At 39.2% G+C, this 288,358-nt stretch overlaps 1 protein-coding gene and 1 long non-coding RNA gene across 6 annotated transcripts; both read right to left on the minus strand.

Moving 5' to 3' along the window:
- Window positions 1-14,944: 14,944 nt before the first annotated feature.
- On the minus strand, window positions 14,945-164,439 carry magi3.L (membrane associated guanylate kinase, WW and PDZ domain containing 3 L homeolog). 5 transcript variants are annotated; one of them, XM_041582066.1, is made up of 22 exons: window positions 164,198-164,435; window positions 163,750-164,104; window positions 103,287-103,403; window positions 97,418-97,537; window positions 95,981-96,193; window positions 93,616-93,787; window positions 91,777-91,856; window positions 89,265-89,322; window positions 58,257-58,363; window positions 57,558-57,746; window positions 50,909-51,520; window positions 49,056-49,087; window positions 47,064-47,226; window positions 45,356-45,447; window positions 44,154-44,346; window positions 42,318-42,509; window positions 38,201-38,386; window positions 33,187-33,289; window positions 32,961-33,027; window positions 31,868-32,011; window positions 28,349-28,487; window positions 14,945-17,050 (listed from the first exon to the last, which is right to left on the minus strand). In XM_041582066.1, the coding sequence occupies exons 2-22, from the start codon at window positions 164,051-164,053 to the stop codon at window positions 15,615-15,617; spliced, it is 4,719 nt and encodes a 1,572-aa protein (XP_041438000.1). In that variant the 5' UTR covers window positions 164,054-164,104; window positions 164,198-164,435; the 3' UTR covers window positions 14,945-15,614. The 5 variants fall into 5 exon arrangements, with proteins under 5 accessions (XP_041438000.1, XP_041438001.1, XP_041437999.1 ...); XM_041582067.1 differs by having other exon boundaries at window positions 47,064-47,223; window positions 163,750-164,437; XM_041582065.1 differs by having other exon boundaries at window positions 163,750-164,435.
- Window positions 164,440-183,431: 18,992 nt separating this feature from the next.
- On the minus strand, window positions 183,432-185,908 carry LOC121399982. Its single transcript, XR_005965400.1, has 2 exons — window positions 184,613-185,908; window positions 183,432-184,512 (listed from the first exon to the last, which is right to left on the minus strand). It is a non-coding gene; the product is annotated as an uncharacterized LOC121399982 (long non-coding RNA).
- Between the last annotated feature and the right edge of the window lie 102,450 nt (window positions 185,909-288,358).

The raw sequence follows: 288,358 nt of genomic DNA on the forward strand, positions 1-288,358 counted from the left end.
TCATATATGTACATACATAACACACAATTTGGCAAGTACATACACATAATTTTAACCCCTTTTTTATTATCATTTTTTTCTTACAAAAATCCTTTTTCTAAAATAGATTTTATTTATACATAGGGCCGGGGAAAGCAAGAGGAGTAGTCTTGTAATAAGTTTGTCTGAAAATTAAACTCTTTAAACAAGTCATACAGCATAAATTTATACAGAGCATACGCACAGTGAACAGGAACACAAAATTACATAGCTACATCACCTATATATAGATTGAGACAACCTGGTTACTCTGTGTACTTACAGTATGAGTTAGTTGGGCTGGCCTTCAGGTTTGGCATAAACCCTAAAAATGATCATGGTTAAAAATGCCATATTTTACATACAGAACTAATTGCACCAGCATAAAGTTTCAGAATCTCAATAGCAGCAATGATCCAGGACTTTAAACTTGTCACAGGGGGACAACATCTTGGAAAGTGTCTGACACTCACATGCTGGGCTCTGAGCAGCTGTTGGGAAGCTAAGCTTAGGTGTCGTTGCAAATTTACAAGCAGAAAATGAATTGTCTGTAATATAAGTTAATGCTTCACAGCTGGTTATTAAATTATGATATTAATTGCACTGGTATCTAAACTAAAAAGAAGACGGGAGCTACTGGGGTATTTGTCGTGGCACAGATCTTCCCTTCTAAATGGCTATGGTTGTCTTGGGCTGGTACAGAACCTCAAAACATAATTTACAAAATTTCAAGCCTACTTCTTTAGTTAAGCTTTATATATTCAGTTTCAGTTTACATGTGGTTTTTTATATATATATATATATATATATATATATATATATATAACCACATGTAAACTGAAAAATTATATATATACTATGTACATGCAAGTACTGGGGTGTTTTCTGAACAAAGATTTTTAGTGACGTAGTATTCAGTTGTATGTAATTAAATGAAACGAGAAAAACTGTCTGGTACCCTTGTCATTTTGCAAATTTGAATGCATGTTACTGCTCAATAGTGATTACTGGCAACACCAAATTGGTTGGATAAGCTCATTAAGCCTTGAACTTCATTCAACTTCAAGTCATCTGCCTGCAACATACAAGGGTCAATACGCACCTGCCAGCCAACCTCAAGGTCCTTCCCCTTTTTTAGATCAAAGACCGCGAAGGAATCCTCGAGACCCGATTGCCAGGGAGGACTACCCTTATCGAAGCAAAAAGAAGAGGTAACTAATTTAGTTATAAACATTTCCTCGTATAAACTTTCTCCTGAGGAACTATCGCTGTTAAACCGAGGTTTGGGATTTGTTCCCTCCTATGGGCTAGACTTTTTGAACTGGGAAATTGAATTTCAGAAATTTCTGAGGTCGTTAAAACTAAAAATGTGTTTTCAGGATGTAACCCCAATTCAAAGTACAACTATAACTACTTTCAAGAAAAAGAGTACCTATATACCCCCAATACATAATGACGCCCTGTCTGCTTTTGAAAAGGTAGTACTCACGGAAGTTAAGAAAATAAATGAAAATTCTAGCTCAAACCATTTTAAATCTAACTTGTCGTACAAAGAAAGACAGGCTTTGAAAAAATTACAAAAAGTTGAGTCAATAACCATTAAAAAAGCAGACAAAGGTGGCAGTATCGTTATTATGAATAAAGATATGTATATTGGGGAAGCTGAACGTCAGCTAAATATACCAGGCCATTATAAATTAATTAATAAAGACCCGGTCTTTGATATTCAAAGAGAAATTGAATTAATTGCCATTGAAGCTTTACAAAATGGCCTTATTACACCTGAAACTAAAGAATATTTAATAGTGGATCACCCTCGAGTACCAGTAATGTATTTGCTGCCAAAAATCCACAAATCTCTAACTAATCCACCTGGTCGCCCTATTGTCTCAGGCATAGGTTCTGTTTTAGAACCTTTATCTAAATTTGTAGATCATTATCTGCAACCGTTGGCAATTAAAATCCCATGCTGTCTAAAAGATACCAATGATTTATTACATACTTTATCCTCTATAAAATCTGTGGATCCTGACTGCAATCTATGTAGTATAGATATTGTAAGTTTATACACTTCAATACCCCAAGATGAAGGGTTACGTTATATTGAAGAGTATTTACTTGAAACAGACCTGTCGCATAATATGGTCTACTTTCTAATCGACTGCCTGACTCTGATATTAAAGCGGAACTATTTCAGGTTTATGGGCAAATTCTATTGGCAATGCCAAGGCACATCAATGGGGGCGGCGGTCGCCCCCTCATTTGCCAATCTGGTTGTACACAGATTGGAGAGTGAATTTTTCCTGACCAAAAGCTATAAAAAACATATGTTACTATATGCTCGCTATATGGATGATATACTGATTTTATGGAAAGGGGATTTATCTGTATTCCACACAATGGTGGAACAGGCAAATGAAAGACACTCCACCATTAAATTTACGACAGAAGTGTCTAATATTACTCTTAACTTTTTGGATGTGAAACTAACTTTGCAAAATGGTAACATTGTAACAGAACTGTATCGAAAGGTCACTGACCGTAACAGTTTGTTACATTCTTCTAGTTTTCACAATCCAAAATGTATCAATGCAATACCTAAGGGACAATTTTTAAGAGCCAGAAGAATAGCCTCAGATGACACCAAATACTGGGAAGCAGCTGGCCCCCTTATTGATAGATTTAAAGAGAAGGGTTACAAAACAAATCTTCTCATGAATACAGCAAAAGAAGTGGGTGCCCTATCTAGGGGTGAATTGCTCACACAGAAAACTAAAACAAAAGCTCAAATTAGAACTCCTTTTGTTAGTAAGTACTCTCAAGTTAGTGGCCAGATTGAAAAAGTAATTAAACGATTCTGGCCCATTTTACAACAAGATAAAACCTTAAGACAAATTTGTACAAATACCCCTATGTTTTCCTATACTAGGGGTCAGACATTAAGGGATAAACTTTGCCCAGCGGAAACCAGAAAAGAGTTAAAAACAATTTCGGTTTTTCAGGGTAAACCAAAGAAAGGGACTTTCCCCTGCCTCAGCTGTATTTGTTGCTCAGCTATAATTAAAGGGGAAGTAGTCTATCACCCGAGCAATGGAAAAAAGTTACAGCTTTATGACTATGCAACCTGTGAGACATCCTGTGTAATTTATCTCTTAAAATGCCCTTGTGGGATGGTGTACATAGGGCAGACTTCACGCCCTGTAAAAGAAAGGATAAAAGAGCACAAATCAGATATCCGTAACTTCAAAGTAGGTACCCAGACAGATACTTCTGTATCGCGTCATTTTTCTTTATTAAAACATAGCCCTGCCCAGCTCAAGTGGCAGGTGTTGGAGGTGGTGCGAAAACCAGTGAGAGGTGGTAGTATTACTAGATTATTGCTGCAACAAGAAACAAAATGGATTAGGAAGTTAAACAGTATGCAACCAGAGGGTTTAAATGAACACTGGAGCATTTCCAGTTTTTTGTAAATTTATACTTGAACTTTGAAATGTACTGACTTCCTTAAAATGTTTTTCTCCTCTTTTTCCATAGATAGTAAATGCTGCCATAGAAATAGCAGAAAAGTTTTATTTGGATTCTGCATATAGATCCTTATGGACAATACTACACTACACTGGAGATGATTTGTCAATGAACTTTGATGCGGAGATCCTTGGAACTGATGTTATTTGTTTTTATTAGGCTAGGCCTTTAAAATTCCTCAGAGGCAGTTGCCTTGTTTTGAATTGTTCTACGTACACGGGGAGGTGGGGTTAATGCACCTTGAGCATTGTTACCACTAATGAAGGGTGGAGTTTAATGTTTAAAACCATTGTGGAGAAAGCAATATGTTATCACTTGAAAAAGAGCTCAGCTCGAAACATGTCGTGACACAAATAAAGCACTGAAATATTTTGCAGCTATCTTCTGCGTGAAACCCTTTCATTTTCCACAACGTTATTGTTTGATTATATGCTTCATTGGACGGAAGCAAAAGTGATAAGGGTCAAGATTTACTGAAAATTTCCTCGACTGCCTCGTTTACAAGTATAAGCCTTGAACTTCATAGGCAGGTGTGTCCAATCATGAGAAAAGGTATTTAAGGTGGCCAATTGCAAATTGTGCAAGTTGACTCGCCTCTGAAAGTGACAGAATGGGGTCCTCAACGCAACTCTGAAAACTGAAAACAAAGATTGTTCAGTATCATGGTTTAGGGGAAGGCTACAAAAAGCTATCTCAAAGGTTTAAACTGTCAGTTTTAACTGTAAGGAATGTACTATAATCAGGAAATGAAAGGCCACAGACACAGTTGATGTAAAACCCAGGTCTGGCAGGCCAAGAAAAATACAGGAGCGGCATATGCGGAGGATTGTGAGATTGTGGTTACAGACAAACCAAAGATCAACTCCAAAGACCTGCAAGAACATCTTGCTGCAGATGGTGTATCTGTACATAGTTCTACAATCCAGCGCAATTTGCACAAAGAGCATCAGAATGGCAGGGTGATGAGAAAAAAGCCCTTTCTGATCTCATGCCTAAAACAAAGTCACTTGTTGCATGCAAAATCTCATTTAGACAAGCCACAGTAATTTTGGAACAAAGTGCTTTGGACTGATGAGACAAAAAATTTGTTATTTGGTATGCTGTGGGGCTGTGTGGCTAGTTCAGAGACTGGGGCCCTTGTTAAAGTCAAGGGTCAGATGAATTCAACCCAATATCAACAAATTCTTCAGGGTAATGTTTAGGCATCAGTCACAAAGTCAAAGTTACGCAGGGGTTGGATATTTCAAAAAGTCAATGACCCTAAATACACTTCAAAATCTACAAAGACATTTATGCAGAGGGAGAGGTACAATATTCTGGAATGGCCTTCACAGTCTCCCGACTTGAATATCATCGAAAATCTATGGGATGATTTGAAGCAGGCTGTCCATGTTTGACAGCCATCAAATTTAACTGAACTGAAGAGATTTTGTATGGAAGAATGGTCAAAAATACTGCCATCTAGACTCCACACACTCATCAAAGGCTATAGGAGGTATCTAGAGGCATGTTATATATTAAAAGGAAATTGATACTTTGAAAGCTCAGCCAATGAGAGAGATTATATATATATATATATATATATATATATATATATATATATATATATATATATATATATATATATATATATATACAGTGGTGTGAAAAACTATTTGCCCCCGTCCTGATTTCTTATTCTTTTGCATGTTTGTCACACAAAATGTTTCTGATCATCAAACACATTTAACTATTAGTCAAAGATAACACAAGTAAACACAAAATGCAGTTTTTAAATGAGGGTTTTTATTATTTAGGGAGAAAAGAAATCCAAACCTGTGTGAAAAAGTAATTGCCCCCTGAACCTAATAACTGGTTGGGCCACCCTTAGCAGCAATAACTGCAATCAAGCGTTTGAGATAACTTGCAACGAGTCTTTTACAGCGCTCTGGAGGAATTTTGGCCCACTCATCTTTGCAGAATTGTTGTAATTCAGCTTTATTTGAGGGTTTTCTAGCATGAACCGCCTTTTTAAGGTCATGCCACAACATCTCAATAGGATTCAGGTCAGGACTTTGACTAGGCCACTCCAAAGTCTTCATTTTGTTTTTCTTCAGCCATTCAGAGGTGGATTTGCTGGTGTGTTTTGGGTCATTGTCCTGCTGCAGCACCCAAGATCGCTTCAGCTTGAGTTGACGAACAGATGGCCAGACATTCTCCTTCAGGATTTTTTGGTAGACAGTAGAATTCATGGTTCCATCTATCACAGCAAGTCTTCCAGGTTCTGAAGCAGCAAAACAACCCCAGACCATCACACTACCACCACCATATTTTACTGTTGGTATGATGTTCTTTTTCTGAAATGCTGTGTTACTTTTACGCCAGACGTAACGGGACGCGCACCTTCCAAAAAGTTCAACTTTTGTCTCGTCGGTCCACAAGGTATTTTCCCAAAAATCTTGGCAATCATTGAGATGTTTTTTAGCAAAATTGAGACGAGCCTTAATGTTCTTTTTGCTTAAAAGTGGTTTGCGCCTTGGAAATCTGCCATGCAGGCCGTTTTTGCCCAGTCTCTTTCTTATGGTGGAGTCGTGAACACTGACCTTAATTGAGGCAAGTGAGGCCTGCAGTTCTTTAGATGTTGTCCTGGGGTCTTTTGTGGCCTCTCGGATGAGTTGTCTCTGCACTCTTGGGGTAATTTTGGTCGGCCGGCCACTCCTGGGAAGGTTCACCACTGTTCCATGTTTTTGCCATTTGTGGCTAATGGCTCTAACTGTGGTTCGCTGGAGTCCCAAAGCTTTAGAAATGGCTTTATAACCTTTGAAATTGAACTCAGGTGTGATAAACCACAGTTAAGTTATTTTTTAACAAGGGGGGCAATCACTTTTTCACACAGGCCCATGTAGATTTGGAGTTTTTTTCTCCCTTAATAACGTAAACCTTCATTTAAAAACTGCATTTTGTGTTCAATTATGTTATCTTTGACTAATAGTTAACGGTTTTTGATGAGCAGAAACATTTAAGTGTGACAAACATGCAAAAGAATAAGAAATCAGGAAGGGGGCAAATAGTTTTTCACACCACTGTGTGTGTGTGTGTATATATATATATATATATATATATATATATATATATATATATATATATATATATATATATATATATATATATATATATAATTGGTTTTTCATGATGGAGACATTTTAATTGAATAATTCTATCCTTAAATCACAATAAAAAGAATCCATGGCCTCCTCCCATTGTTCCTCATTCACTGCTAGCAAAAAAGCTATTTCAGGAAGGCTGTCTCAAAAGGAAAAGGGGGAAATTAGTCAGTTTACTGTGCTGGGGATCACAGACTGCTAGCTCAGGAATCGAGACTTGAATTCATGCTGGAATTGGAGGTATAGGACAAATTTGGGACCCTTTTTTTGTTTTTGATTTGGGCAGGTAAGTCTCCTAGTAGCTTAACTGTAAATCAGGCCAGTAATCTTTTAAGTCTCAAAGGTGAGGGAGATTACTATTCATCTAGAGTGAGAAATTTTTGTTAGTAGAATGTGCCCGGATATTACATGTTTCTCTCCATGCCCTATAGAATGTAGTAATTGTGGACATACGCTTATCATAATCCATGAGTCTTTAATGGCCTCCCATGAGCCAAAAAGGTAATTGAAGAGGACTGACACAGGATCCTCGTCTTTGAAGTGAAGGTGAGGTGTGTGTATATGATACAACAGACTAGCTATAAATGAGGTAACGCTAGGCCACCCTGGTCATGTTAGGCTGTAAGAGTCTTCAAGGACAAGTATTGGTCCATAAGAAAGAGGTGAGTATGGAGGTGATTTGGGGAAAAAGCTTTTGGGGACCCCAATCAGAAAACTGTGTAGACAGCAGAGTAATAGTAGTAGAGTAGGAGGTAAATAATTTTATTAAAGTCTGCCTGTGACAATTTATTTTTCTTTTGTTTGTGTTTTAAAAGGGGGTTAGACATTGCAGGTTCTCTGCAAGTTTATTACCTCCTGCTGTTTTATGGTCCTTTGCTGCAAGCAGACCTCCTGTCCCCCTGTCTTTCCGTGTGTCCCCCCCCGGGGTGTTTATGTGTCACGTTCGGCACCCTTTATACAGAACCCAAGCTAACCTCCCTGGTCTCGGCTCTCACTTCTGCCTTTAACTGCTGCCTTTCACCTCGGCAGGAGCCCTCGGCTAATTGGATGCCGCCAGAGAGAGGAGCAGAGGAGCAAAGCTAATGGTTCTGGACTAGCCAAGGGGGCACGATTGTCTCACCAGGATACTGGAAGGAAGAACAGCACCAGAAACAAGCAGGCCGGGCCAGCACAAGCAGTTAGAATAGTCAGACAGGCCAGAATCAGGATTAGAGATCGTAGAATAGTCGGAGGACAGGCAAAGGTTCTGGATTGGAGAGATCAGCGTAGTCACAGAGAGGCAAGGTCAGGATTGGAGAGGTCAGAGTAGTAAGCAGGCAGGCAAGGGTCAACCACAGTAGAATCAGTCAGGAATCGCTCAGGATAAACACCCAGGAACTTGCTAATAGAACCTAACAACGGGCAAAGACCTGAAGCCCTAATGAGCCTTTTATACTTTTTGAATTTCGTGCCAATGTGTGCTGGTGTCATCACGCCAGCTCGCCTTTAAGAAACAAACGCGCACATCGCATGCGCCCTAAGGAGAGCCGGAACCAGGAAGAGAGCAGCGCAGCAGCGGGCGTTCACGCCAGGGACACTCCGTTGGACCCCACTGCTGCCCACTAGACCACCAGGTAACTTCATTACATTATGTATCCACCAGAAAGCCATATTTCCTTTGTTCTCTGAGAACTGTGTGGGTTTTGGCTCTACTTCAGGCAGTGAAGGTGTTTGTCTTATGGGCCAAACTGTCCTGATAGCCTAGTTTAGCCCACCTGAGTGGCTCAGGGATTTGTCAATCATCCCTGGGAATGTGCTCCTGCTTTTGGGAAAACTCTTTCTTGTGCAGGCTCGCCCAGGTTAGTCTTAGCCCACTTAGTACACCTGGTGGACGGAACTACCCCCCAGTTTCGTCACAGACTGGTGGCAGTTAACGGAGAATGAACAGGGAGGAGCTGCTAGCAATATGCCAGGAGAGAGGCATTGCTGTGGCACCAGAGGCTGTCAGGATATGTTCCTTCTAATCCGCACATCTGATGCAGAAGGAGAGCCATTTGTGGAGAAGGCTGTTGTTTGCTTTTACCGATGATCTGGGAGCGTGCGTTTTTTTGAAGTGGTTCCAGAGTGCACTGATGAACTTGCTGGAGGCTGTTGATTGGCCTTCCGAATTACACCTGAAATCCATGGCAAAATGGACAAGGAGATTGGTGAGATAAAAGATTTAGGAGTACTAGTTAGAATCAGGGAAGCTGGCCTGACTATTAAACCTAGCAAGTGTCAAATGGGGATGGCAGAGGTTCAGTAACTAGGGCACAGGGTGTGACGTGGACACTTACAGCCAGAGCCAGCAAAGGTTGAAGCAATCAGCCAGTGGCCCACCCCCAAGACAAAGAAACAGGTGCTGGTACTCCTAGGGACAACAGGATACTATAGAAAATGTGTACCCCATTACAGTACCCTAGCAAAGCCCCATACTGACTTGACTAAGAAAAGGCTCCCTTGCACCATTTCCTGGTCACCGGTTTGTGGCATTCCCGTTGCTTAAGAATGCCCTCATCAAGGCATCCATTCCGGCTGCTCTAGATTACAATAAGCGTTTTGTGGCTCAAACAGATGCATCCACTTATGGAATTGGGGCAGTGCTCACTGAAGTCTATAGTTTACTTAAGCCGAAAGTTGCTGAATAGAGAGGTTGCTTATGCCCCTATAGAGGAGTACCTGGCCCTTGTGTGGGCACTGAAAAAACCTCAGCCATACCTATATGGAAGGGACTTTACTGTAGTGACTGACCATAACTCCTTAGTATGGCAGAAAAGGGTTGCTGGGGACAATCCTGCTACACTGGAGCTTTCCTTACAGATGTATAACTTCACCATAAAGTATAAGAAGGGCAGCAGGCATGGAAATGCAGATGGACTGTCTCGGCAGAGGGATTCTGATCTGGCCTAGTCTAACATGGGCTGTGGGGGCCCGGTCACTGGTCCATTGGGGCCAGTGCCCTGGGTCCCCCATTTATAAGGGGGAGGTGTGTGATTTATATTTCTTTTGTTTGTGTTTTAAAGGGGGATGTTTATGGATCCACCAGGGAGCCATCTTTTCTTTGTTCTCAGAGGACCGTGTGGGTTCTGGCTCAACTTCAGGCACTGAAGGTGATTGGCTGATGGGCCAAACTGTCCTGATAGCCTAGTATAGCCCATCTAAGTGGCTCAGGGATTTAATCACCCCTGGAAATGTGCCCCTGCTTTTGGGAGAACCCTTGTGCAGCCTTGCCCAGGTTAGTCTATGCAGAGGAAGCAACCCATTCAACAAGTTGTGCAAGGACTCCCTGAGTCTCCAAAATCAGGATTAAGCTAAACCTCTACTTCCTCGGAGGCCATTTGCAGTTTCTTATAATATATATATATATATTTTGCTATTTGTAAATATTGTGCGCTGTGAGCTTCTTCTATTACATTCCAATTATTAACTCTGCTCGCTTGGTTGATGAAAAGTATCTACAATTTTATCCAATTTAAAATAGTAACATAGTAACTTTGCTTACACTGTTAGTTTGTATTGGGGCCCTAGGCTGCCTGGTACCTCTGAAACCTACAGATTTATAGGAGCTTGGTGGGCCCAGACAGATAGGATTTGGGGTGTGAGTGGGCATATTAATCACCAGGTGGTCACATGCTACCCAAGCGCTGTGGTGCTTTCTAAAGTTTTGGGATAACTCAGGGAGATCCAGTGAAGCACCATCCGCGGGGTCAGAGAACCTGGGTGCATTCAGGCTGGTTTTGAGTTGTGCCTGTGGCAGAGGTGTAGGCCTTTTTGGGTTAGCCTGGGAGTATTAGTATTTTTTATAGTCTCCTTTTTATTTTTACACACTTAGTACACCTGGTGGACTGAACTACCCCCCAGTTTAGTCTCACTACCCTTCCACAAAATTGTCATATAGGAGGGTCTATGTTATCAGTAATGTAATTTGAAATCTGTGGGGAGGTGAGTATACCCAAGTCCTTAAACTCTGTGGCCCAATTGAGATTGCATGATGCTGGAGGTGTATCAGATCTTTTATTAATAGTAAGGCCAGGAAAAAGTGCTAAAGCATTCTAGAATGGTGCAGTTTTAAGGGATTGTGTTGATCTACTAAAAATAATAGTTCATCTGCATACTGTTCCAGTTTATCCTCTAGGTGGCCCTTGCAAAAGCAAGAGACTTCAATAGACTGTGTGATAAGAATTGCCACTAGTTCAATAGCTTGTGCCTCTCGCTAAGTAACAGGAGGGTGATAGCATGTCATGATGTTGAATTTGGCTGTGGGCTCTTTATATAATAGTTTTACCCAGCAATGAAGGTAGGACCTATGCCAAAGTGTTTCATTAGTCAGTTTTGTCAGTCTTTCAAGTTTCGGGTCAAGTGTGAAATGCTTGAAAGTGTATTAAACAATACATGAACAGCCATGCCAATCCTTCTGGGCGCTCACCACTGCCTATTTACCCATTTATCTATTTGTGCTGTAATAAAGCTATAAATAATAAAGCATATTTTGCATCAGTCTTGCCTTTGTGTCAGCTTTCCTTTGTCTCTACCCCAACTCACACCATTGAATGCTTCTTGATAACTGCGAGAGAGATCGGATCAATGCTGCAACACCATCATACAATGCTATTACTTACCTTTACCTTTTTCCATCGCATTTGATGTTTGTTTTTGCGCAGTGCGTCGGATCGTGCCAAAATCGCCTGTGGAGTTCCTCCCTAACACTAGCGCTGATTTTCTACATTCACTCATACTGTATTTGTAGTACAGCAAAAGATTAAAACACCCGATTTGCATTTCACTCCATAAAATTTTGTTAATATGTAAAATTATTCCATCAATTGTTCACATTTTTTATTTAATTGCAACTAATTTGCCAAAATTACCATAATTGTACATGCAAATAATGTGCTCCCTATTCTTTTGGCACAACTGTGATGCAACGATTGACCCAGGGCACTATGGGAACCCTGGATCTTCCACCTGGTTAGGAGGTGTCTGTAGCTCCAGGGTTCCCAGGGGTCAATATGTGCAGCAGCCCCTAATTCAGGACAGAAGGCATGAAAGTTATGACTGAGTGGTACTGATCACAAATTTATACGAAAGTGCAGAAAGGGCACTGTTTTTTAACAAACTTTTAGTAGTTTTACGCAAAACTCACTGCAGGGAAAAGCTCAAGTTGCCCACTCCACTAGTCATAAATAAGCACTTACATCTCATGACAATTCAGTTATTTTTCTATATTTATACAACCAAAATATGTTTACTCAGCATTTTATAATCCACAATTAAAATGCTTTTTAGTTATAGTAAGAAATAACATTGTTTTAAATAATATTTAAAACTAATATTTTTTTTCTCCTGGCTGTAACTAATGCACTCATGGTGTGAATCACCAAGAGCTTTTACATGCTCTACCAGGGCTATTCCAGGTGATTTAGCAATTATTTGTAGAAGGAAAAAACTCTTAGGGGCAGATTCACTAAAGGGTGAAGTGGCTGACGCTAGTGACAATTCGCCAGAAATCCCATCCACAGGGACATCGGCAATCCACTAACAAGCGTGGAAGACAATCCGTTTGTGAATGAGACTGTCGCTAGAAAACGAGACCGTTGCTCTGTCGTTCGCTCTGGATAACGGTCGTTACTCCACAAATTCACCAAGATGCGAATTTTACTGAACGTTACCACTTTCGCTACAGTTTACTTTGCCACCCCAGACCAGGCGAACTGATAAAACGAAGCCACATCTTCCTCAATCTTATGGTTAGTGACATCATATCCTGTATGCCGGAAATTCGTTCAAGTTGTAAAAAATGCTGATGACTTTTCTTTTTTTAAAGTGGGATTGTCTTCAAAAGTCCGAACTATTAAAGATTTATGTGTGAACCATTTTTTCAAACTAATTTGAGGGGCATGCCACATTTGTTTAAGGGTGGGCTCATGTCTAGGGCATTAGAGGATCTCTTCTGTCTTCATTATGGCTCATAGGACATGTGTTTGAAAAAGTGGTCACTTTAAGCATTTGCACCAACATTACTAATAAAGACATCCATATGACTTTTAGGTACCCATCCTATTCAAATTAACCTGAGTGTAAGAGTACTATCTTATAAATAAAAAAATAGAGATAATGAAAGTCAAAACAGTAAAGTGTGATCATTTTAATGCAAAATAGTTATTAATTCTGGAGGATGCGTTTACTTAACACGTATAATATACAATGCATTATTGGAAAATAAAACAAAATTATACAGTTTTTTTTTACAGTGCAAGAACTGAAGGCCATTGTCTGGATTGTTCATATATATATCTATATAAAAAATAATAACTGCTTTACAGATCTATTCTATATTTTGGAAAGATATATGTATATATTTATAGGTGCTGTACATTATATAAACATTTACAACCAGTAAATCTTTTCCATTTGTGTGTCAAGGCAACTTTTTTTTTTAAATAAGATTTTGGAAATAACAGTTCCCATGAGAGAATTTAGACACAGATTGGACAGGCATTATTAAATGGCATCACAGTATGTTAATAGAATAGATTCAGTCACAGTAAATAGATGGCTAACCTGTTTTAGTAGGAGAGGGTGTGCATAACACAAAATATGTCACAGGCGCCTCTTGCAGCAAAGAGGTTAATCACAGCAAACCAACATTCACAATTACAGAAAAGGAGAGGTATATACCCATAAATAAGGGAAACATATTGAACCACCATGCTAATTTCACTTTAAATTACATTTTCTGCTCCAAATTAAAAGACTATCCCACAATGGCTCATTTTGCAAATAAAAGTAAAATAATATTTCATCTGTTAGTAGAAGGATTTTGATCAAACACAGCAAAAGTTGAAGTCTTTTTTTCTATAAGTAGACAATATGTTAAATAAATATAAACCAATACCTCAAATTGTTCATATATCACTCCTCTAATAAATCATGTGTATGAAAAATGTATGAACTGCTTTAACAGTATTAAATCATGTGCTATGTACTCATTAACGGCTGCTCTATGCAGTTATGAGCGCAAAATGCAGAAGCATGTTCAGATTAGACTATAGGCACATATGGTTTAATACCGTTTCCTTATGTGTGATATCGGATGCATGATATTTATGAAGCTAAGAGCTTTATTTATCAAAATTCAATGTGTTGAGTTTTTCTCTACTTCAAATAAACTCACGAATGAATGTTACCTTATTAAAATATCCAAATATAAAAAAACTAATTAAAAAAAATCGCTGAAAAAAAACTTAAAACATTGATTTTACAAGCTCAAAAAACTTAAAAGTTTCGAATTAAAATATTTAAAATTTTGCCTAGGACAACTTCCACTGACTTCTACCTAACCTTACAAGCTTTTAGATGCCAAAGATTTACGAAATTTCGAGTTTCTTTAGCTTTGGGTAAAACCCCATATTCGAACAATGATAAATCAGCCCCTTAGGGCTTGATTTATTAAAGATGTTTTTATTTTACCAAGCAGTAACAATATTGTCATGTATGTGCTCAAGCAATTTTGTACAACATACAAAAGACATTTCTGAATCAGTAATCATCATTAACTTACACTGTATTAAAAAGTAGTACAATGCTTGTACATTTTTGGACGTTATTGATTTGAAATCCTCCAAATTTCAAATTAATTTTGAACTATATTGAAAATGTTAATGGAAAAATGGCTTGAATCTTACTCCCATACAACTCCCACTGACTTCTACATGAACTCAGCCTTTAAATATTGAACTTTTATATTCAAGTATTGAGCTATTTAATAAATCTTGAAACTTCAAGTTTCGGAAACAAATTCGATGTTGATAAATGACCCCCTTAGTGTTGCCACTGAGAGAAAATGAAATTTTCAACAGATAAAGGTAAGTTTTCAAAGTTGAGTTAAGATATTTAATAAAACTCGAAAACTCAAAGCTTTCGGAAACAAATCCTGTAACATAATTCTACTGGGATATTAAAATATGAATGCAGTGATGTGTGTTTACTGATTTGTATAGGAAAAAAAATCCCAGTTTGTGGCAACATAGAAGTATTATATTGTTTTGATGCAGAATGTACTGACCTGACCAACGTATGCAACTGAGGGTCATTTCTAATACTTAGTTTCAAAGATCAGATTTTTCCACATTTTCCTCAAGCATATTTATAGTTCTCAAAGGAGTAGAATTAAATTAACTGAAGTCATTAAATTAAAACTCTGATAAGCATAATGCTAATTTTACTGCAGAAAGAATTCCTCTCCAGAAAAAATGACATACTTTTATACAGAGCCATTATTTCAAGGTAATTACTACGTAGAGAATGTAGTCTACACCAATCCAAAATTCTTCTTCATATAAGTTACCTTTATGGTTGTGTTAAATATATCATATGCTTAAAGTCTCTGTTATGGCATACAAACCATATTTTACAAAATGTGGAATATACCTAGAAAAAAGGTTAGCGGGTTTACACTTGTTTCAGTGATCATTTCTATCAGTGCTCCTTTGCCTTGATTGGCACAGATCTGTTCATTTCTGTATGTAAACATGCAACATGCTAATCTAATATTTCATAAAACCATGAATTTTGGCTTAAGGAATTATTTTAAAAGCTGATTAGTTTAGGTTTAAAGAGCAGATAGGTCACATGGCATAGTAATAATAAGATGCAATGTGGGCATGTTATTACCACAAAAACAATGATAAAATATATTCAGCATCATCACAGCACTCTGCCCAATTTGTCTTCATTTTAGCAGCACAAAATTAGAAGTGCAGCAAGACAAGGCCACATAGTCACATGTATCGCAGTCTTCAGGAAGACTACTCACTGCCATAAAATCCCAACCATTCTTCATGCAGAAACATTTATAGTCTCAGGCTCAGCTGAATTAGCTAATATATATATGCTATATTCACCTAAAAGTTATAGTTTTAAAGTGTCAGCATCAGTGACTTTGTCTGCAGTGGGTACTTTCCATGGTCCAGGAGCAATATGTGACTTTTTAAGTCCCGTCTTTGACACACCTTCATCTTTGGTTTTCTCTGTATTTTCAGCTGTAGGTTTTTTGTGAGGTTCATTGTGCGGCACAATGGAATCCTTGCACTGAGCCGTTTCTGCTTCTTTGCCAGATTTTTGGACTATGCCTTGAGTTTGCTTTTTGGAAGATTCGGTCTCATTCTTTTTCTGTTCATGGTCACTATTTTTTTGTAAAACTTTAATTTTTACTTCTTTCTTGTTTTTCTGTTCTAGAGAGCATTTTTCGTCTGCATCCTTGGATTGTGATCTTTCTTCTTTTTTTGATCTCTCATTTTTTTCATCTGTTATTCTCTCATCCTGCAATACTTTCCTTTCATCTCTTCTAGATTTCTCATCTCTGTCTTCTCTCCTGGACTTTTCAGCCCTCTCATCTCTTTTAGATTTATCTAACCTCTGACCTCTTTTGGATTTATCTTCATTACCCTCTTTTCTGGGTTTTGCATCTTTCTCTTCTCTCTTGTATTTATCATATTTTTCATCTACTTTTTTTTCATCACTCTCTTCTTTTCTAGATTTGACAACTTTTTCTTTCCTTTTCTCACTTCTTTCTTCTTTTTTGTTTTTCTCATGCTTTTCTTCAATATTTTGTTTCTCTCCCCTATCTCCTCTCTTTGATTTTTCATGCTTATCCTTAATCTCCCTGACCTGGTCTTGACTTTCTGGTTTTGCAGAAGACCTATGGGATCTGGACTGGGATTTTTGCTCTCTGGTGCTTTCTTTTGCTACACCTTCATTTTTGTAAGGTTTTTTTGGACTGGTAGATCTCCCTCTGTATCCTCTTGTATGGTCATTGGCAAGTGTAACTGTATCAGCAACACCCTCAGTAGTTTTAGTATACACCTTCCTTGGACTTGCAGACCTATCTCTAATTTCTTTTGAGACACCCTCTGTAGGGCCCTGGGGGCCTTCAAGATGTAAACTAGAGTTTTTATTGACAGACTTCTTAGGACTTACAGACCGACCTCTCCTTTTGTCATTTTTCTTTGCAGCCTCTACCTGATTCTTATCAAAGGTGTTTGGAGGGCTTACAGATGTATCTTTATGTTTACTATAGTGAGGAACATCAGAGGCAGGCTTGTCCTGCTGTAAAGACCCCGTCTCTTGGTCTTGGATGCTAAAACTGGGCAATGAGTTTGCATTCCTGCTTTTGTGTGTGTTGTCTTTTGGCACAGTTTCTTTTTCCTGAAGTTCTACCAAATCCTCATCACAGTTTTTTAAACAAGAAACTCCAGAAACAGGAGTTGTGAATGAGGTTGATGAAAATGTTGTGAGGTCTTCAAATACTACACTTGAAGATGAAGGATGAGCACTATCCAGATCATCTATAAACAACAACAAAACAAAATTAAACCAATTTCAAAATAATGTTAGAATACTAAAATACATTGCTTTTTGGTATACAATGACAAATACCAGAACCAAATCTGCCTTTGGCAGTTTGATATTCTTATATAATACATGTAAATAAAGAGCCTTTACTTCTCGTACCACTTTCTCATGCAAGATTCTAGAATAAATGCTCTGAACTATGAAGTTACAATACAAAACTATTGAGAAACTATTATAAATGTTAACTGAACCCATTCTACATCTCTGGCTGTGTCACATGGGGTAATTTTCCATACTGTTACGCTTATGGGTTGTTAACTAAGCTAAAACTAAAAAGGTGACTGTAGAGTCATATGCATGGGCAAACCTGTAACATTAAGGGCCAGATTTATCAAAGGACGAGGTGAACTTTCGATTTTAAAAATTCAAATTTCAAGCTATTTTTTGGGTACTTTGACTAGGGAATAGTCCAAATTTGATTTGAATTTGAAAAAAATTAGAAAATTCGAATATCGAAATGTAACATGTACGGTCTCTTTAAAAATTTGACTTTGACCATTCCTCATCTAAAACCTGCCGAATTGCTATTTTAGCCTATGGGGGACCTCCTTTAGTCCACCTATTAGTGGACTTTGAAAAATCTAATTTTTTTTTTGGTAAAAACTTCAATTCGAAAACGAACGAATGAGCTATTACTTCGATTGTACAATTCGAATTTGGGACCAAAAAAGGACCTATTCGGGCAAAAAAAACAACTTTATTTCGGTTGGTCTTTTTGAATTCGAATTTCGAAGTTCTTCAAATTCGACCCTTGATAAATATGACCCTAAAGCTGGCCATAGACGCAAAGATCCGATCGTACGAATCAACGTACGATCGGACTTTCCCATCTCCCGACCCTCCATTAACCATTCAGATCAAAGTCTTTACCATTCCGATTAAATAAGAACAGATCACCCAATGTTCTGCTCCTGACAGCAATCGTACGATACTTATGTCTGACAACACTAGTGACAGTCTCCCTCTGAAAATCGTACGATCGGCAATACACGCAGAGATATTATCGGCAGCCGACAGAAATTTTCTAACCTGTCCGATCGACCAAACGACCGATCTCCGACGGACGAAAAATGTCGGGACTCTCCACACATGGTCCGAAAATCGTACGAATCCACGATTCGTACGATCGGATCTTTGCGTCTATGGCCAGCTTTAGGGTTACACTTCCATGTAGTGTTTTTGCTAATTAATCTCATTAGTGAAGTTATTCTATTCATGTATGTGGCAAAACTGCAGACTATATCACTAACTGTTTGCTAACCAATGAGTTGGATATTCTGAACAATGGCCCAGGAAATTCTAATTATAATCCTCAAGGCTTCCATTCCCACTGACAACAGCCCTATGCAAATAAAATGATATCCCCTTCATTGCTCCCATTTCGCATTGTGAATTCAGTGTCCTCCAGAAAGGCTATGGCGATGCACATACACACTGTGCAACCCTTGGCTACAGGTTTATTTTGTGCAAAACAAAGTGCTGCTTTAGGCATGCTTGTGGCATTGCCAGGGTAGGAATCAATAAAACAGTTTCTTGAGGTAAGAGAAAGAGATAGATTATAGGTACAGACTTAATTTGCACAGGGCTACTTTCATAGGAATTGGTACAGCAGCCCTGTGTGTTAACAGAAATACTTATAATGAATAGGCACCAGTGCATTATTTGCCCTTCAATATACATTATATATAAGTGGGCAATATTTAAAGAGTTCTAAAGTTAACAATGCACTCATATTAAGTTGTGTAAACATGTTTACACTAAAAGTATATCATGCGGTAAAAAATGTGTGGCATGCAAACAATACTGACATTATATGTTATCACTATCATTACCTAAAAAATTAAATATACCTATAAACATAAAAAAAAACCCAGAACACAATGTTTACTAGAATATAAGAACAGACGTTTCCTGCTAGCTATATGTAGAATCTAATATGACATTGCAAATCTGCTGTGTAATTACTTCAATTTGCCTTAATGTCTCATTTTTGTTAATGTACATCGTTATTCATATTAGGTGTAATTAGGTCAGATTTTCTTTGCACGACAGACTACTACAATGCATGACAGACTACTTTATAAATGACTTGTATATGCATTGCACAAAAGCACTGGAGTGGTTAACCCCAATGAAACTAATAGAAATAATTTCTTTCTTTTGCTTCAACAGGCAAAAACCAAATTGTAACATTTCACATGCTTTAATTTAAAGGGGCAGTATACACCTACAGCGAAACCTCAATTTCACATCCCCTCATTTTACGTTTCCCCTACATGTTTTTTGTGGTCCTACCTATATACAGGGCCGGGCCAAGGTATTTTGGCACCCTAGGCAAAGGCTTCAATCAGTGCCCTCCACCCCCACCTGGTCCTGCATAACCATTTCCCACTTTACCATTGATATTGCCCGCAGAAGCCATCATGCTGCCCCATGTACCTTTGCCAGCACCTATCATATTGCTCAATTTGCACCTGTGCCAATGGCAGTCAATCCCTCAGATTGCCCCCAATCTGTACCTGTGCCAGCATAAGCCAAAACATCCATCAAATTGTTTCCCCCAATCTGTACCTATCCCAGTGGCAGCCAAAAAAATCCATCATATTGCCCCTTATTTGTACCTGTGCTAGCAGGAGCCAAATATCCATCATATTGCCCGAAACATCTGTGTACCTGCACTAGCAGCCATCATATTATCCCATATACCCGAGTCAGCAGCAGCCAATCCCTCATATTCCCCACCATCTGTACCTGTGCCAGCAGCAGCCAAAAAAAATCCACAATATTGCCCCCAAATATGTACTTGTGCCAACAGGAGACAAAATCCATCATACTGCCCCCAAATATGTACCTGTGCCAGCAGCTGCCAAGAGGGAGGTAGGGAGTGCTTTTGCCCACAGTACAGATCACGGGCAAAAAAATGTTAAAGTCCAAGCAAACCAGGGTTTAAAAAAAAAAAGAAAAAACATTCCCTTAAAAGTGCGCCCTCCCCATGATTGCGCCTTTGGCGGGCGCCTACTCTGCCTACCCTTAGTTCCGGCCCTGCCTATATATTATTATTATATTATTATAATACATTTCCCTGATTTTATATGATTTTATTCTGGTTCTACTGTATATGCCCTGTTGCTAAAAATCACAATAAATCTGACTTGTATTGAAAATATATTCTATTAAATTATATATTCCTATTCCTTTAATTAAAAAACATAAATCCATATTTTAATCTAATGTTTTGCATCACCAAACACTAATGGAAAATTTGAAATGTTCAATGAACAAATTATCTTGTTTATAGAAGAAGGTTTCGTTAAGGATCACTTAGAAGCAGTGCTGGAGTTGCAGTGCGGGTGCTCCTAGGCCACATGCTGATGGCAGACGACCGCAAGGTCCTAGTGCCCGCTGCTCGCAACCTCTCCCAGCAAAGCACACGCACGGAGCACAGAGGAGCTGCGCATCCTGAGTGCTCCTCAGCAATCGCTGGGCAGCATGCCTGCCCTACGATTCTGCAATCTTAGGCCCAAGTCTTTGTTGCCTTGCCACAAATCGGGGCCTTCTTAGGAGGTAGGTACAAAGGGAGTTATAACAGGAAAAATTAATAATGACAAAAAAAAAAAAAAAGAAATACATAACACTCCTCAAAAAAGGGATGCAGAGAAAATACATATAATAAGTTCATAGTATACAAAACTGAGAAATACTAAAAATACTAAATATTAATCCTAAATCTCCAATCCATGTTAACTTTAATTCATTACCATTTATGACAAGAGGGCAACACTGTCAAATCGGAGGTATAAACACAAGAATTATTACATATATTGTCTCTATGAGTGATGAATTTTTGGGGAAGGCACATCTAAGAGAACATCTAAAGAAAGATTATTTTCTTATTTTCTCAGTAATGTCTTATAATAAAGTAAATCTATTACAGGTATGGGACCTGTTATCCAGGCTGATCAGGACCTGGTGTATTCCGGATAATGGATCTGTCTACTAGCAAATCATGTAACATAGTAAGTTAGGTTGAAAAAAAAACACAGGTCCATCAAGTTCAACCTTTTTACTTTTTTTTAACTGCCTATCTGCCAGGTGATCCAGAGGAAGGCAAAAACCCCCCATCTGAAGCCTCTCCAATTTGCCCCAGAGGGGAAAAAAATTCCTTCCTGACTCCAAAATAGCAATCTGACTAGTCCCTGGATCAACTTGTACTATGAGCTATCTTCCATAACCCTGTATTCCTTCACTTGCTAAAAATCCATCCAACACCTTCTTAAAGCTAATGTATCAGCCTGTACAACTGATTCAGGGAGAGAATTCAGCATCTTCACAGCTCTCTCTGTAAAAAACCCTTCAGAATATTTAGGAGGAACCTCTTTTCTTCTAATCGGAATGGGCAACCTTGTGTCAGATGTTAAATCCTACTGGTAAATAAAGCATTAGAGAGATTATTATTTAATCCCTTTATATATTTATACATAGTTATCATATTACCCCTTAAGCACCTCTTCTCCAGTGTGAACATCCCCAATTTGGCCAGTCTTTCTTCATAGCTAAGATTTCCCATACCTTTTACCAGCTTAGTTGCCCTTCTCTGCACCCTCTCTAATACAATAATGTCCTGTTTGAATGATGGAGACCAAAACTGTACGGCATATTCTAGATGGGGCCTTACAAGTGCTCTATAAAGTGGAAGAATGACACCCACCTCCCGTGAATCTATGCCCCTTTTAATACAGCTCAAGTCCTTATTTGCCCTTGATGCTGCTGACTGGCATTGCTTGCTACAGCCAAGTTTACCATCTACAATGACTCCAAGGTCCTTTTCCATAATGGATTTGCCTAGTGCAGTCCCATTAAGGGTATAAGTGGCTTGGATATTTTTACATCCCAGATGCATGACTTTACATTTATCAACCTTGAATCTAATTTGCCACTTAAGCTGGCCATAGACGCAAAGATCCGATCGTACGAATCGTGGATTCGTACGATTTTCGGACCGTGTGTGGAGAGTCCCGACATTTTTCGTCCGTCGGAGATCGGTCGTTTGGTCGATCGGACAGGTTAGAAAATTTCTGTCGCCTGCCGATAATATCTCTGCGTGTATTGCCGATCGTATGATTTTCAGAGGGAGACTGTCACTAGTGTTGTCAGACATAAGTATCGTACGATTGCTGTCAGGGGCAGAACATTGGGTGATCTGTTCTTATTTGATCGGAATGGTAAAGACTTTGATCTGAATGGTTAGTGGAGGGTCGGGAGATGGGAAAGTCCGATCGTACGTTAATTCGTACGATCGGATCTTTGCGTCTATGGCCAGCTTTAGCTGCCCAGATTGCCAGTTTGTCAAAATCCTGTTGCAAGGATGCCACATCCTGGATGAAATTTATTGGACTGGATAGTTTTGTGTCATCTGCAAACACTGATACATTACTTACAATACCCTCCCCCAAGTCCCCTGAGGGAACCCACTAAGAACCTTACTCCAAGCAGAGAATTCCTGCAGCCAGGCTGAGATCGTAATCCCTTTTCAAATATTGGAATGACATCAGCTTTTCTCTAATCCATAGTTACCATACCAGATGAAAGCGAATCTGAGAAAATCAGAAATAGGGGCTGGTCTAAAACTGAACTAAGCTCTCTTAGAACCCGGGGATGTATGCCATCAGGCCCTGGAGCCTTGTTTACATTGATTTTAATTAAAGCTTTATGGATCATATCCTGAGTCAGCCACTGACTAGATTGAGCAGTGCAGCTATGAAGTAAGCCTGGGAATTCAGACTCCTCTATTGTATACACTGAAGAAAAGAACTGATTTAGCACATTTGCCTTTTCTGTATCTGTTACAACCATAGTGGTACCATTATTTAATGGAGCAACACTCTTAACCTGCGTCTTTTTCTATTAATATATTTAAAAAACTTCTTGGGGTTAGTCTTAGCCTCTGCCGCAATGTACTCTTCATTTCCTTTCTTTGCCTTCCAGATTGCTGATTTACAACATTTATCATAGTGTTTATATTCATTAAATGCAGCTTCTATCCCAACAGATTTGTATTTTTTAAATGCCTTCCACTTCTTTCCTATTAACTTCTTTACTTCTATATTAAGCCACATAGGGTGATCCTTAGAACTTCTACATTTACTCCTTAAGGGAATAAATTGAGAACAGTAATGATTTAATAACATTTTAAATGACAACCATTTCTGTTCTGTATTTTTAGCTGAAAACATAATGCCCCAATCAATTCTCTGAAGAGCAGCCCTCAAGGCACTAAAATTAGCTTTTCTGAAATTCATGGTTTTTGTTGCCCCAGTGTATATTTGGTTTTTGCACCAGATATTTAATCATATAACATTATGGTCACTATTACCCAGGGGTTCAATGACTTGCACATTTGCTATAAGTTCTGGGTCATTTGAGATCACTAGATCCAGAATAGCATTTTTCCTGGTTGGCTCCTCAACAACCTGTGCCATAAAATTGTCATGCAACAAGTTTATAAACTTGTTCCCATTAACTGATCTGGCAGTACTGTTGCTCCAGTCAATATCTGGGTATTAAAAATCCCCCAATACCATTACCTTACCCTAACTAGCAGCCTTTTCTATTTGCATCAGGAGCTTAGCCTAGGCTTCGTCACTTACATTAGGGGGTCTATAGCATGTAAACATTAAATAAAACCAATAGGCTGGTTAAGGATTAATTATATCTTAGTTTGGATCAAGTACAAGGTACTGTTTTATTATTACAGAGAAAAAGGAAATAATTTTTAAATTTTAGTCTATGGGAGACAGCCCTTCGTTAATTCAGAGCATAAGCAAGCTGCTGCGTAGCAATGGCTGAAATTAAAAAATGCCTATATGGCACAGGTTAAAAAGTGGTTAACAGATAGCACCATTATGTTCTACAGAGCTTATCTGTTATCTCCTATGTAATCTGAGCCTTTTCTCATTCTCACACTACACGCACAGTCATATGAAAAGGTTTGGGAACCCCTCTTAGCCTGCATAATAATTGACTCCACTTTAGATAACATAGTAGTAGTAATAACAGTGCTATGTCTTTCATTTCACAGGGACATCTGAGTACTGGGGTGCTTTTCTGAACAAAGATTTTTAGTGAAACAGTATTCAGTTGTATGAAGTTAAAGGGATCCTGTCATCGGAAAACATGTTTTTTTCAAAACGCACCAGTTAATAGTGCTACTCCAGCAGAATTCTGCACTGAAATCCTTTTCTCATTTAAGTCACATGACTTGGGGCAGCTGGGAAATTGACAATATGTCTAGCCCCATGTCAGATTTCAAAACTGAATATTAAAAAATCTGTTTGCTCTTTTGAGAAATGGATTTCAGTGCAGAATTCTGCTGGAGCAGCACTATTAACTGATTCATTTTGAAATTTTTTTTCCCATGACAGTATCCCTTTAAATCAAATGTGAAAAACAGGCTGTGCAAAAATATAACTATAACTGCTCAATACTAATTACTGGCAACACCAAATTGGTTGGACTTCACTTCCTAAGACGACTGAAACAGGCCAGCCTTCCGCCTCCCACCCTCACAGTGTTCTACAGGGGCACCATAGAGGGCGTCCTGACGAGCTGAATCTCCATCTGGTACAGTAGTGCCAGCTCTGCTGACCGGAAAAGTCTACAGCAGACTGTCAGAGCAGCTGGCAACATCATTGGAGCGGCTCTTCCATCACTGCAGGACATCTTCCACAAGCACTGTGTAAGAAAGGCCTCCTGCATTGCACTGGACTCCACACACCCCTCACACGGACTGTTCATGCTGCTCCCATCCGGCAGGCGCTTTCGCAGTATTAAATCCCGAACAACCACGCTGCGCAAAAGCTTTTTTCCGCAAGCTATCAGACTCCTCAACTCACTGCCTGTCCTCCCACTACATTCCAGACACACCTGAACTTAACTTTGTGAACTGTTAATTTATTTGCACAATTCTAAAGGGTTACACATGTATATATCCAATTTCTGCCTATATATTGCACATTTCATGTTTACATATTAATTGTTTATTTTTAAGTGCCTTTTTGGGATATGTACTAGCTTGAGCCATGTCGTCTCGTCTCACTGTATATTTGTATACTGCTGAGATGACAATAAAGTTTACTTTGACTTTAAGCCTTGAATATCTTAGGTAGGTGTGTCCAATCATGAGGAAAGGTATTTAAGGTGACCAATTGCAAGTTGTGCTTGACTTTTCACTGAAGAGTGACCGCATGGGATACCAAAAGCTATTTCAGAGGTTTAAACTGTCAGTTTTAACTGTAAGGAATGTAATCAGGGAATGGAAGGCCACAAGCACAGTTGCTATAAAACCCAGGACTGGCAGGCCAACAAATACAGGAGCAGCATATGCAGAGGATTGTGAGAATGGTTACAGACAAACCAAAGATCACCTCCAAAGACCTGCAAACAACAGCTGTATGGAGTGATGAGAAAGAAGCCATTCCTGCACTCATGCCACAAACAGAGTCACTTGTATGCAAAAGCTCATTTACACCAGCCACAGTCATTTTGGAACAAAGTGCTTTGGACTGATGAGACAAAAATTACATTGTCACTGCTGAAATACTACTGTTTCCATAAGGCATGTTATATATTAAAAGTAAGTTGCAACTTTGAAAGCTCAGCCAATGATAAACAAAACTCCAAAGAATTAAGAGGGGTTCCCAAACTATATCCTTATAACCGTGCCTTCCTACATCAGTATGCCGTTTATATGCTAGAGCCAGCATTTGGCGCTGCTGTGGTCTCCTTGCAGCTCATCTTCCACTCTTGCCCTCTCCAGTCTAATTCCCTCAGCTCTTACATAGCATGGTGCGCTCCTCCTGCCAAACTCGCTCTGAGCTATGGCCCTCTCTACTTCGATATCAGGTCTCGCTCTCCCTGCCCCTCTGTGTCCACTCTGTTGCCCCCTCTGACTCCCCCTGTCAGATGATGCCTCCTCGTTCTCTCTCCCCCTGCGCACAGTGCCTTTCTGGTGTCCCTCCTCCTCCCTTCAAGGCTTCCATCGCCTCAAGTTTCGCATCATGCCCCTCCATGTCTGCTCCGTTTGCTCCTCCCCCATGATGCCACTCTGGTCCCCCATCGCACAGTCAATCTCAAGTCTCGCTCCCCCACCCTTCTACCCATCATCACATGTATCTCTCCCTGTCCCACCATCACTCTGGTCCTGGTTTTTGTCTCCCTCATTCACTCGCATTTTGCCCTTCTTTTCTTTCTTTAACCTGCAACTGATGATGTCACCAGGGCAGACTACATGGCAAAAAGCAGATGGAATTCAAAAAAGGTACTTAACCTCAAAAAAGTAACTACAGGGAGAAAACTAAAATCAACAAAGGGGACAAAAGCAAAGCAGACTTAAGTGTCATTTTGCAGCACACAAAGCAAAGCCAGTAAAACATCCCACATACATAATGTACCACCTACTTACATTTATAAAGATATTAGTAGTCGCTTCAAAGTTGTGTGACCTGTATAAAAGCACATGGCCTGCAGCCTTGTGCTTTTATATGGTCACATAACTCCTAGGTGACTAATGATATTTTTATAAAACACAGTAGGGGGTACATTATCCACTATATTATATATTATTCACAGAGGATTTCTATGATCCTACAAAAGTGTGAGGCTGAAGGCCTCATCTTTGAACTATGTGATTTCTAATATTGTCATATTTTGCAACAGGGGTACATTATTATAATACACAAGTTTCAGTGATTCATGTGACAAAAATTGTGCTTATAATATTTCCCTTCTGTTCAGTAGCATTTAAATATAACTATGCTGTGCCTCTGTTCTTTTTCTTGTCAAAATGCATTCTTTACAACAAAACTGCCATTTCTAACATTTTTCCCAAATGAAGGGGGAGGGGGCAAAATACTAGAAATCTACTCTCATCCTGTCAGTATGAATTGCTGGTATGTAATGGGTTCTGCTTGTTAAAGGCATGCATGGTTGAAAATGCCTTAAAGAGTGTATTTTACCGCTATGCAGCATCAGTCAAAAACACTGTCCAAGCTCTTTACAGCCCAGCATATGGAGGCAACCCACAAATCTGCATTACCTGAGAGGATCACAAAGTGACAGCTGCACTCTTCAACAAAAAGGATAACTAAAAACAAAATAAAGTAAGGTGCCTAGTATACTATTGATAAGCAATATTTATTTCCTAGGCTAAACAATAAACTGAATATACAAATATCGAACCAGTAAATGCAGTGTATTAAGTGCGTTAGATCCAGACCTTCGGTAAAGGGAGCAAACAACAGGAGACATCAAAAGAGGCCGGCACAAGCCTGGACCCACAAAGTCAGATTGTAAAAGGTTAAAAGCTTTCATTTTATTCTCCGTAAATAAGAACCAAGGCCTGACGCGTTTTGGGTCTACCAAGGACACTTAGCCATAGGCTAATGATAAATGTTTGACCAACTCGTTTAAAAGACAATCCAAATAAGACAACAGATTCACAGTTTAAGATTACAGTATAAAATATTGTTTTGTGATTATAACAAACAACAGGATCTTAAAGCTAGAATAACCAATCTCTATGTTGAACGATAGTGGTGCATTCACATGCATTAGAAGTGAGCACTAGCAGCATTAAAGCAGACAATGAACAGGCAGTGAAGGATGCAAGGTGGAAAGCTGAATTATGAGGCATGCACATTTACCAAGTCTTTAAGGGAAAGACCAAGAAAAGCACGAGAAAGCCTTATTGCTGGTCAGGTTTCACGTAGGAGCAGAGGCTGGAAGGAGCCAAACCTGAGGAGAAGGAAAACAAGCCTGGAACAGAGTACTGACATCACCAAAGCATAGCTAGCAACAGATTACACCAAACATTCATTAGCAATGTGTGGTAAGGTACAGAAATGATTTACATAGGTTAGAATAGTATATATAGCAACACCCCACAGGACAAAATCACCACTTTGATGAGACTGGTGAAGTTTTAGGCTGGATCTAAAATGAAAAACTTGTTCTCACTAAATCACTTGAACATTCACTCTGATTGTTGCTGAATGTTTTGCTTGCAAGTAATTCACTGCAGGCTTTATTTTTGGATCCAAAGAGTTCATTTTAAGATTGCCATGAAGTCAATCAATAACATAACAATTGTCCCATTTTTTTTTCACGGACTATTGTCTTTTTTTTAAAGAATACATTATAAGTAGGAAAGTAAAGGAACACAGGCTGTTACTCACTGTGGTCTGGTATAAGACCTGTTCCGGGTCTCAGAAGGAGAAGAACTTTGTTTCCACCAGCTTGGATTAGCTCAATTGCCCGAGTATGAGTGATGCCCTGTGTTGGTTCACTATTGATTTCAACAATCTGGTCTCCAACCTAAAACAAAAATAAATATAAATATGCATTTATCCATTTATATATACACATGAATTAACTCTCATTATGATCATCTTACTTGATAAACTAGATACCATTTGTTGCATGATCGATTCAGTCTATAGGTATCAAGATTACCAACAGATCTCATACATGGAGCAGATCAAGTTACTAGCTGGACCAAGTAGATTCTGGCTCCTTTAAGCTGATATTATTTTAGAGTTTGACTAGGCAAATTGCTCAACCGGACGCCAACACACCTACTATTAGCTATACAAAGTACTAGACATTAATCAAACTGTATGTAAAACTGGGGCATGTGACATCTTGAAGATGAACACTGGATGAAAAATTTAATTTACAAAGATTTTGCTGTACACATATAATTAAAACCAGTTTTTTACCTGTCTGGGCTTTAGCAAGCACATTTACATTACAAAGACATTATATTATTTATTAATGTTTTATGTCTTGGAACTGATTATTATTTAGTTCTGAAGAAAAGAAAAAAACATTTGTATATATTATTTTTAAAATTGCAGTGCCCTGGCACTCGTAACTGAATCCCTGAGAGCAATTTTCGTTACAAGCTTACAATATTATTACAGTTTGAGGGTAAGAAGCAGGTTTCTGGTCTGCTGAGCAGGGATGGTTTTTACAATAATTCATTTTCTCTTCCTTAGGAAATTAAAAATGCACAATACTTGTTATACTTTAAGGGATGTATCACCATAAAAGCATGTTTCAAATAGTACACAAATATTTTTTACTGATTTTAAATTTTTAATTTTAAAAAATTAAGTAACTTCATTCCCCTTAAATGTTTCCCACCAGCAGCTCAATAAGCCCAGGCAAATAAATTATCATAGAGTTTATTAGATGGTTGTTTATTTATTTACCAGCTGCAGACTGGCATTGCTTGCTACAGCCAAGTTTATATTCAACAACTCCAAAGTCCTTTTCCAATTTTGACTTGCCTAGTGCAGTCCCATTAAGGGTATGAGTAGGTTGTATATTTTTGCATCTCAGGTGCATAACCTTACTTTTATTAAAATGTAATATTTTCATTTAGCTGCCCAGATTGCCAGTTTAAGAGGCTGCTGCAAGGATGCCACATCCTATACAGAATTAATTGGGCGCATAGTTTTTTATCTCCCAAGACCCCCCCCTAGACATTAATGAACAAGTTAAATTAAAGTGGACCCAATACAAAACTTGTGGGATTCCACTAAGAACCCTTCTCCAAGCAGAGAATTTGTGGGGGCACTGTATCCAGATAGATCATATCTACTGCAACCCCAATGTCAAACTTCTTACTAATCTCATATAACATTATGGTCACCATTACACAGGGGTTTAAGGCACATTTGCTATACATTCTGGGTTGTTAAAGATTACTAGATCCAGTATAGCATGAAATCTGCTTGTCTTCTCCTGAAAACAGGAAATAAAACTGCCATGCAACATGTTTATAAATTGTTCCCATCAACTGTCCACACAGTCCTGTTGCTCCAGTCAATATCTGTCTCCTTTAAAGGGATACTGTCATGGGGAAACATGTTTTTTTCCAAAACAAATCAGTTAATAGCGCAGTGCAGAATTCTGCACTGCAATCCATTTCTCAAAATAGCAGAATATTTTATATTTAATTTTGAAATCTGACATCGGGCTAGACATACTGTCAGTTTCCCAGGCAAAATGACCTGAGATGGCTGCCTACACACCAATAATATACTGTAAATAAAAAAAAACACTTTTTGGTTCAGGAATGAAATTTTACATGGTAGAGTAAAGTATTTGCAGTGTAAGTGTAATTTAGAAATAAAAACGACACCATAAAAATCATGACAGGATCCCTTTAAGGTTAGCTTTTCCTATAATAATAATAGACTTTAATGCATTTGTTCTACATTTGTTTCTCAACGAGTCTATTGTTTTTATTATATAACAACTTATTTGTGAGTCACTCAACCTAATGTTTTTTTCTGGCAACAGTCTGACAAATTTTATCTGCTTTTATTCCAGCAAGATGCACTATTGACACACAGCATGGCTGCATTAGGAACAAATGCTATTGAAGAAGCACAATAATACACTGTTTACATCTCAAAAACCTATACAAAAAAAAGAAGATTTTGGTATGGGGTACAGCATGGGTGCATGTTTAGATCAATGATATCTATGTGTTAATTTCCTTAAAATATATGCATTTAGTTCCCATAAAAATTAAGCTTATTCAAGCAGAATATCTATGTTTTTAAATACTTCTGACACCCACATGGTCAAAACAGCAACTGAGTAGTTAATCCACAGACTTGCTATACTAGATATAAAGGCACATTCACCAAACTAAAACTCAACATGTAAAGAGGTTGTATTGCACATGCAGATAATACACACATCGTTTAAGGGAACTTTGTCTGCAAATTGTTGACCTGTACAAATTCTCTGCTTTCCCTGTCATTTTTCTTTTTCTTCTTGAACAGGCAGTATAGGCCTGAAGGTTCCATTAAAAAGAAAAAAAAATCTCAAGTAGATTCAGCAGGCTTTTGTTTACTGAACTGTATGTTTAAATGGAGTGACTTTATAGAAAAACAGAGTGTTTTTTCTGTATGGAAAGTCAGAATTTGTGTGTCAGAGAGACTGATTTTAACAGGCATAAGGGCATTAAAATAGGTTTGTTCCTTAGTGCAGTACAACAATAAAAACACTCAGTGATCCATACATTGCTTCCCTGCAGGGTTGTTCACTGTGTGCAGTGCACTGCTTAATAATCAACTATAGTGAACTATATTTCTGATTTGCTTAAAAAAAACGAATTATTTGTATTATATATGAGAAGTGACAAGTTTGCAACTTGCAATTATTTTCCCACAGAAACTGATGTTTCGGTCAATAGGGCATAATTGCTAACAGACAAATGTTGAATTTTGTGAAAATTTGTGAAAATTACTTGTAAATTTTTAGAGAATTTACACATGTACGATTATTAGTAAATACGAGATATATTGTGAAAATACACTTGGCAAACTGGGGAGAACTTTGATGAAGTTAGACGAGAAAAAAATTCACACTTTAGTCCATATGCCCCATAATCTCTGACCGCTATCAAGCTATGCATGTACATACAGATTTGACCTGTTCTACATAGAAAAGATTTATATTACAGGAGTCCTTCTTGGTTAATAGAACCTTCCTTGGACAATCATTTTTACCACTGCATAGCATAGTGCTTATGGGAATAGAAATTAATACAGAATACACTTGGGGTAGTGTGGGAAGGCCAGACATTTGGAATAATGACCTACACAAATTTATTAAAATAACTGCATATCAAGCTTATAAAAGATATACAGATGAATGTTTAATGAAATACATACGTGGATACGCCCATCTTTTATGGCGGGACCATCTTCTGCTAGTCGTAAAATAAAAAGACCCATGTTGTATTCTTTTCCTCCACGCAGGCTGAATCCAAAACCTCTAGGACCTCTTTCCAGTTCCACAGGGTAGCACCCAACACTCTGTTAAAACAGCAAGACATATCTTAGGGGGGGATCACTTAAATGGATTGCACATTTAGCATAAGAATTTACCTGGCAGTACATATCAGTGGATAACTAATAGTTGAACGTCATATCTGTACTTCAAATTAGTAATCAGCAGTACAATTATGTTCCCACTGAACTACATAACTACACTGAGTTGACTGAAAAAGTACGAAATCTATAACATTATTGATAAGGGAAAAAGTCTCAACTGGGCATTACTGGGCAATGCCTGGATTTATTCTTGACCTAAGATCATTATCAGGGTAGTATGGCATTTTGGACCACTAAAAACATGGTAAAAAATTGTATAAAATGAATGGTGTATTTTAAAGGGGTTGTTCACCTTCCAAACACTTTTTTCAATTCAGTTGTTTTTTGATTGTTCCCCAGAAATAAAGACTTTTTTCAATTACTTTCCATTATTTATTTTTTACTGTTTTTACAAAATCTAAGTTTAAAGTTGAATGTTTGTGTCCCTGGTGTTGAGTCTGGCAGCTCAGTAATTGTAATGCAGACTCTGAACTGTTACAATTTTGCAACATTGAGTTGATACATTAATCTTTAGCATCTCTGGAGTATTAGCAACTATTGTATCAAGTCTAACAGCTGTCTGTAATGAAACCCAGGGATTATGCTAGCAGGGACAAAGATAAGAAATGTATCAACTAAATGTATCCATTTAGAACAGTTTACAGGATCGGCGACCCCTCCTCCTAGAGCTGCTAAGGTGAAAAATGATACTTCCCATTTCAATATTAGAAAAACAGTCATGCATAGAAAATGGTCATGCATAGAAAATAGAAAGTCATTGGAAAAAGTCGTTATTTCTGGTGATCTATCTGAAAACTACTAGTTGTCTGAAGGTGAACCACCCCTTTAAAGCTCTATTTGTTTCCTTAAACCCGAAGGTACAAGTTCTTACCTGGCTTTGCCAAATTCCTGCAGACAGTGTGGGTCCAAAGTCAGCTTTATGATCAGACCATGAATACCTGTAAGTGAGTGAAATAAATAATTTTCAACTTGACTGCTTTGGCACAATACAAGTATTAATATTTACTGACATTATTACGACTAGTTTTAAAATACACAAAGCCTTTAAGGTTACATTTTTGATAATGGTTTTTAAATAAAAGTGGAACAATTTCAACCTGTCCAAGGTTCCATAAGAGGGTTGAGCCTGTCCCATAGCTCGGTGCTGCGGTGCTGGACTCTGCCTTGCAGAGTTTGTTCCAGATGGAGGACCTCTGTGTTCTAAAGGAGGAAAGCAGAAAATAAACAATTTTTGTATCAGAGATATACACTAGAGAACATGACCTACTGCATGGCAGGTATGTGTGCATATATATATATATATATATATATATATATATATATATATATATATATATATATATATATATATATATATATATATATATATATATATATATATATATATATATATACACACACACACACACACAAAACAAATCAATTAATATTTAGAATTGTTATTGTTAAAGATTAAATGAGTCAACAGTATTATATTATTAAAGCAAAGAAGGTCATAAACAAAAGCAACTTATTATTTACTATTTAAGATGTCGAACTGTATTGGGAGTATATTGTCCATGACATGTTACATTTTGACTATACCACCACACCATAAACTCATCTTTGCTAAATACTGCACATATCTAAGATGCAAATGATGTGGGAGATAAGCTGACCCAGTGGAAGCGCTGTTGTGTATACTATATAATGAGCATACAAGTATGGGAAGACATAATTATTCAGAAAACTCAAAATTTCAGAAGTCATTGTCCATTTTAAGAACATAATTCTAATTTTTTATAATATATTGTATGTATTTTCCTAGTACTTGATCCTAACCAAGCTACATGAATCCATATTGTTACTACACACCTGGGCCTATTAAAGGTTTAAATGATTTCTGGCAGATTTAAGGTAAGATAATCTATAGAAAGATCCGTTATTTGGAAAACCCCAGGCCCAGAATTCAGTTCTGTATTCAGCCGAGATTCTGCCTGCCTGGTCGAACCAAATCCAAATCCTTAAAATCATGTATTTTTTCAACACAAAACAAGGAAGTGAAAAAAAATGTATATGCACATGTAGCACCAATTTGCACATGCAAATTAAGGTTCTGGTATCTTTCATAAAGGATTCAGGGTTTTAGTCGAATCCAAAATAGTGGATTTGGTGCATCCCTAATCAAGACAGACTTTTCTTTATTATAAACCAGTTAACTGGGGTTGGGATATATTTAACTGATGCTTATAAAGCAAGGCTGTCTAGAAGTAGGTTAGGTTTGGGAGTGAGGCAATTTTGTAGGGGCTTGTAGAATTGAGTCTTTCACTTGCTCAATTAACATTGTTTGAAAGTCACATATCTATTTTTTACCATAAAAAATTATGTACATTCTTCGTGCAGAAAATGCTTGTCCATCTTTTAGAATACTTCATTTATATTTCAGCAAAAGTGTTTGCAACATATTTTATGACATGCACTGTTTAAAGTTACTAAGTGAGCTACTTTGCCAATATGCACTTGGTGGCATATTGGCAAGCAACAGACAATGCAAGCAAATGCAGCTCAAAAGCAGTTCAGGCAAAAAACATAGAAAAAAAAGAGTGCAGGGCAGCAGGTGGGGACAGGGAAAAAACGTTGTAAAATATCAACTCTACAGATTATAACGTCATCATCAAGTTAAATGGTTAATATCATTCAAAGAACACAATGCAAATCTCAAAAGAAATCAAATACTAAGAACTGGCTCTTTACTATTTTATTGGTGCAGTTTAAGCTGCCGACCAGCTGCATGCAGTGATAACAATTACAGGGCTCAGGAATACAGCCAAGAAGTTAGGAAAGCAATGAAACATTTATCTGGAGCTTGATGCTGTTCTTCCATGCGGTAATGGTTTCGTTAAGCTCTTCATTCTGAGCTCTTTGGGCTAGCAGCCAAGAGCAGCTTGTACTAAGTGGCAATACAACATCCCTCTGGATTTGGATATGGAAAAAAAACTCATGTAGCCATGCAGTGGCATAACTATAGAGGAAGCAGATCCCATGGTCGCATGGGGGCCCGGACTGCAGAGCCTGCTTCCTCTACAGTTACGTAGAACCCCCCAGCCACTATCTTACCTTTGCGTGGTGAGGAGGGATGGAGGCTGCTGTGGCACTGAGCGGGAGGGGGCTAGGAGTGGGTTGGCATGAGGCAGGAATGGGCAGTGCAGACAGGCAGGTGGGTTGGGAAGTGCAGTGTGTCTGGCCCTCCGATGATTTTTTTGCAGGGGGGCCCGGTGCACTATTGTTACGCCTCTGTAGTCATGGTAGATGTAACCCTTCTCTGCAACCCAAGGGGTAGCAGATACTTTACGTGTCTTTTAGTTGCCTCTGTGTATAGAGGCAGTTTTGAAATAGCATAAAAGCTTGTTTTAGGATAGCAGCATAGGGCTAGGCAGTAAATGCAATCATCTGCAAGCTAATCACAAGTCATTTCTTTTAGTGAAGAGAGATGGGAAAAGTTTGATCAGTGCCGATTGGAGGATTATGATAACAATTATAATAATGTGCAACAAGATATATGATGCATCTTTAATTTTTAGTTTTTTCCCTGCCACAAATTATTTTTTTTTCTAGGGAGAACACTCAGATTAAAAAGAGGCTAAATAATAAAGATTAATTACAAAGCTGTTTAGAATATATCCATCAATAAAATTCTACATTTACTTAACTTCCTCTTTAAGTCAGTATACAGACCCAAATGCATAATTGGTGTGACCCTAAATGTGGCTTTTTGTGGGCAGCAATTGCTTGTATTATAATCACTTTCTATATGAAAACCAGAAATATTTTTAATGTTTTATACAGTTCTCTAGACACAGCTAATTTTTCACTCCACAAGGCAATCTTGACGATTCGTTGCCAGGCGATGACACACACGTGACGTGTAGGGAGTGCAGAATAGGATGGGACTGATCAAGAAATTGCAGGTACAAACTACATGTGTCTGACTGTCGGATGAAGACGCAGCATGCATCGTTCACATCCGACAGTCGGATACATATAGTCTGTACTTGCAATTTCTCGATCAGTCCCATTATATTCTGCACTTCTAACGCGTCACATGCGTGTCATCGCCTGGCAACGAATCGGTGCTGATCACCTTGTGAAGTTCAGCCCTAATGTGCACGTAATAATCTTAAAGAAAAAATTATTTCACCTTGTTTAATCTTCAATTGAAGAAGTTTTTTTGGAAACATTATTGATAAAAAAACAAAACAAAAAAAGAACAACAGATAATTAGCCCACACCACAAGTATAAAGTGTAGATTTGCCATTTTCTTGTTAAACAACTGTTAATTATAAAAGAAAGCCTAAAACATATAAAGCTACATCAGTGTGCATATCTTGACTTCGATTATTAAAATTCTGAATTTCATATTTAACTGGAGAGATAAAATGTCATAGATTAAAACAATTCAGTATTCTAAAAATGCAATACTTTTAATGAAAACCAACACCTTTGATAAATACTAAAATACACTGTTTAATTAAATATTTAGGAACAGGTAAATCGAGCCTTTGATATTTTTTTGCATAAAAGAGACTGAAGTCCAATATCTGCACTGAAATGAGAATGTACCCTTGTGCTAATCCATCTGCCTGCTGGATTAAGGTACTTATTATTTGAAAACAGCAAAGCCCATCTATCTGACAGAGGAATTATATTGCTTCTCATTAAATTGTGGACTGACTGCACATATTAAATACAGGAGTAGGTACCAGTATATGTATATTTTATATCTTTTTATATCTTTGAGTTACTAATGAAGTACACACACTGATTTAAAACACACACTTTTAAACCAAGACCATTCATAGTTTATTTTTTTTTACTATAAACATATTTAAAGGGGTTGTTCATCTTTGAGATAACTTTTAATAAGATGTAGAGAGTGATATTCTGAGACAATTTGCAATGTGTTTTCATTTTTTATTATTGAATGTTTTTGAGTTATTTAGCTTTTTATTCAACAGCTCTTCAATCTGCATCTTAACCAATCTGGTAACTAGGGTCCAAATAACCCTAGCAACCATGCATTGATTTGAATAAGAGACTGAAATATGAATAGGAGAGGGCCTGAATAGAAATAGAAGGATCTGTAATAAAAAGTACCAATAACAATACATATGTAGCTTTACAGAGCATTTTTTTTTTAGAAGGGAGTCAGCGATGCCCATTTGAAAGCTGAAGTCAGAAGAAAAAGGCAAATTATAAAAAATAAATAATGAAACTTGCTTAGAACTGGCCGTTCTATAACATAATAAAAGTTACCTTAAAGGTGAACCACCCCTTTCAACATATTGTCACTCCAGACATTTGCTGTTTCTTATTTGATTTAAAGGAGAAGGAAAAATTTAATAGAGGGGGAGCCAAGTTTTAGGCACCACTGAGTTATCTTTTTCCTGCTTCTTCCTTGTTCACTGGGTGTAAATGAACCACAGTGCACATATCTCTATACATGTGGGAGAAAATGTTGCATCACTAGCAAATTTGTACATTGCTTCCGCTACTAATGGTAACACCTTTGAGATCAAATAACACATTACCTGTTCCTCCCAAGCTGTTATTTATCTACTTACCTGTGGCTGGTAAATTACAATACATAGGACAGACCAAGAGGAAATGAATGAAAAGTTGCCTGCGTTAAAGCACACACGGCGCTTCGTTTTCCGAAGTCGCCCGAAGTTTTCATTATAGCGGATGGGATGACAGGATGCCCTGTGACTGGTTAACACGGTACAACAACTTGGAAAAGATTGCATGACAGGCATAATTTGCATCCTGTATACAATACAACTTAAATCATCATTGATGGCAAGTTGATTTCAGCATTAAATGAAGGTTTATATTCTACAATAGTTCCAGAATCTTAAAACATCAGATCTTTGATCTGACTACGATCCACCAAGAAAGCCACATAATACAGCTGAAAACAAAAAGGTGAGACTTTTACACCAGTCAGTGTATATAGCAATATTTATAAAATATCACTACATATACAATTATGACACAATATTAAATTACATATATGTAGCTTATAAATGCATATATATTTAGCTTATGTAATAAAATTTTTGTGTCTTTCTTACCTTCTTCAGCAACCACTGTGAGGGTGACTGCATTTCCAGCATCCTTTATTAGCTGCACAATATTATCATGTGATAGTTCTACAATGGACTGTCCATTTACAGCAGAGATCCTGTCGCCCACCTTCAGCTTTCTACATCGATCAGCAGGGCTCCCTTCAATCACACGGCCAATCTTGTGAGGGATAACTAAGCAGAACAGAGCATAAGAGATGTTTCACACCCCATATTTCTCCATGACATCTCTTCGGATTGGGAGCTTTAACTCTATAGCTCTTATAATTTGTAAGAACGTCAAAACATTTCTACTAAGAATGACAAAGTCTTTAGAAAAAAATACTTTAAAAATGTAGGGAAAAGGTTGTTACAAAAAAGGCACAAATGAGATGTATTTTAGTGAATATAATAAAATGTATTTCCGATATGATTCCAGATTAGTTATATTATAATTTTTAGGGTTATATTGTTATAGAAGTTTAGGTTACAGACCTAAAAAAATTATACAGGTATGGGATCCATTATCTGGAAACCCATTATCCAGAAAGCTCTGATTTAAGGGAAGGCAGTCTCCCGTAGACTCCAATTTGTCCAAAGAATTCTAATTTTTAAAATTTAGTTTTAAAATTTAAATCCCCCATTATCATTACTTTACCCAAACTAGCAGCCTTTTCTATTTGCATCAAGAGCTTAGCCTCCTCCTCGTCACTTACATTAGGGGGTCTATAACATACTCCTACAATTAATTTGCTGGACTCTTTACAATTAGTGAAGAACTCTACCCATAAGACTTTTGCCCCCTCATTTTCTAAAATAACCTCCTCCTTTATATAAGCTTTAAAATCCTGCCTAACAAACATATACCCCCTCATCCTTTTCTATTGCCTCTGTCCCTCCGAAACAAAGTATAGCCGCTGATATTAACTGCACAGTCATGCGACTCATTCAGCCATGTTTCGGCCACACCAATCACATCCCATTTTACCAGCCAGGCTCCTTGCATTTGCAATCATACATTTAATGTTGGTACCATATTGAACAAATGACATGTGGTCTTCCCTATCCTTAACAGTATTCCCAACCAAATCTCCTCCCACATGTTCCCTTCCTTTGCCCACTATCTCATCTAACCTGTCTTCCACTAAATCTTTTACTGAACCCTCCCCCCGATGCCTAGTTTAAAATCTCCTGCAATCGTCTAGTCATCTTCTCACCCAAAACAGCTGCACCATCATCATTGAGATGCAGCCCATCCCTAGCAAAGAGCCTGTAGCCGACTGAGAAATCGGACAGCCCAGTCATCCAAAAACCCGAAACCCTCCTCCCTACACCAATCTCTCAGCCACGCATTAATATCCCTAGTATCTTTGAGAAAATTACCTTGGAAGTCCTCACCCACAACTTTACACCTAGTTTTTTAAAATTTTTCTTGAGGACTTCACCACCTCCTCTAACTATGTGTACCAAGACTGCCGGGTCTTCCCCAGCCCAGTCCACCTTTCTAATAATTGAATCCCCTGTAACTAGAACCTGCCCTTCCTTCCTTGCACTCCCGCCCCCACCCGTATTAGAGCCACTGCCTCACGGGGTGCTCTGAGAGTCAGCTTGCTCCATACACGCCAGCTCAGAGCTTTCCTCCCCAGCATCTTCATCCAAAATGGTAAATTTACTGTTTTGGACAAGCTGTGGACCAGCCCCCTACCCTTTTGTTATAGTTTTTGTAGTCAGCACTCATCCACTATCCACCTCTTAATTATTCAGGCGGTGCACATGTCCAGTGGCCCACAGTCCAACCGGTTTCATTAACATTCCAATGTATGACACAGCTCCATTCAGGATATTTAATTTAAAAAGCCTTTATTAGCATGTGGATTTTAGATCTGCAACAACATGACGTTTCGGGCTCACTTGTAGCCCTTTTTTTAAATACCCTTCTGTCCTTTACTTCCCCTCCTGACTGTCACAAACCTTCCTCCCTCATTAGCCTCTTCTTCCCCTTCTCCTCCCCCTCACTCCATTAACCCCTGCCAGTGGTTGCTCTGCGAGCCGCCTTTCCTCTCCCACGTTGGCCGCTGCTCTCAGTGCTGCAAGTCCTCCCTTAGAGTCTGCAGTTCAGATTTCAAGGTAAAAACCCACCAACATCTCTCACATGTAAACACTGCATGGACCTGCTCCAACACCACATACATGTGATACGACACACGCTGAGTGATAGCAGCAAACCCACTTGCACTCGCTTAGCAGCTCCCACACTCGCTGTCTTTTATTCCCAAACTTCTTCCTGTTACAGTTAGAGCTGCAATATTTTTGGTCAGGTGATATCTGAGGGAGCACATAGACCATCACACAATGGAGACTCAAAGTAAAAGATGTAAAAGGACAATATTTACTATATATTCTTTAATAAGCCACTTAATATGATATAAACTATCTGTAAGTTAATTATTCATTCTGGGGGTATAGTTTTCCTTTAAAGGGTTAAAACAAGAATATCTTAGAATGGCCCAGACAAAGTCCAGACCTCAATTTAAATGAGAACCTGTGGCAAGACTTGGTGGTCACCAACGGAACCCAATTCAACCTGATAAAGCCTCAGCAATTTTGACAAGAAAAATGTGCAAAAATTGCAGGACCCAGATGCAGAAAGCTGGTAGAAAATTACTGGAAAAGACTTGCAGCTGTAACTGCAGTTAAATGGGTAGGGGGAATTTGCAATAAATGTCTGCTTTTTACATAACTTTTGCATCTTCAAAGAGTCAAGTATGTTAAAACAATAAATAATCACTGTTAAACCTCGACACGGAAACGCGACAAAATGTGGAAAAGTCCAAGGGGCTGAATTCTCATGCAAGGCACAATAGCTATATAGTTGGGAGGGGGGGTCTATTATTCAGAAAGACTACAGGTTGCCAATTCATGCTGTAGAATCATTGCAGAAATAAAATGTAAAGTATTAAAGCAAAGAGCTATTAATGTGCTTGTTATAATATCTATTAACTTACATACAGTATGCATAAAAAAACAGATCGTATTATGTAAAGTACACATTTTCATATCATTAATATTTAGACACGTTTCTGGATTCTGCACTAAATGACTCATGTTCTTCACACGGATGTCTCTTAGCAGTGCAAGGTATTTTTAATTCACAATACATCTGTCAGAGCACATTAAATATGAACCACTGCAGGTTAACACAATAACAGTACTATATTTTATAAAGACCAGCCAGACGGTTTAACATTAAAACAAGAACATCGTGGCATAAAAGAAGAATGTACTTTTACGTCACACTGTGCTGTAATCAAAATCATGCAGAAATACCATGCAGCAGAGGAACAGTTGCTTGCTTGCCTTTTTAACATTACATTCTTTGTTATGTCTGCTTTTAAAACAGTGTTCATTTTATGTAATACTGCACAAAAAAGGAGGCATATTGGTGAAACAGGACAAAAATTGCGCACAAGGATGAAACATCACAGACATAAAATCAAAACCAAATCATGTGATACACCAGTGGGGCAACATTTCTGCACTCAAAATCACAGCCTTCGGGACATGCAAGTCTTAATTCTAAAAGGGAACTTTAAAACTGAACGGGAAAGGAAGATTTATGAATTCAAATGTATGGAGTTATTTAAAACATTAAGACAGCGCCTTAATTTAGGGTCAGGTTTCATGTCGCACTATGTGACCTGACTGAATTCAGACTCCTGGACTATTTACAACCCACCCTAATTCATTGTATTATCTCTACATTTGATCTCAATCTATCTGTAACTTCCTAATTTATTGTCCATGAATACCTTTCACTGATCTAACAGAATATATGCTGTGCCTTTCTAGCTTTCATTTGTATTTTGTCTGACGAAGGGGCCTTGGTGCTTTCGAAAGCTTGCAATGTATTTTTTTTATTGTTAGCCAATATAGATATGACTTCTACAATACTTTTTGTATTTGTTTGTTTTTATATTTTTGCTACTGGCTAACACGGTACCACAGTTTTTGTTTTGCAAAAAAAATCTTAAAACGGTCTTAAATGGATGGTATGTTCCCATTATTACTTCTATTCTACTATTCTGTATTAAAAATGAATAAGTCTGTGTTTTAGCATCTTCCTTACCTCCAGGAGGTGGCTTGTTTTTGGAAGTCAAGATGACAAACCCAAAACCTTCATTATCCTTGCGCTGTAAAATCACATCATAGGCTTCTGCAGGCAACTTGGAAATAGCAGAAACCTCAATACGATTCAGTTTCGGTGAGCCATTGTATGGTGGAGGAGTGTGCTGGGGTTCCTCCTCTTCTTGCTGCTTATCTGTTAATTTAGTTATAAAGAAAATCAATATACATACAAAATCGTATTCTGTTTCAAAAAATCTTGGAGGTACCACTTAATAAGCAACATTCTCATTAGACTGGAGCAATAGAATGATGATTAGAATCTGAAACAACACCAGCCTCACTTTAGCACTTCACAGAAGAGAAAAGAAGCTGATAAAGATAACCTAGCCACTGAGAAGCCCCCTAATCATGAGCTGCTGAATGGTTTTGGCTTAGGAAATGGAAGGTGTTTATTTGATCAAATGCAGATAAGAAACTCAGGACAAATTACATGCTTATAATGAGAGAGGATGAATGAAGTTCGGTTAAAAAATTTTTTTTAGTTTTGTGCTTTATAATGACAAGAAGAGGGAAGTATGGATTCTCTTTAGATTAAAATAACAGACAGAATTAATTTGCAAAATACATTCCAATGCTAGCTTCTCTGTCTGCACTGACAAATAATGTGTTGCCCTGGGCGCAGACACACAAAGCAAATATCAGCATGAAACATCATGTGTGGCACTAGACAAATGTTATGTCAAACCGTGAATGGTATTATAAAACCAGTGTTATGAGATAATATTATATTGAACTATGCTCTAAGATAATAATTATATCAGTATGTAGAACTGCCATGAGTCCTGTAGCTATCTAGGATAGTCTTAACATTATTATTAATAACAGATTTAATAAGTACCCGAAATTCCACAATAACAATAATTAGTGCATACATTCAACATACAAATTCCCTTCTTATAAAGATAATGTATTCTTTTTCAAAGACTCCAAAAGACAAAACAATTATTTACAGAACACTGTGTCTATAGTCACTAATTCTAATTAAAAAAATCATTATGCAATTCCATTTTCAGGGCCGTGAGAAGCACCAAGCTCTAGAAGTTATGACTTCTTGGAAAAAAAATAACGAGCTGTGAAAGATTTTACTGTGTTTTCTATGCAAACAATCGCAAAATACCCAGCTTACTGCAAAAGCTTTTAGCAATGCAAAAAAGGTCATAATTAGAGTATTGCCTCATACTAAAGAATGTAAATTATATTCATATTGTACTGAAATTTCAGCTTTTGTTATAGTGTGCCAGGCTCCAATGAACTAATGCCAGCTGATTGAATGGCTTTAATTGGGACCTAGTTTTTTTAAATTTTTTCCACACTGTGGCCAAGAAAGAAAAAATAATGTTTTAAAAATTCTTTGTTATAGATCAGTTTAAAAACTTTGCTGTATACCTTCCCTATTTGAGGTAAGTCTATATAAGGGTAATTTAAAAATGAAAATTACCATGGTGGTACAAAACACACAAGTCAAATAATTACAGGGCCTTTTGCCCCATTCAGCTTTTTTGTATAGACTATAGTAGTGCTTCTGGAGTAAACACTCCACTCCAGTTTTATACCAGTGCCTGGTAACATTGTATATAGAAGCATTTAAAACTCTTTAATTTTTGGTGTTACTGGTCCTTTAATCATATATGTATTGTGACTTATTCATGATTCAAAACAGCTGAATACTTGTGAGCTAGCACTCTTAAGTCTGACCATATAAAATTATAGTAGCAAAAAATAATTTAGCAGTCTGTGAATATTACAGATGCACTAATACAGAATTCACAGCATTTACCTGTGTAGTAGATCTGCCGTCGCACAGTAAGTAGCACATGTCCATTTCGAGCTGCATTGGTCATTAGATCTAGGACCTGCTTGTGAGACTTTCCTTTAACTGGAACTCCATCAATGCAGATTAGTTCATCTGCGGCACGAAGGCGTCCATCTTTCTCTGCTGCTCCTAGTGGAATGATGGCTCCGATGTAAATCTGTATACAGTTATAAAAGTAGAATATGAATAGCTAGTATATGTTGCTCAGGTGAAAATAACGGTAAACACACAAATAGGTTGTTCTGCTCAGTAACCCTTATTAATCTGAAAACATTTATTTTTATCCTATGAGTTAGACATGGCATACTCCTTTTTAATTTAAAGACAGTAATGTAGATGTCTGTGGTACAGCATAATACTTTAATGTAGCACAATTTTTATTCTCCTTTTACATATTTGTATTATGTGGAGAACTATATTTTTTTCCTCATATTTTTATATGTATTAAAAACAATTTTGACGGATCCGACGCGCTGCGCCAAAACTAAGGCGTCAAATCGGATGCAACGGAAAATAAGGTAAGGAATAGCAATGGCGGATGGTGTAGCAGCGTTCATCCACGCGACTGTCTGATGCAGACATGTATGTAATTTTAACCTTATTTTCCATCGCATTTGATTTGATGCCTGCGTTTAAGCGCAGCGCGTCGGATCCGCCAAAAACGCATAGAAGTTGTCCGTGTAGTTCTACCCTTAACCTTAGCTCAGGAGCTCTAGTGGGAAAGAAGGGAGCTTTTAAGCCCCAGCCAATAAACATACACCTGTGAATAATTACCTTCCTACACTATCTATTTTTATAGCATTTTAAATTTGTAGTGCATTTAAAATCAAGTCCCCCAGTAGACAATGTGACTGAGTAATAAGACCATGGTGCACTTCCCCTTAACTCAGGGGCTATAGTGAATAGGCAAGGATCTTTCATTAGTGTCCATTAGTGCATACTGTATACCGATTTGTGCACAAAGAGGCACAGTGGGGAACCCAGTAATTACCACCACAAATCATTCAGTTAATATATTTTTTAAATACAGTACACTGAGATGCACCGATGAACACAACCAGCTACAAACGACCTGCAATATATGAAAATGAATGCATTCAAGGGGGATTATAAATGTATTTTCATTCTTTGTAAACATGATAGGACATGAGAGCAATAGAACTTACAGCTTGGTCTGGACCATCTCCCCCAAGGACCCTAAATCCAAAGCCAGACTCTTGCTTCCTTAGGAACACATCCAAGTCTTTAGTATTAGGTGCTTAGGTGAGGAGAAAAGGAATATCAAGTCAGAGCAGCAGGTTCAGCATAGTTAGGTTCAACAACAATTTGTTTTTGGAGGTGGCATGCAATGATACAAGAACTTGCAGTCATTTTGAAATCTCTATAGAAATATGGCAAATTACTGTTTTTTTTTTATTAGGGAAACATGTAACAATCTATTTTCAGTGCATGACAGTACTGTTCTTTACCAAATCACAAATTACACATATTTGTAAATCAATTGTATATGCAGAGCCAGGGACAAAACAAGTGAAATCCAAGTTCTATATAAACAATGGGTGGTAGTTAAAATGTCTTGAGCTACCCTGGGGTGCAGGATACTTGCATGCATGATCAGGGCCACCATCAGGGGAGGAGGGGGTACTGTTGTCCCGGGCACAGATGGTTTGGGGAGTTAGGGGGGGGGGGCCGGCCATGCTGCACTTACTTGCATAACCATGACCCTGCTGTAAGTGAGCTGCAGACTTAGGAAGAGAGGGTAGGCTAGAGCTCTGGAGCCTGTATCTTGCTTCCTGTGCTCTGATTGGCCAGTGAAATGTGAGTCCCGGTAAAGCCGCATGGGGATTGGATGGGTGAAGTTTGAACCTCCCCTCCAATTTATCCAATCGCCATGCGGCTTTACTGGGACTTACACTTCATTGGCGAATCATAGCACAGGAAACTGAAGCACCTGAGCTCCCTGGCTAAAGTAAGTGCAGTGTTCTTTTTTTCTTGTAACTTGTAGGGGCCCTGGCCACATATGTTTTTTTTAATAACTTGTAGGGGCCCTAGCCACATATGTTTTTTTTAATAACTTGAAGGGGCCCTAGCCACAAATGTTTTTTTTAAATAACTTGTAGGGGCCCTGGCACCAATTTTATTTTATAACTTACTGATAAGTGAGGGAGGAGAGGCAAGGTGAAAATGTTGTTGTGTGGGGCCCCGTGATTTCTGATGGCAGCCCTGTGCACAATTATAAAGTATTCTGATCCCAGATGCAGTACTACTGGTGCACATATATTTGCAGCACTCTGTTAACAATTAAAATGCCTTTACTGACAAATCAAGCAATGTAGCAATGTTCCAAGCCTAGCTTGGCTCTTTGTCAAGATTACAAACGTTACTGCTGTTGCTGTTACAAGTCAATAAAGGTCAATATATGTGCATTGAATTGAATCCAGCATTGTGATGGAGGCTGGGAAAAGTGCAGCCATAAATGAATGCAGCAAGAATGTGTGTGCTGCCTTTACTTTTGGATTGCAGTACTACTGGTTCACTATGGAAGATTTGTGCATAGGAGTCCCGAAGCGAAGTTATGGTGTCACGCAGTACTTGAAGAAAATAAAATATGCTAAAACCTGGTTTGAATTAACAAGAATATAAAGGGTTCAATGAATGTTGTCTAGTAAACTTCTATGTTAAGTTAGCAAGCCTGCAATACAATTAAGTTAAAAAAAAAATTAGGACTATACGTGTATAAGTAATAGTAATGGAATACTGTATAAATAATAAAATAATTATCAATAGCACAATTTCTCAAACAAAGTAGAGAAAGTAGAAAGTTTCTTTACATAAGTGTCCTTATAAAATGTGAAACTTTAAATGACTACTCACGCTTATCTTCAAAAATGTTCTTTGACTTCTTGTAAACTTCTGAAGGGTCAAGCTTGGGAGAGCTGGATCGTGCAAGATTTGGGGGGAAAGGCAAAGGCTGTGGCAAAGGATCACCTGGGACAATAGCCTCAAGACTACCCACAAGTTCCTGTTTATCAGCCTTCTAAATAAAAAAAAAATTGAAGAAGCCATTGAGATTTAAAATCAGCATTTTCTTAACAATTAGTGATGCACAAATCCACTATTTTGGATTCGGCCAAACACCCGAATCCTTTGCAAAAGATTCAGCCGAATACTGAACCGAAACGGAATCCTAGTTTGCATATGCAAATAAGGGATGAGAAGGGTAACATTTTCTTTACTTCCTTGTTTTGTGACAAAAAGTGCCGCAATTTCCCTCCCCGTCCCTAATTTCTGCCAGGGTTCGGCCCAGCAGAAGTATTTCGGTCGAATCCGAATCCTGCTGAAAAAGCCTGAATTCTGTCTGAATCACGAACCGAATCCTGGATTCGGTGCATCCCTATTCACAATACACAAATGCAATATATATATAATTATTTTATATATCCCTACAAAAGGACTACCTTTAACTTTATAATGGCTTTTTCTATTATTCGAGAGCCGATTACAAATGAAATGTACCATTGCTTTATGCGCCTTCGTAACAATTGGTTGGTCTAAAAATTTAAAAGGGGTAGATCAGTGTTAAACTTTAGTGTGTTATAGCGTGTCCTATTCTTAGCATCTTTTCAATAATTCATTTTTTAAAAAATATTTGCCCTCTCTTCTGTCTCTTTACAGAGCAGGGCACTAGCCAAAAAAATATATTGCTCTGTGAGCCTACAAATTTTATTGTTACTTTTTGTTACCTTTATTTCTATTCATGCCCTCTCGTATTTATATTCCAGTCTCTCATTCAACCCCCTGTCTCCTGCAAGGTCAAACTGGATTGTTGCTGAACAAAAAGCTTAATCATTCAAAAACCACAGCAAATAAAAAATGAAGACCAAATTAAAATTGGTCAGTGTTCCACTCTCTCATTATACTAAATGTTTGTTTAAAAGTGAACCACCCCTTTAATTCTTCCTCAAGTGTTATCTCTTATAATTTTTCACATCTTAATCAACTATTAGTTCTGTGACTATGAACTTTAAACAATATTTTGTACAGCTTTAAATATGAGCACATAATTTTGAGAGATGCAATGGCACCAGATGTTAACGTAAAGTTGTTCTCAGAATTCGCCATAGGAACTGCAGTCTTTCTGTACTCTCTAGTAAAAATTACAACCAGAGTGTACAACTGCAGATACTAATGAGAAAAAACTACAGCTTGACTAAGATGTAGCTATGATCTGTCCATCACTGAAGCCCTATTTTAAAAGAACAGTAACAACAAAAAATTAAATAATGTTCTGTTTCTCTGCACTGGTACAGTTGGAGTGTTTGCTTCAGAAAGACTACTATAGTTTCAATAAACAAGTGACTGTGTAGCCATGGGGGCAGCCATTCAAAGCTAAAAAAAGGAGAAAAGGCGCAGAATACTCAGCAAATACTAGATAAGGTCTGTAATATACAATGGGATTCTTCAAAACGTATCTGTTATCTACTGTGTGTCCTGTGCTTAAATGGCTGCCCCCATAGCTAAACATCCGCTTGTTTATACAAACTATAGTTGTGTTTCTAAAGTAAACCCAACCAGTTTTACCATTGCAGGACAATATTGTTATTTAAATTTTTTTGGTGTTACGGTTCCTTTAAAGGGTCCTTTAAGTATATACCAAGTACATATAAAATGTATGCATACTAGAAATAGACTCTGCCACTTTTAACAGCAGCAATAAAAAACTGCTTAACAATTATTTCTGCTATTTTGGTTGCCACGTGGAAAATCTTTTTTACTTTTCTACTGTTAAGGTCAGCAGTGTGCAAAACAGAAATGTTAAATAATATTCACAAAATATTGCTCCGTATAAAGGCAGTAGATACTCACCACTTTTGTTACTTTGGCTGGAGATGGAGGACCTATTTAAACAAAGAAAAAAAAACCCAACATAAATTTAAAATAAATATATATTCAATTCAAGAAAAAGACTTTTATAAAGATTAAAGTTGTTATTAATGAGCGAATGAGTGAATCAGCTGTTTGGTCTCCATAGCTCTATGATATGCTGATCTGCAGTAACATTTACTGGTAGTAAGATTACCAGGGCACAGATGATGCCCCTGCCTCTTGTTTATCAGACAACCAAATAATCACAGAAAAGGGGTGATGGGAGAGGGCTGTTTACTGGTAATCTAATAATCTACTTCTCAAGTACCAAACATGGGATAGCTTCTGTTTCTCTGTTTGTCCTGCTAAACTCAAGAAAAAAACAAAAACCATACCGTTTTTGTGATTAAAATAAAAGGCAAAAATATGCTCAGTACATGCTAAAGTGCTTGATACACGTTAAATATACTTAGAATCCGACTATTTCGCCCTAGAGATCAATAAACCATTTCCTGTGATGACCATTCAATTTGATACGCAACAGTAACATATTGGAGTACTTGCCGTGGTAAATCTAGGCAATGGGTAGTCCCTCTACTCTATGACTTACCGATACCACTTGCTGCTGTAAGGAATTTAGTAGTTTATGGTGTGAAATTGTACTGTGATGACATGTTAAGTGAATGCAGATATTTCTATGCAACCAATGTGTGGCAATCCCTCACCCTTTATTTATTTTGTAATTTTTTCCCTTTGTTTTACTATATATCCTTCCCCTTTCTTTCTTCTGTATCCCCCCCTCCATTTATTGGAAATCATTTCAATAAAAACTATTGAAAGAAAAAAAAAAAAATATGCTCAGCACAAGCCCAATTAGTTGAGCTCATGTTAACAAGGGTGTATATTGTCCTTTTAAGCATCTGGAACTGATGTATAGTAGAAATATGTGGTAGGGACTATACAGCTGTGTTGTCCACAAAGTATTTAGAAAGAGCTGCATGTATTATAATTTCTTTTAAGATTATTTTTATTTACTGTTTTAATGGGCAGAAGGTGATTAAAGCAATGAAACTGTACATTTATATTTATCAACCAATAAATATCTACATGGGTGTGATGTTATTTTAAGGGTTTGGATTTGGTTCACCTAGGCACTTGGAATCGCTTGAATCCTGCTGAAAAAGATGGAATCCTGAACTAAATCCTGAACTAAATCCTGGATTCGGTGCATCTCTAAAAACAACTTCTTTGTTTTACTGCCAGCGGTTTACATTATTGCTGGTGGGAAAGCATTTTCAGGAGCATTGGTCGCCCATGGTAGAGATTTCCACGTCTGGCATCAACTTTAGTTTTATGGCATACATGGCTGTTTATCTGTCTGTGCATAGAAAAGGGAGTTCTGAGCAGATCTGAACCCATCTGCTTCTTATCAGAGAAGTTATACAGCCATCCATTCCATGTGTTAAGTGCACTGAAAGGCACTATAAGCCTACTAAAAGAATATTAATACATGTAGCTTTTGTTAAAGTTTACATTAATAATCTACTATTTCCTTCTCTTTGATATTTATAAATATGTTTCATGTATTGTTACATTTTAAATTGTCCAATCTTACATTTTTTTTCTGGCTGCAAATAGTTGCTGGCATGCAGTGGAGAAGCTGACAGATTTCAACTGCTCTAAAAGGCTAATTTAAGCCTAAATCAGTGATATGCAATGTACAAGTAATAAACAACATGGCTTGCTTGTAGCAACAGAAAATGTTAGGATGAGAAAGTTCACCAATTCTACATTTATATTTCAAAAAACACATACTGTATCATTAAATACTGGTGAAACCCTGTGACACTCACCTCCTCTTAAGACAAGTAATGGTACTTCTGCTCCAACTGGGAATTGCTTTAAGACTTCAACTACTTGGATGTGAGTTAGGTTTTGAACATTTTGATGGCAAATTTCTTTGATTACATCTCCTTTTTGCAAACCTGGACAAGACTGGCTGTCCAAGATCATTTTAACCTTCTGCCCCATTGGGCTGTCAGCTATGGCAAACCCAAAACCTTTTGGACTTTTAAGTAAAGGAATAGTCACAAGTTCAGGCAGAGTGTTCCCAGAAGATGCCATAGATGCCCTTTGATCTTGTATATCTAAGGAAGGTGCATTCAGTCTCCCATTTACAACCATTTGACCTGGTTTTCCACTCTGATCCAAATCAATTACTCCAGATTTTAATTCCTGGCTTCCCATGTTGATGTCTCCTTGATTCATCATCTGGCCATTAATTATTGGTGGTACTGTATTAACAATTTCTGCTACAGGGTCGTCACTGTCTTCAGGAAGAGGATAACCCCGGCAGAGTGTCATATTCACGTACTGGTTAATTGGTATAAGCTGAAACATCTGAACAACCTCAGCATGCGTATGACCAAGAACACAGGTTCCATTAATGTCTACAATCACGTCACCTGGCAAACCAAATATAATTATGTTTTTAATGTTAATATTGTGTTTAATACTAAGAATAACAATTAAGAAATATAAAACTAGTATCAAATAACTACACAAATGACAATGTACATTCTTTTAAAAGAGCTGCATGTATTAATCTTGGAGTAGGCATTATAAATCGGAAAACCATAGAAATATAAATACAGGGGAATGTAATAAAAGTTGCAAAGAGCAAAACAAATCGCAACAATAAGACTAAAAATCCACATCTCGCAATGTAATATTGTTCCTTAAACTGTTATTGCATTGCGAATTTTAATAGCGCATTGCGAATTTTAATTGCGCACTCATAAGAAGTGCTTGAAGGTGTCGTAATCTTTTGGAGCAAACATAATGACTTTTTCAGTAAGAAGTTTTATTACATCAACTGCGCATTGGCGCAAACTATAAAATTCGCAAACGGTCTTTCACTGTCGGAAGTGGTCACTAAACAGTTTCCGGGCTCGCAAAAGCTATATTAAATTCGCACAAAGCAAAATTTGTTCGCGCAAAGGCATAACTTTTCGCATTGCGAATAGTTTTTCCGTTAGCGATTTTTATTACATTCCCCCGATAATGTTTTCATTGATAAATACAGAGCAAAACGTGTATATATATATATATATATATATATATATATATATATATATATATATATATATATATATATATATATATATATATATATATATATATATATATATATATATATATCCACCATTAAGGTCCGCACTCGTCGTTAAAAACTGAACTCGGGTGCTGTGTGTAGATCGTAAAATCCAAAAGTCCAAAAGTTTACACGCACACCGATGTTAATATAAATGTTACTTTATTAGGAAGTCATTAATTATATTGCATCAACGTTTCGGTTCGGAATCTAGAACCTTTCTCAAGATGCTTTTCCCTCTAACAAGATGTATTCCAGTTACAAAATTTAAAACTTACTTACTCCGCCCAGGTACTGACATGGCAGCTCCTGATAGGAGCAGTATGATTTAGCAATAGTTAAAGTGCTCAATACATATATATACATGAAATCAAAATAAGAAAACAAAAAGAAACAAATAATTCACACTAAATAAACACCATGTATCATATTTTGGAGGACAAAAAGGTGTTAAGGATACAGAGAACTATCGTTTATCAAGAAAGCAATTAAATGAACAATATTCATTTAACCCTCGTGGTGCTAGTGTATCTAAAGTTTTAATCCAAAAGCATTCACGCTGCAGCAACAACCGTGAGCGATCTCCTCCCCTACGTGGCATGGGGACATGATCAATCCCATATACTTAAAGGTGGGCAAACCATGCCCCATTTCAAGGAAATGTTTAGCAACAGGCTTGGAAGTTTTATTGTCCCTGAACGCCGTATTGATGGCCGACCTGTGGCCATCCATACGGAGCCTCAGCGTCATGTCTGTCTTGCCGACATACGACAATCCACAAGGACAAGTAATCAAATAAATCACGTGAGTAGTGGTACACGTGATATGATGGCGAATCGAGTACCGCCGTCCCGTATGAGGGTGAACAAAACTTTTACCTGGGGTCATATATCGGCAAGACAGACATGTAGGACACTTAAAACAACCTAATGTTTTTGAAGGAAGCCAAGTAGGATCAGCATTTTGTGTAGAGTAACATTGTAATGGGTCACTTAAGACTAACAAGTCTCTCAAATTTTTTCCCCTGCGATAACCAAACATCGGGGGCTTAGGACTTATTTTATCGAGTTTAGGGTCTGCTTTGATTATCTTCCAATTTGAGCGCATAGCTCGACAAATTGAAGGTGACAGGCCATTAAATTGAGTAGATAATATTAAACTATTATTATCCCCTTGGTTAGTATTCACTGAGGAAACTCTCTGTCTAGCAAGACTAAGGGCTTTATCCAAATCTTTTTTATTATAGCCTCTTTCCTGGAACCGTTCTGTCATTTGTGACAGTTGTATCTCACATTTACTGGAATCAGAGTTGTTTCTTAACACTCTACAATATTGTGATAATGGCAAAGATCGTTTTAGGGCTGGAGCATGACAGCTCGAGGCATGTAATAAAGTGTTACGATCTGTTTTTTTCCGAAACAACGTGTATTCCAGACGAGATCCGTGTAAGGACAAGAACAAGTCCAGAAATTCCAGTTCACTACCACATTTGGATGTAAATTTGATAGTATCTGAACATACATTAAGTTCACTTATCATATTATCAAAACTCTCTGTGTTACCCCTCCAAATCAACACAATATCATCGATGAAACGTTTGTACATGACGATATTATGATGAAATTTAGACAAAATGGGGGTCACCTGCAAATAAATTTGCATATGCGGGGGCCATTGGGCCCCCATCGCTGTGCCAGATATTTGTTGGAAAAAATTTTCTTCAAATCGGAAATAATTGTAATTTAGGCACATATTCAATAATTCAATGACAAACTCTATCGGTGGACCCACATAATTGTCTACCTCTTTCAATGTTTTTTCGACCGCAGCGAGACCCTCTTGATGCGGTATGCTTGTATACAAGCTGACCACATCAACAGTGGCCAACAGCAGGGACTCATCATCTGGAAAAGTCAGAGAATTGATATAAGCAAGAAAATGGTGTGTATCCCTTAGATAAGATTGTGTCGACTGTACAACACTTTATTACATGCCTCGAGCTGTCATGCTCCAGCCCTAAAACGATCTTTGCCATTATCACAATATTGTAGAGTGTTAAGAAACAACTCTGATTCCAGTAAATGTGAGATACAACTGTCACAAATGACAGAAAGGTTCCAGGAAAGAGGCTATAATAAAAAAGATTTGGATAAAGCCCTTAGTCTTGCTAGACAGAGAGTTTCCTCAGTGAATACTAACCAAGGGGATAATAATAGTTTAATATTATCTACTCAATTTAATGGCCTGTCACCTTCAATTTGTCGAGCTATGCGCTCAAATTGGAAGATAATCAAAGCAGACCCTAAACTCGATAAAATAAGTCCTAAGCCCCCGATGTTTGGTTATCGCAGGGGAAAAAATTTGAGAGATTTGTTAGTCTTAAGTGACCCATTACAATGTTACTCTACACAAAATGCTGATCCTACTTGGCTTCCTTCAAAAACATTAGGTTGTTTTAAGTGTCCTACATGTCTGTCTTGCCGATATATGACCCCAGGTAAAAGTTTTGTTCACCCTCATACGGGACGGCGGTACTCGATTCGCCATCATATCACGTGTACCACTACTCACGTGATTTATTTGATTACTTGTCCTTGTGGATTGTCGTATGTCGGCAAGACAGACATGACGCTGAGGCTCCGTATGGATGGCCACAGGTCGGCCATCAATACGGCGTTCAGGGACAATAAAACTTCCAAGCCTGTTGCTAAACATTTCCTTGAAATGGGGCATGGTTTGCCCACCTTTAAGTATATGGGGATTGATCATGTCCCCATGCCACGTAGGGGAGGAGATCGCTCACGGTTGTTGCTGCAGCGTGAATGCTTTTGGATTAAAACTTTAGATACACTAGCACCACGAGGGTTAAATGAATATTGTTCATTTAATTGCTTTCTTGATAAACGATAGTTCTCTGTATCCTTAACACCTTTTTGTCCTCCAAAATATGATACATGGTGTTTATTTAGTGTGAATTATTTGTTTCTTTTTGTTTTCTTATTTTGATTTCATGTATATATATGTATTGAGCACTTTAACTATTGCTAAATCATACTGCTCCTATCAGGAGCTGCCATGTCAGTACCTGGGCGGAGTAAGTAAGTTTTAAATTTTGTAACTGGAATACATCTTGTTAGAGGGAAAAGCATCTTGAGGTTCTAGATTCCGAACCGAAACGTTGATGCAATATAATTAATGACTTCCTAATAAAGTAACATTTATATTAACATCGGTGTGCGTGTAAACTTTTGGACTTTTATATATATATATATATATATATATATGTGTGTGTGTATACACATACATATACACATATACAGTTATCTGAAAAAGTTTGGGAACCCCTCTTAGCCTGCATAATAATTTACTCCACTTTCAACAAAAAAGATAACAGTGGTATGTATTTCATTTCCAAGGAACATCTGAGTACTGGGGTGTTTTCTGAACAAAGATTTTTAGTGAAGCAGTATTCAGTTGTATGGAATTAAATCAGATGTGAAAAACTGATTTGAATGCATGTAACTGCTCAATACTGATTACTGGCAAAACGAAATTGGTTGGATTAGCTTGTGAAGCCTTGAACTTCATAGGCAGGTGTGTCCAATCATGAAAAAAGGTATTCAAGGTGGCCAAGTACAAGTTGTGCTTCTGTTTGACTCTACTCTGAAGAGTGACAGCATGGGATCCTCAAAGCAACTCTCAAAAGATCTGAAAACAAAAATTGTTCAGTATCATGGTTTAAGGGAAGGCTACAAAAAGCTATCTCAGAGGTTTAAACTGTCAGTTTCAACTGTAAGAAATGTAATCAGGAAATGGAAGACCTCCAAAGACCTGCAAGAACATCTTGCTGCAGATGGGGTATCTGTACATTGTTCTACAATTCAGCGCAATTTGCACAAAGAACATCTGTATGGCAGGGTGATGAGAAAGAAGCCCTTTCTGCACTCACGCCACAAACAATGTCGCTTGTTGTATGCAAAAGCTCATTTAGACAAGCCACAGTTATTTTGGAAAAAAGTTCTTTGGACTGATGAGAAAAAAATGTACTTATTTGGTCATACAAAAAGCACTTGCGGAAGGAGAACAACGCATTCCAAGAAAAACACCTGCTACCTACCAAATTTGGTGGAGGTTCCATCATGCTGTGAGGCTGTGTTGCTAGTTCAGGGACTGGGGTCCTTGTTAAAGTCAAGGGTCAGATGAATTCAACCCAATATCAACAAATTCTTCAGGATAATATTCAAGCATCAGTCACAAAGTTGACGTTACACAGGGTTGGCTATTCCTAAGCCAATGACCCTAAACGCAATTCGAATCTACAAAGGCATTTATGTAGAGGGAGAAGTACAATATTCTGGAATGGCCGTCACAGTCCCTGACTTACATATCATCGAAAATCTACGGAATGATTTGAAGCAGGCTGTCCATGCTCGACAGCCATCAAATTTACCTGAACTGGATTGCTTTTGTATGGATGAATGGTCAAAAATACCGCCATCCAGAATCCATACACCCATCAAAGGCTATAGGAGGCATCTAGAGGCTGTTACATATGCAAAAGGAGGCTCAAGTAAGTATTGATGTAATATCTCTGTTGGGGTGCCCACATTTATGCACCGGTCTAATTTTGTTATGATGAATACTGCATACTTTCTGTTAATCCAATAAACAACATGTCAATGCTGAAATACTACTGTTTCCATAAGGCATGTAATATATTAAAAGGAAGTTGCTACTTTGAAAGCTCAGCCAATGATAAACAAAACTCCAAAGAATTTAAGGGGGGTTCCCAAACTTTTTCATATGACTGTACATATATATATATATATATATATAGTTGGTAAGGACAAGCAAACTCTTATATTCAAAACATAAAACTCTTTATTTCACAATAAAGAATTTCTTGTTTTAAACTGAATACAGAAGACTGCATATCAGCCATATTATACTTAACCGAATGTGCACCTCAACAAATTGTTTGGAGACTAGTGTGGATTTTTTTTATGCAAGGAACTTGGCTCATCTAAGGCAGTGCGTGCGATTGGTGCATGTGGTCAACTGCATCATATGGCATGGTGTTTAGAAATGCCCCTGAATATACAGTATCTCATTGCCACTGACACACTAATATAAGTGCTGCATTGCAAATAGACATGTTTTCATTATTCAATGTTATTCATAGCTGGCAAGCTACAAAATGAAGAAACATACTTTTTGTGATCTTGCTTAAACTGTTTAACACTTCATGATTAAGCCATTTATTGTTTCAGAAATGGAGAATTCATCTTTTTGAGCACAAATACCACTACAGACTGGATGGCTGTACACCTAAAAAGTTGGGTACTAACCTGGTGCTATTTTTCCATCCTGGGCAGCAGGCCCATCTTTTAGAACATTCTTCACCTGCAAGAATTCATCTGGTCTGTCCCCTCCGATGATAGTGAAACCAAAACCCATGGCGCTCTTCTTTAAGGATGTGTGCAGAAGAGCTCCCTTAAGCTGAGAAGGATCCCTGGTAAACTGGGAGTTTTCAGGCTCTGAAAAAATACAGTATATCCAAGTAAAATAGGTTGTTAAATGAGCTATTGCAAAATGCAGGGCCACTGGTAATATAATAATATTCTATTTAAATTAATAATAGTATAATGATTATCATTTATAATATTTATATATAATGCTACATTTACACAGTGATTTTCAATGATGTTCATAATTCACATGAGTTTGTGCCCCAGATGCTTGCATTATAAATATTTCATGATATCTGCACTACACATGCACAAAGTTGGGTTAGTATGGGCAGAAGTCACTTAACCTGCCTGAATACTTGAGGCAACAAAACTAGGAGGAAACATGCAGACTGGGGTAAACTAAAAAATCCCTTGCACATACTGTATTGCCCTGGTCTGAACTGAACCAGCTCTTCAAGGCAGAAGTGCTAGCCACTGAGCCACAAGTATTTTTAAACAACAAAACATTAAAAAAAAAAAAATTTACAGTCCAAACAAAGGTATTTGTATGAGAAAAATTACATTATACAACTATACCTTGATGTATCGCTCCCTCAGAAGAAGCAGCATTTAGCTGACCAAGCTGTTTTTTACGCTTAGCTTCTAGCACTGGATTTTCAAATTGTGTTTTCTGGTTTATGTGGCTATAAAATGAGAAGATAAGTTAACAAGTTAAACATGCACACTCCCCACATACATATAACGGTACACTTTTCTATTTTATATATATATATATATATACACCATATATATATATATATATATATATATATATATATATATATATATATATATATATATATATATATATATATATATATATATATATATATATATATATATATACACCAACATAAATCTTACAATCATATGCTGTAAAAAAAAATAAGCTGTAAAAGCATAACCTTTCATTCAGTGGCATAAAAACAGAGTTAAGCTCACACAAAGAAAATTCTCTCAATGCTAAAATTCAACAAACTTCCAAATGTCACATCCTCATTGTTTCAGCAAGTGACAGAGTGATAATCCAATCTGCAAAGCAGCTCATGAGTGTTGCATTTTGTGCGCATGTGTGTGCAAGTATATATTTTATATAGGTGGGTAGATATGTCTTACTAATCAAAATCTAACAAAAACATATTTGCTAAATGTATCCAACATCCTTGAGTACAAAGACAAATATACTAAATATGAAAGACATGAGTCTTATGCATATTGGACAGTCTGATATTCAATATGAATACTTATGTGGAATGAACAGAGCTGGCAGGCAGAAGTAAACTTGCACTAGGCAGGCAGCAAGGACAGAGATTCTTTGCACTTTGTGCACCACCCCACTTGCACATCTAAATGATGGACAAATTGTGAGGTGGGTAGAGCACAAAAGAGGGGATGCTAATAGATTTGTAAAACCCTCTGCATCTTACAAATTGGTCATACATGTGTTTACTTTATGTGGTTTGTAAAACAAAAAATTGTAACAGCTATATTATACAAAAACAATATCTAATCTGCCTGGTTATGGTACTCCACACTACAAAATAGTTAAAAGATGCATTTCAAATATTTATTCTCAGATTCTGTTTTACCTTGCAACTGACACTGTCCATATATACTAAAGCAGCAGGACACAGTGGTTCTCATCTACCAACTATTTGCAACAAGGCAGTTCCAGCTACAACTGCCTTTTTCAGTTGTAGGTGGAACAATTAAAGCAAAACTTTTATTGGCTGCCATGGGTTACTACCCAGAGTTAGTAAATAATCCCCAGCGTGCTAGTACATGGCCAATGTCAGTTACAAGAATTACCTTTTTCCTTGATAAATGAGCCCTTGGGCATTTTTTGGAGTCATTTCACACTGTGGTTAGGAGAACTTGCTTATTCCAACAAGTACAGTATATTACAGTTTTTCTACTTATTATTTCAACATCATTCCCCCCATAACTGGTTATCATCGTATTGGTTTTCAATGCTGGACATTTACAGTACTCATACACAGAGCTGGTTACTAATTCTTAGTAATAGTTATATTAGTATACATATCTTCAACGTCTAGGCTCTGCTTTTACCCCAACATGTTCCTTCTCTTAACCCTTTACCTGCCAGCCGTTTTGTCCTAGATGCGAACATCTACTGCCAAGCAGTTTTTAGATATTTTGCACTCTTTCACTTTAAGGGCCTTTCCTGGGGCGGTCTTTTAGTTTACCCAGCAAAACAATATATTGTTTTTTTCAGGACAACCTGAACTTTCAAAATATGCAGGAATTTTGGTGTAATTCTACTTCTGTAAAAAAATATTGGCTTCTAAGTGTCCAATAAAATGAAAAAAATCATGTTTCACAAAGAACAATCACATATATCAGAAACATCATTTACTTTATGTATGAGAACACAGCCTATTTGGAAAGGTCTATGTCTCCTGAACGCAGCAATACCAAATATATATAGTTTTATGGAGATTTCTCACTTGTATAGATCAAAATCTACAAGCAGTACACAACCAAATTTCCAAAGCTCCGCTCCCCAAACGGCATACTTCTGCTTTCAAGGCCAAACATTCCACTAACAGTAGGTTTACCCTAGAAAACTACCCATTATTAGAAAGAACAGATTCTGGTGAATCAAAAATGGGTAAATATATCGTTGTACTCCAAACTACCAAGTTGCAATTGTTTCCTAAAGTTATAATGTTTTATAGAAATTGGTGAATTTTTTGAAAAATTACCTCAAAGCTTCCAATCTACAAAATCATATCTCCCACAAATCATTAGGTATCAATGTAAAACACCCCAAATATGAAAGCCTGGGGTCCGCTGAACAATTTGATGCCCAATATATATAGGTGTACCCAAACATGTGGCATATAGGGGCCCTAAAATGTAGACACCTCATTTGAGCTATCAGTTCTGTAATTCCAGATACTGCAAAATCAACACATTTGCATCGTTTTGGGGGGGGGGTAAAAGTAGAAAAAAGTAAGTTCACCCCAGAAAACCGTATATTTTCGGAAAGTACACATTCCCACGAATCTAAATTGGGTATGCATGTCTTTGTACTACAAAGTACCAAGCTGCAAATCATTCCTAAATGTGGTGATTTCGGTGACATTTCCAAAAATCACCTCAAAATTTCTACCCTGCAGCATCGTATTACCCACATACTTTTAGGTATCAAGAGAAATCACCCCAAATATGAAAGCCTAGGGTCCTCTGAACACTTTGATGCCCAATATGTATAGGTGTACTCAAGCACGTGGCATACAGGGGCCCCAAAAGGAAGACCCCCATATGGTCTGTCATTTCAGGTACAGCAAAATCAACACATTTACATCATTTTGGGGGGGGTCAAAAGTAGAAAAAAGTAAGTTCACCCCAGAAATCCATATATTTTCGGAAAGTACACATTCCCACGAATCTAAATTGGGTATGCATGTCTTTGTACTCCACAATAACAAGCAGCAAACCATTCCTAAATATGGTGATTTTGGCAACATTTCCAAAAATCACCTCAAAATTTCTACCCTGCAGCATCGTATTGCCCACATACTTTTAGGTATCAAGAGAAATCACCCCAAATATGAAAGCCTAGGGTCCTCTGAACAGTTTGATGCCCAATATGTATAGGTGTACCCACGCACGTGGCATATAGGGGCCCCAAAAGGAAGACCCCCATATGGTCTGTCATTTCAGACACTGCAAAATCAAGCCATTTACATCGTTTTGGGGGGGTAAAAGTAGAAAAGGGTAAGTTCACCCCAGAAAACCATATATTTTCGGAAAGTACACATTCCCACGAATCTAAATTGGGTATGCATGTCTTTGTATTCCAAAGTACCAAGCCGCAAACCATTCCTAAATTTGGTGATTTTGGCGACATTTCCAAAAACCACCTCAAAATATCTACCCTGCAGCATCGTATTGCCCACATACTTTTAGGTATCAAGAGAAATCACCCCAAATATGAAAGCCTAGGGTCCTCTGAACAGTTTCATGCCCAATATGTATAGGTGTACCCACGCACGTGGCATATAGGGGCCCCAAAAAGAAGACCCCCATATGGTCTGTCATTTCAGATACTGCAAAATCAAGACATTTACATCGTTTTGGGGGGGGGCAAAAGTAGAAAAGGGTAAGTTCACCCCAGAAAACCATATATTTTCGGAAAGTACACATTCCCACGAATCTAAATTGGGTATGCATGTCTTTGTACTCCAACGTACCAAGCTGCAAATCATTCCTAAATGTGGTGATTTCGGTGACATTTCCAAAAATCACCTTCAAAATTTCTACCCTGCAGCATCGTATTACCCACATACTTTTAGGTATCAAGAGAAATCACCCCAAATATGAAAGCTTAGGGTCCTCTGAACAGTTTCATGCCCAATATGTATAGGTGTACCCAAGCACGTGGCATATAGGGGCCCCAAAACAAGACCCCCATATTGTCTGCCATTTCAGATACTGCAAAATCAAGACATTTACATTGTTTGGGGGGGGGGGCAAAAGTAGAAAAGGGTAAATTCACCCCAGAAAACCATATATTTTCGGAAAGTACACATTCCCACGAATCTAAATTGGGTATGCATGTCTTTGTTCTACAAAGTACCAAGCTGCAAATCATTCCTAAATGTGGTGATTTTGGTGACATTTCCAAAAATCACCTCAAAATTTCTACCCTGCAGCATCGTATTACCCACATACTTTTAGGTATCAAGAGAAATCACCCCAAATATGAAAGGCTAGGGTCCTCTGAACAGTTTGATGCCCAATATGTATAGGTGTACCCAAGCACGTGGCATATAGGGGCCCCAAAAGGAAGACCCCCATATGGTCTGTCATTTCAGATACTGCAAAATCAAGACATTTACATCGTTTTGGGGGGGGGCAAAAGTAGAAAAGGGTAAATTCACCCCAGAAAACCATATATTTTCGGAAAGTACACATTCCCACGAATCTAAATTGGGTATGCATGTCTTTGTACTACAAAGTACCAAGCTGCAAATCATTCCTAAATGTGGTGATTTCGGTGACATTTCCAAAAATCACCTCAAAATTTCTACCCTGCAGCATCGTATTACCCACATACTTTTAGGTATCAAGAGAAATCACCCCAAATATGAAAGCTTAGGGTCCTCTGAACAGTTTCATGCCCAATAAGTATAGGTGTACCTAAGCATGTGGCATACAGGGGCTCCAAAAGAAGACCCCCATATGGTCTGTCATTTCAGATACTGCAAAATCAACACATTTATATTGTTTTGAGGGGGGCAAATGTAGAAAAAAGTAAGTTCACCCCAGAAAACCATATATTTTTGGAAAGTACACATTCCCACAAACCCAAATTGGGTATACATGTCCTTGTACTCCAAAGTACCAAGTCGCAAGTCTTTCCTAAATTTGGCGATAAAAGCAACGGTTTTTACATTTTTGAAAATCGCCTAAAAATATTGCAATTGGCCACATTTATCTCACCCAATTTCTTGCATACAATTGTAAAATAACATAAATATTGATGCCAAGGGACAACTGAACAGTTTGATGCCCAATATGCATAGATACACCAAGGCAGCTGGCATGTGCAGACCCCAAATAAAAATAGTGCATATGAGTTTTCTCTGCTGCCGATTCGCCTTCTGTGAACATAGACCATTGACTTCATATTATGTGCCTCAAGACCCTCCTTACAGCAAAGACCCCCCAAAACCATATGTTTTTGGAAAGTACACATTCTGACGAATCCAACAAAGATAAAGACGTCTTTCTACACCAAACTACCAAACTGCAAAGCTTTTCTAAACTTAGAGGTTTTTACAACATTTCTGAAAATTGCCTAAAAATGCTGCAGTTTGCCGCATTTTTCGCACACAATGTTTTACGTACAAAGAAAAATCACCCTAAATATGGACGTCAGAGGTCTGATGAATAGCTTGATGCCCAATATGCATAGATTTACCAAAGTATGTGGTGTGTACGGACCCCAAATGAAAAACATGCATATGAATTTTCACACTAGCCAACTAAGCTGCTGAAAACAGTACCCCAACTTTGCGTTATGTGTTGTAAGACCCCCAAACTGTAAAAAGCCCCCAGAACAGCATACATTTTTGGAAAGTACATATTCTGACGGATCAAACAAAGTAAAATCTATCATTCTATACCAAAGCACCAAACAGCAAAACTATACTAAAGATACATAAGGAAAAATAATGCAGGGATAAAATTGCAATAAAACCACAAAAATTGTGTAAATCAATGAAATAACAAAATTACTGATCCAACAGCATAATTAGTGGCCAAAATCGATTACCCAATAGTCATGCTGCCAAAACAAATGGTTTTTAGGGGTAAAAAAACACAAATTAGTAAAATGAAAAAGTAAAAAAAAAAAATCCCTCTTTGTGAGTTTTTTGTGTATACATGTGTATACACTTCTAAAAGTGGTGTGACAGTGTGTATATAAGTGTGAAATAAGTGCAAATAAGTGTACATAACTTTCCAAAAAAAAATTAAAAAAAAAAAAAAAAATCTTTACTAAAATGATTGTGTAACTGTGTACAGATCTATACAATGTAGTGTAGTGTGTATGTAGTGTTTGTGTAGTGTGTAATTTAGCAAATAAAGTCCACTTACCATTGCTGGAGCAGGGGAGAGAGTCTAATCCTCTTTCAGCAGCGTGTGTGCTGAGTCACTGCAGTCAGGAAGTGCGTGGGCGTCGCCAGAGCAGCAGAGAGCAGAAGGAAGACCGAGGAGCTGGTAAGTTGCTTCTTTTTGCGATTTTAGGTCGATCCTGCAACAATCCTGTTGCAGGACCGACATGACAGCCCCCCAGCCTTGTTGCCCAGGGGGCTGTCAGCACTGCTAAGTCTCTGCAGAGGCGGCTAAAGCCGCTGATGCAGAGTACAGCATGTTAAACTGCAAGAACGTACAATGTACGTGCTTGGCAGTTAAAGCCCTTGCCTGCCAGAACGTACAGCGTACGTGCTTGGCAGGCAAAGGGTTAAAAGTTGCAACTTTATATGTAACAAAAGTCACCTGTCAACCAGATATAAAATATGTATCATTTTTTCTTCTTAAAAAAATTGTACCATCTATAAGGCCTGAACTCCATTGGTGTATTTTGTCAGATTGTCTTGCAAAGACAAAACGCAGGAGAGAATTCGGATGCAGTCGCAGGCCTCAAAATATAATGTGACTGAACGAAAAGTCGCAGGTAAAAACTACATTCCGTCCAACACGACTGTTGTGAATCAGAAAGCTGCTTCTTCATCGTACAGCCTTATGGTGTGTAATTTTTACCTGGGACTTTTCATTCAGTCCCATTATATTATGACACCTGCGACTGCATCCGAATTGTCTCCTGCGTTTTGTCGTCGCAAGACAATCCGACGAGTTCAGCCCTAAAGTTACCTTTCACAGCTTTTAAAGGAAAAGTAACACCAAAAAATTAAAGTGTTTTAAAGTAATGAAAATATCATGTTGTGTTGCCCTTCATTTGTAAAAATGTAATGTTTGCTTCAGAAACACTACTATGGTTCATAAAAACAAGCTGCTGAGTGGCAATGGTGAAAATTGAAAAAAGGCTATATGGCACAGGATAAATAATGGATAACAGATAGCATTATGTTCTACAGAGCTTATCTGCTATCTGCTGTGTAACTTGAGCCTTTTTTATTTAAACAATAGTAGTGTTTCTGAAGCAAACACAGCACTTTTACTAGTGCAAGGCAACACTGGATTATATTTTATTACTTTGAAAACAATTTCATTTTTTGATATTACTGTTCCTTTAATCATATATTGCCTATCCCACCTCTATGCCTTGGGCATAGAGGCAGGACAGACAATTACTTTCACTTTCTGTTCAGCATTTCCTAGATGTCACTGCACTTCACATACCCCCTCCCTCCTCGCTGTCTAATTGTGTAGCCACTGCATGGTTAAGGGCATCAGGTGCCCCATTCTGGTATGTAAACTAGATTTTGGCATGATGCAAAACTTGCCTTAAAGGAAAACTATACCCCTAAAACAACGTAGGTCTCTATAAAATATATTGCATAAAACAGCTCATATGTAAAATCCTGTTTCATGTAAATAAACCATTTTCATAATATACTTTTTTAGTAGTATGTGCCATGGGTAATCATAAATAGTAAACGGCCTTTAAAAAAATAAGGGCAGCCCCCTGGAATCGTATAATTCACGGTGCACACAAACATACCAAACAAACTATACTTGTTAGGTCACATGAGCCAATTAAAGGAAAACTATACCCCCAAAATGAACACTTAAGCAACAGATAGTTCATATCATATTAAGTGACATATTAAAGAATCTTACCAAACTGGAATATATATTTAAGTAAATATTGCCCTTTTACATCTCTTGCCTTGAGCCACCATTTCGTGATGGTCTCTGTGCTGTCTCAGAGATCACCTGACCAGAAATACTTCAACTCTAACTGTAACAGGAAGAAGTGTGGAAGCAAAAGACACAACTCTGTCTGTTAATTGGCTCATGTGACCTAACATGTAGGGTTTGTTGGTATGTTTGTGAGTACAGTGAATCCTACGATCTCAAGGGGCGGCCCTTATTTTTTAAAATGGCAATTTTCTATTTATGATTACCCAATGGCACATACTACTAGAAAAGTATATTATTATGAAAATGGTTTATTTACATGAAGCAGGGTTTTACACATGAGCTGTTTTATGCAATATCTTTTTATAGAGACCTACATTGTTTGGGGGGTATAGTTTTCCTTTAACAGACATAGTTCTGTCTTTTGCTTCCACACTTCTTCCTGTTACAGTAAGAGTTGTCTTATTTCTGGTCAGGTGATATCTGAGGCAGCACAGAGACCATCACGAAATGGTGGTTCAAGGCAAAAGATGTAAAAGGGCAATATTTACTTAAATATATATTCCAGTTTGATAAGATTCTTTAATATACCACTTAATTTAATATAATCTATCTGTTGCTCAAGTATTCATTTTGGGGGTATAGTTTTCCTTTAAAATCAGTGACCACAAAATGGCACCTGCCTGCTTGCTATGATTGTGTAATTCCAAAACTGAAGGATACAATATTTAAATAATTTGTATAGTGTAAGTGAAATTTATTTTGCTTCACAAACACAATAGAAAATAATTTGGAATTATTTCTTAGGGTGACAGGTCCTCTTTAAGACAAGTGCTTTATGATAGGATTTCTTCATACTGTTTCAGAATAGTGCTCATTATACTCTAGGGTGTATTTATAGTTCATGTACAAATAAAAGATTATAGGGATGCTCCCAGCCTTTCCCTAATTAATGAATGGCCTTCCTGACATGTTTCAGAAAACACAGGATTAATGTAGCGTTCTTGGTTGCTCTGATTCACAGTGACGCATGCATTAATTTCTCCCTCACAGCCTCTTTTCTAACAAAACTGTCAATGTTACTTGTGCTCTCAAATTAAGCAGATTCCCATGATGTTTGAGAGCGCGGTCTGCTACTGCAATAACATGTTTAGCAATTCTTAAGTAATGTGTTAGAGTCTCTGGGAATAGATCCTGCTAGAGACAAATGACAAAAAGACATACCTCTACATGAGAGATTGTTCACTGAGCCAACTAAAGTTAGACTGCAAATTTTTTTTTTAGATTATGCATCTCACACCAGACAGCACTGAATGAGGCAACTACTTCTAATAGCTTTAGCTGTGAAGATGGAAATTCACAAAAGAGGAAATTGGCATTACACTGAAGTTAATTAATAGTTCAGTTCGGAAAATAATGATAACATTTGTCATAGCACAGTGCATCAGTTTAGCCCCCTCTTTCTTTCTTAATTTCACATTAACTAGCAAAATTAGCAAATGTGTTTAGTAACAGTATAAAACTTGTACCAACTTTAAATTGTCAAAAGTTCTGACAGATTTATTTGGAGTAATTTGGTACAACAACATTTAAATGCCAAAACAGATGAGACTGCTGTTGCTATTTGGAGTAATTTGGTACAACAACATTTAAATGCCAAAACAGATGAGACTGCTGTTGCTATTCAAGCTATAGTAACAAAAAACATTCTTTAGGGGTTGCATCTATCCAATCACTCTCTCACAGTAATGTAAATATTCTGAACCAGATAATTCAATATCAATCATTAGCTAGCACATTTTGGATTAATTGTAAAGTTAATACAATACACAATACAGACTTTCCCACTAGTAGAAGAAACGTCTGTACCGTAAATCTATAAACCAATATTTAAAATAAAAGGCAGCTGTGGTAAGCATAAAAAAGCAGAGATGTGGTAGTAGATTTAGCAGAAAATGGTTCCTCTTGTGCTTAAACTCCTGTGCTCCTGTCCACTGCACCAAGGCCATAATCCAAAATTGAAAAAATGGAGGAAGAGGAGCAGAACTATGCTGCAACTCTCATTTATTAATAATGCCCCACACCACATGTTTCCCCGTTTTGGGCTAGCATACCCTTTTTCATGGGTACATCACCCCAGCTAACAAGTGCTTAAATCCACCATGTAGTTCGTTAAACAAGCCGCACCACCCACATGTCCAACTGGCCAACTTCCGTTCTCTCAAGTCAAGTCGAGCCTGACCTAAGAGAATAGCCCAGAGACTTTAACCAAAGTCTTTATAGCCGTAATACAGTTCCCAACCTTTTACCCGTGGGCCATATTCAAATGTAGAAAAAGTTGGAGAGCAACCGAAGCATGAAAAGTTAATGGGGGTGCCAAATATGGTCTGTGATTGGATATTGGTAACCCCTATGTGGTCTTGCAGCAACCAAAACTTGCCTCCAAGCCTGGAATGCAAAAATATGCACCTGGGAGCAACAATCAAGTGGTTGGAGAGCAACATGTTGGGTAAAATAATGATAATGGGGGATTTTATTTACCCAGATATAACTGGAGCAACAGTACTGCCAGATCAATTAATGGGAACACATTTATAAACTTGTTGCATGCCAATTTTATGGCACAGGTTGTTGAGGAGCCAACCAGAACAAATGCTATTCTGGTTCTAGTGATCTCAAATAATCAAGAAATTATAGCAAATATGCAAGTCATTGAACCCCTGGGTAATAGTGACTTCAATTTCTACAAGACCAACCGAAATTAAGTCGAAGTTTTTTTTGGTCGAAAAGATCAGTTTTCAGACGAATAGGTCCGTATTCAGCCAAATTCGAATTGTACAAATCGAAGGAATAGCGCATTCGATCGAATTCGTTTCGAAGTTTTTCCGCAAAAAAACTTTGATTTTTCAGAGTCCACCAATTGACTCCAAATGGGTTATAGGAGGCACCCCATAGGCTAAAACAGCAATTCGGCAGGTTTTAGATGGCGAATGGTCGAAGTCGAATTTTTAAAGAGGCAGTACATGATAAATAGCTCGTAATTTGAATTTTTTTAATTCGAAAATTTACCTCGACTATTGATAAATCTGCCCCTGTATGTCTGGTGCAAAAAACAAATATACACTGGGTCAACAAAAAACATGAATTTCAGAAAAGTTAATTTTATTGTTAATTTTATATGTTTTCAGCTAAATACACAGAACTATAAACAATATAATAAATTTTGTAAAACAGCAATCTGGAAGGCAAAGAAAGGAAGTGAAGTGTGCATAGCAGCGGAGGCTAAGACTAACCCCAAAAAGTTTTTTAAGTACCGTATATACTCGTGTATAAGCCGACCCGTGTATAAGCCGAGGTACCTAATTTTACCTACAAAAACTGGGAAAACGTATTGACTCGCGTATAAGCCTAGGGTGAGAAATGCAGTAGCTACTGGTAAGTTTCAATAATCAAAAATTGAGGCATGAGTGGGTTAAATGTTTTTGAAATGTTTTATTTCAAATAAAAACAGTAAACTACTGTAACTCTGTAAGTGAAGAAAGGGTCAATATGGTATCAACAATGATACTTTAAAAGTACAACCACCTGAGCTCAATCTGCAACCAAGTTAAATCACAAAAAGTTAAAATCCTTCAAAACTGGATTCCTCCTCATCATCTGTTTCTCCAAACAGAGCTTCAATTTCAGCTGGTGTGAGGATGTCAGCATAGACATTGTCATCATCATTGAGTTCGCAGGCATCACTATCACTGCTGTCATTCTCATACAATGCGCAGTCTTCACTGCCATCCATAGCATTACTAATGCCACATTTCTGGAAGGCGCGTTGCACCATGTCCTCTGGAATATCTTCCCATGCATCTCGAACCCACTTTGCTATTAATTCAACGTCAGGCTTTGTTAGATTTCCAGCTTTTGTCAGTTTAGCTTGACCAGATGACATCCTTTCATGCCACATCTTTCGCACACGGTCTTTGAAAGGTTTATTTAAAGACACATCGAGGGGCTGCAATACAGATGTAAGCCAACCTGGAATAACAGCCAAAGTAACTTGAGAAGACTTTGCCAATTGTTTTATGTCATCAGATGTGTGGGCTCTGAACATATCCCAAACTAGCAATGATGGTTTCTTTTTTAAGGCTGCTCCTGGTCGTGCATTCCAAATTTCTTCCAGCCATTTTTTTGTTCCGTCTGCATCCATCCAGCCTTTAACATGTGCACGCACTGTAATTTTTGGTTGGAATTTTACCTTTTTAGGCAAGGTCTTTCTTTTAAAAATAATGACAGGCCGCAGCTTAGTTCCATCAGCCAAACATGACAGAACAACTGTGAAATGATTTTTTTCATTTCCTGTGGTTCTGAGGAAAATAGTTTTGTCTCCTAAACTTGCCACAGTTCTGTTGCTTGGAAGATCAAAAGTCATAGGTGTTTCATCCATATTCCCAATATTTCCCAGGTCATAGTTATGAATCCTTCTTTGTTTTATGATGAATGATTGGAATGACATCACTTTTTCTTCAAGGTCTTGCGGCAACTTCTGTGAAATCTTTGTTCTCTGTCGCAAACATAGGTCAAACCTATTCATGAAGCGGGTACACCATCCTGCTGACGCAACAAAATTTTCAATGCCTGGTACTTTATATTTGTCATCCTTAGCCATTTGAAGGGCACGTAAGCGAATTCCCATGCGTGTTACGCAGTAACCATTTTGACGACACTCCATAACCCATTTATGCAATTCAATCTCTAAAGCCCCATAAGAAGTTGTTGAACCACGTCGAGCTTTTTTAGCCTTTGGGATCTTTTCCAAGTCAGCCTTCATTTTCCGCCACTCCCTCACTTGTTTTTCATCAACACAAAATTCCCTACTTGCAATACTGTTATTGCTTTCTTCTGCTCTTGACACAACCTTCAGTTTGAAACTAGCTTCGTATGACCTGCGTTTTTGTTTTGGTCTAGGATTAGCGGTATCGGTATCCATTTCTAATAGGATAAAAAAAAAAAGTCAGTCCCCCCATATACCGGTATACAGTAAAATAACCTTATAAAACAGCCCATGTACGGTATATAATTATGAATTCAGTTGGTGGTTAGGAATTTCCTAATGTATCACTGGTTGCCCACTAGAGAAACTCACCCCTTACATGGCTATGCTATAGACACAAGCCTTTAATGTGTGTTACCAAAAAGCCAGGCAGGACTGCTGCTTATAATGGGGATCAGATAGGATCTGTGCAGCCACTGGGACAGAATGTTCTGTTATACAGATAGCTAGAATCTCAGCTGCCATAAAGCAGGACAGGACTGTTGCTTACAATGGGGATCAGATAGGATCTGTGCAGCCACTGGGACAGAATGTTCTGTTATACAGATAGCTAGAATCTCAGCTGCCATAAAGCAGGACAGGACTGTTGCTTACAATGGGGATCAGATAGGATCTGTGCAGCCACTGGGACAGAATGTTCTGTTATACAGATAGCTAGAATCTCAGCTGCCATAAAGCAGGACAGGAAAGCTGCCAAGAGCTCAAAGCCCCCTCTCCTCCCAGGAACCTATGGTAGCCCAGGCTGAACACACAAGCAGGGGGCTCAGGTTACTACTGGGGAGGAGGATGGGAAGAGCCACACAGCTGTGTGGCACTGAAAACAAACTGGTTACTGTAGGGGCTGTAGTTACATAGGATCAGAAGATCTGTAGAATGGAAACATTCCCATTAAAAAATCTGAGCTCTGTCACTTTAAGTTGTTTTTAAGGATTTTTGGATTTACCGGTAGACAAATACTGACCACAGACGTCACCCAGCAGCAAAGCACAGCGCGTTATACGTCACGTGACGCACTGACTGGCACCGCACTCACAGCCAGGCAGCAGTCAGCAAGAGGCGCATGCGCATTGCGCGCAGCTGCGCATATTTACGGTAAATTTCCTTATCGTACTGCAGCAGGACGTAGAAGCGAGAGGCGCAGGCGCATTGCGCGCAGCTGCGCATATTTACGGTAAATTTCCTTAGCGTACTGCAGCAGGACGTAGAATCGCCCTTGCCTGCAGAGACGAGCCAAAGATTTTGTCTGGTCGGGACTGTGTCATGGAATCCAGGACAGCTGCAGGTCGGAAGCGCAGCCATCAGTACGCGCATCAGCCAAATACGGTAGGTAATTTTTTTAACTGACCCGCGTATAAGCCGAGGCAGCATTTTTCAGCTTATTTTGGGTGCTGAAAAACTCGGCTTATACGCGAGTATATACGGTATATTAATAGTAAAAAGATGCGGGTTGGGAGTGTTACCTTTAAAAAATGGTACCAGTATGGTTGTAACAGATACAGAAAAGGCAAATGTGCTAAATCAGTTCTTTTCTTCAGTGTATACAATAGAGGAGTCCGAGTTCTCAGGCTCACTTCATAGCTGCACTGATGGCCCAGCTCAATCTAGTCAGTGGCTGAATCAGGATATGATTCATAAAGCTTTAATAAAAATTAATGTAAACAAGGCTTCAGGGCCTGATGGAACACACCCCCGGGTTCTAAGAGAGCTTAGTTCAGTTTTAGACCAGCCCCTATTTCTGATTTTCTCGGATTCGCTTTCATCTGGTATGGTAGCTATGGATTGGAGAAAAGCTGATTTCATTCCAATATTCAAAAACGGACTACGATCTCAGCCTGGCAATTATAGGACAGTAAGTTTGACATCTGTGGTGGTCAAATTACTTGAAGGCCTTTTAAGGGATCACATTCAAAATTGTGTCCTAGTGAATGCCATTATGAGCAATAATCAGCTATCCAATCCTTTGTGAAGGATAGGTCATGTCAGGCAAATTTGATTGCTTTTTATGATGAGGTAATGAAAAATGTTGGACAGTGGGGGCAGTAGATGTGATCTATTTGGATTTTGCCAAAGTGTTTTTATACCGTGCCCCACAAATGACTGTTTTGTAAACTAATGCCCGTTGGGCTTAATGAAGTCGGTTGCACATGGATAGGAAACTGGCTACAGGATAGTGTACAGGTGGTACATTCTCTGCTTGGAGTAAGGTTCTTAGTAGGGTCTCTCAGGGCTCAGTATTGGGTCTACTTTTATTTAACTTGTTCATTAATGACTTAGGGGAGGGTGTTGTAAGTAATGTATCAGTGTTTGCAGATGACACAAAACGATCTAGCCCAATTAATTCCATCCAAGATGTGGCATCCTTGCAACAGGATCTTGACAAACTGGCAATATAGGCAGCTAAGTGGCAAATGAGATTCAATGTTGATGAATGTAAAGTCATGCACCTGGGATGTAAAAATTTCCAAGCCACTTATACCCTTAATGGGACTACACTAGGCAAATCCATTATGGAAAAGGACCTTGGAGTCCTTGTAGATGATAAACTTGGCTGTAGCAAGCAATGCCAGTCAGCAGCATCAAGGGCAAGTAAGGTCTTGAGCTGAATTAAAAGGGCCATAGATTCACGGGAGGAGGGCGTCATTCTTCTACTTTATAGATCACTGGTAAGGCCCCATCTAGAATATGCCACACAGTTTTGGTCATCAGTGCTCAAACAGGACAATATTGAATTAGGGAGGGTACAGAGAAGGGCAACAAAGCTGGTAAAATGTATGGAAAATCTTAGCTATGAGGAAAGACTGGCCAAATTGGTGATGTTCACGCTGGAGAAGAGGCGCTAAAGGGATGATATGATATCTATGTATTAATATATAAGGGGATCAAATAATGCTTTATTTACCAGTAGGTCTTTCCAGCTGACACAAGGTCACCCATTCCTATTAGAAGAAAAGAGGTTTTGCCTAAATATTCGGAAGGGTTTTTTTTTTTTACGGAGAGAGCTCTGGAGATGTGGAATTTTTTCCAGGCAGATACATTAGATAGATTTAAAAAGGGGTTGGATGACTTTTTAGCAAGTGAGGGAATACAGGGTTATTATGGAAGGGAGGGAAGGTTATGGAAGTTGTTCCAGGGACTAGTCATTTTGGAGTCAGGAAGGAATTTTTTCCCCCTCTGAGGCAAATTGGAGAGGCTTCAGATGTTTTTTTTTTTTTTTTTGCCTTCCTCTGGATCAACTAGCAGTTAGGCAGGTCAAAATAGAGTTCAAAGGTTGAATTTGATGGACGTGTGTCTTTTTTTCAACCTAACTTACTATGTTACTATGAGTCTAAAAATAAATATTTGGAATGCCTTCAATTTTCCTCATTAAAATCTTTTCCTAGGTGTTGAAGGCAGCAGGAAGCTACAGATCCTTATTGTATAGCTTACTGGAAGATTCTGCTCTCTAAGGCAGTTAAATATTAATGTGCATTCTACAGAGAAAACCAGATCAAACACCTCAGCCGTATTGCATTAGACTGGTGATCAAGCCTCAGGCAGCAGGCTTCAAACTGACTATGGAGTTTTAAAGCATATTCATTGTCCTACGCAACAGCCCTAGATCTATCCAAGTCGAACACCGTGTACCAACATTTGAATCAAGACAGGTCTGTATGTAATTTAGAATTAGTCTTACAGTCTCACTAAAAGTTAAAGGGGTTTGTTCACCTTTGAGTTAACTTTTAGGATGATGTAGAGAGTGACGCCCTCCTCCCGTGAATTTTTTTATTATGTGTGGTTTTTGAGTTATTTAGCTTTTTATTCAGCAGCTCTCCAGTTTGCAATTTTCGAAATCTAGTTGGTAGGATCCAAATTACCCTAGCAACCCTGCATTGATTTGAAAAAGAGACTAGAATATGAATAGGAGAAGGCCTGGCTAGAAAGATGAGTAATAAAATTAGCAATAACAATACATTTGTAGTCTTAAAGAGCATTTGTTTTTATATGGGGTCAGTGACACTCATTTGAAGGCTGAAAGAGTCAGAAGAAGGCAAATATGTCAAAAACTATATAAAAAAGAAAAAATGAAGACTAGGGAATAGTCCAAATTCAATTTGAATTTAAAAAAAGATTTGAATATCGAAATTTATTATGTACTGTCTCTTTAAAAAATCTACTTTCCCCTTTTTTTCCTTTTATTTTTATTCCTTTCCTCTTTTGGTTGACAATTTGATGGATATGTTTTCTTGTTTACCTTATGTATGCATCAGTACTATCTATGTCAATGATAACTGTGCCCCGGGGTGTTCCCGGTTTGCACACGTAAATGATGTCAACTTTTCAATTGAAAATAAAAATATATAAATATATATAATCTACTTTGACCATTCACATCTAAAACCTGCCGAATTGCCGTTTAAGACTATGGAGGACCCCCCTAGAACCTATCTGGAGTAAATTTGTGAAAAATCTAAGTTTTTTTTGGAAAAATTTTGAATCGAATTCGATCGAATGCGCTATTCCTTCGCGATTCGTACGATTCTAATTTGGCCAAATACGGATCTATTCGATAGAAAACTGACCTATTCGACCAAAAAAAAAACTTCGTCTTAATTTCGGTTGGTTTTTTGAATTCGAATTTTGAACTTTTTTCAAATTCGAAATTCGACCCTTGATAAATATGCCCCTATATACTTTTCTAGTACTGTAGTATGTTACATTGGATAAATCTAATTCTAACAGAAAAACTGCCATGTTAATTCTAAATCTGGCTCATACAATTCACTGTGCTCACACATAAACCAAGGACACACATACATGCTAGGTTACATGACCTGTGTGATTTACCCTCACACTTCTTCCTGTTTCTGTTAGAAATTGCATTATTTCCTGTTAGGTAATCATCTCTAAGGGAGCACACAGATCATCACAATTACATTTATTTAGAGTTTTTATGTGTATACAGGTATCCGTTATCCAGAAAGCTCTGAATTATGTCTAACTCCCATAGACTCCATTTTATCCAAATAAGCTCATTATTATTTTTTAATGTTAAAATGATTTTCTAGTAGACTTTAGGTATGAAGATCCAAATTAGATCCATACTCTGGTAAACCCAAGGTCCCAAGCATTCTGGATAACAGGTCCCATACCTGTAAAATATATATATCTCCATCTATCTGCACACACCAATCGTTGGAATAAGTGCCGGGTGCTACCCAATGTATTTACAGTTTACAGGAAGAAAGCACTCACGTCTTAATTTTCATAAAAAATATAGGATCTTTATTGCATCAACCACATATCTACGCGCTTCGATCCCAGATTCATCCCTGATGACGATCCTCTGGGATCGAAACGCATAGATATGTGGTTGATGAAATAAAGATCCTATATTTTTTATGAAAATTAAGCCGTGAGTGCTTTCTTCCTGTGAAATATATATATATATATATATATATATATATATATTTATTTATATTTATTTTTTTTCCTCCGTGCACCAGCTATATATACTTACAAATCATGTAACTAAAAGTGTCTATTTTTTACTAAATACAGACATTTCTTTTTTTTCCTTAAAGGGATACTGTCATGGAAAAACATATTTTTTCCAAAACACATCAGTTAATAGTGCTGCTCAAAAGAGAAAAAAAAATGTTTATATTCAATTTTGAAATCTGACATGGGGCTAGACATTTTGTCAGTTTCCCAGCTGCCCCAGTCATGTGACTTATGCCTGCACTTTAGGATGGAATTAATTTCTGGCAGGCTGTTATTTCTTCTACTTAATGTAACTGAATCATGTCAGATTTCAAAATTGAATATAACAAAATCTGTTTGCTCTTTTGAAAAATGGATTTCAGTGCAGAATTCTGCTGGAACAGCACTATTAACTGTGTGTTTTGAAAAAAAACATGCTTTCCCATGACAGTATCCCTTTAAGGCTATATAATGGGAATGCTGGGGTAATTTTTTTGTTCAGTATGTGATATAAGCCACACCCCCATGCACCCAACTGGTTGTAATTGCAACATGGGGATGAGTTGTATTCTTTGATTTTGTATATTCTATCAGGGAAAGTGGCTTTCTCCTTAATGGTTGCTCTCCCAAACCCCGTCCCATTTTCTGAGGGGAAACCTATAGTTTACCTAGGAAAGCTATACATTGTTTTTTTCGAGAGAAACTGAGCTTTCTAAATCTGCTTGAGATTTCATGTATTTCCACCTCTAAAAAAGATTTATAGCACTAAATAACAAAAAAAATTAAATTCCTATTTTTCACAATATATGAATTCATACCAGAAAAATATTTAATTTTACGCATGAAAATCCAATTGATTTGGAAAACCCTGTGTCTCTTGAACGTGGCAATACCAGATATGTATAGTTTTAGGGAGATTTAGGACTTCTGTACAGCAAAAAACTCCCTGTAGTATATAACCGAATTTTGGCAGCACGAAGGCAAAAACCGCATATTTTCCTGAAACAGTAGGTTTACCCCAGAAAACCATATATTTCAAACATTCTGAGGATTCCAAAATAGGTAACTATGTCTCTCTACTCCTAACTACCAACCATCAAAGCTTGTCTGAACTTAGCGTTTTTTATAAAATAATATCAAAATTCTGAAAAATCATTTCAAAGGTTTTATTTTGCTGCTCCGCATATCCCACACTGTATTAGATACCAAGAAAAAGCGCCCTGAATATGATTGCCAGGGGTCCACTGAACAGTTTGATGCCCATTGTGCAAGGTTTACCAAAGTATCTGCCATTTAGAGACCCCAATAGGAAGTTAGTGCATCCAAATTGTCCAGGACTATACTTCAGCTACTGAAAAATCAACACATTGACTGCATTTTTGGTGGGGTAAAAACACTGAAAAATAGGTTTACCCCCCTAAATGATATTTTTTTTTGGAAAGTACACATTCTACCGAATCTAAAATGGGTACCCATGCCTTTCTGCTCCAAACTACTGTCCCAAGGCTTTCTCAAAATTGTTGGTTTTGGTGAAATATTTGAAAATTGCCTCAGAGCTTCAACTTTCCAGGATCGTAATGTCCATGTATCATTACCAGCATAAAGCATCCTAAATAGGAGCACAAGGGTCTACTAAACAGTTTGATGCCCAAAATGCATAGATCCAAACTAGGTGGCATACAGAGACCCCCAAGTACAAATAGTGCATAAGTCGCAAGGCTTTCCCAAATTGGCAGTTTTGTTGAAATATCTGACAATTGCCTCAAAGCTTCAAATTTCCAGCATATTTCCCATGTATCATTACGTACCTAGAAAAACACCCTAAATATGATTGCCAGGGGTCCTCCAAAAATTCAACACAATGCCAACATTTTTTGTGGGTTAAAAACACATATATTTTGGAAAGTAAACATTCTACTGAATCTAAAATGGGTACCCATGCCTTTCTGCTCCAAACTACTGAGTCGCAAGGCTTTCCCAAAAATGGCAGTTTTGGTGAAATACCTGAAAATTGCCTCAAAGCTTCAACTTTCCAGCATTGTATCATCCATGTATCATTACCAGCATAAAGCATCCTAAATATGAATGCCGGGGGTCTACTAAACAGTTTGATACCCAATATACATAGATTTACCAAACTATGTGGCATACAGAGACCCCCAAATCCAAATAGGGCATATTAATTTTCACGTATGACACTCTGGCTACTACAACATAAGCACCCGATGAGACCCCTTAACAGTATGAAGACCCAAGAAAACCATATATTTTCCAAAAGTACACATTCTGACGAATCTCAAGCAGGTAATGACATCTTTCTACTGCAAACTACCAAATAGCAAAACTTGCATTTTACCCCATTATATACCCCACATTTTGTAACGTACCAGCAAAAGTCATCCTAAATATGAACGCCAGGGGTGTACTGAACAGTTTCATGCCTGATACGGAAAGATTTACTAAACTAGGTGGCATACAGAGAACCCCAAATCCAAATAGGGCATATTAATTTTCACATATGACACTCTGGCTACTACAACATAAGTAACCAATGAGACCCCCTAACAGTATGAAGACCCTAGAAAACCATATATTTTCCGAAAGTACACATTCTGACGAATCTAAAGCAGGTAAATACATCTTTCTACTGCAAACCACAACATAGTGTAAGTGTGTACAATTGGCAGATTGCGTGTTGTGGGTCTGCAAGCATGTGTGAGTGCTGTGAATGTGTGTGACCCCCTGATCCCCCAATATTGTATGTATGTGTGTAAGTGTGTATTGCAAAAATAAGTGTGTGTTTGTGTGTGTGTGTGTGTGTGTGTGGGCACTAACCTGGGGTTGCAGGGTCCAGATTGTCCAGGAGGCTGGATGAAGAAATGCCACCGTCTTCTGCGATGATCCGGTAAGTGGGCAGGGCTTGCATCTTCAGGAAGTGGAAGCAGCAGCAGGGCTCGCAGTTTGCATGTGCCTGCTGCTGCCTTTGGGGCCCCTGGGCGATTGCGCCTCAGGGGCCACTCGTTCCCGGCCCCTGCTCGTTGCTTGGGGGCTGGGGAACGAGAAGAAACAGAGCAAGCGGCTTGAAAAGCCGATTCTCCGTTCCCTAACCCTTTAGTGCTGCAGAACATAGATTCTATGTTCTGTGGTGTAGATTCTACGTTCTGTGGCACTTAAACGGTTAAAAGCCCATAAAGCTATTGATTTCTTTGGAAGAGGTCATGCCAAATAAAGACATAAGCAGGTATGGTCTTTCTCCTCCCAAAGAAAATACTCTCTTTTCACCGATTATATAATCCCTGATTACATAAATTCAGGTGTTATTTAGAAAGATGGTGAAATAATTTACAGTAATAGTGGTGGTTGGAAAAGAAAAGACACACAACAATTACATACCAATTCACAATATAATAAATGGCAAATGTAGAATATTACACTGTGATATGTAAGTCTTTTAAACCATTCTTCTTATTGCAATGGACACCCTCATTTGAAGTACTGTTAAACATTGCATATGTTTATATGTTCCCTTTATTTATTTATTTATTTACAGTCATCACACATCACTCTTTTCCACTGTTAGCCAGCCTTTTGGTATAACAGAGACCTTCCCTACCCTTTATCACCTGTCACTCTGCTTTGGGATTTTTCTATTTAAGTAATATCTGTTTTGAGAACTTGAGACCACCTCTGTGAGGCCTATACTAAACCTGAAAATGCAAACAATGGTGTGTGGTTCTGTCCTTTAAAAACAAAAATGACAAGATGAAAAACAAAGAATTATAAGTTTCAAAATGGTCCCTCACTTGGACAGCCCCCAGTCCAAGGGTTGTCCGTCAATTTCAATGAACAAGATTCCAAGTGGGATGAGGCACATTTTTTAGTTAAGCAGTTATTAGCTCAAGTCTTGTACATATTCTAAATGTGGCCTTATGACTGCTTTACATAGTAACATAGTCCATCAAGTTCAACCTATTAAGTCTATATATATATATATATAACCTGCCTAACTGCTAGCAGCGACGTAACTAGAGGGGGGCGGGCCCTGGTGCGGGACGTGCAGCCGGGCCCCACCCCCTCCATACGGCCAGAAACGGCCGCATTAGAACAGTGGCGCGAGCTGCCGGGGGGGCCTTGAGGGGGTGCGGGCCCTGGCCCAATCGCACCCCCTGCTCCCCCGGTAGTTACGCCACTGACTGCTAGTTGATCCAGAGGAAGGCAAAAAAAATATTTGAAGCCTCTCCAATTTGCCTAAGAGGGGGGAAATCCTTCCTGACTACAATATGGCAATTGGACGCGTTCCTGGACCAACTTGTACTACTTTGTTAAGGGGAAGAATGTCCCTCTCCTTATGTGGATCTATAGCCCTTTTAAAGGAGAACAAAGCCCTTTTATACAACATGGGACCCTGGAGAGGACCATCCCCCTTCAGAACCAAACAAATGATGGACTAGATTGGCATCAACTGTGCAAGCTCCTGGTCAGCCATCTGCAAGGAAATCAAGCAATTAGGCTGTGGGCATACAGGATGAAGGCTCAGCTGTGCTCAGCCTGCATATTTTTTGCAGGCTGAGAGAAGCAGATCTGCTCCCTGCCGCTGCTCCATTGATCTGAATCTGATCAGCCTGTGCAGAACGGAGGACAGCCCAGAGATGCCTCCATTTGCATATTTAGGCTGACCTCTGCTCTGTGTGCATACGCAGGCTGATCGGATCCAAATCAATGGAGCAGGAGCAGGGAGCAGATCGATCCAAATCAATGGAGCAGGAGCAGGGAGCAGATCCACTTCTCTCAGCCTGCAAAAATACGTAAGGCTGAGAGCAGCTGAGCCTTCAGCCTGAGGTGACGGCAAACCTCACTGTACCTGTTATAACAAGGTATAGGGCTGCATCAATGGTGGGACTCAGGAGGGATCCAAGTTGTGCAAATAGATTTTCTTCTCTTTGAACATGGGAAAATACCTTTCTGGTCTTTTCTGTTGCTCATTTGCTTTGGATGCTACAACTATGTTTACTAAGTAACTGTTGTAAATGTTATAGGCTCATGTCTAGGGCGCAAAACAAAATGACTAAATAAGCTCACCAAATTCAGCACCTCTCTGAGAGATGGGAATTTCCTTTTGCGATGAATTATTGCAATTTCCCATTAAATACATGAATACAAAGGCAAATGTCATAGATTTAATTATAACTAAATAGCTTTCCAAAATCTGTTAATAAATACAAGCTCTCTGCCATTGTTATTTAGTTTAATTTTTCTGCACACAGGTCCCCAGGCAACACAAAACCTTTACATTTTGCATATTGGTATTTGTGTTGCTCACTGGAACGGGCAGAATGCTGGGAGACTTTCCCAGAATGTCGGATAGTGACACATGAGTGGGTGTTTATGTGAATGCAAGGCACTAGGCTATCTGTAATGACAAAATATCCCTTCCTTTTGTATTAGGGCCAGACCATGAATAGCCAAAAAGAAAAGTTCACACGACATCTTAGCTCTGTTTATTACAGGTGAAATGTCCTCTACACATGATAGCTCCAGGGGCCTACTTCTACAGGCAGTTCTACAGTTGTTATGGTAACTTGGCTTTGTTAAATATCATGGCTGTAAATACCTGCAGCATGTTTCAGGTAATAAAGAAAAATTAAGAGTTAAAGAAATAAGTGCTTTTTTAAACACTTGGAACTAGGAATGGGCGAATTATTTTGCCTTGTTTCGCTGTGGAAATGACGCTCATAAACCCCACAGATGTGCGGCGAAAATTTTGACGCCCATAGGCGCAAATTCACTAACCTGCGGAGTTGCAACTTCGCCTGGCGCTAGAATAGGTCCACTTCGCTAGTGAATTTACGCCAGCACGTTACTAAATCAGCGAAGTAACGAAATGACATCACGCTGGCAAATTTGCGCTAGCGTTAGGCGCTTCGCACTTTAGTGAATTTGCCCCATAGACTTTAATGGGCGTCAGCAATATTTCGCAGGCAGCAAATTTTTTGAGAAACAAAACGGGTCAAATTCACCCATCCCTACTTGGGACAGTTTTATATTGCAGATAATTTTGAAAATGTGTTTAAACCAAACTGTCACAAGGACACTAATGCACAAAATGTACTATTTCCCCTCTATTAATATTTACTAGATATGAATAAAAATAACATATCTTATAGGTATAAGTAAATGTCTGACAGGTTAATGCTGTGTATTAAATACTGCAGGAATGTGCAACTATATGCATTTATAAGATATGCCTACTCTGCATTAAAGCAGACTATGGAGGAAGCAGATATGCTTACCCATATCCTTAACTAAGATGTCTGGAGTAACATACCAGTTTTAAAAAAAGTGGCTTATCCCAGGCCTACAGAAGAACATCTAAAACAAATCAAGAGAAGGAAGTGTGCATAGAGCAATACTGTTTTATGTTGTCTGATAAGGCCAATACAGCCAGAATAGGTTTAAAAGGTGTTTAGAAAAAAAGACTATGAAGATAGTCATAGTATATCTTGTATAGTATATCTTGTATAGATAATTCTAAAACAACAGGACTTCCCTTACCAGTCAGTTGAATTGAAGAAGCTGCTCGGATGAGTAGTGAAACATCATAAATGATTACTCAGTATGTCTAGTTGTTTTAGAATTATCTATACTAGATATTCAGAAAAAATTGGCTCCACCCAAGGTGCACACACAAATTAGGCTTTCTTTTTGGGCATGTACTTACAAACAATAAGGGGTAAAGTTATCAAGGGTCCAAGTTATTTTTAGAAGTAAAAAACCTAGAATTTCGAAGTAATTTTTGGGTACTTCGACCATCGAATAGGCCAAAATTAGATTTGAATTGAAAAACCTTCGAAAATCCGACCACTCGAAAATTGAAGTACTGTCTCTTTAAAAAAACTTTGACACTTCGCCACCTTAAACCTGCTGAGTTGCTGTTTAGCCTATGGGGGACCTCCTAGACCTACCCGAGGCTTTTGGGCAAGTTTTGAGAAGTCGATTGGCTCCACCCAAGGTGCACACACAAATTAGGCTTTCTTTTTGGGCATGTACTTACAAACAGTAAGGGGTAGAGTAATCAAGGGTCGAAGTTATTTTTAGAAGTAAAAAACCTAGAATTTCGAAGTAATTTTTGGGTACTTCGACCATCGAATAGGCCAAAATTAGATTTGAATTGAAAAACCTTCGAAAATCCGTCCACTCGAAAATTGAAGTACTGTCTCTTTAAAAAAACGTTGACACTTCGCCACCTTAAACCTGTTGAGTTGCTGTTTAGCCTATGGGGGACCTCCTAGACCTACCTGAGGCTTTTGTGCAAGTTTTGAGAAGTCAAAGGTTTTTTTGTAAAATCCTTCGAATCGTTCGTTTCGAAGGATTAAATTGTTCAATCATATGATTTTACTTTGATCGATTACAGCCGTTTTCACTTATGTATTGAGTAATAAATGAACTACGGAACACAAAACAAATATGACATGCAAGCTGAACATTGACTTTGTAAGTACATGCCCAAAAGGGAAGCCTTATTCGTGTGTGCACCTTGGGTGGCTCAAATTAAGCTTTATTCTAAACATATTTTAACCTTATTGTGGCTGGATTGCCCTTATCAGACAACATAAAACAGTATTGCCCTGCTTCTCTTTTAGATATTTTGCAGCACTGACCAACTTTGAGTGAGAGTTGGAATTGAGAAAGCAGCGGAGATGCTTAGTAAAGTGGCGCGGTACTGATAAAAGCCTCTCCCAGTGATTTTAATTGCCTACAGAACAACATCTTAAGTACAATATATCACAGGGAGATGTTATAAATTGAGATATGCTATTTATTTCTTATTTTTTCTCTTTCTGCTTTAATGTACAGGGCATACCTACAGATAACGTGCATTTATAAATATTCAAAAGCTGCTTTGGTTTTGCTACAGTAACACTTTGCAAGACCTGCATTTCCCCTGTGCATAAACTCTCTCACGGTAGACTTGTTTTGTATGCAAGAACATAATTTCAGGTTTGTGGTGGTTAACGCTATCAGCCTCCCTAAAGATTATACTGTCAGCTATTCTGGATTTATCTTGGTTCTTACGCTGGACTTTTGGTAAGCTGTCATAAACACACACACACACACACACACGTAACAAAGACCAGAACTCATTCAGTTCGACAACTCACTCCCAGTACATTCAGACCTAAATGCATCAAGCCTCTCACTGACACAAGTAAACCAAGCCTGGCTGGAACACATTTAAATTATGTTGGTTCTTCCAGAATGGAGAGTATTACATGCATAAATATGCTAAATATATTTCTCCAAGCATATTAATCGAACAGCAATTGCACTCCCTATTTACTCAGGATTGACTAACAAGACTGAAATACTGCAAATTACTTTTCAGGTTACTGCACTTGCAGTTCTCATTGTATTGTATAATGTACAAAAAGCTGTATGCCCTGTAACACTGCATAAACAAGTATGCGTAAATATGAAAATTGAAGCTTCCCACAACCTGTTAAAAAGGGTAATGCAAAGCAAATGCAGCTACGGAAACAGACATGCTATAATATTCATTTACTTTTTAAAGCTATTACAATAACACATTAACATCCAATTAATACTGACCTATAACAGGGGTAAATATTAATCCATCCATCATGTACTGCTCATGAACCTAAAGATAGATCACACATTGCAGCTAGTAGGAATCAAGTCTAGGTAACAAAAGCAACAAGACTGGCATTTGTGCTGTAAAAGTAATCAATTTTTTGAAGCTTTCAACTAATTTGCATATTCATCAAAAAAGAATATCCCTGTAAATGGAGTTTTCATTCGTTTCAGAACTCTAGAACATTTCATTATGTAAAACAAAAGCTTTTAACTGTGCAAAGATAAAAACATAACTTGCAAACTGAGCTTGCTTAAGCTGGCCACAGACGCAAAGATCCGATCAAGGTACAATCGGACTTCCCCCATCTCCCGACCTGCCACTAACCATTCCGATCAAATAAAGTACAGATCAGCCGATGTTCTACCCTGACAGCAATCGTACGAAAGTTATGTCCGACCAAAGCTAGTGATATTACTCGCAGCCGACAGAAATCTTTTAACCTGTCCTATCGACCAAACAACTGATCTCTGCTGGATGAAAAATGACGGGACTCGCCACACACGGTCGGAAAATCGTACAAATCGCCAATTCGTACGATCAGATCTTTGCGTCTTTGGCCAGCTTTACTGAGGAAACAGACAGATAAATATCTTTTGTGCTGCTTATTGAACCTAAAATGAAATTAGTTTCACAACATAAGACAAGAGAACTCTGTACAGGGGCTTTTCTGCATTTGTTTAAAGTAGTGATTCCAAAACTGTGTGATTGGCTCGCATTGTGTGGCTCAAAGCAGTTGCTGAGGAGACTGAAAGATATATCATAGGCTTTCATGTCATGAAGCAAGGTAAGAACCTTACACACGGTCCCTAACTTGATAGTATAAAGGATCTGGTGCCTCTCAGCATAATAGAATTGGTTGAAGTAAAAGTCTGCTGAGCCTTGGTTTCATTCTGAAGGCTAAATCCTCCCCGCTGCTAACTTGCAGCTTTTAAGAGGGAGTAATTGCCCAAACCAACATTTTTTAAAAAAATTATAAGGATGTAAAAATGGCAAAGTAAAATTATATGTATAAGTGCACACTTGGAAAGTGTATATATGTATCGGTATGGGTATAAGTAGGTAAGAATATAGGTGTGAATTAAAATAAAATTATTATGTATAGGTGCACACTTGGAGAGTCTATTTATTGCACATTTACTTGCATTTATACTGAATTATTTGTGAAACAGGGGACCAGGGAAGTACATTGAAAAATAGCACTTCCCTTATACTTAAATATAAATTATACTTTAACTTGCCCTTTTGAGTGCTCCCACAACCCCCTATTATTGTATATGTGTGAGTACAGCCCCCTTCACAATAATTGACAGCATCTACTCCTGCGCTCCCCTGCGGCTGAGCAGAAGAAAGCGAAGCGCAGGCCGTGTGTAACAGCCCTTAGGGGGTTTTCACACGGTTTTAACGTGTTCCAGTGCAGGAATGCTTGGTTAGAAAAGCCTTCTTCAGTGATAATCACAATCTGCACTAGATATCCGACACCCCTGCCCTTTTATAGTGAGCAAGTGGGGGGGGGGGTGTTGTCGGAAAAGGGAGAAATGCCTCTGGTCAGTTAGTTTAAAATTTGAGAAAGATGCCTGCTCATTCTCCTAAATGTCAAATTATGACTTCATATATAGCAAAAATTAACACTGTAGCAGTTCATAATATAGTTGTATTCACAAAAAGAACAGCATGTATCCTTTTAATATTAAAACATGCCTATATTTTAGAGCTCTGCAATAAAGGCAAAGCCTAAAGAAACACAAACAATCCCACTTAATGTCAGCATGGAAAGAGAATTAAAGGAAAACTATACCCCCCAAACAATGTAGGTCTCTATAAAAAGATATTGCATAAAACAGCTCATAAGTAAAATCCTGCTTCATGTAAATAAACCATTTTCATAATAATATACTTTTCTAGTAGAATGTGCCATTGGGTAATCATAAATAGAAAATTGCCATTTTAAAAAATCAGGGCCGCCCCCTGGGATCGTAGGATTCACTGTACTCACAAACATACCTACAAACCATACATGTTAGGTCACATGTATGGTTAACAGACAGAGTTCTATCTTTTGCTTCCACACTTCTTCCTTACAGTTAGAGTTGTAGTATTTCTGGTCAGGTGATCTCAGAGGCAGCACACAGACCATCACGAAATGGTGGCTCAAGGCAAGAGATGTAAAAGGGCAATATTTACTTAAATATATATTCCAGTTTGGGAAGATTCTTTAATATGATATGAACTGTTGCTTAAGTGTCCATTTTGGGAGTATAGTTTTCCTTTCACAGTAATGCAAGCAAGCCTTATACAATTAGAGGGGCCTATATTATATATATATATATATATATATATATATATATATATATATATATATATATATATATATATATATATATATATATATATATATATATATATATATATATATATATATAGATATATAGATTCATGCAACAAAGGAGAGTAAAATTCATATTTTGATCACCCTATGTTCAGAGGTTTTTTCCCCTCTGGGTGGTCATATTGGCACACTCCTTTATTATAAAGCACTAATGCTTTCCAGGCAGTCTGGGCTCCCTTATTTGACTGGGTTTCTGACAGGACTGTCAACCCCCAACCCATGGCTGTCATGTTGTAAACAACATACATGGTGTATTCAATAAGAATAGAACTGCAAAATTTGCTCCAGTGTTCAAATACAACCATAGTATCTTGTGGAAAGGCAGTCTAATTAGAGTGTGCCAGGCCCCCCTGCAAAAAAAATCTTCAGATGGTCCTGGTGTACTGCTATCCCCAACTGCCCTCCTGCCCACCCTGCACTCACCAACTCCCTGCTCAATCTTCCAACAGCCCACCTGGCATCTGCCTACTCCCCACCCCAAGCCATAGTCTCCAACCCATTTGCCTCCACCTCTGAGCAGGATCTGGAAACTGCATATCTAATTGCACTTAAATACTGGTTTCATATAGTGTAGTACAGAATACTTAAATGAAAGCTCTTTCTGCTCCATATTTGCATTTCTTTTGATATATGTCTTTATGGGTCATAAGTGAGTCATTACTTGGCTCAAAATTGTAACATTTGACTTCTGAAAGCAACCATTTCACATTGCAAAACAGTTATACTGCCCTATAGGTGCAGTCTTAGGTTTAACCTAAAACCTACAACTAGGGGAATGCAAAAGAAAAACATCACTGGTGATGTTGTCCATAGTAACAAATCAGAAAATAGATTTTCACCTACAAAAGCAAAGATCTGATTGGTTGCTATGGGCATCATCACTAGTGACCTGTTTTACACAGCATTATAAATAGGCTCCTAAAAATCAAAAATGGCATAATTCAAAGTGCCATTCTAATTAAAAGAAAATATACAGTGTTTTAATATATTATAATACTGTGTCTAGATCTGTAAGATTCAGGTACAATTTGCAGGCATTTATCGGGTCTTTGATTTTCCTTGGAATAAAATGTTGTGATCATTTAGGATTCCTTGTAACACCAGTGAGCCTCTGAACAAAATATAACAATGCTATATATGATACAGGAAAATAATATGGTGCTCATTGATCACAAAGATATCTTTATACACTAGGAAAAAGCAATATATAAATGTTGATATAAATAGAAAGAGAGCTTGCCGCATTATATAATCTTAGAATTAAATGGAACAAATGGAACATTTTTGCCAGGAAAGCATTTGAAGTTTAATCTCCTAAAGTCCTTTTCAAAGCCAAAGCTCATCTCTTACTGTTGTCTGACTTAAATTAAACTCCTTTACATCCTGATATATGCTGAAAGATGAAATAAAACTTATTTTAAAACAATGATACATGTAGCATCTTGTCTCCCATAATTTGTTGTTTCAAGAGAACACCAAAAAAACCCATGTCATACTGTTTATAGATAATTGCTTCAATGAAAATACATAAATCTAGCAAAAAAACGTACAAAGGAACTTTTGCACAATTACATTATTTTTTTTCCACGTAGCGATTCTCAGCTACAACAAACAAATATTACTTACTTAAATGCACACGGATATTTTTTTTTATGTCAAATTTGCCTTCTATATGTACAGATATATACTGTAGCATGGTGCCTTTCCAATCCCAGGCCTATGTTTTAAAAACACTCCAATAAAATGCATTGAAGCTATATGACAATGACTAGTCTGTTAATATATTATTAATGATGAAATAATCTCTTCTTAAATTAAGCAATGGTAAACAAATTGATTACTAGGTACAGTATAGGTACTCACTCAACATAGTAGATGCCATATTGTGGATCTTCTATCTTCTCCCAGCCATAAGGAAGTTCTGAAAAGGGCAATAAAAGAAATTTATAATACACACCTCTTTTGATAGATGTAATGCATAACTGTAAATAACTGGAGGGTAAAGTGATGGTGTGACCTCTATGATCTATTTACACTTTTTAATTCTAAAAATTAATTTTAATCATTTTCCTGACAAAAATGTAGAATCTAAGTAATAGGCAAGAAAGTTAGAGTTGGTGGTACAGGTATAGGATCCCTTATCCGGAAACCCGATATCCAGAAAGCTCCCATAGACTCCATTTTATCCAAATAATCCAAATTTTTAAAAATGATTTCCTTTTTCTCTGTAATAATAAAACAGTAGCTTGTACTTGATCCCAAATAAGATATAATGAATCCTTATTGGAAGCAAAACTAGCCTATTGGGTTTATTTAATGTTTAAATTAATTTCTAGTAGACAAAGCATGAAGACCCAAATTACAGAAAGATCCGTTATCCAGAAACCCCCAGGTCCCGAGCATTCTGGATAACAGGTCCCATACCTGTAGTAACAAAGATTTAATCACACATTTTTTAGGAACTTTTTGTTCCAAAGTGTATGCTGGCAGTGTAGGGGTTACATAAGAATTTGCTTCTTTGTTGAACATTAAGCTGCTAGCTAATAAGCAGTTTTCTATATGTAAGATAGACTGTTACTAATTATTAAATACAGATAAGCAAATTGCTACACATATCCTGCTGGCCAAAAACACTGAATCGTCATGTTCTTCTATAATACTGTGAGTTTTCTGCTCGTACTGCCTTGAGTTTCTTTTCTTAAATGCACACAATGTTTATTCACAGTTGGGTGGAATTGTTCATGTAGTATTGGAAATATTATGAGCTCTGATTTGCAGTAAGGGGAAAAATGTATAAAGATCTACACTGCCTTAAATAATGAGAGCAATAGATGCATTATGGAGTTGCAGTGACTCTAATGATAAGAAGAAAAACATTTTCACATTTGATTTAATTTCATACAACTGAAAACTGCTTCACTAAAAATTGTTCAGAAAACACCCTAGTACTCAGATGTTTCTGGGAAATGAAAGACACCACTTGTCTTTTTTGTTGAAAGTGGAGTAAATTATTATGCAGGCTGAGGGTGGTTCCCAAACTTTTTTAAATGACTGTGAACTGTAATTTTAGGACTCCTTTTGATTCAAAATGTTTGTATTTATTTATTGTATGCATATGGTAACCACATTTGCACTGCATATTCTAGGACCCACAACATTATTATTAAATGGAACTGCTTTTACTTTTACTCTACAAAAACTCCTTTCAGTCAAGGATTCGCATAGCGTTAAAACATCATGTGCACATATTAAAACACTCAATGAGCTTTTATTAATGCACACTGATGCTCAAAAAATACTTTGACTCTCAAATCAGCTATTTGTCAAGATCACCCCACACACACACAGTGGCTATAACTTGCATTTATTTGAATGTTTTTCATAGAAGTTAGGGCTCATCTGCTAAATTTCACACATTTGCCCACAGAAATGAATAAGCAATTGGTGTTTTTATCAGTCTACAGATAAAAGTAGACTCAAAGCAGAAAATTAAAGCAAATATCTGATTGATTGCCACATGAACTGTCCTAGTATCTACCTTAGTCAATAGGTCTTTCTAATTTTAAGTCTCTAATAACAACCATAGCTGCCATGATGCAGAACTCCGTTTTATTTATACTCTATCTATATACATTTATGGGCATATATATCATTGAATAAACAAGTGATCTGTGAACCTTTATTCCCATTTGTGTTGCAGTTGTATTCCTGAAGAATTATGTGGGCAAGTTTACCTGTACCCTGTGATAAGATTTCCCAAGACAAATGGACCTTCATTATAATAATTGTTTTTCTGGCACTGTATCAAAATCATTTGCAAAAGCTAAGTAGGCTACATTAACTGAAATCCAATGTCCCATATCCTTCCCATTGTAAAGCCAGTAATATATCTGGCAAGATCCTTCTCTTATAAAAGGATGTTGTATAACCGTAAAAAAGGATTAAAGGGGAAGTTCACTTTAGAAATAAATGTTTCAAGTTCTTTTCCAATAATAAAACAGAAAAAATATTTACCTTGCTTTTTTGACTGCTTTTCTAAAACTGAAGTCTAAATTTGTTGTTCCTCTCTCTGGTGTTTTAGCCTGGCTTTTCAGCAATCCAGTTTCAGATTGGTACTACTTGCTACATTAGCAGATACATTTCTTGGCTGAATGGCATGTTGAATGTTACCAACTATTGTATCATTTAACACATGACACAAAAGAAATGTGAGCTGCTTAAACCAATTACAGAAAATTGAACTTTTGCTGAACAAACGAAATAACTCAACCGACAAAGTTATTTTAAAGATGATCCCACCTTTAAATATGTTAAATCTGACACAAATTAAAATATTCCTGTATATAGGTATGCTTTTGTTTCTATCTCTCCTTACCTCCATCCTCACAGTCTTCAGGAGCTTTTGCTTTCTTACACAGCCTTGGATCTAGCCATGTGGTTGTTTTCGTATTGTGACTGAATAAAAGCAATTCATTTTATTAGTAAATTAAATTAAGGAATAAAACAAGTGATTGTTATGCAGTACTTTCTGCAAACAAACAAATATTATTTAAGAAATTATAAAAACATTTTTTGAAAACGTTGCTTATATTTGGTTTCATAAAACCTTGTTGATGTTAATTATAGGTTATAGCAGTCAAAATAACTATATCTGAGAGTCAAATGGTTAAAGCACAGTTAGTATGGCTGGGTTCTAGGCTGATTCCACACAAGGCATCAACTAAATAATCCCACAATTGCACAGATATACTACAAAACTCTGATTTCCTCCCATACTACAAAACATAAGGCCATACATAATTGGTTACTGACAAAATTGACCAGTTTAGTGTGTTTATCTGATGGGCTTGTAAGCAGTGTCGAACGGGGGGTCCAGGACCCACCAGGGCTTCTAATTCAAGGGCCTTCACACAACCCCCCCACATCGCGATTGGGCAGATCTGGGTTGGTTGGTCCCCATGAGGACCGAGGCCCACCGGGTTTTTTCCCGGGCTTCGCTGGCCCAGTCCGACTCTAGTTGTAAGCTCCACTATCACTTTAACTGATGTGAATGATGTAAAGTGCATCAGGATATGTTTATGTGCATGAAGAACAAAAATAATTAGAAATAAATTTGTGTAGAATGCACTTAAAACAAGTAAAATATATTTTTATAACTTTTAGTATGTTATAAAATGTCCTATTCTTAGCAACTTTTCAGATGGTCATCAAAGGGGGTCACTTTCCTATTCATCTTTCAGTCTGTCATTCAAACCACTGCAAGGTTGTTAAATGGATCCCAGCCTCCAGATTTCTGATAACATCTCCAAACTGGATATCTGCTGAACATTAAGTTAATAATGCCAAAAACACAAAAATATTTTTATTTTATATTATCCTGAAAAAGTAATTTAAAGTTATGCAACCTTAAAAAAAGAAGAGAGACGCTTACACACATAAAAAGTTAATTTACACAGTAAACAACACACTAAAGGATGTTATCAATGTAAGACGCAAAGTTTGAACACTACTTCCTCCTTTGCAGCTCTCTAAGCTGTTTCCAGTCAGTAACCAATCAATGATTGAAAGGGGGCCATATGGGACATAACTGTTCAATTAATTTATTTCTGAATCTTACTTCTGTTCTAAGGGTCAAAAGCAAACTAACTAAACAGTTATGTCCCAAGTGACCCCCCTCAAGTAGATGACTAACGTAAAGGTTAGAGAGCTGCAAAGGAGGAAATTGTGGCTTGGCTACTATGTTAGACATCCATTCACTCAAGCCTTTATAAATTATATTTTTGGCTAACTATATTAGAAACATTTTTTATTATGCACAGCCTATTTACCCTGTTTTATTTTTACACTGAACTGCTCCTGAAAAAGAAGTTTCTTTGGCTTATTGCACCCTTTTATTACATTTAAAATATGGAATACATTTTAGGTAAACTTCCCAATTGCCCCCTCAAATCCTATCTTTTCACATTGGCAACACATTTTGGTGTTAGAAGTACCTAGATTAAAGAAGAAGGAAATGTATAATAACTTAACTTTACTGTGCATATTCACCCAGCCCAAGGAGTCGATGTTTCAGTGCTGCTACAGCAGTACCCTGTGCCGGTACAGTTTTCAGCGAACAACTGCACCCGGCTGGAGTCTCAGGGAAGCAATTATAATCAATGAGTGGTGCCCAACACACACAAATTAAATAATTGTTAATTAATTGTTGGCTTACTCTATAAAATAGATCATCCCTGCTTCAGTGTAAGCCATTTCCCAGTTCTTTGGAAGGGGCTCCAGGTTTTCATCTCGCGTTAGGTAGTTCCTGAAATCCATAGAGCTATTAGTTTGGTTGTAGCTTGGGACAGTCTTTCCCCAGTCTGACGGTTCCTGTCTGTCTTTATGCTCTGAAAAAAATAAATAATAGAAACAGGATGAGTGACTGACATGAGAAAACCCAGTTTAAGGTATAATTTAAGAAAATATACAAACTTATTTCTTTATATAGATTTCCATTCCATAGAAGTCCTAGGATGGACACACAGCAGTATGCCTTGCTTTTATTTAAAAGGACAATTAGAAATTTCACTAGATGTTCAAAACCATATAAGCAATACAATTTTTTTCTTGAGAAAAAAAATATTCTAAGAATCACAATTGGTGACGTTAGTTATATACTTTTCTTGGATACAACAGAATTGTGTCTGAAATTAGTCTTAAAAAAATAGTCCAGCACATGTGGATGGACCCCACATGTCAATGCATGTCACAGATTTGCATGCCAAACTTCAACAGTGGTTACTGCATTTAAATTCACTAAATATATACTTACAAATATCCAGGCATTGATTGGAAAAATAGGCAAGCCCAGTCAGAAAACCCAGTTTTTTGTTTTATTTGAAGTAATTAAAATATAATGTAGCGCTGTCTCATTTTCTTCTGAAACATTACTATAGATTATATAAATACGAGTTAATTATTTGCAGTGTGAACAGTGTAATTTAAAAATAAAAACTACTCTATAAAAATCACAACAGAATCCTTTTAAATAGCAGATAAGCTATATATATATATATATATATATATATATATATATATATATATATATATATATATATATATATATATATTTATATACACACACACAATGGGTTTAGTTAGGGTTAGAAATCTAAACCCATTGTATTCTACAGAGTTGTATCTGCTATGTAATTTGTGCCTTTTTTCATTTATGAGACTGAATAATAGAGATGCACCGAATCCAAGATTCTGCCTTTTTCAGCAGGATTTGGATTTGTCCGAATCCAAGTGCATGGCTCAAACAAATCCGAAAAAATCATGTGACTTTTCATCACACAAACACGGAAGTCAAAAAACTTGTTACATATGCAAATTAGGGTTCCGATTCGGTTCGGTATTCGGTCAAATCCTAAGACAGAGGATTCGGTGGATCTCCTACTGAATAACTAACCCCATGGCTACACAGCAGCTTATCTATATAAACTACTGTAGAAATAGTAGTAGTTTTTTGTGCAACCAGACTTTTGCCCCACTATATTAAGAAATAGATTTATTAAAGAGTGACATTAGAGCTCATCACATCTATTCATGGATCCATGAAAGTTAAAGTTCATCTCTAAAAATACATCTCTAAAAATCCCATAGGAATGAATAGAAATGGGTTGAGTGCAGAGGACCTCTTGTATTTGTCTATGTGTATTTTGTGGTCACAGCCTCATTGCACCCCCGCCTAATGTTTTTAAAAATTAGTGGTGAGCACAACTTTCCCTTGTTTGTTATAGTTATACAGGAGCAGTGACCAGCTCCATGTTGTAGCTCCCACCCTTCCCAGCTATAGTCAGGTGATCCCACTGGTGTCTAATAAAAGGGCAGCCAAGTTTGGGAGTTTTACTTTGAAAGCAGCTAGTAAGTTGCAGGTAAAACTTAGTCCCTTTGTAAAATGTATAATTAAGCAATTGAATTCTTAATGAATCAGATGAAAATTGAGCATAGGACTGGCCAGATATGGGATGACTTTGACGTAGTTGGCCAGCTTAAATATATTGCAATATATGGACAAACAATCCCTGTTTTGTTTAAAGGGTAAGCCATTTTTCAGTAGCAGTATGCACAAAATGTCTCTGTCTTAAATATATTGATAATGGGTTGAGTGCAGAGGTCCTCTTGTATTTGTCTATATGTATTTTGTGGTCACAGCCTCATTGCAACCCTGCCTAATGTTTTTAAAAATTAGTGGTGAGCACAACTTTCCCTTGTTTGTTATATGTATGTGTATCTAAATCTAAATCTAAATTTGTGAATTTAAGTTACTGCCAACGCTATTCTCGCGCACAACAGCCTTGCACAGTGGGCGCACTCATGCAAACACTCTTCTCATTTGCGAAGCATTTGCAAAACTTTACTCACAATGCGAATTCGCAAAAAACGGAAAGACTGTCAGTGCAGTGCATTATATTAGCATTCAGGAAAAAAGACAATACAACCATTTGCGAATAAATATGTGCTGCACAAACTTTATAAATGACCCCCACTCACAAATATCTAACACAAACAGCTTATTAACCCATTTTCAGGCTCACCTGTACTTCCACTACTGCCATTTACTGTATCTCTTTCCTCTTCATCTTCTTCTTCTGGGAGCAAAGAGTCTGTGCGCTGCATTTTACTGACAGATGTAGTCCTTTTTCTCTGGGTCTCTGTGTCAAATTCACTATCAAATAAGACTTGATCCACTGGGTCTGACTGGAAGGGATTTGGTTCTGCAGGTGGTTTAGGGGTTCCATAGAAATTACCTGCACATTTGAAATAACTTTTCATTAGCCATGATAAAGGAGCAAGGATGATAACCTCTACTCAGTGCTCAAACTTTAGGACAGCTTTGGTACATCCTCTAATTTTTTTTATTATTATTTCTTTTCAATCTGAATAAGTAACTATTTGGTCTCTTGATCATTGGGAAAAAATCTCAACATTTATATATTCAGAGTTAATTCCTATAGGCAAAGTGGAAGTGATACAAATATGGGACCTGTTATCCAAAATGCTCAGGACATGGGGTTTTCCAGATAGCAGATCTTTCTGTAATTTGGATCTTCATACCTCAAATCTACTAGAAAATCATGTAAACATTTAAATAAACCCAATAGGCTGGTTTTGCTTCCAATAAGGATTAATTATATCCTAGTCTAGATCAAGTACAATGTACTGTTTTAATACTACAGTGAAAAGGAGATCATTTTTAAAAATTTGGATTATTTGGATAAAATGGAGTCTTTGGGAGACAGACTTTCAGTAATTCGGAGCTTTGTGGTTAACGGGTTTCAGGATTTCGAATCCTATACCTGTACAAAGTAATAAAAAAATGTTGGTCTGTTGGCCAGTGAGCCATCAATGGCAGAAGGACTACCCCAATAGGACATTGTACCCATTTATGTACATTTCAGTATCATTTTACCAGGACGTTAATATTGTATTACTTCCATAACACCGAGCATTATACCAACTTTGTTATGTTAAAACATATGAATCATGTAATGCTGGAAAATGCAGGTGAATGCAATTTCAGATGATTATGTTATTCATGTTTTTGGGGCAGAAGTTTCCTACTGAAACAAATACAAAGGTATTTTCTAATTTGATTTGTTGTCCATGAGTAGAATTTCTGTGGTGACAAATCTCCCTGTGCATCTTCACCCCAAATAGTTGTGAATTGACACAAACATGAAGATTTGCATAATTAGCTTGATAAAAATATATTCAGCCTACTACTATTGTCTACAACAAGGCCAATCGTCATTGACAGCTGTTAAACAAATTAAAAATGTTGTACTTTATACAGGTTTTAATTTTTGTTTATGCCACACATAACAATTTAATAAAATTGCATTTGTTTATTATTAGCATTATTATATTAGTATGTCATATTACGACTAATTAACATAAAACAATGAAAGAAGTTAGGATCAATAAGCAAACTCTGATGCAAGTGATCAAAACAACATTGGTTGTATACACACCATCATATGTTCCACTTTCTAGCAACACTCCACTATCTTCTAAAGCTTTAAACTGCTCAACAGAAATAAAATTATAATCTACTCCTGGAACTTCACCATCTCGTGGGGACCTTGTGGTACCTAAACAGGAGTAAGCAAGAGGTAATTAAAAATTATTTCAAGCTTAGTTCAAAGTCAAATAATAAAAAAAGGGAGAGGGGGTTGTAATGTGCATGTACTGTTGTTTGTTGCTAGAATTGGGGGGTTCTACATTGTTGGTAAAAGACACTATTGGGGGTCATTTATAAACAGTGGGCAAATTTGCTCCTAGGCACAACACATCACATCACAACAATCAGATGATTGCTCAACATTGTTCAACTTGCATCTTGGCGAAAAAAAGCAAATCACTGATTGCTTGCTATGGGTTACTGCCCAGGTGCACTATTTGGTGTTGTGTCGTTTATAAATGACCCATATTGTGCGCATTTTAATGCATGGCAAAAAGCACTTAATAGTAATAGTAAGTTAGCTACTTTGAGAAAATATAGTTTCCACTGTACGTAAACCATCAAAATATGACAAAGAATTACATATTTCATAAATTGCACTTTGACCCCTGCAATCAATACACACCACAAATCTATTTTTTTGTGTACCAGTAAAGTAACATATGGAGACAGTATACTTGGAGCACAAATGTCATGGATAAGTCAAAATGGGTGAAAAAAAATTTTTTTTTTCAAAATGAATCAGTTAATAGAGCTGCTCCAGCAGAATTCTGCAGTGAAATCCATTTCTCAAAAGAGCAAACAGATTTTTTTATATTCAATTTTGAAATCTGACATAGGGCTAGACATATTTTCAATTTCCCAGCTGCCACAAGTCATGTGACTTGTGCTCTGATAAACTTCAATCACTCTTTACTGCTGTACTGCAAGTCGGAGTGATATCACCCCCATCCCTTTTCCCCCCCCCCAGCAGCCAAACAAAAGAACAATGGAAAGTTAACCAGATAACAGCTCCCTAACACAAGATAACAGCTGCCTGGTAGATCTAAGAACAGCACTCAATAGTAAAAACCCATGTCCCACTGAGACACATTCAGTTACACTGAGAAGGAAAAACAGCAGCCTGCCAGAAAGCATTTCTCTCCTAAAGTGCAGGCACAAGTCACATGACCAGGGGCAGCTTGGAAATTGACAAAATGTCTAGCCCCATGTCAGATTTCAAAATTGAATATAAAAAAATCTGTTTGCTCTTTTGAGAAATGGATTTCAGTTCAGAATTCTGCTGCAGCAGCTATATTAACTGATTCATTTTGAAAAAATTTTTTTTCCCATGACAGTATCCCTTTAAAGGAGAAAGAAACCTAGTCGGCGCAAAAACCCTCCCCCCCTCCCGTGTGTTGCCCACCCTCCCTCCTCCCCCTGGCCTACCTGTCCCGCTGGGCAAATGCCCCTAACTTCTTACTTACCCTTCTGCGCAGGTCCAGTCCACGGAGTTCACAGGCACCATCTTCTTCCACGTGATCTTCTTCCTACTTTGACCGGCGTTTTGGCGCATGCGCAGTAGGAACATTTCACTGGTACGGATCTACTGCGCATGCGCCAAAAGTCACAAAGTTTTCCGTGACTTTTGGCGCATGCGCAGTAGATCGTACCGGCGAAATGCTCCTACTGCGCATGCGCCGGTCAAAGCAGGAAGAAGATCACGTGGAAGAAGATGGCGTCGGTGAACTCCGTAGACTGGACCTGCGCAGAAGGGTAAGTAACAAGTTAGGGGCATTTGCCCAGCGGGACAGGTAGGCCAGGGGGGAGGAGGGAGGGTGGGCAACACACGGGAGGGTTTTTGCGCCGACTAGGTTTCCTTCTCCTTTAAAGAGGGATTTCAGGGATCTAGGCTCTAAGATCAAGGAAAGGTCTTCCAATTTCATCTTTTCTGAAATTTTGCCCATGCCACGTGCAAGTTTAGGAAAACAGCGGGAGTTTAGGGAGCTAAATGCATGACTCAAGTCTTGGTGTAGGAAGGAAGGGTTTGGGTTCCTAGAGCACTGGGCTCATTTTTCCTTGGGGTACAAACTATACAGTCTTGACGGTTTGCACCTCAATGGAAGGGGGTCCACTGTGCTAGGGGAAAGAATGGCTTAGTGGTTGGCGGAGTGTTTAATCTAGGCAAGGGGGGATGGGTGAGATAAAGAATTATGGGGAAGCTAGGGTAGACCGGGCAGTGGGGTTAGTAAGGGGTCATGGGGGAGGAGTGAGGGGGGGCATACAGTTTACCAGCTAAGGAGGTCCCTCTGTTACAAGGAAAACAGAATAATACTAACTTAACATATAATTCTCCACTAAGTAACACAAATTTCAAAAGTAGTACTGTAGTAACCTACGCTGTATGCTGGCAAATGCACAGAGTTTGTCAGGTAAAATGGGAGACCTATAATTAATTGCATGCTCTAAAAATTATGATATAATTGGTATCACTGAGACCTGGTATGATGAAACATGTGACTGGATTGTGAATTTAAATGGTTATACCCTTTTTAGGAGGGACAGAGGGATTAAAAAGGGTGGAGGAATGTGTTTGTATGTAAAGCCTGAATTAAAGCCATGCGCTAAAGAAATAACCATAGCTGGCACCGGTGAGGGTGTAGAATCCCTCTGGGTAGAGATTTTGACTGGGCAAAAGGTTACAAAAAGAATTATCATTGGTGTATGCTATAAACCACCTCGTATAAGTGTCGAGTATGAAACCTAGCTACTCTTGCAGATACAAGCGGCTTCACAGCTGGGTCAAGTTGTTGCTATGGGTGACTTCAATTATCCAGACATTGACTGGGGTAATGGAGTTGCTAAGACAGAAAAAGCTAGTAGGTTTGTAAATATGCTGAATGACAACTTTTTATTCCAGCTCGTTCAAGAACCTACTAGGAATAACTCTCTTTTGGACCTTGGACCTAATAATACTCATCTCTAACATTTGTGTGGGTGAGCATTTGGGGAATAGTGATCATAATATGGTCTCCTTTGAGATTCTGTTGCAGAAGCAATTCTATAAGGGAGTAACTAAAACACAAAATTTCAGACGTGCAAACTTTGACAGTATAAGGGCATCTCTGCAACATATTAAGTGGGAAATGTGTTTCACAGGGTTAAACACAGAACAAAAAAACGGGAAGTCTTTAAAATGCTGCTTAATAAATATACTTGTCAGTATATTCCACTTGTAAGCAAGGAACGTCGTTGCAAAGCAAAACCTTTTTGGTTCAGTAGAAGCGTTGGTGTTGAAGTGGGTAAAAGACGTGCTTTTAAGGCTTTCAAGTTAGCTGGGACAGCCGAATCATTTATAAGGTACAAGGAGGCCAATAAATCATGCAAAGAAGCTATAAGGCAAGCTAAAATTGATATAGAAAAGGTTATTGCAGCAAGCAGTAAAAAAAATCCAAAATAATTTTTTAAATATGTTAATAGTAAAAAATAAAGCAGGAAGGGGTGGGACCCTTACTATCAGAGGGGGGTCAGCTGGTTGATAAAAACAAAATAAAAGTGCAGATTCTGAACTCATATTTTTCATCTGTCTACACAAATGAGGAACCAGTAAATGAAGGTTTCCTTCTTAATAGTCCCAATTCTAGTCATACAACTAATGATGCATGGTTCACACATGATGAAATTCAAAAGAGACTAGAACATGTTAAGATTAACAAACGTCCGAGGCCAGATGGTATTCATCCCAGGGTACTTAGCGAGCTTAGCTATGTGATTGCCAAAGTTCTTTACTTAATTTTTCAGGATTCATTGAGATCTGGCATAGTGCCGAGAGACTGGCAAATTGCTTATGTGTTGAGTCTATTCAAAAAAGGATAACTTTCTCAGCCTCAAAACTATAGGCCAGTTAGTCTGACGTCAGTGGTAGGAAAGCTTTTAGAAGGGTTAATAAAGGATAAGATACTGGACTTCATAGCAAATCATAATACTATGAGTTTTGTGCCAGCATGGTTTTATGCGTAATAGATCTTGCCAGACTAACTTAATTTCTTTTTATGAGAAGGTAAGTAGAGACCTCGATTCTGGGATGGAAAATGAGGTTCAATGTTGATAAATGCAACACTTTGGCAAAAATAATATAAATGCAAGTTATACACTAAATGGCAGTGTGTTGGGAGTTTCATTAAATGAGAAGGATCTAGGGGTTTTTGTAGATAACAAGTTGTCTAATTCTGGCCAGTGTCATTCTGTGGCTACTAAAGCAAATAAAGTTCTGTCTTGCATAAAAAAGGGCATTAACTCAAGGGATAAAAACATAATTATGCCTCTTTATAGGTCCCTGGTAAGGCCTCATCTGGAGTATGCAGTGCAGTTTTGGACTCCAGTCCTTAAGAGGGATATAAATGATCTGGAGAGAGTGCAGAGACGTGCTACTAAATTGGTTAGAGGGATGGAAGACTTAAATTATGAGGGTAGACTGTCAAGGTTGGGGTTGTTTTCTCTGGAAAAAAGGCGCTTGTGAGGGGACATGATTACACTTTACAAGTACATTAGAGGACATTATAGACAAATAGCAGCGGACCTTTTTACCCATAAAGTGGATCACCGTACCAGAGGCCACTCCTTTAGACTAGAAGAAAAGAACTTTCATTTGAAGCAACGTAGGGGATACTTCACAGTCAGGACAGTGAGGTTGTGGAATGCACTGCCGGGTGATGTTGTGATGGCTGATTCAGTTAATGACTATAAGAGTGGCTTGGATGATTTTTTGGACAGACATAATATCAAAGGCTATTGTGATACTAAGCTCTATAGTTAGTATAGGTATGGGTATATAGAATTAAATTAAAAGTAGAGAGGGGTGTGTTTATGGATACTGGGTTTTCATTTGGAGGGGTTGAACTTGATGGACTTTGTCTTTTTTCAACCCAATTTAACTATGTAACTATGTAACTACTTAACTTCTATGGCTGTTTACTTAGGTATGGTAGAGCATTTTGCAGAATAAATATAGTGTTGTGGCTAATCTACTGGTAAAAATATGCATCACTAACTTTCCTTCTCCTTTAACATTTATTATGTTTTAAATTGGCTGATTCTTAGTAACTTGAGTCTTTTTTTTTCATTATTAACCTGCTGCTTTCTAAAGAACATATACCAGGGATATTGACTAATTCAAAAATTCTAAAATTATATACATTATAATTACATGATAAAAGTTAGTTAAGAAATTCTGTATTTTATATACTGAAATTACTGCATCAGTCAAGAGGTTTAGCAGCCCTATAACAGCAGTAATCAATACCTTCAAAGTTGACCATAGCAATTTCCCATAGTCTGATCTTATGAGATTGTGAGCTCCACGTAGGGTTGTCGCCTTTTTTGTTTCAAGAAAATGGGGTGGTGACCTCGGGGACGGGCAGTGATGTCAGGGGCGGAACGGATGATGCAGGAGACAGGGCAGGTGATGTGGCGATCAGCTATTGGCTGATTGCCATGGCATTCACGTATATGTTTTATGTCTGGATTTTCAAATTAGCCCTTCCAAAAACCAGCTGTCAGAACAGGTGGCAACCCTAGCTCTACAAGACAGGGATTTGTGTATGTGCTGTGTATTTAGGCTTAAGTACTACATTGTAAAATTGCACTGCGCTACATATCCTAGTATCGCATCATACATAAAATTATACATAAGTGAGTTAGGCTATCTGTCGAAGTGAAAAAGCACTGCTCAGGCACATATCTTTACTGCTAAAAGATTGTAGTGGCCTTGACCTTGTATATGATCTTAAAACATAAGAATTGTATTTACTATCTATTTATGTTTACTCCCCAGTATGATACAGATAATCCCACATAACCTGTAATAATTATTGATAAAATATAAATCTCTGAATACTTACAGGGTATAGTTCTCAAATATAGGTTGTCCCTAATCACTTGTTGCAGCTTGTGGTCAACGGATCCTTTCTGAAACTGCAAACTTAGGTAATGTCGTAAATCTTTATTGATGACTTTACCTGCAACCACAAAAAAACATAATGATTACATCTTCTCTATATATATATATATATATATATATATATATATATATATATATATATATATATAATACACAAAAGCCATTAATATCTTGTATTAAATCCTTATAAATGGTGAGTTCTGATGTCATCAGTTATAAACGGTGAGTTCTGACGTCATTTCTGTAAATGGAACATTTTCTAATTGGACCAGTGTTGTTAGTGGAGTACCGCAGGGCTCTGTACTAGGTCCCTTGCTTTTCAACTTGTTTATTAATGACCTGGAGGTGGGCATTGAAAGTACCGTTTCTATTTTTTCAGGTGATACTAAATTGTGCAGAACTATAGGTTCCATGCAGGATGCTGCCACTTTGCAAAGTGATCTGTCTAAACTGGAAAACTGGGCAGCAAACTGGAAAATGAGGTTCAATGTTGATAAATGCAAGGTTATGCACTTTGGCAAAAATAATATAAATGCAAGTTATACACTAAATGGCAATGTGTTGGGAGTTTCCTTAAATGAAAAGGATCTAGGGGTCTTTGTAGATAACACGTTGTCTAATTCTGGGCAGTGTCATTCTGTGACTACCAAAGCAAATAAAGTTCTGTCTTGCATAAAAAATGGCATTAACTCAAGGGATGAAAACATAATTATGCCTCTTTATAGGTCCCTGGTAAGGCCTCATCTGGAGTATGCAGTTCAGTTTTGGACTCCAGTCCTTAAGAGGGATATAAATGAGCTGGAGAGAGTGCAGAGACGTGCAACTAAATTGGTTAGAGGGACGGAAGACTTAAATTATGAGGGTAGACTGTCAAGGTTGGGGTTGTTTTCTCTGGAAAAAAGGCGCTTGCGAGGGGACATGATTACACTTTACAAGTACATTAGAGGACATTATAGACAAATGGCAGGGGACCTTTTTACCCATAAAGTGGATCACCGTACCAGAGGCCACCCCTTTAGACTAGAAGAAAAGAACTTTCATTTGAAGCAACGTAGCGGGTTCTTCACAGTCAGGACAGTGAGGTTGTGGAATGCACTGCCGGGTGATGTTGTGATGGCTGATTCAGTTAATGCCTTTAAGAATGGCTTGGATGATTTTTTGGACAGACATAATATCAAAGGCTATTGTGATACTAAACTCTATAGCTAGTATAGGTATGGGTATATAGAATTTAATTAAAAGTAGGGAGGGGTGTGTGTATGGATGCTGGGTTTTCATTTGGAGGGGTTGAACTTGATGGACTTTGTCTTTTTCAACCCAATTTAACTATGTAACTATGTAACATGACTCACTGAAACTTGATATAATAAATATAATATATAATAAATATAATATATAATATATAATAAAGTACCCCAGTTGCAAAATATGAGGATATTAGAAGTTACTTCGGAGTTCCATGACCTGTATAAAAACACTCGACCTTCGGCCTTGTGTTTTTATATGGTCATGAAACTCCTCGGTAACTTATAATATCCTTATATTTTACAAGAGGGGGTACTTTATTCAATATATATAAATATCTGTATCTATATCTATATCTATAAAATGTTAAAAATTGGGGCTGCAGAAAAAACGATAATTATCATGGAAGTGCTACAAAACAAGCAAAAACAAAAATACTGCTGCTAGAAGTTAACTCTTTGCTCCAAAAAAAAAAAAAAAAAAAAAAAAGAGCATCAAATCAAAGAATGCATCAAATCCACAGCATTCCACATGTCCTTTATAGGTATGGGACCTGTTATCCACAATGCGTGGAATTTGGATCTCCATACCTCAAGTCTGCTAAACAACATTATAGAAATGAAATAAACCCAATAAGATTGGTTTGCCTCCAATAGTGATTAATTATATCTTCGTTGGGATCAACATTATACTGTTTAATTGTTGTAGAAAAAAGGAAATAATTTTTCAAAATTTGATATAAAAAAAAGAAAAAAAGTATATGGGAGATGGCCTTCCCATAATTCGGACAACAGGTTTCCAGATAATGAATCTCAAACCTGTACATCCTATGTCTGAACTGCCACAGAAGAATTCTTATACTCTCAGTAACCCATGGAGTGAAATTCATTATAGGTTTCAAGACATCTAAATGAAGGTTTTTTAAATGTGCTCAGATGTGGCCTGCCATTCTGTCCTCGAGAGCCCACTATGATGCAAATGGAACGTTCCCCAGTTTCTGAGTTCAGAGTTTGGCCAAAGTGGGTACATTGTAAAAGATAGTATTTAGATCGCAAATCCAACAATCTCTAGCCAATAAAGCACACCCCATGAACTGGCATGGTGCCAGTGGCAATGGGCCATAGACATTTCCCACTGAAATTACCAGTGCTCTATAGTAACATTTGATGCTGCCTTGATCACTTTTTACAGTATCTTCTACGTCAATACATTACTTCCCTTAAATGTTTTGTAAGACTGCATAATGATAAAAAATTAATAAACCACACAATAAACATTTTTTTAAACCGACAAATATATGCAAAATAAAGAAAGTAAAAGGATTTTATTGAGGAAAGCAAAGTTTCGTTTTTAGATAGCATTCATCAAAAGAAAACATCAGCATCCGAAGCAACATTCATTTTATATTTGGATTGCCATTACAAGGCAAATAAAGCAGTACTTCTGTAGTCAAATTCAAACAAGATCTCCCTTCCTGTGTGAATGTTCAACAAGCTTGCTTACTGAAGAGCTACATATTTTTGCAAGGTTATAAGATATCATTTTGCTGTTCCAAATCTCACTTATTGATCGGACAAACTTGACAGCTCCATGGAAAATATTAACACCATAAAATTTCCTCTAAAATTGATTGATCAACAATTTATCATTTCAAGTGCTGATCCTATATTTAAAGTGGAACACCACACAAACATAATTTAGGCTTTTTAAAAAGTAAACATAATTTTTAAGCAAATTTGCAATAATTAAAACCTATGCAGACTTTTCATGATTTTTTATGGTTTGGAACAGTTCCCTAATCCTAGCCTCCTTCTCTCCTACTGATCTGTCTCACTACTTTACTGAGCTGACTGGGTATTGTTACTTTGTATCAGCAGCCAGTTGTCCTTAGACTGCATCCTCCAAACCCCCACAATTCCCTGCACATGTGATTTCAGTAAGGAATGGAACATCACAGTGCAATCCATTGTGGGTTATGTAGTTCCTGCATGCAGTCTGTAAGCAGTGAAGTTCTTGTTACAATTTGTAATATCAGTGTTTAGTCCCTCCTTCCCTGCCAGGATTTAAATGATGCAGAAAGAGAAGAACTGTTAAACATCTGGATTTCAGCATAGAAAATGGCATTTATTCATACTTTTTGAAGAAATGGATAACTGTGATGGGTATATTAGGGGGTTCTTTGGAAGCCGGAGTTCCCCTTTAAAGAAAGGTATTATCAGGGAAATTTCGGTGCCCCCCAGCAAGGAACTTTTGGTGCCCCCTCTATTATATCAGTCATATTAAATTTGCATCTTTTTGAAGTGATAACCACAGTACCCCTGCAGCTGCCCCAGCTCCAAAATTGCCATGAACTCAGTCAAACCAAATATATATATATATATATATATATATATATATATATATATATATATATATATATATATATATATATATATATATATATATATATATATATAGTGAATAAAGTACCCCCTCTTGTAAAATATAAGGATATTATAAGTTACCGAGGAGTTTCATATAAAAACACGAGTCCGAAGGCCGAGTGTTTTTATACAGGTCATGGAACTCCGAGGTAACTTCTAATATCCTCATATTTTGCAACTGGGGGTACTTTATTTATTATAATACACACATTTTAGTTAGTCATGTGACAGAAATGACATCAGAACTCCCCGTTTATAACTGATGACATCAGAACTCACCGTTTATAAATATATAATTTACAAGATATTCATGGCTTTTGTGTATTTTATATATATATATATATATTAATATATATATATATATATATATATATATATATATATATATTCAACTAGTACTCTAGAAAAATTGCCTCCCCAAGCCCTGCTGCAGGGCCAGGTCTCCTGGACCTGACTCCTAGAGAGCTGAGTCAGCGCAGTAGCAACAGCATGCACTGTGACTGTCTCTCACTGCTGCTGCCTCTAACTGCCCCAGCCAGGAAGAGCCCGAATCACTTTTCCCCAGTCCCCTACCGATCCGGACCTCCCCTTTCCTCCCTTCTTTCTTTCCTCTCAGTCACTTCCAGTTCTGTCCAATCACTTCTCAGACCTCACTGCTCCAGACCCTCCCCTTCCTTCTTTCCTCTCAAGTCACTCCCAGTCAGTCCCTTCCAATCACCTCTCAGACCTCACTGCTCCGGACTTTTCCCCTCCCCTTCCTTCTTTCCTCTCACTCCACTCCCAGCCAGTCCCATTCCCTTCTTCTCACTCACCTCTCTCAGACCTCACTGGTTGCTTTCTGGATCCAGTGCAGCCTCCCTCGGGCCCTCCTTCCCTTCCTCTCCTTGGCAACAGAGACAAGACAGGTGCATCACCATGCAGCGTCACTTCCCGGCAGGGTTGCCACCTGGCCAGTATTTTATCGGCCTGGCCCATAAAAATGATGCTTTATGACAATGCTTTTATTAGAAAAAACGGCAAGAATATAGGAAGGCCGGTATTTTTTTACAGAACAGTTGGCAACCCTACTTCCGAGTGACGTCACACACGGAACTAGCACAGTGGTGCCTTGGGTCAACCAGCAGAGGCAGAGTTATTTTAGGTCCCCTCAGATCCTGGAGGCAGCGATGGATCTGCAGGGGCGTTTTTTACGCCACTGTATTTTGCCCTTGTCATCTGCCCAGAAAGCATATTAAACAGGGTTCACTGAGTCCAGAAAATTGATATGTATTTCCATCAGAACAGCTCCATCTTTAAAAAAGGCTGTGATTTTCCACATTAATTTTTGTAGTTGGTAAAGATAGAGTACACCGTCATATTCACAACTGCACAAATGTGTTATCTAAAAGCAGAGCCCTTCAGTATTGCTTCTCTGTTATTCAGACAATACTCCAATAGTGGAATTGGCTCAGTGAGCATTTGTAACAAAATCAGCTTCCCTTCTGAACACTGCACAATCACATTTGGACATGTGAACTGAATGATAGACCTAATCTATACTGTTAACTGCCAATCCAGGCCGCTCATTCATTTTAGCAAGTGACAATATCTCATCTGCCCAACAAAGTAGAAAATTATTCCAGTGAGAGAAAGAGATAGAGCATATACTTTATGTTTACATACCTGCAAATTAATATATAGAAGCTCATGTACATGTATGAACGATTGAGCCCTATCATGGGTGGTGTCACACTGGGTGTCCAGGGCCCAATAGGACTGGAACCACAAGGCTCCCCTTGCAACATCAAGGGCCCCATCTCCCAAATTCCATCCTCTATGCTGCGCCGCATCGATTAAGGTTTACTTCAACTAGTGGCGAGAGAGAGCAGCGAGGGAGCGTTCGTATCGCCATGGGGAGTAGAACTTGGTTGTGGTGCCCCATGAAGTCCAGGGCCCACTGGGTTTTATACCAGTGTCCTGCCAGCCCAGGGTACATGGCTTTAATGGATCCTGACAGTGGTATGGACTGCTCTGTGGAGTTAAAGTTAGACTCTTGTACTTGGCTTGGGCCAAAAAGCACTATAATTCTTTAGTTCTGTAGGATCAGTGGAAGTTGTTAATATAGTTAATACTGGCTTTTATTAATTTACTTGATACATGTTACATTTGATGTGCAAGATCTTTTAATTTGGAGTGAGGCCAAGTAGCTACAATAGTGTCTTTATCTCCTCATTTTTTAACTAACCATTTACACAGTTTGAACTTTAACTGAAAGGGGTTGTTCACCTTTAAATTAACTTTTAGTATGACGGAGGGATATTCTGACACAATTTTGTTTTATTATTTGTGGTTTTTGAATTATTTAGCCATTTTGTTAAGCTGCTCTTTAGCTTGGAATTTCAGCAGCTATTTGGTTGCTAGGGTCCAAATTACCTTAGCAACTGGTTAGTGGTTTGAACATGAAACTGGAATATGAATAAGAGAGGAACTCAATAGAAAGGTTAGTAGCAAAAAATAACAATAAAACGGTAGTTTTACAGAGCAACAGTTTATGGGTTTGTGACCCACATTTGAAAGCTGGAAAGAGTAAAAGATAAAACTAATGGAAAAGTTGCTAAGAAATGGGCATTATTTTACATACTAAAAGTTATCTTGAAGTAAACCACCCTTTTAAACGCTTTATCTTGGTCTCATCGGACCTCAAAACCTTTAATCACATTGCATCTGGGTCATGGTTTTTTTCCAAACTACACATACAATTTTCATACAGTTCTTTTTGAGCAATGGTTTGTTGTGTCCCATTTCCCACACAGATATTGTACATGGTTGGAAGCATTATGCAGCACACAAAAGAATCTTTGAGTCTGCTAAAAAAAAGTCAGCATGGGCAAAAGTTATTTTACAAGGACAAAGACTGCAAAAACAAGGTCACTTGAGAACATTAAGCTGGTCCATAAAATTATGTTTTTATAAATTGCTGTAGAAAGCAGTATCAGTCTGGCAGTTTATATTCTCGAAATTGTTTTTTAAAAAAATGTAGCAGAAGCCAGCTACTTAACAGACGTGAAGGAGAACTGAATTCTGATACAATGTGTCAAGAGTCAGACAATGTTTCAAGAGTCAGACACAGAGAACACTATAGAACGATAAGGTTTTCTTATTCATGTTTTCTACATTTGCTTTCATTATACCAATAATTTAGGATAAAGCAACTTAAATAAATCAATACTGTAGTTTTAAAATCATAATATTTTAAAATCTAATTAATAATAAATATTTACACAGCACAATCATATCTATGAGTATAGCTTTTATGCCTTTTCAGAGCGGTTATGACATTTGCAATCAATACAGTGCCACAAACCTAGCTTACAATTAAACACTTCGCTGTAGCAGTAATGCTGAGTAAGGCTTGAACAGGGTGCTTGTTTTTTTTATCAAATAATGATGTATAGTACCAGCTTCAAAGGACTTGCTATTTATTGGTTGCTTATCCAAGACAAACTGCATATATCATAGATATGAACAAATTATTTTTATAAAAAAAGAAAATATATATATATATATATTTATATTAGATCCAATAAAACTTAGAGGGCTCCTTTTGCCTAGATGTATAAGAGCTCACTTTTAAAATCACCAGATATATTGTCTCTAAACATGCTGAATTTGCACAAAAGGAAGTTATTTTGTTAGATTTTGTTTGTACTGGAATCAGTTATTTGAATGAGCTCTATTACATCTGGTAGGAAAGGAAGCCCCACCCCCTATAAGATATATTGGATCTAAATGTCAATAACTATCTAACACTGAACTGCTGCAGGAAGACAGAATGAAGAGAAACAGATGCTGAGAGAGGGATAGTAAAAATAAATGTAATAATTTCAGAAATGATGCAGAATATTTAATTGATTGTATTTACAAATGTGTTGCAAAGTTATTTCAGTATGATGAAGCTTATATTAAATTTTCATTTTTGCGATAGTTCCCCTTTAAATCAACATAATGGCTGTTAACATAATGCAGTATCAGCAAGTGCTGCAATGCACCCCATAGAGTGTCCGCACTTAGTGCAGTCAAACACTTTAATTAAATATGGGTTTTGGAACAACAAATATAATATAGTCTTTAGTCTTGATACCTAGTGATATGTGGGAAATAGGATGCTGCAGGGTGGATGTTTTGAGATGATTTTTGGAAATGTGCCCAAAATTGCCAAATTTAGGAAAGGTTTGCGGCTTGGTGCTTTGGAGTAGAAAGAAATGCATACCCAATTTTAATTCAGGGGAATGTGTACTTTCCGAAAATATATGGTTTTCGGGGGTGAACATACTTTTTTCTACCTTTGCCCACGTCAAAATGATGTTAATGTGTTGCTTTTGCAGTACCTGAAATGACAGACCAAATGGGGGTCTTCCTTTTGGGGCCCCTATATGCCACATGCTTAGGTAAACCTATACATATTGGACATAAAACTGTTCAGAGGACCCCAGGCGTTCATATTTAGGGTCATCTGTCTTGATACCTAATGGTATGTGGGAAATAAGATGCTGCAGGATGGAAGTTTTGAGGTGATTTTTGGAAATGTCACCAAAATCACCAAATTTAGGAAAGGTTTGCGGCTTAGTGCGTTGGAGTAGAAAGAAAACCCCAATTTGTAATGCAGTATCAGCAATAGAGTGCCCACACTTACTGCAGTCAAACACTTTTATTAAATATGGGTTTTGCAACAACAAATATAACATAGCATTACATTTTATCACTATTTACTAGCAGCCTCCCCTGTCCTGTACTGGCATAGAGCTTAGAAATGTGTCCATTTGTTTAGCATACATTAAGACGATGACTAAGGAATGGAAACTAAAAAATAAAATTGACTCAGATCTGGGAGTGCCAGTAGAGAAAAACATCCTGCCTTTGGTTTGGGAATGTCAATATCTAAAAGTATTCTACACGCAAACGGCAAAGTAAAAATGCAATTTCATAACAACTCTGCCTTTGCATTATCAAATCAAACGAGTAATGTATTACTTTTGCTTTAAAGTAAGTTTCAAAAAAGTGACACTTTGCTTCCTTCACCAGTAAGCGATACATTAGGAGGCACATTTATCAAGATTCGAATTTCAAATTCATGCAAGTTTTTTTAACTCACATGAATTTGATTTTACTAGAAATTCGATTGGGGGGTAATTTATTAAAATTATCGAATATGTCAAACTCGGACTAATTTTACCTACCCGAAAATTCAAATCAAGTTTTTTTCTTGAATGTCAGGAATGTCAGGAAGGCTACAGGTCACTAGACCTCTCCCTTATACAGGAATTCTGCTGGTTTTAGGTGGCGAATAGTCTAATTTGGATTCTTAAAGGGCCAAAGTAAGATAAATCTCTAATCTAATTAAAAAATTTGAAACAGGCTCGAATCGAGTAATTCCCTAGTCGAATTTGACAGTTTTGACCATAAATAAAAATTGAAAAAAAAATTGAAAAAAAAATTAGAGTTTTGATTTCGACCATTATTAAATCCGACCCAAAATATGCTACTCACTCTAGAAAGCAGAGATAAAGATGATTATGTTTTCTGTCAAAATTCCAAATTAATACAATTACTTGGATTTTACACTCTTTTGTTGCTTTAACAAAAACAAAGAGGCATTTATGTAGATGCTACAAAAAAATCTGAGATCAAAGGCTAAGAATATTAACAAATACTGCAAAGAAAAGGAGTTTTCAAACCCAAAGTTTGAAGATTCTGTTAGAATACCTACTTGGTGATATGGATCATTCTTTTTTTTAAATCTATCCCTATCTATAACCTCAGATGCTCCTGGCTGTATCAGTCAGCCTCAAATGTGACGTCCAGTCTCATCTCTGAATTGGGAGCAAATCGGAAATGAAGAAACTTTGGCACCAGGTGTATTCATTTCTGATTGGCTTCAATAGTTTGTTTTAGAACTATACAGAGCATTTTACAAGGACTTTTTCTTACTTGATGTGCTTGAGAACAAAAGCAAGTCTGTTCTATACCATGAAACTCAAAATAAGCCTGTACAAACTCCATCTTCTTCAGTATAACACTGTGTACAGACTCAGAGGGACACATATGTTGCCTCTATGGCAGATCGTAAAAACAGGGCTGCAATGCACTAGTCAATGCAGTGCTCTGTACCAGGCACCATTTTTCCTATCCAATATATATATACATACATAGTTAGTTACATAGTTAAATCGGGTTGAAAAAAGACAAATTCCACCAAGTTTAACCCCTCCAAATAAAAATTCAACATCCATACACACACCCCTCCATACCCTCACATAAATTATATATACCCATATCTATAAAAACTATAGAGTTTAGTATCACAATAGCCTTTGATATTATGTCTGTCCAATAAATCATCCAAGCCACTCTTAAAAGCATTAACAGAATAAGCCATCACAACGTCACCCGGCAGTGCATTCCACAACCTCACTGTCCTCACTGTGAAGAACCACCTACATTTATTACATAATTTTTATATATAATGTATCTAAATAGGATAGATATATATATATATATAGTATCAATCCATGGGGAAGTCAGCACTCACGTAACATGGTATAAACGTGCCTGGGTGCAGTGTCCAAATATTTAGAATTACAATTCAACAGAGAAGGTCCGCACTCTCAGGTCTTAAAAATCAAAAATGGTTTATTTTAAAAAAGACTAACGTTTCGGCCTCTCCGAGGCCTTTCTCAAAGTACAGACAGGTATACAATGAAGGCCTTAAGTACCCTAGATGGCGGGAAAGGCTAATTGACTGACAGCATCATCATCACTATACGTCAAGTACTATAGTTGTTAAGATTCACATATATAACACATTAAAATTCAAAACACTTTGATGTTAAAACCCCAATTCAACTGAATAAGGACATAAAAACATACTATGTAACAGTATTATTTGTAGCTTTTTGTTTTGCAACGCACAGTCAACCTGGCTGTATTGTTAAGGTTACATAGTAAAATATTCGAGTGTAGATGAAAGGTCTGAATATCAAAATGCCCCAAATGCAATATATAAAGGATACATAGAAAAACATAAAGCATGAAACATAAAGCCTAGAACATGTCGATGGTCATGATCCCTCAAACAACTCAGATGTCAGTGCTATATCTTAACTAATGGTGCACAGACCCTCCCCTAGTCAGTATACTACAAATTAACCCATTAGTAATATGTCATTATTGTACTGTGTAGGTACTTATAGGAACACCCATCTTCCCACCGGTGATAGTGTGTATATAACCCTAAAGTGACTCAAATACTTATTATATAACCCCTGGTGTTGGGAGTGTTAACCCTTAATGTAACAACTGTTCCCATTCTTGATCTATCTCAATGAATCTTATAAGTGAACATATATACTGGAGTGCTAATAATTTATATATTATGCTTGTCATCCAGAAGTATATCTAGTTAAATATTCAAAAGCAATAAATACATAAAAGATGAAAAGAACTTTATCTAAAATATTGAAAAGATACAAAAAATAAAATTAAAAAGGAAAAAAATAAAGAATAAAAAATCCCAAAATGAAGAAATCTCCAAAGTTTGTGCGACATATTATTCAGTCAAAATATCCATATAATTAAAAGCCCATATGGTAGACATGGATAAAGTCAACTGGGTAGTCGAAGTTTGTGGCTTACACTTATGGGCGCCGAGGCTGTAGTAATTACAAGGGCAGGCTTTAACTCATAGGCTCTTTACCATTTAGCAGATCGAACAGAAAACAGGCATTGGTTCGTGTCTCACGGAGCTAGGAGCGGACTTCCCGCAGTGCAAGGACGGCTCTGCCCCGATCAGCCCGCATCACAGAGCCCGACCGCCGGGAAGCAGCAGTTGAATGTAGCCCCCCGCACAGGGTGAGTCGGGACCAGGTATATACCATAAATAAACCATTTTTGATTTTTATGACCTGAGAGTGCGGACCTTCTCTGTTGAATTATATATATATATATATATATATATTATATATATATATATATATATGTATGTATGTATGTATGTATGTATGTGTGTGTGTGTGTGTGTGTGTGTGTGTGTGTATATATAACAAACAAGGGAGCGTTGAGCTCACCACTAATTTTTAAAAAGATTAAGGTGGGTGCAATGAGGTTGTGACCACAAAATTCAAATAAACAAATACAAGAGGTCCTCTGCACTCAACCCATTATAAATATATTAAGGACATTGAAACATTTTGTGCCTTAAAGGGGACCTGTCACCCGAAAAAACTATTTTATATATATTTTATCACGTTTTTCAAGCAAAATAAACTTTAACTACACTGTATAAATTATTGGAATCTTGGTTCGGAAGTTCATAAATATAGCAAAGAGGCAGGAGCCATTATGTGGACACTGTTATTAAGGCAACCTTTGCATCATCTCAAAGTCTTGCTCTTGCACAAGAGTGGGGGACCTTATGTCCATCTCCATGCACTGGTTACACAATTGAATGGTAAAGAGAGAGGGGGGAATGTGGGGAGATCAGTGACATCTAGTAAGTGCTGAATGGAAAGTGAAAGTACACACACCCCTCCATACCCTGAGGTGTATGAACACTGCTGCGAGGCTCATACACCTCAGCAACCGCTCCTCCTCTGCCTCGCCATTCTGTCAATCCCTGCACTGGCTTCCGTTACCTTTCAGAATCAAATTCAAATTAATGACACTGACTTTCAAAGCACTTCATAACTCTGCCCCACCTACATCTCTGAACTCATCTCTATATACTCACCCACTCGCTTACTACGCTCATCTACCGACCTACTACTCAACTCTTCTCTCATTACCTCCTCACATGCTCGCATTCAAGACTTTGCAAGGGCTGCATCCCTCCTCTGGAACGCTCTCCCACGGTCTGTCCGACTTTCTCCCAACCTTTCTGCTTTGAAGAAATCTCTGAAAACGCACTTCTTTCGAGAAGCCTACCCTCACTCTGCTTAACTACCAAACGCAATACCACATTTCTCACCCACTTAATTCGATCTTGCCCACTCCCACACCTTGTGTATTACTCCCTTCCCTTTAGACTGTATGCCTATGCATAGGGCCTTCCTCACCTTCTTGTACCTGTATTGATTGTGATGTTTGTTACTCCATATATTCTATGTATGTAATTCATGTGATGTAGTTGTATAATCACATTTACTTTACAGTGCTACGCAATATGTTGGCGCTATATAAATACATGTTAATAATAATAATAATAATAGTTGCCTGCCCCGCCCCTATGCCTAAGGCATAGAGGAGGGGCAGGCAATATTTGATTTACAGTTGAGATTTTTAAATGAGTTTACAACAGCTATAAATGCTTTAATGCAAAAAAGAATGTGGATTTCATGTTTAAATTGAAGAGGTCGGACGTAGCAGTTCGGGGGAGACGTCCTCACAGCGAGCCACGGATTTATCCGGTTCTTCTTCTTTTTTAGGTGACGACAGCGCTCCTTCAAGCAGCGGGGAACACGAAGAGGGCGCCCCAGAGTCTGGCGCAACAGCTGCGACCAAACCACGAAAGACGCGGGTCTATCTTTTTGTCCATCAACTAAGCTTGATACTTTTTCGTTAGATATTGACCTGCAACGGTTCTTCAGACTTTTGCACTTAAAGGTTCAGTTCATGGACAAGGACATTAGAGGGACACAGACTTACACTGGAGCATTAACTCCACAGCAATTTGATTTACATAAAAAGAGTAAATATCTTCCCCCTACTTCGTCCCATCCAGTGGAGACTTATATCTCTTATGTCTAGGGACATTAATCGATTTATACAAGATCCTAAGGGGTTGAGGAATATGCGGTATCACAATAATTTAACTAAAACTGAACGGGACTCCCTTAAAGCATTAATGGGGGACAAGGATGTTATATACAAACCTGCAGACAAGGGGGGAGCATTGGTCATTCTAGGTAAAGTATATTATGTACAGGAAATAGTGAGTCAATTGAGCAATGCTAACACCTATGTACAACTCAGTAAAGACCCCACAGATGAAATTGCAGGGTTAATATCCGAGGTATTGTCTCGGTATCAGGGACAGGGTGTAGTGACTGATGGTTTAAAAGATTACCTTACGAAAGAATTTTCATGTATACCGGTCTTCTACACCCTTCCCAAGATAGATAAGAATTTACAATCCCCACTAGGACGACCTATAGTGGCTGGTGTGGACTCAATCTTATCCCCGTTATCAATTTTCTTAGATAAGGTTTTAGCGCCTTTTGTTGTATCAGGCGAGTCATATGTCAAGGATACCTCTCATTTTTTACGCCTGATTCGTGACATTGATCTGGGAGAAGGGACGGTGCTATTGGCAGCATTTGATGTAAACAGCCTATATACTTCAATACCACATGACTTAGGCTAAGTGGCAGTGCGGTTAACCCTAGAGGGTTCACATTATAACACAACACAAGATTGATTTCTTCATGGAACTATTGGCTTTGGTTCTGCATAAAAATTATTTTTTGTTCCAGGACATATTCTTCCTCCAGGTACAGGGGACAACCATGGGGTCCAACGTCGCCCCTACCTACGCCAACATATTTATGAATTACTTTGAGCACAATTTCGTATATAACAATGAGTTATACAAGAGACATTGATTAAAATGGTGGCGCTACATCGACGATTTGTTGGTGCTGTGGAGGGGTGACGTTGGATCCCTTATGGAGTACAAATCACATATAGATACATGTGTTCCCACTATTGGGTTTACGCTCACTCATAGTGAGGAAAGGGTGACATTCCTAGACACCAGCGTGTATCGCAAGGGAAGATGCCTGTATACAGACCTATATGTCAAATCTACTGACCGCAACAATCTATTATGCTTTGACAGTGCACATCCGAGGGCTAACATTTCCTCTCTTCCCAGATAGACATAGTCACAGAGGAGGAACAGCTCGTTACACAGTTGGATGAGATGACCACGAAGTTCACACAGAGAGGTTATCCTAGACAGATACTTGACCAAGAGGTAGCCAGAGTGAGAGAATTGGATCGTGACTCCACTATACAGGAAAAGACACGTGATATGTCTAAAATGACTCGTATACCGTTTGTTCATACGTATCACCCATGTACTCGTAAAATCCACCATATCATATATAAACATTGGCCATTATTGCGCAAGGCCTATCCCACTATTCCAGAATTTCAGGGGCCACCATTACTATCTTACAAACGTACGAAGAATATTAGAGATAGATTAGTCAAGACAGATCTAGGTACCCAGAAAGTTCAAACACAGAGGGTTTTAGCACCCTTAAGGAATGGCATGTTTCCATGTGGGAGATGCAATCAAGTGCTCCAGTGTGATTTGTACTAATGTGTTTACTCATCCACAGACAGGGAGGAAGTTTGAGTTGCGAGTTCATTTTACGTGTGACACGGAGTATGTAGTGTACATGCTTAAATGCCCCTGCGGCCTTGCCTACATTGGGGAAACAGTCAAACCTATACGTGATCACATCAGTCAGCACAAGTCCACGATTCGGAAGGAGGTACTCAAATTACCTGTTCCAGCTAATTTTCACTCAGCACGACATTCCGTAGCAACCCTCAGATTCCTTGTGTTGGAGTCTATTGCCCCCCCACGTCGGGGGGGCAACAGACTCCTGCAACTCCAGAAAAGAGAAAAATTTTGGATACATACATTACAAACATTGTACCCTAAAGGGTTAAATAGAGAGTATGACTTGTATGCTTTCATATAGTGTGATAAACTTGGTAACTTATGCATATAGGGTAGAGGTTGGGACAAAGTTACTATTGCACATCCTGTATATATGTTGTATCTTCATATTGTGTTGTTTACATTTGTACTATGATACATTTTGATTAACCAATCGTTTGTTTCTACATGAATACCTTGATGTCAAGGGTGTACTTATCCTTTCCTTTAGATTGGTTATATACTGCATTTAAATATATACCACCCCTTTGAGGGCGTGTTTACAGCTGTAACCTTTTTAAGGATGTGACATCATTGTAAACTTTATTGCTTGATAAAGAAGCGGGAGCCTCGAAACGTTGCATATTCTTGCTTGATAAAGAATTTTCTTTCGGTTACAAGACAAGTCGTCTGGACTTTTTTGTTTTTTATATATATATATATATATATATATATATAGTGGTAGAGTGACTAGGAAAAGGTGGAAAAGGTCACTCTAGCCTTTAATTTCTCCCCAGGTACTGAGAGAGGCTCCAGGAAGGGAGTTATTAAACAGAGAATCAGTGCTCTGTTTAAAGACTTTAGTAGCCAGGGACTCCATTCCGCAGATCCAGTGCAGAGATTGGAGTTCACCTTCCACAGGAAAGCTGTCCTGTGGAAAGGCTATTTAAAGTTAATTAGAATGGGAGAGTGTGGCTCTCAGCAGGACACAGCAGGTAGGAGACCTGGCTGTGTGAGGAACTCCCAGAGGAGCTGGGGGTGCCGCCTGATACTGCGTGAAGCTGAGGGAGCCTGTGACTCTCACAGAGAGTATTGTGAAGAGAGTGAGGAAGCCAGGAGGCTGAATATTACCCGGGAGAAAGTCCTGTGAGTACAGGGGTGTGACAATATCACTTTGTTTGCTGGTCGTCCACAAGGGGCCAGTTTAGTCAGGGACTACTTCAAAGTGTTAAGTTAGTGCCTAGTGGGCAAGGTTTTATTTTTATGGTTTGTTTGTTTGGTAACAATGGTCACCCCTGTGTCTGTGGATAATTCACTGTGTTTTTTTAAAGTGGAAAATAAACTGCTGTTTTCCTGGAAGAAGCTGTGTGTCCCCGTCTTTATGCTTCTTTGTCCTATGCTGCCTGCTCACCATTGACTAATTCCCCCCAAAAGTTACGCGTTCAAGCCGCCAGCTTGCCCCATAATATATATATATATACACACATACACACACACACACATACACACACACACACTTATTTGGGTGGTAATAGATTCCTATTTCTACACAGAAAACTGTGGTTCTCAATTTTCTCAAATATTTTGCTGTGGAGGGTGTCAACACTGCACCATTCCTAAAAATGGTGTTTTGTTCCATACAGCACAAAAAAGATAAATACACTTGAAACAATTAAACATAAGAGTGTTATTCAGCTTCATTCAGGCTCTTATAAAGTGATCACTCACCAAGGCTGAACCACTATTGTTATTTCTGGGAGACATTAGGTAGTGTTGCCTTTTAACCTAAAAGACACACACACACACACTCACTCATAAATAGACACAGCGGGTACAACTAGTGTTGGCAAGCAATTGTTGCCAGAAACAATAGTTTGATACCAAAACACATAACTATCCTCCACTCAGGTCCTCGTCACTGCAATCTTTGAAACAGGAGCATCTGCAGTTGAAGGAGCATCTGCAGCTGAAGCAGAGCCAGACTTTGATTCAATGATCCAACCATGTCTGTGATGGCAGTGAAGAGACATTTTTTCCTGGCCAGGGCAGACCTAGTGTTACTTTTTGTTAAAGCAATTGTTTAGTATAAAAATAAAAACTTGGTAAATTGCTAGGCTATGCAAAATCAAAAATGTTTTCAATATAGTTAGTCAAAAATGTAATGTATGAAGGCTGGAGTGACTGGATATTTAAAATAATAGTCAGAACGCTACTGGGGCTCATATGGGTCTCATTATAGATCATCTTCCCCCATATGTAATAAAAGGCAATGTTTGCTCAGGAGCAGTAACCCATAGCAACCAATAAGATGTTTACTTTAAATAGGTGGATGGTAAATTCTTCCTGCTAGTTGGTTGCTATAGGTTACTGCTCCTGGAAAAATTTAGTGGCTTTTATTATATAGAAACCTAAAGATGGTGGCCTTGAGCTCCTCTTCGATACTCTGCATGGATACCTAAGATTCCCAATTGGGATGCTTTTTTCACTAATGCACTTTGGGAAGGAAGTAGGGAGGGGGCACTGTGGAGGGTAGTGGGATGGGGCTATTCACATTAGGGTTGGTTTAGTTCTCAATTACAGGAATGGCAAAACCAAAAAATTCAAGTTTTTAAAGTAATTAAAATATCATGTACTGTTGCCCTGCACTGGTAAATCTGATATGTTTACTTTAGATACACTACTATAGTTCATATAAACTGCTGCGTAGCAATGGCGGACACTGAAAAAAAGTTAAATGGCACAGGTTCAATAGTGGATAACAGGTAACAACATTATGTTCTACTGAGCTTATCATCTCCTTTGAATGGTAACCCCCATGGCTACAAAGCAACTTATTTATATAAACAATAATAGTCTACCTGAAGCAAACCCAGCAGGTGCAGGGCAAAACATATTTGTATTACTTAAACCAGTTTCATTTTTTGATGTTACTGTTTCTTTAAAGAGCTAATCATTCCTCAGGTTTCACAAATTGGAAATATAAAAGTGCTGGCATTAAGCATTCTTTTTGGCTTTTGTTCAAGAGAACACTTTAGTATAAATCACAGAACTGAGACACCATAATAAATACTTTGCAAAATGCATTACTGTTTCTGAAATTAGCCTCCTAAATGACTGGATGACATGCTCTCTCAATTTTCTGTTTGATTCTTTTTTTCTAGAACAAATCATGCAGGAAATAATTTTAATGCCAGCTCTTGGGACATATAGAGGGCACTAAAAATACCTTTATTTATTTATTTTGGATGTAAGAGAAACCCTATCATAATAAAGAATTATGAAGTGCCATACACTACCATGCACTATACTTATATTATATAAAAAAAAATTCAAAATGCATCAGTTAATAGTGCTGCTCCAGCAGACGTATGCACTGAAATCCGTTTCTTAAAAGAGCAAACAGATTTTTTCAATATTTAATTATTTAATTTTGAAATCTGCCATGGGGCTAGACATATTGCAGTTTCCCAGCTGCCCCCAGTCATGTGACTTGTGCTCTGATAAAGTTCAGTAATTTTGTTGGAGTGATATCCGCCCCGCCCCCCAGCAGCCTAACAACAGCACAATGGGAAGGTAACCAGATAGCAGCTCCCTAGCACAAGATAACAGCTGCTCAATATACTCTTTCCTATCCTCCTTAGGAGTGTGTTGCTGCAACCCCCATGCGGTGATGTTGTGAAGTGCTTGGCTTTAGTCAAACATGGCATTTAGACTGATGGCCATGCGCCTTCTTGACAAACCTTAACGTCCATGTGAACTTTAGCTACAGTGGCTTAGTTTTTGCCACTATCCTTTATATATTTTATATATATAAAGCTGCAAATGGTGAAGCACCTAACCTCTTTTACAATTTATTAATGGCAGACAGCCTATACTTAGCATGTACTCCAAAGGATATTCAGTAACTTGAAAATGTTCTTCCATCCCCTGTGCTTTTCAATCACGTTTCATGGAGGTGCTTGGAATGTTCTTTTATCTTCATGGTGTTGGGTATGCCACAATTCTGACTCAACAGAGGCTAGACCTTCCAAATACATGTGCATATTTACTACAATGAAATCTCTTGAGTGTGTCATATTAATGATGGTATATACATATACAATCAGTCATTTTGTGTCTTTTTACTGCACAGATCTGTTTCACTTTGACATAATATAGTCTATTTCTGTTGAAATCAGCCCTCTGATACACTGACTTCTATGGGAAAGCATCAAAATATTTGAGAGATGTAAGTCAGAGTATCGATAACATCAAGAACAATAGCGGTCTTAAAGATAAAAAGAGATTTGTTATACTCACCGGTAAATCCTTTTCTCAGAGTCCCGTCATGGCAGCACAGGTACTGATGGGTTAATGCACTCTACCCTTTAGGAGGCAGGACGGCAACCAAATAAAAATGTAGACCCTCCTCCCAGGCTCCCCCGCATTAACCCCACCCTCAACAGTTCTGATTAGCACAGCTTACACTGAAGAGAACTTATTAACAGGGGTGGGACTCCCTGTGCTATCATTTACTGGTGAATATAACAAATCTCCTTTTCTCGGTACGTCCCTAAGCAGCACAGTTACCAATTGGTTTGTCCCAAAGACATGAGAACAGGTGGGATTAGTAGTAGGAAGAACAGAGTACAAGAGGAAGCGTACTACAGTTCAGAAAAGGAAAACATTTACTTGGCCCTAACATGGGCATCTGAGGATGCATGGACTCTACCGTAGCCTAGAGCTAAAGAACTTTGTGGCAGAATGCCGCTTCTGAAGAAGAAAAAACGTTGAACTTATAAAACTTTCTGAAGGTATGCAAGGAAGTCCATGTTGCTGCTTTGCAGATCTACTCTGCCGAAACCTGGTTGAGTTGGGCCAACAAAGTGCTGAGGGCCCTAATAGTGTGAGCAGACACAATGGGGCAAATTTACTTAAGGGCGAAGTGGCTAACGCTGGCGAAAATCCGCAAGCGTGACGTCATTTTGTCACTTCGCCGATTTACTAATCATCGATTGCCTAATTTCGCTAGAGAAGGAGATAGACTCTGGCGCAACTTCGCACTCTAATGCTAGGCGATTTTTCAACTCTGGCGAAAGAGCGTTACTACGCAAATTCACTAAGTTTCACTTTGCCACCTCGGACCAGGCGAAGTGCAATGGAGTAGATAGGACTTACTTGAAATTTTGTCCCAAAAAACGCTGGCGTCTTTTCCTTTTTTTCAGGGTGATAGCCTGCAAAAGTGCGTAATTTTTTTTAGGGTACCCGGCTTTCCTTACATACGGCACATAAACTATACAATGGGAACATGTGTAGGGCAATATAACACCTCTATTTTATTTTATTAAGGTTCCCTGGCCTTGTGTAGTGTAATGTATTTGCTGCAACATATACGTCCATTGTACTTTAACTGCACGCCGTTTGCAAATTAGCCAATGCTAGCGTAATTTCCAACTGCTGATCGTATTAACGCTAGTGCAACTTCGCAAGCATTCGGTACCCTGTGGGCAACTTCGAATCTTTGTGAAGTAAGGTTGTCCAGGTAAATTTACGCCTGGGAAGTGTTGCGATGTGCGCAAAGCCAGCGCTGGCGGATTTTCATAGGTAAGTAAATTTACCCTTTTAATGGGGGCTGACCATCCCTTGTTAAACGGTAAATCAGGGTGAGGTGGCCCTTGAGCTATCTGGCAAAGGATGCCTTATGCTTCTGCGCCCTTACAGGAAGGCCTGTTATGTGCAAAAAGCAAGTCTGACATTCTGAAGTTTTTTATTCTATGGATGTAGAACTTGAGGGCTTGAACGACATCTAGGCTGTGTAGCTGCCACTCTTGTGTGGAGTTTGGCTGAGGACAAAGAGATGGGAGATTAATCTCTTGATTAATGTGGACTTTGTACCATTTGCAAAGGTATTCCAGCTGCAGGGGGCACATATGGAATTAGGTAAAGGGGGCCACCTCTATGGAGGCAGTGATGAGGCCCAGGAGGTGCATGCAAAATCTGGTTGTGATCTGTGTGGATGGGGAGGCCTTTGTAGCTACATGGGAGAGCTTTTCTTGCTTTTCTGTTGGAAGAAACACCTTATGGCAGGTGGAATCGAGTCTAGGTGGGGCACAACTTGGGTTGTGCAAACAAATCCTTCAGCAGAGGTATCAGGTAGCTGCTATCTGGTTAGATGCCTGTTGCTCTGTTTATAGGCTGCTGGTGGGAGGAGTGGCAACATTATCACTTTAAAGAAAAAAAATGAAGCACGGAGTAACTAATCTCCCTCATTTCTACTTTTATTTTGTGCTATGAAAGCATTTTACTTTAGATACAAAGCACTAAACGCTTTAGTCATTGAAGAATTATGTTAGATTGATGGAATTAAATGATGATAAAACTTACATGGTATTTATCTGTTAGTTGTAGTACATGCTAATAAGAGGTAATAATTTTTATATGTGAGGTTGGACTGCAAAGATAGTAAAATATTTTTGTGTATTTTTATAACCCAAACCATATTTTCAATGGTTCTTGTACTAAAATAACAGTTGTGGAAGTAAAATATAAGCAAATACAATGGAACTGATCCACAAAATTTACTTATTTATCAATGCACATTCTGCAATCCCATTTTAAGTTTATAGAGTTTATACAATAATGCATGCATGCAATTGTTAATGTATATGGTACTACTCTGTTAAAAAATACTGCACATAATCAAATATGGTACAAATGGAAGGGAAAGAGTTACTCGGGTGGTCAAACTGTTTTAATTTCTTTTACAAATACAAAAATATCTTGGTGTTGTTCTATAAAATGTAATAGGAGCGATCAATACTCACAGATATCTGTGCATCATCAGTGACTACAAAGGTGGTAACCCAAAAGACCCACGTGGCCTGAAACATAGTGCTATGCATCTCTTATAAACCAAAAAACTACTTTCACTACTTTTCTCTCCAATGGATCTTTCATGTTTATATGGTAACCCAAAAGGCTAGAATGTGATACATTATTACCCTAATGTACACTTAAAAGTGATAATATTCAATTGTTGGCTACCATCAGGCACTGATTAAATTCTTTGTTAGATAATTCCAAGTAGGCATACCAGTTTATAAAAGATTTTAAAGCAGAAACAATAGAAACATAGCCAATTAGTAGAATTACTCTTTATTAATCTTAATGTTGCCTTTGTACTAACTCAATGGAAATATAAATAGATTAAAAGAGCTAAAAAGAATAATAGGTTTGGCTCACAATTATTTTCAATGTTACAGATGGAAGAAGTTTAAGCAACACTAAAGTTGTTTTCGTCTTTTAATGTGAATGATTATTTCCATTTCTATTTTGTTTTTTTCTATTGAAAAGGTACCTTGGAACATGGGATTTACTCTGAGCAAAATACATTCAAAATCATAATCTCAACAGGGGATAATTTAAGTAAGAACTGTAAGTGATAACCAATGCATCAATTCTATAAATCTTGTGCCCCTAATAACAGTGTTGGAAGGCTAAACTCTTTCAAAACTCTTTTTAGCTGGCTAGCTGGACCAATTTTCCTGCTCACCTCAGTGAAAACTTTAAAAAATTTTAAACATTAAAGCATTTATGGTATTTCACCAAGGCTGATAAGATGAAAGCAATGTTATTTTAACAATGGGTGTACATAACCTTTTTGTTTGTATTACAAACATAAGACAATGGGCACAAGGCCATTTCTACACCCATTTAAAAACACAGACAGAGAATGCGCCCATTCAGTCCCTTCTGCACCCTGTATGGAATGTACCATCGTTTTGTTTTTTTTAATATATTATACTGTATGCGTTGCAATTCATTTATTCTGCTTAAAATTGTACTCATGAACCAATTAATTTTTTTTAAAGTTGAAATATTGGTGTGTAGGTAGTCAACTAAGGACATTTTATCTGGTCATGTGCTTTCAGAAAGAGCCAGTACATCATGTTTTCATAGAAAAGGAGGAGGGGTATGTCTGTTTGTTAGGCAGGATTTAAAAGCTAATATAAAGGAGGAAGTGATTTATAAAATGAAGGGGCTGAAGCCTTATGGGTGGAGCTATTCAATGGATGCAAAGAGTCCAGCAAATGAATTGAAGGAGTATGCTATATACCCCCTTATGTAAGTGAAGAGGAGGATGCTAAGCTTCTGATGCAAATAGAAAAGGCTGCTAGTTTGGGGAAGTAATAATAATAGGGGATTTTAGTTACCCAGATATTGACTGGAGCAACAGTACTGCCCGGACAGTTAACGGGAATAAGTTTATAAACTTGTTGCATGACAATTTTATAGCACAGGTTGTCGAGAAGCCAACCAGAAAAAATGCTATACTGCATCTAGTGATCTCTAATGACCCAGAACGAGAGCAAATACACACAAGTTTTTAAACTCCTGGGCAATAGTGAACATAATGTGATATCATTTAATGACTGGTTCAAAAAACAAATATACACTGGGGCAACAAAAACCATGAATTTCAGAAAAGCAAAGTTAAGCGCCTGAAGGGCTGCCCTTCAGAACAAATATTTGGGCATTATATTTTCTGCTGAAAACACAGAGCAGCAATAGTTGTCATTTAAAATTATATTAAAATTGTTCCATTTTTCAATTTATTCCCTTAAGAAGTAAATGTAGAAGCTCCAAAAACCACCCCATGAGGCTTTATATAGAAGTAAAGAAGTTAATAGGAAGGGGAAGAGGAAAAGCATTTAAAAACTACAAATCTCTGAGGACAGAAGCTGCATTTAACAAAAATACTATAATAACAGTTGTAAAACAGCAACCAGGAAGGCAAGGAGCCATTGCGATAGAGACTCAGAGAATTATACTAACCCCAAAAAGTATATCAATAGTAAAAAGATGCAGGTTGAGAGTGTGGTTCCTTTAAAAAATAATACCAGTATGGTTCTAAAAAGGCAAATGTGCCAAATCAGTTATTTTCTTCAGAATATAAAACAGAAGAGTCAGAGTTCCCAGACCCACCTCATAGCTGAAATATTGGCTCAGCTCAGTCTAGTCTGTGGCTCACTCAATATATGGTTCATAAAGCTTTACTAAAAAATATTGTGAACAAGGCACCAGGGACAGATGGAATACACCCTTGGGTTCTAAGAGAGCTTAGTTCAATTTTAGACCTGCCTCTATTTCTGATTTACTCAGGCTCATTTTCATCTGGTATGGTACCTATGGATTGGAGGAAAGCTGATGTAAATCCTTTAATTAAAAAGGGATTACGATCTCAGCCTGGCAATTATAGGCCAGTAAATTTGTCATACGTGGTGGCTTGTTCACACTCAAAATTTTGTCCTAATAAATAGCATTATGAGCAGCATGGCTTTATAATGGATAGGTCATGTTATAGGCAGGTTATATATATATACTTAAAAGATTGAACTTGATGGCTAATTTACTATGTTACTCCTATTCAATGTAACTAAAGGAGTCGCAAATTGGATTAGCCTGAGACAATTTTTACTATTGAGTGCTGTTCTGATATCTACCACAATAATTCTCCCACTAGGTGTCAGGAGGGGGTGAGGGGTTGATATCCCTCCAACCTGCAGTGCAGCATTAAAGAGTGACATGACTGGGGATACCTGGGAAATTGACATCATGTCTAGCCTCATGTCAGATTTCACAATTAAATATAAAAAAAAAAAATCTGTTTGCCCTATCGAAAAATTTCAATGCAGTATTCTGCTGGAGGAGCACAATTAACTAATGCACTTTGTAAAAAACATGTTTTCCCATGACAGAATACCTTTAAGGTGCAGTGATTCAAATTTTTGAAGATCCAGAGAAAATATAATTTTACCATTATTCCTGTGTTTGCACCTGTGATCATAAATTAGTTGTAATTCATATAATCTACCCAAGTTCTAACTGCACCATAGGTCCTGCATGCATCCATCCTGCCCTGTCACTGCACAACCTCCCTGCTTGCATCAAGGCCCAACCCCAAGCTCTGGCCCTGCAGGCAATGGATCCCTTATCTGGAAACCAGTCATCAAGAAAGCTCTGAAATATAGGAAGGCATCTCCCATAGAGTATATTTTAAACAAATGATTTCCATTTTCCCTGTATTAAAGAAACAGTACCTTGTACAAGATCCTAACTAAGCTGCATAAATTCATATTAATAGCAAAATAATCCTATTGGAATTATTTCATGTTTTAACAGATTTAAGGTATCAAAATTAGAAGGTATGGATCAAAATTAGGTAAAGATTATAAAATTAGGTATAAGGTTAATAGTACTGAAATTCTGTTTCTAGAAGGCTAGAATTTTTGCACTTGACAGGAAGAAGTAAAGGCTGATTGTTTACTAAAAGGTTACCTACGATTACTTTATCTCTGTACTGACAATTGTTGCCATGGTACTGCATTCTCTGACCCAGATTTTGAAAAGGGATAGCATTTGCTTTTTTTCTGGACTCAACCACTTTTTCTTACCTCTTACCCTGTAACATTTCTTTTTACCCTATCTCTTTTTTATTCAAAATATTCTACATGTTGTATGATCTCTGAATTCTCTTAACATTTTTGGGCAGGGGCACACGCCCAAAGTTTCCTCGTGAGGCAACTTCGGGCAACATCAGAAATCGAAGCGCAGTGAGTGCCATTGTGCTGGCGTTTCTCATTATAGAAGGCGGACGGCAGAGGGAAGGCAGTTCGGGGAGATGGTCTCCCCGCAGAAGAGGTGATTAGTCACCAGGCGACTCTCCCCGAATCTGCCAGAGTGCCCCTGCCCTTAAAGTTTGATGCTGATATTAAAAACACAAATTGCATGAAATCACTGACATTTGTTGTTAAGAATTAGATTTTTTTAGCTGAATAAATAATTAAAACTTGAAAAAATATATGTTAACATTGTTACTGGTCCTTTCATCATAATGTTAAAATAATTTTACAAGAATCATCTGTAAAAACTTCAGTTTAAGGCAGCTGACATTTCTTGCATATCTCACTCTTAGCATAAATAAGCATACAAAAATGTGTTTCGTCTTTAGATCTACACATACAAGCATTTAATGTAGTAAACATCTGACCAAAGCTAAAAAAAAGAAATGTGATTTGAGCTGTATATAGTTCTGTTTTTTTCTTTAGCCTCCAGTGTCGGACTGGCCCACCAGGATACCAGGAAAACTCCCGGTGGGCCCAGGTGTCAGTGGGCCCTCATGCTGCTAAATATTTGGCCTATTTCATGACCATTTTCTATTTCTATGAGAAAAATAGGCTAAATAGATGGAATAAAAGATTATAGTATTTAAAGAAAAGAGAATAGGCAAAAAGAGGTTGAGTGAGGAGAGATAGAATAACAGCGCCGAGAGTGGGCCACTGGCCTAAGTTTTTTTGGTGGGCCCTTGGTCTAAGGTTTTTGGATAGGCCCCTGGTGTCCCAGTCCGACACTGTCAGCCTATATGACCGAATGATCAGATTACGATGAGAGCATGATGGGCTACAGAGGGATCGGTCGGGACAAAATCAATTCTGTCCGATCGACCAAAAGACCGATTTGCGCCGGACGAAAAATGTCGGGACTCTACACACATGGTCTGAAAAATCATACGAATCCTCGATTCATACAATAGGAACTTTGCGTCTATGGCCACCTTAAGGCTACATTTTTTTTATTAATACTTTTTATTACTTTTGTTTCTAGGCATTATCCTATTCTTCTTTCAGTGTCTCATTGAAATCACTACCTGGTTACATAACTTCAAACTCATTCATAAAAAAAATGAATACCAAACACTTCAGAAGATCACTGTCCAGAAAGTTAATTTAAATGTGAAGACATATATAGAATGCATAGGACATTAAAGGAACAGAAACTCCACTTCGCTCCTCTTCAGAAAAGGCGACATGGCGACCATCCATAGTGCGGCGCTGGATTTCTCCTCCCTGGCTATCTCTCCTATTGTACTGACAGCAGGAAAAGCGGCCCGGCTGGATGAAGAGCTGAAGTGCTGGATGAAGAGCCCTGTCTGTGGATCCCTTTGGCATCACATGAGTTATTTCTTATTTCAGTAGCTTCACACTGAAACTTACTAGGCAGTTGTGTCAGTACAATAGGAGAGATAGCCAGGGAGGAGAAATCCAGCGCCTCACTATGGATGGTCGCCATGTCGCCTTTTCAGAAGAGGAGCGAAAGTGGAGTTTCGGTAAGTTATTTCTTAATAAAGGCTTTGCAATTTTAAATTTTAATTTGTCTTGGTGGTTTTTTTTCGTTGTATTCTAAAAAATTTTTGTAAAAATGTTTTTGATGTTACTGTTCCTTTAAAACCAGCAACAAATGGGGCACAACAGCACAGCAACAAAGTGTGCCTTAAAATAGTTTCAAATATGGATGACAGTTAAAAGAAATATATTATAATAACTTTATTTTATATTAGGATTTATCTATTCAGTTTTTTACAGTATATCCTCCCAACTACCACTTAAATATAATCTGTCTATATAAATACAGACAAACAATTGCTAAGTTCCTTGACACCACATCTAATTATAAAAAGATGCCAATATATTTTTGCAGACTACTGAAGATGTCCTAATGGCTAAGGAGGTGAGTGGCCATAACAACCCCTTAACAAAATCAACTACTGCAACGCCCACCCAAGGTGGGCATATTTTGGCAAGATCTGCTTGTTTGTCGACCTTTCCATTTCAGAAATTGAGGACTCACACACAGTCTGTATAGTACAACTTATAAGCAGTCTGTATTAAAAACTTATACCGAGAATAAGCCGAGTTTTTCAGCATCCAAAATGTGCTGAAGAAGTCTACCTCGGCTTATACTCGAGTCAGTGGGCAGTAGCTGAGATTGCAGTCACTTTTAATCATTCCTATACCAAAAGTTCGCTTGGGGAGAGACTGCAATATCACACAGCGCCCTCTGTTCGTTATATGAAAGAATAACAGTGCGCCCTCTGTTGGTTATATGAAAGAATAACAGTGACTGCAATATCACACAGCACCCTCTGTTGGTTATATGAAAGAATAACAGTGCGCCCTCTGTTGGTTATATGAAAGAATAACAGTGACTGCAATATCACACAGCGCCCTCTGTTGGTTATATGAAGGATTAACAGTGATGACAATATCACACAGCACCCTCTGCACATGGTAGTGGGACAGTGGGACAATGCACACAGTAATCTGTTTGGCAATTCTCTGTCACCATCAACTTTGCAAAGAAGTCCGGTTGATCGCTGGAGGGGTCACTTTGGCGGAATGTGCGCTGCTGGAAGACAGGGCTGTAGTTGTGTCTAGGCTTATACTCGAGTCAATACGTTTTCCCAGTTTTCGTAAAATTAGGTACCTCGGCTTATACTCAGGTCAGCTTATACTCGAGTATATACGGTAAGCAGTTTCTTAACTTAAGAAACTCAAATGAATGTAAAGCACTGTGTAGCTTGCTGCTGCTATAAAAATAAATTACGATCCCCCTAAAATTACAGCTGCATAAATGACCCCTCTTGTTTGTACACATTACTCAGTAGTAGCTGAATTATATTGCTACACCAATAATGTAGTAGTTAAACTACAGCTAACTAGGATGCAACTCATAAAACCTACACATACATACAGAATGTGTGTGTACATGAACAGTCCCACATATCTGGCTAAAACTATTATGTAGTAGTTTAAAGGGATACTGTCATTGAACCCTAACAATCATATACAAAGCTTATTTCTGACTTTGAGAGGTTGTCAGACTTTAGTGAGGGGATGTTAGACCTATTATAGTGATGGGTTAGGTTGCAAGATAATAAGGGCAATGAACTGCTTAGCTAGTAGTGGGTTAAATGATTCTGCTGTGTTAGTTCAGGTAAAGCAGCCAGACAAGCACAGTACCTTCTGGTACATTTATTACAACATGGCAGATAGGTCTGGCCTGCTTCATGCTTCCTCTCGGCTTACACAGGAGGGAAACGGGAACAGGAATAATATCATTAGCCAAAGGCAACACAGCAGCATTGTCAACCAAAATGCTCACACAAGCAGGTTACTACAATAAAAATAGCCATATCACATAAAATTATCATATTTATGTTTTGCATGCTTTTCTTTCTCTAGAATAATTATCAGTGCAAAATAATATTTCTTAGCCATTTGTATGAACTTCCAATTGAGAACCTGTAGTGTTTTACAGCAGCTCTTTTAGGAAATGTTTGTTTTTTGTTCATGTTTTTTTCTATGCGGCACAGGGGACATCGGAGGGAGCTAGCTACAGCAGCCCATAGTGTCCTGTGCCTAAGGGTAGAACTCCACGGTACGGCTGTAGCCGACACGTCGCCATGCGACAAAATGCAAGCGATGTGTCAGATGTCCTAAAGATACAGGAAGTGAAGGATAAATCGCAGGTAAGACGTGCCGGCTCGAGCCGCACCGTGGAGTTCTACCCTTAGGTATGATGCAGCCATGTGGAGCAGAGCTGGCCACTTTTCATCATATTTGTAATAGTGCAATAAGCTTTGTTCTTATTGGTTCAGTAATGTGACTGACAGTATTGCTTCACAGAATGGATATTTTATCTGTTTGTGAAACTGAGGTTTCAATTTATTGATTGAATGAATCCAGTACTATAAAATCTTTTTTTCTGTCACACGCATATATATTGTAAGTAAAATCTAGCTTGGCATGCACTAGTTACACACACACAATTACATATTCTGTCCAAGTTTTTTTTTTTTTTTTTTTTACACAATTCATATTTTGTACATTTATGCGGTCCTGAAAAAAAAAAAAACAATAAATAGGTTTCTTTTTATAAGTAAGTAAACATATCAACTCAGGACAAGACCCAAAATGAAACAATATAAAATGTCAAAAACAGCTATGCAGTTCATGAAAACATTTCGAATAACGCAGTGGTAATGAAAGGGTTAATAGAATGTCATATGCAAATTAGTCAAAAGATTGCAATACCGAAATGTTTTTTGCAGCTGCACACAATAGACAAATAAGATGATGACAATGATTTGCTCTTTTCAGCCACAGGCCTTGTATTGTATACATGAATGCGTCTCATGTATTTATTTCACTACTCACCTGCGGTCTGCCAGTGGATGAAAAATAAAAACACATCAAAAAATAAGCTCAGGATGAATAAGTACCAAGCATTCGTGTGTGAGAGCTTACACATATTTAGACATTTTGCCCATCGCTGTAAATGTTACTCATGTGGAAATATTTTCTTTTTTTAAAAGTTGCTGCAAATACTGCACTACAGTTAACAAAATAATCTAAAGGTTGCTAAAGCGTATTCCATTTACTTTTTAAGTCAAGCTTCAGTCAAAGCATCTCTGTTAAATTAAAGGGAAATTGTCATTATAAAAAATCCACTCTAGATAAAATGTACATTTTTTTCAACAAATAGTTATAGTATATTATTATGTTGTCTTATGGTTTTGAAATATAGTATGTTGGGGTGTTATTGCAACTTAAATATTTTTTAAAAACAACTCAACCATACTGTTTCAATAGTGATTGGCAATGGAAACCGCTAATTAGACCAGGTGAAATATGATAGAGACAAACAGCATTAATGTGCTAGATGAACCCAGGGAAGAAAATAAGCTTTATATATTATATTATGTATAAATAATACATACAGCTGTACAAAATATATAACACTGTATCCTTAACGTACTGTTAGAATCCCTGTCATAAAACAAGACAAAAACTGCTACTTTTGGCAGAAACATTCACATAAGTACAAAGTTACATACAATTACACATAAACTTTGTAACATAATATTAATATAATGAAATATTCTGAAATGCTCATTAACAATATATGTTTTGTGGCTTAGTTAACTACTAATTAAACTTGATTTTCACCACTAAAACAATCCAACAGATGCATGTAAGCATTAATTTACATAAAATATTCTGGAATGTGAAGCGTTAAATGAAAATTTGATGACAGATTTTTTTTTTTTTTTTCTAAACTATGGCCTGGTACAACACTCTACTACAGAAAATAATATAATAATGTGTGTGATGTCACTTCTGCTACATTGTGGACATTTGCAACGTCGACAGCTCTGTTTGTGTTTATTGGGCTAATCTCCATGTAGATGCACTCAGGCAAAAGCTGTTAATGTCAGTGCAGCTACAGAAATTCGCTAATTAGAACTGATCCGCTTCTCTGCATCTGATAAAAATCTACAGCTGGAGAGGAGCGTTTTGATACCCAATGTGTCCCCTTGCCCTTAATCTACTAAAAACATTTGATCATCAAAGAAGATATAAGATTGAACATTAATCTATGCTACTTTTGCTATTACCTAATAGTTGCCCATAGGTACACTTACAGAAAATCCAATTATCAACACTGGCCAAAATTTGCACTGAATTTGAATGATCAAAGATAATTGCTATCTCTTTGTTATGGGTTACTGCACTAGTGCAATTTTGACATGTGTAAGTTAATAAGTGCCGCAGAAGTCTTATGCACATCTGGAACATAATGGATATTTTTCACAATATAAAATTATATGTTACAGATGACTAAGCTGTCATATTTTTAACACCCACACCATATGATAAAACCATTAAAAAATACTTAGAGCAGAGCCAGATGAAAGACACAGGTCATTTCAAAGAAAGAACATGCATTATTAACTTATTTATAAGTGTTGTATGAAATTAAGTGTTATGGCAGACTGGATGTTTTGCCGCCCACACTGTAAGAGTTACCTTCCTAAATTGCCGGAGGTAAAACATAAGCATCTTGCAATACCCCAAAGTTGCCTCATAAGACAACTTTGAGCCACTACACACTGCATATGCGATGGTTATTTTTAACCACCGCCACTGGAGGATGCTAAGCACAGGCAACAACAAGTAGGGATGCACAAATTCAGGATTTGGCCAAAATTCTGCCTTTTTCAGATGGATTTGGATTAGGTCGAATCCAAGTGCTTGGACGAACCGAATCCGAAGAAGCACGTGACTTTTCGTCACACAAACAAGGAACTCAAAAATGTCTCTTTGCCTCTTTTCCCCCTAATTTACATATGCAAATTAGACTTCAGATTTGGTTCTGTTTTCGGCTGAACCTTTAACAATGGATTTGGGATTCAGCCGATTCCTAAAATAGTGGATTTAGTGCATCCCTAACAACAACCAATGTACCCTCAGAGACACAGATGTACAGCAACACAGTACAGTACAATTTAGTTGCTCTAATGCAAGTTTTCCAGTTTGATATAGAAACATAATAAAATTTAACGTAACTGAAAAATAAGCAGCTAGCTACTAATTCAGCAGTGCCACAAATAGGTACTACTGCAGTATGATAAATGTGTATGGAATGCTAGGCCTGAAAAGAGGTATTTTTGTTTACTATGAAACCACAATAAAAGGCTACTAAAAACAATTATTCTACCTAACACCAAGTAAAACATACTTTTATTATTAGAGACAAAATAAAAACAGTCAACACTGTCAGATTGCATGCTTTTGCATAGTACTTTGCATACTAAGTGCAATTAATTAACTCTTTAAACTTCTACGACATCTGGATTCACAATGGTATTTCAGAGCCTTCTGAATAATGCATTTCCGGATATATATGTGTTAATTGACAAAGTTTTACCCAATTACTTAAAAATTTTTTGTTTTTGCTGTTAACCTAGTGTTAACCTGTATATCAAGTTTTCTTTCCTCCTTCAATTTTGCTTATAGCTGTTGCTTTCTCAAATGTACCAATAAGTATTTCCTTTATAGAAAATGTTGTATTTTCTATATAAATAAAAATACTTATTTTCGCTGTAATAAGTCTAAAGCAACTACAGAACAATAATTTTTCAACTGAATATATTCAGGCAGGTAGGTGTTAACTGAACCATAGCTATTCACAATGGTACCATACTTCTCATTGATCAGTTAGTTTTTCAATTATATGACTGAAGTGTGAAATTTCCAAAAAAACAGCATCATATGTTGCTGAAAGTTAGTATCTCAGGCCCACCTCTGCTGTTTAGCAATTATTCTTCCAACTTTAAAATAATCGCCCCCTTTAATTTCTTTTAAACCACTTGTTTTCTCAGTCCAAAATATGAACATTGCTCTTGCAGTTGCTTCAGAATTTGGTTTTGTTTACAAATTCAAAATGGGTTTAATAAATGTTGGAAAACTGATTTCCACTCAGTTGAATCCAAAATGTTATTTAGGTGAGTGCTTAACCATTTCTAAAATAACTTAGCATGTCCACTACTAGATAATGACTTAAATTAAGAACATCTTAACTAGTTACTTCTATAATTTAGCCACCATTTCACTGCTGCATTCTTAATTGGTTGGAAGTCCAAAAAGTATTTTTGATTCCCTGTAAAGCATTGTTTTACCCATACTAAATTTGAAAACAAAAAGTGAAAGCTACAGAAAAAAAAATATCACCATAGATCAGTAGGCTGAGGGCACACAGAGAGTTGGATCCACTGCTCTCAGGCTGTGTTTTTATTTTTGCAGGCTGATAGAAGCAGATCCACTCGCTTAGGCACCTCAGTAAAACTTTACTGACAAGTAAAGCTTTTGCCTCCGCTATACAAATTGGGACAGAGTGGGGATCAGCCCGTAAATGCTCCACTTCGTGTAGCCGAGCAGAGGCAGAAGCCACTGTCAGTGCACTAAGGGAGTGGATTCGCTTTTCTCAGCCTGCAAAAAAAAAAATGCAGGCGGAGAGCCACGGAGTCAGTGATCCGTGTGCCCTCAGCCTTACCCATGGGAAGTACCATAAATAACACAGCCCCTAAAAATGCAGGCTTCAGCATTTCATGCAGTGATACTTTAAGTACTTGGTTTACAATTTGTGTTTGGGCAACCACTCCTAAACTTGCTCAATTTATTTGCAATCGTCTGAAAGCTTGCCAAGTTTTCGGTCAAAAAAAACAAAACATGCTTTTAAATAATGTAAAATGTTTTTCTATGCAATACATTAATTTGTCTACATCAAATAAGGCTGAATATAAATGCATGTAATAATTATAGTTTTGTGTTACTTGGGGACCCACTTGTCACCAACAGTTAAAGTGATACTGTCATGTTCCTATAAAAATAGGAATGTGTCGGTATCAGTGAAAAGAAGCTGCAAGCAAACTATAACAGGTAAAAGCTCCCCAAAGCAGCCCCCAGCCCGGCGAACCTTAGAAACGGCTTTGGGGCGCTTTTAGCTGATTATATTTCACGTGCAGCTTCTATTTATTGGTACCAAAACGTTCCTATTTTTATAGGAACGTGTCAGTATCACTTTAACAGACATAACACTGCTAACCAAGTTCTCAAGCTTAGTTACAAGTCTATAAAATATGGCAAAACTAAAAAACTTTGGCAAGAACTCATTTTGAGTATAAACGTATATATTAATCTTCTGATTCCATATTTCCAAACCAGCTTGTTGTTTCTGAATGCTACATGTGAATTTTTAAAATAAACAATGCATTACGAAACACTGTAATCTTCATACCTCAAAAGAAAAAAAAGAAACCACAACAGAACAATCACTGTTCAGGTACGAATAAAAACCTTGCATAATAATAAAACCTAAATCCAGCTAAACCTGTTTGAGTTGTGTTAATCAAGGAATCATCAAACCAAACTGGTTTGTTCTGTGCAGTGAGTCAGACTGACAGGATTGTGGTACTAATAAGAAATGCATTGTTTTTTTTTACCTTTTATGTTTGTGTGTGTGTTTTTAAAAACATACTAGGTTCCATAAACAGGTTTCTTTTTTCAAATAATGACATCAAAGATGGTGTGTTTTATTTGGCCAATAATGCAGTACATTATTATGCAATGTGTCATAAAAAAGATGTAACAAAGCAATCTATAGCAATTTCCAGATAAAAGTCAACAATAAAAGTTACAGTGATAAAAACATGCACCAAAATCACTGGGGATAATATATTATAATTCTTTTTTACAAATATTTATTCATTATAGTTTTATAGATATCAGTCTCGTCAGATAACTGCTGTCTCATGTGTGATGGAATCAGCCAACTAGATCAGGTGAAATTTGTCAGCAAATTTTTTTTCCAACCAAATGAGGACATGCATGCCCAACATGCTCCTCAGGGTGGGACAAGAAGAACATGGTGGTTGTGACATCACCCAGCACTAAGCTACAAGTAGAAAGAATGCCGACTTACAGAAGAAAGACAATAGTTGCATTGAGTTATTTTTATCTTTATATAGCACCAATATATTAAAGCGATACGGACACGTTCCTATAAAAATCATAGGACCGTGTCAGTATAAAGTAAATGCTGCACAAGGCATATTTCCCCTCAAAGCCCCCCGCAAAGCCTCCCCCATCCCACGCAAACCCACACTCACCCAAAGCCTCCAACACTGCTAAAAGATCTTATTTCAAAATGATCTATATTTCAGTGAAGCTGGGCTGGGGGCGACATGATCCTTCCATAGGCCGATTATGAATCAAAACAGGCCTATGGAAGGATCACTCCGCCCCCAGCTCTGCATCGCTTTAGCAACCCGGAAGATCAATTAGCTGTGTGATCGAGTCGGAAGCACAAAGGTGCGGGGGGTGGGGGCGACTTTGTGGGGGAACTATTCCGTGCAGCATTTACTTCATACTGACGCGTTCCTATGATTTTTATAAGGACGTGTCAGTATCGCTTTAAGTAGAGGTATGGGACCTGTTATCCAGAATGCTTGGGTCTTGAGGTTTTCCAGATAACAAATATTTCTGAAATTTGGATCTCCATACCTTAAGTCTACAAGAAAATAATGTAAAAATTAAATAAACCAAATAGGGTGGTTTTGCCTCCAATAAGGATTAATTACATCTTAATTGGGATCAAGTACAAGGTACTGTTTTATTATTACAGAGAGCTAAAAAAAACTCATTGCAGTTGGGGTGAGGGGTAATAGTTCTTCATTCACCATTCACTACTGCTCCTGCTTTTTGATCACTGCTGTGGAACCAAGGGATAATAGTTTACATTTCATAATAGTTAATTTAATCTTTAATACCAAATACAAGGTATATAGTGAAAAAGCAAATCATTCAAATAAGAAAAATTGTATAATTTAACAGTAGACTATGGTAAATGTCACGGATGTGCACTTAGACAATCGGCTTTACAGCACTGCAGCAGAAGTCAAACGTTGCTTTAACAATTTTTTAGAATGGCCCCCACAAACAGCCCACAAAGTTAGTAGGACCAAAACTTCAGCATGCGAGTTGTAATTCTATATAATATATACCAAAGCTCTAGCTAGCTACTTAACATATTTTACGGAAACTGTCTAGTTTTGTCCATCCCTGAGCTAATGCTTTCATTGTTTTGTAGCAGAGAATTAAGGAAGTAAACTGGCTTGCAAAAATGCTACACTTGTGTATGTATACCAAACCATACAGACATATACTTCTTTCTGATAATGTGCTTATATCCAATGACAAAATTGTAATCTTTGAAAATGTGTTTGAACATATCTGTACTAGTAATGCACTACTACAGTCACACCATGCTGACTCAGCCTGCGGATCAGCCTAACTCTGTGACTGCATTCAGAGCCACTATGTCAGCAAATGGAGTGGATTTTGGCACTCACGTTTAGGGCTAGTCCACACGGGGAGATAGCGACGCGTTTGCGGTTGCGGCGACAAAGCGCCGCGACAGTCGCCGCGACCGGCGCAGGCGACAGTTTTGTATGGGCGCCTATGTAAAAACGCCTGTGCTAACCACACGAGGCGATGCGCTTTTCAACAGTCGCCTGAAAATGCCTCGCCAGGCTTTTTCAGGCGACTGTTGAAAAGCGCATCGCCTCGTGTGGTTACCACAGGCGTTTTTACATAGGCGCCCATACAAAACTGTCGCCTGCGCCGGTCGCGGCGACTGTCGCGGCGCTTTGTCGCCGCGACCGCAAACGCGTCGCTATCTCCCCGTGTGGACTAGCCCTTAGTGTGTCTGCACCTGGGCAGATGCAGTGTCACTCCAGGTGCAGTCACATTGTTAGGCTGATGCAAGTGTAGGCACGGAGTCTTGGCCTGCATTCATCCAAAAGCAGAGAATCAGCCTGGTGTGGTATTAGATTTAGAAGTACATTGTCGTGTAGAAAACTTTCTGTCTCTCTCTATAGTGCACAACTACACTTCTACTTTGCACGGCAAGATTCCTATTTGCTGCGTCTCTGTGTTAAGTCATATACAGGTTTAAATGAAGCACACATAATTTTAAGTAGTGGCTGATGCCCATATGCTTATTGCCAATGCCTTTGCTGTGAGCAAATGACAATAACTCTTTGGCTGGCTAGCTTTACAGAAACAAGAAACTGGTTTCATATTGCACATTTACATTTCATAAAAATAAAGACAGCTTTGGTGCCTGAGACAAAGTAAGTAAATCTGACATATTCAAGACTACAAAAGTTTATACAATGCTAGACACTAGCCCCTTTGTAGTAATTTCACACTGTCTTTACACACCTAAGCTTCAATTAGACCTAACTTGGAAGTTTCTTTTGCTATGTGTATAACAAACTCCTTCTTTTCAACAACTGCGACTTGTTGTGAGATAAGATGCCACTCATTATACAGAGAGCATCTCAGTGGACTGCTAATTTGCTTTGACTGCTTAGATGAACAGAAAGATTTCCTAATTTGTCCAGTTTAGCACAGAATAGCAGAATTTGTCCAGAATAGCAGAAGCCCTATTCAATGAAGAAATTTTGAGGGGGGGGGGGAATATACTGCACCAGATTTAATTTTATTGGAAAGCAACATGTGTTTTCATGATGAGTTATTATTAAACAGTATTAATAAACGAAATCTAAAAAAAGCTCACTGCCATTTAGGAAGTACCTAGTGGTGTGACAATATTAAAAATATTAAAATATTATAACGCATTTATCTAAAATACCATGGTCGCCTCCCAAATTTTTAGTGTCTGCAGTAAAAACCTTTGCAAACAGAACAGAGAAAATAGTTTTTTATATACCCTTCTGCACAAGTATGACATGCATTAACCTTTTAAATGCCACAGATCGTAGAATCTACGTTCTGTGGCAAAGGTACTTGAAATGCCACAGAACGTAGATTCTACGTTCTGCAGCATTTCCTGTTTCAGGAGCGGAGGAGCGGCTGTTAGAGCCGCTCGCTCCGTTCCTGCTCGATCCCCTGCCCCTAGGCAACGAGCAGAGCAGGGGATCGAGTGGCCCCTGGGGCGCGATCGCCCAGGGGCCCAAAAACAGCAGCAGGCACGTGTTACTTACGTGTCCTGCTGCTGCAGCCTGCACCGGATCGTCGATCTCCGCCCCCACAGCACGCAGACAGGAACCACGAGGCAGATGTCTTCCAGGGGCTCTTCCTGATCGCCTGCAACAGTCTCCAGCGATTTTTTCAGGTTAGTGCAACAATTACACACACAAACACACCAACACACACTTATTACAGTAATACACACTTAGATTCACACTTACACACACTTACACATACATTTTTGGGGATTGGGGGGGTCACTTACACTCACTGCACTTACACACATGTGCACACGCACACACGCGCACATAACATGTAATTTACCATTTGTACACACGCACACGCACATACATGGCATTGTGGCCTTTTTTTTTTTTTTCTTATCGCATCGTTTCTTTTTTTGGCTGAAAAAAATGTTTTATTGCCATTACGCATAGCGTATTCGCTAACCGTACTGTGCAATACCTTTTGTATGTTATTTCGGTGATTATATTGCAATTTTGGGTATTTTGGTGCATTTTTAGCCATTTTATTGAATTTTTAGCCATTTTATTGCATTTTCAGCTCTGCATATATTGTGTTCACTTTTTTCTAGCCGTATAACCTGTTTGGCCCATCTAAAATATTCAAACTGTGATTCTGACAGCTGATAACACTAGTCTGGAAAAAAAACATTGATTTTTGTGGTTTTATTGGATTTTTTTGCATTTCACCCTTTACTGCCTTATTTTGTTTTGCCTTGTAAATTTTATCTACTATATATCCATTTGGGGGTCTCTGTGCGCCACATAGTTTGGTATATCTATGCATTTTGGGCATCAAAGTGTTCAGTAGACCTCTGGCGTTCATATTTAGGATGTTTTATGCTGATACGTTACGAAATGTGGGGCATATAATGGGGTAAAATTCAAGCTTTCTGACAATTTTCAGAAATTTGATAAAAACCGTTATGTTCAGCATTGCTTTGCAGTTTGGCAGTTTGCAGTAGAAACACTTATTTACCCATATTGGATTCGTCAGAATGTGTACTTTCTGAAAATATATGGTTTTCTGGGGTCTTTGTACTGTTAGGGGGGTCTAATGTCGCATAATACACACACCAGGTGCTTATATTGCAGCAGCCAGCGCGTCAGCTGTGAAAATGTATATACACTATTGTCATTTGGGGGTCTCTGTGCGCCACATAGTTTGGTATATCTATGCATATTGGGCATCAAAGTGTTCAGTAGACCTCTGGCGTTCATATTTAGGATGTTTTATGCTGATACGTTACGAAATGTGGGGCATATAATGGGGTAAAATTCAATCTTTCTGACAATTTTCAGAAATTTGATAAAAACCGTTATGTTCAGCATTGCTTTGCAGTTTGGCAGTTTGCAGTAGAAACACATATTTACCCATATTGGATTCGTCAGAATGTGTACTTTCTGAAAATATATGGTTTTCTGGGGTCTCTGTACTGTTAGGTGGTCTAATGTCGCATATTACACACACCAGGTGCTTATATTGCAGCAGCCAGCGCGTCAGCCGTGAAAATGTATATACACTATTGTCATTTGGTGGTCTCTGTGCGCCGCATAGTTTGGTATATCTATGCATATTGGGCATCAAAGTGTTCAGTAGACCTCTGGCGTTCATATTTAGGATGTTTTATGCTGAAACGTTACGAAATGTGGGGCATATAATGGGGTAAAATTCAATCTTTCTGACGATTTTCAAAAATTTGATAAAAACCGTTATGTTCAGCATTGCTTTGCAGTTTGGCAGTTTGCAGTAGAAACACACATTTACCCATATTGGATTCGTCAGAATGTGTACTTTCTGAAAATATATGGTTTTCTGGGGTCTCTATACTGTTAGGGGGGTCTAATGTCGCATAATACACACACCAGGTGCTTATATTGCAGCAGCCAGCGCGTCAGCCGTGAAAATGTATATACACTATTGTCATTTGGGGGTCTCTGTGCGCCACATAGTTTGGTATATCTATGCATATTGGGCATCAAAGTGTTCAGTAGACCCCTGGCGTTCATATTTAGGATGTTTTATGCTGATAAGTTACGAAATGTGGGGCATATAATGGGGTAAAATTCAAGCTTTGTGACGATTTTCAGAAATTTGATAAAAACGGTTACGTTCAGCATTGATTTGCAGTCTGGCAGTTTGCAGTAGAAACACTTATTTACCCATATTGGATTCGTCAGAATGTGTACTTTCTGAAAATATATGGTTTTCTGGGGTCTCTGTACTTTTAGGGGGGTCTAATGTCGCATAATACACACACCAGGTGCTCATATTGCAGCAGCCAGCGCGTCAGCCGTGAAAATGTATATACACTATTGTCATTTGGCGGTCTCTGTGCGCCACATAGTTTAGTATATCTATGCAAATTGGGCATCAAAGTGTTCAGTAGACCCCTGGCGTTCATATTTAGGATGTTTTATGCTGATACGTTACGAAATGTGTGGCATATAATGGGGTAAAATTCAAGCTTTCTGACAATTTTCAGAAATTTGATAAAAACCGTTATGTTCAGCATTGCTTTGCAGTTTGGCAGTTTGCAGTAGAAACACATATTTACCCATATTGGATTCGTCAGAATGTGTACTTTCTGAAAATATATGGTTTTCTGGGGTCTCTGTACTGTTAGGGGGGTCTAATGTCGCATATTACACACACCAGGTGCTCATATTGCAGCAGCCAGCGCGCGTCAGCCGTGAAAATGTATATACACTATTGTCATTTGGTGGTCTCTGTGCGCCACATAGTTTGGTATATCTATGCATATTGGGCATCAAAGTGTTTAGTAGACCCCTGGCGTTCATATTTAGGATGTTTTATGCTGATAAGTTACGAAATGTGGGGCATATAATGGGGTAAAATTCAAGCTTTGTGACGATTTTCAGAAATTTGAGAAAAACCGTTATGTTCAGCATTGCTTTTCAGTTTGGCAGTTTGCAGTAGAAACACTTATTTACCCATATTGGATTCGTCAGAATCTGTACTTTCTGAAAATATATGGTTTTCTGGGGTCTCTGTACTGTTAGGTGGTCTAATGTCGCATAATACACACACCGAGTGGTTATATTGCAGCAGCCAGCGCGTCAGCCGTGAAAATGTCTATACATATTGTCATTTGGGGGTCTCTGTGCGCCACATAGTTTGGTATATCTATGCATATTGGGCATCAAACTGTTTAGTAGACCCCTATGTTTATATTTAGGATGCTTTATGCTGGTAATGATACATGGACAATACGATGCTGGAAAGTTGAAGCTTTGAGGCAATTTCCAGATATTTCACCAAAACCGCCAAATTTGGCAAAGCCTTGCGACTCAGTAGTTTGGAGCAGAAAGGCATGGGTACCCATTTTAGATTCCGTAGAATGTGTACTTTCCAAAAATATATGGGTTTGGGGGGTAAACATATATTTCTGTGTTTTTACCCCGCAAAAATGCAGTCAATGTGTTGATTTTTCATTAGCTGAAGTTACCCACGGGACTGTTTGTATGCGCTAACTTCATTTTGGGGCCTCTAAATGCCAGATACTTTGGTAAACTTATGAACAATGGCCACCAAAATGTTCAGAGGAACCCTGGCAATCATATTTAGTGTGCTTTTTCTTAGTACGTAATGACACATGGGTGATATGGTGCTGGGAAGTTGAAGCTTTGAGGCAATTTTCAGATATTTCACCAAAACCGGCAACTTTGGGAAAGCCTTGCGACTCGGTAGTTTGGAGCAGAAAGGCATGGGTACCCATTTTAGATTCTGTAGAATGTGTACTTTCCAAAAATGTATGGGTTTGGGGGGTAAACATATATTTCTGTGTTTTTACCCCACAAAAATGCAGTCAATGTGTTGATCTTTCATTAGCTGAAGTTACCCACAGGACTATTTGTATGCGCTAACTTCATTTTGGGGCCTCTAAATGCCAGATACTTTGGTAAACCTATGAACAATGGCCACCAAACTGTTCGGAGGAACCCTGGCAATCATATTTAGGGTGCTTTTTCTTGGTGCATAACGATACATGGGTGATATGGTGCTGGGAAGTTGAAGCTTTGAGGCAATTTTCATATATTTCACCAAAACCGACAAATGTGGGAAAGCCTTGCGACTCAGTAGTTTGGAGCAGAAAGGCATGGGTACCCATTTTAGATTCTGTAGAATGTGTACTTTCCAAAAATGTATGGGTTTGGGGGGTAAACATATATTTCTGTGTTTTTACCCCACAAAAATGCAGTCAATGTGTTGATTTTTCATTAGCTGAAGTTACCCACGGGACTGTTTGTATGCGCTAACTTCATTTTGGGGCCTCTAAATGCCAGATACTTTGGTAAACTTATGAACAATGGCCACCAAAATGTTCAGAGGAACCCTGGCAATCATATTTAGGGTGCTTTTTCTTAGTACGTAATGACACATGGGTGATATGGTGCTGGGAAGTTGAAGCTTTGAGGCAATTTTCAGATATTTCACCAAAACCGACAACTTTGGGAAAGCCTTGCGACTCAGTAGTTTGGAGCAGAAAGGCATGGGTACCCATTTTAGATTCAGTAGAATGTGTACTTTCCAAAAATATATGGGTTTGGGGGGTAAACATATATTTCTGTGTTTTTACCCCACAAAAATGCAGTCAATGTGTTGATTTTTCATTAGATGAAGTTACCCACGGGACTGTTTGTATGCGCTAACTTCATTTTGGGGCCTCTAAATGCCAGATACTTTGGTAAACTTATGAACAATGGCCATCAAAATGTTCAGAGGAACCCTGGCAATCATATTTAGGGTGCTTTTTCTTAGTACGTAATGACACATGGGTGATATGGTGCTGGGAAGTTGAAGCTTTGAGGCAATTTTCAGATATTTCACCAAAACCGACAACTTTGGGAAAGCCTTGCGACTCAGTAGTTTGGAGCAGAAAGACATGGGTACCCATTTTAGATTCAGTAGAATGTGTACTTTCCAAAAATATATGGGTTTGGGGGGTAAACATATATTTCTGTGTTTTTACCCCACAAAAATGCAGTCAATGTGTTGATTTTTCATTAGATGAAGTTACCCACAGGACTATTTGTATACGCTAACTTCATTTTGAGGCCTCTAAATGCCAGATACTTTGGTAAACCTATGAACAATGGCCACCAAATTGTTTGGAGGAACCCTGGCAATCATATTTAGGGTGCTTTTTCTTGGTGCGTAACGATACATGGGTGATATGGTGCTGGGAAGTTGAAGCTTTGAGGCAATTTTCAGATATTTCACCAAAACCGACAATTTTGGGAAAGCCTTGCGACTCAGTAGTTTGGAGCAGAAAGGCATGGGTACCCATTTTAGATTCGGTAGAATGTGTACTTTCCAAAAATATATGGGTTTTGGGGGGTAAACATATATTTCTGTGTTTTTACCCCACAAAAATGCAGTCAATGTGTTGATCTTTCATTAGCTGAAGTTACCCACGGGACTGTTTGTATGCGCTAACTTCATTTTGGGGCCTCTAAATGCCAGATACTTTGGTAAACTTATGAACAATGACCACCAAAATGTTCAGAGGAACCCTGGCAATCATATTTAGGGTGCTTTTTCTTAGTACGTAATGATACATGGGCGATATGGTGCTGGGAAGTTGAAGGTTTGAGGCAATTTTCAGATATTTCACCAAAACCGACAATTTTGGGAAAGCCTTGCGACTCAGTAGTTTGGAGCAGAAAGGCATGGGTACCCATTTTAGATTCAGTAGAATGTGTACTTTCCAAAAATATATGGGTTTGGGGGGTAAACATATATTTCTGTGTTTTTACCCCACAAAAAATGCAGTCAATGTGTTGATTTCTCAGTAGCTGAAGTAAAGTCCTGATCAATTTGGATGTGCTAACTTCATATTGGTGTCTCTAAATGCCAGATACTTTGGTAAACCTATGCATAATGGGTATCAAACTGTTCAGTGGACCCCTGGCAATCATATTTCAGGTGCTTTTTCTTGGTACCTAATATAGTTTGGGATATGCGGAGCAGCAAAATAAAACCTTTGAAATGATTTTTCAGAATTTTGAATTTTTTTTTGAAAAACCGCTATTTTCAGACAAGCTTTTATGTTTGGTAGTTGGGAGTAGAGAGACATAGTTACCCATTTTGTAATCGGCAGAATGTGTACTTTTCAAAAATGTATGGTTTTCTGGGGTAAACCTACGGTTTCAGGATTTTTTGCCTTGGAATCTAAAGCATGCCGTTTTCTGCCTTAGTGCTTTCAAAATTCGGTAATATACTGCCGGGAGTTTTTGCTGTACAGAAATCCTAAATCTCCCTAAAACTATACATATCTGGTATTGGCACGTTCGAGAGACATAAGGCTTTCCAAATCAGTTGGATTTTCATCCCTAAAATGAAATATTTTTCTGGTATAAATTGATATACGATGAAAAATGGTAATTTTTCATTTTTTTTTGGTATTTAGCACTATAAATTTTTTTGCACAGGTGGAAATACATGAAAACTCCGGCAGATTTAGAAAGCTCAGTTTCTACCGAAAAAAACAATGTATAGTTTTCCTAGGTAAACTATAGGTTTCCCCTCAGAAAATGTCCCTAAAGTGAGAGAGCACAAAATGTTTCAAAAACGGCTGGCATTTCGCGTAACCAAAATGTGAAATTCTGCTGGCACTTAAAGGGTTAAGAAATCTATAAAAATCAAATAAAAAACTAAATTAAAAACATTCAGACAAGAGAGGCAGTAATCTGTATGAATAATATATGTATATTATATTTCACAGCGGAAATGACGCCCATAGACTTTTATGGCGTTGTACTTAAAAAAAATTGCCACGGGTTAAATTCACCCAAAGCCTAATAAAGAACGGTTACCTTGCACTGACAAAAACGGTTTACTTAAGAAACACAACTACAGTCTATGTTAATAAATTGCTGTGTAGCCATGGAGGCAGCCATTAAACTTGAATAGGGTAAAAATGTACACACTTTCATATCAGATAACAGATACGTTGTGAGAAATCCAATGGGTTTACAGAAAGATTTGGCATTTGTAGCTTTTAGAGAACTAAACAATGAAAACCTTTATCATATACAAGACATTAAACCCGTTAAATTAACGGGCGCTAGAACATAGGCCGCCAGAGACGGTCCGTGGGGCACATGCGCAGTAGCGCAATCCCACAGGGACACAGGGACTGGATGCAGAGACACTTCAACTTTATTATATCATATATAATGGAACATTTGTTGTCAATAAATAATTTATCTGTAGTTTTGGTAAGGTTTAACAGAAGAGTCTGTATTCCTCTAGTCCAAATTTTTTTGCATACAGATCCTTTCTGCATCGCACAGGAAAATGTATAGTTAAATGGAAAACTATATATCCCTAAACATTGCAACTATCAATAAAAACACATCAACATATATAATGTTCATATATATATATATATATATATATATATATATATATATATATATATATATATATATATATATATATATATATATATATATATATATACACATATAAATAAATAAACTTTTTTTATAAAAAATATAATTTTCAAGTAGTATGTGCCATTGGATATTCCCATACAGAAAAAATGCTATTTTAAGTACAGTACTAAACCCACTGGCTTGTGTGAGGCACTGTGCTCACAAACAAACCGAGGACATGCACAACTACAGTTTTACATCACCCAATAAATTCACAGACCTTTGTATTTTTATCCCACACTTCTTACTATTTATTAAAACATGCATTATTTCCAGTCAGTTGATCAGCAAGTATGCCCATCACAAAATGTTAACTCAATGTGAGTGATGTTAATATGTACAGGTATGGGATCTGTTATCTGGAAAACTGTTAGCCAAAAAGCTACGCATTATGTAAAGGCTGTCTCCCATAGACTCCATTTTATCTAAATAATCCAATTTATTAAAAATGATTTCCTTTTTCTCTGTATTAATAGAACAGTACCTTGTACTTGATCAAAACTAAGATATAAATAATACTTATTGGAATCAAAACCAGCCTATTATGATTATGCTTATATCGTTTTCTAGTAGATTTAAGGTATGAAGATCCAAATTATGGAAAGATCAGTTATCTGGAAAACCCCAGGTCCCAAGCATTCATGATAACAGATCCCATACCTGTATATCACATATTGAGAAGATTCCCCTTTTTATGATATAAATTATCTTTTGGTTGTTTGTTGAAAATGTACAGTTTCTTAACTAAAAAATGTTTTATTTTACAGAATAAAGATTAACAAATGGTCAATTCATAAGGGTGATTTATCTGCTAATAACCAGTTGCCCATTGTTATATGTAAAAAACTATAGACATTTAGGCATCAGTGCTACAACATAAAGGACATATTCAGAAGGTTTTACACTCTAATAAACGAGTGCACAGATAATAAAAATAAGACATAAAATATGTCCCCAATACACGTCATGGCACAATTTCCAGTGAAACATATTCATATGTATAATTTTGTATACAAGAAAATAAATATAATTCTTTTTCGCTTCCTTCTTTTACAGATCCTGTCTCCCTTAACTAACATCTTCATGACGTCAGCTCTTTGAAGAATATATATACAAACTAAATCAGGACCCACAGACCCATTCCCAAAAAACACTAACATGCGGTACTGGGAATCAGCCATGGAAAGAGAAAGGACGCTGTCTATTTGGGTATCTGGGGAAATGCCCACAAAATGGTAGTGTGCGCCCAACAAAACGAAAGTACATATTAACTCGGCTCATTTAAGCACATTTACTTAGCTCGAGTGAAGGATTAGAATAAAAAATACTTCGAATTTTGAAGTATTTTTTTGGCTACTTCGACCATCAAATTGGCTACTTCGACCTTCGACTTCGAATCAAATGTTTTGAACTAAAAATCGTTTGACTATTCGATAGTCGAAGTACTGTCTCTTTAAAAAAAACTTCGACCACCTAAAACCTACCGAGCACCAATGTTAGCCTATGGGGAAGGTCCCCATAGGCTTTCTAGGCAATTTGGGATTGAAGGAAAATCGCTTGATCGATGGATTAAAATCCTTTGAATCGAAGGATTTAATCATTCGATCGAACGATTATTCCTTGGATTGAGCGAATTGTGCTAAATCCTTCTACTTCGATATTCAAAGTCGAAGGATTTAACTTCAAGGGTCGAATATCGAGGGTTAATTAAGCCTCGATATTCGACCAATAGTAAATGTGCCCCTAGGTATTGATGAAGTGGTACCTACAATCATATGAAAAAGTTTGGGAACCCCTCCTAATTCTTTGGAGATTTGTTTATCATTGGCTGAGCTTACAAAGCAGCAACTCTCTTTTAATATATAACATGCCTTATGGAAACAGTATAATTTCAGCAGTGACAAAGTTTATGGATTAAAAGAAAATATGCAATATGCATCATAACAAAATTAGACAGGTGCATACATTTGGGCACTTAGTTGAGCCTCCTTTTGCAAATGTAACAGATACTAGACGCCTCCTATAGCCTTTGACGAGTGTCTGGATTCTGGATGGCGGTATTTTTGACCATTTGTCCATACAAAATCTCTCCAGTTCAGTTACATTTGATGGCTGCCGAGCATGGACAGCCTGCTTCAAATCATCTCATAGATTTTCGATGATATTCAAGTCGGGGGACTGTGACGGCCATTCCAGAATATTGTACTTTTCCCTCTGCATAAATGCCTTTGTAGATTTCGAAGTGTGTTTAGGGTCATTGGGGCTCATTTATTAAAGCAGCGCAGCGCATAAGTGGACGCAAAAGGTTGTCTGCGCCATCACAAGCGTGATCGCTAATATATTTGCGTGATATTGCGCATAACACAGAGCTTTTGCGATGGTTTTGTTTATGCGCATTGCGCAAAAGATTGGGCATTTATGTCGCAAACGATGCCGTGGTTGTTAGGGGCGTGGCTGTGGGCGTGGCTACAATGCGCTTGCACTGCGGCCGTCGCAGATTTGCGTCTGTATATGTGCAAAACTGCACCCGGGCAACAGCACCACAATTTTTACGCCTGCCTCTTCGTGGCGTAATAGTAACGCTCTTCAAAATGCGCATTCCTGCCCAGCTGCGCTAGTATATTCAAGATGAACAACCCCTGTAAAGTGCATATTAACCACGCCTTCCACCCAACATGTTTATATTGACCAAGGTTCCTTTAAGGGTATCAGGTAGGCTAAACACCTTTGCAACCAAACAAATATTAGCACAGAAACAAATGCAGATGCGTCTAAGTGAACGCAATATGCGCAATATGTGACGCAACTAATTAAAGCAGCGCATTCATACATGAGCACAACTAATCCTTACCTTTGCGGTATCTTCCTGTGCGCACAATTTATTATAAGCACTGCGACAGCTGATACGCAGTTTCACACGTCGCACCTGTCTTGTGTCTACATTAGCGCACAAATCGCACTGTTAAGGTATCGTGCGCTACATTATTAAATACTCGCATGCGCTGGGCAAATGTCTGGCCACTGCGCTCTTTTTAGCGCTGCGCTGCGTTAATAAATGAGCCCCATTGTCTTTTTGGAATATCCAACCGCTATGTAACTTCAACTTTGTGACTGATGCTTGAACATTATCCCAAAGAATTTGTTGATATTGGGTTGAATTCATCTGACCCTTGCCTTTAACAAGGGCCCCAGTCCCTGAACTAGCCACACAGCCCCACAGCATAATGGAACCTCGACTAAATTTGACAGTAGGTAGCAGGTGTTTTTCTTGGAATGCGATGTTCTTCTTCCGCCATGCAAAGCACTTTTTGTTATGACCAAATAACAAAATTTTGGTCTCCAAAGCAGTCCAAAGCACTTTGTTCTGTAATGACTGTTGCTTGTCTAAATGAGCATACAACAAGGGACTCTGTGGTGTGAGCACAGAAGGGGCTTCTTTCTCATCACCCTGCCATATAGATGTTCTTTGCGCAAATTGCACTGAACTGTAGAATGATGTACAGATACACCATCTGCAGCAAGATGTTCTTGCAAGTGATCTTTGGGTTCTCTGTAACCATTCTCACAATCCTCTGTATATGCTGCTCCTGTGTTGGCCTGCCGACCTGTGTCTGTGGCCTTCCATCCCCTGATTAATTCCTTACAGTTGAAACTGACAGTTTAAACCTCTGAGATTTTTTTAGCCTTCCCCTAAACCATGATACTGAACAATCTTTGTTTTCTGATCTTTTGCTTTGAGGATCCCATGCTGTCACTCTTGAGAGTAGAGTCAAACAGAAGCACAACTTGCAATTGGCCAACTTAAATACCTTTTCTCATGGTTGGACACACCTGCCTATGAAGTTCAAGTCTTTACAAGCTAATCCAACCAATTTGGTGTTGCCAGTAATCAGTATTGAGCAGTTACATGCATTCAAATTAGCAAAATTACAATGGTACCCACATTTTTGCACAGACAGTTTTTCACATTTGATTTAATTTCCTACAACTGAATACTGCTTCACTAAAAAATCTTTGTTTAAAAAACACCCCAGTACTTAGATGTTCCTGGGAACCACTGTTATCTTTTTTGTTGAAAGTGAAGTAAATTATTATGCAGGCGGAGAGGGGTTCCCAAAGTTTTTCATATGACTAACTCCAGACAGACTCTTTAACATGTACCCACAATCTAGCCCCATGTGTTGGAGAGGTTGCACACAAAGAGGCACATTGCATCATATTTTGTGGTAATGCCCTAAATTCCAATTTTGCCAATTTTGACTGGCCAGAATAAATGTAATAAGTACAGTCCTGAAAATACCACAAAATGTAGAAACTCCCTTTCTAAATATTGGCCCTCCAATTTGGACCCTAGCAACCAGATTGTTGAAATTCCAAACTGGAGAGCTGCTGAGTAAAAAGCTAAATAAATCAAAAACTGCAAATAATAAAACATGAAAACCAATTTCAAATTTTCTCAGAATATCACTTGCTACATCATACTAAAAGTTAATTTAAAAGTGAACCACCCCTTTAAGCATTCTTCTGTTTTCTGTTGCTTCACAGCACTAGTCATGCACTAGGCTACATGTGTAATTATCCCAAATCATAGGATATTCATATATATGCAACATTCTTGAAAGGAATAAATAAGGGACTTTATCAGCTATCATAGTATTCTGACTGGGACTGAAAAAAAGACATGAAAACCATGCAATCCATTTTATGTTTCTAGGTTATACAATTGAGTGAAAGTCTACATTCAATACCATATTCAATTATTGGGTTCTGAAGTGGGATCTTATTTTAATTGTTTCCCTCCAAAAAAATTTTATATGTACTACTTGAAAAAGTAAGGCATTAAATTTTAAGGGGCAAATTTAACAAGGGTCGAATTTCGAAGTAAAATACTTTGAAATTCGACCATCAAATTAAAATACTTTAATTACCGAATTTGGCAATTGAATGATCAAGTAAAATCGTTTCGATCGTTCATTTAAATCAAAGTATTGAAGTCTAAGTTTTTTTAAAGAGACAGTACTTCGATTATCGAATAGTTGAATAATTTTTACTTCGAATCGAAGTAAATTCAAAGTCGTATGCTATTCGATGGTCGAAGTATCCAAAAAATTACTTTTTTTACTACGAAAATTCCCTCTAATTCACTTCGACCCTTGATAAATCTGCACAATAGTGTCACAGCTACTTTAAAAGAAATCATTCTTTGAGACTTCTACATATTTGAAATACTAAAGATGTTGTTACATAGAACATGACTTTTACTTTCAAAAAATTGATTTTATACTGGACATGTCAGCCATTTTATAATGGACTTCCTTTATACTTGTATTATAAGCCATCTTTTTACCCTAAATATTACTTGCATCTTATCATGCCATTGTGAAACTTGAAATAAAAAAACAATATTTTGAGTACGTAACTAAAATGTCAGACATGTCTGACAGCTCTGGTGATCTAGAAGAGCCCAGAAATTATTTTTATTCACTAATGTGTTTCTATGTAAATGTTAAGTAGCCAGAAGCGTTAAGACCATTTCTGTTAAAGTCTAGTTCAAGATTTATTTCTGTATGCATAAGCCCCTGAAAGATTCTGAATACAAATTATGTGATCTGACATGTTTTGGTAAGGTTTCCATTAAAAGAACACTGCACTTGGGTTATATCTCAGATTTAACTAAAATCTGGGTCATTTCAACATAAAAAGTTATTAGCTTTACATGTAGGGTATTAAGATGATACATTTCAATAACTAGCCGCAGCAACAACTGCACAGAGCAAAATATTTATTTGTGGTACAAAGTTAAATTGCCACATAAATTATTAATCAACTTATTCTCTTTTGCAATTATAATTTCTTAAATTGTACTGCCTCTGATTTGTACTGCTCTATACCACTGTAACTTCTTATTCCTTCTCAGCTATTTGTGCGCACATTTTAAACTTCACATTATTAAAAAAAAATGTGCGCTTCAGTTAAGAATAAACGCAAAATTTTGTGTTTTTAAAGAAACCTCAGTACTGGTTCGGAAAACGAATCGCCGCATGTGATTATCTACGGCGTTTTTTCATTTTAGCCGGTGCAGAGTGAGGGAAGGCGTTTGGCGAGATTGGTCGCCACAAAAACAAGGCGATTAGTCGCCAGACGACCAAATCTCCCCAAAACGCCCAGTGTGGCCTGACAATAAAGGAGTCCTTTATTTCTATAATAATACAACAGTACCTTGCACTTAATCCCAGCAAGATATAATTAAGGTGATCCAAATTACAGAAAGGCCCTTATGCGATAACCCCAGGTCCCGAGCATTTTGCATAACAGGTCTCGTACATTTTAAATGATTAAATAAAATGATTAAATGATTAAAAATCTTAAATCTTAAACTAAATTCCTGCAACCTTTCTTTTAATTTTGTTGTAAGCTATAAACACAGTATACAGTTAATCAATCATAATAAACAGTTTCAATCATTTTGATATATCCAATGTTTTATTGCTTGGTTAGTTCTATGCAGTTATTTTTTTACCACAGTGTAGTACAGTAGGTTTCACTAGGTGAAAATATTACGGATACGGCAACCTGTATCAGAGGTTTCCATCATGTAGTAAAATTATTCATGAGTGCCAGACAACAGGAGTACCAAACTTAACTACCTAGCTGGTCACCTGTTACCAAACAATTTACAAAATATTTATAAAAAAAAAATTTCAAAACATATTTGACATTTTTCTTCATTGCATTTTGCTGTATTCTTTGACCTTTGGTGTGCAGTAACACAGGATAAACAGATCTGCAGTGAAATAACATTCCAATCAGTGAGTCATGCAGTGTTTGTGATAAATAGCAAGTCAGTTGGTTATAAATAAAACAAAAATACTACAGAAAGGAAAAAAAAAATTTTATTAAAAAAACGTGCATTTGTGTGTATGTAAAAACATATATAGCAACTTGGTCAGGTGCTGTGAAAAATGGTAAATAGAATGACACAGTACCGGACTCAACACGAATACTTGTGAAAAATCTATTAAATCTATATAAAGTTGTTTTTTTTTTTCAATAAATTTGGATTTTTCAGAGTTGTTAGGTTACGGCATATGTTATGCGCATGCATGTGCCCCAACATGGCTGCCTGCACCGTGAGCTACCTCCTGTGCAGTCTAGCGCTGGCGGGGGAAATTTATTTTACATAAAACCTGTCACCAATGCCCATTTTAATGAAGTGATAAGTAAAGCACTGCAAAAACTTGTTGGTGCAATATAAATAGCAGGAAATAAAGTAACCAAATTGGTTAGAAAAATTGAAGTAAAATTAGTCCACTGAACAAAACAATAACATATTCAGTTTCAGTACCCTCCAGGGAAGTCCTTGAGAAAGATTTAGGAGGAGACAAAACCATTAGTTCTAAATGGTATGTTCTATAAACAGTTGCAGGAATGTTACTCAGAACTCACAAACAAAATAATGTCCCACTGCAAATCTACAAACTGATTTTTTTTTTTTTTTTTTTTTTTTTTTTAAGATAAAAAAGACACAGAATTACTAGTGTCAATGAAAGTACAGGGAAACTCATTAAAATATGTGACACAGTTACCACATTTCTCTGGAACAACTAAAATGTGTTTAATCGTAGTAAAGTGCCAAAAAGTATTTACATTTGTGTAGGACCATAAACACTAAAGTATTTCACATCTGATCAAAACCACAAGTTTCAAAGGCAAATGGTTGCAATAAAGTGAATGCTTAGTTTACAAGTCATTCAGCAAATGGTTAGGAGCAAAGGCTGATTTGAATATTTACAATAGTATACAAGGTCAGAGATTACAGGAAGGGTAGTTTGCACTTGAAAAGTTCAGGGCAGATGGCTTAGATAGTGCCAGTTTCATGTGTATGACAGGAATGCACTGAATTATTGGCTACAGTGCTGACATATCTTATTTAGTGGTTGTATATTAGAAAACATGCACATGTGGACGGGTTACATTAAATAAGGATTCCAGCAAAAGGTGTAGTTTGTAAGCCAGTCAAAAAAAGGGTTTTTAGGTTTCAAAAAAGTATTATGCAATAAGCTAAATACTGATGTCATAAACATGGAACACAAGTCCATTTGCAAGATGAATGACATTGAAATTGCTTTTAAAGGGGCTATATATCCCTCGTTCAGCATGAGCTCAATAAACAGGATTTGTGCTAAAACTATATGAAAAAAGTATGGAAGCAAAAGTCCTATTAAATTGAACAAGGCCCCGTTACCTGCCCCTTTCTTTCTAACTCCTGCCAGAAAGGGCTACTACATTTTGCAACAGGGTCAGGATTTATAGAAACTAAAATTGCTTAACACAAAAAAAAAGTGATTAATGTTGCCATTTTAAAAAAAAAAACCAAAAAAAAAAATGCAGCCATCAACAAAAATGAATTTGTGCTTTGGCACATTTTGATGTGTGCCAAAATGTACAATAGATAATTTTTTTTAAAAAAATCAAAAGGTTTTAGAATCTGCACTTTTAGCAAAGAAAGCCGTGCTTTTCTATCCTTAGGTTCTTATGATCTGCCTTATTTTAAGGAGGTTACCAATGACTTGGCCAAGATAGTTTAGTTTCAAGCCCACCATTTTTTTAATGAAACCATATTGCAAAAATAGCATTAAAATAATAGTAGAGATTAATTTTGAGTAGCTTGCATGAAGATGAACAAACTCTATAACAAAATTTAAGTAGAAGAGTACAACAAATGACAAAATTCACTTGAAGCAGAGCAGCAGAACCCATGAAGTATTTAAATGGGATGTCAGCTTCCAACACATTAAATGCAGCTGTTATAAATGATACAAAGTTTTAAATATTCCACAGATGTTGCTGAGAAATGTATGAACCAATGTAGCAAAAGAGAAAGGTTTAGAATGTGCACCCGGATTACTGTGCCGCAAGACTGGAACTCCAGAGACAAAAGCACTTAACTTTAAGGTAAAGACACATGGAGCGTAGGCTCTGCTGCTCTATGCCTGCATTTTTTCTGCAGACAGTGAGGGCTTATTAGTGCAAATACCTTATATACTCGAGTATAAGCGGACCCGAGTATAAGCCGAGGTACCTAATTTTACCTATGAATACCAGAAAAACTTATTGACTCGAGTATAAGCCTAGACACAACTAAGACCGATGGACAAGCAGGTAATTTTTGGCAAAATTAAAACTACATTTCATTCCTTTTATCAGCAGAAAGTTCCCATTTATAACCCTTTATGCTGCAATCACTACAGTGCAAAAACTAAATCCCCCCAGTGGATTATTATTACAGACATTTTTCAGCTGAGATGAAATATACTTTCCACTAGCAATACCTTTTGTTTAGTGCCTAAAATTGTTGCATGGGTTCCTGAGGTTTATGTAGGCAACCATATGAATTCCATTTCTAGCTGACGTCAAACAAAGGTCCAAATTGCACCCCTTGAGAGTCTCAGAAATATCAAACAGTCGGTTTAATGTTAAAAATCAAGCCATGATGCTTAAAACATTAATTCATCGTACAATGATAAAAAAAAAACCTCTGGTAGATGAAATAGATATATTAAGAAGACAGCTGCCTTACCGGCAAATTTGCTCCAATGGGAGGGGAGAGCCAGGAAGCTGCTCCCTGTAGTAGGCGTCGAACGCCTTCAAAGATTTTACGCCGGTGGGGCCGGGCTGCCCAGAGTTGTTAGTGGGTGGGAGGGGAAGCTGCTCTCTGCTGCTGGGCCCCTTCAAAGATTAATCGATAGCTGGAGTAGGGGCGGCCCGGAGATGCTGGCAGGCAGAAGGGGAGAGCCGGGGATACTGCTTCCTGCAGCCGGCGCCCTCCAAGATTTTTTCGCAGGGGGGGTGGCCCGGAGTTGTTACAGCCCAGAGTTGTCACGTCGCTGAGATGATGACAGCGTGCTGCTTCAGCCGGCAGCGCGACACACACTCCTTGCGCTGCTGCTCTTTCTTTGTGGCGGATAAACGCCATTGTTTCTGGCTGGGAGGGGGGTGTTCCCCGTTGGCTCCTTAGGATCGGGGTCCCATGGATGGGTTACGGGCCCGATCCGGAGTGCAGGCACAGCTACAGATCATGCGGGATACATGATCTCTACAAATTTACCGGTAAGGCAGCTGTCTTCTTAATCGGTTTCATCTACCAGAGTTTTTTTTTTTTAATGACCCGCGTCTAAGCCGAGGTAGGATTTTTCAGCACATTTTGGGTGCTGAAAACCTCGGCTTATACTCGAGTATATACGGTACATGGAAATACGAAAGAGTGAATCCGCTTCTCTCAGCATGCAGAAAAAAACAAACACAGCTCTGTGTGCCCATGTCCTAGAGACTTAAATTTTGGAAAGACAGTTAAAAAAATTAAACATTGAAAGCTATTGAAAAAAATCTGTATTTATGGAGAGTAATCTGAAGAGACAGGTTTCACTGCAAAAAAAATGCCTATAGACTTCAATGTATTGTGCTATGAAAAAGTTGTGAGAAAAAAAAATTGCACTGTCAATGCAAAAAAAAAAAACAACTTTGATTGAATTTGTGAATTTGCTAATTTTTTGCCAAGCGAGATGGGGCAATAGTGTTTGGAAAGCGAATAACCCCTTTAATATAAGACAAGCTAGACAACTCATAACACAAATTAAGGTGCTCACTTAGAATCGAAAATGACAAATCAATCAATATTAACCTTTGTAAACCCCCTACTATGTTGATAAACATTTACCTGGAGAAAATGTCTTCAGAAGGAACAATCTATGACACTTCTTTCTAAAAAGGCCAATGCATTCTGAAACCAATCACTGTGTACCACTGGTCTATTAAATCTTCAAAGCTTTACCAGTAAAGAATTAAAACGTATTAAGCAACCACAGGAAGACATTAGTACAAGTCCCTGATTAGAGCAAGCTACATAATTGCATAGTACCCAGGTACTATCATCCCACAATAACGTTGCTTGCTCTGGTGTCATAGTCACATCGGGGACAAATGTTATCCATCTTGCTTTAGCCTTGAAGAGAAAACTGTGCCAAAATAGGAACTCTTATTTGCAGAAAATGAAAGCATTACTTTTACAACATTAAAGGGATTCTGTCATGATTTGTATTATATAGTTTTTATTTCTAAATTACACTGACACTGCAAATAATTCACTCTACAATATAAAATGTCATCCCTGAATCAGCAAGTGTATTTTTTAGTTGTAATATTGGTATGTAGGCAGCCATCTCAGGTCATTTTGCCTATTCATGTGCGTCCAGAAAGAGCCAGCACTTTAGGATGGAACTGCTTTCTGGCAGGCTGTTTCTCCTACTCAATGTGTTGCAGTGGGACCTGGCTTTTACTACTGTGTTCTTAGATCTACCAGAGAGCTATTATCTTGTGTTAGGGAGCTGCTATCTGGTTACGTTCCCATTGTTCTGTTGTTAGGCTGCTGGGGGGGGGTGATATCACTCCAACTTGCAGTACAGCAGTAAAGAGTGACTGAAGTTTATCAGAGCACAGGTCACATAACTGGGGGCAGCTGGGAAACTGACAATGTCTAGCCCCATGTCAGATTTCAAAATTAAATGTAAAGAAATCTGTTTGCTCTTTTGAGAAACGGATTTCAGTGCAGAATTCCGCTTGACCCACACTAATAACTGAACATTTTTTTCCATGACAGCATCCCTTTAAATTTACTCTAGATAGCTTGGTAACACATCAGAATTCCCCTTGAAAAAGGCTGTAGTGCCAAAATGTATTCTCATCATTGGCAAGTGTATCTGCTCCCTGTGGTTTGTCCCTTTTTGTCTTGATCTTGTAACGTGGTGGTATGTATATAGCTGTGTTAATACTGTTTTGTAAAATATACCAGTTTATCTGATGTATATTTGTCTGCTATATACTATATAAAAGAAGATTTTTAAAAACCACCTGTGCCTACTAAGTATTTTTTTCATTGATTGTGCATCCCCTCTCTATTTGAGTATCCCTTTAAAGACATTTTAAAAATCGTAAAAGTGGTGGCAGCATATTTTCAAAGGCAGTCAATATCTCATTGGCCAATACAGGGGCCAAAACAACAGTATCACTCACAGGGCAAGATTATTAAAGATTAATAAATGATTATTAAAGACAAAAGTTTCCACCTTCCACTGGCTTTTTTTGCCAGTGTCCTATATAATTTTTGACTGTTCTCTACATTTTGCCACCAAATTTGCCATCACAGAGATGTATTGCTCAGAACAAAACTCTGCACTTCAAACAAATGTGACATCTGCCTAAAAAGACAATAGAAAGGAATGCACCAAAGCCTGTATAGCTACTTCAACCATCTCATCTCATATTTATTTGCCATTCAGTGTGTGGAGGGGGTGTCACATTGTAACTACCCGTCTATTGACCTCTGGCATCAATAAGGATAAAGAGTAAAGGTGGCCATACATGTAGAGATCTGCTTGTTTGGCGATTTCTCCAAACAAGCGGATCTCTGCCCGATATTCCCACATCATAATGTAGGTAAAACGGGCAGTCGAATTGCGGGACCACATCAATGAACGAATCAGCCTGTGTATGGCCACCTTAAAGCAGGCCATGTACATGTCTATTTTGGTCATCAACTAATAAGATATATAAGATTAAAATTAGCCCACCAAGTCCAACCTTTTTGACTTTTTTGAAGTAAAGCCTGCTTAACTTGTAACTGAATCAGAAAAAGGTAAAAAAAATAAACCCCAACAGAAGCCTCTCTGATTTTCCTCAGAGTAGTTTTCTGCACCTGGGCCACTTTTGAGGTGAAAGCATATTGACCCATGCATTGGGCCTGCAATGGCCTCCTCAAAAGAGATCAGACAGGAGCCAAGTCAAATATAGATGAAGAAAGATGAAAATTCCCAAAAGGTCTACATGGCTGTGTAATCTGATCTGTGTGGCCTTGATCTAACATCTGCTCATTTATTGACAATGCCGAAGCTGATGGCCGACTAAATCTCCCCGAATCTCCAGGTGTGACATCTAAAATGCCAGCCTGTATTTCCAATGTTTGTCTCCTAGTGTCTGTCATAGGGACAATATCTACATTATAATAGCAATTTACTTATTATATCCTAACTTGTCAAAAACATTCTCAAAACGACACACTGAGCATTAACAGGAATTGGCTACAAACATATTTTATGGGCAAAATAATTGCTTGGGAAATCTTTCACTTTCTGCTTTTGGTGCATTTACTGTATATTGTTGTATGCGCTATATTCATTGACATGTTTTTGACTGTTCTCTTCATTTTGTTATTGAGACTTTTTTCATTATCTTATCACCATACCACAGTCACAGATGTTTATTCCCTATGGCAAAAGTTGATCCTTCCGTTCTACTTAGCATATCAAACAAATGGCCGACTAAACAGACAATACAAAGGAATGCACCACAGTTTTACAGGCTTCACAAGGATCTCATGCTCACACACAAAATATAATCTTCTGCTCAGACCATGTCATTTGACATATTACTACATTAAAACAACAAAATCTATATGATTTTAAAAGGTTTAAAAAAGGGGTCAAACAGAGTAATAAAATTAAACAAAAATGAACAAAAAACAAATTAGTTTTTTTTAACCAATGAGGATGGAAATCTTAAAGATGTGGCTTTAATGCTGGTTGTATTCATGTGTGAGCTGCTATAAGGATATTCACAAACATACACTGCAGCAGGAGACAAAACACAGGTTTGAAAAACAGTAAGGAGGAATATACATCCACCAGGATTAATTATTATCTGTCAGAACAGGCCCTAGTCAGGATATATATACCCAAATGGTTGGGCAGCATGGTGGAATTCAGCCAAACTGCCTGACCAAATCTGGGCATGTAGAGCCAACATTGTCCAAAGAACCACAGTTAGAATTTGAATCAAACAGTGACAGATTTAGAGAAATATGTGGAGGTCACTGTTTAGTCCAAGCTGTACATTGCAAAGACCAAACCCACTTCCGTCAGCCAATCCAACTAAATGATTTCGAAGCAGATTTGCCAGAAATTAACAATTTTCTTATGCACCAATATCTGAAATGGCAAAGTCCATTGAAGTGTATGGTGAAAAAAAAATCACTGCAAGTCTGCTACACCAATACAGCTAAAAACATGTTTCTATCTATGACAAGACTGAATAGTTGCCACTCAATCAAAATGGCAGGCCAGATGTCAATGCAGTCTATACAAAATAAAGATAAGGGAGATTGGGTTAGCTTTAGAAATCCTGAGCCTGAAGGGAATGTTGTTTGATTCTGCTGTGGGTTTCAAAAAAAAATTATGAAAATCTGATAAGCAGCCCTGCTTTACATCCATTCATGCAAAACACAAATGATTCAACATACTTCTGCAACTGGAATGATAGATTACATGCTTTTAAAGTCTGGAGATATCTTACCAAAAATAATAGGGAATAATATCACATTTAAACACTAGCAGCAGCATCTGCATGAATATGGTGGTTTTACCTAATAATACATGTAATAAGAAACAGTACTGGCAACTGGCAAATGAGGTGCTGGCCTATGAAATATAGCTCATTTCAAAATCAATGTAAGACCAATGTATCAGAAAAATGCAGAGATTTTACATGAATAACTCACCAGGTTTGACTGTTTTCAGACGAATAGGTTCTCTGAAGTGCCTGATCACGGCCAAAGTGTCCCGGTGTGTAAGGCCACTAACCGGCGTTCCATTCACCTCCAGCAGTACATCCCCTTGGCTGGGCACTTTCCCCACAATGAAGCTGGCAACATCCTCTCTAAGGCGACACAAATAAGGAAACTCCCCGTGTTCTGCGCCACCTCGGATCTCAAGAAGGGAGCACGGGTCCCCACCTACCCCCGATAAGCCACATTCCTGAACTTTACTCAGCCAATGCTTCTTTTTTTTCAGAGTCTTTGACATGGTAACTCATACGGGGGAAGGGTCTGGGAGCCCTTCTGAGCACAAGAAATTCTAATTCCAAGTGTAAAGGAAAAAAAGTCTTTAAATATGAATAAACGTCTGCGAATTACATAAAATATCAATATAAAAAACAAAAATCCATACCGCCTAACAGGGCCGCTCTTTGCGGAACCACCCCGATTTTTTTAACACAACCCGCAGTCCCGGATCGGTGCTTAAACGTCCCGCAACGCCATTAATGTCCAGCTCCTTGGCTCCTGCCTGTGACAGCTAATCCCGACGTCACAAGTCTGATCTCGCTGTGACGCTGCACGTAGCCGCCTTGTGGGAGTGACGAGCATGGACGGAGTAGTGTAGTGTTACACTGTAGTAAGGCTCTAGCAACGCGCGGGAGTCTATAGTGGGCACTGCAGGCTGTGAGCGCCGCTTCACGTTATTTTTTTAATCTGTTTACAGTTCCTTCTTTTATAATGGGGAAAAAAAGTTTTTTTTTCGCGGTGGTTGCCAGCCGATGACACAAGGCAGAGCCTCGCCCGCTCCCAATATTAGGCACAACTCAATCCTTTGTTTTTCTGCAGGGATTAGGAAAACATAATTTTTTTCACTGGTGTGTGTCGCCAATAGCTCGACAGCTGCCACTGTAGTTACTGCACCTTTCTGACACCAAAAGTCTTTGTTTTTCACCTCGGAGTTTCTACTTGTGCCAGGGAAAAAAGAAAAAAAAACACTCGCCACCACCAAAGCCTCTGTTCCCAGTATAAAATTCATTTTTTTTGTCTGCTTATAGCACCAACTTGTGGCAGAGAACAAAAAATGCCATTCTTTCCTTGTCAACACCTGAAACCATCAGATCAATAAAATCAATCAATCAATCAAATTTGACCAAAAAGAAGGCTTTTGTACAAACTGGGACCGGGTAATTCAGTTATCTTTTAAAGGGATGGTTCACCTTCAAACAACTAGTTGTTTTCAGATAGATCACCAGAAATAACGAATTTTTCCAATGAATTTCTGTGTTACCGTTTTTCTACTATTGAAGTGTAAATTGTCATTTTTCACCTTCTGAAGCAGCTCTGGGAGAAGGGTCGCCGACCCTGTAAACTGTTGTAAATGGATACAAAGCAAGTTATACACTAAATGGCAGTGTGTTGGGAGTTTCCTTAAAGGGGTTGTTCACCTTCCAAATACTTTTTTCAATTCAGTTGTTTTTAGATTGTTCCCCAGAAATAAAGACTTTTTTCAATTACTTTCCATTATTTATTTTTTACTGTTTTTCCAAAATCTAAGTTTAAATTTAAAGTTGAATGTTTGTGTCTCTGGTGTTTGAGTCTGACAGCTCAGTAATTCAGGCGCACACTCTAAACTGTTACAATTTTGCAACATTGAGTTGATACATCAGCATTTCTGGAGTATTGTATCAATTCTAACAGCTGCCTGTAATGAACTCAGGGATTCTGCTCAGCAGGGACAAAGATAAGACATGTATCAACTAAATGTTACATAGTTACATAGTTAAATGAGGTTGAGAAAAGTCCATCAAGTTCAACCCCTCCAAATGAAAACCCAGCATCCATACACACACCCCTCCATACTCACATAAATTCTATATACCCATACCTATACTAACTATAGAGTTTAGTATCACAATAGCCTTTGATATTATGTCTGTCCAAAAAATCATTAAAGCCATTCTTTTTTTTTTTTTTAGTTTTTATTTTTGCATTTTAGGTTAACACAAAACAACAATTTAAAGAGAAGAAAGCAGGAAAAGAAAGAAAAGAGAAGAAGTGGAGCAGGGCGGGGAGAAGGATGTTCATACAATTATACATCACATGTCAAAGTTGGTTATGTTAAATGACAATTGTATTATTGTTCTCGTCATGAAATGATACCCAAGTGCCCCAAACTGCATCAAACTTCTGCGGGCAACCTCTGGCAAGATATGTCAGTTTTTGGTTAGACAATGAGTTATTTATAAGACTTCGCCAGAAGGTTAATGATGGTGGGCCAGTAGCTTTCCAGTTTAGGAGAATGGCTTTCTTTGCGTAATAAAGAAGTTGAAGATAACACAGTCTAATGTGGTTATTGATGTCCATGTCTTCTTCAACTCCGAGAAGGCATATCAGGGGCGATAGTATTCTTGGTAAATCAAGGACATCAGAGATATAGTGTACAACATTTCTCCAAAATGACTGGATTAGTGGGCAATGCCAAAACACATGCATATAGGAACCAATTTCTTGTTCACACAATAATACAAGTATCAGACGTCTGGGGGAATATTTTCGAGAGTCTATATGGGGTAAGGTACACCCGATTGAGGAATTTTATTTGAATATACCTGTCATTTAAAGATATTGTTAAGTCTGGTATTTGTTTCAGAGCCTCCTCCCATAAATCCGCTGTCAGATTTGGAATATCTCTTTTCCATTTCGCAAAAGTTTTGGCAAGGGGGTCTTGGGAGGTCTGCCCTAGGATTGTATATAGGCGGGATAGGGGTTTGGTGAGATCCTCTCTCCTAAGGTAATTTTCTAGAGTGGTTTCTAGAGTAGCTATCGGCCTGTCCGGGAATTGTGCTCGAAAGGCATGTGATAGCTGGAGGTATCTGAAGAACATGGATTGGGGTAAATGGTGAGTATCTTTGAGGGCCTGAAATTGTTTTATCTCCCCTTCCCATACAATATCACACAACAGTTTGATACCTCGCGAGGCCCATACATTAATGTCAGGGAGAGAAGAAAAATGGGGCAGAGACTTGTTACCCATAAGGGTTCCCATTTGGACCACACCAAAGCCCGCCCTTGTGCTAGTTTAAGAGCCTTTTGAAAGGCTGCGATCACAGTTAACATTGGAGTAGTGCAGGCTTGGAGAGTTGGAGGTCCCCGGTATGGGAGGTTGGCCAAGGCTTCTAGTGATCCCATTATATTTGCCTCTAGAATAATTGAGGTATTGTCAAGGTGGGGGGATAACCACCAGTGTGCGTATGTCAATTGACTAGCTAGAAAATACATTTTTAGGTTTGGTAAGGCCAAACCCCCACGTGTAACTGGGGCTTGTAGAATCTTGAAATTTAGACGGGGATGTTCCCCAGCCCAAAGGAATCTTCTAATTATTCTGTCAATGTAATTGAACCAGTGGGATCGCGGGGTTATCGGAGAGTTGTGTAGGGCGTATAGAAACTTGGGGAGAAATACCATTTTAAAGAGATTTACTCTACCAGGTAAGGTGAGGGGAAGTTGTTCCCAGATATCAATCTTTGTGGATAGAGCTCTAACTATGGGTTTAAGATTAGTTTCCTCAAAATCTTTGCAGTTTCGTGTAACTATAATCCCCAAGTATTTGAAGGAGTGCACCACCTTTAATCGGCCTATATTAAGAGTCTGGTCAACAGGGAGTTGGTCAACAGGGAAAATTACCTACCGACTTAGTTTGATTAACTCTCAATCCAGAGTAATTTCCAAATTCTTCCACCAAGTTTAGTGCTGAGTCTAGTGCCCCCCTGGAGTTGGCCAGATACAGTAACATGTCGTCGGCATATAGTGATACTTTTTCCATCAATTTACCAACCTGAAATCCTATTATGTTGGGTGAGTTACGGATTAGAATAGCCAAAGGTTCAATAGCTAGGGAGAAGAGAAGGGGAGATAAAGGGCAACCTTGCCTTGTGCCCCGGTGAAGTGTAAATGGGTCAGAGAGCATACCATTTACTGATATTCTAGCTGTGGGATGTCGGTACAAAGCCTTAACCCAGGTTACAAAGCGATACCCAAAGCCAAACAATCGAAGAACTTCCCAGAGATAAGGCCATGAAACAGTATCAAAGGCTTTGGCGGTGTCGAGTGATACTATAATTCTGTTACCTTTATTGTCATGATTAGTCTCCAGATTATTGAATAATCGTCTTATATTTATATCTGTGGCATTATTAGGCATGAAGCCCGTTTGATCTGGGTGAACCACTCCCCTCACAGTCCGCTTCAGTCGGTTTGCAAGTGTTTTTGCAAATAATTTAATATCACAGTTTAGGAGGGATATGGGGCGGTAAGAGTCACAACTGTGGGGGGGTTTACCATCTTTGTGTATTAGAGTAATATGTGCCATGAAGCATGATTCGGGTAGTAAGAAGTCCTCTGAAATATTATTGAACATAGATTTGAGTTTGGGTGTTAGTGTTGGGGAGTTAGCTTTGTACCACTCGGAGGGGAGACCGTCTGGGCCTGGAGTATGGCCAGTGGGCATCTCTGCTATTGCTTCACCGATCTCTTCCTCAGTGATATCACTGTCTAGGTATTCTAACATGTCTTGTGGGATAGTTGGGAAGTCTATATTTCCCAGGTAATCTAAGAGCTCAGCTTGCGGGGGTGAGGGGCGGGCTGCATATGTATCACAAAAATGTTCTTTGAAACATCTAGCTATTCCTACTCTATCTGATATTGTATCTCCATTTTCCCCAACAATGTTGGCCACTGCTGTACGAGGGGTGTCTGCTTTTGCAAGTATTGCCAATAGTTTACCATTTTTATTACCTCTGTCAAACCAATTCGCTGAGCGATAGAGTTCCTTTTGGGAAAATTTTTCTACAGTTAGTAGGTCTATATTTATTTGGGCATTCTTCATGTCATCTTTTGTTTTTTCATTGGGGTCGTTAATGAGTGCGTGCTCAGCCACACTGAGGGTTGCTTCAGCATTGACAAGTGCGGCCTCAGTATCTTTCCTGGCTGCTGCGATAAGGGAGGTATATAGACCTCTGGTGTGAGCCTTGCAGGCATCCCAGACTACTTGTTCAGGGGCAGAATTTGTGTTCAGTTCCCAGTAATCTCCCAATTGTGTAGCATAAAGATTTGCTACTTTAGGGTGGGAAATCCATTTAGGGGAAAGTCTCCAATTGGTAGGGGGGTTAGGGCCCCTCCTTCTAGGGTCATCAAAAGGGGGGCATGATCAGAACAGATACGGGAGCCAAAGTGTATATTGGTAACTACTTTGAGCAAATCTGAGGTGGTCAGGAATAGATCTATTCTGGATAAGGCCGACGTGGCAGTTGTATAACAGGAAAAATGCCTGAGGTCAGGATGTTTCCATCGCCATACATCCGTGTAACTGGTGGAGTCTAACCAGTTTTGGAATATCCTGGTGTCATTATCGTTAGGTTTTAACCTATCCTTGGTTGGGTCCGGGACCATATTAAAATCCCCGCTCCACTCTGTGGGGAGAGGTCCCAGAGAAGCTACTTTTTGAAACACCTCGCTGAGGAATTGGATATCGGCAGGTGGAGGTAGGTAAACATTAACCAAAATGAGGGGGGTGTCATTAATTCTGCATTTAAGGATTATGTATCTTCCATGTCTGTCAGTAAAGATTTGTTCAAAGTTAAAGTTTAAGGTTTTCCTAACCAGAATAGCCACACCCCGAGAGTATGTAGAGAATTCAGAGTGGTAATGCTTAGCTACCCAGTATCTTTTTAAAGCTCTAACCTTTAGACCTACTAAATGGGTTTCTTGAAGCATTATCAGATCAGCCCCTGATTTCCTTAACTGTCCCATTACAATCGATCTTTTGATTTTGTCATTTAATCCCCGGACATTCCAGGATAATAAAACAAGTTTACCTTCAATCATTTTGAAAGACAAAAAATGTTTACCTTGGTGGTGAGAGTAGCCGCCCCGGTGCCGCCTCCCACAAAGTTTGGACATGTATGGGTTACAGTGGTTACTAAGGTGGGTTTCAGGCCTGGAGCGGCGCGTCTCAATAATACCTGTGCATGATTTCTTGTACAGTAGTAGAGTGCTGATGACCCCTTTTCTCTAAGCTCCAAAAAGAGAAAGATGCAGATAAGAAAAAAGAGAAAAAGACAGAAATACAATTCCCCGTCAAAGTTCCCCCCCACCCCGTATCCCCCCCAACCTGGAGATACATATTTCCCAAACCGAACATTTTGTAATCAGGGCGTGGATGAGACCACTTTCAAAAATTTAGGTAGAAATCTCCGAATACCTCCGAATTTAATATCACAGTTTAGGAGGGATATGGGGCGGTAAGAGTCACAACTGTGGGGGGGTTTACCATCTTTGTGTATTAGAGTAATATGTGCCATGAAGCATGATTTGGGTAGTAAGAAGTCCTCTGAAATATTATTGAACATAGATTTGAGTTTGGGTGGAGATACATATTTCCCAAACCGAACATTTTGTAATCAGGGCGTGGATGAGACCACTTTCAAAAATTTAGGTAGAAATCTCCGAATACCTGGGAGATAGAAATCCGGCAGTGCCTGCCTGTGGGTGTCCCGTGCCTATTAGAACAACACCTGTCGGGAATAATGGAATTCGGATTAACAAACATTATCTGTTACATTTCTCTTCTGGGAGAATTTCTCCTCCTTGACTCAAGCCATGAAAAAACCTCCTCTGGTCTTTCAAAAAAGTGTGCCCTTCCTCCCTCTTGAACTCTCAATTTTGCGGGGAAGAGCCTGGCATAAGGCATATTTTGTTGGCGGAGACTCTGCTTGGCTTCGGAGAATTTCGAGTGTAATTTCCTAACTTCTACAGAAAAATCAGGATAGATGGAAATTCTCACATTTTCATGAAGAATTTGCTGTTTTTTCCGGGCTTCCGATAGTATCTTATCTCTATCTCTGTAGTTAAGGAGCCTGGCAAGAAAGGATCTTGGGGGAGCTCCTGGAGGTGGAGGTCTGCTTGGTATGCGATGAGCTCTCTCCACGACAAATGAGGGGGAAAAGTTGTCGTTGCCAAATTGGTTGCGTAGCCATTGTTCAAGAAAGAGTTCTGGGTTATTTCCTTCTGCCCTTTCAGGGAGACCAACAAGTCTAATGTTGTTTCTGCGTAATCTGTTCTCTAGATCGTCTGCTTTGGATTCTAGAGCTTGGATCTTACGCGTCATAGAGGTTATATTCTCAGGAATAGGTGCAGTTAGATCTTCCAGCTCGCTGATACGACGCTCTGCTTCAGTAGTGCGGTCCCTGACATTTTGCACATCATGTTTTAGGAGTGCCAGGTCAGACTTCAGATCATCGAACTTGCTTATGGTAACTGTGTGGTTGCTGGCTATTAGCTGCATAATTTCAGCAAGTGTGGGCTGAGGAGGTGAGACCTCCTGTATGCCTTCTGGTGTATATTGCAGGGGAGGCACAGGGGAGGGATTTGAGGAGCATCCCGGAGAAGCTGCCATCCGTGCGTCTTGACGCTCCGTGTTCTCACTTTGGCCCCTGGCGTAACGTTGCAGTTTTTTTGGCACGTCTGAGCCCACTTTCTGCCTGTCCGCAGAGTTGGTAGTGACGTGATGCGGGTCGGGGTTACTTGATGATGTGAGTGGGGAGGTTGTTTCCGCACTTTTCTTGGATGTTGTGGAAGATGACCCCGCACTTGGTTTGTGGGTCGGAGCTTTGTTTCTTTTCATGTCTACCCCTATGGAGATGGATTCAAGTGGGTCTGTGTAATTATAAGAGACAGTAAATAATGTTCCCGGTAGAGTGCAGGATGATCACCAGGATAATGAGGGCACGGGCACTAAGTCAGGCTATCGCACTGCCATATTACTTAGGCCATTGCTCAGATGGAATTCCTTAAATTGGGTTGAATATGCAAGATCCGAAAGTCACTGTCTGTGCTGCCCTTATACTGCCGCCGTGCCAACACAGTGGGTCAATAGGCAGTCGATCCAGCTAAAGGGTTAATTTGCGGCCAGACTTGTGGGTATCGGTTGATCAGGCGTAAAACTGTTTGCCATATGTGGTAAAACAGGGTTCAGTTATGGGTGCTGATTTTGGGGTTCACCTGGGTACACATCCACATTAATAGCAGGTCAAAGTCACTATCACAGTCCTGTGACTTATTGCTGTATAGGGCCCTAGGTACAGCACCGTAGCCGTGATATGGGCAGCAAGAGGGGTCCCCAGGGCTCCAACTCCACTCACCCCACTTTTGGTGTCCCCTGCAGGATCAGCTGTAGTGTCCGCTGTGCCCTCTGGGTGTCTTTGTAGGGAACCACGCCGAAGTTATCGAGCAGGCGGGAGTCGCAAGTACGCGAGGCCGCGGCGCCGCACGTTTTGCTAGGCCTTAGCTGGAACTCTGGCCGGCGACGTGCTGGGAGACTGGGGATTGAGGCAGCGGGTGGCGGACAGTGTTCCAGCCCTACTGGGCTTAGTTAGCTGCTGGGGTTTGGATCCTTTGAGGGTGGATGGGGTGCCGATGTGGTTGGAGCCCAAGGAGCGCCACGAGTTGCGACCTTTCAGCAGACCGGCTAGCCACGCCCCCATTAAAGCCATTCTTTAATGGTATTAACTGAATCAGCCATAACACCCGGCAGTGCATTCCATAACCTCACTGTCCTGACTGTGAAGAACTACCTAAGTTGCTTCAAATGATATTTATTTTCTTCTAATTTAAAGGGGTGGCCTCTGGTACGATGATCCAGTTTTTGGATAAAAAGGTCCCCTGCTATTTGTCTATAACGTCCTCTAATGTACTTGTAAAGTGTAATCATGTCCCCTCGCAAGCGCCTTTTTTCCAGAGAAAACAACCCCAACCTTGACAGTCTACCCTCATAATTTAAGTCTTTCATCCCTCTAACCAGTTTAGTTGCATGTCTCTGCACTCTCTCCAGCTCATTTATATCCCTCTTAAGGACTGGATTCCAAAACTGCACTGCATACTCCAGATGAGGCCTCAATAGGGACCTATAAAGAGGCATAATTATGTTTTCATCCCTTGAGTTAATGCCTTTTTTTATGCAAAACAGAACTTTATTTGCTTTAGTAGCCACAGAATGACACTGTCCAGAATTAGACAACTTGTTATCTACAAAAAACCCTAGATCCTTCTCATTTAAAGGGATCCTGTCATCAGTTAATAGTGCTACTCCAGCAGAATTCTGCACTGAAATCCATTCCTCAAAAGAGCAAACAGATTTTTTTTATATTCAATTTTGAAAAGTGACATGGGGCTAGACATTTTGTCAATTTCCCAGCGGCCCCTGGTCATGTTACTTGTGCCTGCACTTTAGGAGAGAAATGCTTTCTGGCGGGCTGCTGTTTTTCCTTCTCAATGTAACTGAATGTGTCTCAGTGAGACATGGGTTTTTACTATTGAGTGTTGTTCTTAGATCTACCAGGCAGCTGTTATCTGGTTACATTCCTATTGTTCTTTTGTTTGGCTGCTGGGGGGAAAAAGGGAGGGGGGTGATATCACTCCAACTTGCAGTAAAGATTGACTGAAGTTTATCAGAGCACAAGTCACATGACTTGGGGCAGCTGGGAAATTGACAATATGTCTAGCCCCATGTCAGATTTTAAAATTGAATATAAAAAAATCTGTTTGCTCTTTTGTGAAATGGATTCAGTGCAGAATTCTGCTGGAGCAGCACTATTAACTGATTCATTTTGAATTTTTTTCCCATGACAGTATCCCTTTAAAGGGGTTGTTCACCTTTGTAACAAATTGACAAATCTAACAGTTCACATGAATAGAACAAACTTTTCCATAGAAATAGTTAACAGAAAAAGTACAGTTCAAGAGATATTCACCTCAGAAGTGTCCCTGTACTAATCCTTCAGTTCCACACAGACCCTGTGCTGGGAGGGGGTCACTGACCCCCAAAAACACTACAGTGTTCACTTCCTCTTCCTTATATGACATCACACATTGTACTGGCAGCTAACTTAACTCCTATTGGCTACGTCTGCTGTCAATCTGCCACTGCTTCCTGTGCTGGGCTGTGCTGGGGAATTTGAGCAGCATTCAGGTACTGAAGAGAAACTGTTACAAGTTTGTGAGAGGGAGGGGGGTGTGGGCTGTGTGCTGCAGAGACTTCAACTGTGCAGATGGGGGGGATCGAGGTGCTTGGGACCTGGAGTTTTCTGGATAATGGATCTTTCCATAATTTGGATCTTCATACCTTAAGTCTACTAGAAAATCATGTAAACATTAAATAAACCCAATAGGATGGTTTTGCTTCCAATAAGGATTAATTATATCTTAGTTGGGATCAAGTACAAGCTACTGTTTTATTATTACACAGAAAAAATAAATCATTTTTAAAAATTTGGATTATTGGATTATAATACACAAAAGCTATGAATATCCTGTAAATTATTTCCTTATAAACGGTGAGTTCTGATGTCATCAGTTATAAACGGTGAGTTCTGATGTCATTTCTGTCACATGACTCACTGAAATTTGTGTATTATAATAAATAAAGTACCCCCAGTTGTAAAATATGAGGATATTAGAAGTTACCTCGGAGTTCCATGACCTGTATAAAAACACTCGGCCTTCGGCCTCGTGTTTTTATATGGTCATGAAACTCCTCGGTAACTTATAATATCCTTATATTTTACAAGAGGGGGTACTTTATTCACTATATAATGGCTACTATGGGAGATGACACTTGTACTTTCCAGAAATATATTATTTTTTAGGGGGGGGCGTCCACGTATTATTTTGTGTATTTACCTCATAAAAAAGGTAAAATATTTTTCTGGTATAGATCCCTATATCATGAAAAATATAACTTTTTCATTTTTTGGTATTTAGAGCTCTAAATCTTGTTCCAGAAGTGGAACACTTAAACACTTAAAAAAAGGTATCGTTTTCCTAGGTAAATTACCGCCCCCCCGGGAGAGCGCACAAAATGTTCAAAAAACCTACCTGCCCTCATCACTGCTCTGCCTGTCACTTAGGGTTGCCACCTCACCCTTTTAAAACCAAACACATATGAAATCCACAGCCTGCATGGCTAATTAGCAATTCATTTAGATGCATGATACATGGCTGCACAGAAATCAGTTCAGTCTGCAGCATTTAAATGAGTTGATAATTAGCCATGCAGGCTGTGGATTTCATATGTGTTTGGTTTTAAAAGGGTGAGGCGGCAACCCTACTGTCCCTGCTAGATTTGTAAGTTACATACGTTTCTAAGCAAGTCAGTGCTGGTTTTGTTGCAATTTTGTAAATAACTGACATTATGCTTAATGCCAAAGGTTGCCAAACAATGTTGCTCCTTCCTTTTCTGCAGTATTTGTCTGCATGGCTGTGTGATTGTTTGTTGCAAGGCAGGTTTGTTTATATGCTGCGTCTGTTAATTTCTGCCATTACAATTGAGTAATCAACCAATGACCATTCAAATTATGTGACTGGTTATAGTTCACAAGTACCCAATAAATTACTAGGAGGAGGGCAGTATCAACATCCAATAGCAAGGGCAAAGCCTGGGCATGATGATGTCATCATATAGGAAGTTCTTGGTGTGTCAGGTTCAAAATAGGCCACTCCCATCACTTCAGAAAACTGGTCAGAGAGACAGAAGAAGGACTGAGTTAATAGGTATAAAAATTAGCTTTTACAATGGCATTTTTACTTTTTGTTATGGAAAATGTTTTTTCTAACACATTGAGAGCATTGTTAGTGGTTTCATAAGATTTGTACATTGAAGGTGAACAACCCCTTTAAGTGTAGCAGCAAGCAGTCCATCACTTTCAATCACTCAAGATATACAATGGAGTGGAATGGAGTGGAATGGAGTGGAATGGATAGAAGTGGATCCACTTTCCTCGGCCTGAATACAAAAAAAAAATCATCCACATAGTGTGTCCTCAGACTTAGGACAATGAATAAAACTGACAACAGTGATATAAGTTTTAGTTTTCTTTTTTTCCCACAGTCTTAATAATTTAGCAAACAAAGGTTACTAAATAGTATCAGAGGACCCTAATTGTGAGAGTTTACAATCTTAAGAGGTAGGGTACTTTTGAAACATAAGGAATATGAAAAAATTAATAATCTGTGATAAATTGATGTCTGATTAATCAAGATACACTAAATATGCTTCCCTAAGCAGGCGTCTATAGGGAGCGTCTATAGGGAGCATGCAGAAGGAAGGTGAGAGTCTGATCGCTTGAGACAGAGTTCCAGAGACAGGCTGAAGCTCGAGAGGAAAAAGATTGCAGCGCACAGTTTGCTTTTAAGAATAGTTTTTTAAAAATGTGCCGTTAGTACCACAATTTGGCCAAAATATGTAAGCTCACATGCCACATCAAGGCCCCTCATTTAAAGGAACAGTAACACCAAAAAATAAAAGTGTTTTAAAGTAACGAATGTATCATGTAATGTTGCTCTGTGCTGTTAAAACTGATCGATTTGAAACAGAAACACTACTATAGTTCATATAAACAAGCTGCTTGTGTAGCAATGGCGGAAATTGACAAAAGGCTGTATGGCACAGGTTAAATAGTGGATAACAGATAACACCATTAGGTTCCACAGAGCTTATCTGCTGTGTAACCTGAGCCTTTTCTCCTTTGAATGGCTGCCCCCATTGCTACATAGCAGCTTTATCAGTGCAGGGCAACACTGCATTATATTTTTATTTCTTTAAAACAATTTCATTTTTTGATGTCACTGTTCCTTTAACATGAGTCCCACACTGCATTCTAAGTCTATAGTGTATTTAAAATCAAGTCCCCCAGCAAACATTGTGACTGAGTAGTAAGACCATGTTGTGCATGGCCTTGCAGTTGGGGATGGGATAAAGTCAGAACATAGGTTGCATGGAGTGGATTTTGAGGCTAAGGGCCTACATTGTTAAGGCTGTTAAATGTGAGTGTTAGTAATTTGAAGAAGAGACTGTGAACCAGGGAATTGATATGCATAGGGGAGCAGTTGATGTGTAGAAATTATATAGATAAATGAGTAGTAGCAGTGTTTAGATCAGATTGGAGAACTGAGAGGGGATATGTTGTAATGCCTACAAATAGTAAGTTGAAGATTGAATAAGTGTTTTATTTGTGTCCAAGCTGAGGTAAGGTTGTGCAGATGAATACATGAATGAATACAGGCAGGCAGGCAATTTGCCTGTGTCATTGATTGAAAGGTGATGTTATTGACTGTGAGTGAAACCTGAGGTACAGGGGAAGTTGTTGGAGGAAATGTCATGATTCAGTCTCAGGTGGTGATGTGGCATTTAGGACAAGATAGTAGAAAGGCGGTCTGTAACTTGGGAAAGGACAGATGGATATCCGATAGAGAGGTCTGGAGAAGACAGGTAGATTTGGTTGTCATCATCATAAAGTTGGTACTGAAGTCCAAATGACTGAATATGTCTTCCTGGAGAAGTACTGTAGAGTCAGAACAGCAATGGGCGTAAGACAGAGCCTTGAGGAACTCCAACAGTGTCGGATGAGAGGTGGAGTTAGAAAGCAACTTTAAAAGAACCAGAAATCAGAACCAGAATTAAAAAGATAAAAGACTTAAACCAGTAAAGAGTAGAGTCATGAAAGTACAAAATGTCTAGGAGGGTGGGTGTTCAACTGTGACAAAGGCTGCGGAGAGATCTGGAAGGATGAATATGAAATAGTACCCTTTAGACTTTGTCAGGACAAGATTGTTGATTGCTTTAATGGGTGCAGTTTTTGTTAGGGTGTTGGGTGTAATCCAATGAGAATGGAGTTGATGTTGGACCAGGCAATTATACACAAGCCTTTATAACAGTTTAGACATAAATGGAAGTTGGGACAATGTTTTTTTAAGGATGGGAGTGATTAACGCTTGTTTGTATGAAGATGGGAAAATACAAGAAGAAGGAGAAAATAGGTGGGTCAGTACAATGATGAGTGTATCAGAAATTAGGTAAGGAGGCAAGAGTGTATGTGATCAAGGGAAGAGGTTGGGGGGTTGGAGCAGAGCTCTAATGTGACAGGAGTGGAAGAGTATAAAGTAAATGTGACTGTGCTGCAAGTTAACTTGCGATTGTCATCAGGTACTATGCAAAATATAATGTGGTCATTTGTCCTAAAAGAGATGTCGCGGGAAAACATTTTTTTTTCAAAATGCATCAGTTAATAGTGCTGCTCCAGCAGAATCGTGCACTGAAATATTTTTTAAAGAGCAAACAGATTTTTTTATATTTAATTTTGAAATTTTCATGGGGTTAGACATGATTTCCCTGGTGCCCCCAACCATGTGACTTGGGCTTTGATAAACTTCAGTCACTCTTTACTGCTACACTGGAAGTTGAAGGGATATCACCCCCCTACTTCCCTTCCAGCTGCCCATCTGCAGCCTATCAACAGAACAATAGGCAGCTAACCAGATAGTAGCTCCCTGACAACTAAGCTGAAGGATTCAACTGCCTGAACTTATAGTGCCTCCATGGGCTAATAGCACTGCTGCTAGTGTTCTGAATTTTAGAAAGTGGGTGAACAGGCAAAACTGCCTATACTTCCCCCCCAATAACTTATGGTGGCATTTCTCTGCCAGCTAAAATACACTATGGAAAACTGTCCCATGTACCATTAGTCCAGCGTCAGACTGGGGGGGGGGGTCTGGGCCCACCAGGGCTCCCACATCAGGCCCGCCCTCTTAGCTGCAAATCCCCCTTTATCCCACTCCCCCCCAGCGCATAACAGTGCACGTCATATCTTCATGCTATCAGTGGGGAAGTCAGGAGTGCCGCAGAGAAATGACTGCCATCTATGTGGAGTGGGTCATGGCCATTAGCCTCAATAAGCCTGTACATTAAAGAATACGGGGGCAACAGAGGAAGCAGACCCTGTGGCTGCAGGGGGCCCAGGAGGTATAGGGGCCCGTGAGGCCCTATATCAATAAATATTGGTAAAACAGGTCAGCATAGACATTTTGGGGGACTGAAAAATAATTTGCTCTGTGGCCCAGTAAAAAATAAGCCAGCACGGACCACTTCACCACAACAACGCATTAGCATGCTGGAGAATTTGTGGAACCCTCTTCCACAGCAAGTAGAGGATCTCCATCCGGCAGTCACGCAACGGCAATCTAAAGCAGACAATTTGGAAAATCGAAACAACATCTGGTTGGTTGGATTCTGGAGCAGAGAACTTTGTGGAGAAATGGCTGCTGGGCACTTTTGAGGTAACAAATCTTTCTACCTCCTTCACCCAGGTGCCCCTCCTAGAGTCCTAATCGCCTGTCTACTAAATGCAAAAGACAGGCAATGGCCAGAATCAAAGGGCAACTGCTATATGAAAATACCAAAATAGCACTTTATCCCGATTTCTCACTGGAAATCCAAAAACGGAGGTCCTGATTCAGAGACATCAAACGGAAACTCAGGGGGAAAAAAAAGTGTTTACTCCATGCTTTATCCAACCCGGCTTAGAGTTCAAGCATATGTCACCACGCATCTCTTTGCTACACCACAGGAAGTTTCAACCTGGCTGGAAACTGCCAATCTTTAACGTATGTCTGTGTTTGGAATGCCCTATATGCTGCACACCCCCTATTCAACTGCACTGTAGGCTGTGGAACTTACAGTTAAGACTTAGGACACAGACTGTTATACTTGAGACTCTGGAACAAGTACTTCAACGGATGGCCCCAAAACCACATGTTGCAAGAGATGCACTTACTTAGGTAGCAAATTGTTAGCCTTGAAGAGGCCATGGGTAGGATGAGCCTTCCACTCCTCCTTCTCAACATACACTGAAGGGGTTACCACACTAATCAAAAAATCAGCCAATTACAAATTCCTCTCCCTATTGGCAGACCCACAAGGTCGCTTCCTCCATATACATTCCTTAATATGAAGGAAACAGTACTCGCCAACATATATATCCCACCACCTTACACTGACAAATGTATAACTCAATTAACAACATATATAGCCATCAACCACATGTGCAAGTTATTGTCACTGGGGATTTCAACACAGTCCTGGATGAACGTTTAGATACATAGACTATGGGTCAAATTTACTAAGCGGCGAAAATTCACCAGCAACGGATTCGCAGGCAGCGCAACACTTCGCCAGGGAATTCGCTAATTCACTAACATGCGAAGTTGCGTCCAGGGCGCCGAATGTTGGTGAAGTTACACTAGCATTAATTCAGCAAACAGAAAGACAGAAAAAAATGTTCAGGTTACAGTTCAACAACTTCACTGTAGAACATGCAGGGTACAGTTCAGCAAATACATTCAGGGTTTTCCCCCCTCTGGTCTCTCACCATCAAGGGAAACTCTCACCCTCTTGCATATCCCTGTTACATCTTCTGTTTACTCTAGTCTTTAACTTGAATATGTAGCCAAACAGAACTATTCATACCGGAGATTGGGAGCTGCAGAAACGTATGTTTTAGACTATACTAGGTCCCCCCCAACCTATATCTCCGTAGTTAAAAAATTGTTCTACTTGAACTTTGATTTTTGAGTCTACAATGGGAGATACTAATGTGATTAAGCAGTTATGTTTATACAAAGTGTTTAAGTTTGTTTTTGTATGCGGGGCGGCTCTTCTGCGGACACCTTTGACATTGCTGAGAAGTGAGGATATAACTAACAGGTATGTGTGCTTGCACCAGATTGCCTATAATGATGTGTGACAAATTGTGTATCATGTCATTGAATGTCAGGGGTCTCAACACAATTCAGAAAGCTGGAGCTTAAAAGGAATAGAGTACAAGTTGCCCTGTTGCAGGAAACACATCTCAAAAGGCTAGCAAGATCTAAGATATATGTAAGAGGCTACCAAAATATTTACATTAGCCCCCCCCCAACAATCTAAAGTCAGAGGCACTGCTATTATGATGGCCGATCACTTACAGTGGATGTACCTAGATCAGGCTGCAGATAAACTAGGGCATATGAATGCGGTCAAAGGACTGATAGGGAGTACGAAGTACACTTTTGTATCAATTTATCTTCCAAATACGGGGCAACTGAGACACTTTACGGTCTTACTTCATCAGAAAGACCAGTTTTCTGAAGGTACCTTGATCATAGGTGGAGACTTAAATTTTGTATTCGAACCAATTATAGATTGCTCCTCAAAACACTCTAGCCTCTCTTCAGCCCAACTGAGACAATTGTCACTTGGATATAGTTTAGTAAATGTATGGTGGATACTTAACCCCGAGTCAAGAGACTATTGCTTTTTTTCCAACCCACATCAACAGTATTCCTGCATCGACTATTTTCTTACACCACATAATAATCTCCCCTGTGCTCTAAAGCTACCATTGGCTCCATTACATGGCCGGACCATGCTCCCGCCTTGCAAAACCTGGCAATAGAAATTGAACAAAACTTTTTTGGAAAACATCTCCATCATTCAACGTATATCAGAGACTTTAGAACGATACTTCAAGGAGAACGACACTCCTACCTCAAACCCACAAATGGTGTGGGAAGCACATATGTGGTTAGGGGTAAACTGATCAAGTTAGGTGCATACAAAAACCGTGAGAAGCAACAAAAGTTTAACCAATTACTAATATCGCTGGCTACGCTGGAGCGACAACACAAAAGCCGACATTCACCAGCCTTGCTCGACCAAATTACGGCACTTAGACAGGAAATTAAAAATTCACTTTGCAATTATACAAAAAAAGCTATCTTTTACCAAAAAAGCTCTATTTTGAGCATGGAAACAAATGCGGCCATCTACTGGCCTCTGCCTTAAAAATCAAACAAAGACGAAACCACATCATGAATATTAGGCATGCTTCAGGGGCGACTACACACAACACGAACAGAATCACTCAAGTTTTCAGCGAATTTTATAATTCCCTAAATAACTTTGAGCAGGAGCCAAACTGACCTCGGGATCCAAACAGGACTATAGACATGGACACATATTTGAATGATATCCACTGACCTCGACTCTCTCCAGAAGAACTGGACCATTTAGAGTCTCCAATATCTCTAGAGGAATTGCACTTTGCCCTCAAACATACGCCAATCCATAAAGCTCCGGGACCAGATGGATTTACCATCTTGTACTACAAACGCTTTCGACGATCCTACTCCCGTATTTTCTAAAACATGTCCATGTCATTGCAGACACTGGTGAACTACCATTAGATGCTACACAAGCTAATAATGCACTGATCCACAAGAAAGGGAAGGACCCATTGGAGGTGAAGAGTTATAGGCCAATATCCCTTCTCAACGTGGATACCAAATTGTATGCGAAAGTGTTAGCAGAGAGACTAAAACCACTCCTACCAACAATTGTTGACCCTGAACAAGTGGGATTTGTCCCGCGGAGAGACGCACGAGACAACACACTTAGAGTATATAGCATTATTCATTATTGCAAAAAAAACAATATTCCCATGGCTTTGCTGTCCACTGACACGGAAAAAGCGTTTGACAGAGTGAAATGGGAAACTATCTTCAGGTGCCTTCAATGGGTAGGAATTGGGACTTTTCTACGCTATGTCCAAAGTTTTACGCGCAACCGCAGGCATAAATTCGTATTAACGGGACTTTGTCAGAAGCTTTTGATATCAAAAATGGCACGCGTCAGGGATGCCCATTGTCCCCCCTCTTGTTTCTTCTTACGCTTGAACCGTTTTTACAAAAGATTAGACAAAATCTGAACATCACAGGAGTAAATGTCCATGGCTATCACCATAAAACGGAGCAATACGCGGATGATATGCTATTTTTTATCACAAACCCGAGATCTACACATGAATTTGACATATACGGGACTCTAAGTTACTTGAAAATAAACCAGCAGAAATCTAGCTTTCTCAATATTTCTTTATCGCAACGGGAAATGCAGCATGTTCGGAACACCTGCACTTTTACGATCGAATCTTATATACTTGGGTCTTAAGTTGTTAGAAAACAAGGCTGGTGGGGTGTCACTGAATATTGTTCCACTTCTCAAGACAGTGAAATCTGATCTACAACAGTGGGATAAGCCTGGCTTCTCATGGTTTGGTCGCATTAGCATCATCAAAATGAACATTCTCCCCCGCTTCTTGTATTTGTTTCAGACGGTCCCATTCCAGATACCTAGATCGTTTTTTAAAGAATTACATTCTACCATCTCTCAATATATCTGGAAACATCGGAGGGCTAGACAGAAATTTGACAATCTTACACAGCCAAAAGCAACAGGGGGTCTGGGCTTACCAGATTTTTGGACATACCATAAAGCTGCTATCCTACAAAGAATGTTAGATTTACACATGCCTCAGACCTCCAAACTATAGACTGGTGTTGTACAAGACAGCTATGAGATTCCGCTAGACACATATTTATGGTAGCCCAAATGCGGTCGTGAAACATTAAAAACACCAGACCCAATCATTAAGGAAATTGTTGGTATTTGGGACACATTAAAGTATAGACATTGCCTTTTTTGAATGAGAACTCCAGGATTACCCCGATACTACGTAATAAAGATTTCCCTCCGGGACTGAGACCCATAAATTTTAAACATTGGACTCCATCAGCTTCGTTATGGGCCTTTCAATTGCTTAACGGCAGATCCCTTAAATCCATGGCGGATATACTACCACTGGAGAATACAACGCCGCTTGAGATGCTACGCCTATGCCAAATACATCACTTTTTGAATGCTAAAAGAATTACCGATGAAACAGGGCCGGAGGACACTTTATTTGAGCAAATGTTCACTAACTCAGATCACACTCCTCACAAAATTGCTAAAATGTATAAGATATTGATTTGCCGTACCATAACACCAATGTGCACTTTCCGACGGAATTGGGAAAAAAAATTGCTTTATACTTTTACAGAGGAAGAATGGGAACTCATAGTGACAAAGTCGTATACATCCACCAGATGCTCCAGACTGTTGGAAAATAATTACAAGATGCTCTCCCGTTGGTATGGAGTACCAATCGTTTTATCTAAGATTTTTCCCAAAGTTCCATATGTATGCTGGAGGTGTGGTCAATCAGGTGGAACTCTTTTACATATCATGTGGCAATGCCCTAACATACAATTGTTTTGGACTCAAATTAAATAACTGTTACCTCGATTCACAGATCTACCTATACCAGAATCGGCACCTTTTTTTCTTCTGCACTGAAATCAGTTGTCCCCAGCATAATATAAAAATGCTCTTATTTCTACTTTGGTAACAGTTGCAAAGTCGTTAATTCCATTATTTTGGAAATCAAATCTCATTCCTACACTTAAGGACTGGGCATGTAAGGTCAACGAGATCCACCAATTTGAAAGTTATAAAGTGGACTTTAGTAAGCCGAAGCAGCAGGAGAAGCTCACTTTAAAATGGTTCCTTTGGGTACAGTTTGTTGAATCATTGGAATATCTTACTCTTGTAACATAACTGATGCAGAAGTATTATTGCAGTATTGTTGAGACCCCTGGCATTCGACTCGATTACCAAATGCCTGTACTTTAATTTAATTATATGCACCGAAAAGTGCTTACTTCTCTAATTATTGAGCAAACACTGAGTCCGTGGAGGACCGCCCATGCCAGTTTGTCCTCTCCCCTTTTCTTTTATCCTTCTTTATTTTCCTTGGGCTTTTTTACATGTCTCTTAAGGGTTCATTTAATTATGACACAGGACAGGCATTGTTAAGCAAATGTATGATTGCTTAGACGGATGATATGTAAGAATTTAGAATTGTTACGTGCCTTGACCTTATGTTTTGAAGATGTTTTACCAATAACATTTCCTGTGATGTTCTGAAAAAGAAAACCAAAATAAAGAATTTAAAAAAAAATAGTATGCTAATGTTATACAGTATATCCACATCCCACAGCAAAGAGACCACTTACCACTTACCCACTGCCTGTTATCACTTATGGAGCCTGAATAAAAGCCGCTTTTCAAAGAAATTGTGTAGCGATTCCTGTTGTGGAGAATGGGCCATCGCTGAACGGCGATACACAGAGACTATATCCACATCCCTTTTATGAACATGATGTATTCGTTCCTCTTGTACTTTCCCTTTTACTTGTATTTCTACCACAAATGCTATGCATAAAATGTAAAAAACATGTCAAGTTATGATGCAATATCTGTTCAATAAACTCTACCTGAATTAAAAAAAAATACAGTGTGAGGCAATGGTTTATGACACCCCAGATCCACTTAACCTTTTAAAACACCGTTTTTCTGAAGGCTGAAGAAGATTTGAGCGTTGTAGAGAACAAAATAAAGTCAGAAATGGTTTGCAATGCTCAATGTGCTTCCTAACCATGAGAATAGCACCCTAGCAGGAAAAACTTGCTACTGGGGAATAATTAGCAGGCTAGATCAGCTTGCTGCTAGTGAGGGGGAGCCTCAGAGTAAAATTGAGCAACAGGCAGAGGGGGGCTGAGACCTGGGATCTGAGTGTAGCCATTTGGAGCGGCTGTTTGTTTGCTCAAAGGAAAATAAACATTGGAAAGGTACTGTGACTCTGTGGAGTTGTACTTTTGTGTGAAAATACCCTGTGTATTAGTTAGAGCCCAAGTGGGGCAAGGATTTTGTTTTATTTTATTTTGTTTGCTTTGTTTGCATTTGCTCTGTATATGTGAACAATAAATGGACTTTGCCCTGTTAAAGAATTGTCTGTTCGTCTGATCCTGCTCACAATAGTTATATCCCCCCTTAGGTTCCTATTCTGTGTGAACAACCCCAACTTGGCCAGTCTCTACGCATGTCTGACATTTTCTATACCTTTTACCAGCTTGCACTTCTCCCTCTTTAACCCTTAGTGCCACAGATCGTGGAATCTATGGTCTGTGGATCAAAGGACCAAAGTGCCACAGATCATAGATTCTACGTTCTGCAGCACTTCCGGGTTTGAGAGTGGAGGAGCGGCTGTTAGAGCCGCTTGCTCCATTGCTACACGATCCCCTGCCCCTAGGCAATGAGCAGATCAGGGGATCGAGTAGCCCCTGGGGCGCAATCGCCCAGGGGCCCCAAAGCAGTAGCAGGCACATGTTACTTACATGTCCTGCTGCTGCAGCCTGCACTGCGCCGCCCAGCTCCACACCCACAGCACCGGAACAGGTAGATAGTTGCAGAGCTCTTCCTGGGCCCCTCCACATCGTGTGCAACACTATTCAGCGACTTTTCCAGGTTAGTGCAACAATTACACACACAAACACACCAACACACACTTTTTCCTGTAATACACACTTAGATTCACACTTACACATACATTTTTGGGGATCAGGGGGGTCACTCACACACACACACACGTGCACATAATGTAATTTACCAATTCTCCAATTGTACACACGCACATCGTCTCTTTTTTGGCTGAAAATTTTTTTTATTGCCATTACGAATAGCATATTCGCTAACCGTATTGTACAATACGTTTTGTATGTTATTTCGGTGATTATATTGCAATTTTGGACATTTTGGTGCATTTTTAGCCATTTTATTGAAATTTTAGCCATTTTATTGCATTTTCAGCTCTGCATATGTTGTGTTCAGTTGTTTCTGTCCGTATAACCTATTTGGCCCAGCTAAAATATTCAAACTGTGCTTCTGACAGCCAATTACACTAGTCTGGAAAAAAAACGTTGATTTTTGTGGTTTTATTTGCGTTTCACACTTTTCTGTCTTATTTTGTTTTGATTGTAAATTTTATCTACTATATATCCATTTGGGGGTCTCTGTGCGCCACATAGTTTGGTATATCTATGCATATTGGGCATCAAAGTGTTCATAAGACCCCTGGGGCTCATATTTAGGATGTTTTATGCTGATACGTTACGAAATGTGGGGCATATAATGGAATAAAATTCAAGCTTTGTGGCGATTTTCAGAAATTTGATAAAAACCTCTACGTTCAGCATAGCTTTACAGTTTGCAAAAGACACACATATTTACCCATATTGGATTTATCAGAATGTTTAGTTTCGGAAAATATATGGTTTTCTAGGGTCTCCATACTGTTGGGGGGTCTCATGGCACATAATACATATACCAAGTGCTTAAATTGAGGTAGCCAGAGTGTCATACATGAAAATACTTATGCACTATTTGTACTTGGGGGTCTCTGTATGCCACCTAGTTTGGATCTATGCATTTTGGGCATCAAACTGTTTAGTAGACCCTTGTGCTCCTATTTAGGATGCTTTATGCTGGTAATGATACATGGACATTACGATGCTGGAAAGTTGAAGCTCTGAGGCAATTTTCAAATATTTCACCAAAACCAACAATTTTGAGAAAGCCTTGGGACAGTAGTTTGGAGCAGAAAGGCATGGGTACCCATTTTAGATTTTGTACAACGGTACTTTCTAAAAATATATGGTTTTGGGGGGTAAACATATATTTCTGTGTTTTTACTGCACAAAAAAATGCAGTCAATGTATTGATTTTTCATTAGCTGAAGTTACCCACATGACTATTTGTATGCGCTAATTATGGGGCCTCTAAATGCCAGATACTTTGGTAAACCTGTGCACAATGGGCACTGAACTGTTTGGAGGACTCCTGGCAATCATGTTTACGGTGCTTTTTCTTGGTATGCATTGATACATAGGCAGTGGCATAACTAGATATTACGGGGCCCCACAGCAAATAATTTTTCAGGCCCCCAAAATGTTTAGAGGTTAACTTGTTTTATCAATGTTTATTCAAACTGTATATGTATTAGGGCCTAATGGGGCTCCTATACCTCCAGGGCCCCCTGCAGCCGCAGGGTCTGCTTCCTCTATAGTTACGCCCCTGTATCATATGCGATATGATGCTGGCAAGTTGAAGGTTTGAGGCATTTTTCGGATATTTCACCCAAACCGACAATTTTGGGAAAGCCTTGCGACTCAATAGTTTGGAGCAGAAAGGCATGAGTACCCATTTTAGATTCGGTAGAATGTGTAATTTCCAAAAATATATGGTTTTGGGGGGTAAACTTATATTTGTGTTTTTACCCCACAAAAAATGCAGTCAATGTGCTGATTTTTCAGTAGCTGAAGTAAAGTCCTGGACAAGATGGATGCGCTAACTTCATATTGGGGTCTCTAAATGCCAGATACTTTGGTAAACCTATGCACAATGGGCATCAAACTGTTCAGTGGACTCCTGGCAATCATATTCAGGGTGCTTTTTCTTGGTACCTAATACAGTGTGGGATATGAGGAGCAACAAAATAAATCCTTTGAAGTGATTTTTCTAAATTTTGATACATTTTTATAAAAACCGCTATGTTCAGACAAGCTTTGATGTTTGGTAGTTAGGAGTAGAAAGACATAGTTACCCATTTTGGAATCAGCAGAATGTGTACTTTTCAAAAAATATATGGTTTTCTGGGGTAAACCTAATGTTTCAGGATTTTTTGGCCTTGGAATCTAAAGTATGCTGTTTTCTGCCTTGGTGCTTTCAAAATTCGGTAATATACTGCCGGGAGTTTTTGCTGTACAGAAGTCCTAAATCTCCCTAAAACTATACATATCTGGTATTGGCACATTCAAGAGACATGAGGCTTTACAAATCAGTTGGATTTTCATGCGTAAAATGAAACATTTTTCTGGTATAAATGCATATATTGTGAAAAAGAGTTATTTTTTATTTTTTTGTTTTTGTTTTTAGAGCTTTTTTTTTTTTTTGCAGAGGTGGAAATACATGAAAACTCAGGCAGATTTAGAAAGCTCAGTTTCTCCCGAAAAAAACAATGTATAGTTTTCCTAGATAAATGATTGGTTTCCCCTCAGAAAATGCCCCTAAAGTGAGAGAGCACAAATGTTTCAAAAACAGCTGGCATTTCGCGTAACCAAAAATGTGAAATTCTGCTGCCACTTAAAGGGTTAATTCAATAATGTCCCTTTTGAGTGCAGGAGACCAAAACATATACTAGATAGACATATTCTCCACCCACGCCCGTCCGAGCCCGCCTTCCAGCTTTCCTTTATAAACCCGCGCCACCCCACAGATGACTTTACAAAAGGGGCCGAGCAGACGCATGGCTATAAAGCCGGCAGTTGGAAGGTCCCCCACAGAAGAGTGGGTGCAAGGTCGGCCTGAACCCAACTGACCCATGGGTTAACCGTGGGCTGGCCTGCACATCAATACTTACCAGTGCTCTGGAAGAGTAACCCCCTTCTCCCACTTATCTATGCCCCTTTTAATACAGCTCAAGACCTTGTTTGCCCTTGAAGCTGCTGGCTGGCTTGCTTGCTACAGCCAAGTTTATTATCTACAAGGACTTCAAGACACTTTTTCACTATGGATTTGCCTAGTACAGTCCCATTAATGGTATAAGTGGCTTGCATATTATTACATCCCAAGTGCATGACTTTACATTTATCAACATTGAATCTGCCACTTAGCTGCCCAGATTGCCAGTTTGTCAAGATCCTGCTGCAGGGATGCCGCTTAATTGGGCTGCATAGTTTTGTGCCATCTACAAACACTAATACATTATTTACAATACCCTCCACTAAGTCATTAACAATTTAAGTGCCACAGATCACAGAATCTACGTTCTGTGGATAAAAGAACCTAAGTTCCACACAAAGTAGATTCTATGATCTGCAGCACTTCCGGGTTGGGGAGTGGAGGAGCGGCTTTTAAAGCAAGTATACACACATATGCACACTTACACAATTTGCAGCCATTTTATTGATTTTTTTTTTGCTATTTTATTGCATTTTCAGTTCTGTGTAGATGTTGTTCGCTTGTTTATTTGGCCAACCCAAAATAATCAGACTGTGATTCTGACTGCTGACACTAGGCGGGACTTGTTACTTGTTTTTGCCCATGGAAATTTCAACTATATATATCCATTTGGGTGCCTCTGTGTTCATAAAAACTGCTATGTTCAGCACAGCTTTGCGGTTTGGTAGTTTGCTGTAGAATAATGTATTTACCCATTTTGGACTTGTCAGAATGTGTAGTTTCTGAAAACATATGGTTTTCTAGGCTCTCATTACTGTTAGGGGGTTTTATATCAAAATGTTCAGCAGAACCCTGACGAACATATTTAGGATGTTTTTTGTTGGTACATTACAAGATATGGGATATATAATGGGCAAAATTTGTGACAATTTCTAGAAATTTAATAAAAATTGCTACATTCAGCATGGCTTTTCAGTTTGGTAGTTTATAGTAAAGAGACATATTTACCCATTTTGGATTCTTCAGAATGTGTTTTTAAAAATATATGGTTTTCTAGGGTCTGCATACTGTTGAGGGTGGAGACAAAAAGGAACACCAAGAGCCCCAATAGTGTAATATGTTTTTACAGGGAGTAATGATAGAGTAAACAAGTTAATACTCACAAACCAGGGTTACCGATAGGCAACCACTGTATAGGCAGGTGGGGAGATTATCCTGACCCCACTCAGGAATAAAACGTCGCTCTCTGTAGAAAAAGAAAAAGGGGATGATACCCCTCCACTCGGGGTGGACTCGATATAGTAGTAAGACAAAACAGAGGCGCCAAAAGGATAAAAATAGCTAAAAGCACTTAAAAACCCAATGGGTAATTCAGAGGATGTAGTAATAAACTTACCTCCTCCAAGCAGACACCAACGAAAGTGGTAATTTTCAATAATAGTTTATTCACAAAACAGAGGCGCCTGGCGTGTTTATACAAAGACACTATTGTTTTTGCTCCCGTTCCATATTGCCTGATGAAGCAGGAAATGCCTGCGAAACGCGTTGCAATACTGTTTTGTGAATAAACTATTATTGAAAATTACCACTTTCGTTGGTGTCTGCTTGGAGGAGGTAAGTTTATTACTACCTCCTCTGAATTACCCATTGGGTTTTTAAGTGCTTTTAGCTATTTTTATCCTTTTGGCGCCTCTGTTTTGTCTTACTACTATACTGTTGAGGGTGTCTTTTGCCACATAATAAACACACCGGTGCTTAGATTGCAGCAGCCAGAGTGTCAGTCATGAAAATTCATGTGTGCTATTTTTTTTTTGGCTGACTCTGTATGCCACATATTTTCGTAAATGTATGCATATTGGATCAAACTGTTCAGTACATCTCTGTAATTCATGTTTAGGGTGTTTTTTTTTTTTAGTACCTAATGCTATGTCGGAGAAAAGATGCTGGAAAGTAAGAGCTTTGAGGCAGTTTTCAGGTATTTCATTAAAACCGGTAACTTTGAGAAAGCATTCAGTATTTTGGAGTATTTTTCATAAAGTTTTATAACCATATCTGCCACTGACTAGATTGAGCTGAGCCAATAGTGCAGCTATGAAGTGGGTCTTGGATATTGTATACACCGAAGAAGAGAACTGATTTAGCAAATTTGTCTTTGGGTCTTGGGTATTGTATACACTGAAGAAGAGAACTGATTTAGCAAATTTGTCTTTTCTGTATCTCTTACAACCATACTGGTACTGGAAAAGACTTCCTGTTCCTCACTTCCGGTTCTGTGTGGAGGAACATGTCGGGAGCGAGCAGATGTGGGAACTGGTCGCCTTTTCGCCATTTTACAGAGAGTCATGGAGAAAGGCTATTTTGAAATTTTTTGAAAAAAACAGCTAGGTAATTTATATCAATGTATTAGGGTATGGCTATTATTTTAGCATTTGGAATGGAATTTTTAGATAAAATTTTTTGGTGTTACTGGTCCTTTAAGGCAATAAAATTTGCTTTTCTGAAATTCAGGGTTTTTGTTGCCCTACCTAGTGTATATTTGTTTTTCCCCAAATTTGCAGCCTTTTCTATTTGCATCAGGAGCTTAGCCTCTTCCTCTTCACTAAGATGAGGGGGTTTATAGCATACTGCTACAATTAATTTTCTGAATTCTAGAATATGAGGTGTAATACTTATTAAATGATTTCCATATTGGAGGTTCGAGCTTATAGAGCCTACACACCAATTGGTAGTATTTCACCAAGAAAGAAAAAAAAAATACAACAAGTCCAGTTGATTTGACTTATTACTATAGACCAGTGCTGTCCAACTGCTGTGGTACAGAGGGCCGAAATTTTTCTGGCCTACATAGTGGAGGGCTGATAATGGAAGCCAGTGTTGACTATTCCCTGTTTTTAAACTGCACCCACTTTAAAGGGGACATTTTGCATAACCTTCATATTCAGATATATGATGAATCTTTCCTCAAACAATGTAATGATGCAGAAAAAAAAAAGTTTTGAATGCATTTTACCTGCTAAAAGTGTCATTATATCAGAGCTGCAATGAGAACCTCTCAGGTCAGAAGCTAGGCTGAAATGAAGAGTGGGAGTGTCTGTTCATTCTCTCACAGGAAGTGGTCACAGCACTGACTGACAGGCTGAACTCCTGAGCTGTAGCAGCCAAACCCCTCCCCTCCCACCCTCTGTCCTGTGTTTCCAGCCTGCACATAATTGTCTTATGCTGCTGCCTGATCATTTAACTTATCAGTATATTGTAAATGCTCAGCATAAAGCCAGAGATGTTAAGTTTAATACAAACTATAAAGAGAAAACAAATTTGCTGTTCTAAAACATTTTCAGGTGCAGTGAGTTGCAAGGAAAAAATGCAGCTTTTTTGGAACATTTTTATGATCTTGTGCTGGGAGTTGCAAGGGAAAAATGCAGCTGTGCTCACTGCTGTAACAGTTTGTGGCCAGGTGCAGGGAGTTGCAAGGGAAAGGCAGATGTTCCAGAAGAGTTTATCAGGTGCAATGAGTTGCAATGGAAAATGCATCTGTTTTGGAATATTTTATGATCAGGTGCAGGGAGTTGCAAGGGAAAGGCAGCTGTTCTGGAACAGTTTATTGTCAGGTGCAGGGAGTTGTAAGGAGATAAATGCAGCTGATGTTCTGGAATTGTGTAACATCTCATAACAGATACAAGGTGTAAAAAAAAAGGAAAACCTAAAAAATATTCATAGCTTTTTGTATACAAAATGAGATTGTATGTTTTTTTATTTACAAAATGTTATAGTTTGCTTTTCTTTTTTTTTAAACCAATATCCACATAGAGAGGAACAAGCATTGGGTAAGGGGGGGAAAGGAGCAGTGGCGGGACAAGGAAAAGAACAAGGCAGACAGGGAGAAAAGCAAACAGTGAGAGATAGGGAGGTGGAGGTTAAATGAATAGAGCAGAGAGTGACAAACAGTAGTGGAGGGGGGGGGAATGAGCAGGGGAAGAACTGGAAGGTTAAATGAATAGAGCAGAGAGAAAGAAAGGAGCAGTGGGGGGAGATGGAGAAAAACGAACACAGCAGAGAGTGAAAGAAAGGAGAAGTGCAGGGAGGGGGAAATGAGCAGGTGAGTTAGGGGTTAAACAAATAGAGCAGAGAGTGGCAGAAACGGAGCATTGGAGGGAGGGGGAAACAAACAGAAAGGGAGAGAAAGGAGCAGGGGAGAGAGGGGGATGTGAGCTGAGAGTGTCAGAAAGGAGCAGTGTAGGGAGTAAAACGAACACAGCTGAGAGTGAAAGAAACAGTAGTGGAGGGAGGAGGAAACAAACAGAGAGAGTCAGTGAAATGAGCAGGGGAAGAAGGGGTTAAGTGAATAGAGCAGAGAAAAAGAAAAGGAGCAGTGGGGGACAGGCAGTAAAAGGAACAGGGGAGGAGGGGTTAAAAAAAATAGAGCAGAGAGAGACAGAAACTGAGAAGTAAACGGAGCAGTGGAGGGATTAAAACGAACACAGCTGAGAGTGAAAGAAACAGTAGTGGAGGGAGGGGGGAAACAAACAGAGGAAGAGAATGAACAGGAGAGGAGGGGGGGTTAAACAAATCGAGCAGAGAAGAGAAACGAGCAGTAAGAATGATCCAGTCTGTAGAAGGAATGCAGGGACGGACTGAGTGTGACATCATGAACAGCACCGCCCACCTCTGCACGCCCAGTCCTCCCTCACTGGATGCAGCTCTATTACACAGGCAGAAACGGCCGTCGGCTGCAGAGCCACATACCAGAGATTCCAAGACAGGAAACTTAGCAAAGGGGCGGGCTGAACACAGTTTTCATGCTTATATGGACATATTTGACCCAAAAGGTATTAAAATAAAAACAATTCCTTATATTTTACATTATTTTACATGGTTTTCTGCATTGTAAAAAATTATGGTATATGTCCCCTTTAAGCTACACCCATGTTACCACAAGATCATGCCCACATTAATTGTGGTAGCACACCAAAAAAACAAATGGTGCTCACTGCAGGGATATCACTTATCACTCATATGTGAAAAAAGTTGTCACATTAAGACATACCCTTAAATCCATATGCCCTTAAATCCATATGCCTCCTCTTCCCCATGGATAACACAGCACCCCCAGCACATGGTTAGGGGCCCCTAACTATAATTTACTTTCAAATGCTAACAAACCCCCAGAACAAATACCAGCCTTATGTTCCACAGGCAGAGCATGGCACATACAGGCAGAGTGTGTTGCAGGCAAAGCAAGGCACACACAGGCAGAGTAGGGTACACACAGGGAGCATAGGGAAGGCAGAACAGAGCAAGAGACAGGGAAACCCATCAGGACCACTCGAATATGTACTATATACAGTGCCACAGTGCTGGTGCTTCATTATCATTTTGTATTAAGTGTGAACAATGAAGGCAGTTTCAGTCTGGGTCTCAGGTGTGAACAGTATAGGGCTTTAGGGGTGTGAACAATAGAGGTATCACAAGTGTGAACAATACAGGAGGAATACAGATGTGAACAGTACAGGTACAGGTTAAATTATACCATTTAAATCTTACACATGGTAAGCAAACATAACAGGTAGGTGGGGGCACATAAGGAGGAGGGGGGTCGTGGGCCACACACAGTTGGACAGCCCTGCCATAGACTAACCCAAATTACCTTCAGTTACATTAAGTAGGAGAAATAATAAAAATAAATAATGGTAGAATGAATTAGTTGCAATGTACACAATGGAATTTAGTAATGAATACTACACCATAAAATCAAGACAGAATCCCTTTAATTCATATTTTAGGAACTGGTTTTGAAAATGTATGTATGTATATTTTTAATTATATAGTGCCACTTATAAACAATAGAGCAATATGTTCAAACAACAAATGGGTCATTACAATTGTAAATACAAAGTACAATAATAAGTACAAATAAATACAATGTACAATTTAGAGATTGTTAGTCCACATGGGAAACATATTTGAAATCAGACAATAATATAAACAAGCAAATTCATCATAGTCCCCTGTAGAGAACCTACAATCATGCTGGATTATTACATATAACATTATATGCAGGATTTGTTTTATACCCATACACACATATTCATTAATTTAATGATAATGTCAATTATTTTGAAATTTTTGTAATACTGTCTGGAAGTTACTTAATTTATTGTCCATCTATTTTCTTAAAGGCTTCTACTTAATTTATTTATATTTCTTTATTACTGTATTTTTAAACAGAAACAATCAACTAAAGAAAATATTTTAAAAAATATGCGTGATTATGACAAATAGCAAAATGTAAGATACAATTCCCAGAGAGCAGTATGAGGGGTTTCTGACTTGCATTATCTCACAAAAAATATTTATTTAAAGGGATACTGTCATGGGAAAAAAAAATTTTTCAAAATGAATCAGTTAATAGTGCTGCTCCTGCACTGAAATCCATTTCTCAAAAGAGCAAACAGATTTTTTTATATTCAATTTTGAAATCCGACATGGGGCTAGACATATTGTCAATTTCCCAGCTGCCCCAAGTCATGTGACTTGTGCTCTGATAAACTTCAATCACTCTTTACTGCTGTACTGCAAGTTAGCGTGATATCACCCCCTCCCTTTTTCCCCCCAGCAGACAAACAAAAGAACAATGGGAAGGTAACCAGATAGCAGCTCCCTAACACAAGATAACAGCTGCCTGGTAGATCTAAGAACAGCACTCAATAGTAAAAACCCATGTCCCACTGAGACACATTCAGTTACATTGAGAAAGAAAAATGGCAGCCTGCCAGAAAGCATTTCTCTTCTAAAGTGCAGGCACAAGTCACATGACTGGGGGCAGCTGGGAAATTGACAAAATGTCTAGCCGAATGTACAGCATACAAGAAACGATGTAAAACATTCGTCATCGTTGGATGGTTTACAGGGCCGGAACTAGGGGTAGGCAGAGTAGGCATGTGCGCACAAAGTTTCGCGCATGCGCACTAATGCGCACATGCACGCCAGAGCGCATTTTCGCGCATGCGTGCCAGAGCACACTTTCGCGCATGCGCACCAGAAACTGCGCTCAGCCGGCGCCGTACCCGGCCAGGTTGCCTAGGGCGCCTGGCTGGGTTGGCCCGGCTCTGATGGTTTGTGTTCCCCGAAAGTTCCTTCTTGCATGGACGAATGTTGTTCAACAAACAATCTACTGGCAAACAACAAACGATCTGCGGAATGGCTTTGTTTATGGATTCAAAGCAAAGAGCTGCACTTGCTATAGTTTTATTAACATCAGTACAAAAGAAAAAAAAGAAGAGATCATTGTGGAGCAAATGGGTTTATTGAAGGAGCTGAGACAAAGAAACCATTATGATTTCAAAAGCTACCTATGGATGTCGGACAGCAGTTTTAACACTCTTCTACAAGCAGTAGCCCCAAGGATTTCTAAACAAGACACATGCATGTCTTCCTCCGCACTATAGCCAAGATTCTCCCCTTTATTTCACAAACAACAACCAAAACACTAATCCATGCCCTTATATTATGCTGTTTAGACTATTACAATCTCCTCCTAACAGGTATCCCACACTCACATCTCTCTCCCCTCCAATCAATTTTAAACTCTTCTACCAGGATCCTTCTGCTCTCTCCTAAAAGGGAACCTGCTCAACCCCAACTAAAATCCTTAGTGTGGCTGTCTGTTAAGCAAAGGATAGCATATAAACCCTTTCTACTAACATTCAAAGCCCTTCACTCCTCTGCTCCTCTTCTACATTTCTTCTCTTTTATTGCTATATATTCCTGGTCGTCTTCTCTGCTCTTCTCAGAGCCACCTTCTTTTCACACCTTCCACATCCACTGTCACCTCTTGTCTCAAACCCTTCTGTCTTGCTGCTCCTTACCTCTGGAATTCCATCCCTGAATTCCTCCGTAAGGAATCCTCTCTCAATATATTCAAGAAAAAACCAAGAGCCTACCTTTTGGAGCAGAACATTTGCCTAGTCCTGTGCCTACTGACTATGCCTTACCTTGTGCACTTTTTCATCTTCAATTTGTGCCTGTATGTTAGCCTCCCATCCACTTAGACTGTAAGCTCTGTGTGGCAGGGACCTCCTTCCCACACTGTCTTTACCATATAGCTCTTTGTCCTGGTATGATTCTGTACATATTTATTATGTGATTTGTCTTCCCTGTGTTTACTTTTTTGTTGCAGTTCCACACACCTGAAGTGGCGTGGAAAGCTGTAGCTAAACAGTTTGAAGATTTTCTGGAATTTTCCAAACTGTGTTGGAGCAATTGATGGAAAGCATGTGAGGATCCAGCCATCGTCCAGTTCCAGCTCCTATTATTTTAATTACAAGGGGTATTTCAGCACTGTGCTTTTTAATGGTTGATGTGGGGCAAAATGGAAGAGTGTTAGATGGTGGAGCCATGGAACAAACCTTTTTTTATCATCAGCTCAAAAATGACCAATTACACCTACCATCAAATGCTGATTCAAGAGAAGGAATGAATTATGTTTTTGTTGCAAATTAAGCTTTTGCATTACATAAACATGCTTTAAAGCCTTTCACACAAAAAAATTGTCAACTGAAAGAAGAATCTTCAATTATCGACTTTCCTGAGCTAGAAGGGTCATAGAAAATGCTTTTAGCATACTAGCTAATCAATTTTGCATTTTCCATTCCGCCATAAATCTATCCCCAATAAAAATTGATAGTGTTGTTTTGGCCTGCTATGTGCTACATAACTTTCTATACCACACAAGCAGCGCTTCTTACATGCCAGGAAATATGGTGGACAGTGAGGACATCGAACAACACACTATTATATCAGCTGAGTAGTGAAGTGAGCCAAATGGACTATTGGAACTGCAAGCTGCTACTATTGATGCCAAATTAAGCAGAGAGAAATATGTTGGTTTCTTCGATGGCACTGGCACAGTAGATTGGCAATCAGGTATGGTTTGAAAAAATGCTACCAGCTATGGTTTAAAAGCAGTAAATGTGTACCTAAATTGTGGCAGCATTCATTTTAAAATAAAGTAAACATAATCCTTCAAATGTATACATTGTGGGGTTTTTTATGAGCTTACCAAGGACAGATGTTTCTCTCAGGAATTCTGGGTTGGTAAATTTTTCTGATGGCATGTTGAAGGAAAACAATGATTAATAGTAATAACTATTTGCTAAACTGGAGTACAGGTAATTGCATTGACTATAGGGTGTCATAAAAGGCATGCTTACCAAATTATGCTAGTAGGTAGAAACAAGAAAATTCATAGAAAGACAAAGAGATAATTCTACAATGCAGATCTGGTCTGTACCACAAACTGCGCAACAAACGTATGTATTGGCAGCAGGTAGAGCAAGAAAATTTGAAGAAAGATGAAGAGATCAGAATTTCAATTTATTTCTTTACATGGTTCATATGGTTACAAATGAAGCTTTCAGCAAAGAACGTTCAGGTATTTCCGTATATGTCCGTTGGTTTCTGCTACAATCCTGATATTATTATTATTATTAACATGTATTTATTTAGCGCCAATATATTTCGCAACGCTGTGTTGTGCAAAGAACAATTGTTCTACAACAAATGTCTGTAATTCACACCCACTGGCCAATTGCAAACGATAATGTTGAGCCGATCTTTCATCTGACGATCGTTCATACACCATCAACCATCCGATAAGTTTACAGAAATTATCGTAAAGTTCTGGAATTGGTCATTTGGAAGTAATAAATCTGCCCGTGTATGGCCACCTTTTGGGTTAAGATTCTCTGCCAGCAGAAAAGCCATTCCTCGTCTGCATTCTGAGACCCCATTGTCTGTAATGAGAGCTTTGTGGAAGCACTTTTCCACCCAAAAATGTGTCTGTAAGACTATTCAGTTAGAACAAGAGCTTACACCTGTACACCTGAACTGAACTTATTCACAATATTCAATGGGAGCCGTGAGACAAGATCATGTAAACTTGTGGAAAAATATTACATGTAACATTAGCCTTACAAGCTTGAGTACTCACTAGCAGAACAATGTACTTACACATATAATCCTAATATGAGATAGCAGCATGACCACACTCTATGGCAAATCTTGCTTCCAAAGGAATGGTACATAAAAATGAAAGAGAAGAAATTATAGACACATGTTCACATATGTTTAATATAAAACATGTGTGTGCCCTCGATCTTATTTTCTTTTTTTAATTTTAATAGTTACCTTCTCAGTTAAAGATAACACTGCAAGGTTTGTATTACAGTGTAAAGGGAGAATGCATAGGTATACTTTATATTCCCTGTTCCTGAAAAATAAACATGGGAGGGGCTGAAATACATAAAAAAAATACATACTTGACATTCCTTCTATTTTCTAATCTCATGTTAAAATGATTTCACTTACCCTCCTCTAGCACAAGGAGGTCTTCAGGGGAGCACTAAAGTGTAGTCCCATGCCTCTTTTTAACTGCAGCTGATGGTATTTTTTGTAGTACCATTTTGACCTCGTGTAAGACAAAACTCAGTAAAGGAAAACCTTTAGAAATAGTCAGGCAATTTATTCTTACATAATACAACATAACAGTTTTGTCTGGGTAAGCTGTTGGAGTGACACACAGAATGTCAGCCAAGGACTTACCAAAGACACACCTCTTGGTCCAGGCATTATATAGCTTTCAGAAGGCTTTTACAATAAGTGTGACAAGGGTTTCACGGAAATACCATACATAGTCTGTCTCCTCCTTGTACAATTAATGTCTAAATGATTTACTTAGTCTTACATGTTATCAAAGGAATGTTGTAACATACTGTGCCTAGCTCCAACAGTCCACAGCCTCGCAATCAGCTATCGGCTAACCAAGGCCATTGTGGTATTTCCAGTAATTTGAGCAGCACTTCAGCAGTAAGGGGCCCCAATCAGACAGACTGGCGTTATGCTAACACTCTGGAATTTAAGTAACAGAGTGATGATCTTTTGTTTGTATGGCCTAGTAAAAGTTATATGAGTGACCATTGTCCACAGTAGACCATTAGTCCATCCTGCCTTGGGCCTTATAGCGTTATGGCGTCATAGAGGGCGGGGGTGACAACTATCAACCCTCTGACACTAGCCATTCGTCCGTCTTAGGAATTGGACCGTTCCAGATATTTTTATATTTACACAGCTCATCTGCAGCCTATTACATAACTACCTCTAGTTGGGCAGCTAAAAACACTCAATGGAGCTTCTAATGGAAGGCCTACCCTGCTCTCCTCCATTCACTCCAGGGACTAGGGTTGCCACCTGGCTAGTATTTCACTGGTCTGGCCAGTAAAAATGATGGTTGATCCTAATGTTATTAATAGGGAAAAAAGATAAATATATAGGAGGGCCGGTATTTTTTTTTCCAGAAAAGGTGGCAACCCTATCAGGGACCCATTTATGCAGCTTTTCCTGAACCGGTATACAAAACACAGCCTTCCTTGCTGCAGCAACATACATCTTTCCCTGGAGTTTTGCATTCACCAGTCTAATACTGGTGAAATATATACAAAGTCACCATTGTTTCCAACACATCTCTTACAACAGACATACATATATGTAACAAATTTGCCTCAGACACATGAAGTTTACAGTAATGATTACATTTCTCTTCTTTAACATCCCAGGAATATGAGAAAATATTAATCTTTTTTTACTTGCTTGCACTGTAGGACTGAATGTTATCCACTTATTATAATGTAGTTGTTATGAAACAGCTGCTGTTGAACAATAAATCTCATGCAGGCCTCCCTACAGTTTGGTGAGCAAACAAGAAATAACTATAGCACAAACATCTATATTCCTTTGTTTGGCTGGATTAATGAAAGAGAACCACCCATAGCTTAAGCTGAATATAACGCTTTTAGCCATTGATTTTCAAGATTTCCAAGAACATAAATGGCTTAAAAAAATTCTCTTACCTTATAATTATGAATATCAACTTATGTAACATGACAAGGCATCCTTCATTTATCTAGGCACAATTATGAGTATTAATTACAGCAGGAATTTGCTTGTTCGTTGATACTTGGGAGTGTATTGCATTCATTAAAAATCAACTCCCAACTACTGAAAGCAGACAATGAGAAAATGCGCAAAATAATTTAAATAGGGACACAGAGAGCTTAAAGAACCCTTGATGTCATGACAGGTTTAAAGAACAGGGTTCCCATGGCCTATAGTGACTTTGTACCTGTTCTGCTATGACAGAACAAGAAAAATGTAAGAGGACTATTAGGTAATGAGCACACAGGGAATTTTCTATGCCTGAAATAAACGTAGCTGAGAAAAGGCCAATTTGCTCCCTGTTCTAAATGTTCTAAACAGACACAGCATTAGCTTGTCAGCAGACAATAGAGAGGATTTTGTTGCAGAAATGCATTTTTGCACCAGAACCCCCTCTGTGCATACCCTGTCAGGCTGATTCTGTGTCTTTCAATGCATTAAAAACAGGAAAGAAATTGGAAAGATTGATGTGCAATCAGCAGGTTAATTTACACTTGCTCTGTTAAATATCAGGGCTTTATGGTGACCATACATTGAAAGCCCTACTTATTTGACCAGATCACCAAATGATGGGGGGGGGGGGGGAATTAGGCAAAGCATTGAATCCTATAAAAGATCTATGCAAAGTCATCAGCCTATGATTTTCCACTCACCATTATCGATTCTTAACAAAACTGGGCTGTTAACTGGGCAGGCTTATGGGGTCCATTTACTAATGTTTGTAAAACATGTCAATAACCCATCGCCCAGAACTACTGAAAATATTCTAGTGGCAAGATTAACGCTGCTTGCATGCTTACTAAAGTGCGATGAGTAAGTGGTAAGTGCCTTTAATTACACATGCGTAGCAGTTCGTTTTAGCGTTATTTTTGGCAAATTGCCAATTTTTTTGTCGCTCATTTAAGTTAATTGCATGATCTGCTTTAAATCTTGCAGATTTTAAATTTTTAAATCTTGCACCACTGCAAATGGCCACACTAATGAATATATATATATGTGTGTGTATATATATATATATATATATATATATATATATATATATATATGAACGAGTTTATATAAAATAGTATTTATTCACTAAAAATAAATTTATAAGTATCATTCTTCACTTTTCACTGCTTATGTTTAAAAAACTCGCTATACTCCTCTTTTACTATACAACTTCTGTCTTTTTCACATAGCGCCACTCTCTGGGTGGCGATAAAAATTGGAGATGATTTTGTCGCAATTCTGACACTTATCTTTAGTAAACCTTGCAAGACAACTTAGGTAGCATGAATGCGACAATAAGGGGCAGATTCACTAAGGGTCGAATTTCGAAGTTAAAAATACTTCGAAATTCGACCCTCGAATTGAAATCCTTCGACTTCGAATATCGAAGTCGAAGGATTTAGCGCTAATCCTGCGATCGATCGATCGAAGGATTTTTCGTTCGATCAAACGATTAAATCCTTCGAATCGAACGATTCGAACGATTTTAATCCAACGATCGAAGGAAAATCCTTCGATCAAAAAAAGGTTAGCAAGCCTATGGGGACCTTCCCCATAGGCTAACATTGACTTCGGTAGGTTTTATCTGCCGAAGTAGGGGGTCGAAGTTTTTTTTAAAGGGAAAGTACTTCGACTATCGAATGGTCGAATAGTCGAACGATTTTTACTTCGAATCGTTCGATTTCATTCGAATTCGAACGAATTTAACCAATTCGATGGTCGAAGTACCCAAAAAATACTTCGAAATTCGAATTTTTTCATTCGAATCCTTCACTCGAAGTTAGTGAATCTGCCCCAAAGTGTTAATATATATGTTCACCAGAAAAATCACAATGACAGAAGTGCTTGCATTTTTGTAAACTTGCTGTTGTGGATTTTATGGCGTTTTTACCGGTGCAGGCTATTATCGCTGCTTATCGCACCCTAAACATCTATTTCACTCTAAAGGATGGGCAAATCTATCTTGTTTCGCTGAAAAATTAGCAAAACAGTAAAAATTCCCATAATGCATTGAAGTCAATAGTCCATTTTTCACAGCAACTTTTTCCAAACCAAGCAACTTTTTTGTGGCTACTTTTTCACTGCACAACTCCATGTCATACATAATGGGATAGCCCCTGCCCCAATGCTCCCGTCAGAAGGACCCTCCCCAAAGCTTTAAAAGCCCAACCCCACCCCCCCAATCCAGTGTCTTCTGCTTCAGTTGATTTTTGCTCCTGTTAGAAGCAGTTCTCTTTGGGGAAGCATTAGGGCTTACTGGAAAGCATCCTAGGGACTGGGGTTTTGGTCTTTATGATCTTGTACTTTACCTCATGTATGAAGTCTTCATCATCTGGATCAGGTAGGCACAGTGTTACTGTGGCCTATGTCACTGGTTTGTCCTTGATCCATGTGCCTTCTCGGCCTGATTATAACCTGTAAGTGCTATGTCCCCCCATCCGTGTGCCTACCTGGGCATGTCTAAAATGCGTCCAGCGGCATTGGGGTGTATGGCCCCTACACCCCCTTATGATTTTTACGGATGGGAGAGGGAGGTGGCAGTTAGATAAGGTTTATCTATTGGAATCCCAAGTTTGCCTTGGGGAGAATGTTTAATTAGCGGCTTGAACCTTATGTCCTCCTTCTTCTTTTCCCCTATACTGGGGTATTATTTTCTTTTCTTTTTTCTGGAGGAATTTCGGTTTCAGAGCCAGCTGCCTCCCTCACAAGTCTTTCCCAAGGTTGAGGTAATAAAAAAAAAAAAAAAATCCTGGGGCCTTTGTTCTGCTAGCAGTTAAAGGAACAGTAATGTCGAAAAATGAAAGTGTAATAAAATAATGAAAATATAATGCAGTGTTGCCCTGCACTGGTAAAACTGCTGTGTTTGCTTCAGAAGCACTGATATTGTTTATATAAATAAAGGTGGCCATAGACGGGCCGATAAAAGCTGCCGACAGACCGTGTCGGCAACTTATTGGCCCTTGTATGGGGCCCCCCGACGGGCTTCACTTAAAGTCGGCCAGATCTCGATCGGATGGGACAAAAAATCCCATCGGATCTATCCGTTGATGTGGTCCCGCGATCCGACCGCCCGTTAGGCATCGTTAGGATCCGATCGTTGGGCCCTAGGGCCCACGATCGGATCAGCCCGATATTGCCCACATATCGGAGCATATCGGAGGGAGATCCACTCGTTTGGCGACATCGCCAAACGAGCGGATCTCTCCATGTATGGCCACCCTAAGCTGCTGTGTAACAATGGGGGCAGCCATTCAAAGGAGAAAAGGCTCAGGTTACACAGCAGATAGCAAATAAGCCTTGTCTGTCTAATGGTGTTATCTGTTATCCATTAGTTAACCTGTGCCATATAGCTGTTTCAATTTCCGCCATTGCTACACAGCAGCTTGTTTATATGAACTATAGCAGTGTTTCTGAAGCAAACAGATCAGTTTTACAAGTGCAGGGCAACACTACATGATATTTTCATTACTTTAAAACACTTTCATTTTTTAGTGTTACTGTTCCTTTAAGAACAAGGCTTAGCTGGGAACGCCATCCTGATGCTGGAGTCTCTTAACTCTTAAGTGGATGGGCCAGATAGGCCATTGGGGGAATGGTGGTTGTTCCTTTACGTTCTGTGAGCAATCCTAATGTAATGCTGTGTTAACGGAATACTAATTTGCATGTTCTATACTGATCTGCATGTTCTTTGAGCAGACAAGGTGGGTCTGTATGTTCTGGGAACAGCAGCTGTAGGTAATTAGATAATTACTCTGGAGGTCAGTGTCAGGTGCAGTTAATGAGCATGTAGATTCCCTTCCCACGCCTTCTGTTCTATTATTATAAAGTTTTGTTAGTTAAATTGTACTTCTTTTATTCTGCTTTGAGTCTAGCTAGCCTAGAAATTTTGTTAGTTAAATTAACATGTACTTCTTTTATTCTGCTTTCTGAGTCTAGATATCTTAGAAGTTTTGTTAGTTAAATTAACATGTACTACTTTAATTCTGCTCTCTGAGTCTAGCTAGCTTAGAAGCTAAGGCAATGTTGTAGGGGGCAGAACACTGTTTAGCCGGTGTATGTGGATACTGGATAGCGGGAATTGGCAGAGAGACTAGCCTCTTGACTCTTTGGCAGAGTGCTCTGTCTGCATTAGGGATGTAGCGAACTGTTCGCCGGCGAACTTGTTCGCGCGAACTTCGACCGTTCGCGTCCGCCGAATGTTCGCGAACGTCGCGCGACGTTTGCATTTTGAGTTCGCGTTCGATTCGAATACAAATCGTTCGACCATTCGACCATTCGAATTCCTTCGACCGCTAAAAATCGAACGATTTCCATTCGTTCGAACGATTGTAAGCATTCGATCGAATGAAAAGCATTCGATCGAATGAAAAGCATTCGATCGAATGCTTTGATCGTTCGATTTGAATGAAAATCGTTCGATCGAACGATTAAAATCCTTCCATCGTTCGAATCGAACGATTTTAGCGGGTGTTCGAAGTTCGCGAACTGTTCGCGAACGTTCGCGAACGGCGTTCGCGAACACCAAATCAGCAGTTCGCTACATCCCTAGTCTGCATAATGGAATAACCATATATGAATGCACAGGTTATACATTTCTTTGGTCCTGCTACTGTTTAATACTACAACCAAACTGAATGTATATGTGGAAACATTTCAGTGGTTCCGGAGCTGGCTTTAATAGCGAAATATAAATGTACATGTTATACATGTCTTGGTCATGACACTGCTTAATATTACAATCAAACTGAATGTAGGAGGAAACATTTCGTTGGTTCTGGAGCTGGCATAATAACCAAATATATAAATGTACATGTTATACATTTCTTTGGTCATGCTACTGTTCAATATTACAACCAAACTGTATGTATATGTGGAAACATTACAGTGGTTTTGCACCTGGCTTTAGTATCCATATATAAATGGACATATTCTACATTTCTTTGGTCCTGCCACTGTTTAATATTACAACCAATGTATATGCTTCCAGTGGCTTTGGGGCTGAAGAAGACAATAACCAAATATAAATGTACATGTTATACATTTCTCTGGTTTAGACACCAATTAATATAACAACCAAACTTAAGGTATGGGTTAAACAGCTCAGTGATTGGTGTGGGAAGGATTAAGGCACTTTCCAGAGGGTGCCTATACAGCCTCCAGGTTGGTATGTAAGCATGGTAACATAGGTCACTGTTCCAAAGGCTCCGTGTCATGTTTGTTTTATATAACATTTGAGTCAAGTTATAAGCAGGGATTACTCTTGCAAGCAAGTAAATTTCAGTATCATACACTTGATCAATGTAGGAACTAAGACTGGCTTAAATGCAGGGTCCAAGTCAGGTATATGCAGTATAAGCTTATTTAAATGCAGCAGCTATGCTGGGGATAAGTGTTATACTCTTATATACAGCAGTCAATAATGGCTCAAGGGACAGTGCCACAGTAAGTATGATCCAACCAATATATAAATTATAGATGCATTAAAGGTGGTAACTGATGTAAACATATATCTGGTCTAAATGGATTGGCTGAGGCCAATTTGGACTTATACAAGGGCCATGTAGTATATAGGATTATATACTTGTGAAGATCAATATAGGTATGTGTATACACTCGTTTGAGAGTAGTGGCCAGCTCTTGTTAAATGCAAACAGCTATATGGCACCTGTGCGCTAATGCAGCAGGTTATACAATTGCAGTATTATAACAGCTGACTTGCAGGCCACAACCATTGGGGGATATGTGGTCCATAGTTCTTACATTCAGACTTGTTGGCTGGTTGAGCGATACTAATCAGCCATAGGGAAGTCACTAATTAGAATAAGTGGTCTATGACTGGACTTTATGTGTGCTTATTTTGAAAAAGAGTGATATACTGTTTCCTGCCTTTTGCAATAGGGTAGGTCTTGGGCAGAATAGGTGCTTGTATATGTGTGTGTGTGTGTGTATATATGTATGTGTATTTGTATGTATGTATGTATGTGTGTGTGTGTGTGTATATATATATATATATCTATATATATATCTATATATATATATATATATATATATATATATATATATATATATATATATATATATAAAACCCTCTCACAAACCGCACTCCAAGGACTTGTAAGGTGTCAAAAATCAAAATGCCTTTATTTCAACGTTTCGGCTCTCACTCGTGAGCCGTCTTCAGGAAAGTGAAAACTCTACAAATGTGAAGCGATTTTTAAAGTGCAAAAATGGCGCCAAATGACGTCATCATTAGTGGGTGTGTACAAAACATGACAACAATACAAGAAAGTAATAAGCATTGCATCTCCGTGTCTGCAATAAACTGATCCGTGTATCCGTGTGATATTTTCTTAAGTGCATATTCCCCCAGCGTGAATCTTTAAAAAACAGCCGTCACTGTGTCCAGCTGCGACCCCTGACTCGCGTCAGGGAACGTAATTAAAAACACTTACCCCCAGGCGATCTAAGGTGTGGGCCGCTCTCTCCCTCACAGTCCCCCCTCTCGGCAGATCATACCAGTATAGTGTGCTGCTTCGCCCGTCCGTTCATTTTACTATCCGGTTCCTAGTGACAACAGCTCCCTGCTCTCACGCAGTATCCGGCCTTAGCCCCGCCCACGTTGCCATGGTGCGTACTAACGCTTTCAACTGCGGGGAAACCATAAACTCCATTCACTCCTTGCAGGCGACGATGCGCTTCTTGCCCAGATTATGACTCTCTCTCCACATTGGATGGTCACATCACTCTTTCCCTGGCATCAGGGTGTACACTGACTATATGGTCTGTGGCCCCCCTTCTGTCGTCAGGGATACAGTGCAAACCTCACCCAGGGTTACTCCTGGTTCTGTCACTTCTGGTCTGCTGGAGTGATTATAGGAGTATTTTGGTAGAGCATGTTAGCGGAGCTCATGGGTGCTCTCTTAGTACATACCTCCAATCGCATACCTTCATAGGTCCGCCCGCACACTGGTATGTTTAATCGCCAGGGGACACTTGTTCCTTCTCGGCCTCTCACCTTTCTCCCTGGGGTATAATCACGACCTAAAAACATAGATCCCAGGTCAAAACAAAAGTCAATTCCATATTAACCTTATTGTAACATCAGTTATGGATACATGTTATCATCTGCAATTGGTTACACTGTAATCATGTTATCTGTTCCCACACATGTTTCAAAATGTCCAAGGACTCAAAGTAGTGTTTATCGCCAAAACAAAGGTATTCACTGGTATATACCAGTCATTCCACAGAAAAAAAATTGAGTCATCCCTTGTGCAGGGGAGAAACCTCATTAATAAAAGGGTGACATGGGTAAGGTCTCATTTAAGCCTTTAGGGACCAGGGTGTTAAGTTTGTAAATCCATTCCGATTCTCTTTGTAACAAAGTCAAACCTCTGTTGCCTCCTCTTCTTGGTGCTGGTATGTGGTCAATAATCATGTGCCTAAATTGCGGTAATGTGTGCCTTTGCATAAGCCAATGTCTCGCTACCGGCTGGTCAGACCTCCCCGTGGATAGTGCACTCCTTATGGCGCTCCTGTGATTATTCATGCGCTCCCTGTATGTGGTGGTCGCTTTCCCCACGTAGTGCAGCCCACAGGGACACCAAGCCATGTATACTACATGATCACTGGTACATGTAACCCTATGTTCAATCTTATATTTAGTGCCCAAGCTAGGGTGTGTGAAAAAGGTACCCTGCGACATTCCGCTGCATAATGGACCTGGTTATGGCATGTCTAACTATAGACTTGGACATTCTAGTATAGGTATTAGGGGTGTTCCATTCCAGAATAATAGGTGGATAATTCTATCCCCACTTATCCCTATACCTAGATTAATTCTGATCTTGGATACTTAATAATAGTCTCATTAGTAATTAATCTTTAGCAGTATTGTATTGGTTAGATATACTTCCTGGAATCAGTCAATTCCTTCCATTTAGTGGACTCATTGGAGCATGCCAAACAGATTTTAGTTCTAGGTCAAATTTATGGGATATTATAACTTCAATTATGTCCAGGTCACACCCTTGAAGGCTCAAGAGGACTGTATCCTGGCAAGGTTATGCATACCTGCATGTATTTCTTTTATAATGTCTACTCCACAGGGCATGCAAATCTTTAATATCCAGACTTGTTTGGCAGAGGATCATGAGCTAATGATAAGAAAAATTTCAATCCGCACAGGAAGATTCCCTAGGCTGCTGTATGCTCCTAGATACCTCACATGACAGGTAAGGTATGCCCGCAGTGGTAGCAGTCCATCTCCAAGAGTCACTCTATGGACCTTTCATTGATAGGGTGCATGGGTTATGGTCCAGGACAAAAATACAGGTTCTTTATGTGCCCTGTAGACTTTAGTATCGAAGAGACGGGGAGCCACACTAGTTAATGCTATTTATCTGTAGTGTTCAACATATCTGGGACATGTGGAATACTAGTGATGGAATGTTTCTTTCCCCTACCAAGTCATCTTTTGCAGGTAGCATGCTTTTGAGCTGTTTGAGCTTCTGAACACTCTTGTGTTTGGTACACGGTTGGCCCAGCTGCGCTGGTAAGTAGTGGGAGTGTGACCCTGGAGAAGTGTTACTCTGGGTTCCTATCCACTTCTTTTTCAACTTTCAGTGGAGGTAGTTGTCTCCTTTCAGGTGGAAGTGTCATGCTGGCTTCATACTCCATATCATTACTTTGGTGTGGGTTCTGCCTCTAAAGAGTCCTGTTTCTTCTTTTTCTCTGGCAGTCCATTTCCTCTGAAGAAAGAGTTCACAGGTTTTCTACAAGGTGTTTCTCTGTTCACCTGTAGAGGTTTCGTTCTTCTGAGTTTTATCTGGAACAGATTACACTTGGCCAGGTTTCTTTTTGTGGAACAATTACCCTCCCATTGGGGATATTAGCTTGCTACGTCCCATTACGTATGACATGGAGTTGTCCAGTGAAAAAGGAAAATTGTATCATATTTACCGTAATTTTCCTTTCATGGACAACTCCATGTCATAGTTTCCATCCCTTTTTCAGTAGTTTCTAGAAGGTTATTACGAGACACTGGATTGGGGGTGGGGTTGGGCTATTAAAGCTTTGGGGAGGGTCCTTCTGACGAAGCACTGGGGCAGGGGCTATCCCATTACGTATGGCATGGAGTTGTCCATGAAAGGAAAATTACGGTTAGTATGATTCAATTTTCCCTTTCAGTGCATAATACATTGAGTTTGGGAGAACACTAAATTTTAAGTTGTTGAAATCCTGCCTAAAAACAATCATTGCTCTGCACTGATGAGAAATTTGATGATTTTGTCTGAACTTTATGGTATGGTAGAACGGACTGTGTTATAATACACAAGAGCCATGAATATCCTTATAGATGGTGTTTAGTGATGTCATCAGTTATAATCGGTACTTAGTGATGCCATTTCTGTCACATAACTCTTTAAACTTGAGTGTTATAATAAATAAAGTACCCCCTGTTGTAAAATATGAGGATATTAGATGTCATCATATTTTACAAAAGGGGGTGATTTATTCATTAGTTCTGTGCTGCCCTCATAGTGATTCTGGCAGAATTACATTATTGATAGGTGCACTGCCGTCTAGTGGCCACTCTCACTGAGGCCGCTATAAAAAAAAAGGTACTGTTTTAAATATGTAAGCAGGAAGTGACCTAAACTAGGAAGTTCTAAAGTTGCTTTCACTTTGCATGTTTTCTCCTCATGACTCTGGGTGTTTCTTCCTCAATCCTGGGACATCAATTGTTTATTCTGCATATGTGTATATTGATTCACTGTTATCTGTATTGTTTTTCAGTTTCACATAAAAATATCAATATAAAAGATATAAGAACATTAGAATCCACCAGTAAATATTACAAGAAAGCAACTTCTTCTCTGAGTTGAACCTCTATTATACAGTAGCAGTCAATATAATGAATATACATAGAGACATAGGGGCAGATTCACTAAGGGTCGAATTTCGAAGTTAAAAATACTTCGAAATTCGACCCTCGAATTGAAATCCTTCGACTTCGAATATCGAAGTCGAAGGATTTAGCGCTAATCCTGCGATCGATCGATCGATCGAAGGATTTTTCGTTCGATCGAACGATTAAATCCTTCGAATCGAACGATTCGAACGATTTTAATCCAACGATCGAAGGAAAATCCTTCGATCAAAAAAAGGTTAGCAAACCTATGGGGACCTTCCCCATAGGCTAACATTGACTTCGGTAGGTTTTATCTGCCGAAGTAGGGGGTCGAAGTTTTTTTTAAAGGGAAAGTACTTTGACTATCGAATGGTCGAATAGTCGAACGATTTTTACTTCGATTCGTTCGATTTCGTTCGAATTCGAACGAATTTAACCAATTCGATGGTCGAAGTACCCAAAAAATACTTCGAAATTCGAATTTTTTTCATTCGAATCCTTCACTCGAAGTTAGTGAATCTGCCCCTAGGTGTGCTTGAACATTTGCATAAATTATCAAATAGCATTCAAAATTAACACTTACATAAGAAGCCAAGTAACACAATGCCCAAATGTTAGCTATTGACATATTAATAATACTACTGCCAAACATCGGATAAAAAAGAGTGACAAGGCCCAAAAGGGGTATGGAATAAAAGTTGTCAATTGATAAAACATGAGCATTGCAAAAAACAATTTTTTTGAGCGAACATTTTTGCTTTGCATGAAATTAATATACTTCTGTGAAGCCAGAAAGTTTTTAGCAGCCCTGTCTGCCAGGGGAAGGAAGATTGCAAATTATTTTTCATCATTACACAGTCTAATAAAATTCTTATTTGAAAAGTAATTTTTTCTGCATCAAAAAAATAAAATGTGTGATGTGCAATTAAAATGTGCATTGTGGTAACTAATTAAGAATGTTACATTGCAAATTACAAATATTTGTGCTGTTTTTATGCATTTTTTTCCATTTAGGACGTTGAAAACGTTTTTCATCATGTTAAAATATTAGTATTGTATTAAAATGGAAGGCAAAATATTTAGAATGTGAAGATTTTGCTATCATATAATAATTTATCTGTCTCTGTCACAATAAAGTAATTTATTCCCATAGAGATCCAGTTCTTGGACCATACCATCTTGGGAAACCAAGGCTTAGGAAACCCTGTTATCCAAATTGCTATTATATCAAATTTATCTGTCTCTGTCACAATTAAGTAATTTATTCCCATAGAGATCCAGTGCTTGGACCATACCATCTTGGGAAACCAAGGCTTATTCAAAGTGCTCCAAACTCCACTTTATTTAAATCATTTTTTAAAAATTAACTTCCTTTTCTCAGTTGTAATAAAACAGCCTATTAGGTTTATTTAATGTTTAAATGTTTTTTTTAGTAGACTTATGGTATGATGGAAAAAAAAACGTATTTGGAAAACCACAGATCAGAAGCGTTTTGGATAATATCCCCCTACAGGTACATTGTACTTGATGGTAATTAAACTGCATAAGATCCATATTGGTTGCAAAACAAACCTATTGGGTTTATTTAAAGGGGACCTCTCACCTAGACATAAAAAGTTGTATAATAAGAGTAATTAAACACAAAACCTATATATACCTTTTATAAAATGATTTAAAAGTCTCAGCTGTCAGTCATATATTGTCTGCACCTCCTCCATGCCTTAAGCATAGAAGTGAAGCAGGCAATTACTTTCACAATTCATTCTGTACTTCTTAGATGTCACTGCACTCCAACATTCCCCCTCCCTTCTTACAGTCTAAGGGGCACATTTGTTAAAGGGCGAATTGTGGATGTTTAGAGAAAATCCGTCAAAAAGACAATTCGCCACAACATTGCCTATTTACTAAATGGCGAAGAGGACAATTCATAGAGAACTTTCGCACTGTTCAGCCAGTGAATTTTTGCCAGTGAAAATTCTCTAGTGAAAATCCGACAATTAGTGTGCAAACACTACCCTTTTCGCAAAATATATTTCACCAGGTTCAGGCTGGTGAACTCCCATTATAATGATAGAGCATCCACTTTTAAATCACAATCAACATTGCCCTGCCCATGCTACTTTTCTCCATAGCTAAATTCTTTAGCGAAAAGTCGTCAGAGAAAATTCTCTAAAGAATCTTCCATACTACTATTGTATGAGGAAATAGTGTCTACAAAATGGTGCCTGCTTACTTGATGTGATTATGAATTCCAAGACTAAAACAAACAAGATACAAGATGAGTATATAAAGATGCATGTATAAAAATCAAGTTCAATAGTTATATGGATTCATTCTGGTAATATACTTATACAATAACAATACACTTTGGTAAATGTCATTAAATATAGATAAGATAAACCATAATATATACTGACTAAATGTATTCTGTCAGTCTTGGGTTTTATGTCAGTGAAATAGAAGACTTTAGATCTATTTTTGCCCAGCATGCTTTAATTTTTTTTTACTTTCATTTGTTATAAGAGTAGGGCAGCCTGGCTCATTGAATCTATCGATCATTTTGATCCTTTGTTGCTAGCATAGTTGTTATATACTGTATAGAGAAAGCCAAAGCTCTCTGAACTTGCGAAATATAGTGAACTTATATCTACAATGAGATGAGGAGAAACTCATTTGATGTTAAACCAAGTTGTAATCTACAAACAAATAGAACATTTTAATGATAATTTCCTGGCCACTTCATGTCAGCAATACTATGGGTATTCGCCCCGCCCCCATATCCCAGTTAGCATTGTCCCTCCCCCAAAGAAAACGATAAAGGACCCAACCCCTCCTCACTTACTTGTCTTTTTTGCTTAGTCTTCATTCTAGTTAGCATGGGACATCTTGGCGGCAGTTTTTGATCAGATCCAACTCTTCAGAAAGGTTGGCGATTTCTGAGGGCTATTCATTCAGTGAAACTGTCGCATGAAGCCCCCTCAGCAGGAATCCAATTCCTTATTACAGGCTGCTCCAGGTTAGTGATTTGAAAAGTCGCTACTGGTGTGTGGGATCCCAGGTGGTTTTTTTACCAAACATACTTCCTAAGGTGCATGTTTTTCGAGTGCACGTTTTTTCGCGCGCGTGCGTATTGTCGCGCGCACGCGCGTATTGTCGCGCGCACGTTTTGTCGCGCGCACGTTTTTTCTGGCGCACATTTTTCAGCTTTTTAAAAGAAGTCGCCACTTTGGTATGCTGGAAAGTGCATACATTTGGAAGTGGATACTTCAGTTTTTCTGTTCCAGTCAGGTAATTAGATGCCTGTCTTACAGAAAGGTCGGGTTTGTAAAAACTCAATTCTCATTGTTTTTTCTCCTGTATTGCTTGTAGCACACCAGGAGGGACTGAAGTGTACTGGTGATCTCACAGCCTCAGTTACAGCTGCCCTTGTTGCTTGGTATGTCCCTCTTAGTTTTCTCTTAGCAGTGTTTTTTTTTTTTTAACACTTTCATTTTCAATTGGTTTTTTTTTTTTTTTTTGTTGTTGTTGTCTCTTCAGCTTGCCTTATGGAGTCCTTGCAGAGGAAAAGAAGGAAGCTTGGCTCTTCTTCTCAAGTTTGTGCAGGCTGCTTTGATGCTCCTTTGCCGGGGAAGAAATTTTGTAAATCATGTTTTGGCCTTCTACTACAGGATACGCCTGTTAGTGAAATCCCTTCAGGCCAAGGGGCTTCAGTGTCCAGGGAGGAGTCCGACTCCTCTGATTTCTCAGGAGAGGAAAGTCTAGAACCAATGTCGGAATTGTTTTCTGAGGAGGAAGAAGAGGAGACAGAATCTTCATCCTTTGATTTGACCTTAATCCCTCCGTTGATTAAAGCAATAAAATTAATCTTGGGAGTAGAAGAGGAAGCGGACGCCCAGAAGTCTAAGGTGCTCCCATCTTCTTCAAAGCCAAAACAATTTTTTCCTCTTTTTCCGGAAGTGGCAGAATTAATCTTGGCAGAATGGGGAAAAGCAGCTAAAAAGGTCTCTTTTGCGTCTATGACTACGAGATTTGCAAAATTATATCCATTTAAAGAACAGGATACCAAGAACTGGGATACAGCCCCAGCAGTGGATTCACCTGTGATTCATTTGGCAAAGAAGACAATTTTGCCAATTGATGATTCGTCAGTACTAAGAGATCCCATGGATAAAAGAGTGGAGACGGAGCTTCGTAAGGCATATCAAGTGGCAGGAGCCTCATGTAAGCCGGCAGTAGCTCTGGTTTCAGTGGCAAAGGCAGTCTCCTTGTGGATCGACAGTTTGGATAAAGCGATTGCTGAAGGTACGGATACAGCTGACATTAGTGCTGGATTATCAGAATTAAAGATGGCAGTGGCATTTATGTCGGAAGCAGCAGTGGATTTGACGCGGTTGGCTTCCAGGTCGATGGCTGTGTCAGTGTCGGCAAGAAGAGCATTGTGGCTCAGATCTTGGGGTGCAGATGCGGCTTCTAAGCTAAGTCTCTGTAACCTACCTTATGTTGGGGAAAATCTTTTTGGTCCTAAATTACAAGAGGTCATAGAAAAAGCGACAGGTGGGAAGAGTACTTTCCTGCCGCAAGAAAGGAAAAAATTGAAGGCTCAACCCTTTAAAGGTTTTTTTTTTCGAGGCTCAGGAAGAGCTAGAGGTTATGCCAGTAACTATAGATACTTTGGCAGAGGCAGTTCAAGACAGTCGTCTTGGAGAGGGGGTCACTCCGCAGTTATCAGGGGGAACAGAATCAAACTGTCCCCAACTTCTAAAAAATCCTCCTGACGATCATGGAGTAATGGATGCTCGAGTAGGGGCAAGACTTTCAAGGTTTTACGAGGTCTGGAAGCAGTCAATTTCAGACCAGTGGGTACTGGACTTATTGAAAAGAGGTTACCGCATAGAATTTTTGTCGGTTCCAACTCTGAATTTTTTTTTGGTTTCCCCTATGCCTCGAGGTCAAGAAAAGAAAAAAGCCCTCGAAGAGTATGTCCAAATCTTGTTGGACCAGGAGGTGGTGGTGCCAGTGCCTCAGGAGGAAAGGGAAAAAGGCATTTATTCCCTACTTTTTCTAGTGAAGAAGGCTTCGGGAGGGTGGAGGCCTGTGCTGGATTTGAAGAAACTGAATTCCTTGGTGCATCTTCAAAAATTCAAAATGGAGTCGATAAACACCATTATTGCGGCAGTCCAGGCAGGAGACTGGCTCTTGTCGATCGATTTGAAAGATGCATACCTTCATCTTCCGATAGCAGATCAGCATCAGCGTTTTCTACGCTTTGCGGTTGGACACAGGCATTTTCAGTTTCGGGCCCTTCCCTTTGGTCTCTCAACATCTCCAAGAACGTTTTCCAAGGTACTCATCACCCTGGTCGCAGAGCTAAGGAAACAGGGTCTGACGGTCTGGCATTACTTGGACGATATCCTCCTATCCGCAAGGTCTCCAGAAGTCCTTTTGTTACACAGAGAGATTGCAATTTCTTTTCTTCAATCTCACGGGTGGCTAATCAACTGGGAAAAAAGTCAGTTGCAGCCATCTCAATCCCTAATTTACCTGGGGGCTCTATTCAACACAGCAGACAATGTGGTTCAATTGCCACAACAGAAGATAGAGCGCATGGTGAAAGAGATGGAAGATTTCTGTCTCCAAGGGGAGGTCTCAGCGAGACGATTTATGTCTCTCCTAGGCTTGATGGCAGCCTCCATTCCAATGACCAAATGGGCCAGATTCCATATGAGGGAGGCACAACGTTATTTCCTGACCCATTGGAATCGATGGGAAATCAATTGGAATCAGTTAATTCCTCTTTCTCCCGAACTCAAGGTCAGCCTTCAATGGTGGATGAACCCTTCAAATTTGTCCAGGGGTTTTCCCCTTGCTCCAATAAATTGGAGGATAATAACAACAGATGCCTCCTCCCAAGGTTGGGGAGCTCTCCTGGAGAGCAGTGTGGCTCAAGGAATCTGGAAGTCTCCATTGAAAGTGCACGCAAATGTGTTAGAGCTAAGAGCAGTGTTTCAAGCACTGCAGGCCTTTGCTCCAGATATAAAAGGAATGGCGGTAAAGGTCAAGGGAGACAATTCCTCAGCAGTGTCCTATATAAGGAAACAAGGAGGAACAAAAAGTTTGCTACTATGGAAAGCAGTATGTCCAATCCTGAGCTGGGCGGAGCAGAATCTGGAGAATCTGACAGCAGTTCATGTTCCAGGGATTCTCAATCAGAAAGCGGACTTTCTCAGTCGTATGACTTTGTCAAAACACGAGTGGAAGCTGCATCCAGACATTTTCCACCGGCTAGTAGAGAAGTGGGGTCTTCCGGAAGTGGACCTCATGGCCTCTCCGGACAATGCTCAACTGCCGATATTCTATGCAAGATATTTCAGCCCTCGAGCTCAGGGGACAGATGCACTCCTTCAGCCCTGGTCGTTCCGTCTAGCCTATGTGTTCCCACCAATCCCTCTCCTCCTTCAAGTCCTACTGAAGGTGATTCAGGAGGAAGCGGAGCTCATCCTCGTGGCCCCTTATTGGCCTCGTCGCCCATGGTTTCCTCTGCTCAGAAGACTGGCAGTAGCAGACCCGTGGCCGATTCCTGTGAGGGAGAATCTACTGACCCAGGGACCAGTGGCACATCCAGACCCACACTCGCTCTCATTGATGGCATGGAGATTGAGCGCAAAAGGCTTGTAGCCTTGGGGCTCTCTGAAGCAGTGGTGGCTACATTGCTTAGGGCAAGAAAAAGTAATACGTCTACCACATATTATAAGATTTGGGAAAGATTTCTCCTATGGCAATTGGAGAAGGCTAATTCCTGTTTTCCACCACCTTTACCTCAGGTTTTAGAATTCCTGCAGGAAGGATTGAGCAAAGGTTTGCAATACAGAACTCTTAAAGTTCATGTAGCAGCACTTTCAGCTATGACTGGGATAAGATGGGCAGAAGATCCGTTAGTAAAGCGTTTCTTCTCAGCCACATTAAAGATTTGTCCTCCAAAAAGGACTTTATCTCCTGCTTGGGATCTACCAATGGTGCTAAAAGCCCTTTGTGAACATCCATTCGAGCCTTTGCAAGAGGCGTCCTTATGGTTGGTGACCCTAAAGACTTTATTCTTGGTGGCAATAGTTTCTGCAGCGAGAGTCAGTCTCCTACATGCTCTGTCTGTAGAAGAGCAAAACATTTCCTTTTGGCCGGATAAAGTAATTTTAAAGCCTCCAGACTCATTTCTACCCAAGGTGGTTTCCACATTTCACCTTGCACAGGACATAATAATCCCTATCATACCGGAGGAGCCCAACCTTTCCTCAAAGCTCCAGAAGCTAGATCCGGTGAGGATGCTGAAACATTATTTGGCTATGACTCAGTCTTTGAGAAAGTCTGGAAGTCTGTTTGTGATACCGGCAGGTCCTCGAAAAGGGGAACAACCAGCGAAGTCTACAATTGCTAGATGGATTGTGATCTTGATACAAAAATCTTACAATCTTCAAGGCAAGCAGGCACCAGCAGGGCTAAAAGCTCATTCAACTAGGGCTGTGGCTACCTCCTGGGCAGCAGAAGCGGAGGTTTCAGAATCGGCAATTTGTGAGACAGCAGTTTGGTCATCTGCTCGAACCTTCTTTAAATTCTATCGTTTGAATGTTAAGAAACCTTCTCAACATAATTTTGCTTCCGCAGTTCTGCGGTCTTTTTCTGTTAATTAAAAGCTGTTTATGCCCTCCCTCTGGTTTGGTTGTCATTGCTTGGGTATAACCCATAGTATTGCTGACATGAAGTGGCCAGGAAAAATGAAATTTCCTATCATACTTACCGTAAATTTCTTTTCCTGGCCACTTATCATGTCAGCAAACCCACCCTCTGTTGACTAAATTATGAGACAAGTAAGTGAGGAGGGGTTGGGTCCTTTATCGTTTTCTTTGGGGGAGGGACAATGCTAACTGGGATATGGGGGCGGGGCGAATACCCATAGTATTGCTGACATGATAAGTGGCCAGGAAAAGAAATTTACGGTAAGTATGATAGGAAATTTCATTTTTCTTGGACACCCCTGCCTTAAAGTGATACAATCATGGGAAAACATGTTTTTTTCAAAATGCATCAGTTAATAGTGCTGTTCCAGCAGACTTCTGCACATTTTTCAAAAGAGCAAATAGATTTTTTAATATTTAATTTTGAAATCTGACATGGGATTAGACATATTGACAGTTTCCCATGAGCCCCCCAGTCATGTGACTTGTGCTCTGATAAATTTTAGTCACTCTTTACTTCTGTACTGCAAGTTTGAGTGATATCACCCCCTCCCTCCCCCCAGCAGACTAACAACTGAACAATGGGAACATTACACCTAATATAAAATAACAGCTCCCTTTTAGATCTAAGAACAGCACTCAATAGTAAAAATCCAGATGACACTGCAACAAACAATAGCCTGTCAGAAAGCAGTTCCATAGTGCAGCACTGGCTCTTTCTGAAAGCACATGACGAGGCAAAATTACCTGAGATGGCTGCCTACACACTAATATTACAACTAAAAAAATACACTTGCTGGTTCAGGAATTAAATTTTATATGGTAGAGTGAATTATTTGCAGTGCAAACAGTGTAATTTAGAAATAAAAAACACACCATAAAAATCATGATAGAATTCCTTTAATCATGAGACCGATAAACTGCATCTACATACTGTTTAACATACACAATGGCAGAGAATTAAAACTCAATAGAAATGTGAGGCATTTCTAATTACAATGCAAGTGCCCACAGCAGCAGTGTTCAGTTTGAATGTTTGGTCTTTGTTTAACCACTCTGTATGCTATTCTGCATTTGCTTGAAACTGTTCAAATTTCAAACTGTTAAAGGAGATCAATAGCAAAACTGAGTTATTCCTTCAACTATTTATTTTCAATTTAATATAGTAATATATATGTAATATATAATTTTACCATTTTTGAATTTTGACATTTTTTAGGGTTTCACTTTAAAGATACTGACAATCAGTTTATCTTTGTCGATTCATGAGATCTCAATTAAACTAGGCTTTATTGAAATTGTCTAATGTAATAATTCCAATACACTCACTATACTTTGTACAGCTTGTTAACTTTCAGCCCAGCGTATCTTCCGATCATGTGACCCAGCATGAAATACCAATAGTAGCAACAGAGATGAAGACGCGATGCTGATTTTCAAATGGTGTACCTAAGGTACCTCCAAATTTATTGTGCGGAATGTAGCTAAATGTTTCAGGAGCCTCGCGCTCCCTTCCTCAGTGGATAAGTGCACGTATCCACTGAGGAAGGGAGCGCGAGGCTCCTGAAACATTTAGCTACATTCCGCACAATAAAGATTTGGAGGTACCTCAGGTACACCATTTTAAAATCAGCATTGCGTCTTCATCTCTGTTGCGGTTATTGAAATTGTCTAGCTGGTTGGGGTGTAGAGCTGCTAAGTATTCCATTCCCATCAATGGGTCTGATCCTATGTGTCTCCCTATTATTACAAGAAAAAACACCACTTTTTTCAGTAATCTTGTACGTTTGGGCAGCTCCATAAAATATGAAATAGGGAGCCTTCACCCCCCGCATTGTCTTCAGCAGTAAGTGGAAGACTGGAAAAAAGGATGGAGTCTCACAGTCATCATATACCATTGGGTAAGTATTTCAAAATAATTTTCTCTTTATTGGTCACACATAAGATACTTTATTTATATGAGCAAAAGTTAATTTTAACAAACAAGTGTTATTCCTATGGCTGTAAAGTGTAACTTTTAATACATTGGTCTTGGTGGTCGTGAATGTTTAGAAAATTATATTTGCGATTTGTAACATTCCAACGATAGTCAATTAGCAGAATACAAATATTATAGTGTAGTAGGTTAAATTAAAGTTCGGAATTTAGAATCCGGGATTCAGCCAGGATACTTACTTTTTCAGTAGGATTTGTGGAGAATCCGAGGGCCTAGCTGAACCGAATCCTTGGAGTCACGTGACTTGTTGTATTTTTTAACCCCACATGCAGCATGTGGTTCTTTTTAGTCCTTCTGACACCTAATTTACAGATGCAAATTAGGATTCGAATTCAGTTCAGGGTTTGGGCGAATCTTTCATGAATGATTTAGCCAAATCACAAAAGAAGTGGATTCAGGGTATCCTTAATTCCTTCTTCCCAAGATTACAAAAGTGGAAGTTATTTTCGCAGGGTTAAAGTGGATACATTATTATAGTAAAGCCACTGCTTAAAATCATGTTTTTTTTATTAAATCAATATTAATATTCATTAAAAACATTAGCAAACATTTTATTTTGCTGGAATCCATTCCTTAAAGGAGAAGGAAAGGTTAAAACTAAGTAAGCCTTATCAGAAAGGTCCACCTAAATATACCAGTAAACCCTCAAAGTAGGGCTGCTCTGAGTCCTCTGTCAAAAGAAACACTGCATTTCTTTCTTTCTATTGTGTACACATGGGCTTCTATATCAGACTTCCTGCCTTCAGCTTAAATCTCCTTGCCAGCTGAGCATGCTCAGTTTGCCCCTCTTTCCCCCTCCCTTCTCTGCTGTAATCTGAGCCCAGAACTATAAGTGAGCAGGGAGAGACTCAGGCAAGTGATGTCACACCAAGCTAATACTGCAGCTACTATCCTAAACAAACGGAGAGCTTCTCGAGCTTTTTACTCAGGTATGGTAAACCATTCTATTGCATAAACATAGCATTCTAGCTTGCCCTAATGCAGCTTATCTATTGGCAATAAAATGCCTCCTTAGCTCCATATAAAAATTGTTGCAATTTTGACGCCCATTGACTTCAATGCGTTTTGAATATTTTTCGGTCAATTTGCAAATTTTTCGGCGAAACTACACTGTAAGGAAAAGCTACCCTGGTGTGGACGCCCACTGCACTGCTCCTTCCGTCCGTTTCTTAAAGGTGCAGTGACGATGGTGTGTGATGTCAGCGTGCAATGGCGCCAAATTCAAACAGTTTAAAAGGGGAATTCAGTGTGTTTAGAATTGCCCGTTGTTAGGTTCAATTTGCCTTGTTCCTGGGTGCTTTATAACTTGTATTCTGATTGATCTACTGTGTTTTGATCCTGCCTGTCTGACTATTCTGACCTCTCCAATCCTGATCCTTTGCCTGTCCACTGACTATTCTACATTTTCCAATCCTGATTCCGGCCTGTCTGACGATTCTTTACTTGTGCTGGCCCGGCCTTCCAGTATCCTGGTGAGACGATCGTGCCCCTTTGCTCATCCAGAACCGTTTGCTTTTCTCCTCTTTCAAATAAGACCTGACAGCATCCAATTAGCTGAGGGCTCCTCCCGAGGTGAAAGGCGGTGGTTAAAGGCAGAAGTGAGACTAAAAGACCAGGGAGCCTAGCTTGGGTTCTGGATATAGGGTGCCGAACGTGACAGGCACAGATTCAACCATCATTAATAACTCCTTTCCTCTCCTTTCCCATCTTATGTCACTCTCTGAGACAGCATGTAATCATGTGGCAGTACCATGGTGAGCCACACATATTGCCACCCTTATCTTGGGTGTCCAAGGGTATTCGGGACAAATCATAAATACATATGTAGAGCTTGATCTTGCTTCAATCATTTTTATAAGTGATGCTTTATTTGGTATCTATGTCGCTTGTACAAGAATATAAATAACATTTACCTAATTGCCAAATGGTACACAAAAATGCAACGTGTAAACATTTGTAAATCTTGGAAACGTGTCCCATCAAGAGTACATGTCCTATTTTTTCTTTTAATACAAATTTTACTTTATTTTGGGTCCCTAAATGCAGTTTACTTTGGTTTTTCCAAGCCCCATTCAAATTTATGTATATGGATATCTGAGAGAATTTTTTTTAAAATATTCATAATTGTCATAAACACCAATGTATTTACATAGCTTTACAATCAGGCAGTTCGGAGTAGAAAGACATCTTTACCCATTAATAAATCAACAAAAAAAATTTTTTCTGTTGATCATTCTGCAACATTTTCATTTTAAGGTCCTTACATGCCACATCCTTAGGTCAACCTATGCATATTGGGCATCAAACTGTTCAGTAGACCCCTGTGATTGGCATTTAGGATGTTTTATGTTTGTACCTAATAAAGTGTAGTAGATGAGATGCAAGGTTCAAAGTGACAGCTTTGAAGTGATTATACATAAATATCCGTGATTTTTATAATAATTTAAAGTTTTAGCAAAGCATTGCAATTGGGTATTTTGGAGTAGAAAGACATATTTATGCATTTTGGATTTGTCAGAAATAGTTTTTCTCAAAAATTAATGGTTTTCTAAAACTATTAGTGGAAGTTTTGGCCTTAAAATCTAAAGTATGCCTATTTCTTGAGTGGTGATATTGTACTGCTGAAAGGTTTTTACCAATACAAGGCAGAAATCTCTATAAAATGGTACACAGTTGGTATTGTTGCATCTAGAAGACATGGTAATTATCAAATCAGTTGGAAATACATGTAACTAATGTGCAAAATCTTTCTGGCAGTGAAAGGTTTAAATCTCAAGTGCATCTTCCAAACTAACAAAATCACAATTTATTGAGTTCAATAGTAAGTTGAAATACAAGTTGAAATTTTGTTTTATATAGTGATTTCAAACAAACTTACACACCATAATAGATTGATCATAGAAGACTATGAACCTTTAATTTTACATCATGTGAGGAAGTAGTATGGCACCTTACACTTGTATGAATTATTGCAAATGGGACATTTTTTATGAAGATATATTTGAAAATTATGCTTAAAACTGTGCTTAAAACCCACTGATCAGTATACTGCCCTGGCTGTGTGAGTGAGTGTTAGCCTTAAAGGGGAACTAAAGTCTAAAATAGAATAATGCTAGAAATGTTGCATTTTGTATACTAAACATAAACATGAACGTGCTGCACCACAAGCCTAATGAAACAAATGATTTATGTTTTCAAAGTTGGCCGCAGGGGTCATCATCTTGTAACTATGTTAAACATCTTTGCAAGACCAAGACTATGCACATGCTCAGTGTGGTCTTGGCTTCAGTTGTGAGGTTAAGCTTAGGGATCGTCATAAATTATCAAAACCGCAATAATCAGCCACAGAAGCTGATACAGCAAAACTGATTAATAATTTTAGAAATAAGTTGAATATGCAGAATATGCAGACTGCACTGGGTCTGCAGATACAAATCTCAACACAGTAGCCGACTGCTTTACAGGGAAACAAACAAAGCTGCTTGAGTTCTGGTAAGTAAGGTGGGGGGCCTCCACCCTGCCGTTTGGAAGTATGATCATTTCCCTGCAGAGCAGCTAGGGACAGTCTGACGTTTCCAATCCTCAGCAGTCAGAGCAAGTAAAACAAAGGGGGAATTTCACTGCATACAGACAGGTTTCTGCTAAAAACGGTAGACATTTTTTAATTAAAGTATTTTGGAGATAGATTTCTTTTTCATTAAAGAAAGTAAAAATGGGATTTTATTTTTTTTGCTTTTACATCCCCTTTAAGAGTATTTAATGTAAATGGAAAGCTTATGCATGAGCCTGAGCTTTCTTCCCAGAATTCCTTTTGCTTTGCATATGAATAGGGAAAGTATCTCCTTAAACAAAATGGTATTCTTGTGGATCAGGTAATCATGCAATGCTTGTGCTGTTCTTTGAAAACCTCAAAGGACACCAATTATGAAATGTTCTTCAAATAAAATATACGAATAATATGAATAAAATAAGAGAGTAATTAGCCTTGATAAAAGGAGGAATTGGGGAAAAAGAGCTCTTTACAGATCATAAATCTCCACTAATTGTGTCAATAAAGCTGTGGAAAAAACATCATTAGAAACAGCGGGTCTGCTAGGATTACAATGATCCAACAGTTCTGACGCCAAGGGAGTACTGGAACATCGGCTTTGATTTTAAGTGGCAATTATATTTAAAAACAAGTTTCTATCTTAATAACACACTAAGGCATTCCATTGTATAAAATAAATAATGTGCACACCCTTTTAGGACTTAATATATATGTTTTTACATGCCATTACATACAGTAACAATCACTTAATAACTGCACGAAACAACCAATTCTAATACTGTATATAGTGAATAAAGTACCCCATTTTGTAAAATATAAGGATATTATAAGTTACCGAGCAGTTTCATGACCATATAAAAATACGAGGCCGGTACTTTATTTATTATAATACACAAATTTCGGCGAGTCATGTGACAGAAATGACATCAGAACTCACTGTTTATAACTGATGACATCAGTTATTATAAGGATATAATTTACAAGATATTCATGGCTTTTGTGTATTATATACAAATATAGGTTACCCAAAGGAATTGGCAAGTTGGTATCTTACTAGAGTTTAAGGGGGCTATTAATCAAAGTCCGAATTTATCTCAATATTTTCTGCTACAAACTCCAATCAAATCAGCTCGGGTTTTTTACGCTTATTTATTATTACATTTTCAATTTGCTTTGCGGTATAAAAACAGATTTTTACGATTTTTTGGGGATTTTTTCATCCGATTTTCACAAATTACACTTTTTTGGAATTTTTTTTGGAAAACTTCGGGGTATTGCTCGAAACCCAGTGCACGTCAAAAAATCATTGGGACTTCTCCCATTGACTTATATGCAACCTTGACAGGCCTGAGATGCCGGATTTTCAGATTCAGACTTTTTCATCCTCTGGGTTTAATAAATTCTGAAAAACTCGTGATTTTTTTTATAAATTTTTTTCGAAATTTTCATGATTTTTGCATTCAGAGTTTAGTAAATAACCCCCTAAGAGTTCCTCAGGTCCATATGCCAAATAAGTCACAAAAAGTAACAGTAGCAAATGTATTAAGTGAAGGAGCCACATACCTTTTCTACATCAATTCTACGTCATACATTAACTTACCTTATTATTAAATTGACACATTTAACAGCCATGCTGTTTCTATGGCATAGTTAAAGTAACCAGACCAATCAGAACAGACAGGAAGTCAGAACAGAATATGACTAGAAGAGGACTTAAATAGATGTATAAGTATAAGTGCATAAAAAGTAGCCTTTTATGTACACATTACTTCCTGCCTTCCACTTCATAAATTCATAATTGCAACCAGCACTGCCTGCATATGCCAGTGCTGCATGCATGAAGAGCAGGCAGGGGGAGGCATGCAGTGCAAGGGCAGCAAGAACCAGAGCTGCTGGCTGCTGCAGCAGGAAATGTGGAGGCGCGCAGGGGTTCTGCAAGTAAATTAGGGTCTTGTGATGATCACGTGGCTAGACTGACATGTTTGTTGCCGAGAAGGTTGTTATCATTACTACACTAATAAATTCTTGGCAGTTATGTAACTTAAGGAATCCCAAACTCAGAACAAATCCCAAGGTCCCGGCCTCGGATCACTCTTCCGCCTATAACCTCCATCATTTTGCTTCGGGAGGAGCCATCCCCTACTCAGATGCCGCCAGGTCTTATGGTGAGAAGACCAAGGGGGAAGTTCTGGGCATACACAAGAACCAAACGTTAACAGGAAAAACAAGGAACAAAGAGTGTGGTAATAAAATAGCACCCAGGAACTATGAAAATAGACCTACTTTGGGTAGTGACTTATTGCCCGTGGTCCCTTTAAATTGTCAGATTTCACGCCAAACACTATGGCGTCATAGTCACTTGTGTCATCGCTGTGCATCATTTATGAAATGCCGCAGAAGAGAGAAGATGTTGCGACGTCCCGCATCACTGCTAGACCACTAGGTTTGCCTGCCATGATCTTAGCTGGCAAAGAATTGGTGGAAAATGAATAATATATAATAATAAAAACAAGAATGAATGTCCTCAGTCTGACACTGGGAAGTATTAATAAATGACATGCAATTAGTAAGGGGTATTGTCATGCACGGTCTCCCAAACCCAGAACAAGGGCCAATGTTCCAGTAATGGCTCATGCTTCTGTTTATAACAGCTGCCTTCAGCTTCAGGAGGAGCACCCGCTACTCGGATGCCCCCCTGGACCACCAGGTACTGTAACATTTACAATAGTTTAATGAGCATATTTAGGAGTTGAGATGGTTGATGGTAATATGTGTAATGTTAGAATATAATAATGAATTAATTGAGCTGTGATGCTAATGTCAGTAACAAAACAGAGTGGATTTTAAGACTACTATGCATAGATTAAAATATTACTCATCAACGTGATACATTTGAATTGTGTTCTGTTATAATAAATGCAGTTATAGTTAAAGGATTGTGGGCTAGAGGCATTACCATAGACCTTGAAACTGTTATTCAGTGTAAAATCCTGCCGCGAGAACCATGACTTTATTCTCTGAAATATAAATCTTTTCACATTTTTTTTTATATTGTAAGAGTCACAAGTTTTGAATTGATACAAATGATCAAGGTCATAAGGAATGCATGCTGCAAAAGGAATGTGTGTGACTGGCTCTAAATATGAAGCAACAGGAAGGAACAGCATGATGAACCAGCAAGCATAAACTGTAGTAGGGTCAATGGGGCAAATTTACTAAATGGCAAAGTGGTAGTCGCTAGAGAAAATTTGCCAGAAATCCAATCCACAGGGACATTGCCAATTTACTAACAGGCGTAGAGGACAATTCACTAGCTAGGTGAATTTTCACAGGTGAATGATCGTTACTCCGCAAATTCAATTACGTTACCCTGCGAAAATAAGATGAAGCTACCTCCACCTCAATCTTCTCTCTGTAACATTATATCCTAGTGGGATTATGTTTAAGGGGCAGATTTATCAAGGGTCGAAGTGAATTCGAGGGAATTTTCGAAGTAAAAAAATTCGAAGTAATTTTTTTGGATACTTCGACCATCAAATAGGATACTACAACTTAGACTTCTAATTCAATTCGAAGTAAAATAGTTTGAATATTCGACCATTTGCTAATTGAAGTACTGTCTCTTTAAAAAAAACAACTTTGACTTCAATACTTCGCCAAATTAAACCTGCCGAAGTGCTATGTTAGCCTATGGGGACCTTCTAGAGCAGTTTTCTAAGTTTTTTGAAGTCGAAGAAAAATCGTTCGATCGCTGAAATCCTTCAAATCGTTCGAACGATTTTACTTTGACTGCATATGGCCAAATTCGATGAAAACAAACATTGACTTTGATATTCGAAGTTGAAGTAATTCAATTCGATGGTCGAATTTCGAAGTATTTTCAACTTCGAAATTCGACCCTTGATAAATCTGCCCCTAAAAGTTGTAACTGTTTTTTTTTTTAAATATTTGAAGGTCATGCCACATTTGTTTTAGGGTGGGCTCATCACTAGGACAATAGAGGATCTCTTTTGTATGTATTTTGCTTCCTTGCACTGATGAAGTTTCCTTGGCAAAACTTTCATATGCACTATTTTCATTTGGGTGCCTCATTATGTCACATAGTTAGGTAAATATATGTACAGTATATTGGGCATCAAAGTGTTCAGCAGACCCCTGGTACTAACATTTAGGATGTTTTATGTTGGTATGTGTAATGGAGTCTGAGCGGGGTGACCAAGATGGCGTCCAAGATGGTGGCTCCCTGGTTCCTCACGGACGCAGACGGATGACGCCGACCTCTTCCCGCACTCGGATTGGTCGCCGGCGACAGAATGGGCGTCGGCGTCAATAATGGGCGCCGGCGTCGGTCGCACACGTCAGTGCGTCAGTCGCTGACGTCAGCGCGTCCGCGCACATGTCATGACGCCGATGCGTCCAAAATTGGCGCCAAATCAGGGCCTATAAGAGGGAACTCTGGATAATCATCAGTGCCCAATTATAGGTTTAGTTTACTACTCCTGGGTGTGATTCATTTGCGAACTTCCTGATATTTGTGTACCGACCTTTGCCTGAAATCTTCGACCTTGAACCTCTTCTGCCTGGACTGATCTTGTTGCCTGTTTGACCATTCTTCCGTCTCATCCTCTTCTGTACTGCGAACTTGGACATTGTTATTTCCTCCCTTGGTCCTCACTACTCCTGAGGCCTTTGGCCTTACATTATAATTGGGCCATGGACCCTTCGGAGGAGAATCCAGCGCTGCCTGATGTTGGTGGAGCGCTTCGTGGTCTGGCTTCCCGGATGCAGTCCTATGAGGTACAGCAGTCTCACTTTGGCCAGGCTCTGGAAACCATTCTTGCTAAGCTGTCGGCTTTAACACCCGCCGATCCTATTCCTGCACCTGTACCTGCGGCCCCGCTTCACGTCTCCGAGCCCCGCATTCCGGCTCCTCCACTCTACAGTGGTGATCCTGCAGCCTGCCGTGGGTTTATCAACCAGTGCGAGGTCCACTTTGCACTCGCACCCAGCCAGTTCGTGTCTGAACGTGCCAAGGTGGGCTTCATATTCTCCCGTCTGCAAGGGAAGGCACTGGAATGGGCTTCGCCTCTATGGGAGAAGGAGGATCCCATTATCGATGATGCTAGAGCCTTCGTTCGAGAACTTCGAGTGGTCTTTGATGCTCCGGGTCGTGCCACTGCTTCCTCCGCACGCCTGTTCCATCTTCAACAGGGAACTCGCTCAGTCTCGGAGTACGCCATTGAATTCCGCACCCTGGTTGCAGAGACTTCGTGGAACAATGACGGGTATCACGCTGCCTTTTACAACGGCCTGGCGATAAGTATAAAGACTGATCTGGTGTCCAGGGAAATTCCATCCCGTTGGGAAGATCTAGTCGCCCTGGCCATAAAGGTAGATACTCGGCAGAGGGAGTTTCAAGCTGAACTCGACAGAGAGCGCTCCCCAACCAAAAGATTCCACAGGTTCCAACCTACTCTGGCTCCTCGTTTTCAAGACCCTTTCTTCTCAACCCGGCTTCCACCTTGTCTTCTCCAAATCCTGCGGTTCCTGCCTCTTCTTCCCTGCCTTCGGAAGAACCAATGCAGATCGGACGGGCTCGTCTGACCGAACAGGAAAAGCTTCGGAGAAGGGCTGCTGGACTTTGCCTCTATTGTGGTGGAAAATCCCACTTCGCCTATGAGTGCCCAGTGAAGCCGGGAAACGCCAACACCTAGGTAAGACTGGGGAGACTTACCTGGGTGGAATTGGTCCCTCTCCCCATTCTTCTGCTCAACACTTCCTCCTTCCTGTGCAGATTCGTTTTGGAACCCAGACGATTTCTTCTGAAGCTTTCCTTGACTCCGGCGCAGCTGGGAATTTCATGGATAAAGCCTTCGCTGAAAGCCACTCCATTCCCTGCGATCTCTGGCTGTTCCTCTTCGTGCATTGGCAATTGACGATCGTCCACTGTCCTCTGCTACAATCTCCCATTCCACCGATGAACTTTCCGTTATTGTGGGATCTATGCACCTTGAAAGATTGTCCTTCCTTCTAATCGATTGTCCTTCTACCCCCATTGTTCTTGGGTTGCCCTGGTTGAACATTCATAACCCAGTAATCGATTGGGCTTCGTCTCAGATCTCCCGATGGAGTTCCTTCTGCCAGCAAAATTGTTTACCCACCAAGTCCATCATTAAAGTTTCATCTGTGTCTTCCAATTCTTCTTTGCCCTTTGTTTATCAAGCCTTCTCTGATGTCTTCAATAAAAAGTCTGCCGAAGTCCTGCCTCCCCATCGTCCCTATGACTGCCCCATCGAACTTCTTCCTGGAACCATGCCTCCCAGGGGTCGCACCTATCCGCTTTCTCCTTCTGAAACCTGTGCCATGAAGGAGTACATTCAAGAGAATCTGCAGAGAGGCTTTATTCGTCCTTCCTCTTCCCCGGCTGGAGCCGGCTTCTTCTTTGTAGAGAAAAAAGATGGAGGTTTGCGGCCCTGCATTGATTATAGGGGTTTGAATAAAATCACAATTAAAAACCGTTATCCCCTTCCTCTCATCTCCGAACTGTTCGACCAACTCAAAGGGGCTTGTCTTTTCACCAAGTTGGATCTTCGTGGGGCTTATAATCTAATCCGGGTCAGAGAGGGAGATGAATGGAAGACCGCATTCAACACCCGGGACGGGCATTATGAATATCTGGTAATGCCATTCGGTCTCTGTAACGCTCCCGCGGTCTTCCAAGAATTTGTAAATGACATTTTCAGGGATTTACTGGGCCAGTATGTGGTGGTGTACTTGGACGATATCCTTATTTTTTCCAAGAACCTTGCTGAACACCGTCTTCAAGTCCAAGAAGTCCTTTCCCGTCTGCGGAGAAATAACTTATTTGCCAAATTGGAGAAGTGTTCCTTTGAAGTATCGTCCATCTCTTTCCTTGGGTACATCATTTCTCAACAGGGTTTCAGAATGGATCCTGCCAAGGTCTCCGCTATCCAGGACTGGCCTCTCCCCACCAGTGTTAAAGCAATCCAAAGATTTATTGGCTTTGCTAATTACTATAGACAATTTATCAAGGGGTTTTCTTCCAAAATTGCTCCCATTCTTTCACTCATCAGAAAAGGGGGTAAGCCTCAGCATTGGCCATCTTCAGCTTTGGAAGCATTCAAGGATCTTAAAACTTCTTTTTCTTCTGCCCCCATTCTCAGACACCCTGAACCACTCCAGCCATTTTTCATTGAAGTCGATGCCTCAGATGTTGGTGCCGGAGCAATTTTGTCCCAAAGAGCGGCGACTGATGGGAAATTGCATCCTTGTGCTTTCTTTTCTAAGAAATTCACCTCTTCTGAACTAAATTATGATGTTGGAAACCGTGAATTACTGGCCGTAAAACTTGCCTTAGAAGAATGGAGACATTTGTTGGAAGGCTCTTCTGTCCCTGTGACCATCTATACAGACCATAAAAATCTTGAATATATCCAGTCTCTCAAACGCCTCAACCCTCGTCAGGCCAGGTGGGCACTATTCTTCTCTCGTTTTAATTTCATTCTAACTTTTCGGCCTGGTGCTAGAAACAGGAAAGCAGACGCTCTTTCCAGAAGTTTTCTTCTTGAAGATCTTGCTTCCACCGAACCAGAGTCCATTGTACCTCCTGCCAAGATCATCGCCGCTCTATTTCCATCCTTGGCCTCCCAGTTATTGTCAGTCCAACCTTCTGCTCCTGTAGGAACCCCTCCTGGTGTTGCCTTTGTCCCCTCTGAACTCCGTCATTCCGTTTTGGTTCAGTCCCACAGCTCCAAGCAGGCCGGGCATCCTGGAATCAGAAAAACCACTGAACTTCTGTCTCGTCTTGTATGGTGGCCTTCCCTAAGAAAGGATGTCAAAGACTTTGTTTCTTCTTGCTCTGTATGTGCCGTATCCAAGTCTGGACGTTCCCCTCCCAAGGGGTTACTCTTACCACTACCCATTCCTTCTCACCCATGGACTCATTTATCTATGGACTTCATCGTAGACCTCCCTAAATCCTCTGGTTACACTGTTATTTGGGTGGTAATTGACAGATTCAGTAAAGTCGCACATTTTACTCCTCTTCGAAAACTCCCTCTGCTCCTGAACTTTCTTCATTATTCATTAAACACATTTTCCGCCTCCATGGTTTCCCTGCCGAAATTGTCTCTGACCGTGGTTCCCAATTTGTTTCCAAATTCTGGAGATCCCTGTGTAAAGCCCTTGGTGTTTCTCTTCAATTTTCTTCTTCATACCATCCACAGTCTAATGGAGCAGCAGAGAGGGTTAACCAGGCCCTTGAACAGTTTCTTCAATGCCATGTATCATTGTGCCAAGATGATTGGGCGGATCTGCTTCCATGGGCTGAATTCGCACATAACAATGCCTTACACGTCTCCTCTGAAAAATCCCCTTTCTTCTGTATGTATGGTCTTAATCCTTTGGCTTTTCCTCAGGACTTATTACTCACCAATGTCCCTGCCGCCAATGACCAAGCTGCCCACATGTCGGCCATCTGGCACGCCACGGTTGTCAATCTGGAGAAAAGTTCCTTGGTCCAGAAAAGGTTCGCGGATCAAAGAAGAGTCCCTTCCCTTTGTACGCACCCGGTGACAAGGTTTGGTTATCCACCCGGAACATTCGTCTCAAAGTCCTCCTCCGAAACTTGGTCCCAAGTTTATTGGTCCCTTCTCCATCTCTGAGATCATCAACCCGGTGGCTGTCCGTTTACAACTTCCCTCGGAAATGCGGATTCCAAACGCCTTCCATGTCTCTTTGCTCAAACCTGCAGGTACTTCTTCTTCTTCTTCCTCCTCAGCTCCTGTCTTGGTGGACGGTCATCAAGAATTCGAGGTAAAAAGAATCCTGGACTCCCGAATTTCGAGGGGCACTCTACAATACCTCATCGAGTGGAAGGGATTCGGCCCTGAGGAGTGCTCCTGGGTAAAGAAATCAGATGTCCATGCTCCTCTCCTGGTCCAAAAATTCCATCGGCAGTTTCCTTCTAACCCAGGTGGTCCTGAGGCCCCCCTAGGGAGGGGGGTACTGTAATGGAGTCTGAGCGGGGTGACCAAGATGGCGTCCAAGATGGTGGCTCCTGGTTCCTCACGGACGCAGACGGATGACGCCGACCTCTTCCCGCACTCGGATTGGTCGCCGGCGATGGAATGGGCGTCGGCGTCAATAATGGGCGCCGGCGTCGGTCGCACACGTCAGTGCGTCAGTCGCTGACGTCAGCGCGTCCGCGCACACGTCATGACGCCGATGCGTCCAAAATTGGCGCCAAATCAGGGCCTATAAGAGGGAACTCTGGATAATCATCAGTGCCCAATTATAGGTTTAGTTTACTACTCCTGGGTGTGATTCATTTGCGAACTTCCTGATATTTGTGTACCGACCTTTGCCTGAAATCTTCGACCTTGAACCTCTTCTGCCTGGACTGATCTTGTTGCCTGTTTGACCATTCTTCCGTCTCATCCTCTTCTGTACTGCGAACTTGGACATTGTTATTTCCTCCCTTGGTCCTCACTACTCCTGAGGCCTTTGGCCTTACAGTATGTTTATGTAATGATTCTCAGAAATTTCAGAAAGCATAGCTTTACAGTTTGGTCATTTGCAGTAGAAAGATGTATTTACCCATTTTGGATTTGACAGAATAAGTACTTTCTAAAAATATATGGTTTTCTAGAAGGTCTTATGGCACACAATACATACCGGGTGCTTATATTGCAGCAGCCAGTGTCAGACATGAATATTTTCATTCAGGGGTCTCTGTACGCCACATTGTTTGGTAAATCTATGCAAATTAGGCATCAAAATGTTCAGTAGACCACTGGTGTTCATATATAGGATAATTTATGCTGGTATGTATGATATGTGGTGCATATATAGGAGTAAAATGCAAGTTTTGAAACCATTTGGGAAAGTATTGCAACTCATTAGTTAGAAGTAGAAAGACGTGGTAACTCATTTTGGATTCCCATGAACGTGCACTTTCCAAAAAAAATATGCGGGTGTCAATGTATTTTTGTGTGATTTTACCCCTCAAAAATACAGTAAATGTATTAATTTTTTTAGTTGCTGCATTAACCCCTTGGACAATTTGTATGCACTAACTTCATTTTGGGGTCCCCAAGCACTAGATACTTTGGTAATCCTATGTACAAAGGGCAGCAAACAGTTCAGTGGACCCCTGGCATTTATATTTGGAATGGTTTTCTTTTGGAACCTAATGCTACGTGGGAGATATGAACTTGCAAAATGAATGTTTTGAGGTAATTTTTCCGCATTTTCATACATTTTTATAGAAACCGCTAAATTCAGCAAAGCCTTGATATTTGTTAATTAGGAGTAGAAAGATATGGTTACCCATTAAGAATGGGTACAATGTTCAAAAAAAGCCTGGCACTTTGCAAATGCAATGCAAAAATATGCTGTTGCTTAAAAGGTTAATGTTGAGAAAGATTGTATTGTATTAATTTTCAAATTTTTTCCACCAATGTACGTAGTGCTTTTGTATCCGAATTGATTTCATTTCAGAATTGTTTATCCCCCTGTTTCAGGCTCATAGTAAAAACATCATATTTAAATCTTAGTCACCTGATCATTAAAGCCACTTGAACCTCTCATTGTAAATAAATTACTTCCACAAATACATAACAGTGGATTCACAATATAGCAGTATAGACAAATGGTTATGAATTATAATTCCTATTTAAACTAAAGAAGTCATTTTTGTGTCTATACGCATGTGTTAAGGCCGCTGAAGGTAAAGTAAAATACCAGAGCTTGAGCAGCTTTAGAATAGGCTATAGGAATTCCCCGGAAAAAAACCAAACACTTTCTGCTGTGTTTAAAGGAACAGTGATACGTAATATGAAAGTAGTTTAAGGGAATGAAAATATAATGTACTGCTGCCCTTCACTGGTAAAACTGGTGGGGTTGATTCTGAAAAACAGCTATAGTTTATATAAACAAACTGCTGTGTAGCCATGGAGGCAGTCATGCAAGCGAAGGATACACAGTAGATACTACAGAGCTTACCTGTTATCTGCTCTGTATCCTGTGCCTTTTCTCCTTTTCCAGCTTGAAGCAAACACAACAATTGTACTAGTGCAAAGCAACAGAATATACAGTATTTTAATTTCACTTTCACATTTTTCAGTGTGACTGTTGCTTTAAAGGGATCCTGTCATCGGAAAACATGTTTTTTTCAAAACGCATCAGTTAATAGTGCTACTCCAGCAGAATTCTGCACTGAAATCCATTTCTCAAAAGAGCAAACAGATTTTTTTATATTCAATTTTGAAATCTGACATGGGGCTAGACATTTTGTCAATTTCCCAGCTGCCCCTGGTCATGTGACTTGTGCCTGCACTTTAGGAGAGAAATGCTTTCTGGCAGGCTGCTGTTTTTCCTTCTCAATGTAACTGAATGTGTCTCAGTGAGACATGGGTTTTTACTATTGAGTGTTGTTCTTAGATCTACCAGGCAGCTGTTATCTTGTGTTAGGGAGCGGTTATCTGGTTACCTTCTCATTGTTCTTTTGTTTGGCTGCTGGGGGGGAAAAGGGGGGGATGATATCACTCCAACTTGCAGTACAGCGGTAAAGAGTGATTGACGTTTATCAGAGCACAAGTCACATGACTTGGGGCAGCTGAGAAATTTACAATGTCTAGCCCCATGTCAGATTTCAAAATTGAATTTATATAAATCTGTTAGCTCTTTTGAGAAATGGATTTCAGTGCAGAATTCTGCTGGAGCAGCACTATCAACTGATTAATTTTGAAAAAAAATGTTTTTCCCATGACAGTATCCCTTAAAGGAGAAGAGCCAGAATAGCAAGCACCATACAAGATTCACTGAGTGACAATGAAAACTTTTTTTGTTTTTTGGCAACTCTGTTTGTGCAGTATGAGGTTTCTGTTTTAAGAAAAGACTTATACTATATTTATTAATCCAAAGTGCTTTCTTCACTCACTTCTGTCTTTGCATTACATAGCAAAGAAATTTTTTAAATTAAAAAAATGAACATACATGAAGTTATGAACCTATTCTAAGACAGAAGTACAGTAGCCTTCTTCACTTTAATAGTGGATTTCTGTTTAGATATACACAATACCTACTCTCTTAGAATAATAGGCTATGACATAATGCAACTCACATGCTCCTAGCAAACAATGATCATCTTATTTTCTGTGTACACCATTATCCTCTAATAAGAAAAACAGAAAATCTTAGATAATGAACATTGCACCTTAGCCAATACATAATTCTGCTAAAGCCTTTCCTATAGTAAGCAGCAATCAATTTATCAGTGTATAAATGCAAATAGCTTAGAAAGAATCAATCTTCTTTACGTAAATTGCTTACATATTTGCTTCCTGAATCGTGAAAAGAATTCCATAAATCACTGGGCAGGAGTGTGTATTTGCTGAAGAGGCATGCATGAAAAGTGATACAATTCTGGATACAGACTATAAATCTAGTAATTTAGAATTTAGAATGTAATTTTGCCATTGTATTTACTGAGACATAAAGACTCCATAAAGGAGTCTTTGGATTAATATGAAAGGCTGTGCAGCTTCCATACATAGTTTTATTGTTGATCTTTCAAATATAAAAGGAGTGGACAAAATAACATAAACACCAAATGTAAAAAGGTTGTTAACAAACCAAACCAAAGGAAGGAAATCATTATAAAAGGAATCTAGTGATACATATTTTGTTGATTTACAGTCTGTAGTAGGTAACAACTTTAAAAGATAAACAGCAGTTTTATATGACCATTTGTAAAGCAATATTAATTTTATTCATGATCCAGTCACAACAAAACCTGTTTTAAGTTTCACAAAACTGAAATTAAAGAAATTTATGACATTGCACAAATATACAAAACATGGTGTGAGGAGCACAATACCTTAAAAGAATGTTAAATTGTCAGATGGGTCACCTTTTCCATTTTTCCTACCTATGAACATGTTTACATTTGAAGAATTTCAAAACAACCATTGTATATTCATAATATTATGAGCAGACATATTTTAAGAGCCATTAGGTGACTGCTCTTCGGTGATTTACAGATAAAGCCACTTTGGTTTGTCTCTTTGACACAGAATAACTTAACACAGATATCCCGCTTATCCCATTTAACACAGAAAATTGCGTCACAGCATCCCATCTAATTAAAACATTCACTATTGTGAAAAGTGGTGCTTTGGTATGCTAATGAAAAGGTTAAATGCATTAAACGAGTTAAGATGACTTTAGATAACACAGTTTCTTCAATTAATCCTGAGTCAAGATGCATTATACTCACAAATCCAAATGGCTTAATCTGTATAATGGACAAGCAATAAGAGGTTATTTTATAGAACCAGAAAGACCCTATGGTGCAAACACTGGTTCCTTGTAATGTCATATGTTCTAAAACATTTACCAACATTAGTAAATGAGACAAATGATTAGTAAACCTCTTGAACTGGGCGTGGTAGATAGGGCGGCCAGTTAAAATACACTGGTAATATTGATACAGTGATACTGATAAAGGCCATCTGGGTTGATCACTCTGCAAACATATAATTGAAAAAAGGCTTAACATTTATAAATAATAGACTAGATCAGGGCTGCCCCTTGTGTGACCCCCCACATGAAAGTCCGCCTGCTGTGTCTGCTTACCACGTGTAAGATTTAAAAGGTATCACTACAGAGATAACTGGCCCCTGCATTGTTTAATCAAATTCAGACTAATCCCCTGTATTGTTCACACATGTAATCTCCTCTGCATTGTTTACACTTGTAAAACCTCTATTGTTCTCATCCCTAAAGCCATTTACTGTTCACACCTGAAACCCAGACTGAAACTGCCCACGTTGTTCATCTGTTCACACCTTATTCAAAATGCACCTGTGAGGAATCTGCTCTGCGTTCTGTCCGGCGCAGGCGCGGGCGCGCTAATGCGCGCCGGCGAGGGACGCCGGCGTAGGGCGCGAAGGCACCAGCGGCGGTCGATGGCGCAAGGACGCAGACAAAAACGCCCAAGACGGACGTGCTGGCGTCAGTACTGCGACGTCAGCGAAATGACGCCAGTTTGGCGCCAAAGTAGCAGTACTTAAACTTGATTCTGACTGTGATGCATTGCCTGGTTATTAGGTTGTTTCAACTGAAATCCTAGCTTGCTACACTTCTCGAATTCCTGTTATCGACCTCTGCTTCCACCTGGACTGTGATTCTTGCTGCCTGTCTCGACTTATTGGCTTGTCTATCGTTTACGGATCTCACTGCCTGCCTTCTGACCTCGGACTTCCTGACTACGACTCTGCCTTATCCCTTGTACCTCGCTATCGTCTCACTGGCTACTCTCCACAACCCTGCTCCCTGTTCCACTCCAGGTTGGTAACGGTTGTGTGAGGCGCTTGTGGGTTCATTATCTACTGCTCCAGCTCCTTCTACGACTGGATTATACTGGTAAGTCTGACAGTATAACCAGGCCCAAAGATGGATCCAGCTGAAGGGGCGTCTCCATTTGCTGTCCTAACTCAACAGCTGTCTTCACTAACACAAGCTGTTCGAGAGCTGCAAAGTGGCTATTCGCAGCTGCAGGAGCATATCAGAACCCATCCGCCAGTTGTTCTTCCTTCCACGGCTGCTGCAACTCCTCCTGCTCCAACAGAAGTTCAGGTGATTACCTCAGAAATCTCCGAACCTAAAGTGGCCTTTCCAGAAAAATTCGCTGGTGATCGAAAGGTGTTCAGGAACTTCAGGAGCAACTGTAAGCTGCTGTTTTCGCTTAAACCCCACACATATCCCACTGAGCAAACCCGGGTTGGGGTTATCATTTCTTTTCTTACGGGAGAACCACAAACCTGGGCCTTCCGTCTCATGGATCGTCAAAGTCCTGTATTGGCCACAGTAGATTCTTTTTTCAATGCAATGGCAGTTATTTTTGATGATCCACACAGAGCCACCACTGCTGAGTTCGCCCTGCATGCTCTGAAGCAAGGGGACCGTCCAGCGGAAGATTACACGCTGGAATTCCGGCAATGGGCAGATGATACCGAATGGAACCCAGCAGCACTAAAGAACCAGTACCGTTTTGGACTTTCACCTGAGTTAAAAAATGAGTTAGCTCTTACTGGCATTCCTGATAGTCTGGAAGATCTCATCCTCATTTCAATCCAATTGGATCAGAGGCTCAGGGAACGCAGGGAGGAAGAAAAGGCTGAGAAAGCAGGCCTTCTGCCTCAGACTTGGCTGTTACCATCCGCTCCTCCTCCTGTCCGAATGCCTTCCACAAGTTCTCCAGCTGTTCCTCCATCCGTCTTCAATGTAGCTCCAGAGCCTATGCAGATCGGAGCTATTAGGTCTGCGTTAACCCCAGAGGAGCGTATTAGACGTCGTAGACTTAACCTCTGCCTCTATTGCGGACAAGCTGGTCATCTGCTTCGGGGTTGTCCGACCCGCCCAACGGGTAAGAGGATTTTTGAAAAGGACTGTACTGGTTGTCATGTTCCTGTGCCTCTCCTGACAGTCTGTGAGAACGCACGCTTGCGTCCTGTCCGGCGCAGGCGCAGACGCGCTAATGCGCGTCGGCGTCTGACGCGGGACGCTGGCGACGGTCGCGGGCGCAAGGATGTAGGCGGAAACGCCTGTGATGGACGTGCTGGCGTCAGCTCCGCGACGTCAGCGTAATGACGCCAGTTTGGCGCCAAAACTCCTGTATTTAAACCCAAACCAGATTAACATGCATTGCCTGGTTATTAGGTTATTTCGACTGAAACCCTAGCGACTCTGAACTTTGGATTCCCGATTATTGACCCTTGCCTGAACCCGGACTTTGATTACTGCCGCCTGTCTCGACCTTCTTGCCTGTTTATCGACTACGAATATTTCTGCCTGCCTTTTGACCTCGGATCTCCTGACTACGACTTTTGCCTCATCCCTTGTACTTCGCTGATCGTCTCACTGGCTACTCTCCACAACCCTGCTCCCTGTTCCACTCCAGGTGGGTAGCGGTTGTGTGAGGCGCTTGTGGGTTCATTAACTTCTGCTCCAGCCTCTTCTACGTCTGGATTATACTGGTAAGTCCTGACAGTATAACCAGGCCAAAGATGGATCCAGCTGAAGGGGCATCCCCGTTTGCAGTCCTGACGCAACAACTATCTTCTCTTACGCAAGCCGTCCGGGAGCTGCAAAGTGCCTATGCTCAGCTACAGGAGCACATTAGGACCCAACCACCGGTTGTTCTCCCTTCCACGGCAGCTGCAACTCCTCCGGTTCCAGCGGAAGTCCAGGTAATCACTTCTGAGATTTCGGAACCTAAGGTGGCCTTTCCGGAGAAGTTTGCGGGTGATCGGAAGTTGTTCCGGAATTTTAGGAGCAATTGTAAGCTACTGTTTACACTCAAGCCTCACACCTATCCCTCTGAGCAGACCCGGGTCGGGGTGATTATCCCTTTTCTGACGGGAGAACCACAGACGTGGGCCTTTCGTCTTATGGATCGCCATAGTCCTGCATTGTCCACAGTTGACTCCTTCTTTGATGCCATGGCAGTTCTTTTTGACGATCCGCACAGAGCCACTACTGCTGAAGCCGCCCTGCGTGCCTTAAAGCAAGGTAACCGTCCAGCGGAAGACTACACCCTGGAATTCCGGCAATGGGCAGATGACACGGAGTGGAATCCGGCTGCGCTTAAGAACCAGTATCGCTTCGGCCTCTCTTCTGAACTAAAAAATGAATTGGCCCGTACTGGCATTCCCGACAGTCTGGAAGACCTCATCTGTCTGGCCATCCAACTCGATCGGAGGCTCAGGGAGCGCAGAGAGGAAGAAGAGGCAGAAAGAGCAGGTCTTCCACCTCAGTCTTGGATGTTACCAACCGCTCCACCTCCTATCCGAATGCCTTCCACTTTTCCTCCAGCTGTTCCACCACCCGTCTTCAGTTCAGCCCCAGAGCCGATGCAGATTGGAGCCATTAGATCTGCGTTAACTCCAGAGGAACGGATCAGACGTCGCAGACTCAACCTCTGCCTTTATTGTGGACAGGCAGGTCACTTGCTTCGGGGTTGTCCGATTCATCCAATGGGTAAGAGGATTTTCGAAAGAGACTTTTCCAGTTGCCATGTTCCCGTGCCTCTCCTGACTGTCTCTTTATCTTTGCAGTGGGGAGACAAGCGGGTAGAGCTTCAAGCAATCCTTGATTCGGGGGCCAGCGGGTGTTTCCTGGACAATAAAGTGGCGCTACAGTTCCAGATCCCACTCCAGTCCAAAAAGAACCCCATAGCCCTCCGTGTGGCAGATGGTTCTCTGATTACCTAGGGCCCTGTGGTGCAAGAGACCGTCTCACTTTTTGTTGTGTTAAATAAAGGGCATACTGAAGTCATGAACTTTGATGTGGTTTCTTTGCCTCTATTTCCCGTCATTCTGGGTCTACCCTGGTTGCAGAAACACAACCCGTCCATCAACTGGACTACCGGTGAAGTGAACTTTCTTTCAAATTTTTGTTCCTCTCAATGCATTTTCTCTTTATCTCCTGCTTCCGAAATTCATAATCTTCTTCCTCAAGCTTACTGGGAATTTACGGACGTTTTCAGTAAGAAAGGGGCAGACAAGTTGCCTCCTCATCGTATTTATGATTGCCCTATTAATCTTCTTCCAGGGGCTCAGATTCCTTTTGGACGAGTTTATCCGCTGTCCGAGTCTGAACTATCGGAACTTCGTTCTTATTTAGATGAGAATCTAGCCAAAGGCTTCATTCGACAATCTTCTTCTCCAGCAGGAGCTGGGATCTTCTTTGTTGAAAAAAAAGATCATTCTTTAAGGCCGTGTATTGATTACCGGGATCTGAACAAGATCACTGTTAAGAATCGTTATCCACTTCCTCTTATTCCTGAACTTTTTCAACGTTTGGCGGAGGCTAAGATCTTTTCTAAACTGGATCTCCGTGGCGCATACAATCTCGTCAGAATAAGAGAAGGTGATGAGTGGAAGACGGCTTTTCGTACTCGTTATGGGCATTTTGAATACCTGGTCATGCCCTTTGGTCTTTGCAACGCTCCTGCAACGTTTCAACATTTTGTCAATGATGTTTTCAGAGACTTCCTCGACATATTCGTTATCATATATTTGGATGATATCCTTGTTTTTTCTAATTCTTTGGAGGAACACAGATCACATTTAAAAAAGGTGCTGGCTCGTCTACGTATTCATCAGCTTTATGCTAAGATTGAGAAATGTGTCTTTGAACAAACATCTGTGGACTTTTTGGGTTTTCTCCTTTCTCCGCAGGGAATTCAGATGGACTCCAGGAAGATCTCCGCAATTCTTGACTGGCCAATTCCTTCTTCCAAGAAAGATGTCCAACGTTTTATTGGTTTTGCAAATTTTTATAGGAAATTTATAAAAAAAATTTCCCAGGTTATTATTCCAATTACTGAGTTGACTCGTAACAATCAAAAGTTTTGTTGGTCACCACAAGCTCAGGCGGCCTTTGAGAAATTGAAGGCACTCTTCACTTCAGGCCCAATTCTTCATCATCCTGACGTTTCCCTTCCCTTCATCCTGGAAGTTGACGCTTCAGAGCTTGCGGTGGGTGCTGTGTTATCGCAAAAAGCTGGGTTTCAGGAGGATCTGCATCTTGTCGCTTTTTTTTCTCGTAAACTGGCCAAGAACGAATGTAACTATGATGTTGCGGATCGTGAATTACTTGCCATTAAATTAGCACTTGAAGAGTGGAGGTATCTCCTTGAAGGATCTAAACATCCAATCCTCATCTTTACGGATCATAGGAATCTGGAGTACTTACGTTCGGCCAAGAGGTTGAGACCCAGACAAGCAAGGTGGGCTTCTTCATGAGATTCAATTTTCATCTTACATATCGACCTGGGCAGGCCCGGACTGGCAATCTGTGGGTTCTGGCAAATGCCAGAGGGGCTGCTATAAGGTCCCATAGAAAGTCAGTATTTAGTGGGCTGGTGGGAGCTGTTTGGGCCTCTGTGTGGACTGATTGGGCCTCTGTGTACCTGAAATGCCAGGGCCTATTTTAATTCTCAGTCCGGACCTGGACCTGGGTCTAAGAATGTTAAAGCAGATGCTTTGTCCCGTATGTTTTCTTCTGAAGACGAGCCGTCCTTGGTTCCTGAAACAATTTTAAACTCTAATAATTTTCTCCTGCTACAGTCTACCCTGGTTGATGGAATTAAAGACGCTTCCTCAAATCTCTCTGAACCATCGTTAGTTTCCAAGGAGGGTCTTCTTCTTCATCAAGGTAAAATTTTTGTTCCTGAACCTATGCGCTTAGAGGTCCTCAAGAATGTTCATGATTCAAAATTGGCAGGTCATCCAGGTATCAAGAAAACTATTATCCTGGCTAAGAGACTATTTTGGTGGCCTGGGTTGGCTAAGGACTGTTTTCAATTTGTTTCGTCTTGTGAAGTCTGCTCTAGGTCCAAGGACTCTCATTCTCGGCCTATTGGTCTTCTACAACCTCTGCCGGTGCCTTCTCGTCCATGGGGTTCGGTTTCTTTGGATTTCATTTCTGATTTGCCATTGTCTTGTGATTGTTCCACGATTGTCGTTTTTGTGGATCGTTTAACAAAAATGGCTCATTTTACGTCATTACCTAGACTTCCTTCTGCTTTTGAGACTGCTGATACCTTCATTAAGGAAGTGGTAAGGCTCCATGGTCTTCCGGATGAGGTGGTGTCGGATCGAGGACCACAATTCACTTCTCAGTTTTGGAGATCGTTGTGTGGAGCACTCAAGATTTCGGTGTCCCTTTCCTCTGCCTTTCATCCCCAGTCCAATGGTCAGACCGAACGAACTAATCAGACTCTCGAGCAATATCTAAAATGTTATTCTTCATACCTCCAAGATGACTGGGTGAATCGTCTTCCCTTAGCCGAGTTCGCTTATAATAAATCATTCTTCAATCAATCAGTCCCCCTTCTTCGCAAACTATGGTTTTCATCCAGTAACTTTTCCCTCTGCCATTGTTTCTGACATTTTAGTTCCTGCTGTCAAAGACCGATTAACCTTCTTATCCAACAATTTTCAAAAGATCCAGGAAAACATGAAGCAGGCCCAACAAAATTTCAAGATGTATGCCGATCGGAGACGGAGAGGGGATCCAGAGTTCAAGGTGGGTGACCGTGTTTGGTTATCAACTGTTAACCTTAAGCTTTCTTGTTCCAGTAGGAAGTTGGGTCAGCGTTTCCTGGGTCCCTTCCCTATTATTCGCCAAGTCAATTCTGTGGCCTTTCAACTCAAACTTCCAGCTTCCTGGCACATCCACCCAGTGTTTCATGCTGCTCTTCTAAAACCAGCCTCAACTTTCCGATTTCCTGGGCGTTCGGCTCCTCCTCCGCTACCTGTGGTGATCAACGGTCAGGAAGAATTTGAAGTTGAGGAGATCCTGGATTCCAGACTAAGAGGCAAGCGGCTCCAGTACCTGGTGAGATGGAAGGGTTACGGTCTGGAAGAAAATTCCTGGGAACCAACGTCGAATATCCACGCTCCTGAGTTGCTGGAGAAATTCCATAGAGCTCACCCTGGTAAGCCTTCTGGTAGTCGCGTCCTGAGGCCGCTCCTTGATGGGGGGCAATGTGAGAACGCACGCTTGCGTCCGGCGCAGGCGCAGACGCACTAATGCGCGTCGGCGTCTGACGCGGGGCGCTGGCGACGGTCACGGACGCGGGCGCAAGGACGTAGGCGGAAACGCCTGTGACGGACGTGCTGGTGTCAGCTCTGCAACGTCAGCGTAATGACGCCAGTTTGGCGCCAAAACTCCTGTATTTAAACCCAAACCAGATTAACATGCATTGCCTGGTTATTAGGTTATTTCGACTGAAACCCTAGCGACTCTGAACTTTGGATTCCCGATTATTGACCCTTGCCTGAACCCGGACTTTGATTACTGCCGCCTGTCTCGACCTTCTTGCCTGTTTATCGACTACGAATATTTCTGCCTGCCTTTTGACCTCGGATCTCCTGACTACGACTTTTGCCTCATCCCTTGTACTTCGCTGATCGTCTCACTGGCTACTCTCCACAACCCTGCTCCCTGTTCCACTCCAGGTGGGTAGTGGTTGTGTGAGGCGCTTGTGGGTTCATTAACTTCTGCTCCAGCCTCTTCTACGTCTGGATTATACTGGTAAGTCCTGACACAGTCTCTTTATCTTTGCAGTGGGGAGACAAGCGGGTCGAACTTCAAGCAATCCTTGACTCTGGGGCAAGCGGGTGTTTCTTGGACAATAAAGTGGCACTACAGTTCCAGATACCGCTCCAGTCCAAAAAGAATCCCATAGCTCTTCGTGTGGCAGATGATTCTCTGATTACTTCAGGCCCTGTGGTGCAAGAGACTATCTCACTTTTCGTTTTGTTTAATAAAGGGCATGCTGAACTCATGAACTTTGATGTGGTTTCTTTTCCTTTATTCCCTGTCATCCTGGGATTACCTTGGTTGCAGAAACACAACCCGTCCATCAACTGGGCTACTGGTGAAGTAAATTTTCTTTCAAACCTTTGTCTTTCCCAATGTATTCTTTCTTCAAATGGTGTATGTTCTTTATCTCCTGCCTCTGAAATCCATGATCTCCTTCCTCAAGCTTATTGGGAATTTACGGACGTTTTCAATAAAAGAGGGGCCGACAGGTTGCCTCCTCATCGTATTTATGATTGCCCTATTAACCTTCTTCCAGGGGCTCAAATTCCTTTTGGACGAGTTTATCCGTTATCTGAGTCTGAACTTTCGGAGCTTCGTTCTTATTTAGATGAGAATCTGGCTAAAGGATTCATTAGGCAGTCTTCTTCTCCGGCAGGAGCTGGGATTTTCTTTGTTGAGAAAAAGGATCATTCTTTAAGGCCGTGTATTGACTACTGAGATTTGAACAAAATTACAGTCAAAAATCGCTATCCACTTCCTCTCATTCCAGAACTATTCCAACGTTTGGCGGAGGCTAAGATTTTTTCTAAACTGGATCTTCGGGGTGCATACAATCTAGTCAGAATAAGGGAAGGTGATGAATGGAAGACGGCCTTTCGCACTCGTTACGGACATTTTGAATACCTGGTCATGCCTTTTGGTCTCTGTAACGCCCCTGCGACATTTCAGCACTTCGTTAATGATGTCTGCAGGGACTTTCTTGATATTTTCGTCATCATATATTTAGATGACATCCTTATTTTTTCTAATTCGTTGGAGGAGCACAGGTTACATTTGAAGAAAGTCCTGGCACATCTGCGCACTCATCAGCTGTATGCTAAGATTGAAAAATGTGTTTTTGAACAAACGTCTGTAGATTTTTTGGGTTTCTCCATTTCTCCCCAGGGAATCCAGATGGACTCCAGGAAGATTTCTGCAATTCTTGACTGGCCAATTCCATCATCTAAAAAGCTGTTCAACGTTTTATTGGATTTGCAAACTTTTACAGAAAATTTATAAAGAATTTATCTCAAGTCATTCTTCCAATTACTGAGTTGACTCGCAATAATCAAAAGTTTTTTTGGTCACCACAGGCTCAGGGGGCTTTCGAGAAACTAAAGACACTCTTTACTTCTGGCCCAATTCTTCACCATCCAGACTTGTCTCTTCCTTTCACCTTAGAAGTTGACGCTTCAGAACTCGCAGTCGGTGCTGTGTTGTCGCTGAGAACTGGGATTCAAGAGGAACTTCATCCTGTTGCTTTTTTCTCTCGTAAGTTGGCCAGAAGTGAATGTAATTACGATGTAGCAGACCGTGAGTTACTTGCTATCAAGCTAGCACTGGAAGAGTGGAGGTATCTCCTTGAGGGGTCTAAACATCCGATTCTCATCTTTACGGATCATAGGAATTTGGAGTACCTACGTTCTGCTAAGAGGTTGAGACCTAGACAAGCAAGGTGGGCTTTATTTTTTATGCGATTTAATTTTCATCTCACGTACCGACCAGGGTCAAAGAATGTTAAGGCGGATGCCTTATCACGAATGTTCGCCCCTGAAGATGAGTTTCTTCTGGCTCCTGAGACGATCTTAAACTCTAATCATTTTCTTCTGTTACAGTCTACTCTTATAGATGGAATCAAAGATGCATCCATAAACATTCATGAACCATCATTAGTTTCCAAGGAAGGTTTTCTTCTTCATAGAGGCAAGATTTTTGTTCCGGAACAAATGCGTTTAGAGGTCCTTAAAAATATTCATGATTCCAAACTGGCAGGTCATCCAGGTATTAAAAAGACCATTATTTCTGCTAAGAGATTATTTTGGTGGCCTGGGTTGGCTAAAGACTGCTTTAAGTTTGTCTCATCATGTGAAATTTGCACCAGATCCAAGGACTCTCATTCTAGGCCTATTGGTCTTCTTCAACCACTGCCAGTACCTTCTCGTCCATGGGGATCAGTTTCTTTAGACTTCATTTCTGATTTGCCGTTGTCCTGTGATTGTTCCACCATTGTTGTTTTTGTTGACCGTTTAACTAAGATGGCCCATTTTAAGTCTCTACCTAAGCTTCCTTCTGCCTCTGAGACTGCTGATATCTTCATTAAGGAAGTAGTTAGACTTCATGGTCTTCCGGATGAGGTGGTGTCGGATCGGGGACCGCAGTTCACGTCACAGTTTTGGAAATCCTTGTGTGGAGCACTCAAGATTTCGGTGTCCCTTTCTTCTGCTTTTCATCCTCAGTCCAATGGTCAGACTGAGCGAACTAACCAGACACTCGAACAATATTTGAGATGTTATTCTTCGTATCTTCAAGACAACTGGGTGAATCTTCTTCCTCTTGCAGAGTTTGCTTATAATAATGCTCATCATTCTTCCATCAATCAGTCCCCTTTTTTCGCAAACTATGGTCTTCATCCAGTAACTTTTCCCTCTTCTATTGTTGCTGATATTTCAGTTCCCGCAGTCAAGGACCGGTTAACTTTCCTGTCTGATAATTTTCGTAAACTCCAAGAAAATATGAAGAAGGCTCAACAAAACTTTAAGATTTATGCGGATCGAAGACGGAGAGGTGACCCAGAGTTTAAGGTGGGTGACTGTGTATGGCTGTCAACTATTAACCTCAAGCTTTCTTGTCCCGGTAGGAAGTTGGGTCAACGTTTCCTGGGTCCTTTTCCTATTATCCGTCAGATTAACCCTGTGGATTTTCAGCTCCAGCTCCTTCTACGACTGGATTATACTGGTAAGTCTGACAGCACCAGCACTGTGTCATTGTATGTAGTACATCTTAGAGTGGTCCTGATCAGTGGAAACTGTCTCCTGCTCTGTTCTGCCTTCCCTATGCTCCCTGTGTGTGCCATAATCTTGGCCTGGCTTACTCTGTCTGTGTGTGCCATACTGTGTCTGCCCTATTCTCCTTAGGTGTGCCATACACTGCCTTCCCTATGTTCCCTGTGTGTGTGCCATGCTCTGCCTGTTGAAAATAAGCCTGGTATTTGTTCTGGAGGTTTGTTAGCATTTGAAAATTATTGTTAGGGGCCCCTAAGGTGTTAAATCATATGCTGGGGGGGGGTGCTGTGTTATCCACAGGGGGGGAGGCATATGAATGTAAGGGTAGGTCTTAAGGAACAGTTTAATGTAAAAGTAAAAACTGGGTAAATAGATAGGTTGTGCAAAATAAAAATGTTTCTGATATATTTAGTTAGCCACAAATGTAACGTATAAAGTCTGGAGTGACTGGATGTATAACAAAAAACAGAACATTACTTCCTGCTTTTCAGCTCTCTAACTCTGAGTTAGTCAGCAACTTGAAGGGGGCCACATGGGATATACATAACTGTTTAGTGAGTTTGAAATTGATCCTTGGCCTTCATGACCCATGTGGCCCCCCATCAAGTCACTGATTGGTTGCTGCCTGGTAACCAATCAGTGGAAACCAAGAGAGCAGCAAAGCAGGAAGTAGTGTTCTGTTATGTTAGACATCCAGTCACTCCTACATTACATTTTTATCTAGCTAACTATATTGAAAACATTTTTATTTTGTACAGCCTATTTATTTACCCAGTTTTTTATTTTTATACTGAATTGTTCATTTAATATGACTTGACTTTTTTTCAAATATGAGTGATAAATAATATCCCTGCAGTGAGCGCCAATCTTTTGGTCTTTTGGTGTGCTACCAACATTAATGTGTACATGGCCTTGTAGTAACATGGGTGTGTTTAAAGTGGGTGTGGTTTAAAATCAGGGAGTGGTCAACACTGGCTTCCATTATTGGCCCTACAACATGAAGGGCAGAAACATTCTGGCCCTCGGTACCACAGAAGTTGGACAGCACTGGGCTAGATGAATATTTTAGATCCCTTAACCAATCTCACCTTCTTTACATACTTAGACAAACACGCCCTATGTGCTCTTACTTGCAGTGTCTCCTTAGTTTCATTACTGGAATCCAAAATAATTTACTCTGAAAGGCAGAAGCCTGTATCAAACTGGTGGGTTGGCTAGTTTGTGAGTGTGTGGGAGACAGTTTCTGGCTTTTTCTCTCTCTTTCCTCTTTTTATCTTGGACTGAAGTTGGGCCTTTTTTTAATTATATACCTACAAAGACTCTATAGTGGTGTCTTGACAACTGTAGGTACCCAGCACTCCAGATGTTGAGCATAAATATGTAAGTGTTTAAATATCAATGTCAATGGAAACAGAATTTGAATGTTTTTACCTTTTAATCCTTTTTTAATACAAAAGTGGCACAATTGCACAATACATGGATTATTGGTGGATTATGTTGGAACCAAATGATCCTTCTGGACTTTTTTTGGATTTTTGGAATTTTTAGGAATCTCAAGAACACTTAGCACTTTACATTTTAACACTTGCTACAAAATATATATGTTTTAACATTTGTTATAATATAAATGTTTTAACTGTTTTTATATTATTCACTATTATTGTATATGATTCACAAATTTTTTGGATATTTTCACTGGGAATGCTGGGAATTGAGTCCCACACTGGTAGGTGGAAACCAGGTTGTAACCCCTCCCCCTAAATCACTTATTTAAGTGTGTTGTTACACAGTGCATTTAGCTTGATAAAGGGCTGGAATAGCCCGAAACGTCGCTCTGCTAATGGCATGAATAAATAATCATTGATTCACATATCGGAGTGCTGCTGGATTTATTGCTTTACAGTGGAGTTATTCCTTGGCAGAGAGGAACACAGCTGTGCACCCGACGCTGCAAAAGGCGATCCAGTGTAAGTGTGGCACCTTTACTGATTTGATTACAAAGACTCTATAGTTTTCTGCCAAAATGTATTTTTATTATGTCCTGCTTGTCAATCCTAAAAGGCGATGCAAGATTGCTTTGTGATTTTCCGCACCTAAAAGCTGCCAACATTTTTTTTAGTTTTAAAAGCCCTCTGTTATGTACATAGAGAGAGAACTGAGATGGGTTCTAGTAGTTAGGGGTAGCAGGGAATGGCAATCGGGCAGTACAGGAGAGAGCTAAGACCTCAGGACAAGATACTGAAGGTAAATTAAGCTTTCAAATATGCCAACTTTTAAAACAGCACTAGTGGGGGAGAAAGTAGTAGGAAGTTGTTCGGAGACCACTCACCGATCTGTTGTGATAAGCCCCGCTGATCTGGAATGCAGCAAGGAGTGGGTCCTGAGGGAGAACCTCTTGGAGTTACTGAGGGGAAATATCAATTGGATAGTCAGTTGGCCAGAGTCATACACAATAAATCAGACACACACACACCACACCATACCATAACCTGTTTGCTCAGACATCGTGTTCAGGGCCAGCAGCAGTCAGTAACTGACACAAGCAACAGTTCCTCCAAAAACTTGCCACTGTGTCTGTAAAACTGAACCCACTAAAAGTGTGTAGGGGCCCCTATGGGTTAATCTGCCCTGCAGCTTTAAGGCCCCCACCTTTTTCTTAGAGTGATCTGCCAGGAGAGAATGACACTCCCCTGCTACACTGCTATATAGTGTGTGTAGGGAGTGGCCACTTCCTCTTTGGCCTGTGGATGGTGATCCAGCTGGGTGTGCTCAGGAGAGCCTGGGTACAGCTAGGCCCAGAAAGGCCCATGTGCTTTGGAGAAGAAGTCGGGGACCAGGTAACCCCGTGAATGAGGAATAGTTACACTAGGGCAAACTTGTCATAGTCTCTCTAGGAGAGAAAGGCAGAGAGGTGAGAGAGAAAGAGCAGCTGAAGCTCCAACAAGGATTTGCAGTAAGGGAGTAGCTTCCCAGAGGTTTTATGTGTTGCCTCCAGTCAGGGACCTCAGTGAAGAGGGACTGTAGGGTAGAAGCTGCTTTCCTGACAACTTCCAGGAGGGAATGTGTGTGAATACTGCAAATGCCTAATGGAGACCTTTCCTCTGTGAGAAATGCCTAATGCCTGCAGCTCTGTGTGAGAAATGTGCTATTGCCTCAGCTCCTGCGTGAGTACTAAACCTGTGGTCACTTGCCTCGTGCATAGTTAAATAAACCGTTTTCTGTTTTACTGCAAGAACCTCCTGGCGCCCATCTTTTGTTGTATACACAGTAGCCTGGGGGATGTAGTTGCACTACACCATAGAGGGAACACTTCCACATGGCGAAGGCCCTGACCCTGTTGTGTGAAGTCGCGTGTAACCCATGCTTCTACTGCTAGCTGGACAGTTTAACTACTTGTGTGCTATGCAGCCCAAATAGGTGTTACAAGTGATATTGATGTGTTTATATGAAAATGGATAGGAATATTCCATTTTTGCTTCAAGCTAGTTCTAGTAGCTAGTTTCTACTCCAGGCAATGGAATCATTCCCAGTCCAGTGTAACTGAAGAACACAGCAACCTCTAGCCATCAGTCCCAAGCCTGGGTGCTCCGGCATCCCAGGCAAGCCTTACTAGCTTGAGCACTTTTGAAGAAAAAGATGCTTGTGACCTTAAATTCCTAATACTGACAAGTTCCTATTAATTTTCATAGGAACTGGCCAATATCTTTTGAATTTGAGTATTAGGGGCAGATTAATCAAAATGGAAGATAAGAGCTCACCACTTTCAATTCATTCCTATGGGATTTTTAGAATCATATTGATCAATGGGTAAAAGTTTGAGTTCACCTTTTGATTAATACAATTTTAAAAATCCCATAATCCCTTCGAAGGATTTAATCATTCAATCGAACGATTTTAATTCGATAAATCGATTGCCAAATTCTCTGAAAAAACTTCGAATTCGATATTCGCATTCAAAGTATTTAAATTCGATGGTCGAATTTCGAAGTATTTTCAACTTCAAAATTCGACCCTTGATAAATCTGCCCCTTAGAGTGTACTTAGTGATTATAGGGTCACCATATAAAAAAGGTTTACTATTGCCAGTAAACTATTAGATCTATATCCTGATTTAAATATAAAAAAGTCAGATGGTCAGAAATCTATTTGATATGTAAACATATGTATAGGATATGTAAATAAGTTAAAATAACTTGATTATTTCATATTTTGGTAATCACAAAAATTACACAGCACTGTTGTAACAGTATGTAATGTTAAAAATGAAAAACAAATAAAAATGACTGTATATGATGATGTTAACAGGTTTAAAAACAATAATTAATGAAGTAGAGCAACTGCTCATTACTAAGTTTTAAATGTACAGTTAATAAGAATCATAATACAATACAGAGTATCCCACAGCAAAGTATTAGAGAAAGCATACACAAGCACAATATAAAGTATACAGTATAGTGCAGACACCAGTTATAAAACAACCATGGTAGCTAAACATTTATACTACTCTTTTGCACCAAACCATTCTTATTCTTTTTTGCTATATGTAGATTCTGTAAAAATAAAAAGGACAAATGAAAGAATCTATAAAATGCATTCACTGCATTAAATGATTATGAAAAGTTTTATTGGGATACAGCTAAACCTTGTTTTGTTTGCTGAACATTTAGGGGCCGATTCACTAAGGGTCAAATATCGAGATTTAATTAACCCTCGATATTCGACTAGGAATTAAAATCCTTCGACTTCGAATATTGAAATAGAAGGATTTAGCGCAGATAGTACGGTCGAACGATCGAAGGGTTATTCCTTCGATCGAACGATTAAATCCTTCGAATAGAACGTTTCGAAGGATTTAAATCCAACGATTGAAGGAATATCCTTCGATCAAAAAAAGTTAGCCAAGCCTATGGGGACCTTCCCCATAGGCTAACATTGACTTCGGTAGCTTTTAGATGCCGAACTAGGGGGTCGAAGTTTTTTTTAAAGAGACAGTACTTCGACTATCGAATGGTCGAATAGTCGAACGATTTTTACTTCGAATCCTTCGATTCGAAGTCGAAGTCGTAGTCGAAGGTCGAAGTAGCCCATTCGATGGTCGAAGTAGCCCAAGAAAAACGAAGACTAAAAATAAAAAAGGAAATACAAGGATATTTAACAAACAGGAAAAAGAAGTAAGATGCATTTTAAAGTATGGATTACAATACAAAGCAGTCAAAAAGAGTATAGTAAAAAATTGGAATATGTTGAATGCAGATCCAACCATATGAGCAGTAAACTTAACCACAATGGTCATTAGTAGGAAAGCAAAGTCCATAGCAAGTCAGGTTGCCACAAATCAATTAAACAGAAATGCGAAGAAAAAAACATGTTTAGATTTGAAAGGTTTCTTTCCCTGCAAAAAATTGTGGTCTGTAAAAATAATAAGAGTAAAAAAGTGACTTCAGTGATAAAATAGAGAGTCAAGAGTTTAAAATAGGGAAAATGATAACTTGTCTTACAAAATATGTGGTGTATGCAGTACAATGCGAATGTGGCGCCTTATATGTAGGTCGCACGATAAGGCAATTACAGGTCAGATTGGGGGAACACTTGAGAAGCATTGAAAATAAAGATGATGATAACCCAATTTTCAGGCATTTTAAAGTGGCCCATGAAAGATTAACTCAAAAAATCAAAATGTTCAGTATTGATAGTATAAATGAAAATAGTGGGGGTAATTTAACTACTAAATTATTAAGACTAGAATCAAACTGGATTTTTAAATTAGGGACAATTATACCTGAGGTAATGAACAGTCATTCTGAACTAAAACCATTTCTTACATCATGATGGAGTTAATAATATTGCTTTTAATGTTTCATTGAATTTGATAACACATTGATTTGTATGGGAGTTTTTTTATGTAACTTATAGAATATCAGGCACTAAAGCACTTTATTATTAGGCACTGATTTATTATTTTTTAATGGTCATGTCACATATTTTAAGGATGGAAACTGATTTTATTAGAATTCACTATGGGGAACTGTAGAGGCCAAAAGCTCAGAATGGAATAGAATATGTTACAAGCTGAGTGGTAAGGTAACTATATGGGTAGCCCGCGGAACCTGTATAAAAAAAACCTCACAGATATTTAAGGGACATGACCGTTACTAGCCACACCTCCTCTGATGAAGTGCCCAATAGCGCAAAACACATCAGGAGGGTGTGGCTAACACAAGGTAGGCAGACTGAGGGGAAGACACTGCACTGTGGTGTGTTTGTAAAATGTGTTGATATGCAATTATGCTGTGGTTAAAATGCACAAATAAATGTTTTAAGTGAGAAGCTGTGCATGTCTCTAATTAACGTATTACAATTGAAGTGGACCTGTGCACAGCTCTTACTATATAGATAGCATCTACCCCAAAATCCTTAATATATTGTAAAAGTTTGTCTCTTAAAGAAACCATGACTCTTTCAAACAAAGAAAACTCTCTCAGAGAAGATTTATTACACACATGTGTGGGCCAGCAATATAAAAAGGACTGCTGGCCCCAAGTACAATTTCAAGACATAGTTATACTAATTTGAGAAAGTTCCAAATTAACATATATTAAAATCATTGTATAGATGGTAACGTGGTATATTCTGATTGGTACATTTGTATTTAACCTACACTATTGAATATGTATACCTTAGAAAGAGCCTAGGTCAGAGGTTAAATATAAACATGTGGAAGCCTGCACAGATTCCCTTTTAAGGACGTGAAGCGTTTCTCCTAGATTTTCTCAATTCTTATAAACCCTTACAATATGAGTAATTTATCTTCAGTAATCAACAGATTTTGCAAATTACATCATTACATAACGTTTTACATGCACTACAGACTGTGTAATCTATATGCTTACCTGTCCCTGTAATAAGATTTACATCGGTAAAACTAACCATGTCTTTAAAAAAAGAATCCTAGAACATGTATCTAGCATTATTAATGCTTTGAACTGGATTACATTGGAATTGGGGGGGGGGGGTGATTTGGAGTCATCTCTCTTAGCCAAAGAGAGTGAATGGATCTTTATGATGAATGTGTTAAGCTCCTATGGCTAAAATGAAAGTATCACTATGAATATTTTTATTTAATATCTTTACGCATCATCCTGCAACTCTGGATCCCTGGAGAATGAACGAACAATATATATAATATATATATATATATTATATTATATATATATATATATATATATATATATATATATATATATATATATATATATATATATATATATATATATATATATATATATATATATATATATATATATATATTGTGGGGATTTGCTCAATTGGTGGCTGCAGTGCTTGCATAACATGAAGTGAACAGCAAGTGGAGTTTGTAAACAGGACTGGGCCTGCTCGTTTATTCAGCAAAATAACACAGTTCAAGTGTAAAATGAAAACAGCTTACTTCAGCATGGCATTAGTCCAAACAGTCAGGAACTTTCAATGCCTCCTTACAAGCCCTAGTACCTCTCCCAATGAGTGTGGCTGGCTTGGTTTTAGGGAGCCTGATCTCTCCTCTCAGTGCTTCTCCCTTCTCACTGTTCTGAATTGTAACACTCCTTTTACTATTCAGTCAGCTGAACATGCTTCTGGCACAAAATCCGTAATGGACCTAGGAATGGACGAATCCTTGGACTGTGATGCCTGCTGCCAATAATATGACTCAGAGCTGAAATTGCTGCTGTTGCAGCAGATAGAAGCAGAAGCCAAAACATCCTGTTAGCAATAGCTAGAGATCTGTATCCTGTCAGCAAAGAATGATGGGTAAAAAAAAAGTAGTGGTTGTGTGAGGCGCTTGTGGGTTCATTAACTTCTGCTCCAGCCTCTTCTACGTCTGGATTATACTGGTAAGTCCTGACACAGTCTCTTTATCTTTGCAGTGGGGAGACAAGCGGGTCGAACTTCAAGCAATCCTTGACTCTGGGGCAAGCGGGTGTTTCTTGGACAATAAAGTGGCACTACAGTTCCAGATACCGCTCCAGTCCAAAAAGAATCCCATAGCTCTTCGTGTGGCAGATGATTCTCTGATTACTTCAGGCCCTGTGGTGCAAGAGACTATCTCACTTTTCGTTTTGTTTAATAAAGGGCATGCTGAACTCATGAACTTTGATGTGGTTTCTTTTCCTTTATTCCCTGTCATCCTGGGATTACCTTGGTTGCAGAAACACAACCCGTCCATCAACTGGGCTACTGGTGAAGTAAATTTTCTTTCAAACCTTTGTCTTTCCCAATGTATTCTTTCTTCAAATGGTGTATGTTCTTTATCTCCTGCCTCTGAAATCCATGATCTCCTTCCTCAAGCTTATTGGGAATTTACGGACGTTTTCAATAAAAGAGGGGCCGACAGGTTGCCTCCTCATCGTATTTATGATTGCCCTATTAACCTTCTTCCAGGGGCTCAAATTCCTTTTGGACGAGTTTATCCGTTATCTGAGTCTGAACTTTCGGAGCTTCGTTCTTATTTAGATGAGAATCTGGCTAAAGGATTCATTAGGCAGTCTTCTTCTCCGGCAGGAGCTGGGATTTTCTTTGTTGAGAAAAAGGATCATTCTTTAAGGCCGTGTATTGACTACTGAGATTTGAACAAAATTACAGTCAAAAATCGCTATCCACTTCCTCTCATTCCAGAACTATTCCAACGTTTGGCGGAGGCTAAGATTTTTTCTAAACTGGATCTTCGGGGTGCATACAATCTAGTCAGAATAAGGGAAGGTGATGAATGGAAGACGGCCTTTCGCACTCGTTACGGACATTTTGAATACCTGGTCATGCCTTTTGGTCTCTGTAACGCCCCTGCGACATTTCAGCACTTCGTTAATGATGTCTGCAGGGACTTTCTTGATATTTTCGTCATCATATATTTAGATGACATCCTTATTTTTTCTAATTCGTTGGAGGAGCACAGGTTACATTTGAAGAAAGTCCTGGCACATCTGCGCACTCATCAGCTGTATGCTAAGATTGAAAAATGTGTTTTTGAACAAACGTCTGTAGATTTTTTGGGTTTCTCCATTTCTCCCCAGGGAATCCAGATGGACTCCAGGAAGATTTCTGCAATTCTTGACTGGCCAATTCCATCATCTAAAAAAGCTGTTCAACGTTTTATTGGATTTGCAAACTTTTACAGAAAATTTATAAAGAATTTATCTCAAGTCATTCTTCCAATTACTGAGTTGACTCGCAATAATCAAAAGTTTTTTTGGTCACCACAGGCTCAGGGGGCTTTCGAGAAACTAAAGACACTCTTTACTTCTGGCCCAATTCTTCACCATCCAGACTTGTCTCTTCCTTTCACCTTAGAAGTTGACGCTTCAGAACTCGCAGTCGGTGCTGTGTTGTCGCTGAGAACTGGGATTCAAGAGGAACTTCATCCTGTTGCTTTTTTCTCTCGTAAGTTGGCCAGAAGTGAATGTAATTACGATGTAGCAGACCGTGAGTTACTTGCTATCAAGCTAGCACTGGAAGAGTGGAGGTATCTCCTTGAGGGGTCTAAACATCCGATTCTCATCTTTACGGATCATAGGAATTTGGAGTACCTACGTTCTGCTAAGAGGTTGAGACCTAGACAAGCAAGGTGGGCTTTATTTTTTATGCGATTTAATTTTCATCTCACGTACCGACCAGGGTCAAAGAATGTTAAGGCGGATGCCTTATCACGAATGTTCGCCCCTGAAGATGAGTTTCTTCTGGCTCCTGAGACGATCTTAAACTCTAATCATTTTCTTCTGTTACAGTCTACTCTTATAGATGGAATCAAAGATGCATCCATAAACATTCATGAACCATCATTAGTTTCCAAGGAAGGTTTTCTTCTTCATAGAGGCAAGATTTTTGTTCCGGAACAAATGCGTTTAGAGGTCCTTAAAAATATTCATGATTCCAAACTGGCAGGTCATCCAGGTATTAAAAAGACCATTATTTCTGCTAAGAGATTATTTTGGTGGCCTGGGTTGGCTAAAGACTGCTTTAAGTTTGTCTCATCATGTGAAATTTGCACCAGATCCAAGGACTCTCATTCTAGGCCTATTGGTCTTCTTCAACCACTGCCAGTACCTTCTCGTCCATGGGGATCAGTTTCTTTAGACTTCATTTCTGATTTGCCGTTGTCCTGTGATTGTTCCACCATTGTTGTTTTTGTTGACCGTTTAACTAAGATGGCCCATTTTAAGTCTCTACCTAAGCTTCCTTCTGCCTCTGAGACTGCTGATATCTTCATTAAGGAAGTAGTTAGACTTCATGGTCTTCCGGATGAGGTGGTGTCGGATCGGGGACCGCAGTTCACGTCACAGTTTTGGAAATCCTTGTGTGGAGCACTCAAGATTTCGGTGTCCCTTTCTTCTGCTTTTCATCCTCAGTCCAATGGTCAGACTGAGCGAACTAACCAGACACTCGAACAATATTTGAGATGTTATTCTTCGTATCTTCAAGACAACTGGGTGAATCTTCTTCCTCTTGCAGAGTTTGCTTATAATAATGCTCATCATTCTTCCATCAATCAGTCCCCTTTTTTCGCAAACTATGGTCTTCATCCAGTAACTTTTCCCTCTTCTATTGTTGCTGATATTTCAGTTCCCGCAGTCAAGGACCGGTTAACTTTCCTGTCTGATAATTTTCGTAAACTCCAAGAAAATATGAAGAAGGCTCAACAAAACTTTAAGATTTATGCGGATCGAAGACGGAGAGGTGACCCAGAGTTTAAGGTGGGTGACTGTGTATGGCTGTCAACTATTAACCTCAAGCTTTCTTGTCCCGGTAGGAAGTTGGGTCAACGTTTCCTGGGTCCTTTTCCTATTATCCGTCAGATTAACCCTGTGGATTTTCAGCTCCAGCTCCTTCTACGACTGGATTATACTGGTAAGTCTGACAGCACCAGCACTGTGTCATTGTATGTAGTACATCTTAGAGTGGTCCTGATCAGTGGAAACTGTCTCCTGCTCTGTTCTGCCTTCCCTATGCTCCCTGTGTGTGCCATAATCTTGGCCTGGCTTACTCTGTCTGTGTGTGCCATACTGTGTCTGCCCTATTCTCCTTAGGTGTGCCATACACTGCCTTCCCTATGTTCCCTGTGTGTGTGCCATGCTCTGCCTGTTGAAAATAAGCCTGGTATTTGTTCTGGAGGTTTGTTAGCATTTGAAAATTATTGTTAGGGGCCCCTAAGGTGTTAAATCATATGCTGGGGGGGGGTGCTGTGTTATCCACAGGGGGGGAGGCATATGAATGTAAGGGTAGGTCTTAAAGGAACAGTTTAATGTCAAAGTAAAAACTGGGTAAATAGATAGGTTGTGCAAAATAAAAATGTTTCTGATATATTTAGTTAGCCACAAATGTAACGTATAAAGTCTGGAGTGACTGGATGTATAACAAAAAACAGAACATTACTTCCTGCTTTTCAGCTCTCTAACTCTGAGTTAGTCAGCAACTTGAAGGGGGCCACATGGGATATACATAACTGTTTAGTGAGTTTGAAATTGATCCTTGGCCTTCATGACCCATGTGGCCCCCCATCAAGTCACTGATTGGTTGCTGCCTGGTAACCAATCAGTGGAAACCAAGAGAGCAGCAAAGCAGGAAGTAGTGTTCTGTTATGTTAGACATCCAGTCACTCCTACATTACATTTTTATCTAGCTAACTATATTGAAAACATTTTTATTTTGTACAGCCTATTTATTTACCCAGTTTTTTATTTTTATACTGAATTGTTCATTTAATATGACTTGACTTTTTTTCAAATATGAGTGATAAATAATATCCCTGCAGTGAGCGCCAATCTTTTGGTCTTTTGGTGTGCTACCAACATTAATGTGTACATGGCCTTGTAGTAACATGGGTGTGTTTAAAGTGGGTGTGGTTTAAAATCAGGGAGTGGTCAACACTGGCTTCCATTATTGGCCCTACAACATGAAGGGCAGAAACATTCTGGCCCTCGGTACCACAGAAGTTGGACAGCACTGGGCTAGATGAATATTTTAGATCCCTTAACCAATCTCACCTTCTTTACATACTTAGACAAACACGCCCTATGTGCTCTTACTTGCAGTGTCTCCTTAGTTTCATTACTGGAATCCAAAATAATTTACTCTGAAAGGCAGAAGCCTGTATCAAACTGGTGGGTTGGCTAGTTTGTGAGTGTGTGGGAGACAGTTTCTGGCTTTTTCTCTCTCTTTCCTCTTTTTATCTTGGACTGAAGTTGGGCCTTTTTTTAATTATATACCTACAAAGACTCTATAGTGGTGTCTTGACAACTGTAGGTACCCAGCACTCCAGATGTTGAGCATAAATATGTAAGTGTTTAAATATCAATGTCAATGGAAACAGAATTTGAATGTTTTTACCTTTTAATCCTTTTTTAATACAAAAGTGGCACAATTGCACAATACATGGATTATTGGTGGATTATGTTGGAACCAAATGATCCTTCTGGACTTTTTTTGGATTTTTGGAATTTTTAGGAATCTCAAGAACACTTAGCACTTTACATTTTAACACTTGCTACAAAATATATATGTTTTAACATTTGTTATAATATAAATGTTTTAACTGTTTTTATATTATTCACTATTATTGTATATGATTCACAAATTTTTTGGATATTTTCACTGGGAATGCTGGGAATTGAGTCCCACACTGGTAGGTGGAAACCAGGTTGTAACCCCTCCCCCTAAATCACTTATTTAAGTGTGTTGTTACACAGTGCATTTAGCTTGATAAAGGGCTGGAATAGCCCGAAACGTCGCTCTGCTAATGGCATGAATAAATAATCATTGATTCACATATCGGAGTGCTGCTGGATTTATTGCTTTACAGTGGAGTTATTCCTTGGCAGAGAGGAACACAGCTGTGCACCCGACGCTGCAAAAGGCGATCCAGTGTAAGTGTGGCACCTTTACTGATTTGATTACAAAGACTCTATAGTTTTCTGCCAAAATGTATTTTTATTATGTCCTGCTTGTCAATCCTAAAAGGCGATGCAAGATTGCTTTGTGATTTTCCGCACCTAAAAGCTGCCAACATTTTTTTTAGTTTTAAAAGCCCTCTGTTATGTACATAGAGAGAGAACTGAGATGGGTTCTAGTAGTTAGGGGTAGCAGGGAATGGCAATCGGGCAGTACAGGAGAGAGCTAAGACCTCAGGACAAGATACTGAAGGTAAATTAAGCTTTCAAATATGCCAACTTTTAAAACAGCACTAGTGGGGGAGAAAGTAGTAGGAAGTTGTTCGGAGACCACTCACCGATCTGTTGTGATAAGCCCCGCTGATCTGGAATGCAGCAAGGAGTGGGTCCTGAGGGAGAACCTCTTGGAGTTACTGAGGGGAAATATCAATTGGATAGTCAGTTGGCCAGAGTCATACACAATAAATCAGACACACACACACCACACCACACCATAACCTGTTTGCTCAGACATCGTGTTCAGGGCCAGCAGCAGTCAGTAACTGACACAAGCAACAGTTCCTCCAAAAACTTGCCACTGTGTCTGTAAAACTGAACCCACTAAAAGTGTGTAGGGGCCCCTATGGGTTAATCTGCCCTGCAGCTTTAAGGCCCCCACCTTTTTCTTAGAGTGATCTGCCAGGAGAGAATGACACTCCCCTGCTACACTGCTATATAGTGTGTGTAGGGAGTGGCCACTTCCTCTTTGGCCTGTGGATGGTGATCCAGCTGGGTGTGCTCAGGAGAGCCTGGGTACAGCTAGGCCCAGAAAGGCCCATGTGCTTTGGAGAAGAAGTCGGGGACCAGGTAACCCCGTGAATGAGGAATAGTTACACTAGGGCAAACTTGTCATAGTCTCTCTAGGAGAGAAAGGCAGAGAGGTGAGAGAGAAAGAGCAGCTGAAGCTCCAACAAGGATTTGCAGTAAGGGAGTAGCTTCCCAGAGGTTTTATGTGTTGCCTCCAGTCAGGGACCTCAGTGAAGAGGGACTGTAGGGTAGAAGCTGCTTTCCTGACAACTTCCAGGAGGGAATGTGTGTGAATACTGCAAATGCCTAATGGAGACCTTTCCTCTGTGAGAAATGCCTAATGCCTGCAGCTCTGTGTGAGAAATGTGCTATTGCCTCAGCTCCTGCGTGAGTACTAAACCTGTGGTCACTTGCCTCGTGCATAGTTAAATAAACCGTTTTCTGTTTTACTGCAAGAACCTCCTGGCGCCCATCTTTTGTTGTATACACAGTAGCCTGGGGGATGTAGTTGCACTACACCATAGAGGGAACACTTCCACATGGCGAAGGCCCTGACCCTGTTGTGTGAAGTCGCGTGTAACCCATGCTTCTACTGCTAGCTGGACAGTTTAACTACTTGTGTGCTATGCAGCCCAAATAGGTGTTACAAGTGATATTGATGTGTTTATATGAAAATGGATAGGAATATTCCATTTTTGCTTCAAGCTAGTTCTAGTAGCTAGTTTCTACTCCAGGCAATGGAATCATTCCCAGTCCAGTGTAACTGAAGAACACAGCAACCTCTAGCCATCAGTCCCAAGCCTGGGTGCTCCGGCATCCCAGGCAAGCCTTACTAGCTTGAGCACTTTTGAAGAAAAAGATGCTTGTGACCTTAAATTCCTAATACTGACAAGTTCCTATTAATTTTCATAGGAACTGGCCAATATCTTTTGAATTTGAGTATTAGGGGCAGATTAATCAAAATGGAAGATAAGAGCTCACCACTTTCAATTCATTCCTATGGGATTTTTAGAATCATATTGATCAATGGGTAAAAGTTTGAGTTCACCTTTTGATTAATACAATTTTAAAAATCCCATAATCCCTTCGAAGGATTTAATCATTCAATCGAACGATTTTAATTCGATAAATCGATTGCCAAATTCTCTGAAAAAACTTCGAATTCGATATTCGCATTCAAAGTATTTAAATTCGATGGTCGAATTTCGAAGTATTTTCAACTTCAAAATTCGACCCTTGATAAATCTGCCCCTTAGAGTGTACTTAGTGATTATAGGGTCACCATATAAAAAAAGGTTTACTATTGCCAGTAAACTATTAGATCTATATCCTGATTTAAATATAAAAAAGTCAGATGGTCAGAAATCTATTTGATATGTAAACATATGTATAGGATATGTAAATAAGTTAAAATAACTTGATTATTTCATATTTTGGTAATCACAAAAATTACACAGCACTGTTGTAACAGTATGTAATGTTAAAAATGAAAAACAAATAAAAATGACTGTATATGATGATGTTAACAGGTTTAAAAACAATAATTAATGAAGTAGAGCAACTGCTCATTACTAAGTTTTAAATGTACAGTTAATAAGAATCATAATACAATACAGAGTATCCCACAGCAAAGTATTAGAGAAAGCATACACAAGCACAATATAAAGTATACAGTATAGTGCAGACACCAGTTATAAAACAACCATGGTAGCTAAACATTTATACTACTCTTTTGCACCAAACCATTCTTATTCTTTTTTGCTATATGTAGATTCTGTAAAAATAAAAAGGACAAATGAAAGAATCTATAAAATGCATTCACTGCATTAAATGATTATGAAAAGTTTTATTGGGATACAGCTAAACCTTGTTTTGTTTGCTGAACATTTAGGGGCCGATTCACTAAGGGTCAAATATCGAGATTTAATTAACCCTCGATATTCGACTAGGAATTAAAATCCTTCGACTTCGAATATTGAAATAGAAGGATTTAGCGCAGATAGTACGGTCGAACGATCGAAGGGTTATTCCTTCGATCGAACGATTAAATCCTTCGAATAGAACGTTTCGAAGGATTTAAATCCAACGATTGAAGGAATATCCTTCGATCAAAAAAAGTTAGCCAAGCCTATGGGGACCTTCCCCATAGGCTAACATTGACTTCGGTAGCTTTTAGATGCCGAACTAGGGGGTCGAAGTTTTTTTTAAAGAGACAGTACTTCGACTATCGAATGGTCGAATAGTCGAACGATTTTTACTTCGAATCCTTCGATTCGAAGTCGAAGTCGTAGTCGAAGGTCGAAGTAGCCCATTCGATGGTCGAAGTAGCCCAAGAAAAACGAAGACTAAAAATAAAAAAGGAAATACAAGGATATTTAACAAACAGGAAAAAGAAGTAAGATGCATTTTAAAGTATGGATTACAATACAAAGCAGTCAAAAAGAGTATAGTAAAAAATTGGAATATGTTGAATGCAGATCCAACCATATGAGCAGTAAACTTAACCACAATGGTCATTAGTAGGAAAGCAAAGTCCATAGCAAGTCAGGTTGCCACAAATCAATTAAACAGAAATGCGAAGAAAAAAACATGTTTAGATTTGAAAGGTTTCTTTCCCTGCAAAAAATTGTGGTCTGTAAAAATAATAAGAGTAAAAAAGTGACTTCAGTGATAAAATAGAGAGTCAAGAGTTTAAAATAGGGAAAATGATAACTTGTCTTACAAAATATGTGGTGTATGCAGTACAATGCGAATGTGGCGCCTTATATGTAGGTCGCACGATAAGGCAATTACAGGTCAGATTGGGGGAACACTTGAGAAGCATTGAAAATAAAGATGATGATAACCCAATTTTCAGGCATTTTAAAGTGGCCCATGAAAGATTAACTCAAAAAATCAAAATGTTCAGTATTGATAGTATAAATGAAAATAGTGGGGGTAATTTAACTACTAAATTATTAAGACTAGAATCAAACTGGATTTTTAAATTAGGGACAATTATACCTGAGGTAATGAACAGTCATTCTGAACTAAAACCATTTCTTACATCATGATGGAGTTAATAATATTGCTTTTAATGTTTCATTGAATTTGATAACACATTGATTTGTATGGGAGTTTTTTTATGTAACTTATAGAATATCAGGCACTAAAGCACTTTATTATTAGGCACTGATTTATTATTTTTTAATGGTCATGTCACATATTTTAAGGATGGAAACTGATTTTATTAGAATTCACTATGGGGAACTGTAGAGGCCAAAAGCTCAGAATGGAATAGAATATGTTACAAGCTGAGTGGTAAGGTAACTATATGGGTAGCCCGCGGAACCTGTATAAAAAAAACCTCACAGATATTTAAGGGACATGACCGTTACTAGCCACACCTCCTCTGATGAAGTGCCCAATAGCGCAAAACACATCAGGAGGGTGTGGCTAACACAAGGTAGGCAGACTGAGGGGAAGACACTGCACTGTGGTGTGTTTGTAAAATGTGTTGATATGCAATTATGCTGTGGTTAAAATGCACAAATAAATGTTTTAAGTGAGAAGCTGTGCATGTCTCTAATTAACGTATTACAATTGAAGTGGACCTGTGCACAGCTCTTACTATATAGATAGCATCTACCCCAAAATCCTTAATATATTGTAAAAGTTTGTCTCTTAAAGAAACCATGACTCTTTCAAACAAAGAAAACTCTCTCAGAGAAGATTTATTACACACATGTGTGGGCCAGCAATATAAAAAGGACTGCTGGCCCCAAGTACAATTTCAAGACATAGTTATACTAATTTGAGAAAGTTCCAAATTAACATATATTAAAATCATTGTATAGATGGTAACGTGGTATATTCTGATTGGTACATTTGTATTTAACCTACACTATTGAATATGTATACCTTAGAAAGAGCCTAGGTCAGAGGTTAAATATAAACATGTGGAAGCCTGCACAGATTCCCTTTTAAGGACGTGAAGCGTTTCTCCTAGATTTTCTCAATTCTTATAAACCCTTACAATATGAGTAATTTATCTTCAGTAATCAACAGATTTTGCAAATTACATCATTACATAACGTTTTACATGCACTACAGACTGTGTAATCTATATGCTTACCTGTCCCTGTAATAAGATTTACATCGGTAAAACTAACCATGTCTTTAAAAAAAGAATCCTAGAACATGTATCTAGCATTATTAATGCTTTGAACTGGATTACATTGGAATTGGGGGGGGGGGGGTGATTTGGAGTCATCTCTCTTAGCCAAAGAGAGTGAATGGATCTTTATGATGAATGTGTTAAGCTCCTATGGCTAAAATGAAAGTATCACTATGAATATTTTTATTTAATATCTTTACGCATCATCCTGCAACTCTGGATCCCTGGAGAATGAACGAACAATATATATAATATATATATATATATTTATATTTATATATATATATATATATATATATATATATATATATATATATATATATATATATATATATATATATATATATATATATATATATATATATATATATATATATATATATATATATATATATATATATTGTGGGGATTTGCTCAATTGGTGGCTGCAGTGCTTGCATAACATGAAGTGAACAGCAAGTGGAGTTTGTAAACAGGACTGGGCCTGCTCGTTTATTCAGCAAAATAACACAGTTCAAGTGTAAAATGAAAACAGCTTACTTCAGCATGGCATTAGTCCAAACAGTCAGGAACTTTCAATGCCTCCTTACAAGCCCTAGTACCTCTCCCAATGAGTGTGGCTGGCTTGGTTTTAGGGAGCCTGATCTCTCCTCTCAGTGCTTCTCCCTTCTCACTGTTCTGAATTGTAACACTCCTTTTACTATTCAGTCAGCTGAACATGCTTCTGGCACAAAATCCGTAATGGACCTAGGAATGGACGAATCCTTGGACTGTGATGCCTGCTGCCAATAATATGACTCAGAGCTGAAATTGCTGCTGTTGCAGCAGATAGAAGCAGAAGCCAAAACATCCTGTTAGCAATAGCTAGAGATCTGTATCCTGTCAGCAAAGAATGATGGGTAAAAAAAAAGTATTATGGGATATTTCCTGCCCCTTGAGAATTTTCTGGTGAAAAAATACTTTTACGCCACTACATAGGTGGCGGTAAAATTTTGCGAATATTATTGCGTAAATTGAGTCTTTTGCACATTTCGCTGTTTAGTAAGCCAGGCGTTAACGTGTAAGTAGCGTTATTTTCAGCGAATGCGATAACTGGCGAAAACATATTTTTGCACAAGAAAATTCGCAAATTTTTATTTACCGCAGGTTAGTAAACTGGCGAAAACACATTTGGCGACAAATTTGTCTATATTTTGTGCAAATGTTTTTACCGCGGTTTAGTAAATGGACCCCTATGTTTGTACAGGCAATAGCTAATGAATTTACTCGCAGTCTGCACGACTGGTATTGGACTGTGTTGCAGCATTTTCCCCCACCATCTTAAAAATACAGATGACCATAATGTTGTTTATGTGACATTAGTCTTTCTAATCTAACCTAGAAGCAGATCATCAGTAAAAAATCTATGTAGTTTCAAAATCACAAAGCACAGAAAAAAAACTTAATTGCTTTATCTGAAGTGTTATTTTCTGGGCTCAGTGACTTTAATTTATACATACTGCAAAACTGTTTTCATTATGCCGTAGTAATTGACACATGAATAAATCTGATTCTGAAGCTATATCTTTGTTCTGGACCAACTCATTACCTGTTTGCTTTGTAATTTATTTTGGTATTAACAATCAGTTTATATAATGCGCAATTAACTTTAGTGGTGCAGGGAGAAGTCTGTTTTGTGTTATGTTCCCTTTTTACTTTAAGAGAGAGAGAGATTAAACAAAACTTTTACTGTTATTTTTCTCTTTGACACAACTACAAAATTTTACAGGCTTTTCTTGCTTATATGGAGCATAAACTTTTATTTGAGTATTACTACCATGTTAAAGGAAAACATCCCTAAGGTATTTGATCTTTCATATGCAAACTACTGGTCAGTTTCCTGATATAAAAAAAAACTAAAGGTACACTTCTTAATCACTTTCAGTACCAGCTGTATTTGCACTTCCTTTGCATTAAATGGCATGCAATATTTCAAAATTTTGTCTTATATTGCTTGAGATTGCATTGGAACCTAAGAAGTATAAGCATTCTAAATATGCCTGTGCAATTGCATATCTATTCATTTAAATTCATGAAAGTGCAATTTACTTGAAAAGTTCCATATGCAGGGATATTGATGGTTAGTTTTATGGAAATTCCTAACTTGTATACATAAAAAAAACCCTACAACAAGATATAACTGCATTTTCAAAGGACGGCATTGAACATAAGCAGGCTTTAGATTTAAACTCAAAAATGCCCCCAAATAAATAGTATACTTTTGTAAAGTACACCTTCTGACCGATTCAAAATAAAAATGTAAATATTTTTTTTCTCGAAACTACCAAAATGTAAATCTTTACTAAAGTCAGTGTTTTGTAAGAAATTACTATCATGTTCATGGGTACAAAGATAACAAAGACCACGTGTTGAAAATACAACATACAAATGTTTTATGGTTGCTCAGTAAGATGATCTAATAAAAGCATGTATTTTTGTAATCTGCATGTTTTGAAGAATTCAAAAAAGGTTTATTGCTTTGCACACAAAATTGAACTGCTTGAAAAACAAGTGATTTGTTTTTACAAAGTTTTTGCAAAAAGAATTAGCATTTTGCAGCACTTTATTTTGCAATAAAGTGACAAGCCAACCAAGTATTTTGGACCATTTATAAGATCAAAGGGCTTATTTACTAGGTGTAATTATGTCCAACATAAAGGGGTTTATCTGGCATCCATAATTATCTAACTTGAAATCACCAAACATGATGTAGGTTTAATCTCCCTGTTTGCCTTGTTTAGCTTAGGAAATAACAATACATTTAAGGGTTATCTAATAAGAGGCACTAAGTTTGCCCAGGAGCAGTAACCCCTAGCAGGTAGAATTTAGTATTTACATTTTTTAAAGCAAAAAGCTTATTGGTTGCAATTGGTTACTGCTACTGGGCTAATATAGTGCCTTTTATTACATAGAGGGGATAGAGTTTTGTAATTAAAACAGTGGGCAAATAGTAGAGTAGCCAAATTAGGCACAAACCCTGTACATTGCACACATATTGAAAAGTGGATATACTGCTTTTTAAGTCTTAATAGCACTGGTATTTTAAAGGCATTCAATTTTCTAATTTTATGTATCTTCTGTTTGTGTCCCTAGAAATAGATCACATTGGTGGGCTTTGGTTATAATGTTCTTTCTTTATTTATTGATTTAAATAAATAAGAATTTTTGTGGTAGCAGCGAATAAAGCGTAATGAAGAATATGCTTCCTTTATAGTCAAGGTTGCCATGTCTTTGAAAATCAAGATAATTTTAATTTCAGTTTATTTACTGATTAGGTACATTTTAATTTATACAGAATAACAAATTGAATTAATTTTCTGTTTTATTCCCATTTAAGATGCAAATGTGATATTTTTGCCTTTTAGATGAGTAAGATAAATAGATAAAATAAGACATTCTGTTCATATATTTTGTTCATTTCTTTTAATTCGGTTTGCACTTTTTTACTAATGTTCCATATATTAGTGATGGAACATAAATATTTTTGGGCAACGAAAATAAACATTAAATGACCCCTTACCTTTGGCTTTTCCCTAGTCCACTGCATAAATGATGGGTTGAAGCTACCAAATGATGTGAAATATTGGGGACACTTTTATAATAATCCCACTAGAAGGGCTGCAGTGACTATAAATAAAGAACAGCGTGTATGGGGCGCACACCCTGAGTTTAGTCGAGACCTGGGTGCTCATGCTTGAATAGTCAATAAAAAGTGATGGCACTTACAGGATTTGTAAACAAAAGACAATGAGGATAAAGAAAAAAAAAAAAAGTTTATTTATCAGACATTTCGGTCCCATACAGGAACATTTATCAAGAAAATACAGTGTTGTGGAAGGACTACCCCATATATAGCCAAAGAGAGGCTAAGTGATCACAGACCCCACCCCCATTCATGACATCATAGTGTCAAAAACACACAGTAGAAATAAAGTGTGATAAAACAGCCTTCTGGTTATAACACCAGGCCCCTGGATGTTGTTACCCTTATATAGGCCAACTCAGGCACCAATAGGTTACAGACCCCAACTTAGAGGTCGTGGGGTGGCACATGGAGCGGGTATCAAGGTACATTCGCATGTAATCCTTACAGTAGAGGTGGGCGAGCTACCAAAAAGTAGGCATCAGACTTGGGCAATACACACAGCTTTCTTCCCTAGCTGCGGGAGTGGTTATAGACCTATCAAAAGAAACCATGATTGCATGTCATCACATGAACTGCCATCTGCAGTGGTACGGCTGTCGGTCCCAGTGTTACCTTCTCATAAGGTTTAACAAGAAAAGGTAACCATGCAAAGGTCGCACCATAATGCCAAAAAGGCAAAGGAGGGGGGGGGGGTTGGAAGATTATTCAGGTAAGTATGTTTGCCTTTTGTCCCAGCCCACATAACTTTATAGTGGATGATCAAACTGATGAACTGCATATGAACAGCAACAATGGATGGAAAGTATTGCTTGAGGACTGTAAGTCAAAGTTATACATAACAGGCCATGTTAAAAGAAAGATACTTGAGTCCAAATGGAAATGTCACTGTGGGGTAAGAAATGCAAAATCCATGGAAATGTCCCAAAGCGCCTATTAATAGAACAAGTTTATGTACATAATAGTCCTAGATAAAGCAGCCCAGCGGTAGCGACTCATTTAGACCCCTGGGTGTTAAGGTGTCCAGTTTGAAAATCCAATGAGATTCTCTGCGTAAGAAAGCATTGTCTCTGTCTCCACCTCTACTCAGTGGTGGCTGATGGTCAATAGCCATACATTTGAATGTGGGGAGACTATGGCCGTGGGCAAGGAAGTGTCTAGCAACTGGCTGTGTGGCTTGACCCTCCTTCGGGGCTTTACTGATAGCTGAACGGTGATTGCTAATCCGTTCTCTGAGTGTGGCAATGGTTTTGCCAACGTAGTATAGACTACAGGGACAGATGATAATATACAAAGGTAGAAGTGCAAGTCAATCTGTGGTTGATTTTGAGTATTTTACCCATATACGGGTGGGGAAAGTAGGCACAGATAGGTAGTGCAATCCGGACATCTGTAGCATCCTAATTTTTTGTGTGCAGATAGCCAATCAGTGTGACCGGCACCATATCTTTTGAAGTCGTGACCATCGGTATGTCTCTCAAATTTCTGTCACGCTTGTAACCCATCATTGGAGTAGGTGTCTGGCAGAGTCATCCATGGAGATCATGGGCCAATTAGACTTGATGAGTTTAGAGAAGTTATTTGCTGCCGATGTGTACTTAGTAGTAAAAATCATTGGTATGGGACCTTTGGGATTAGCTCTTTTCTCACTAAGTGTATGTTCCATGGCCCTATTCAATTGTGTATCCAGAAGACTCTGCGCATAACCCCTCTCCAGAAATCTGTCAAACATGATTTGTAGTTGAGTGCGGGTTGAGTGGGGATCACTGTTGTTCCTGATAACCCTCACAAATTGAGAGTATGGGATACCCCTCAGTGGCCAGGGGATGATTACTGGATGCGTGTAGTAGAGAATTGCAGTCTGTTGGTTTATGGAACAGCTTGGTACCCAAACCTCTTTCCCGTTTGTAGATATGTAAATCCAAGAAGTCAATCTAACTGGCATGATAGCAAAAGAGTCAATTTGATGGGGGTATCAAGGGCGTTAAGACCATCATGGAAATCTTTCAACGATTGTTCCCTATCATTCAAAATGAAAAACAAATCATTGATGTAGCGAAAATAAGACAAAACGGAAGTGCCCAACAGTGGTGAAATATTTGATGTTTTGGCATTATGGGGCGACCTTGATATGGTACCCTTTTCTTGGTAAAACTTATGAGATGATAACACTGGGACCTACAGCCGTACCACTGCAGATGGCAGTTCATGTGATTACCATGCAATCATGGTTTCTTTTGATAGGTCTATAACCTCTCCCACAGCTAGGGGAGAAAGCTGTGTGTATTGCCCTAGTCTGATGCCTACCTTTTGGTAGCTCGTCCACCTCTACTGTAAGGATTACATGCAAATGTACATTGATACCCACTCCACATGCCACCCCACGACCTCTGAGTTGGGGTCTGTAACCTATTGGTGCCTGAGTTGGCCTATATAAGGTAACATCCAGGGGCCCTGTGTTATAACCAGAAGGCTGTTTATCACACTTTAATTCCATGGTGTGTTTTGGACATTATTATGTCATGAATGGGGGTGGGTTCTGGATTACGTAGCCTCTCTTTGGCTATATATGTTGTAGTCCTTTCACAGCACTGTCTCCTTGATAAAGGTTCCTGTGTGGGACCAAAAATTCTGATAAACTTTTTTATTTTTATCCTCATTGTCTTTTGTTTACAAATCCTGTAAGTGCCATCACTATTTACTTACTACTTACACTGATTATTATGTTTTGTTCATGCTAATCCAGATGGTTAGGTCATGACATCCCTAAAAGTGGTACCAAGCAATACCACTTATTGAAAAAAATGCTAAATATAAAAAAACTTATAAAATTTTTAGAAGCCACCTTCCAAAAGGCTCTGGTGGCATAGGTGAGCAGATCAAAGGCCAATATAAGTTTTATACCAAATCATTTGGGATTAAAGTAACATATTTCATGGTTGGGGGTGGGCAAATTAAAGGGTGATACAATAGCTAGGGGTGCATAATCCCTAGTGAAAAAAAAATAAAAGTTCGAATTGATTTAATGAGCGGTCCCAAAGGATCAGCCCAGCTTCCCTTGACTTCTATAGGACCTTGACAACCAGGAAAAGTTTTCTTGGTTTTTACACACATATGTGCACCCAACTGGTTTTATTGAAATATGGGGATGAATAATCTGTCCTAAAAATGTTCTCTGTAGAAGTTTCTCTAGCCATAAATTCAATGCCAGCAAACAAAGCCCCGGGGCCAGACGGGTTTCCGGCAGAATGGTACAAAAAGTATGCTGATGAAATACTTCCACATATGCATAAGACAATTATAAGTGCTACAGAGCAAGGGATCCTTCCGCAATCCTGTCGGGAAGCTACAATAATAGTCATCCCTAAGGAAGGCAAAGACCCACTGTCCCCGGGATCATATAGACCAATATCCCTATTAAACGTAGACACCAAAATAATGGCAAAGATACTGGCAAACAGAGTAAAACAAGTGATAACAGAAATTGTACATGCCGACCAATCGGGCTTCATGCCAGAGAAATCTACAGACATAAATATAAGAAGGCTATATACTAACATACTAGCTACCCATACGGAGACAGGGGGCAGAGTAGTGGTGTCTCTGGACGCAGCTAAGGCCTTCGATTCAATTGAGTGGGCATATCTGTGGGAGGTCTTAACGAGGTTCGGATTTGGCAGCCAATTCATCAAATGGGTAGGTCTTTTATACCAAAACCCTACGGCACGTATTAATGTCAATAATATGATGTCAGGCAGTTTCCAGCTAAGCCGGGGCACCCGGCAGGGTTGCCCCCTCTCACCACTATTATTTGCACTGGCAATAGAGCCGTTAGCCATCCTAGTACGCACGGCCCACAATATTATGGGAATGCAATTGGGGAGAGTGGAGGAATGTATTTCCCTATATGCGGACGATGTGCTGCTATATTTGAATGATCCTGGGCCCTCCCTACAGGCTGTACTAGCAATAACAAAAGAATTTGGAAGATACTCAGGATTACAAATAAATTGGGAGAAATCGAATGTTTTCCCAGTAGACGAAAGTTTGGTGCCTGGTGATTATCCCCCAACACCACTGAAGTGGGTAAATGAATTCAAGTACCTGGGTATTAAAATCACAAAGGATAGCTCCAAGTATGAGGAACTAAACCTCACCCCGATCACCGAAAACATGACAACTAAACTGAAGCAATGGGTAAACCTACCCCTAACAATATGGGGCAGAATAAACCTCATAAAGATGGTTTTTCTGCCCAAATATTTATATATACTCCACAACTCTCCCATATATTTACCCAAAGCAGTATTTACTAAAATAGAGCAGATTCAGACATCTTTCATATGGGGGAACAAGTCACCGAGATTTGCGAAATCCAAATTGAAAACTCAGATAAATGAAGGAGGACTGGGATTTCCAGATCTACAAGGCTACTTCCTAGCTTCCCAACTTTTCTATATTGGCTGGTGGCTAACACCAGACCCAAACAATCCCAACCTACAGCTACAAGCCACCCTAGCGGGTTCAGTAGAGTCGTTAAGACATATACCATATTGGAAATTGAAGGATCTGCAAGTAAAACACCCAATATTAGCTACTCCCCATAAGGCCTGGACAGCGGTAATGCGAGCTAGCCATCTCAGCAACCCGCTGCTCTCACCTGACTTACCACTATGGGGCAACTCACACCTACCCCATTTCCGGCAACTTCTACAATATATGAGATGGCCGAGCATAGGGATAAAGACACTTGGAGAGGCAGCACCGGAGGGACAGCTGCTTAATAGAGACCAAATGCTACAGACTAGGCCCGGGATACAAATTAGTCAAATAAACTACTTACAATTCAGACACGCATTTGTAGCGCAATTCTTATCCACTAAAGTGGAAATAGAGGTGCCCCTTGTGCTGGAGACCCTCAAATCCCCAATTCAAAAAAAGATGGTGACTAAAGTGTATGGGAACCTTCTCTCCACATTCCCTTCCCCATTTGCTCAGGCATATACAGTCTGGCAACATGATATCCCTAGCTTAACCTTGGAAGAATGGGAAGAAGGTACCTCTAAAGCATATCAATATCTAATCGCAACAAGGGACAGACTTATCCAGTTTAAGGTGTTACACCGGTTGCACATAACACCTCTTAGACTAAGCCGAATGGGAGATATGGAGAGGGCACACTGCCCCAAATGTCAACTGAGGGAGGCGGGATACTTACATATGATGTGGGATTGTCCGAAAATCCATAAGTATTGGGACAAAATAATGACATATGTACAAGAGAAAACTACTTTCCCCAAAATAATGTCGCCACAGGTGTGCCTCCTAGGTATAATCGATGAGACTATTCCCTTAAATGCAAAAAGGGACTTATGGAGATCCTTGTTATTCTATGCTAGGAAAGCAATACTTATGAAATGGCTGACACCAAACGCCCCATCCCGCCAGTTTTGGCTAGACATAATTAATAAACAACTCCCACTAATACAGATGACCTACCTTGCTAGGGGCTGCCCAGGAAAATATGAGAAAATATGGGACGAGTGGACAGAGGCTACTTCCTGAGACCCATTACAGAAAGTTTGTGTACCCCTGACATTGAGGTTCTTCCTGATAGTTAAGTTGCCCAGATGCATTACCAAACAGGGTAAATGAACATAAAGTGTACCGGCTGTGAAGTTTATGTGACAGATATAATGTAATAAATGGTAATTGTCTTTTGAAGATGTACCTGACAACCCCCCCTCCCCCCTCTTTCTTCTGTACCCCCCCCCTATTTTTCTTTTGGTTTGGAAATCAATAAAACAAAAACTGTTAAAAAAAAAATGTTCTCTGTGGAACTGGAATTTATATCTACTGTTGTATTTTTTTATTGTAAGTTCATTGTAGAGACGCCACAGGGAAGCATGAAACTAATTTCAGCATTTAACAAGAAAGTAATTACCTAATCCCTAACTCATTTATTAATTCACTTCATCTAATTTTCTGATTAGATAAAATCACTCCATTAGCATTAACACATCATGCTTTGATAACAGCACGTATGCTTTATTCATATATGTATGTAAACATTTTTAAAATGAATTGCTGACAATTGCTGAGTATCTTGCTTTGTTAGGCTTAAATTGTTCTAAATGATGGTGCAAGAACACTTCACAGATTGATTCACTAATGATTGCTATGAAACAATCTACCAAACATAATTAATAGCACACAGTATATTACTGCAATGATAAATCTATAACAAACTGGAACCATTGGCTATGGATTGATCATATTTTACCAATATTCCTGTAAAATGGATTTACAACAGGTTGAAATTCACTTGAAAAATTTGTTATTTACAAAAAAGGGACTGGGACTGGGCGTGGAGGTTCTGTGCATCGTGTCGGACTGGGACACCAGGGGCCCACCCAAAAACCTTAGACCAGGGGCCCACCCAAAAACCGTAGACCAGGGGCCCACTCTCAGTACTATTATTCTTCCGCTCTATTCTCGTATTCTTTTCTTTACATACTATAACCTATTATTTCATCTATTTAGCCTCTTTGAAATAGGGAATGGCCATGAAATAGGCCAAATGTTTAGCAGCATGAGGGCCCACTGACACCTGGGCCCACGGGGAGTTTTCCTGGTATCTTGGTGGGCCAGTCCAACACGGGACACGAAAGGGAGATACGTTGTTCTCAAATGTCAGCTTTTTAACCGCTGTATGATAATTGTAAATGTGTATGCTCCATCCCCCTTTGCCATAACCTTATAAGATGAGATTTTACTGCATGTGGTGAACATGGGGCAACATCCAACTTTCTGGCTGTGTGATTTTAATGTGGTCCCAGACCCTGTTCTGGATAGACTCCGTCCCCTGCCCCATGACACCTCAATATTCCCTAACTGGATTACGGGAACAGGTCTCCAGGATGTGTGGAGGTGTAAACATCCCAACAGCAGGCAGTATTCCTGCTATTCATTGGCAACATCAGCATTGTCCAGCATAGACCTTGCTCTGGTAAATAAGCTGTCTGCTTTAAGTAAATTGTTTCTGTCGGTAGGTTTTTTGTACAGAGTAGTAATGAATGTCCTCCGTGTGATGTTAACATCCAAAAAGTGTAAATTGTTAGGGTGATACTCCAATGTGAATTTTATGGTACTATGGATTCCATTAAGGTATTCCAAAAATTCTACGAGTTTCTCCTCTGAGTTATTCCAGATGAAGAATGTATCATCCACATATCTTAAATAATTTTGGATGTATGCCCTGTACTCAGTGTCAGTTAATATATATGTATTCTCGAAAAAGTCCATGAATAAATTGGCGTATGAAGGCACCATGTTCGCCCCATTGCGCAGCCTTGTAGTTGTAGGAAAAATTTATTTTCGAATTTAAAATAATTTTTGGACAGTACTATTTTGAGTAATGTACACAAAAAATTGATTTTATGATTTGGAAAACTGGTGTGGCTTAAAAGAGATCTTACACACTCAACCCCTTCGTCCTGTGGGATAGATGTATACAGGTCTTTGACATCAAGGGAACACATAAAAAATTCCCCTTGAGGTGGAGATATAGGGGCAAATTCACTAAGATTCGTAGTTGCGCCAGGCGTAACTTCGCCGCATTCCGCCAGGCGTAGTTTCGCCAGCACTTCGCAAATTCACTAAAATCCGAAGTTGCGCTCAGGGGTAGCGTAAGGTTGCGAAGTTGCGCTAGCGTTGATTCGCTAGGTAAAGCAAAGTTACGCTAGCGAAGGCTAATTTGCATACGGCGCAAAATTCAAATTTCAATGGAGGAATACGCATCAGCACTACAAATGGCTAGAAAACCTTCAAATCATCAAATAAAATTTTTATTTTGCCCTACACATGTGCCCACTGTCTAGGTAAGTTGCCATGAGTCAGGAAATGTAGGGGGGAAAGAGGGGAGCCCCAAAAAAATGTACGATCTTTTTCAGCCTATCACCCATAATGTAGAAAACACGCCAGCGTTTTTTGGGACTTAGAAAATTTTTTGACTTTTTTTGAAACAATCCCTATCTACTCTATTGCGCTTCGCCAGGTCTGAGGTGGCGAAGGAAGTCTATCGTTAAAGGTAGCGTTCAGTACACTGCGCGTGTTAGTGAATTTGCGTAGTTACGTCGCTAGCGAAACTTCGCCAGGCATAAGTGTGTGAAGTAACACTAGCGAAACTACGCCATCGTTCGTTGGTGAATTTGCGCAGTAATGAAAATGACAAACGCTAGCGAAGTAACGCTAGCGTTCGGCGCTTCGGCACTTAGTGAATTTGCCCCATAGTCTCTAAACAGTTCAGGAATTCCGTTGTATCTGTTAGGCAGTATTTCAATAGTGATCTAACTTCCAGTAGCTGTGTATCTACATATATTGCTAATGGTTGCAACATAGAACCTATATTAGATACTATGGGTCTGCCTGGAGTAGTTTGTAGACTTTTGTGTACCGGTATTTTAGGCAAAAAATAGATATATGGTACATATCACGAAAATCACGATTTAGCAAATTGGCCAATTCCTCAGTTATAATACCTTCCATGACTGTGGCATTGAGGAAAATTTTTATTTTGTTAAGAAATATCTCAGTAGGGTCAGACTAATTTTTTGTAGTGTGCTACATTATTCAATTGTCTGTGCGTTTCTATAATGTAGTCAGATTTGTTTAGTATAACAGTAGCACCTCCTTTGTCTGCTCTGGTAACGATGATGGAACCATTCTGCTCTAAAGTTTTTAGAGCTAACCTTTCTTGTTTATTAATGTTGTTATGTAATACTTTTTTAGTATTTCACATTTTTTTAAAATTTTTCGTGCTGTTGTTCCATTGCCATCGTTACCAGTGTTTCAAAGCTTTCTATGTTTGGGAAGGCGCCTGGGGGGTTAAAATGACTTCTTATACCCAATTTATTTTTAAGACTTAACAGGGTATCAACTTTCTTTGGGAGCAATCCCCCTTATCAGCAAAAAACATTTTACGTTTAAGCGACCATACAAACTTGAAAAAACCTTTCGTAAAATCAAATTGGGTTTTGGTGCAAATGGGTACAAAATCAAGTCCTTTATTTAGTACTGAAAGTTCTGCGGGACTGTGCATAGGTAGACAAATTAATTACATTGTATACCTCCGTTTTCTCTGTCCCCTGTAGTTCCTGATTTTCGGTGTATCCAGTTGATTTTCTTGGTCTTTTCTTTTTGCCTGGATGGATTGTGGACCTGCTTCTAAAAAAGCTGGTGAGGAGGTGAAAGAGTCCTGCGAGGAGATAGCTGAGGTGTTTTCTGATGCGCTCTCTATAAGTGAAGAGGAGTGTAGGCCCAAGCCGTCTCACGGCGTCTTAATTGCTCCAGCTGTCGGAAAATTTGGGTTCATAGAGGCGGAAAGGAAGCGTATCTTGAACTCTGCACATAATCTTCCGATTCAAGCACTGCCAGCTATACCTGATATTTTCCAACAGCTGGAGCAATTAAGACGCCGTGAGACGGCTTGGGCCCTACACTCCTTCATTTACGGAGTAGCCAAAGTGCACCGAATCCCACGTGGACTGCGGATACGATTAAACCTGATAATATTCAAGGAAGACAAAGAATTCCTACAGAAATGGCAAGACATCCTAAACAAATGCAGTCTGGATCTGATAACACTCACGATCCAGCAACTACAGACGGGTTTAAAAGATATCAGTCAGCAAATCCACGTTATGGAAGACGACTACAAATCCAAGATCACAAAAGAAAACGACACCACACTGCGGGAATTGGACGAGAGAAAAGAAAAACTAGAACAAGAAATCTTACAGACCAAACTGCGCAAATTCCGGCTGGACACCAATGATTACGAAAGAGGTGAAGTATACAACTGGAGGGACGCAAGGAAAGGCCAACGCCGGAAAAACGCCTCAAGGTTCCCATACACCACACCGGGTTCTCAATCAAGCGCATCAGAAAACACCTCAGCTATCTCCTCACAGGACTCTTTTATCTCATCACCAGCTTTTTTAGGAGCAGGTCCACAATCCACCCGGGCAAAAAGAAAAGACCAAGAAAATCAACTGGAAACCCTGAAAATCGGGAACTACAGGGGACAGAGAAAACGGAGGTAAACAATTATTAATGTAATTAATTTGTCTACCTATGCACAGTCCCGCAGAACTTTCAGTACTAAATAAAGGACTTAATTTTGTACCAATTTGCACCAATACCCCATTTGAATTTTACGAAAGATTTTTTCAAGTTTGTAAGGTCGCTCAAACTTAAAATGTTTATTTGCTGATAAGGGATCGCTCCCAAAGAAAGATGACACCCTGTTAAGTCTTAAATAAATTGGGTATGAAAAGTAATTTTAACCCCCCAGGCACCTTCCCAAATATAGAAAGCTTTGAAACTCTGGTAACGATGGAAATGGAACAACACTATTAAAAAATGAAAAGAATGGGAAATACAAAAAAATTATTACATAACAACATTAATAAACAAGAAAGATTAGCTCTAAAAACTTTAGAGCAGAATGATTCCATCATCGTTACCAGAGCAGACAAAGGCGGTGCTACTGTTATACTAAACAAATCTGACTACATTATAGAAGCGCATAGACAATTGGATAATGTAGCACACTACAAAAAATTAAAGTCTGTCCCTACTGAGATTTTTCTTAACAAAATAAAAATTTTCCTCAATACCACAGTCATGGAAGGTATTATAACTGAGGAATTGCCCAATTTGCTAAATCGTGATTTTCGTGATATGTACCATATATCTATTTTTTGCCTAAAATACACAAAAGTCTACAAACTCCTCCAGGCAGACCCGTAGTATCTAATATAGGTTCCATTTCGCAACCATTAGCAATATATGTAGATACACAGCTACTGGATGTTAGATCACTATTGAAATACTGCCTAACAGAAACAACGGAATTCCTGAACTGTTTAGAGACTATATCTCCACCTCAAGGGGAATTCTTTCTATGTTCCCTTGATGTCAAAGACCTGTATACATCTATCCCACAGGACGAAGGGGTTGAGTGTGTAAGATCACTTTAACCCACACCAGTTTTCCAAATCATAAAATCTATTTTTTGTTTACTTTACTCGAAATAGTACTGTCCAAAAATTATTTTAAATTGAAAAACAACTACAAGGCTGCGCAATGAGGGGGAACATGGCGCCAACATACGCCAATATATTCATGGATAGGGATGTAGCGAACGTCGGAAAAAAAGTTCGCGAACATATTCGCGAACTTGCGCAAAAACGCGAGCGGTTCGCGAACGGTTCGCGAACCCCATAGACTTCAATGGGAAGGCGAACTTTAACATCTAGAAAAGACATTTCTGGCCAGAAAAATGATTTTAAAGTTGTTTAAAGGGTGCAACGACCTGGACAGTGGCATGCCAGAGGGGGATCAAGGGCAAAAATGTATCTGAAAAATCTGCCTGTGTGTGCTTGGAAGAGATAGTGTAAGGGGAGAGCTGTTAGTGATTTCAGGGACAGATGATAGTAAGTTTGCTGGCTAGTAATCTGCTTGATACTGCTCTGTATTGGAGGGACAGAAGTCTGCAGGGATTTGAGGGACATTTTAGCTTAGGTAGCTTTGCTGGCTAGTAATCTACTGTTCTCTTTAAACAACTGCCATACGTTGACCTTGTAGGCATTGTTTGCCCAGTTTTTTTGGACGCAGCCACTGAAGCACAGTTGCCATAAAAAATATGCCATATAAATGCTGAAATAGTCATTTTTCGCCATACGTTGACCTTGTAGACATTGTTTGCCCAGTTTTTTTGGTTGCAGCCACTGAAGCACAGTTGCCAGAAAAAATATGCCATATAAATGCTGAAAATAGTCATTTTTCGCCATACGTTGACCTTGTAGACATTGTTTGCCCAGTTTTTTTGGTTGCAGCCACTGAAGCACAGTTGCCAGAAAAATATGCCATATAAATGCTGAAAATAGTCATTTTTTGCCATACGTTGACCTTGTAGGCATTGTTTGCCCAGTTTTTTGGTCGCAGCCACTGAAGCACAGTTGCCAGAAAAAATATGCCATATAAATGCTGAAAATAGTCATTTTTTGCCATATACGTTGAGTCAACGTATGGCAAAAATGACTATTTTCAGCATTTATATGGCATATTTTTTCTGGCCTCTGTGCTTCAGTGGCTGCGGCCAAAAAAACTGGGCAAACAATGCCTACAAGGTCAACGTCGTTGACCTTGTAGGCATTGTTTGCCCAGTTTTTTTGGCCTTGTAGGCATTGTTTGCCCAGTTTTTTTGGCCGCAGCCACTGAAGCACAGAGGCCAGAAAAAATATGCCATATAAATGCTGAAAATAGTCATTTTTTTGGTCGCAGCCACTGAAGCACAGTTGCCAGAAAAATTATGCCATATAAATGCTGAAAATATGCATTTTTTTGGTTGCAGCCACTGAAGCACAGAGGCCAGAAAAATTATGCCATATAAATGCTGAAAATATAAATTTTTTTGGTTGCAGCCACTGAAGCACAGAGGCCAGAAAAATTATGCCATATAAATGCTGAAAATATGCATTTTTTTGGTCGCAGCCACTGAAGCACAGTTGCCAGAAAAATTATGCCATATAAATGCTGAAAATATAAATTTTTTTGGTTGCAGCCACTGAAGCACAGAGGCCAGAAAAATTATGCCATATAAATGCTGAAAATATGCATTTTTTGGTTGCAGCCACTGAAGCACAGAGGCCAGAAAAATTATGCCATATAAATGCAGAAAATATGCATTTTTTTGGACGCAGCCACTGAAGCACAGTTGCCAGAAAAAATATGCCATATAAATGCTGAAAATAGTCATTTTTTGCCATACGTTGACCTTGTAGACATTGTTTGCCCAGTTTTTTTGGTTGCAGCCACTGAAGCACAGAGGCCAGAAAAAATTAAACCAGTAGGGTTTGCACCCTAGTTTGTAACGGTGGCGGAGGGAGGAGGAGGACGCTAAAGGACAGCTGTGTGTGGAGTCATGAGGCTTGAAGAGAAGGACAGCTGCATAGAAGTCAGAACAAGTCTTCCGGCGTGCAGTAACCCTCCGAGATCCACCCCTCATTCATTTTAATAAAGGTCAGGTAATCGACACTTTTGTGACCTAGGCGAGTTCTCTTCTCAGTTACAATCCCTCCTGCTGCACTGAAGGTCCTTTCTGAGAGCACACTTGAGGCTGGGCAAGACAAGAGGTTCATGGCAAATTGTGACAGCTCTGGCCACAGATCAAGCCTGCACACCCAGTAGTCCAGGGGTTCATCGCTCCTCAGAGTGTCGATATCTGCAGTTAATGCCAGGTAGTCCGCTACCTGCCGGTCGAGGCGTTCTTTGAGGGTGGATCCAGAAGGGTTGTGGCGCTGCCTTGGACAGAAAAACATTTGCATGTCTGACGTTACAGACTGGCCAAAGGGCTTTGTCCTTGCAGGTGTGCTCGTGGCAGGATTACTGGCACCTCTGCCCCTGGAATGTTGATCAGTTCCTGAAGTGACATCACCCTTAAAAGCATTGTACAACATGTTTTGCAGGCTGGTTTGTAAATGCCGCATCTTTTCGGACTTGTGGTATGTTGGTAACATTTCTGACACTTTATGCTTGTACCGAGGGTCTAGTAGCGTTGCGACCCAGTACAGGTCCTTCTCCTTAAGCCTCTTGATACGGGGGTCCTTCAACAGGCATGACAGCATGAAAGACCCCATTCTCACAAGGTTGGATGCAGAGCTATCCATCTCCGCTTCCTCATTATCAAGGACTGCATCATCCACGGTCTCCTCCCCCCAGCCACGTACAAGACCAGGGGTCCCCAAAAGGTCACCACTAGCCCCCTGGGAAGCCTGCTCCTGTTGGTCCTCCTCCTCCACAAAGCCACCTTCCTCCTCTGACTCCACTTCTGGCACCTCTCCCTGCGTTGCAGCAGGTGCCTGGGTTCGTTCTGGTGATTCCGACCAGAAATCGTGCGCTTCCAGCTCCTCGTCACGCTGGTCTACAGCCTCATCTGTCACTCGTCGCACGGCACGCTCCAGGAAGAAAGCGAAGGGTATTAGGTCGCTGATGGTGCCTTCGGTGCGACTGACCATATTTGTCACCTCTTCAAAAGGTCGCATGAGCCTGCAGGCATCGCGCATAAGCACCCAGTAACGGGGGAAAAAAATCCCCAGCTGTGCAGATCCAGTCCTACCACCCAGTTCAAAAAGGTACTCGTTGACGGCCCTTTGTTGTTGCAGCAGACGTTCCAACATAAGGAGCGTTGAATTCCAGCGAGTCTGGCTGTCAGAAATCAAACGCCTGACTGGCATGTTGTAGCGCTGCTGAATGTCAGCAAGGCGTGCCATGGCTGTGTAGGAACGTCTGAAATGGGCCGACACCTTTCTGGACTGGGTGAGAACGTCCTGGAATCCTGGGTACTTGGAGACAAAACGTTGGACTATTAAATTTAACACATGTGCCATGCAGGGCACATGTGTTAAATTGCCTAGTCTCAACGCTGCCAACAGATTGCTTCCATTGTCACACACCACTTTTCCGATCTGCAGTTGGTGTGGGGTCAGCCACCGATCGGCCTGTGACTGCAGAGATGACAGGAGTACAGATCCGGTATGGTTTTTGCTTTCCAGGCACGTCATCCCCAAGACAGCGTGACAACGGCGTACCTGGCACGTCGAATAGCCTAGGGGGAGCTGGGGGTGCACAGGTGTGGAGGAGGAGAAGGAGGACCCAGCAGCAGAGTAAGAAGAAGAAGAAGACGAGGTAGAGAGCGATGGAGGAGTAGAGGTGGTGGCAGAACCGCGTGCAATCCGTGGCGGTGACACCAACTCCACTGTTGTTGTTGAGCTACCCATTCCCTGCTTCCCAGCCATTACCAAGTTCACCCAGTGGGCAGTGTAGGTGACATACCTGCCCTGACCATGCTTGGAGGACCATGCGTCAGTAGTCATATGGACCTTTGGCCCAACACTAAGTGACAGAGATGCGGTAACTTGGCTCTGCACATGTTGGTACAGGTGTGGTATTCCCTTTTTAGAAAAAAAATTGCGGCTGGGTACCTTCCACTGCGGTGTCCCAATTGCTACAAATTTGCGGAAGGCCTCAGAGTCCACCAGCTGGTATGGTAAAAGCTGGCGGGCTAAGAGTGCAGACAAGCCAGCTGTCAGACGCCGGGCAAGGGGGTGACAGTCAGACATTGGCTTCTTACGCTCAAACATGGCCTTCACAGAAACTTGGCTGGTGGCAGATGACTGGGAATGGGAACAGGTGGTCAAGGTGGAAGGCGGAGTGGAGGGTGGTTCAGACGGGTCAAGGAGAGCAGAGGTAGAGCAGTAAGATGCTGGACCAGAAGGAGTGTGGCTTTTAGTTTGCCTGTTGCCTTTGAGGTGTTGCTCCCAAAGTGCTTTGTGCTTGCCGCTCATGTGCCTTCGCATAGAAGTTGTACCTATGTGGCTGTTGGGCTTACCAAGGCTCAGTTTCTGACTGCACTCATTGCAAATTACAATGCTTTTGTCAGAGGCACACACATTAAAAAAATCCCACACTGCTGACTTTTTGGAAGTGTGCGATCTGGCGGTAACAGTAGAAGTTGGCGGCATTGGCGGCAATGGCGGGTGCGTTGGCCGGCTGAACACAGGTGCCGAAACATGTTGTTGCCCTACTGATCCCTGCGGGCTGTCCTCCCTGCTTCTTCTAAGTCTTATTCTCCTACTGCCTCTCTGACTCTCCGTCTCTCCATCTGAACTACCCTCCTCTTGCTCTCTTCTACTAGGCACCCACAAAACATCAATCTCCTCATCATCATTCTCCTCAGATGCATCAATTTCTTCTGACACATCACAGAAGGAAGCAGCAGCGGGGACCTCCTCCTCATCACTCATTATGTCCATCTCTATCGTGTTCTCTGCCAGAATTAAATCTGGTGTAAGGTCCTCATCTCCTTCATCTTCTTCTGGCAATAATGGTTGCGCATTACTCAGTTCAAGAAACTCATGGGAAAATAACTCCTCTGACCCCAGTGAAGAAGTGGTGGAGGAAGTGTTACGTGGGGTGGCCATAGCAGTGGAGGATGAGGAGGATGTTGTGGTAAAGTTAGAAACGGTAGAGGATGGGGTGTGCTGTGTAAGCCAGTCAACTACCTCTTCAGCATTTTGGGAGTTCAGGGTCATTGGCTTTTTAAAACTGGGCAATTTGCTAGGGCCACAGGATTGCATAGCAGCACGGCCCCTAGCACGGCCTCTGCGTGGCGGCCTGCCTTTGCCTGGCATTATTTTTAAAAAAACAACAACAACAACAAAAACTCAGTTGGTTTTTCTGGAAACGATAATACACACAGCTAGATGGCGGGTTGAAGAAAACAGTGTGCAAATAATGCCTACAAGGTCAACGTATACACTACTACAGCGGTGGATACGGATTACGTAAAATATATGAATGCTGCTTGAAAAAAAGTAACTCAAGTGGTTTTTCTAGAGACGATAATATTATCAATATTTAGACAAAATGTGAACAAGGTCACACAGCTAGATGGCGGGTTGAAGAAAACAGTGTGCAAATAATGCCTACAAGGTCAACGTATACACTACTACAGCGGTGGATACGGATTACGTAAAATATATGAATGCTGCTTGAAAAAAAGTAACTCAAGTGGTTTTTCTAGAGACGATAATATTATCAATATTTAGACAAAATGTGAACAAGCTCACACAGCTAGATGGCGGGTTGAAGAAAACAGTGTGCAAATAATGCCTACAAGGTCAACGTATACACTACTACAGCGGTGGATACGGATTACGTAAAATATATGAATGCTGCTTGAAAAAAAGTAACTCAAGTGGTTTTTCTAGAGACGATAATATTATCAATATTTAGACAAAATGTGAACAAGCTCACACAGCTAGATGGCGGGTTGAAGAAAACAGTGTGCAAATAATGCCTACAAGGTCAACGTATACACTACTACAGCGGTGGATACGGATTACGTAAAATATATGAATGCTGCTTGAAAAAAAGTAACTCAAGTGGTTTTTCTAGAGACGATAATATTATGGATATTTAGACAGAATGTGAACAAGGTCACACAGCTAGATGGCGGGTTGAAGAAAACAGTGTGCAAATAATGCCTACAAGGTCAACGTATACACTACTACAGCGGTGGATACGGATTACGTAAAATATATGAATGCTGCTTGAAAAAAAGTAACTCAAGTGGTTTTTCTAGAGACGATAATATTATCAATATTTAGACAAAATGTGAACAAGCTCACACAGCTAGATGGCGGGTTGAAGAAAACAGTGTGCAAATAATGCCTACAAGGTCAACGTATACACTACTACAGCGGTGGATACGGATTACGTAAAATATATGAATGCTGCTTGAAAAAAGTCACTCCGGTGTTTTTTCTGGAGACGGTAATATTATGGATATTTAGACAGAATGTGAACAAGGTCACACAGCTAGATGGCGGGTTGAAGAAAACAGTGTGCAAATAATGCCTACAAGGTCAACGTATACACTACTACAGCGGTGGATACGGATTACGTAAAATATATTATGGCTGCTTGAAAAAGTCACTCCGGTGTTTTTTCTGGAGACGGTAATATTATGGATATTTAGACAGAATGTGAACAAGGTCACACAGCTAGATGGCGGGTTGAAGAAAACAGTGTGCAAATAATGCCTACAGGGCAAATAATGCCTAAAAGGTCAACTTATACACTACTACAGCGGTAGTAAAATAAAAAAAAGTAAAATAAAAAAAAAATGAATATTAAAAAAAAAAAATTAAAGTTGGTGCTGCTGAACTACTAGGAGCAGCAGATTAGCACACCAGTCCCACTCCCCAACACTGCTAGACTAATAGCACTGGGCTCTTATAGTAGTAGTAGTAGTAGAAGTAAAACAACAAAAAAATAAATAAAAGCAGTCCTTACAAGGACTACTGTTATTGCAGCAGTCAGCAGATGAGATCAGAAGCAGGACAGCTGCCCACTGCAGCTACATACAGAGCACTGCAGTAGAAGGTAGATTACTAGCCAGCAAAGCTACCTAAGCTTAAATGTCCCTCAAACCCCTGCAGACTTCTGTCCCTCCAATAACAGAGCAGTATCAAAACGATTACTAGCCAGCAAACTTTCAACTGTCCCTGAAATCACTAACAGGCAGCAGCTCTCTCCCTACACTATCTCTTCAGCACACACAGGCAGAGTGAAAAAACGCTGCAGGGCTTCGGTTTTTATAGGGAAGGGGAGTGGTCCAGGGGAGAGCTTCCTGATTGGCTGCCATGTACCTGCTGGTCTGGGGTGAGAGGGCAAAAAAAGCGCCAACAATGGCGAACCCAAAATGGCGAACGTCGCGCGACGTTCGCAAACTTCCGGCGAGCGCGAACACCCGATGTTCGCGCGAACAAGTTCGCCGGCGAACAGTTTGCGACATCTCTATTCATGGACTTTTTCGAGAATACATATATATTAACTGACACTGAGTACAGGGCATACATCCAAAATTATTTAAGATATGTGGATGATACATTCTTCAACTGGAATAACTCAGAGGAGAAACTCCTAGAATTTTTGG

The sequence above is a fragment of the Xenopus laevis genome, chromosome 2L (assembly GCF_017654675.1).
Source record: "Xenopus laevis strain J_2021 chromosome 2L, Xenopus_laevis_v10.1, whole genome shotgun sequence".
NCBI lineage: Eukaryota > Metazoa > Chordata > Amphibia > Anura > Pipidae > Xenopus > Xenopus laevis.

Bases quoted from the DNA above. Each gene is read 5' to 3' on its own strand.
- magi3.L (XM_041582066.1), bottom strand. From the start codon at position 164,053: ATGTCAAAGACTCTGAAAAAAAAGAAGCATTGGCTGAGTAAAGTTCAG. The intron at 47,227-49,055 runs GTGAGTATCTAC...TTTTTTATTTAG, and splicing joins CAGCCAAAGTAACAAAAGTG to AAGGCTGATAAACAGGAACT. The intron at 17,051-28,348 runs GTGAGTAACAGC...TGTTGTTTATAG, and splicing joins AGGTCTTATACCAGACCACA to ATGATCTGGATAGTGCTCAT.